General features: G+C 37.2%; 5 protein-coding genes and 1 long non-coding RNA gene across 36 annotated transcripts in view; 4 read left to right on the top strand and 2 right to left on the bottom strand.

Annotated features, from left to right (window-relative positions):
• Positions 1-23,330, top strand: part of Dlg2 (discs large MAGUK scaffold protein 2) — a 1,969,681-nt gene extending 1,946,351 nt beyond the window's left edge. For all 28 annotated transcript variants that reach the window (XM_021725176.3, XM_078046781.1, XM_040285028.2 and 25 more), the window contains 6 exons: positions 507-557; positions 1,676-1,777; positions 4,099-4,271; positions 11,851-11,960; positions 16,768-16,859; positions 18,630-23,330. In XM_021725176.3, the coding sequence (XP_021580851.2) occupies positions 507-557; positions 1,676-1,777; positions 4,099-4,271; positions 11,851-11,960; positions 16,768-16,859; positions 18,630-18,736 (635 nt within the window). In that variant the 3' untranslated portion in view covers positions 18,737-23,330. The remainder of the gene's footprint in view (positions 1-506; positions 558-1,675; positions 1,778-4,098; positions 4,272-11,850; positions 11,961-16,767; positions 16,860-18,629) is intronic.
• Positions 23,331-138,751: 115,421 nt separating this feature from the next.
• Positions 138,752-233,095, bottom strand: Ankrd42 (ankyrin repeat domain 42). Its single transcript, XM_078044942.1, has 14 exons — positions 233,050-233,095; positions 231,583-232,572; positions 220,018-220,181; positions 218,351-218,458; positions 212,486-212,605; positions 211,028-211,163; positions 200,020-200,220; positions 195,943-196,068; positions 193,129-193,234; positions 188,585-188,760; positions 179,524-179,650; positions 177,102-177,246; positions 171,471-171,550; positions 138,752-144,091 (listed from the first exon to the last, which is right to left on the bottom strand). The coding sequence occupies exons 1-14, from the start codon at positions 233,093-233,095 to the stop codon at positions 144,070-144,072; spliced, it is 2,547 nt and encodes an 848-aa protein (XP_077901068.1). The 3' UTR covers positions 138,752-144,069.
• Positions 143,076-144,033, top strand: LOC101972290 (zinc finger Ran-binding domain-containing protein 2-like). The gene is given in 3 exon segments (XM_078046779.1): positions 143,076-143,544; positions 143,547-143,984; positions 143,987-144,033. Coding segments are annotated over 3 exon segments (939 nt in total). The 3' UTR covers positions 144,019-144,033.
• Ccdc90b (coiled-coil domain containing 90B) lies at positions 148,414-165,883 on the top strand. Of its 3 annotated transcripts, XM_005323259.5 has the most exons (9): positions 148,420-148,932; positions 153,045-153,164; positions 154,265-154,368; positions 157,850-157,951; positions 158,488-158,529; positions 158,613-158,684; positions 158,775-158,828; positions 160,264-160,378; positions 165,316-165,883. In XM_005323259.5, exons 1-9 carry the CDS (start codon positions 148,833-148,835, stop codon positions 165,375-165,377), a joined length of 771 nt encoding a protein of 256 aa, XP_005323316.1. In that variant the 5' UTR covers positions 148,420-148,832; the 3' UTR covers positions 165,378-165,883. The 3 variants fall into 3 exon arrangements, with proteins under 3 accessions (XP_040140961.1, XP_040140960.1, XP_005323316.1); XM_040285027.2 differs by lacking the exon at positions 154,265-154,368 and having other exon boundaries at positions 148,414-148,942; XM_040285026.2 differs by lacking the exon at positions 154,265-154,368 and having other exon boundaries at positions 148,416-148,932.
• On the top strand, positions 223,745-226,710 carry LOC120889666 (uncharacterized). Its single transcript, XR_005733691.2, has 3 exons — positions 223,745-224,258; positions 224,811-224,864; positions 225,164-226,710. It is a non-coding gene; the product is annotated as an uncharacterized LOC120889666 (long non-coding RNA).
• Positions 233,096-239,284: 6,189 nt separating the features above from the next.
• On the bottom strand, positions 239,285-265,461 carry Pcf11 (PCF11 cleavage and polyadenylation factor subunit). Of its 2 annotated transcripts, none has more exons than XM_013357679.4 (16): positions 264,789-265,461; positions 260,973-261,098; positions 258,969-259,157; positions 258,462-258,656; positions 256,287-257,404; positions 255,519-255,699; positions 254,932-255,415; positions 252,822-254,380; positions 251,059-251,158; positions 247,753-247,872; positions 246,726-246,831; positions 243,382-243,565; positions 242,653-242,808; positions 242,134-242,226; positions 241,556-241,591; positions 239,285-240,400 (listed from the first exon to the last, which is right to left on the bottom strand). In XM_013357679.4, exons 1-16 carry the CDS (start codon positions 264,978-264,980, stop codon positions 240,185-240,187), a joined length of 5,055 nt encoding a protein of 1,684 aa, XP_013213133.1. In that variant the 5' UTR covers positions 264,981-265,461; the 3' UTR covers positions 239,285-240,184. The 2 variants fall into 2 exon arrangements, with proteins under 2 accessions (XP_013213133.1, XP_005323314.1); XM_005323257.5 differs by having other exon boundaries at positions 255,325-255,415; positions 264,789-265,456.
• Between the last annotated feature and the right edge of the window lie 22,897 nt (positions 265,462-288,358).

Raw genomic sequence — 288,358 nt, 5'->3', positions numbered from 1 at the left:
TGATGACTTAATATTAAGGAAAAAAAATCTTTAGTATCCTGTAATTTTCTAATGAAATTTTACATCATAACTGAAATAAACAGACATTTGCTTTTAAACAATGTTCAAAAATATAAGATGTAATAAAAGAAAAATTTAGAAGAGGTAGCAATGAACTGATGGATAGACCCTTTCCTTGAACTAAATGGATTTAATTTAGGTGCTCACACTTGGTGTAGTGGCATGGCACTCCATTAGAAACATAAGACAGAGAGCAGTCTCACAGATCCTTACCCTGTTGCTGAGAACCACAGCCAGTTTTTACGTAGAGTTATGACTGTGAGATAACCTAACACTAAGACAGTGCTAAAGAATTCTATGAGGATGAAGGAAATTTTTGAATGGTTCAGGGAGAGAGAGCAAGGAAAATTAACCCTGAACTGTGTCTGCTTCCTATGTTTGGGATTTTAGCTCTGGTGAATTACTGGTTGTTAGTCGACTGTAATTTTCCTCTCTTTTCTTCTCAGGAGGGCAAGAAGACCTCATTCTTTCCTATGAGCCTGTCACAAGGCAGGAAAGTAAGTTTCCCAGCATTCTCGGGTTCCTGATTTCCAGGCCACAACAGGTGACACAACTGAAGGAGGGAAACAGTGACGGCTAAGGAAAATACACTCGGCTTAAAACTCAGTTGCCCCTCAACTACACCCTACTGTCTTTCTTTGGCCCTGTCACCATACAACAACTTCCCTGTGAAACATGACCAATACCAGCTCTCACGAGGATGGAGCAGCCCTTCAAATCAGTGGCCCTTAGTGGGAAGGAGCACATCCAAGTGTCTGGCTAGAGAGCTCTAGCCAGAGACCTGAAGGCTAAATCCTCCCAGGAAGCTTGTGTGAGCCCAGTACTAAGAACATTCTAGCAGACCTAAGATAGAGCTATCTGAAGGCTGCCCAGGGAAACTGACTTAATTTTTCTGGAGGCCATTTATACAGAGGCTGATGGCTATTGACAAGGATGTTGCAGAGAAAATTCAAGCATCAGATGGGCAGAGTTGCCAGATGAACTTTAGAGATCCTTTGAATCCCAGATACAAAGGAATTAGGAAAACCCCAGCAGAGCACAGAGTATTTTGAGCTGAGAGAAAGAAATTATAAAAACATAAAGTGTCATTACTACTAACAATTGCTTTTAAACAATGGCCAAACAGCTGGTTTGAATTCTTTCTTTCTCCCACTCAACTGACTAAACCCGAGTGTTTTGACATTGTGTAGGCATAAATGAAGAATAAGCAAAACTCTTCCAAATGCTTTTCTTTTTTTTTTTTTTTACATTTTTCTAGTTGAAGATGGTCACAATACGTTTATTTTATTTATTTTTATGTGGTGCTGAGGATTGAACCCAGCGACTCACACCTGCGAGGCAAGTGCTCCAACACTGAGCCACAACCCCAGCCCCCATTGACAGTCCCTTCAGTTGCTTTTTGGGGGGGTGGGGGGTAAGTCCCAGACAGTAGGCACAGTCAACATCCTGAGGAGTAAACATTCATTTCCCTATGTTGGGTGATTGATCCAACGTTATTCCTTTGGCAGTTCTTACTGTTTGGCAGTTTCACTTTAAGAATCACCCTTGCAGGACAATTTTTCAAATGATCTCCAAGTCAGTCTGCATATCTGCATCTTCTTTTTCCTATCTGCAGTAAACTATACCCGGCCAGTGATTATCCTGGGCCCCATGAAGGATCGAATCAATGACGACTTGATATCTGAATTTCCTGATAAATTTGGCTCCTGTGTGCCTCGTAAGTATCATTTCTCTTTTTTACAGGAAAAAGCTTGGATTCTTTATGATAAAATAATATTATTCTTCCGGTAGTTTCTGGTTTTCCAAATACCACCAGTTACCCATTATCTGAGCACTGTCTTTCAATTCTCTGCCTAACACTTTGCATCTATGCTGCTATGTGCTGTTCTCTATTTGGTAAGTATGATAATGTTCTCTCCAAACTGACTGTAGTCCCATAGAAGGTAGGCAGGAACTCTGTAAACCCCTAGCACTTAAAACAGCATAGAATTTATGATAGGCCACAGTATGTTCTTACAGACTGATTAAAGTGCCACTATAACATCTTATTCCATAGAATGAGGGAGGTCAGAATCAGTCATATATTAAAATCTTCTCAGGATGACTTAGGACAATTTGTTAATCCCGAAATCAAATAGCCTTTCCATGAGTTTTGACAGTACAGGTCTTAGGAGAATGAAAATAAGATGTCTGAGACTTTATTCTACCCTAAAAACCTCTGAAGACTTTAATCTGCTGTATTATAATTGATAAACATTGGGTCTCCTAGCCTCTCTGTAGCTCTGTAAGCTTCTGTCTGCTTATAACTTTTCCCCCTACCATCACACTTCGCCACCCACCCCCGTGCACAGAGACCTTCTGTGCAGACAAGTTCACTAGCAAAATTGAGCTTACTCCATAAGGAAACTCATAAATCTGATCCCAACAAATACTTCTCCCTCATTCTTCAAGTGTCTCTAACATTTCAATAGTGCAAATTTCCCTTACAGTACTAAAGAATAGCAGGACTCAGGTGTATTACGTGGGCAAAAGAGAGCTAGGATGATTGCTGCATCTCCTGTGCCAGTTCCCAGAGAAGTTCCCAGCCTTGGGAAGAGTTCGTGCCACAGAACATATCCCAATAAAGTCTTCAGATGGAAAAGATGAAATAAAACCCTCCGTTAATTACAGCAGCTTCCAGTTGGATCTTCCACTTTTTATTTATTTATTTACTCTAATTAGGTATATGTGACAGAATGCATTTTGATTCATTGATCTTCCACTTTTTGAGAGAAATAAAACAAAGTTCTTAAGCATTACATCCACTTCCCCTTCATCTCACACATGCTACTTTTTTCATTAATAGCACTATTTCATGATGAGCGGTGCATGTTCATTGTACAAAACTTGAAAAATGAAAAAAAGAAACTTAAACAAGAAAGTAAAAAGTACACAGAATGCCCCATAACATCCAGAAATAACATCACGTATATATTATTTCTTCCATTATATTCGTTTTTTCATATGATAGATAGGTTTTTGACATTATTTAAAATTTTATGCAACTATTTTAATGATTAGTATGTCATAATTAATCATTCTTCATTTATGGATACTTTGGGTTTTCTCTATTTTTCATCACTGAATTTATAATTGAACTATAAAACCATTATTTACAAATTAATAAAATTAATATCTTTAGGGTTAAAACTGTATCTGAAGTTTCAATCACTTTTAACATAGATTCTTAGAAAATAACTGAGTAAAACTTTAGATATTTTTAGATATATTTTAACTTTTTTAAGTCATATTGCTAGATATTTTTCCCCTCTTTCTAAAACATGTAAGTGCAATGGTTAGACTTGCTGACTTTTCGTCCCACCTGTACTGTGATTCTCTTATTACACATATTTTTTAAATCCCTGAAGACATTATAACTGTATGACAATGTTTTTCTCCTAGTTACATGACTTTATTTCTTTGCTTATCTCATAATTTTTATTTTGTGTCAGGCACTACAGTGGTGTATTGCTGGAAATCACATTTTGTTATCTTCCTTCATGTAATATATTTGTTCTGGAAAGCAACTGCCAAAACAGTTTGTTCCAGCTGCAACTTGGCTTTAGACTTTGTAAAGATGGGTCTAGAGTAAGTCTAGAGTAGCATTCCAGAATGTGGCCTTTCTGGGGTTTCAATCAAATGCCCAATTCTGGCTGAACTCCAGTGTTTCCTAACATTGTGTGACCTCTATACTTTCCAAGTGGAAAGGACTCCTAGGTAGAGAGGTGTAGTGAATGTACAGTTTCCCTCATATATTGTTATTCTCTCACAATTACAGTTCTTCACTGTTAATTGGTGCCTGAAAACAGTTGTTCCATGTTAAGTTTTATAATTTTTTGTGGTAGGAGATTAAGACTGGTACCTGTTACCATGTCATGGTTCATCATATTACATATGTTTATGTATCTATTTGAGGGCATGGTAGAGAAAAATAGGTGGTGAAAAGGAAGCTTATAAAAATAAATGTGTCTTAATTTTTTTATTTCTTATTTTGTAAAGATACTACAAGGCCGAAGCGTGACTATGAAGTGGATGGGAGAGACTATCACTTTGTCATTTCCAGAGAACAAATGGAGAAAGATATTCAAGAGCACAAATTTATAGAAGCTGGCCAGTACAATGACAATTTATATGGAACCAGTGTGCAGTCTGTGAGATTTGTAGCAGAAAGGGTATGTTTGCCAATCTCCTTATAACTCTCCACAGGAGTATATCTAGGTGGCAAACTGTGTCTTTTTTTTTTTAATCATTACTCTTTCCTGATTGCAGTTGAAAAACTTTGATTAAATATTCCTTTTAAGGTTTCCAAGGAGAGAATCACCTTAGAGCAATGTCATTAATCTATATTCTAATCTCAATAAAGTATTCTAACTACACGGAAAGGGGAGAGAACAGAGGATCTATAAAGCTAGTTAACAGCCATAAGTTTATGGGGCCTCAGTCTATTCTTGACTCTCTGAGACCCTAATAAATAAAACCTTTAAGGATAATAAATAAAACCTTTGTTACTTTTGGTTACTTAGTTGTGTTCAAAGGATTTACTTCTCTATTTCTCCTTTTCTCCCTCTCCCCCCCTCCTGCCAATCTCAAAACTTGCTATCTTCATGTTGGAGGGGAGATATATCAGAAAAGTTTCAATTTAGAGAAAGTATCAATGCTGTCATTCCCTTCTTCCTGACCATTTCAGAGCAGGGAAAATAGGAGAATGTTTAAGAGAGAAGAGGATAGGAAGATACTTGAATGGGGCTTTAGAATGGGCCCATACAGAGATGCCATCTCCTATAAACACAAAGAAGCAAAGTCAGAAAATATTTGTCAGGTTGGTTGGAAATTTGATGTGATGCTTTCCGCCCTTTTGATGTACTCATAAAAAGTCAAACAAATTTCTCTAAGATGAAAAGAAGGCTAAATAGAGGTGGCCAGCTTTGTCTTCTTTCTCCACAAAGAACAATTAAAGTAACAGATATACGCTGCATTTCAAGGTGAGCAAAGGGAGGAGAATACTGGAAATCAGCAAGAGAGAGATTGGAACCTTATAAGATTCAGAGACCTGGGACAACAGCATAAAAAGAAAATTACAACACTCTGGCAACTGCAACCCCCAGTTCCATAGCCAGGGTACACACAGTCCCTGGCTCCAACTTGGTCCAGCAGCTCTGACGCAAGCTCACTGGGTCCTGCACTGTAGGATATATAGGTGTTGTAACATGGAGGGGAATGGAGGGTGCCACCCTCAACAGTCAGGAGATCAGGAGGCCTGTTCTCTGAGACCATGTGCACATCCATCTTTGTGTGGTTTTGTGCCAGTTCCAGGACTGAAAGCCGATTCCCAAATGGTTTCTTCCATCCCTGCCCTCTGTGCAGCATTTAGGCAATTGTTTCTGACAGTGAGAAGGGAACACCATGATTCCCACTGCTACCTTGCCCACAGGGACATGTTGAAGGGTCCTTGAGTGACTCTACTACATCAGCTATCTCCTTACCCTTGAACATGCAAGGTGGGGAGGGTCAAGAGCAACTTCACCTAGCTACATTCATGTCCCACTCCCACTTGTTCCTGGGCAGGCACTACAGCTGAAGGAGTTCAGGATGTAGAAAAGACCCAGCTACTGTCCCACCCATAGGCATGCATGGCCAAGTTCCCAGAGGAACTTCGTCCAGCTCTGGTTGAGTTCCCACTCCCCAGGCAGCACAGTCACTGAAGCACAAGAACACCAGGGTTCCTGCTGCCATAACACATACACCATTTCCAGTGCTGCCTGCTACTGCATCTGGTTTGACCACACAGTGCTGTCCAGACTGGCTGAGTGCCACAGAGCAGGTGCTGCAGTTCTCACCAATGCCTCTCCCCAGTTCTCACACCACTGAGTAATTGTAAGAAAAACGTACTGAGCCTTTTACCATGCTGGGGCCACCAGTGCCAAGGGCTCTTGCTAGTAACAGAGTTAACATTAAAAATACTTGAGGAAACTCTTGTGGCATGATGGGAGCCACCTCTGCCGTCACAGGAGCAGGCACACAGTGAACACCCCACACCCACTGCTGTCTGCACTACAATTGCCTGAACCACTAGAGTATCTTCATTCTTATGTGGCCTGCAGAAATAAGGAGTCTCTCTGACTCCTCCAAGGTACACATTGTGACGAAGTCATTATTTACAGCCAAAGAAGCTATAGGGGGAGTCACTATGCTACCCAGCTAGAATTAAAGACAACATTGCCTAACAAACCAACACCCCATGATCCAGCTTCAGGAAAAAGCTGCTAAGTAGGTCACCCCATAAAATTAGTAGAGAAATTTGATACAATAGATGCACAAATCTCACCATAAAAAAAAACAAATATAAAAGCACAAGGTAATATGACACCTCCAAAAGAACATAATAATTTTCTAGCACCAGATAGCAAAGAAATCAAAATGAGTGGAATGCCTCATAAAGAATTTTAAAGAGTGTCTACAAAATGTTCAATGAGATCAAAGAGAATAGAGACAAACCATTAAATGAAATTAGGAAGACAACGCAGGATATAAATGAGATATGCAGTAAAGAGACATTCTGAAAAATAACTAAATAGAAATCTGGGAAATTAAGAGCTCAACAAATCAAATAAAAAATACAATTGAAAGCCTCAAAACCAGACTAGATCAAGCAGAAGAAAGAATATCTAAATTTGAAGACAGGTTCCAGTCAGAAAAAAAAAATTAAAAAGAAGAAGAGTATTACAGACCTGCAAGCCTCATTAAATGTACAAATATCTAATTTGGGGGGTTACTCAAAAGTGAAGGTCATTTTTTGGATTACTCAAAGGTGAAGGTCATAGGGAAAAAAAGCTAAGATAATAGAAAACCTATTCAATAAAATAATAACAGAAAACTTCCCTAATTTGGGGAAAGATATGAACACTCATATATAGGAGACTTATGGGACCCCCAAACAGACATGACCAGAAAGTATATTTACCACAGCATATTATGATTATATTATCAAGGGTACAAGACAAAGAAAAATTCTAAAATCTGCAAGACAAAGCATAAAGTTATATTTAAGTTGTATTATACTAACTGTAGATTCCTCTTAGAAACTCTGTAGTCCAAGAAGGAATGGAATGACATATTCTAAGTCCTTAAAGAAAATAACTGCCAACCCACTATATCTACTAAGGCTATCCTTCAGAAATGAAGAAGAAATAGATACCTACTAAGACAAGCAAAAACTGAGGAAATTCATGATGATCAAATTAACTTTACAAAAGATAAGAGAGTCCTACATCCACAAGTGAAAGAAAGATAACTACCACCATGAAAGCATCTAAAAGTATAAATCCCACTAGAAGAGTTGAAACACAAAAGAGAAGTGAAAAAGAACCCAACACTATCAATAGAATAAACCATCAGACCACAAAGATGAACAAGAGAGGAAGAAAGAATAGAGACTATTCAAAACAACTAGAAGAAATTTTTTAAAAAATGATAGGAATAAGTCCTTACCTACCAATGATAACCTTAAATGCAACAAACTAAACTCTCCAATTAAAAGTACAGATTGGTTGAATGAATGTAAAAAAAAGAAAAAAAAATGTTGGCTATAAGAAACTGACTTCACAAGTAATGACACACACAAACTGAAAATGGAAGGATAGAAAATAGTACTCCAAGCAATGAAAATCTAAAATGAGCAGGAATAGTTACGCATATTTCCAGCAAAATAGACTTAAAGAAAAAACTGAGATAAAGAAGGCCACTTCATAATGATCAAGAGATAAATTTATGAAGAAATTATGATTATAAATCTATATGCATCTAATTTCGGAGAACCCAACATTATAAGACAAACACTATTAAACCTAAATGAAGAGATAGGATTAAAACAATAATATTGAGGGATTCCAACACCCTTCTATTTCCAATGTACATCCAGACAAAACATCAAAGAAACAGACTTAAATTACACCATAAATCAAAAAGACAAAACATAATTTAAAGAAAATTTCTATTCAACAATGTGGAATAGACATTCTTTTTATCAGCCCATTGAAACTTCTCTAGAATCCACCATATATGACACAAAACAAGTCTTAACAGATTCAAGAAAATTTAAATCATACCCTGTATCTTTTCTGATTATAATGGAATAAGACTGGAAATCATCAACAAAAGAAATTTTAGAAATTACATAAATATATAGAAACTGAACAACACAGATTTGAACAGTGAGTCATTGAGAAAGGAAGAAAGGAATTTTTTTTAATTACTCAAAACAAGTGAAAATGGAAATACAGCATTCCAAAAACTTGTGGGATGCAACAAAAGTAGTACTAAGTAGGAAGTTCCTAGCAATGAATATTTACATTTTAAAAATATAAACTAAAATTTCAAGTAAGCAACCTAATGCTATATCTCTTAGATATAGGACTTAGAAGAGCAAGAATAAACAAAATCCAAAATTAATAGAAAGAAATAAAAAAGATGAGCGGGGAAATAAATGACACAGAGACTATAAAAAATACAAAAGTTCAATAAAATAGAATTGGTTTTTTGAAAATATAAATAACATTTACAAAATGTTAGCTGAATTAACCTAGGAAAAAAAGAGAGAAGGGCCAAATAAATAAAAGCAGAAATGGAAAAAAAAACATTACAACCAATACCAGAGAAATACAGAAGATCATTAAGGATTATTATGAAAAACCATATGCTAACAAATTAAAAACCCCAGAAGATATGGATAAATTTCTGGACATACATGGTATATCAAAATTGAACCATGAGCATATAAAATCCTGAATAAATCCAGTAATTATATAGAATTGGTTTAAAGGAAAGCCTTCTCTTATACAAAGGAAAGCCAGGACTTCAGGGGCTTCACTGTTGAATTTTACCAAAATTTAAATAACAAATGCCAATTCTTCTTAATCTATTCCACAGTCTTGAGAGTGAAACTTTCCACACTCAGATGAGGTCAGAATTACCCTGTTGCAAAAAAAAAAAAAAATAGACAAGAATACAAAAGAAAAAGAAAATTACAATATCCCTGATGAATCATAGTTGCAAAAATTCTCAACAACAACCAAAAAAAAACTAGCAAATCAAGTTGAATATGTGGGTGTATGCCGATATTCTCAGTAACTTGGAAGGCTGAGGCAGGAACAGCCTCTTCAATAAATGGTGCTTGGAAAACTGGATATCCATGTGCAGAATACTGAAACTGTCACCATATACAAAAACAAACTCAAGATAGATAAAGGCTTAAATCTAAGATCTGAAACTTAAACCACTAAAAGTAAGCACTTCAAGACACTGGTACAGGCAATGATTTTCGGGATAGGCCCTCAAAAGCACAGGAAACCAAAACAAAAATTGACAAATAGAATTAAATCAAACTAAAGCCTACTGCACAGCAAAGGAAACAATTAAGAGTGAACAGATGGAGCTGGGGATGTAGCTCAGTTGGTAGAGTGCTTGCCTCACATGAACAAGGTCCTAGGTTCAATCCCCAACATCACAAAAAAAAAAAAGTGAAGGGATAACCCCCAGAATGGGAGAAAATATCTACCAACTATTCAATGTGACCAGGGTTAATATTCGAAATATGTAAAAAAAACTAAAACAAAATGCTCTGATTTGTTTTAAAAAATGGGTTTTATGCGTTGGATCTACAAAGTCCCACAAAGGCCCATGTGTTATGGGGTTTGCAGTAATGTTAAATAGAAGTAGGGCTTTGGGGAAGTAATTAGATCATACAGGCTCTCATAGGCTCTCTTCAGTATTTTAATCCACTGACAGTCTCATAATTTGATGGCATTATTGAGAGGTGGTACAAACTGTAGGAGGTGGGACCTAGTTGGTAGACATAGGTCACTGGGTATATGCCCTGGAAAGGTATATTTGGTCCTGACCCCTTCCCTTGCTTACTTTCTGCTTCGCAGGCACCAAGATATAAGCAGGTTTGGCTATCATCAAAGAATAAAATGTAACAAATACTGCTAAGAACATGGAGAAAAAGGAACACTAATACATTAAGTTTTTTGAGGAACCTCCATACTGTTGAGGCAGTAGCCCACTTCTGGTATATATCCAAAGAAAATGAAATCTGCATGGCCATGTTTATAGGGGAACCTATTCACAATAACTAAAATTCAGAATGAACATAGGTGCCCATCAACAGTTGAACAACAATATGAAGTATTATTAAGCCATAAGGAAGAATGATCTCCTGTCATTTGCAGCAAAATAGATAGATCAAGAGGAAAGAGGACAGATACCAAAAGACAAGTACTTCATGTTCTCTCTCTCTCATGTGGAAGCTAAAAATAAGTTAACCTGAAAGTAAGATACTGATTACTAGGTACAAAGAAGGACATGGGGTCGGTGGAGGGTGGGTAATGGTAGTTTGATTTATTTGATCAGTGCACTATGTAGGCATGTATGGAAATATCACACTGAATTTCTTTAATATGTTTAATTAATTTATGTTAATAAAAGGGAAGTATATGAAAAAGATGAGTCTATTTTCCTCTCTCTGAAAAGGCTAGGTTCTCTCAGCATTATATGGATACTGGTTCTCATCAGTGTCTAGAAAATTACAACTGTTTTCCTCTTTGAACATGTAGATACCACCTTTAACTTAAAATGTGCTGTTCAGTGAGTAATCAAACAGCATTTACACCTTTTATATTACTGTTGCACTTCACAAATAGCAAAATTGGAATTTATTGCTTACGTAATAAAGTCCAGTGAATACCTGAACTCTGTTTATTTTCACACGGATATTGTAAATTGTTTTTATATCCTATTATTGATCTAGGACTGTCCCAATTTTTATAACATGATTTTTTTTCTCTGCTTGTATAAAGTTCTTCTAGCCTTGGGGTAACAAGGCCATTTCTTCCTAGGAGGTAGAATATTAAATGGCAAATTTACATCTACTTTTCCAGAAATACTTTATAAAGCAGTTCCCTGCTCAGCATACTCATTACAGTGAAATCCATGTTAAATGAGGTGTGCTATAATGTCATCAGGTCTTTGTTAACAAACTAGAAATTTTTATACCCTCTGAAAGATTCTCTTTTATCATTTAACCATATAACATTTAAGGTAACTTTTTTGTCGGTTCTCTCTAAACTGAACATATTAAGGACTGGATACATGTAAGCATTCAGCAAATGTTTAGGGAATTGTTCTAAATTCAAGTGATTACCATTCCTCCAAATTTAACATTGGTCAGGGTAGGACAATGAAGTGTCTATTCCAATCAATGATTCTATCAGTACTTAAGGCTTGAGTTTGAGTCCTCCTAAAACTGAACTTTTTGGCAAGTTGAAAGTTCTGTCTTCATCTTCTCTTCCATAAAATACAGTTGCTATCTCATAGATGAGGATTTCTTGATAATTTTTTTCAGGGATGTTTATAAGCTTCATGGGAATGGACTTAATTACCTAACATATGACTTCAAATCTTCTTTGTGCAGTGCATTCTGTATTTGTGGAAGAAAATAAAGTTCACTGAGAATACATGTAAAATTCTAGTTCAGTGGTGGACACTTAGTAAAGGGGCTAATGAATATTAATTATTACAAGCATTCAGTGGTTACCCTATATATCAACTTTCATTTACTCTTTCTAGCAATCTTTTTTCTTTTTTGTACCTATTGCATCCCATACCCTCTTCTAAAACACACATGCACTATTTTCATTTTGTTGGATTATGACCACTTTTTCGGAATTCACTCCTTATTTTTCTTCTTTCTACCAGGGAAAACACTGTATCCTTGACGTATCAGGAAATGCTATCAAGCGATTACAAGTTGCTCAGCTCTATCCTATTGCCATCTTCATAAAGCCCAAGTCTCTGGAACCTCTAATGTAAGTAGAGGGCTCTGGAATACCTCATGCAACTAACTCCCTGTTCTGTTTTGCACAACAAACTGTTAATACCTCTTTTTCACAAATAATTACAAATGGGAAATGCCATTTTGCTATTTTTAAGGATTTTGTTCTGTTAGTTTTCAAAATGATAGGAGAGGATCATCTTTGAGCTGCCTCTTACTTCTGAGTGCAGATTCATAGGTAAATCTTTTTAAATGTCTGCATTTTTTGTAGAGGGAGCAGGCAACATTTAGACTTTTTCCATTGATATTTTACATTGTCTTATAAAAGAATTCTGATGTTAGAAACTTCATATGCATAGACAAGTTTCCTTAGTGACATGACAGTAAAAGGTCTATAACTTAACCAGTAGCTCTATAGCACATTTATGAGCCAGGGGATAATGTATGACTCAAATTTTTTCCAAAATGCTTATAAAATTCTTTCCTTCAAAAACCATTAATCAGATTGGGCAATATTTATGCTGTAACTCTAAAATCACCATAAGCAACTCCCATACAGAAGTGAAGCTTTTTGGAGGTAATGATATCAGAGCAAAGAGAACACAGCAGAGCCTTGAACGCTGGTCAGGCTGAACTTGGTTCTTTGCTTTGTCAGTGGTCAGTTATATAACCTTGAGCAAATTACTGTATCTCCCTAAGATTTAATCTTCATCTTTAAACTAGACTTTAATAAATACCTGATAGGACTAGTGTAAAGGTTAAGCCACAAGGTCATGAATTTAAAACTCTGTGTACAGTCTTTGGTACATACTAAGTGTGCAATAAATTTACTAGTTATTATTATCAAAGATAGAAAGTTGCTGTATTATGAAAGATTAATGTAATTATATCATAAAGTGTATAAAGTACTTTTGAAAGAATGCAAGAGATAATTCCGGTTTGTCTGTTATAAGATCCTTTGCTCAAATACTGCTTCTATTTGGGCCTCCCGAGGGTGTTGAACCACAGGGTATATACTTGAAAACAATGTTCATGGAAAAATTGAAGGCACGGAAATTCTTTAATCCCAAAGGTGAAAGCAGTTATTTGCCAATGATATCAGCTAACGGTTCTGGTCTTCTCTGAGGATGAAGAGGCAAAGCACATTGCAGTAGCTAAAATGGCAGCCTGAGAAAATTAAGTTAAATATATACTTGGCCTCTGGAGAAATTGCCAGGAATGCATCTGAAAAGCAGAATATAGACACATGAATAAAAGATAGACAAAGGGTTTTTACCAGGATTCGGAAATGAAATTGTGAGGTCATTGTCAGCCCCTTGAATTTAGGTATTAAATTATGCTGAAGAACTTTAACTATTGTTGGTACTTGGAAAGGTATGTATTAAAGATTGAATAGTGGTTCTTAATATTATTTCCCTAATAACATGTGTCAAATTTCCCCTTTAGCAGGATACTGTGTTGGGCATTGCAGAGTTAAGCAACCACAGATTTCATAATCTGTAAAGAGCATCACAAATATTTTAAATAACACTAAAGTTAATAAGAAGAGTAGAAAAATGGCCCTCATCTCTTGAGAAAAACAACTTAAAGTTCTATTTCAGAAAAGAAAAATAAGTCTTCTCATAAACACACAATGAGATAAATGGCTTCCTAGGGAAGGAGGCCTGAGGGAGCAACAGCAGTGGCTGGCACATTGGGTTCAGCACGATGCTGGGAGTGAGTCCCATCTGGTGCTTGGTAGAAGGTCCACTTCCTTCCACAACTATCAGATGACTTATTTAGTTTTGCCTTAGGGCACTGTCACAGCCACTTATCACCAGGGAAAATTAAACATACTGAGGGCTAGATTCCACAATGAAGACAGTGAATCTGACATAATGTGCTGCAGCCATATTCATAGGAATGAGTGCAGTGGTGACGCTGGTCAGACCAATGTGATCTCATTACTCAATGCTGAATGTTTACGGTTCACTCTTTTCTGAGGCTTTTACTTCAGGAGCAAAGCTAGCATGAATTGCCCATTGCCCAGAAAGGAGTGAGTGCCAGGTCAGCCAGAACAAAAACATGGCAGCTGTCACATTTAGGCATTGATACATCATCACACACATTATTTCTCAAGTGCATCATCCGCATCAAACCACAGAACTTATTAGCACATACATAGCTGACTTCAGCAGAGATAAAATCAAGGGCATGTATGAAAGAGATGTTCTTTTTATATCATGCTGCCATAACTTGTGCCCCTACCACAAAGCAATGAGATGCTTTTCCAGGTCTTATCACCCTGCCACTTCCAATCTCCTATTCCTGTCTTGCCCCCATGATGTATTATGTTTATTTCTGCCTGTATCTATGTCAAAATTATGTTTATCTGTCTAGGTCTCCATTTATTCATTCATTCACTTATCCATTCAACAAATAAGTATTGAATCAGGGCTGATTCCACATGCTAACAAACAAAGAACTTGCAGCTTAGACAAAGAGACAAAATTAATTCATATATTAGAGGATAGCAATCTAAATTAAGTTAAGTTCAAATCAGATTCAGAAAGAGAAAAAAAAAAAAAAAAACAGACTACCACAGACCAAGCAAGTTAAAGAAGACCCAGAGCTACATGACTTGTTTACTTCTGGAAAAATCACCTTCTTTCTCTTAAAGAATATCCCTTGGTTTAGCCCAACATCTTCTGCACTTAAGAGTGATATCCAGCTTCTGGAGCTCAGACATTTTGGAACAAAATAAGTTTACTTTAGCAACAAGAATTCAGGAAATTTCTGCTTTACATTTCAGCCTTCAGATATGTCTAAAACCATATTAATATCTAACTTCAGGTTTTTTTAAATTTTACACATCTGCCTCTTTTGAAAGCATCAAGTCTGTTTGAGATGTAAAGTCTGTTTGACTATAGTTTAAAAAAAATAAAGCTTGAGTTCTTACTGCAAATTATTCTTTAATAAATGTACAATCTTGGGGGAGTGCCAGGACTGCTTCAAGTCTTCTTAGCTTGTACTACAGAAAGGATTCACTAAGACCAGGAGTTCTAGACCTGGCTCTCTGTCTTCTTAAGTTGCGTGCAAGGCAGTGATGCTTTCAAAAATTCTACATGCATCTGGGGTGCATTCTGATAAACCAACCGAAAAAGGCTTTGCATTTGACTAGACTTTTTTAATGCCTAGAGGACATTCTAAGAAAAGCTACCACTGATTAGGAATCAGCGAATTGATTTTAGAGAAAAGTAGAGAATCTCCCACTTCTAACCTTGACTTGTCCTTGAGACTATATTACGTTTAATAGTCTTACAATTATTAAGCAACATTTGCGTACAGTTAATGATAAGTCAGTTGTTGGCAAACAGAAAGAAAAAGATAGGTAATCCTAGGCATAATTCCTTTGTAGCCCATTCTGCCAGAACGAAAATAAAGTAGGCCTCAAAGTTTCTTCTCATTATTTTGTTTGTAAAATATTTTAACTGGCACATAGTAATTGTACATATTTATGGTGCAATATTTCAACACATGAAGACGATGTGCAATGATCAGATTAGGGTAATAGGCATATCTATCACCACACATATCATTTCTTTGTGTTAATGTGAAACATTTAAAATCCTCTCTGCTATTTTGAAATAGTCAATTAATTGTTGTCAACCATATTTATCCTACTGTGCTACAGAACACTAGAAGTTATTCCTTATATCCAACTGTACCTTGTACCCATTAATCATACTACAGATTCTATTATACCAAGTTCCTCTATCCTATCCTCTACTTGACTAAATTACTTGATTATAATCTATTTGAAAATATTTTGGTCCCAGGACTTTTGACTTGTTCCCTTCTGTGTCCATTTCAATTCATAAAAACAGGACATTCAGGGCTCTTATTGCTATAGACATAACTTGACATTTTCAGAAATTGAGTAGTGAGAGCTGCAGACACCCTTTTGCCCTTCGAGATACAGATACCTATGGGGTCTTCCCTATTTTCTAGAATTCTTTGGAAGTACCATGTTTCTCACTCCTCATTTTTGAATGAACAGCAGCCCTTAAGGGGGATGCACAGGCAAGAAATCAAAGCCTTTTGGACGGTCAGGACCCAAGAACAATCAAATTGATTTCTCTCAGAGGTGAGGAGGGCCAGAGGCAAAAACACATTTTTCTGCCCTCCACCTCTCCCAACTCTGACCACCCCTGAAAAAGTTCCTTTCATTCTATGTCCCACATTTTAGAAAGACTGAGGTATACTGGAGCGAAGGCCAACAAAGTGTGACCAGGGAAGTTTGGATTTAGAAATCATATCCAATGAGGGTTTAGATGAAGTAGGACAGTATACCCTGAAGATGAGGAAGCCTCAAGAGTCCAATGAGCACTTTATTTAAATCCTCTAAAACCTGACAAGGAGAAAATTTAACCCCACCCTAGAGGACTTCAGGATACAGAAGAGCAACCAATGACCGCAAAGCCCCAAGACTCAGATTCCACTTCAGTCTTTTTTTTTTTAATTGGTTGTTCAAAACATTACAAAGCTCTTGACATATCATATTTCATACATTTGATTCAAGTGGGTTATGAACTCCCATTTTTACCCCATATACAGATTGCAGAATCACATACTTCAGTCTTTTTCGGGGCCAAAAGACTTCCCTCCAGAGAGTGGGCTCCTTGGCCCAGAGCCCTTGTGGCTGAAATGAGTCCAGCAAAGAGGAGTCCCAGAGGAAGTGTAGGAAGCTACTGCTAAGGTTGAACTATGCTTTCTGTAGGCTTCTTTCTTGCCATACATTTTGATTTTTGGAAACTTGGTTTATTCTCTTTGTGTCCTAATTTCAAACCCTCATTTACCAGGGAGATGAATAAACGTCTGACAGAGGAGCAAGCCAAGAAAACCTATGATCGAGCAATTAAGCTAGAACAAGAATTTGGAGAATATTTTACAGGTAAGTTCCCCTCATCCTGGTACTATGAGGAAGGAGATAAATTGTCTGACATTTTTCATAGAGAGTGTCCCAGGTCTGGTGAACCTGGGCCCTAAAACCATCCTGTTGAGCATCTCTAATAACTAATTTATACATAGAAAGGCACTCTCTGCTTCACCCATTTGATTCAGGATTCTGGGTTCTCCCTCCTCTGAGATCACCAGCAGCCAGCTCCCAGCTTCCCCCTGACCCTAACCAAAACCTTGAGTGGCAGATGTCCCTGAACTATCTCCTCCTATTAAGGAGACTTGAGGCATTGATACCTCATTAAACTATCTTCCTAATGGCATCTGAAATTTGGGGGGAAAACTCTTGGGACAAAACTGGGCAGGGGCCAAACTGGGCAGTGTCCAAAGCAGCCACTCTTGAGAAACAGTCTCAGAGTCCTTCATTCTCTGCCCTCATGACCTGTGGCTCTGTCTCCCCATCTGCAGCACTTGAACAACACGCTCAAAAACCCTTCCCTGTGTTTTAGCTAATTCTGTGTCAAGTCTCAGTGCAAAACTTTTTTTCTTCTTCTTAATTATTTCTTTGGAAACATGAAGTTTGGGAATAGAGGAAGAATTTCTTCTGGATATCCTTAGTTCTCTATTCTTATGTACTTTCATGAAACACTGATTAAACCCAGACAGTAATCAAACTGCAATTGGCCTAACAAGTAATTCTCAGCGGTTTAAAAACAAGAATTTTCCTCCTCAATTACATGGTATGGGATTAGATGTTTTATTTATTTTTTTTGTCTTATTCAGAATGTGGAAAGTGCCAGTGGCATAGCAGTTTGCAAATATTTTTTATTGCATTATATTAAGTAAGGTTTCTGTCAGTAACTAAACTGTAAGTCATGTTTCTTCCTGAAAGAACATCCAAATCGGGAAATCAAGTCAAGCAATGTACATTTTGATCATTGGTTTATATTCAGGAATAAAATATTATAATTACTAAGTTCTGAGAGTTGTTTTTGAAGACTGAAGTCATATTTCAGTACCAATATATGTTTAAGCCCCAGTGTCATATGGATAGTACGGATGTTTTGGAGATCTAAATAGAAAATAGTTTTTGTTCAAAGAACATAATAAAATGTGCTTAAAACTGCCCTGAGTGACTTAATGTTTTAGGTAATTCATAGTTTTAGCAGTATATGTTTCTTCTTATGTGTTTCTTGTAAATAGTGGCCTTAACTGGTAAACATCTCATTTTATCAGATTAATCAGAGAATAAATGGGGTTTCCTGTTAAGTATTTTGAAGGCCAGAGAAGTTAACTACAGTTCCTCCCAAACCCTTATTATTTCCTCTCTGTCTAAAATGCCTGGATTTCTGTCTCTGCCAAAGTAAATAAAATAGAGAGACTCTAAGGCGAGCAGCTCTCCTTGCTAAACAGGGAGCTCTCAATCTGAAAATTGATCAATGTCTCAATTCAGTGGCTAGCTCAGAGTAGGCATCCATAAAATATCTGTTAAATAAATGAGTGATTCACTGTCCAGAACTACAAACAGAGATGCTGCCGGTGCAAAAACTCTGATGCATTGAATACTTGCATTGAAAGCATTTTATAAATCATTAATGGACCCTGCTTATGTTAATCTTCTGCTTTGTCTTACTTGTGAAAAGTGACCCTTAAGCTTCCTGGTGACTTGTCTGTCACTGATGAGAGTTTCTGTTGTTTAAGTAATGAATGGTCTTCACCACTAGGGGATGATTTCTAACTTTGGGCATGTTTACTTTTGTTACAGCTATTGTCCAAGGAGACACCTTAGAAGATATATATAACCAATGCAAGCTTGTAATTGAAGAGCAATCTGGGCCTTTCATCTGGATTCCCTCAAAGGAAAAGTTATAAATTAGCTACTGCGCCTCTGATGACAGAAGAGCATTTAGAAGAACAAAATATATATAATATACTACTTGGAGGCTTTTATGTTTTTGTTGCATTTATGTTTTTGCAGTCAATGTGAATTCTTATGAATGTACAACACAAACTGTGTGAAGCCATGAAGGAAACGGAGGGGCCAAAGGGTGGGACAGAAAGGACACTGCAGAATGCAGGAAGGCTTTGGTTTGCTCAAAGTACCAGGTGTAGGGATGAACCTCTGACAGGCTTTCTGCCCAAGAGATGGGCAGCCTCCTCACCCCAGCAGATGTCCAGAGCTGATTTAGCTGCTGAGCTCTCTGTGTTTTTTTGCTTTAAAGAAAAGTTGCCAGCACTTGAACCTCACCAATCTTCCCATTTCCCACATCTGTAATTGGTATTCTTCGAGTTTTATAACTATGCACATCCTTTGATTTCTTAACAAGCAAAGGAAATAAAGAAGGAAAAAAAAGAAAGGAGTCCCTCTGGAGACGACATACTATCAGGGAAGGATAATTGTATAGTTTTCTTGACTGGCATCTGCAAAGACAAGCATTTCATAAAATTCACAAGTGTATGGAGGACTAACCTTATAAGAGGAGGGGATTCCACCTGGGATTAGCTTTATGATTGTTGATTGTCTATTTTGCCATTTATAAACTGAAAGAAGGCACTACAGATGAGAATAATTTATACAATAAAATATATTAAATGTATAGAAACGAATTTCTATAGGTTAAAAAAGTTTTGTGAAATATTTTGTAAAGACTAATTAATTGAAAGACTAAATGTATGCATTATCAGCAGATGATCAAATTCAAGAACTGGAAGTTGCACTCTCCCTTTTGTTGCCAATGATCCATTAAGAGCATCTGAGTTCCTTCCAAGTCTGACTTCTCCCTCACTTACCTCCCATGATCTCCCTTGCACACTAGTGATACACTCTTATGGAGCACATCCCTTAATGAGTTGCCCTTATGGATATTTTTTAGAAGATATTTGGTTAATATACTTTTTAACTGATGGCTTTTCAGAGAAAAACTCAAGCAAATGATCTAAAGGGAATTCTTGCTTTTCTCTAGTTAAATAACCTGGGCCCACCATGCAAATAGTTGAATAACTTTGTTCCTAGTTACTTGCTTACTTGGTTACTTAAAGGACCATTTAGTATTCTGGCCAGCCATGAGTAATTAGAATTATTCTTTTTTTGTTGCACAGAGTAATTTAGAGTTTTGTAACAGCCAGAGTTGGTGTTAGAACCATGGGGAGATCTGTCCCAATATGCACTATTTCTTTGAGGAAGAGAGAAGTAAGTGTCTGGTTGGAGGGGTGAGGGGTTCAGGCTTTTTTGTTTCAGTATATAGGACAAAGAGAACCACAAGGAAAGACAATTATGACTTTGAGCTCAACCAATTGAACTGCCTTCCTTGGGGATGCACCTGGACCAAGTTTATTTTTTAATAATTATAATGATGATTTTAAAAAAAAGAAACCTCCCAAAGCCTATAAACTGAAACAGAAGAGTTTGTTTCCCACTTTAGAGCTGATGGTGACATCAGCGTTGGTTTTGCCTAAGGTGTTTAGAGAGAGACTTTTCAGTGATATTAATAACCACTTAACTCTGGGTTCTGTGCATGCCCAGATTAAGCCCCATCGCCTTATTTCTGGGGTACATCAAGACCTGGCAGGGATTCTGCCACACTGTGCAGCAAACCAGCATGTAGGCTGGGGTGGGAGAGCAAAAGATAGAGTCATCAGAGTGATGGGGCTTCTTCACAGTAAGAACACTGGAGCTCAAAAATGAGAGTCTCTTTCCAAAAACAAGGGTTGTTCATCTTACACTAAATGCCATTGTCTGCCTGGCTGCAGTCATCAAAACAAACACAAAAATGCAAAATTATGCATCTACCTAAAGAGGCTGCCTTTGCCAATGGAAGGGCTAGCAATGCATTTTCCCTCTGTTGAAAGTTAAATTTCCAGAGACATCCTTAGAGTGCTCAAAATGTTAAAGATGTGTTCATATCTGCAACTCGCCAGTTTCAGGTCAAGGCCAACTTTCATCATTATTGCTCCCAAAAGTTTTCTGCCACCAGAATGCCATTCCTGATCCCAGCTCTATTTTTAGGCCACCATGATAACTTCTTTGGTTTCTCAACTGAGCATGCAACCATTTATTTAGAGGACTGTCATTAATGAGTAGATGTTTTCTTGGGTCGTGTGATGTGCTTTCCATTTAATAGTATTGCTGTGGCTGAGTACAATCAAATTGAACCACCAACCCTTGGTTTTGTAGTAATATATTTATTTTCCTAGTGTAGATGCTTCCAGATTAGAATTGGCATTTGCACTGATTTTTTATGTAGATTTATATAAATATAGATATACATATATATTTGCTTGAAAAATCACCAAGCGAATTGGTGAGAGGGTCTTTTCCTATAGAATTTACACCTCCATTTGTTGTGTTGTCTTGCGCTTCCCAATGTTGAGGTCTCTATGGCTCCAATGAACTGGTGTATTTTGCAGCAAATCTAATGACTTGAATGGAAATGAAATGAAAGGTACCCAGATTACATCTGGTGCAAATGCACTTGGAGCCTGGGGCCAGACTGGTGCTAACATTGCAAACTTTGTCCGGAGCTCTCTCCAATCTGAAGGCTTGCTGGGGGCGCAATGTCACCTTCATATGCTGGGCCCTTTCCGAAAAGTGCCAGATCGTGTCACTGGTGCTATTTTTCATGCTCTGGTACAATGTGTAGCACCACGGGGGTCTCAGCTCTACCAAAATCAAAATCCCACTTGTCAGCCAATTGCTGGGGCATTTGGTTTTTTTGCTTTCCTCCTGCAGGATTTCTTGGCCATTTATTTTCAGGCCTTTCTCCCAGCCCCAAATTCTTAGGTTGGCTCTATCTGCTTAGCAAGCCCATCTTTACAAAGCTGCACTCGGGTGCCTCTGTGAGCTGTCTTAGATCCTACTGCCAGCCCTTCTGGACGCTGAGCCAAGGGAAAGCTTTCTGCATCTCTGGTTCTTCTGCTTTTTTGTTTTTCCTTTCCTCATTCTTTCCCAGTGCTCACCTCTTCCTATCTCATCCTATCCCTCTTTGTGTTTTTCCTGGCTTCTTGAAGCCACTGATCTTGTCCTATAACCCTCCTTCACTCCCTCCCTGTTCTTTGTCCACCTCCCCTTTAGTCTCTCTCAATGCCCTTTTTATACCTTTCCTGTCCTCTCCTCTCATCCCATCTCTGGTCAACTCTTCTCCTACACCCCCTTCCTTAATTTTTCTGTCCTATAAAGGGCTTATGGCTGCTTCAGACAGCAAGTCCATACACTGGACTAATGACATATATACTTGGGGTCACCATTTTTCCTACTCAGCCCAGAAAGCAAAGCTGAGTGTGAGGCCCTGACCTGGAGCCAACTCCAGCGTGCCTCCCGGAGCCAGCCTGCACCGCTGCCCTGGTAGCGATGATGCATGTGCTGTGGGCCCTGCCAGCACCTGGGTACCTCTGCCTGAACCCTAGTCCTACACGAGCTCACTCCCAAGACCACCCCGAGTCTCTGAGGACACTTCCTTTCAGTAAAGGCAGACTCTGGCCCCAACAATTATTCTGACAGCAAACCTCTTCCTTCTCATTGAAGCCATGTCATCGCCTTGGTTTGGAGAGAGATGATTTTTTCCTCCTACTTTCTTTTTCCCATTTTCATGTGAAGCCCCCCTCTGCTTTTCAGCTGGTGATTGCTCCGGTGAGATTAAATGGACTTGCTGGTAAAATGACAACTTTTTCTTTCCTGTCTTGGTCCTGCCTAAAATTCCTACAAAAAAAAAAAAATTAAGCCAAGGACTCAGGCTAGTTCTTAAATTTATCATACGAATTTGTCACTTCTAGGGGAAAAAAAAAAAAAAGGATCAACTCCCTTAAAGCATGTGGAGTAGCTCCTGTGACAACCAATTATCCAGGAGACTCCCTACAGAACTCTGTGGATATACCTTTTACTTATGTGTATGTATGGTCTATGTGATATGCATATCATGTATACACATATTACATTAGGTATGAATGAATGTGGTTGGAAACTCACACACACACTCCAGTCTGTAAATATCCTTCCTCACTGAAACCTGTGCTTTGGAAATCATTTCTTGTACAGCTGTGCAGTTTCTTGTAGCAGCTGAGGACAAGCTAAGACAGGAGGACAATTTAGACAAAATGAGCTAAAAGAGTAGAGTACAGTATCTCCCTAGCAATTCCTGAGAACAGACAAACCAAGTGGGAAGGTTGACTCCCAATGGATGGCAAACTTTTCTTCTCTCCCTTTTGAATTTGTGTTTTCTAAGTGTGTCTTAACTTTTGAGTGCACCAGGTTGTACCTGTTAGATCCTTTGAATATGACAATTTTGTGCTTCTCTCTGACAGGATGTTTCTCCACTGAGCTGTAGTACAGGAGGGAGGGAGGGGGGATTACTCCTTGCCTGGGCTGGAGTTTACAGAGACACTGCACAGCTTACACTCCTGTTAAGTGTAAATATTCAACACTTCCATTCCATTTGTGTAAAAAATAAAGCACACACGATTATAAAATCAAGATGTATATTTCATACTCAGTGTGTCCGTGGATATTTATTGCGTTTCCCGTGTCAGCAGTGGCCCCGTTGTAAAAATGCTTGATAGTGTTTATAAACATGTCATGGTTTTATTATAAGATATAAATATTAAAACATTTTATACTTTATAGCAAATTATATTCTCCCAAAGCATAATTTGTCTTATTTCATAAAGAATAGAATCATCTTTATTTTTATCAAATTTGTCTAATTTCAGAGCTAAAGTGCACTTAGGGTAGGTTTGCTCTGAGAAATATGGGCAGTGCAAATAGGAATTGACATAGTGATTTTGTATATTTTTAAATATTTGCCTGCTTTTAGTCAGAATTTTTTGCCAAAAGTGAATGATATTTTAAAAGACAGGCTTTTAAAGACAAATCTTTTGGGGGGAAAGAATTTCCCAATGACAGAATCCCAGAAAATATTAAGAATAAAGAAAAATATATATATTTTTACCTGATACTTATGATACAAAGAGTGGCACAATTTGGGGATGCGGTGTCATTATCTATACACATTGAGGCCACAAAACATACTAGCTCCAAAGATCTGAACATATTAAAAAAAATGTCAAGTTTGGGAATTTGGATCTTCCAGATTCCTAAATTTTTCTCAGGTTAAACATGCTATCTTGTACTGACATTTAGCCAGCACAGGTCTGATAGCTGGAGAACCAAAGCGAATTCCTTCCATGCAATGGGTGAAATGTCATCAAAAATCAAACCTGCCACTCAGGAAGCCATCCCAGCCATCACTGTGAGCTAGTGGGCATGATGACTGATGCCGTCCTGATGCTTGGTGGTAAAGACCCTCAGTTTAAGATACTGACTGAAGCTGCAAGACCAATGCAGACCTCAGGTTTCAACGATTATAAAATTTTTAGCACTCGCAGTCTCACCTTGTTGAATATTAATGGTGACACTACAAAAAAAGCCATATTCACTTGAATAGCATGTGTTTATTCAGAAGGAAAGAAAACTTTAGAAGAGCATTTGACTTTTCCTTGTGTCCTATTTCATTTCTATGTAACTATTTTTAAACCTGATGATTCTGGAAGTCTCAGAAGCTAGAAGTGACCTCTACATCTCCAACCTAAAAGGGCCCAGCTATGAAGCTTTCTCTGTGGAGACACTGTGAGACCAAATATTTAGCAACAGAACTTAAAAGCCCCACCATGGCACAAAGCTAAGGGACATTTGTAGAGGGAGCCAACACGAGCTTTCTTTACACAACCACACCTGGCGTCTTGCAGGTTGTCAAGGGAGAATGTTTTCTATGGACCAGGACTGCTGGGCCTCATAGCCCCAATTTTTGTTTTCTGTGACTCAACTTTCTCATGGGGACACCTCAAAAGGCAACACCACTGTCAACAAATTGGTTCCTTTCCCTTCTAATATTATGGCCAAAGTGTCAAGTCCAGATCTTGTTCCTTATTTCCCTTAGCACAGATGGGACAAAGCTGAAACAGTTGTCAAACTTTGCTAAAGGGAATTAAAAGATAATCTCATTTACGATATGAGCTTAGAGCCCAGTTCCTGGGTGGCTGCCACGAGACAAAGGCCATCTTTCTCCCACCACCAGGGGTCCCTCCAACGCGGCTAGAGCAGATGTTAAACCTTCAGTTTCCACAACTGACTCAGCAGCTGTGTATCAGCTGTGGGTTGAGGGACCCTGCTGACTCCATCCTCTTTGTTCCCATGTAGTAAAATACCCATTGAGGTGATTCGTGACGATTGATCTGATGGCTCTTTCACTGTAGACTTCCAAGGACAAATGATTTTTCAGCATGCTTCACAACTGAAAACTGACACATCAGTAAGACACCACTGGTCAGGTTTTCAAAGCCAAAAACTTAGGCACTAAAGGGACTGAACCATATGAAATGTTCAACATCCTTAGCCATCATGGAAATGCAAACCAAAACTACACTGAGATTCTGTCTCACTCCAGTTAGAATGGCAATTATCAGGAATACAAATAACCATAAGTGCTAATGAGGATATAGGACAAGGTAGGGGAAAATAACTCTTATACACTATTGGAGGCAGTGTAAATTAGTACAGCCACTTTGGAAATCAGTGTGGAGGTTCAAAAAACTAAAAATTAACATACGATCCAATTATACACCTCCTTGATCTACCAAAAGAATTAAAATCAGCATACTTTAGAGATATGTGCTGTTAGTGAGCTTTTTCACTGCTGTGACTAAAAGACCTGACCAGGACAAATGCAGAGGAGGAAAAGTTGTTTGGGGGCTCAGTTTTAGAGGTCTCAGTCCACAGACAGCCGGCTCCATTCCTCTGGGCTCAGGGTGAGGCTAAAGATCATGGTGGAAGAGTGTGGTAGAGGAAGTGGCTCAGGGTATTACAATCAGGAAGCAGAGAGAGATTCCACTGGCCAGATACAAAATATATATTCTAAAGGCACACCCCCCCGAAATTCCCACCTCCTCTAGCCACACCCTACCAGCCTACAGTGCCACTCAATTAATCCCATCAGGAAGTAATTCACTGATTGGGTTAAGGCTCTTCTAACCCCATCATTTCATCTCTGAATGTTCTTGCATTGTCTCACACATAAGCTTTTGGGGGACACATCACTTCCAAGCCATCACACCCACCATTCTGTAAAATAGTGATGTATGGCAAAGAGGGACACAGTTCTCTCCCACTTCCTTTCAAGTCCTTGTCTTCCTGGTTCTGGTTCTGGTTCTATCTTGTTTGGATGATTGGTCAGGTAACCACCTGCTCTTTAAGCCTTTGGAAGGATGACCTATATGAACATTGCAGTGGAGAAGCTAAACTTACCATGAGATAAAAACACATAAAACAGGCATCATTCTGGCAAAAGAAAATGGCCTCTACTTACTTCCCTTTGAAGGAAAAGGGAGAAAAGCATTTTCAGGTGGACATTCCAATTTTTAAATTCCTTATGACTTGAAAAAGCAAATTACAATCCACAGATCCTTAGTAATGGAGTTAGTCCCTCAGAAAGGACAGATGATTTCTATTCAACAAAATGTGAAACAAACAAGTTGAAAGGTTGGCTCCTAATTGGATTGTTTGGTTTTCATGAGCCACACCTGTCTTTGATGCCCTTTGAAATCTTCACACAGAAATATTGCATTCCACCAGGCTCCTTCATCTGGCAGTTCTGGAATGAATAACTCCTGCATGGAAGAACTCTCTCCCCCCTGGGCTTTCCAAACCAGGTTCTTATAATATTATTTACACTAATTTACTTTCAACCACCACATCTGGCTTTAGTCCTTTTCCCTAACAATCTGTGTTTTGATTACCTGAAATTCTTCCGAGTTTAAAGGAAAGTGTCACGTATTAAACTGGAGTCAAATAACCGGCTAAAATTTAGGTTTTTAAGCCAACATTCACACAAAGAAAGGCTAGGCGTTGCTTAATGAAAACTGCTACACAGGAAAATGTTTCCAAAGAAGCTAGAATTTTCTCTTATTTGGTAATCATTCCTTACACTTTTGGTCAGCCAACAATAAACACTTGCCCGCAGCCTGGCTCTATTTAGATGCCAGAGTAAAAATAAATAAATGCACAAAGCACAGTCTGTTTTCTCAAGGAATTCGAGCTTCCTGGCAAAGAATTAAAAGGGGGAAAAGGGCAATTAAAATGCAGGAGCTCTAAAACAAACCAGTTAGTGCATAAGATTCTGGAAGAGCGACCTTGACATCTGAGTCAGACAAGAACCTCTCCTCTGATTGCCTTCATTACTCAGACCTTAGGAAGAAATTTTATGGCAAAACTGAATCTCTTCCCTGGTGTTCCTGTCAATCCCATGATATCACATCCACAACAAATCTCATTGGCCACCTGACTGGCCTATTATATAGACAGTTTTCATTTGGCTTGGTTTGGTTTTTCTTTATTGTCAGGTTTTTTTCGGGTTTTGTTTTTATTTTGGTTGTCTTGCCTGGGTGGCATGAAGATGACAAACTGGCTTTCCAGATAAACAAAAAGGGCAGAACATGAGGTATGGGTTGGACATGAAATATGGGGAGATCAGTGGTTCATCATTGTCTCTAACAGGCAGCAAGAATTATCAGGAAGCAAGAAGCAACTTGAACAGTTGGCCAAGATGTAGGATAATCCATGCACTTATAAGGAAGTCTGGAGAGATGAGAGTCTGTTTCCTTTGCAATACATTGACTTGTTTGATTCATAAAAAATATTTGGCTGAAAGAAAAATGTTGTGGAAGAATTCAAGCCTCTTCCTGGTAGGCCCTCTGTCCACATTTAACCAGTCTGTGGTCAAGCACTATGGGATTCTGCCTGACTCTGAGCAGAGACACCTTGGATGAACCAACTCCAGGCTCCTATGTCACATGTGTGGCCACCAGTGCCACCAAGCTGTTTCACCTCTGTGCCCACAGCCCATCAAGACCAGCACAACACTGAGGTAGGACCAAGGCCCCCATGCTATGGGATGCTTGTTGCTTAGGTGAACTCACAGCCCAAGACCAGCCACAGGTGATGCTAGCTCAAAGTCCAACAGACTCTCCCTGGTCCTGGAGCTGTTTCAGAAGCTCCATCTGTTAGCAGATCTGGGGATGGGACCATTAGGAGCTGCATTTCACCAGCTGCCTTCTTCAATACATCTTTTCATATTTTTATGCTAATAGTAGCACTATCCTTAGCTCTTGTGATGGTCATTTGGTTCAGCTTGGTGTTCCCATGGGAAGACCATCACCAGAGGATCTTAGCTGCCATCTTGCTCTGCTCTCCCACTTAACAAGCATATATCGAGTTGAGTCAATCGTGGCCCCTGGACCCTGAAGGGAAGAGCAGCATGAAGGGAAAATGAGAGGTGAGGTTGTAAGAATTGAAGAACAACTATTGGAGCCATCAAGAAAGCCTGGCATTTGAGCTATACCTTGAAAGTATAATAATGAGAGAGAAGGAAGATGGACATCAGGAAGACAGAAACATAAAGAAAAGCTAGAGGTGGGAAAGGTAAAGGTACCTATAAGGACAGGCTGATGGCCAAGCAGGGCAGATGCAGGTGCACAGAATGCTTGGTGATACAGGCACTGTGAAGAACGTGCCCACAGCCAGACACCACAGGTGTGCAGAATGCTCAGTGAAAGGCTAAAAATAGGAACCTGGAAAAGATCAGAAGAGAAGTCCTTACATGCAAGGCAAGTGATGTAGCTTAAATGATGAGGAGCTAATCAGAGCTTTAAAAATCAAATTTGCATTTCAGAATGCTCACTCTGGCAGCCGCATGGAGAATGCACTGGGGAGGAAGGAGCAGGAGACTCAGCCATGAGGAAGAGGATAAAGGATATGAGCATTGCTGCAGGAATTTTCTTCAGAAAGGGAGATTGGCAGGTGTGTTACACCAACCTAGGCCCAGGATCTCTCTCAGCTTTTCAAGGGCTGCACAGCCCTGCCATAGCCCCCGACTCAAACCAAAATGTAATCATGCTCTAAGAATATTCTTGATGACATAGTCTCCTGCCCACTTTTTCTTATTCCTCTTCACTAATGGGGGTGTCTATCTGCAGAGTCCTCTCAGGATGCAGTTTCTACTTATCTACTATCTAGGCAAGACAAAAAGAAAAAAAAAGACAGCTGAGTCAGTCCATTTGAAAGAGTTTTACAGAAACTCTGCCTAATGACTTCTATTGCCATCCCATGGGCTTCCCAAATGGCAAGAGAAGCTGGTAAATAGTTTTTAGCTAAACATTTGGATGCCTCTAGAAAAAGCTAATAAGAAAGAAGGGAAGAATGGGAACCTCCGCTGTGCTTCCTTTGATCTCATGTCCCCTTCTAACACATCTCTATTTCTCTGCTCTTCACATAATTTCTCAAAAGACATATGAATATATCCCACCTGTATTTCCTCACTTCCCATTCTTTCTTCCACAAATCCAGGTTCCATCTACATCATATCAAGTTGCTAAATCCAGGGAACAGACCAATTTTCTCCTTGTTCAACTAACCTAGCATGCAGGTATTTTTCTATGGAATATCATCCTTCCTCTCAGCTTCCTCAATAGCATATTTCCCTGTTTTTCCTCCCACCCCACTAGCCATTCCTCATTCTCTGGCTTGCCCTCCTTCTTTATTCAGTTTCATTCAATTCAAGGCTTCTTCCTACTCTTCTGTTTTCTCTCTGATCTCACCCAGTGCCCTGGCTTTAAATGCTTTCTTCTTATGCTACTGACTTCCAAATTCATGTCTCCAGCGGGGACCTCACATCTGATCTCATCTCATCTATTTAGTCGCTCACTTGGCATGTCAAACTGACTTAGCATGATGAAACTGAGAGTTCTACCATATCCCCTCGACCCCAACCCCCAAACCTGTTCTTCCTCTGATTTCCCCCTACTCAGAACATGGAATCTCTGCCCACATGATTTCCAGACCCAAACCCAGAAAAATTCATTTTAAGCCTTTTGTCTTCCTCACTTCCCATATCCAATCCATCTGCAAGTCCTGCACGTTCAAGTGCAGATATTTTGACAATTTGTTCTTACTGTCACTACCACCACCCCCAGTGGTCCCATCAACACTCTCCTCAATTACTACAATGTCTTCCTCATATTTTCCCTTTTCTCCAATCTTGCTCAACTTCTGTTGATCTACAGAGGCCAGAAGTGATCTTGTGATATTGTACATTGGGTCATGTTGATCTCTACTCAGAATTCCACAATGACCATGCCTGCCCATTGCTCTCGGAATAAAGCTGAAATTCCCTTGGCAGGTCTTACTTGATTCTTCCTACCTCTCCAGTTTTCCCCTCACTTCAAGCCAATGGGTCTTCCATCAGATACTCTGATGGACCAGATTCTTTGCCATGTTAGAAACTTGCAATTTGCAGTTCCCTGTGTCTGGAATGCCCTGTTCTTTGCTCCTCATATGACTGGCTCCTTCTCATCCTCCATGTTTCAACCTAGAGAGACATTCCTTCATAAACATACTGAAGATACCGACTGTTTCCCACTGCTGTCTGCCACAGCATTCTGCTCATTTTCTATTAGGCTATTGACCTGAGTTTGCAATTCTTTCCAAATACTTTTAGATGAAAATGTATCATTTGTTAAATTTCTTGTGAGTGGTTGATTTCTTTTCCAGACTATCCCCTGTTCATAATACACTGCCTGCTACTCACCAGGTACTTAGTTAACTAAATATTTATGGAACAAAAAGTGAAGAATATAATGTTACATTTAATCTCTCCCAAAATCCTATCAGTTGGGTATTTTTATAGATGAATAAACTGAGGATCAAAGAAGTTATATAACTTCCCCCCAGGACTTGCAAAGAGTAAAAAGAGAAACAAGAATTCAAAACCAGATTAGGCAGGTTCCAGAGCCTGTTCTCTTCTTCCACAGGAAGCTGCCCTCACCCCCAATACACACACGCACCATATCTTCAGGGTATCAGTCACTCTAGTGGGTCATTTTGTGCTTTTCACGTGGCCAGAGAGTCAAGAAAACAGTGCCTGTTGCTTAACATGAGACAAATAATTGAAAAATCAGCCTAGATTTCATTATCTTCCCACAACTAATTGCACCTCATTAAAAACCTGATTCTGAAGGCAGGAAGAAATCATTTTAATTAGCAATGGGTAGCCTTTTTTCCTAAACAAGTCTAAAATCTCCATTTACATTGAAGAAGGTTTTAATTAACAAGAAAAATGACTGTTTCCATGACATATGAAGAAAAGAGTGAAATTGGTCCAGATCCTTGACAACTCCCGGGAGACATTCTACATCTCTCCAACCCTACAAGCGTCTGTGGCAGCCAGTTTAATCATAAATGTTTCTTGGTAAGCTGGTTAGTTACCTTTTCCTCTTTTTCTCTCATATTGATTATGAAGTTAGACTAGAAAGCAATAGTTATGCCCCTCCCTTATACTTCCTACCTACTTTACATCATTCTTGGCACTTCAGTTATCATTTTAACAACTTGCTGTTCAGCTTTGTTGTTAAGAAACCTTTTTCATTGTGTTTAATCCAGATTTTTCAAATTTATATGACCACGGAACTCTTTGCCCATAGTATTGTATTGGGAGCTGCTCTGGATAGGAGCTGTGTGAACACTTTTAAATCCTGAGTAAAGGGGTACTAAACAGTTTTTGCACTCATAATACATTGGACTTTACCTCCACTCAGATAATGAGGTGTGGCTCCAGGAGTGGGCTTTACTTGGTGGGGATGAGTTACACTCACCTGTTCCTTTGTAATCCTACCCTTTGCCCTTTTTCGGATAGAATGTTCTGTGGAATAGCGCCCCCAATAAAAGGCAAGCCTCAGAACATGCCCCCCATCTCTCTCTCGTCAGCCTCTCATGCCCCCCACCCCCACCACCCCCGCGCTTTGTGGGAGCCTGAGGCCAGGAGCCCAGGAGGCTGTCCTGAAACTCAGAAAAAGGTATTCCATGTCTGCATGGTCTTTCATATCACTCCAAATTCACTTGAGTGACTTTGGTTCAGTAGCCCACGCTGGATGAGGGCTACAAGATTATCTGCAGGGTTAACCACCACCAATTCCTCCCATCCCTATGTGCACTTGATCTAAGCTGGCCTGGAGATTTACCTTGTCCAATATGATGTGACAATGACGTTGCTCCTGTTCTGTACTGAATCCTTAGGAGGCCTGCCAGATTGTTTTGCTGTCTTACAAACCAGCTACCACGTAAGAAATCAAACCATCCTACTGGAGGGAGGTGCGTGTCTCCAACTATTCCAATCACCCTAGTTGAGGCCAAGCATGTAAATGGAGACTTCTTGTATGTTCTAACTCCAATCAATTTCTTAACTCAGTGCAGCCTCATGAGCAAACCCAGTCAGCACCACATGGAGCACAAAATGGCATAGTTGAGGCCAAGCAGCCCCAGAAACTTCAGAAATAATAAATAGTTGGTTTTTTAAGCCACCAGATTTTAGGGTGATATTATGATTTAGATATTAGTTATCTCCCCAAAAGCTCGTATGTGAAACAGTACAAAAACATTCAGAGGTGAAATGATTGGGTTATAAGAGCCCTAACCCAATCAGCAAATTAATCTCCTGATGGAGATTTACTGAGTGGTACCTGAAGGCAGGTAGGGTGTAGCTGGAAGAGGTGGTCATTGGGGACATGCCTTTGGGGTATATATTTTGCATCTGGAGAGTGGAGTCTCACTCTCTTTGCTTCCTGATCATCATGTGAGCCTCTTCCCTCCACCATATCTTCTGCCACATTGTTCTGCCTCACCTTGAGCCCCGAGGAATGGAGCTGGCCATCTATGAACTGAGTCCTTTGAAATCATGAGCTCCCACATAAACTTTTCCTCCTCCAAAATTTTTCTTGTTGTTTGGTCACAGTAGCAAAAAAAGCTATCTAAAACAGGTAGTTTGTTACATAAATATAGGTAAACAGTACAATATATTATAGATCTCATGTTCTATCACAGTCAATTTGAAAAATCCCTATACTTTACAGATAGGAATAATGAAATCCAAGGAACCCCAACTTTGAATTGACTTCCCCCGAGATCATCTAGTTTTCTGGGACATAACTTAGCTCTTCTGATTATCCAGGGCTCTAACCACAACACATGCTACTTCTTGTCTTACTATCAGCCAACAGAATTTTTCCAGTGTGACTTTTTCCTGGTCTGATGGTTGATTTAATTTGACACATTGGGATCTTAAGTCATTAGAGATCTCTAGAATATTTAAATCATCCAGGTTCAATCAAGGCTCATAATTATAGTTTTATTTATTTTCTAATTCTTCCCATTGAGGTTTTCCCCTTATTTCTGTGGTTTATTGTCCCCTCTCCTTTATTGTCATGGTTAAATAACAGTAAAGAGCCTGTGCTCTGACATCAACCACTCAGAATTCAAGTACCAGCTTCACTGAAGACTTTAGTCAAGTTCATTCACCTAAGTCTCAATTTCCTTGTCAATAAAGTGAGAATATAAAAATGCCTGCCTATTACTTAATTTTTAGTATTTTTATCTTATTTTTATTATTTTATCACAAATTTTTTCCATGTTTTCGTTAACAAAAAGCATACAGCCAATCAAACTGTCTGATCATCACGAGATAACCAGTGCTGCCATTATGAGCTGAAACAATTCTTTCTAAAAGGCAAGAAGATTCATGTTTCATCTGAGTTCATCGGAGTGGTCTTTGGTAGCTAAATGGCTAATAGTTTCTGGGTTTTGGAAGGTTATAGTATAGGGGAATTTTTTTTTTTTCAAACCACCTACCTGAGTGGCTGAGGCTCCAAAATTGAGCTGACAAAAGACAGATTAACAAGAGAACATACACAATATTTTTAATATGAATTTTACATGACACAGGAGTCTTTGTAAGGAAATGAAGACCCAAAGAGCTGGTTTAAGTCTGAGCACTTTTAGAGTAGGTCTGGGGAAGAGTAGAAAACCAAAGGAAAGTGTGATAAGACAAATCGATACCAGTTAAGGATAGTAAAATGGGGAAATTTAGAAAAAGCATGTCCATCTGTATTTCTCTCAGTGTCTCCCATGCCCAGAGATAAGGATGCGCCTTTCCTCTAGTTAGAGGAGTTTATAAGGGGACCATGCTCCCATCAGGACCTTAGGAACGTCTTCAGGGGAGAAGGTGAGGCCAGAGTCCCTCCAGCTTAAACTGTTCAATAGGCTAAAGTGCCATGTTTGGGGGTAACATGACCTAAACTCCATCACTAGAAAGGACTTATGGTGCTTTATTTTTATTTACAGTGACCCCTAAAGGAAGTATTGGTCCGGAGAATATCCCTTCCGGCTTTGAAGTCTTGAAATTCTATTGACAAGTCTTTTTTTACCCCAGAAATCACCTAGCAAAGGGGTCACAGCTTCCAAGGGACTGGCATGGGCCCCCACTCTCTCTGGGGGCTCTAGAGGATATTCTAAAATGGCATGACCCCAGTGTGAATGGACGGTAGAAGAACCATCTACAGGTCTGTGAGTTCGTTTCCAGGCATGAAGGCATGTGATCAGTCAGCCACTGGGATACATCCAGTGCTCTCTCCATCAGTTAACCTTTGAAGGACAGGTAAGTATCACCAAGTAAAAGGGATTTTTGAAGGTAATATCTCAAGGGTATTGGATGAGTAAAGTTGCTGGTTCCTAAGTGTTCAATCAGAGGGTGGATTTAAAAATCTCATTAAGAACCATAGATTTTAAAATAATCTTTTAAAATGAAAGTCCACCCTTCAACATCTCAATGCCTATATTTCTCCTGGAAGTAATAAGATTTTTTTTCCAATTGGGATTCAAATGCTAGAGAGAAATACTTTCTGATATTTGTGGTTTGGTGTTTGCACAGGGTCTTTACATTTCCTGTTTAAGAAAAGCTTTTCTGACCGAGCCTGACAAACCATTTTTTGTTTTCCCTGAACTTTCAAATTAAATAAAACAACCTGGTAACCTCACTGCCTGGTTTTATTTGCTTTATTTGTTTGTTTGCTTGTTTGCTGCTGAGGATTGAACCCAAGGCCTGGACCATTGCTTAGGACTACATCCTCCAGCCCCTGGGTTCTTAACTTTCCAACTTTTCACCCTAAACTTCACAGTAACTTCAACCCACGTGCCTAAACTTCCATGAAAACTCCCACTTCCTGCCTTTACCTATAAATCAGTTGTTTTCTTCCCTATCCTCTCTTCCATCTCCATTTTTACAAATTCTGTGTACCCTTTCTCTTCCCAGTTGACTGTGAACACTTCTAAGCCATTTTTAAACCAGGAGTTAATCTGGGTTTATATTTCAACTTATTACATGTGTGACCTACAGTTAGTTACTTAATCTCTCTAAACTTCAGGGACTTCATTTATAAGAAATAGGTAATAACAGCACCTGAGTCATAAAGGTTATTGTGTAGATGAAATAGGAAGATAATAATAAGCATCCCAACAAGAACCAGACCACATATTCATATTGTAATAATTCTGGAAAGATTGCAAAGAAGAAGGCAGGAGGAATATGAGTAATATTGCAGGCAGGCAGCTCACAAGAACTGATAAACTTTTCAGACATTTTTGTAAGCCAGTTATTAAATATAGACATCTCTAAAAGAAATTTTACAGGCTTAAAATTAGCTGTTATATTAAAAGCAAAGGTAATTGTGTCAGTCAGCTCTTGCTGTGACAAAATACCTGAGAAAATCAACTTGAAGGAAGAAAGATTTGGGGGGCTTGTGATTTCAGAGGTTTCAGCCTATGTTTGCTTGGCCCCATCACTTTGGGCCAGAGATGAGGCTGAACATCATGCTGGAGAGCACATGATTGAACTAAGATGCTCACTACATGGTAGAAGAAGCAAAGAAACAGAGAAAGGACTAGGGTCCCAGTATACCCTAAAAGGGCACAATTAGGCCCCACCTCCTGAAATTTCCACCTCCTCCCAATAATGCCACCAGCTGGGGATCGAGCCTTTAACACATGAGCCTCTGGAGGGCACTTCAGATCCAAACAGTAATAATACTCAAAACTCATCTTTTTCTCATTATTTTATTTCCTTTTACCATTATTTATGTTTTCGAGACACTCAACATTTATTATAGATCTGTAGCAGGAATACACTATAATGGAATGCTACTGTGCATCTTTTCCCAACTTCATACTGAGGGACATACTACTGATACCATGAAATCAGCCATGGTAGAGCATTTATACCACAGAAACTCCAATGTTACAAATCAGGACTGTCCTCGCTTCCACCCCTAAACCAGTTATTAAAACATTTACCCACAGCCAGGCTGCAGTTGTGGCTCAGCGGTAGAATACTGGCCTAGCATGTGTGAGACACTGGGTTGGATCCTCAGCACCACATAAACATAAAAATAAAGATATTGTGTCCACCTTAAAAAAAATAAATATTTCTTTTTAAAAAATTGCCCACAGCAGCATATACACAAAAACCACAAGTACCCCAAACTGTTATCAGGCCCAAAAAGACAATGAGAGGGAAAAATTACCAGAATCTGGAAAGAGAAATTTGTGTGAGAACATCACTTTGACAGTCACAATGACCTTTTGAATCAAGGAACACCACCAACCGAAAGTGACCCTACAAGAAGAAAGCCCAGGGGATAAATCCCTGCCCTCACTTCCATCTCCTCTTCCAGAGCTTCACTTCTCCACTTCCTTCCAATGTCAAACCAAATAGATGTCTGAAGGCAGAGGGTCCCACACAGCTCTGTTCCTGGAGCAGACAGCAGGATAGAGGAGGGTAGAGAATAAGTCAGGCAGGACAGACGGAAGGGATCCACCCTGGTAAACAGTGCTATATCCAGCACACAATAGAAACTCAATGTTTTCATTATTATTTTAATTAGTTAAACTCAACAAAAACTTATTAAATGTTTTACGAAATAGTCTTCTCTCAGGAATCTGCCATCCAATATAGAGACATGTAAATAGATAAATTGCACATCAGTGCACAGAGTGCTATTACTAATGGAGAAAAATAATCCTGTCTTTTATTTGAGAAACCTCTAGGGTGCAGAAACTCTCACAAAAAGCAATCAATAAATATCTGTCAAATGGATATATTTTTATTTCCCCTCAATCCCTGATACTGTTTATTATAGAATCTTTAAAAGGGAGGAGATAGAAGGGGAACTAGTAATTTCCAAGTTCCTCTGTGGGCCAGGTGCTTTATATTTATTATCTCATTTCAGTACCAAAATAAAAGAATGTAAAAGAGTATATTAAAATCTAAGTTGCAGATGAAGAACCCAGATGATGGATATCAGATACAAAATAGTGTTAGACACACATGAGGAGGAAATTTCAAACTTGGTATCCAAGAACTTGCACAATCAAGAGCCAGATGGTGGATGTTAGACAAGATTTTGAAGCAATTTTGTGAAGACTTTAGGAACTATTGGAGTGCCAAGAGTTTCCCCCCTTGGTGGCAAAGAGGGAGTATTCTTGCCCTCTTGACTCAAGCCTACTAAAGAGTGCTTATGTTCCCAGGTCCTAAGGCACATCCTCTGGAGGTTAGGGGTTCAGGGATCTGGTGTTTGGGGCCCAGCCAGGAAATCGAGCTGCCGAGATAAACAGCCTGGTAAACTCCTTTGGTAGGAAAGCTGGCAAAGCTGCAGTTTTAAGATAAGATTGAATTCCCTGAGATTTTTGATGAGCAAGGATTTCCTGTGCATCAGGTGTTAATCATACAGGAGCAGCAGACATTTTGGAGTTATTTTATCTTTGGTAAATAGCACATCCTAGTGGGTATGAAGGGACCCATGGGTGAGTCTATGTGGAACACAGCACTGGAGAACCAAGGACCAGGGATGAGCACCTGACAAAGGTGGTGGAGAGTGAAAGAGTTCGGCAGCTCGTACAAATAAAGGCTTCTTTGGTTCCTGGTGAGGGCCTGCGTCCTGGTTTGTAGATGGCTGCCCTCTCACTGTATGTTCCCAAGAAGCAGAGGCTGAGCATCCAACACCAAATGGACTGCAATATTAAATTACAAGTGTACTAGCCACATAAAAATGCTTTATACCTTCCCCGTGCACTAGCCCTCGCCTGCTACAGCTATGAGAGAAAGGAAAGACAGAAAGGAGAAGCAGCTCCTGTTCGTCCTTTCTCAGCTGGGCTTCTGATCTTCTAATATAAAAATATTTTAATTGATAAAAATAGTACAGATTTTAAGTACACTGGGCTGGACTTTTTAAAACCTGAGTGCAACCAGGAGAGTTTTAGAATATACTTAGTTATTAGTTGTTGAGAAAAATAAGCTATTTTATTCTTTTACCCTTATGGAGTCCAGCTTATTTAATAAACTACTTTTACATGTGCCCCTTCTTATACAAGGGGAATTCTGGTATCTATGATAAAATAATGTGCATGCAATCTTTGGAGTTAGACCAAACCACGTAGTCTCTCCAACCCAGCACCTGCTAGCCATGTGGCCTTGAAAGTACTGCCTCTGTTTGCACCTGTTTCCTTCCCTGCATAATAAAAATAACAATCACCCCTACTTAATGAGGTTATTGTAAAAGTAAAATTTGGCAAGATATGAGAACCAGTCTTTAAACTGTAGTCTCTAAAGCTCATGCTAAGATTTATATATGTTATGCTCCAAATTGGAAACAACCAGAATCCTTTGAAAACAGGAACACAATTACACAAACAATACCACATCTGTATAAACTGAGTGGCCAGTTCTCTTCATGCACACATGCCCACATCAGTCTTTTCCCTTCTGAATTCCCACCATAGTATGTATCATTTGTCCCTTGACACAATCAATGATTAGAGCCACTGGCACTAGAGAGCTATTTGGTTCCCAGCACCAGAGAGAAAGACATGCTGAATAAAATTAAATTATAGTTACATTAGGGGACTTTATGACAGTTGAATTTACTTCTGGTATCTAGAAATCAAATAGATCAAGAGACAGAGACTTGTAACTGCCACAAATTCTGATTTTACATCAACTGTCTTTCTTCTTGAGTTCATCAAACCACCGGCTGTGCTGACGTTGGAAACGCCCACCTTTGATGTTTCCCTGGGCCTGTCCTCAAGTGTTTCCAATATGTCAGGTTACTTCAGAGGGGCATACATTCATTTTCTGGAGACACATCAGAAGTGTTTTTCACCTCTGAAGTCATCACATCCCACTTCCATCACCATTTCCTGTATTGCCTGGTCCAGATTGCTTCAATATCACATCCCCGACAGTATTGCCATATTCACTGAGTTGTCAATACCGATTCTGATTATTATTGTGCCAGGAAAAAGGCTCACTTAGATAATGAAGTCATGACAGGGAGGCCATGGGTCGAGCCACAATGATGCTGATGGTCATATCACTTAGCCCTTCACTAACCAGCAAATACAGCCATACCTGTAATCCAACCAATGGGGGACTGTAAGTGTTGGGTACCCTGGCCCTGACAATGTTCTTATCTTTCTCCCAGACCCCGGAACAGTATTGAAGAAACCAATCCCAAATCTCGCCTGCCTTTAGACTCTACACCTTGTCTGGTAATGGACTTCCTGCTCTCCTCTTTGTCAGTATGGCATTTATTACATCTCACTGGTCTATTCCTAGCAATAAGTTGTGAAGAAACACAGTCCATGCTACTAAGAGTTATTTCAAAATAACTCATGTCTCTTACTTGTATACCTCAGACACCACAAGGGGAACACAAACCTAGAGCCCCATAATTCTTTTTTAAAATCTCCTTCCATTCTTTTCTTCACTATCTACTACCCTTCTGGTTGGGAGCTGGGCCTTTTAATTTTCTTTAGCCCTTCCTCCAATTTCTCAGGACCTCCTCACCACGCATCTGTTGGAATCTTCCACTTTTCTTCAGATTCTCCATGAGAAAGCCCCAGAATTGGTATGGCAGGTAGACTCCTGCTCAAAGGCAGAGAGGATAAGTTGGGAGCTTTCCCACTTTAACAGCTCTGACCCAACACACTGGCACTGCAGAGCGCCTGGAGCTCTGCCCCAGGTTAGCCAGTGGGTGAGGGCAGGGGCCACTTTGAAGAGCGGTTCCTAGTTCAGCAAGAACTGTTCAATAAGAATACTAATGTTTTCCTTGCAGTTACCTAGTTAAGGGAGTAGAGTTTTCTAGAAGAGATTCAAGTTCCCTTCCTTCTCTGGCTTCCAGAAGGGCAGAAAAAAAGGACTGTGGGAGGGATGGCAGGCAACAGAGGCTGAAGTCAGTCCAGGACTGTCCAGCAAAGCCACCCGAGGTGGTTCCTGCAGGGGTAACATACCTCCAGCATATTGTGTCCATTGCATGGAACCTAATGAGTTTCCTGTGTTTATTTTCCCTCTAAGGACAAAGAGATTGAAATTTTATTTCTGAAACCTATAATGGAGGAGGATTAACAGGCCCTGTCAGGGATGAGAGAGTTAAGTCTTTAGTGACTCTCTACATGGCCAACACAAAATTGCATATGCAGCTACATGCCATTAAATGGTGGTTTTGAATGGTATTAAATGGCATAGGGGATTTCTAAGAACAAAAAAAGCAGAATACAAATTTCATAGAGCATTACAGAATAATCCTGTTTTCTTAGAGCAAAAGAACATGCACCTGGAAAAAAAATGTAGCCACATTTATCTCTCAAGTTGCATAACTTTTTATTTTTATTTGTTTCTTTCTGTATTTTCTTAAGTATTATATTAAAAACTTAGAAAAAAACACTCATGAGAGTGAGCAGCTCTCTAGTAGCCCATAAGTGTGCAAGGACAGCACCATTCAAGCTCACTTGCACCCTGAGCTGCTCTCAGGCTTCCCAAGCTTCACCCTAAGGTCTCCATCTAGTTCACTCCATTGCGCCCACCATCCTCTATGATCAGCACCTGTTCCCCCCACCCCCTTAACTGTACCTGCACCCTGGGCGTCTAGAGAAGAGACAATGGGGGAGATTGAATAATCAGCAGCTATGCAGCCAGTAAAAGAGGGAAAAAGGGAAAAGCAGGTGACCATGCTCTTTTTATGTAGAAACTGATAGCAAGATAGTCTAGATCCATCTGCTTCTCTGAGGAGGTAGAACAAAACATCTGGAGAAGCCTCCTCAGACACATTCAAGGGCATCTCTGTGCAAAGCTAAATTTAGCTGCTGTATTTCCATGGGAACAAACACAGTCCTTATTTTCAAGCCTTTTTATTTTTTATGAGGGGCAATTTATGGGCAATGTGATCATCTGCAATATACTTATGAAAGCTTTCAGAAAACAAGGCTGGTTCCCAAGAGGACTTGCTGAACAAAACCCAATGTGGGGCCTGAGGCTAGTCTTGGTGGTTTCAGACCCAATTTTATCACCATCTTCATGCTATGAACTTACACAAATAAGTGCATAAGGAAGAAATAGAAAATGAGAATGAGGATTCACTGAAAATTTAAATGATATTATATCACAGTTATGATTCCATAGCAATTCCACTCTTAGGCATATACCTAAGAGGATTGAAAATATATGTCTACCTAAGAACTTCTATAAGGATGTTCATTGCATCATAATTCATAATAGTCAAAGAGTGGGAACAACTCAAGTCCATCAACTGATGAATACAAAAATAAAATGCGGTAGATTCTTATAGTGGAACACCACTAAGCAAATAAAAGGAGGAAGTCCTGACATCTGCAACAATATAGATGAAACTTGGAAACTTCAGGCAAAGTGAATTCAGCCAGACAAAAAAAAAAGGCAACATATGGATTCTACTGTGTGAAATGTCCAGAATAGGCAAATTCATAGGGACAGAAAAGGTTCACAGGATCAGAGATGGAGGAAAGAGAAAGTTAGGAGAAATTTCTAATTCAGAATTCCTTCTGAGGATGATGGAAATGTTCTGGGATTAGTGGTAGTAGTTGTGCCCACCACCTTGTCAATATTAACTAACAGGGGCTGGGGATGTGGCTCAAGCGGTATCGCGCTCGCCTGGCATGTGTGCGGCCCGGGTTCGATCCTCAGCACCACATACAAACAAAGATGTTGTGTCCACCGAAAACTTTAAAAAAAATAAATATTAAAATTCTCTCTCTCTCTCTTTAAAAAAAAATATTAACTAACAAATTATATACCTTAAAAAGGTGAATACTATGTTATGTAAAATTTTGATCTACATAGATCTTAATCTCAATTTTTTAAAAATTAAAAGAATGGAGGCTTAGTGCTGGGGAAGTAGCTTGGTGGTAGATAAGCATGAGACCTGGGCTTCAATCCCAGTACTAGAGTAGAAGGTAAAGGAGAAGGAGAAGGGAGGAGAGAGAGGAGGAGAAGGAGGGGGAGGAGGAGGAAGAGGAAGAGGGCTGCTTAGAGGATGAGGTCATCTGATTAGCTCTCACTTCAGAGCCCCAGATGAAATCCACATCAGCCATAACATTTGACCAGTATGGGTTCTGAGCAATGGGGTATTTGTATAGTTTCGGTGCTTTGTAGTAACTGATCTGACCCTATAGTGTTGCCCTGCCCACCACACAAATAGAACTACATAGGTGCCCGTGGCTCACTCCATGCTACTGGATAGGTACTGGTCTGGGCAAAAGGACCAGTTCCAGCGGTCCCCTGCTTTTTTATTTTTTCTAATTGAAGATTTTTATTAATGCAGACTGGACTGATATAGCTTCAGGTCTTAAACATGACAGAACCTGCAGATACTACCATTCTTTGTTTTGGATAAGGATGGGGAAAGCAGGATCAACAGAGATGGTAATATAAGGAAATTCTTAAGAGTGCCCTGTGGTAAACCTGAAGGTCAGCCTGGGATGTGATGTCCCCATTCATTCTAGTTAGTCTTCTGCGAATACCCATGACCCCAGAGCATCTGACTGAGCAAGGGGGTCTCTGAGCGGGCAGTGAGGATGGGACAGGGAATCCCACCAACATGTTGCCTCTTGCACTTATTGCACAATTAGCCTCAGTGAACTATTCATTTGTTGACCTTGAGCTAGTTGTTAAAGAATAATGGATAGGGAGGGATCCGCCAGGGTTGCTACAAGGACAGTTTCCTTTCCTAAGTAATGAAGCTGTCTTTTCAACACAGCTGTGCCTTCAAATGCAGGTTTCCGACCCAGGTAGAGACACAGCAGCAGCACAAACATTAAGAGGCTAAGCCAGCACCACTGACATCCCCCACGAGATGCTCTTTCTCACTTTGTGAAACTCATCTTTCCGTTTTTATTTCCTTCTTTTCAAAATTTTGATAGTTATGGAAATGGCATTTGTCGATTTAGTGCTTCTCTTCAAAGGGTTTCCTTAATAATTTGGCTTGTATTCTGCCTATTTAATTCACGAACCTCATGCTCTATCTGTGCTACTGAATTGCTAAGTCTTTTCATCTTCTCAACAACGTCTGTGTCTATTTGAGCAAAAGATGTTTACAGAATTAGCTGAATCTATACGGCCTTTCAGGGCTTTTAAGACTTCTCCTTTTTCTCTTCTCAATTAAGGAAATGGATTTCTTAAACTATAAGAAAAAAGTTGATTTTTAAAAAATCCCTCACTTAAAAATTTCTTAACTTTGCCACTAGAGCTAATTCCAAGCAGAACTGGAAAATGAAATGGAGTCATTGTTTTCCCTCATCCACTTCCATGCTTCTGTTTTGTTAGCTGGTGATAAGTTAAAATTTTTTTATTTTGCTCTAAAAGGGTGAATGGCCACCTTGGAATAGTCAGGTCATGTTAAGCCAGTTGCTGAGAATTTAAAAAATCAACAAGGAAAAAACATCAAATATGTTTTAAACTCCTAAAGTATTTTCTACATTCTCTTCTCAACTCAGATCTATCTTATATCACCACAACAATTTGTATCCTGTAACAAATCATTAAATAAATGACAAAGGAAGAGTCTTAGTTTGCTGTTAGTTTTTGTTGTTTTTGAAGGGCTGTCAGTCAGATGCATAGTTCCTCATTTCATAACCTATGTCCCACTAATTTAGGCTCAGAAATTTCAGAACCATCTCCCCACTTTCAATTTTTGGTTATTACCATGACACATGAAGGTCAAGTGTCCTTTTTCCAGTCACCCCACATCTCTTTGGCAAAGATCACAGGAAGGGAAAAGGGTTCTTGCTTTAATTGACATAGTCTTCCCAACGCTTCCCGTGTGCTCCAACAACAGCTTGAACCTTCTCTATGTGTCACTTCGCTGTACTTCCAATGATCACTTCCAATGATCCATTTACTTCATGAACTCTCCTAGACTCAGGAGCGCAGGAATCACAACTTATTTGTTGTTTGAGTCCTTATTCCTAGAACAAAGAGATAAATGTTACATGAAGCAGGACACTTACTGGATTGAGAGGCTGGGCATTCTGAGATTGTTGGAGGGAACTCAGGTAAACTGGCCATATCCTTTGTAGAAAGTAGGCACAGAGTCCCTGTGCATTGACTGTCCAAACTGCCCAAGAAATTCAAGGCCAGAATGCAGCAACTCCAATCATTTTTATCTGAAAATGTTTATCTAAAAAGAACTCCTACCTAAAGGAAAGTTACCCCACACAGTACCATTATGAACATCTGCTTGCCTACCAAATATGTAAAAAAAAAAATATTGACAATTGTTAAAATTTGGCCATATTTGCTTTATCTATAGCTATTAAACATATAGATATTTTAAAATAGCTTCAGGTTTAAGAAAAAAAGATGGTCTTTATGGAGAAAATATCTAAAGCAAAGACATTAAAGCATCATTCCATTGCCCAAACAATGAAGAGGTGATCCCTTTTCCAGGCTTTTAAGGCCTCTGTAATCTGAGTCTTGCTGACTTCATTTCTAAATATATCTGTGGCTGCTCCTCCACCTCATGTCCTTCTCCAGCCAGGCAGAACTATTCTAAATTCTAGGATCAGCATCCAGCTTTCTCTCTTCTCCCTCTGGGTCTTGGTGCATGCTATTCCATTTGTGTGGTGTGTCCTACTGCCATCCCTCTTTTATCTGGTAATTTCTACTTTAGCTCTTCAGGCTCTTCAGGCTGTTTAGAAGCTTTTGCCATCTGCTTCCATTGTGCCCCTATCAGAGCTCCTAAAACATGGCCTAGGTCTCTCTCCACTGTTAGATCTGACCCTGATAGTAAGAACCTTATTTCTTTTTTTAATTTTTTTATTCTAATTTGTTATATGTGACAGCAGAATGCATTATAATTCATATTACAGATATAGAGCATAATTTTTCATATCTCTGGTTGAATACAAAGTAAACTCACACCAATCGTGTCTTCATACATGTATTTAGGGTAATGATGTCCATCTCATCACACCATCTTTTTTACCCCTACGCCCCTTCTCTTTCCCTCCCTCCCTTTTGCCCTATCTAGAGTTCCTCTAATCTTCCCATGCCCCCCTCCCTATCCCACTATGAATCAGCCACCTTATATCAGAGAAAATATTCAGCATTTGGTTTTTTGGGGATTGGCTAACTTCACTTAGCATTATATTCTCCAGTTCCATCCATTTACCTGAAAATGCCATGATTTTATTCTCTTTTAATGCTGAGTAATATTCCATTGTGTATATACATCACATGTTCTTTATCCATTCATCTACTGAAGGACATCTACGTTGGTTCCACAGTTTAACTATTATGAATTGTGCTGCTATAAACATTGATGTGGGTGTGTCCCTGTAGTATGCTGTTTTTAAGTCCTTTGGGTATAGACCCAGAAGTGGGATAGCTGGGTCAAAAGGTGGTTCCATTCTCAGTTTTCCAAGGAATCTCCATGCTGCTTTCCATATTGGTTTCACCATATTTCAGTCCCACCAGCAATGTATGAGTGTGCCTTTTTCCCCACATCCTTGCCAACACTTATTTTGTTTGTATTCTTAATAGCTGCCATTCTGACTGGAGTGAGATGAAATCTTAGAGTAGTTTTGATATGCATTTCTCTAATTGCTAGAGATGTTGAACATTTCTTCATAAACTTATTGATTGACTGTATATAACCTTCTGAGAAGTGTCTGTTCAGTTCCTTGGCCTGTTTACTGATTGGGTTCTTTCTTTTTCTTTTTTCTTTTTTTTTTTTATTGGTGTTTAGCTTTTTGAGTTTAGTGCTCTATCTGATGTGCATGTGGTAAAAATTTGCTCCCATTCTGTAGGCTTTCTATTCATCTCACTGATTATTTCTTTTACTGAGAAGAAGCTATTTAGTTTGAATCCATCCCATTTATTAATTCTTGATTTTAATTTTTGCACTATAGGAGTCTTATTAAGGAAATAGGAGCATAATCTTATATGATGGAGAGTTGGGCCTACTTTTACTTCTATTAGACACAGGGTCTCTGGTTTAATACCTAGGTCCTTGATCCACTTTGAGTTGAGTTTTGTGCATGGTGAGAGATAGGGGTTTAATTTCATTGTGTTGCATATAGATTTTCAGTTTTCCCAGTGCCATTTGTTGAAGAGGCTATTTTTTCTCTAATGTATGGTTTGGGTGTCTTTGTCTAATATAAGATAACTGTAATTATATGGGTTAGTCCTTGTGTCCTCTATTCTGTATCATTGGTCTCTATTTTGTACTATTGCTCTGTAGTATAGTTTAAAGTCTGGTATAGTGATGCCAGCTGCTTCACTCTTCTTGCTAAGGATTGCTTTAACTATTCTGGATCTCTTATTTTTTCCAAATGAACTTCATGATTGCTTTTTCTATTTCTATTTGGCATCCTGTAGTCTTCTTGGATTTGATTTTCCAATTCATTCTTCATGTTTGGAAAATTTTCTGATATTATTTCATTGAATAGATTGTTGATTCCTTTAGTTTGGAACTCTATTTCTTCCTCTATCCCAATAACTCTTAAATTTGGAATTTTTAGGCTATCCCATATTTCTTGAAAGTTCTGTTCATGGTTTCTTACCATTTTCACTGTGTGGTCTACATTATTTTCAAGATTATATATGTCTGAGGTCCTGTCTTCCAAGTGGTCTAATCTGTTGTTGATACTTTCAGTTGAATTTTTTTTATTTTTTTAATTTGTTTTAATTAGTTACTCATGACAGTACAATGATCTTGACATCATACATTTGAATCAGATGGGGTATAATTTCTTATTTTTCTGAGAACTTTTTAATCTGGTTTATTGTTTCTTTCATTTCAAGGATTTCTGTTAGGTTTTTTTTTTTAAGAATCTTTATCTCCCTATTAAAGTAATGTTTTGCTTCCTGTATTTGTTTATGTAGCTCTTTGTCAAAATGATCTTTTGCTGCCTATATTTGCTCTCTTATATCATCCTTTAATTCATAGAACATTCTAATTATGTACATCCTGAATTCCTTCTCTGTAATTTCTTCTGCTGTGCTGGCCATAAATTCTAATAATATGGTATCTTGATTTCCACACTTTCCTCCCTTATCTTTTTATGTTGCTTGTGTGTCTTCCCTTCTAGCACTGTGAATCCAAGGCATTACCATTTTTACCCGATAAGCTTATAGTGTCCCTGTAGGGTTCCAATACCTCTCCATTGAGGTGAAGGACAATGTTAACAGATCCCAATATAAACAATAGCCTTAAAACAATTAATTCATATTAAGACATTTACAGTTTGGTCACAATGTCAGAATGGTGAATTCAATTATTATGTACAATATAATCAATAGGTTTGTAAAAAGGTTTACAGTTTCTGATGGTGGACAAAGAACTGGGGGTGAGGTGTAGGATGATATGCTGAGGAGGTAGAAAGTGAGGAAGTAGAGTTGTATCTTAGGAAGTGTGAAAGAGAACTCTAAAGAAGAAGATAGTAACTGGAGAGGAGAGAGGAAGTAACTTTGGGTAGACAAGTAAGTGAGAAGACAGTTGAGTTCATAAAACAAACACACATATATATTAAGAAAAATTAAAAATGTTAAAGTAGTAGAAATTGGTATAATATAAGAAGGGGAAAAAAAGAATATATACAACACAGCTGTAATATACTATTCAGATGTCCCTATCCTCAAAATTCTAACTCATGCAAAGTACTTTGTTTCACATGTTAGGGATATGAGGGAAGGAGAATAGAGAGGGAGAGGGGGAAAAAAATCTTGAAGGAAGAAACAGGATTGTTTTAGTTGGAAATTTCTTTCCTGCTTCCCTTCTCATCCAATAGATGGGGTCGTTTGTTATTTGCTGGTATCTCCACCCTCAGAATAGTGAAAGTAATTAGGATGTCACTGTGCCGCGGTAGTGGCTGCTGGGGAGAGGGGGGAATTAGAAGCTAGGTACCTGGCCAGCCAAAGTTCCAAACTGGGAGTTGCCCCCCACTGAAGATGGTGATGAATGTGACCCAAGATGGAGGCGCCTGCTTTCAGCAGTGGGCTATGGGGTCCAAGCAATGGTGTAGGACAATGAGTTCATAGACAGCTCTGTGGCATGCAGTGTGTGGCTGTCTTCAAAGCCTGTGTGAAGTTCTTGGGTGCAGGCAGGCCACTGTGCATAGGGGATTATCTGAGCTGCTGCAGGGTCCCAAGATGGCGGCCACCAGGGAAGCCCTACATTGGTAGATGGGAGTTCACACAGGAATGGCGGCCAGAGTTATTGTGTGTGGGAAGCTGCCGGTGTCCTGCGTGGTCACCTATTTGCTCCGGTGGGTGGCAGAAAGTTCTGCGCAGGTGTTGATGGTCTGGCTTGGGTACCCTGTGTGGGCCAGCATTTGGGAGACCTACTCTGATGCTGAGGCCTGGAGCCCTAGATGGGCATGGTGGCCATGATTCCTGTGAGGAAGCAGGAATATAGCTCGCAGAGAAGTAGTATTCTCACTACTTGAGTCCCAGGTCATGGAGCAACACAGAATGCTGCCTCCCTCTAGCCCGCCACCTTGGATCCGGACCTTATGTCTTTTATCTCAGCATCCTTCATACCTGGAGAGGGCTTCCCACAGGAGTTCTCAACAAATGTCTGTCAAAATAACAAGCTTATAATAAGTCACCAGACTAGCTTGGCATTTATAGAACCTAAAGAACTGAATTTCTTTGGCAAACCCTCTCCCTCTTTTGACATGAATTCTCCCATTCTTACTCCATGAACTTTAAGGTTTCTTCTAGCCCCTCCCATATTACATAGATAGAGGGGTAGCTTCTAGAGCTAGCAAATGCCAAGCAGTTTCTATGACAACCACAGGTTCTGTGGCCCAGACATGTAAAATTTCATCCTGAATGCACAATGCACCAAACTCTCCCTGCTCCCAATGGCCACCAAGAGATGAATTATTTGATTTTTTAATCCCCCCTCCCTTAGATGATTCCTCCATTCCAGACCTATTTCTGAGAGACCCAAAAATGGTTGCTATAGAAACAGCATTCCTCCTGGAAACCTTTTTCTCTATGTGCCAATTACTACTGAATGTGCAGGTTAACTCTTGGTAAACATGAGACCGGGTCCCAATAAAAGCTGACTCAAGGGAGGAAACCAGGAAATAACATATGACATTTGTAGGGTTCTCATGTCAAAAGAGGAAAGTGACTGTTATGATCCCGTATGCATAGATGAGGAAACTGGAGCTCTGGACAGAGAATTTAAGAGGCTTTCCTTAGGTCACAGATTTCTAACAGAATTTTTAGAGTGGTAGTGCATTCAAATTCAAAGTTGTTTTCAAAACCTGTGTTCTTAACCACAGAGAGTTCTTGCCTCATAACTCAATCCTACACAAGTAGGCCTTAGAAACTATATGCTTGGATTGGGGATTCCTCCTACTGAGCAGGCATCAGGACTCTACCAGCTGTCCAACATTTTGACCTGAAAGATAATTGAAGACTAAAGCTGGTGGCAGTATCCAATTGAACATAGGAGACAGAATATACCAGGAACTGGCAGAAATCAAGGACACAGAACTATTGTAGAGATGAACATACCCTCCCAAAGCTTTACCTTCTCCCCTTTAGTTCTTTTAAGTCTCACCAAAGATCCACGGGAAGCAGGGTATAGGTTATCATGCCCGTTTAACCAAGGAGGTCACGAAGACTCAAGAAAGGTGACTTACCTGAAGCTAAGTAGCAAGTAAATAATTAAAGAAGAACTAATTCTAGATCTTCCCATTATAATTCCAATTTTTAAATACTAAAATTTTAACCATCTCTAGTCACAGAAGGCATGGCCGGTGGATATATTATAATGCTAACAGCTACCATTTATTGAGACAAATTGTCCAAGAGGCTGCAAAGTTAAGGGTCTCTCCTTAGTTTAAATATTGTCTTCCTCCTCGTAACAACACCATGGAGTACATAGTGCTGTCCCTACTTTTCACTTGAACTCAGCAAGTGGAGGGACTTACCTAAGATAACATAGTCATGAGCTGGTAGCAGCTGAATTTCAACTCAGATATGCCTGATTCCAAAGCCCAACTACCATTTTAGTTAAGGCTTAAAATCTCTTCCACAAGAAAAATAGACCTGTAAATAACAGCAAAACCTCAGTTTCTCTTTACCCTGCTCACAATCACTTATCAAATCCAAACATTCCCATTTACATGGGTTTTTGGTGGTATCTGACCTAAAGTAACAACAACTTAAAGATTGGACCTTATTTTACTTTCACATAACAAAGTTCCAGGGGCAGGTAGCCCATGGCTAGCGTGGCAATTTCAGAATGATCAGGACTCAGCCCCAACCAGCTCTCTCCTCTGTCATCCTTATGATGTGGTCCTCATCTTCAGGCCTAGGACATTGCTTGAATTCCTGTCATGGCCTAAGTTCCTAGCAGCAAATCAGAAAGAAGAAGGAATCAAGAAGAGTGTATGCTTGATCTGTCAACAAATATATGAAAAAAAATGTTCACCATCACTAGAAATTAGAGAAATGCAAAGTAAAACGATACAGAGATTTCATCTCACTCCTGTCAGAATGGCAATTATTAAGAATACATGTAACAATAAATGTTGGCCAGGATGTGGAGGAAAATGTACTTTTATATCTTGCTGGTAGGACTACAAATTGGTGCAACCACTCTGGAAAGCAGTATGGAGATTCCTTAGAAAACCTGGAATGGAATCACCATTTGACCCAGTTATCCTATTCCGTGGCATATACCCCAAAGACAGTATACCATAGTGACACAGCCACATCAGTGTTTATAGCAGTTCAGTTCACAATAGCTAAGCTATGGAACCAACCTAGGTGCCCTTCAATAGATGAATGGTATATACACAATGGAATATTACTTAGCCATAAAGAAGAACAAAATTATGGCATTTGCAGAGAAATGAATGAACTGGAGGCTGTCATGCTAGGTGAAATAATCCATTCGCCAAAAAAACAATGTTCCTCTGATATGTGGATGCTGACTCGCAATAGGCCAGGGGGAAGGAGGAGTAGGGGTTCACCAGATTCACAGGAGGGATTGGGGGGAAGGGAAGGGGAAAGGGAATGGGAAAGACAGTAGCATGAATCAGGCATAACTTTCCTATGTTCATAGATGAATACATAATCAGTGTAACTCCACAACATGTACAACCACAAAAATGGGAAGTTATACTCCATGTATGTATAATAAATATGTCAGAATACATTTTTATTGTCACGTATTACTAAAAGAAAAATTAAAAAGAGTAGCATATTCTTTCCATTAACAACTTCCTGAAATTACTATATAATATATTCCTGCCAAACTTAGTCACATTGAGCTATCTCTCTTAGCTGCAAAGGAGGCTAATAAACCTCATTGAGGACATCCTGTTACAAAGGAAGTAGAGAGAAGAATGCATGATAGAGCAGCAGCAGTGCCAGTCACACCATTCTTCAATGCTCAGCATGAGGTCTTTCTCTTCCTTGAAGCCCACCAAAGTCCAACGTGGTCTCACTCTCCTCTGACCTCTTACAACACTTACCAATGTGGCTGTTAATATAGACATCATATTGACTTCTGAACTCCTTACATAGCAGATACTATGGCAGACACACCCTGTAGATAACAGTGAGTCAGACAGATGTTGATATGGACATACATTTAGATAGAAAAGGATGCAGAAACAAATAAAAGTATAAATATAAACTTTCTGCACGGTGGTTCAAAAAAAGCACAGGCTCTGGAGTCAAGCAGATTAAAGTGTAAGTCCCATCTTCACTGGTAAATTTGTAGGCTAATTAACCTAAGCTTTAATTTCCCAATGCGCAAAATGAAGTTCACAATTATACTTTCCTAATGAGGTTGTTGTGATGGCTAAATAAGATAATGCATGCAAAGGACTTAACAGTATGCCAGGCACACAGTTACTTTAAATATTAGTCACTTTCACTTCTTCTTCTCACCATGATCCTCTGAGATTGATACTATCTTCACAATTTAAAAGAATAAACTGCAGTTCAGGGCAGCGAAAGAACTTGGCTAGTGGTATGATTACTGAGACATGACCCTTATCCTAACCTCAAATCCTGAGTTCTTAGTCAGAGGCTCCTGTCTCTCTGTCCCCTTTCACCTTTTGCATACTCAGTACACAATAGTAGGATTTCTACAGTTGTCTGCCATAACAAATTCAAATGAATCAACTGTCATTCTTTCTTTTGCTTTAAGGCTTTCTAGGCTGTTATCTCTGCTACACATTAAAATGCAGGGGAAATAGTTTTAATTTTCAGGATAAGGATCAGTATCATATGAGATCCATATAGGGTAGAAAATCTGATTAGAAAGACTTTATTTAGAAGGAAATTAGCTCAGGCAGTCTTTCTGAGTAGGAGAAGAATAATGAGGAAACCAGAAACATCTAAATCAAACACTGAGCTCCTCTCCCTTGGAGATGAAATGTACCATTCCAACCTGTCTACTTCGTTTGCTGCAGTACAAAACAATTCAAGTCTCTTTCTTACTAAGAATCAAGATATTTTCATAAGCAATAACTCAATTTCGAGAGATAATTGCCCTTGGTCAGGAAGGATTAAGAACACCCACGTACATTTCTAAAAATTAGGAGATCTTCTCAATCCTCTGTAAGTAAAATGCACAGCAAAGGGCACTCCACAGTACAAGCTGAGCCATGACAGGGCACATCTCATTTCCTTTCTGGTCTTCTACATTGGGTCCTTTAAGATGGTGCCATGTGAAGGGCTGAGATTCAGAGTCAAAACCCCCGGGTTCCAGTTCTGGAATTTGCTATATGATCTGTCACATTTGCATTTTAGTTTTAGATTCAATAAAATGAAAATATTATAGTATCTGTCCATTTAGGTCTCTTCTCGTTGCAACAATATTTTATGAATATGGGATTAATTCTGAGCATTTGCAAAGGATTAAGTAAAAGATATTAAATGCTATAGGTCACATTCTGATTTGTCTTGTCTGCTGAGTTTGTTGTTGTTATTGCTGTTTTAAAATAAGGCATTTTCCCCTATCTCTTAGCTCTGCTTTGAGAATAATATTGAATGTTGTGATAAAATGATGGATTTTTTTTAAAAAAACTTTAATATCTGTATAGTGTTTTACACACTCCAAAACACTCTCATAATTATCTCACTACAACCCAAGACTACAACAATATTATTGATGCAGTGGGGAAAACATTGATTTGAAAAGTCAAAAAGCCTGAGGCCCAACTTCAGCTAAGCCCTTTATAAATTAAGAGAACTTGGGAAAATTATTTAACCTTGCTGAACCTTTCAGTTTCCTTATCTTCTAAAAAACGGGAAAGAAGATAACAATAAAATGAGGTTTTAATGCAAAGCACCTAGCAGCCTAATAGCAGGTCTTTCCCTTTAGCTTGGGAGGAACCTAGAAGATTAAAAATTTAAGGGACTCTCCTACAGTTAAGAACTTCCCCAGGGCATCATCCTACTATGAGAAGGCAAAGGATGGAGCAATCTAAGATACCTGCAGAAACTGTATTTTCGTTTTCTCATGTTTTTGTTTGAAAGATAAGGAATGGACACATTTAGCAACTGGTCTGCATAGGAGCTCAGAAGCTCTGAATCATTTGGGCAATCCAAACATTCATTCTTGCATCCAGGAATGCTGTTGGAGCATGTGCTGTTCAAAAAAAGATAAGGAAGAGAAGGAGGAGGAAGAGGAATTTGAGGGTAACAGCAAGGCCCTGAAGGCTCAGGATTTTATATATATAATAAATATTTAATGCTATATATTTATATATAATTATATATAATATGTATACCTAACATATCTACAATTATATTATATTTATATATATTACATATATATATATAATTGAGGTGGTGGTTGCAGTGGACTCTGGACAGGTTCTTAAGTTACTGATTTATTCAAACCTCATGTTGGGTTCTAGAGACACAAGTACTTGTCCTCCTCATGTTGCTTATGGTCTGGAAGGGACACAGCAATGACCCAGGAATGATAGGAGTGCTCAAAGAGGGATTGGAGGGGGAAACACTTCTGTCTGGGAAAATGACATGGGCATCACAGAGAAGGTAGGAGGCTGAGCTGGGAACACATAATCGTTCAAGGGTCTGAAGTTTAATTGGTTTGTCTTAGGTGACAAAAATAAAAGAAGAAAAATCACAGGAAAACTGAAAAGGGTTAAGTGTCATAGTATGATTCAAACTATCTACCTGATCTTTAAGACAAGGCTTAGGAGGAGTTTACCAAACCCACAAGAGGAGAAATCATTTCAGGTAGAGGTGAGACAAAGCTTAGAGCAAATAGGGAATTACAAATAAGAATTTAGAAGGGAGCAGAAGAAGCAAGAATAGAGGGGTAGATGGTCAAGGTGTACCCAAGGACTTTGAGGAAATATTTTAAATGATACTAACCTAAAGAAAGTGAGAAGCATTAAGATTAAATGAGGAAGTAACACATCCAATTGTTCTCTTTGAGAGATCCCACTTGCCACCACCCATAAATGACTCAGGCACATGGGAGAGGGAGTAAGTTTTGGACCAACTGGAAGACCAATCAAATGCATACTCATTGAAAATCCTAGTTACCTGGATGATACAAAAATTCTAATTATTTTTCACTAAAATTTAGAGGGAAAATTACCATTTTTCAGAAGTCATTCTTTCTTATTTCGATGCAGCTGTAGTTTTGTAGGTTGACTTGCAACCAATTTAAACTCTAGATTTACTACTCATTATCTGAGTGACAATGGACAAATCTGTTAAACTCATGGGCTGGACTCCATTATCTGTAAAACGGGAATAATATATCTTATCTTTAGGGGTTTGTGAAATTAGCACAATGTACACAACGGTGTCTCATATTCATCGGTTGACCGATAAATTATACCATTATGCAAATGATTGTATTCTAATTTGCCAAGAGTCAGCTCTCTGCATGTATTTAAATATTATGTAGCTGGGCACAGTGGCACATGCCTGTAATCCCAGCACTTGGGGAGACTGAGGCAAGAGGATGGCAAAAAGTCAGCCTCAGCAAAAGCAAGGCACTAATCAACTAATGAGACCCCGTCTCTAAATAAAATACAAAATAGGGCTGGAAATGTGGCTCAGTGGTCGAATGCCTCTGAGTTCAATCCCCTGTACCCAAATAAATAAATACATAAATATGACTCAGGGTGTCCAACCTATAAAAGTTTCATTTACACATGATATTCTAAGAATACATTTACTCCTTAAAAGGGCACTTTCTTGTAGTTTTCTATCTGTCCTTAAAGAACATATTCTTAAAATGTTGGCGGGAGAATGGAAAAGAAAGAAAATAGTTAGAAAACTGTTAAATCATTAAATTAAATGTTTTATCTAAATCATTTGTATCATACTGCGACACTTAACCTTTCTTGGTTTTTCTTTGATTTTTCTCCTTTTAGTTCTAGTCACCTAAGACAAACCAATTAAACTTCATACCCTTGAAGGATTATGTGTTCCCAGCTCAGCCTCACTTAGAATTTCAAATGAGATGCCATCTTCTCAGAGAATACTCAATTGTTCTTTTATCAACTCCTGTGATTTCCTAATGTCAGTCATTCAGCCAGCCTTTATTAGGTGATTTCTATTCTTGGTGGGTAGTACAAAGAAGAGAAAAAGACAAATCATTCAAGATATGGATTTAACAGCCTGGGTTCTTGGCAAAGCCTCCTGCAAAAACTGCTTTGTGCTCCTTACAATCGAATGCCACCTGATGGTCTAGAAATCACTTTTCAGTCTAAAGGTGCTTTCGCGGACATTGGAGTTTTTAATCCTGGTGAGAACTCTCAATGCATGATAATCAGCATTCTGCAAATGAGAAACTATTGCTCAGAAAGGAATTGTGACCTTACCCAGGGATTCAGAGTTAGGTAGGAGGCAAAATTAGTGTTTCAACCAAGGTCTCTCTGACTTCAGGTCCTGGTCTCCTAAAGCAGAGTGGCCTGAGAAACTTTAATGAAAAGACAAATTATCCTAAATTTATTTAAAGACCTTTTGCAACTGATGCAGATATATGAGCTATGTATGTCTACTCTAGAAGAACCATAAAATAAGAGGCACAATTTGGAAGTGTTGTCAGCGTCTACTTAACAACTCCAAAATGTTTTAAAGGTTTAAAAAGTGTTTTCATTTAATGCATTTATTGAGTGCCCACAAGCATTCTGCACTTCTGTATGCATTCACAGTGAACAAAAAGGGCAAGATCCTCACTCTCTGAAAGCTTGTATTCTAGAGAAAGGGAGGCACAGCTCCCTGTTTCCTGGCTGACATGTCCTGATGAAGCCAGATTTAAAGTTAGGTAGTCAGTGTAGTTAGGTAAATCGGGTCTAACATCGAGTGAAATCTAAGATGGAGGCCATGCTGGGAATGACTCAGGGAAAACAGGACAACTCATGGAATGTTAATGAAGTTCCTAAAAGGCCCTAGGCCAAAGTCCACCTGGAAGAAGTGTTAATGAACAGCCCCCAACAGATTTGGAGACAGCCCATTCCAGAGAAGTGATAAGCCCATCCCAAAAGTCCTTCCTGCCCTTTCAGCCCACCGGTGTCCCACCCCTCGGGCCCTCCTACCTACATTCCATCACCAAACCTATAAAAAGGGGAACACATTTGCCCGCTATCTAGATTCCACCTTTTGGGTCCCCTTCTTCCTCCGGGAGAAGTCTTTTCTTCTGTCCTTTAATAAATCTCTAATCTCTACTCTGACCTTGCCTCGGCGTGCTTCTTTGGTGTTATTCTTCAACATCAGGGAAGCAAGAACTTGTCACCGGTCAACAGCGGTAACATTGACCTGCTTTTCTCTGCCATATTCTTCCACCATGATTACTTCATCTCTGACCCAGAATGATGGAGTCAGCCTACCATGGACTGAACCTCTTGATATCAGTGCTGGAAATCAGGATCAGGTCCTCATTCAATGGTGTTGAAAATTAAACTCCCAAGAAATGCTGAGGCAAGCATAGAAAGCAAGTTTTATTTAAGAAAGAGACCGAACAGAGATAACAGACTTTTCCAGAAAGAAGTCAGGGCCCAGAGCTGGGTGCCCACGGAAGTGGGTGTGTTAAAGAGCAGCCCAAGGGGCAATCGCTTGTGTTGGAAAATGTGGATTACATGTTGGAAACTGAGGTATTAGCCACACATTTCCTTTCCTTGGATAATCAGTCCTCATCTTTACGACTCATTTACTATCTTTTCTGACTACCTGTCCTTGTCCCTGTCTCACTCTGAAACCACAACTGTACTCTCAGTAGACTTAAGAGCTCACCAGAGCAACATGTACTGATTCAGAGCACAGCCCCAGCCTGGATCAAGAGGACAATTGGAGGGATACTGCCTCCCTAGATGCAGGGGAAGGCCTGGGTCTCAGTCCAGAGTCTTTCCACAAGACTGTCAGAGAGGCACAGGGGGCCAAGACAGAGAAAAAAGGTGGACCAGGTCTGCGACAGGTTCTCTGGAGTCCTGTCCACATTTATGCAAACTTCACCAAGAAATGGAGGTACCAACATTGACTACCTCTTTGGAAAAGAATATGAGACAAAACTGCTATTCCAAGTTTGATCTCAGGAGACTTGGGGGGGCTTACCTGAACAGGAACTCTGAAGAAGGTGGTATGTGCTATCTACCTGAAACTTTCCCTACTATGGAGGATGAAGAGTGCCTGACCATCAAATCTATCTGAAGACCAGCTATCCTGTGGAGAATGTCTGGAGGCAGATTCAAGGACCATCCCCTTCTACAGTTCTGTTCTTGGGTTTCTTTCCCAGGGTCTCTGCCTCTGGAAGGGTCCCATGAGGGTAAGAGTGAATGGAAGAATGTGGAGGAACCCATGCATTAGACAATGGCACCTTCAGGTGAACACAGAGAATGGAGCAGTCTCTTGTGGCAGAACCTGGGGATCTGCAAGGTCGTCCTTTTGACAGAAGAGCCCTCAGGTGGCCTTGGTCCAGAGAACGTACCGCTGGTTCTGCTACCAGGGAGAAGCCCACTGTCCCTAAGAGGATGAGCCGGGGTGGAGCACCTGGCCCAGCTGTTAAGAGCTTGCTTCTAAAAGACTATGCCTGTCATTTCTGAGGCTCATTTGAAACAAAGCCATGACTCCACCTCAGTTCTGGGACTTACATCAAGCAAAGCTTTGTGTGTATGGAGGTGGGAGTGACTTTCCCTCACAAAAGCAGTTGGGAACCAACTCTTGCATTAAGATTACAGTAGGCATGCCTATAACCTGTTACTGAGGAGGCTGAGACAGGAAGATCACAAGTTCAAGGCCAATCTGGGCAATTTAGCAAGACCCTGTCTCAAAATAAAAATAAGGCCTAGGACATAGCTCTGTGGTAAAGTGCTTGCCTAGCATGGGAAATACTCTGGGTTCAAACCCAGTAATGCAATAAGAAAAAAGAAAAAAACCAGGTCAGGGTGAAATCTCTGTGGTGCAGGCTTTGGGGGACAGATACAATGCTCCATTTTGCCCTTTTTGAGTTCCCCATTGTTTATCAAATTGCATGCAGTATGCTGGAAGGAATCTGCTAAGGACCTTGGTTCAAAGGCCACGGGAGAAGTATGTTTTGATATCTTTCTGTATTCTTCCTATACTACTTCAAATAGTTATACATCTTTTTAAGGAATTTTTTTTCTTCTTGGACTTAAACATAATTCCAATAATTATATGAAGGAAAAATAAAATGGAAATATGTAATAAAAAAGAAGAGTAAAGTATAATTATTTGATAGTAATATTAGATACTACAACATATAGCCACCGCCATAACAAAAAAATTAAATAATGTAGAATTAGCAAATGCACAAAATAAATAGATGTAGCAGTCTAAAGTACAAACTGCAGAACATACTTGGGGACGTATACAGAACACATAATAGGGAAATACATGATCTAGTCAAGGTCTCATGTGGGGGAGAGAGGACTACCTTGTGTGTGCAAGTGGGAGGGGTGGGGAGAGAGACATACAAAGCAACAACAACAAAACAATAGCAAAAAAAAATACAAAGGTTTTCAAAAGTGCCTCTGCTCTAAAATCTAATTTATGCACTCTTCTTTATGTGCTTTTGTTTCTAATTTTTCTTTTCTCTTCACAATAGAAATGGCTTACAGGTCATGGCTCATTCTGCTGTTAATGAAAATGAAATTTTCCAGATCTGAACAGTCTTGTTTTAGATTTTCTCATAGCTTGGTGCACAGATACACAGTATTGTAGGCTTCAAGGTTAGAGAATTAATCAAATATGCAATGAAGTGAATAAATAACAGTATTTCTCATTTTGGCAAAAAAAAAGAGAGAGAGAGAGATGCACAGAAAACAAACAATCAGTTGGTGATAAATGCTGTTGAGAGAAGTAAAAATCAGGATTATAGATTACAAGGTGTTAAAATGCTGTGGTGGTTAATTTTATGGGCAACCGTTAATTTTACCATGCCACAGAGTGCCAGATTAAAAAGTATTTTATTTTGGAGTGTTTCCAGATGAAATTCGCATTTGAACCCAACATACTCAAAAAATAAGTGGCCTTTGTCTTGTGAATGAGGTCATCCAATCCAAAAAGGGAAAAAAAGCAGAGGACTGACTGGTGGAGGAATGTATCCCTCTTGTTTGAGGCCTGCCTGTTGGTCTTTTCCTGCTCTCACACTAGGATTCACCTGGTTCTTAGCTCCTTACACCTGGACCCAATGACACTGAAGGAAGACCCAGTCACTGACCTGACCAGCTCTCTTTTATCCCTCTCTGAATGTTTGCCTCCTTCAACTTCTGTTTCCCTGAGCCACATCCTTCCACAGTCACCTTGGATTCCTGGAACAACAGGCCCAACTGGTAAGCATTGGCAATTGATAAGTATGGACAAAGGACTGAAACTCCCTCCAAGCAACAGGGATCCTCACATAATGGGTCACCCCATAAGGAGACGGACCCCTAAGAGGGAGTAACTACCCCAAAATGAAACCTAGGCTCTGTCCCCTAAGCAGGAGATCATTTTACCACCGGAACTGAATTGACCCCTCAAGTGATGATGACCTTCCCAGAGCTTCACAGAACCAATCCTGAGATAGTAATCAACCAGACCAGGGCCGAGCTGATGCCGAAAGCTTAATCCTTTGTCCCCATTGTTGATCCAGTAACAAGGACAAGGTTTTGAGAAAAGGAAAAAAGACGTTTTATTGATTTGCTAGCAGATGAAAAAACACAGGGACTCCTGTCCCAGAAACTGTGATTCTTATTGTCAGGAAGAACAGTGGCTAAACTCCAGATGTGCCCTATCAATCAGGAGTCACAATTCCTGTCCAAGCAGTAGCCTTGAGTGAGAGCTCTTTGTTAGGTCTGCTGGTGCCATCTTCCAAGTCTGTGTTACTTCATTCCTGTGGTCAGTGGGCCAAAGGACAGATAATTCGACCTAGGATGGGAAGAAGGTTAATCTTTCTTCCCTCGTGGCGAGGGATGGGGAGAGGGACAAAAGAAGGGGGGAAAAGTCAGTTTTAAAATAAGACACCATTTTTCAGAAAGCAAGATTTATAGTCAAAGTAATAAGGGGACCCCTGTCCCATGACCAGCATCACTCATTCTACCAGCTATGCAAGACCACAGCTCATGCAAGCCTCCAGTCCTGGCCTCTGTTCCCTTTTTCTGTAATACCTTAAATTTTTTGCCAAACCTTTTAAGAGAGATCTCTGTTCACTATACCCCTTATCTGTCCTTCTTGTGTGGTCACTCAAATTGAAGCTTCTTTCCTTTCCTTCACCACCACTCGTCTCTTTGACTAAAATATTAGACAGGTAGCTGATTCTGGTCAATTGGGACCACCAGACCTGGGGACTCACTCTAAAATTCTGGCAACAACGACACTTGTTTCCCAAGTCACCTGCTTACAGCCAGAAAATCCTGGGACTTTTTTAGATTCCATAATCTTTTGAATCAATTCCTCATGACAAATCTCTTATTATATTTATCCTTTTGTTCTGTTTCTTTGGAGAAGCTTAATACAGATGATAATGGGAAGTCAAGAAAGATCTCTAATGGAAAGGGCTTTGGAGTTGATGTGGGTTCAAATCCAGGCTCCACCATATAGTACTTTTGAATTTGAGGAAGTTATTTTATTAATTTCTGTAAACCTTTATATTTTCGTTTATAAGACCTCCCAGGGTCTTATAAACACTAAGTAATCAATGCAATGTCTCTTGCACAAAATAACTCTCAGTAAATACCACTGTTCTCTCCTTTTCCTAAAGCGCTAACCATTCTACTGCCCTGCTGCCCACAGACACTAGCCTTATTCCAAATGCCCTGAAAACTACCTTTCCCTATTACCTAGAAGTAGAATGTGCCAAAATGAACATACCTTCCCATTCATTTTGTTACTGTAAACATATAAAAAGGAAAATTCAAGTAGTATTAAAACAAATACCCATGTATTTGTCAGAATTAACTAATGTCCTTATTTTTAATTTAAAAAGTACTACAGATAAATGAAATCCTATTTGTTACTTTCTGTACACATTTACTCAAAGAAAATCATGAATTAATTTGTTGTTAATCCACCCAGTTCATTATTAATACTTTTCACTAATAGGTATAATATTACAAAGTTGTCCATATTCAACAATTTCTGACATATAATAACTGAAACTTAATATAGCTCAACCTACTACCTATATCTGAATCCACAAACATATCATGAGCTATTACATTTTTATGTGTTTAAATGTCATACTGTATTTATCACTGTAACTATCATTCTACAACTTACTGTTCCATTTTCTGCATTTTTTTGCTATCCACCCATGTTGTTACATATAGATCTAATTCTTTAAAAGTTGATCAGTATTTAGACATTTTCTTTTTAGGTTGTTAGCATTTTTCGCTATAATTATTACCTCTACATGTACATAGATACAAAACTTTCTGTAGTGAGCTAGACATATTAGAATAGCTGAGTAGTAAATTATTATATTTGTATTAAGTTGTAAATTATTTCTATGAGGTTTAAGTCTATGCCTTTCACATTGTCACTGTGATTTAGTATTTTCTCTCTTCCTGATGCATTGTACTTTTCCATTCTAAAGTTTAGGTATGATTTTTTTATCTTTAATTTCTTTAGTGAGAACCCCTATCAATTCACTTAATAAGATTATATTTTTCTGTTGGACATGGTTGTGCCTGTATTCCCATCAGCTCTGGAGGCTGAGGCAGAAGGATCACAAGTTCAAAGCCAGCCTCAGTAATTTAGGGAGGCCCTAAGCAATTTAGTAAGACTCTATTTCAAAATAAAAAATAAATAGGGCTGGGGATGTGGTTCACTGGTAAAGTGCCCCGCGTTCAATCCCTGATACCAAAAAAAATTTTTTTTTCTTTAACTATTTGAACACATTTATAATAGCTGCTTTTAAAGTCTGGGTGCTAAATCTAACATCAGGGTCATCCACTTCTGTTGACTATTTAATTTTTCTTGACTATACATCACATTTTTCTGGGCTTTCTTCATACTTAATTTCTATGTTAAAAACTGTGGATTATTCATTGTAATGATTCTTAATTCTATATCTTCCTTTGAATAGTGTAGATTTTTCTTTTAGAAGGTAATTGATTATTGTTAATCACCTTGAACTTGTGTTGGCCAAGTTTTATGCTTTATTAGGGAAGATCTGAGGAAGTTTGGGGTTTGTTCTAAGCTCCTCTAACCTTGCAGGTCTCAATCTCCAAATTGTGTTGTACTAGCCAGCTTTTCATCACTGTGACCAAATACCTGACATAAAAACTTGAAAGGAGTAAAGATTTATTTTGGCTTATAATTGCAGAAGTTCCAGTCTATGATCATCTGACCCCATTGCTTTGGGCCTGAGGGAAGGCAGAATATATGGTAGAAGGATGTGGTAGAGCAAAGCTGCTCACATTATGGTAGCTAGGAAGCAGAGATAGAGAAGGGACTGGGGACAAGATAAAATCCTTAAGGGCATGCTCCCAAGGATTCATTCCCTTCAGCTAGGCCCCACGTCCTACAGTTTCCACCACTTTCCAGTTCTCTCTTCAAATTATTAATCCATTGAATGGATTAATCTATGAATAAATTAAAGTCTCTGTGATCTAATCATTCCCCCAAAACCCTACTTCTGAATGCTGCTCCACTGGGGATCAGGACTTCAATAAATGAATCTCTGGGAGACACTTCATATTCAAACCATAACATCTGTCCTCCCTATAGATCTTTGCATGACTCTATTTTGGGCTTTACTAAAACAAATCTAGAGTGGGCCTTGCTCTAGATATGGTCCTTCTCCTCAGGCATTGTCTTTCTTGTGTCTCATATCCTCAGAGTGGTAATGAGCTTTCTCTGCTCTGGCAGCAATAGACTGCCAAAGTCTCCCAACTACGCTTGACCTCTAATATCTTTATTCCACCTTCAACGCTGTAGCAGCCATTCTTCCTTAAATTTTTATATTCTTATTCTGCACAGGCTTCAGTTCAGGTCTAGGAGAACAACTCAAATGCCCAGATTTCTGGAGTGTCCTCTCTGCACTCAGGAGTTCCTTCCTGTCTACTGCCCAGCCCCAGGGATTTCAGCTGCTTCAGCTGCCTCAAACTCTACTCTCTGACAACTCAATAAAACTACCATACTCTGCTTTGATTCCAGCACATGGACCTACAGTCAGAAGATTCTTAGGAAATAATCCAGGAAGTCAGAAGCCACACTTTGTTAATAGTTAATTTGAATTGCCTTGATTGGATTAAGAGATGCCCAAGACTAAGAGGTTTCTGGGTGTGTCATTGAGGATGCATCTAGGAAAGACTGGCATGTGGGACAGCAAACTAAAGTGGGGACCCTCCTTGACTAGGGGCAGCACCATGCAATAGGATGGTGGCTTGGATGGAATAAAAGTTGGAAGAACATGGAAGCAGCAGCAGATGTAAGTTCTATTCTTCTTCAATGGGTTATTGATTGCACTGCGATTTCCTGAGGATATCAGACTCTCACTCCTTCACTCTTCCAAAGTGGACTCTGCCAGTGACTCTCCAGGGAGTTTCCAGAAACCTTTGGTCTCAGACTGGGGTAATATCATTGATCCCTTTTGTTCTGAGGCTTTAGCCTATTGAACTGGGCAACTACTGGTTCCTCCAGCTCTTTCAGCCTGCAGACAGCCATTGTGGACCATCCAGCTTCTGGTCTTGTAAGCCAATCTAATAAATCCCCTTTTTTTATAATACTTCCTGTTGATTCTGTTCCTGTAGAGAACCATGACTAATACACACCTTGTGATATTTCCTTCATTCCAACTGACTAGCATGGACAATTATCCAGCATTTAAAACAGATGCCTCATATGTTTTTCCAGTCTACGGTTGTTCATGATTGAGGGCTAGCCAGTACCAGGTATTATGTAATACATAAAACCAGAACTCAACTAATAATTGCTACCCTTCATTATGTTATGAGTCAGGCTATATGAGCAATGACCAACAGACTCCATTTTACCCTGACTCTCCAAGTCATATAAGAAATGCTTCTCCCCATGGGAAAGCCCCCACTCTGTACCCATCAATAGTTGCTTAGCATTGCATGTTTGGCAAAACAAAATGGAAATTTTTATACAATATAAAATTGTTCTCTTTTTGGTTCCCATCTCTCTTGGACAATGTACCTTGTCAGAGAATGATTGTCTAGACGTTAGTAACCATTCTTTAACTTATACTTAACTAGGGTCATTTTGACTCACTTCCCCTTCTGCTTATGATTTCAGATCTCATGACATTTGTTTATGGTTTTGAGTCATAGTGACAGCCCCTTATGATTAATGTGGTTTTGGACTATAAATGTGTACTCTAACCCTTGGAGGGGGTCAAAGAGTGTACACTTGTACCCTGCCCTTTGACCCTCCAGCTGGCAGATCTGGACCACTGGCTAGTGAATAAATGTTCCATCTCCTGCTTTAAGATCATTCGGTGATTAACCTCACTATAACAATTATGAGATAATTTTAGACTTAAAAGTTTTGCAAAAATAGTAGTAAGAGTTCCCTAACTTCTCCTAACATTGACATCTTTTTGTTTTGATTTTTGTGGTTCTGGGGCTCCAACCCAGGGCCTTACACAAACTAGGCAAATACTCTGCTATTGAGCTACATCTCCAGATCCTAATGTTAATATCTTATGTAACCAAAGCACAGATATTAAAATTAAGAAATCAGCATTGTTATATTCTATTATTAAACTTCAGTCTCTGTTCAGATTGCATCAGAATTCCCATTTAGGTCCTTTTTCTGCCCAAATTCTCATCCAAAAATCTCCTTGCATTGAGTCACTATGTCTCCTTAATGTCCAGTTTATTATAGTTTCTCCAACTTCCTTATTGTTTCATAACATTGAAACTTCAGAGAACCTAAGGTATTTTGTAGAATGTCCCCCAATTTGAAATTTTCTTGTTTCCTTATGATTATATTGTGGTTGTCTATCCATGAAAAGAACACCACAGAGTTGACATGCTCTTCTCAATGGGTCATGTCGATGGGTGCATCATCTCAAAACATCAGTACTGGTGATATTAATATTAACAAGTAGTTGAAGTGGTATATGAAAGGTTTCTATCCTGTAAAATTACAATTTTCTCTTTATACTTAACAAATATGTGGGCAAGGTACTTTAAGACTATGCAAATATCCTGTTCTTAAACTTTCATCCATTAATTTAATGACTACTTGTGGATCTTGCCTGCAGCAATTACTATGGTGTCCTAATAGTAATCTTTCATTTCCTTCATTATTTCTACATTTATTAGTTGGAATTCTCTAAGGAAAAGTTGTCCCTCCCCTACTGATCTATATATATATATATATATATATATATATATATATATATATATATATATATATATATTTAATTTTTAAAACTGACATAAAAATTATATATTTTTGATATACAAAATAATGTATTGATAAATATATAAAATGTATACATTTAACAAATCAAGCTCAGTACCTATATTTTCATATTATTATCATATTAGATCTTTAATCTACCTAATATGTTGATATAGTTATGAAGGTCATATTTTTTACACAAGAAAAAGGCACTAAAAAATACTTCTAAGAAAAAATAAAATAAAGAATTTTTTTCCTTTTCTGAAGAGTTCCTGCATTCACTGCTGATTTGTAATGTCTTGTTAGTATATGCCACCCTTCTATACATATTTGGAGTTGCTATTGCTCTCATTCTGTCTCATTGCTTGTAAGAAATCTGCTCAGGACCTCTCACAGGAACCCCCTTGCCTCTCATCTTTGCTTCTTCCTGTGAGCTGATTTGTCTCTCATCTCCTCTCTCCTTTGGCTTTTTCTGCTTTCTCATCTTGCGTATGATTCAATTTGGCTGTGAATCCCAACTCTATTTCAACTTCTAGCTGCAGTGCTCATCACCAAGTGATAAGTATTCCATGCCTTTCAGTTTCAATGCTCAAAAGAGGTAGAGATCTTGATTGACCCAATCCATCATGAATTCCTTGAATTTATTAGTTAGGAGATTATTGCCATGCTGTTTGGAAAATGATTAGTATTTATTTATGTCCAGATTATGATTTTTTATAAAGCATGTTTCTCAAAATCATTTTATATGTTCTCAAATGTAATCTTGAAAGGTAGCAGAATATGAAGAACGAAAGTATAGACTCTGAAGTCAGAACAGAGAGGGTTGGAACTATGTACTCATTATATGATGTGCCCGTAATACCTTAACCTTACTTAATGTCTCTCAGTTTCCTTATCTGAAAGCTGAAGATTCTAACACTTAGTTGTCAGATTTAAATATAATAAGATATATTTACTCTGACAATAAATATTAATATAATGCACAATATATTATATAATTATAATATTGCTATTACATAGTAGAATTTTGATGATAAGATTCAAGTTACTATATACCACATTTTTTAAATCTATTCACCTGTTGTAGGGCACTTAGGTTGGTTCCATAGTTTAGTATTGTGAGTTGAGCTACTATAGATATTGATGTGGCTGTGTCACTATAGTATGCTGATTTTAAGTTCTTTGCCTTAAAGAAGAATGAAATTATGGCATTTGCTGGTAAATTGATGGAGCTGGAGAATATCATGCTAAGCAAAGTAAGTCAATCCCCAAAATCCAAAGATGGAAGGTTTTATGCAGATGCTAACTTACAATAAGGTGGGTGGCTAGGGAACAACAAAGGTACTTTGTATTAGGCATAGGGGAAGGGGTGTGGGGGGAAGAAGGACAGTAGAATGTGCATATGACTAACATAAACAGTGTGAATCTACATCATGTACAACCAGAAAAAGGAGAAGGTGTACTCTGTTTATGTATGATGTGTCAAGATGCATTCTACTGTCATGTATAACTAATAAGAACAAATAAAAAAAATTCAAGTTACTGGCCAGATGATTTTCACTTAACAAAAATACTCTAAGTGTATCCAAAACATGTGATATCCGTGTCTTGGTGCTTCAAGCTTTGATTTTGCAAATGAAATTGGCATTTCATTTGAGACAGAAATATTCATCGTAAGTCTCTTGTGGCTGTCAGCTTTGATGATGGGGTCCAGTAACCCTACCACCTAGAATTCCTGACCTCGGTAACTCCTCTTCTAGAGTGTGGGTGGAACCTGTGGCTTGCACCTAACCATAGACCATGGTGAGAGTGAAGGAATTGCATCAGAGTTTAGGTTGTGTTTTAGAGCTTAGCTCCTTTTTGCTTGCATTGTTGGCACTCGCTCTCCCCAGTCCCCCACCCCCACCCTTGCTCTCTCTGATGAAGCTAGAAGTCATCTTGTGACTCTTCTATGGAAAGGCCCCTTGATAAGGAATTAAAGAGGCTGCAGCCACAAGCCAGCTCCTGCCCACAAATAACTGGATGCTATCAACACTGTGAGTTTCCAGAGAATCCCCCCGTGGTCCAACTTTGAGATGATTGCGGCCCCTGCAAAAATCTTCACTGCAAACTTGTAAAGACACTGAGCCAGCAGAATTGCAGTAATTGTGAGGAAATAGATGTGCGTTGTTTTAAGTGCTAAGTTTTATGGTAATATTGCTAGGCAGCCATAGATAACAAACCATTCTTCTTTGATCACATTTTGCTCACATTTTAAATATAAAATGACAACCACCAAGTACGTCAACTTAATTTTGAATATGGAAGTGTTAATTTGGGGGGAAGCAGTACTGGAAATTGAACCCAGGGACAATCTACTTTGAACAACATTCTCAGACTTTTTTTTTTTTTTTTTTTTTTGAGACAGGGTCTGGCTAAGTTGAGGAGACTGTTCCTCAAGCTTTCAATCCTCCTGCCTCAGCCTCCCTGAGTAGCTGGGATTCCAGGTGTGTGCTTAAAGTGGTGGTTTCAACATCTTTGTTTTAGTCTTCTGCCAAGTGTTCTGTGTGACTCAAAGTGGTGTTGAGGAATTCTCACATGAGTGTGAGAAACTTGAATTTTGAATAGGGTAGACATTTAAAATATAAATAATTCAGCTATGTGTATGTATGTGTAATACAGAAAGAATTAAAAACTAAAGATGTTTTTCCTGCTGGACTCAGCATTACTCTCAGAAATAATGACTATTAACATTTTTTTAAACCTTCTCAGAAAATAAATTTCTCACACATAAACCACATATGTACCTTTTCCATGCACACAAAAGGGAACGTACTCTTTATACGGTCATGTTGGGTCTTTTTTCACATAATTCACCCTGCCAGCCCGTAAAGACCTACCTTAACAGTAATTTTGCAATTATTGTGTGGTTGGACCATAATTTAGCTAGAAAATTACTTTAGGGCCTTTGCATTTCCTCTCATCTCTATTTTAAACTATCAAAAGCAGTACTACAATAAAAGAAAAAAAGAGACATAAATAAAGTAGTTCTGCAGTAATTTGCATGTATTAATGAACATATAGAAAGATTTCTAGCCATGAAACTGAGAATTAAAGTACACTTAAGTTTTTATGCATATTAATAATTTCCTCTTTAAACTATCACAATAATTTATATTCCATTGTCAAATTTTTACCCACTTTCACCAACAGCAGGTATTATTCCAGTTTAAAATTTTTACCCATCTCATAAGGGAAAATCACAAATAATTTTTCTAAAAATAACTCAAACATTCACGCTTGGTTTCTGACCAAATGTCTTCATTTTCAGTATTTTTTTGAAGACATTTTACTTTCAGGTTTTTCTAGTGACCCTAATACTGTGAATTTTCATCTCTGAGTTCATGATACAGACACACTTTTTTTAAAAAAAAAATAACTTTAGGTCAGAATTTTGACCTGTTTTATCATAGGGAAACTTCCTCTCATCAGCAGGTTAAGATCTCAAGCATTCGTGTCACTGGGTGATGCTGACTGCATTGAGACTCAATGTCAAAAAAATATATTCTGCATCAAGAAACAGGCAGGAAAAATGGGGAGGGTATCAGTTGGACATAAAATGATAAAGTCAAGGCTCAGGGTGCTAGTGATGTTTCTTTCAGGTTTTATAATTTAAGTGTTTCAAAATAGATCATATTTTTGTTATATTCCTTCCCAGAAAAGATCTGGATCTCTAAAATCAAAACTATTTTTCATATTCCCTTAACTTAAAATATCCCTGATTTTTTAAATCATAGTAAAATTGAAAGAAGTAGAAGGGAATAATAAAGGGAAATACATGGAAAATTACAGAGGAAAAAAAAAGAAAAAGAGTGAACATTCTTTGGAACACCTATGCTTTACATACATTATATCTTGAGATCTTTACAACATCCCCGTGAGATAAATCTTACTGTCCCCATATTAGTTTGCCAAGGCTGCCATAACCACAGGCTGGGTAGCTTCATCAGCAGAAACTTGTTTTCTCACTCTCCTAGAGACTAGAAGCCCAAGATCAAGGTGTGAGCAGGGTTGTTTTCTTTCTTCTCACCTCACAGAAGGCAGCCTTCTCCCTGTTTCTTCACACAGACTTCCCTCCCACCTATTTGTGCTCCAATTTCCTCTTCTTTTAAGGACACCATTGTACTAGATTAGTAGTACAATGACCTTGCCAATGACCTTGAGTGTTTTTAATTATTTCTTTAAAGACCTTATCTCTGAGTACAGTAACATCTGATGTATTGGATGTTAGGAATTCAACAAATAAATTTAGCAAAGACACAAAACAGGCCCATAATAGTTCCTCTTCTATAGATGAGAAAATAGGGGCTCCAGGAAGTAAAATCATGCCTCGAAAGTTTCAGCTGGTAACTGTCAGGGCTAAGATTGGAATCCAGGACACCTTAATCATTTTTCCACAAAATTAAACTTACTCTACTAAAAGCAGTCACAAAATATAAAAGGAATAAAGAGTCTGAAGTCCAAAATCAGCTACTAAAATCCAAACATGGATATTATTATTTCATGACTATATTGGTCAAAATTCTTAGTTCAACAGAAAACAACCTGGGTTTACTTTAAGCAGAAAAGAAATTTAGTAGAAGGATACTGGCTAACTCACAGACCTCATGGGGAAGTTAAACAACAAAAGGCAGAAAACAAGGCAGGGGTTAGGGATATAGCTTAGTTGGTAGAGTGCTTGCCTTGCATGCCCAAGACCCTGGGTGCAATCCCTAGCAAGACCAAAAAAAAAAAAAAAAGTAAAGTAAAGAAAAGTAAACAAGGCAGAACCCAAGAAAAAAAGCTAAGCAGCCAAAGTAATGATCCAATTATGTCCAGTCAAGTTGGTACCACAACACAGCTAATACCACAGCCAATACCACTGGCACTAGGCCCCTGTGGCTAATGTTGGCATTTGACCTCAGAGCACTACCTCCCTCTAATGCCTCTGTCTCTACCACACTGAATTCAGAACTCTCTGCTTCTATCACTTGCTTCAGATTCACCAGGCTGAGGCAGCTGGGGGTTTGCCTAGGCCATAACCATGCTCTGGCTAAAAGAGAGCTGTGAGTAAGAGAATCTGCAATTTCAGCTTCCAGTCTAGGGATAAGACAGAAGGAATGTTTGGACATCAGACAGCATAAATGAACACTGCAGGGACTTGCCCTAAGCAATTTTAGCAATGGTCAAAATACCATAAATCAATATTTCTCCTATAGGCCTTCTACAAAGAAGAATACCAGACGCAGAAAAAGCATTCGACAAAGTACAGCATCCCTTTATGTTCAAAACATTAGAAAAACTAGGGATAACAAGAACTTACCTTGATATTGTAAAAGCTATTTACGCTAAGCCCCAGGCTAGCATCATTCTGAATGGAGAAAAATTGAAGGCATTCCCCTTAAAATCAGGAACAAGACAGGGATGCCCTCTCTCACCACTTCTATTCAATATAGTTCTTGAAACACTGGCCAGAGCAATTAGACAAACGAAAGAAATTAAAGGCATAAAAATTGGAAAGGAAGAACTTAAATTATCACTATTTGCAGATGACATGATTCTATACCTAGAAGACCCAAAATGGTCTACAAAAAAACTACTAGAACTAATAAATGAATTCAGCAAAGTGGCAGGATATAAAATCAACATGCACAAATCAAAGGCATTTCTGTATATCAGCAACAAAACCTCTGAAATGGAAATAAGGAAAACCACTCCATTCACAATATCCTCAAAAAAAATAAAATACTTGGGAATCAACCTAACAAAAGAGGTGAAAGATTTATACAATGAAAACTACAGATCCCTAAAAAGAGAAGTAGAAGAAGATCTTAGAAGATGGAAAGATATACCCTGTTCATGGATAGGCAGAACTAACATCATCAAAATGGCGATATTACCAAAAGTCCTCTATAGGTTTAATGCAATGCCAATCAAAATTCCAATGGCATTGCTTGTAGAAATAGATAAAGCAATCATGAAATTCATATGGAAAAATAAAAGACCCAGAATAGCAAAAGCAATTCTAAGCAGGAAGTGTGAATCAGGTGGTATAGCAATACCAGATTTCAAACTATACTACAGAGCAATAGTAACAAAAACAGCATGGTACTGGTACCAAAACAGGCGGGTAGACCAATGGTACAGAATAGAGGATACAGAGACTAATCCACAAAGTTACAACTATCTTATATTCGATAAAGGGGCTAAAAGCATGCAATGGAGGAAGGATAGCATTTTCAACAAATGGTGTTGGGAAAACTGGAAATCCATATGCAACAAAATGAAACTGAATCCCCTCCTCTCACCATGCACAAAAATTAGCTCAAAATGGATCAAGGACCTTGATATCAAATCAGAGACTCTGCGTATGATAGAAGAAAAAGTTGGCTACGATCTACATATTGTGGGATCAGGCTCCAAATTCCTTAACAGGACACCCATAGCACAAGAGTTAACAGCAAGAATCAACAAATGGGACTTACTTAAACTAAAAAGTTTTTTCACAGCAAGAGAAACAATAAGAGAAGTAAATTGGGAGCCTACATCAGGGAACAAATTTATATCAGCATTTTAATCTTAGGTTTCAAAGCCTCCGGAACTGTGAGAAATAAATTTCATTGTTTTGAGGCCACCCAGTCTATGGCATTTTTGATATGTCAGCCCAAACAAAACAATCTCTCTCATCTCATGAAAATGTTCAGAATATTTCACCATATGCTTTTATGATGTCTTAAGCAGTAAGTCATGGACCATCAAATCTACAAAAGCTGGAAACAGATTTAACTCAAACAACTCACAAGAATCTAGCAAATAATTGATGTTCAGTAAGTATTTTTTTGACCCAAATAGGATTACATTTATAAGTTAGTTCCCTTTCCAACTTTGTAGCTCAGTTTTCTTCATTATAAAATAAAAAGGTATAGACTAGATCAGTCGATTTCTGAGGTCCCTACTGGTGCTGAAATTCCATGACTCCACCTGGCATATCTTTTGAAAATATTCAATTTCTCAATTCAAGTTCATTCAAATGTTTACATATTAATTTATTATAAGCCTGTGGATCCCAGCTGTTGAAATTTTGGTAGCTGGCTGACTTCCTTCTGTCTGGAGTGGCTGAGGCTGTGTCTATAACATGTCAAAACAATCATTGAGCTTTGTCAAACAGCTCATCAGAGCTGATGGAAGGGAGGGCAGCCAGCTCCCCAGTCTGCAGGGAGTAGTCAGCTCAGTTAAAATGTTTATTCTGTGACCTCAGGCAGATATGAGTCTCGTTGTCTAGATCATTAGGGTCTCAAAGGCACAGGCTCAACATCCCCTCTAACCACAGGAAAAACAAATTATGGAAAACATGTGAGCCTTGAGATCCTTTCTGTAAAAATGTTTGGCGACCCATTCTGTGCTATGAGAATGTGACCTTCCATATTATTACTAACAATGATGATGCCATGGAATACATAACAAACTCTTGCCAATATTTATATTTTCAAGTAAGATTAAAAGACTTTCTTAGATTTGTGTTTCTATGGTGTTTGAATTTAAAATATGAACTTATATTAATTGTATGCCAGAAAACTAATTAAGAGGAAAACCCCTCTCTGCATGTAATATTGTTTTGTGATAATTTTAACAACCCCTTGTCCCTAGACAGAGAGTTACTTGAAATCCTGATGCTGCCATGTACCCATACCTAACATCTTGAAGATTACTCATTTACATGTAATGTGGGATCAAGCGGTCCACCTCCCAGAGGCAGTGAGAGGACTTACAAGGTGATTCTGAAAACACAACAGCCTAAATATCAAGGAAATAATGTTTTCTTATTAGATCTTCCCAGCAACCACGGTTCTGTGGCTCATTTTCTTACTTCCCGATTTATGCATGATACAAGAAGTAAATCGTTTTAGGCAACAAGGCTGGTTAGCTCACAGGTTTCTTTTCCACTTGCATATTTTATGCTTATCTTTTATGCTTATCTTTTTAAGATGAGAATATCACTTGCATATTATTTTCTTATACAAAGACAAAAAATATAAGTATCTAAGTAGAAAATCAGCTAACAAACCTACTATTAACAAAAGAGTTTTCACCGTCTTGGGCAGCAGTGAAGAAAGAACCACGAATCTAAGCCCTGTTGAAATCTGACAAATGCAATTTCCCCAGCTTTATTTATCTCTATAAACAATTAAACAGGAGGCAGAAAAGATGAAAGAAAAAAATAGTTCATTTCAATCCAACACAAGCTATATCCTTTGTGCTTTCTTCCCTTCCCCCACTTTAACTGCAGCTTCTACAAATGCCTGTGAATTTTTAACATATGGAGGCTCTATCTCATATTTCACAGTTCTTGAAATGACAGATAGTGCATAGGTTGTCACTGTGAATGGCAGATGCAAAGACCGGGAGGCTCAGCTGCCTCCACAATTCAGAGGGGAACTGTTGAGTGGTATTTCTTTACCATTCCAGGCAGGTCTTCCAGCTGTTTGACTTTGTATTTAACTTTTTTGAGCCCCAATTTTCTCATCTGTAGAAAAGGAATTTTGATATCTACTTCATAGAGTTTTTAAGAATTAAATGAGATAACATACAACCGAATAGATGAAATTAAGAGTAAAGTACCTGGGCTGGGGATATGGCTCAAGCGGTAGCGCGCTCGCCTGGCATGCGTGCGGCCCGGGTTCGATCCTCAGCACCACATACCAACAAAGATGTTGTGTCCGCCGAGAACTAAGAAATAAATATTAAAAAGTTCTCTCTCTCTCTCTCTCTCTTTCTCTCTCTCTCTCTCTCTCTCTCTCCCTCCTCTCTCACTCTCTCTTTTAAAAAAAAAAAAAGAGTAAAGTACCTAGCACAGGGTTTGGTAGATGCGAGGAGCTCAAACATTACTTGCTACTTATGAAAAGCATTGTGGTGTAAGGGCTAAGTGCCTGGACTCAATCAGCAGCCTGGGTTTGAATCCTGGCCCTGCCATTTACTAGGTGTTCACTCGGCCAAGTTCTTTATCCTCTCTGCTGTGCCTCTACAGAGCATAAATCATGGTAATGTATATCTGATAAGGATTACAAAGTGCTTAAAACAGTATCTGGCCCTATTTAAGTGTGAAATGAAATACAAAGAGCTTATACATCAACTAAACTGTGTGAGAAAGAAGGAAGCACTGGGCATCACCTCAGCCAGCTACTCATGGCACTGCCCCTGGTCCCAGGATCCAACAGTACTTACTCCTTGCTCCCTCACTTTCCCCTGACTCTGTTTCTATTTTTCCTGGAAACTCCTCACCCACTCACTTCTGTGTCAGCCTGTGGCTCTGTCTCTGGCTTTTCCATGACTGTCTCTGAGCTTCTTCACCTTCTGTGCTTCACCATGTGTCTTCACTCCTTGGCAGAAAGGGTTTGGTTGGTGTAGCTACTCACCCTTGGCTCCATTCCTCTAAGACATAGCTCTCAGGCCAGGCAACTGCAGAAGCCAACAGGTCTCCCTCGAGTCCAGTCTCCAGGCTCTAGTTGTGACCATGGCTGCAAATTCATGTGATTCAAAATGCAGCAACTTCTGTCCTAGGGTGGTGGTGGTGGGGTGAGCATTTCAAATTATGGTTTAGTAGTAACCATTAAATTATTAAATCCAATTCTCTCATTTTATAGATGGCATCTTAGTCTGTTTGTGGTACTACAGCAAAATATCTGCAACTTGGTGATTTATAAAGAACATAAATGTATTGCTCACAGTTCTGGAAGCCAGAAGTCCAAAGTCAGGGTACCAACAGGGTTGCTGTCTGGCAAGGGCCTTGTGTCTGCTTCCAAGATGATGCCTGCCTCTGCATCCCCCAGAAGAAACAAATGCTATGTCCTCCAAGGCAGCAGCATAGAAGGGCAAAAGGGCCTAGCTTGGTCCCTCCAACTATTTATAAGGCCAATGATCCTGTTTATGAAGGGGAAACTCTCATGATCTAATCACTCCAAAAGGTCTCACCTCTTAGTACTGTTGCATTTGGGATTGTTTCAACACAAATCTTAGAAAAATGCAAACATTCAAACAATAACAGATAGGGAACTAGCAGCCTGGGGAAGTGACCTGCTCAGTATCACACCACTCTACAAGGTAGAGCTCATACCAGTGCTTGTTTCACTCCTCCAAACTGCATCTTCTTCAAACCTCATAAAGTGCTCCGTAAAGACTAAGCACTAGAGAGCTTCAGGGCCCATCCCCTTCTATGGCTCCCAAGGGATGTGGTATATGTCCCTGTCATGGCACTCAGGGTCCCTAAGTCATCAACCTGACTAGGCTGTGAACCACAGAAGGCAGGGGCCTTATCTTTCTGTCTCGTCATTGTCTTGTCACTTCCTGTCTTGTCAGTGCCCAGTGCCAGGCACTAAAGTAAACACCCATGGAATAAATAAGTGAATGATTAAAAGTCTGTTGAATAAGCAAAAGCTGAATAAGACTTAGGTGGGACAAGGATATGATGAAAAGTCCTGGAAAGATAGCTATACAGTAAGAATCTTCTTATCTGAGGATATAAGGCTAATCATTCATCAGTTAACTTTTTAAAGTTAGGGAATCATTTGGGCTGGGAATCATTTGGGCTGGGGATGTGGCTCAAGCAGAGGTACGCAGGGTGCTGGGTTTGATCCTCAGCACTATATAAAAATAAAATAAAGATGTTGTGTCCACCGAAAACTAAAACAATAAATATTCTCCCTCTCTCTCTCTCTCTCTCTCTCTCTCTCTCTCTCTCTCTCTCTCTCTCTCTCTCTCTCAAAATAAATAAATAAATAAATAAATAAAGTTAGGAAATCAAATCAGAAAACCATAGAAAAAAGTGCCTAAATGTGAAAAAAGTGCCTTAATATGAATTGCCACTTATTCCTAATATTCCTTCTCCAAGTCTCTCTTGAAGTCATGGAAACTCAAATTTGAGCTTGCTATGAGGTCAGTCTTCTAGATAGACTGAATATTTCCAGTCTTCATGGAGCCACAAAACAAAGTTCCAACCAACAGGGTGTGTCAGAGTGACGTGGGCAACCTCCATTATATCATGTCCTGTTGCTTCACTGGACATGACACAACTGCTGCCTTTGATAGCAATTTCTATAAGTTACTCATTATAATTAAGTTTTCAAAGGGAAAGCAACTCAGTTTTGTGGAAATAAGCTCTATTTCATATTTTATCAATTTATATAATATATTGACTTATAGATTAACAATTTCAACTACAATTGGAATAAACAGCTTGGAATCAAATAAGCCTAACTCCTGGTAAGTGAAAACTAAGAAGTAGTAACACTCAGTTAGTGGAGTGAAAGTCTACATGCAAACCAGAGTGTGGCCTCTTAGCTGCAAGAACTCCACCTCCCAAAGGTACCAGTCAAAGTATTCAGAGGAGATATGGCCCCAGTTTACCTGGTAAGCCAGTAACATGAAGTTAAGAGAGGTTCTACCAAAAAAAATGAAGGAAAATGCATTTGGAATCTTGGAGGGGAAAACTGGGCTGGAGGGAAGAGAGGCTCCTCTCTTCTGCACAGATATCCCTCTTTGGAATAGTCATCAGCAGGCAGTCTCACTGCTTATCACCACCTATCTGGCCTTTCCCACAGCTCAAGCATTCTTAAAGAAGCAGCTTCTCGGATCTGCAGCCTTGCTTCAAGGTAGGAGGTGATGGCCATGGCACTGCGTCAGTACACAGCTCCTTATAAAATGGTAGAAATAAGGAGGTTTTGCATTTCATGTGGGGAGAGGGAAAGTGGGGATCTTTGGACTCTTTCCAGGTCATGCCAGGACTTCAGGAAACAATTATCTGCAAAGAAGCATGATGGGCTTGGCAGATCCCTTCCCTGGGGCTATTTGCTCACAAGAACAGCCCCCTGGAAAGCAGGGCCCACTCCCACCATGGGACATTTGCCCAAGAAAGGACATCAGACCAGTTCAGTCCTAGAAGCCAAAGAAAGGAGAAGCTTGCCAAAAGCAAACGTGTCCAACAACAGGGAATAGAAGGAAGTTAAAAAAAAAAAAAAAGCTGTAGCATAAAGAGCAGGAATTCTGTGAATGCTTCTCAAGTGGATAAATTAATCCCTCCCATTAGGTGTGTGTGCCGGCTTGCCCTAGAGGGTTACCAAGGCTTCCATACTCCCATGCTATTTTAGGATGAGTCACAGTCATTTAATTATGTATTTACTTGAATATATCCACCAAAAATTGAAAGCCTTTCAAGGGCAGCTTTATAGTTCAGGAACCAACACACACACATAGATGCTCATTAATCTTATGACTGAATGAAAGAAATGCTATGCAATAACTAGAGGATTTTTTCAAAGATCTCACTTGACCTTCCTCCAAAACACTGTGAATTAAGAAAAGCAGGCTTTACTATCCCAATCTTATAGATGAGAAAGCCAGAATAACTGCTAGAGTAAGTGGCAAAGTCTTCACAATAGAACTTCAGACTCTGAGAAGTCCCCGGGGGTTGGGGGTGGGGGGTTGGAATGAGAAACCATCACCTCCTGGTGGAGAACATGAGTCAGATCCTGTCCCTGGCTCAGGGACACCAAGGCCTAAGGAGCCAGTGAATGCCAGAACCCAGGCTTGAGCCCACGGATCCTCCCAGCCCAGCCCACTGTCCTTTTACCCCACACATTTCTGTCTGGATGTCATCTGGTTGTTTAAAAACTGATACTGACAGAGTGAGAGAGAGAAGAAAATGATGAGAAAAGACCAGGGGAGCTCACAGCATGGCACCTGGGTCTTTGTCAACCCTGCCAAGAGAAAGGAGGTCAAGCATTCACTAGTCCAGCTGTGCCAGCCACCGTTTGGGCCCTGGCTGCTGGCAGATACGCCAAACCCAAAAAATTTAATTCTTCTGACCAGCTGTCTTCTCTGGGCCCTTATCAGAATTTCATTGACTTAAAAAAAAAAAAAAAGCAAGTCTATCCTCCCACCATCCCACCTAAACTACATTAGCGAATATTTGTCCCAATACTGAAGAAAACATGCCCATAATGCTTGCCACTTTTGTCAGGGGCAGCTCTCTCACTGCCTCCTTTCTATTGGGCTTCCCCATAAATATTCGTCCGTATGAGACACAAGCACTTGACATGAAGTTGTCAACCGTGAAGGACTCTTCTCAACTGCAAAGTGCATTCAAGTGCCCAGCTGACACCTGGAAATGGTAAGTGAGGGAGTTCATACCTGGAAATGCTCACAGACCACAAAGAGCAGGTGGCTTCTGGGCAGAGGGATGGGGGACAAGCTGCTGCCAGTCCTGGCCCAAGAGAAACCATTAGGAGCCCCTCGTCTAGTAGGAGAAATGGGGGATTCCCATTTCACCCATTCCCATGTATCCCACACATTCAAATACCTGGAATAGCCACAGAAGGGAGATGGATGTCCCTGGACGCCTCTTTGAGATCTACTCCCCCACCTCGGGGAAATTCACAGTGCTCTGTCCAGGGTTGGGCCAATTTCTGAGCCTTATGCTCTGGTGATTCAGGTCCTAGGTCTGTGCAACTGCCTTTGTTTGTCCCATTGCCTTTTGTCCCAAGAAAATCCACATGTGCCAAGCATTTGGTGCATTTAAGAGAGGCAAGAAGGAGGCATCCCATCAAAGAGTACAGGTTTCTACCATCTAGATCCTACCCTATAACACACTCAGTAGAGACACAGAGCTCACATGCCTGTGGTGCACTGAGTCCCCTAGCAGCTGCAACCGCCTCCAGAACAGTGCAGCTTCTTACCTGTGCTTCCCTACTTCTCCACCTGAGCACTTTCTGCACCCCCACACGGGAAAGCAGTATGGAGATTCCTCAGACAACTTGGAATGAAACCACTGTTTGATCCAGTTATCCCACTCCTTGGCATATACCCAAAGGACTTAAAATCATCATACTACAATGATGCAGCCACATTAATGTTTATAGCAGCTCAATTTACAATATATAAGCTATGGAACCAGCCTAGGTGCCTTTCCACAGATGAAAGGATGAAGAAAATGTGGCATCTATACACAATGGAATATTATTCAGCCATAAATAAGAATGAAATTATGGCATTTACCAGTGAACAGATGGAGCTGGAGACTATCATGCTAAGTGAAATAAGCCAATCCCCCAAAACACCAAAGGCTGAATGTTCTGGTATATGGATGCTAAAACACAAGAAGGAGGTGGGAGGGAAGAATAGAAGTTCATTGCATTAGATAAAGGGGAATACATGGAAGGGAGGAGGGATGGACTAGGAAACACAGTGAAATGAAGTGGACATAACTTTCCTGTGTTCATATATGAATACACCACCAGTGAAACTCCACATCACATACAACCACAAGAATGGGATCTTAATTAGAATAAGTTGTACTCCATGTATGTATAATATGTCAAAGTGAACTCTACTGTTATGTGCGTCTAAAAGGAACAAATTTTAAAAAGGAAAAAAAAAAAACTTGTCCCAACCCAATGGGATAGCCCAGAATTGCCAGCCAGGGACAACTCTCAACCAATAAGGACCAAAAGTATAAAAAAATACTTTCCCCACTCCAGATGGTACTATTTTGAGGTATATTCATTGCAGTGTCAGTTGGTCCTGGTTGGGACTGTTGCCCACAGTGAAGCCTCACTGAAGCACCATTGATGACTTCTCTCTTTCCTGTCTCACATTGAACTTCCTGGGATCACCTCCAGATAAACTACCTGCACTCAACCTTTTATCTCCAGGGACCTCTTCAGACTCTGAGGCTTCTCTTCTGTTATTCAGATATTCATTTCCCTTGTCCAGTACTGCAGACTCAGCTGTCCTAGAGGGCTCAGTGTTGTATTTTCCCATCACAAGTGACTCTCTCTGAAATGAATTCTGAGCCAAGATTTAGATAAACAGACCCATTCCCTGTCATGTATGCATGATTTCTTCATGTGTGTTTCATACAGTTCTGCGAGGAGCATGTGCCCAAGATGAACAGGGAACAACAGCACAATAATAAGCAGAGCTTGTCCTCACTCCATTAATAACACAGCTGCTGAGACTGGGAGCTAGAAGGCCTGACTCCTAGTCCATTTATTGGGTTTAGCCAAGTCGCATACATTTCTGATGTCTGTTCATTATCCGTGTGTATGTGCACACAGGCACTGGGGAGTGAACCCAGAGCCTAGTGTGCTAAGCATGCACTGTACCACAGACCTATATCCCTAGCCCTTAACATGTCTTAAAAAGTGTTGGACTTAGAAAGTTAAGAGGTGTGTAGGTAGCAGAATGAGCTAAGAGGGGACACTACTCACTAGAGGAATGAGTCATTGCCTCTCAAATTCCTTAGTTACTTCAGTTTTTATCCATAATGGGGATGGGGGTGAGCCTGGAAGGAATGGGCAAAGGGGAGGGAGGGTAAGGGACGGGTCAAGGAAGTAAGGAAGACAGTGAAATGAGATGGACATCATTACCCTAAGTACATATATGAAGACACGAATGGTGTGACTCTACTTTGTGTACAATCAGAGACATGAAAAATTGTACTCTATATATGTACTATGAATTGAAATGCATTCTTCTATCATATATAACAAGTTAGCCTGTTTTTCAATTTATTTATTTATTCTAAGAATCTAGATCTGCTTCCCAAATACTTGGGGATAATTACCAACACGTGAAAAGAGGAATAAAAAAAACAAGTGATCCGTCTAGTTGATTTTGTTTTCAAGGTGGGGTGACCTGTCCCAAGATAAGTGGATAATTAAGAAGAAACCTCATGTGGTCTCTGAGATTCACACAGCCCACTGGGCCCATGGAAGGAAAGGCAGCGGTAAGTACCTCCTGCCAAGAAATGCTGGATGGTCCTTGATGCTTTAGAAGCTTGACTGCTGAGCTCCCCACAGTGCATGAACCACAAGGATGAAATTGTAAGTGAAGAAAGTGAAAGAACATCCAGGTCTCCAGAGTCTACAAGGACAGAGTATCCTAAATGCTGCCCCCAAATACAGTCTACCCTCACTGCCGAGGGGTCACTACAGGAAATGTAGGGGAGAAGAGCAGTTTTCTCTGCTTTGATATTGTTTTTATGGCAACTCAAGTGATCTGTGTTCCCTACAGGGAACTTTGAAACTACAGCACATTGGAGATCCTACAACCTGGGCCAGGCTGGGGGACACAAACCTGCTAAGAAGATCGCTTGGTCTCTCCAAGCCACAAGTTCCACACTTGGAACAGTGGCAGTAACAGCTTGCAGAGCGGTAGTGAGGATTAAAGAGATGGTGTGCTTGCAGATACTTTACGCATCGCAGCTTCTTCCTTTAAATAGAAAGGCATCCTTCTTAATGGGTAAGCCCACAGGTGCTATAGCTTAAAAGCACAGGGTCAGCCTCTAGCTGCTGATTACAAGAACTTGAGCAAGCTCCTTCCCTCTTGTGCCTCAGTTTTCTTTTCTCCAAAATAAGGATGAAAGTAATAGCTGCCCCACAGAGGGTTGGGGGCCTGTGATGGGATCCACTTGATTGGATTAAGGGATGCCTGGAAACCTGGAAGGGCATTCTGTCAGGGCGTTTCCAGGGGAGTTTAGCATGTGAGGTCCTAATGAATATGGAGAGGAAGCTCTGCCGTCCATGTGGACAGACAGAACAAATATGTCCCCCACCACTATGTCCCCTCCAGAGCTGGGACACACCCTTCTCTGGCCTTGGCCATCACAAGTCCAGGCTCTCTGAGTTTAGACTCCAGGGTTTACACTGGCAGTGCTCTCCCCTGGTTAGAGGTTTAGGCCTCTAAGTGAGAGTTAAAACATTATCCTCCCTAATTCTGAGGCCCTTGAACTTGGCATGAGTGGTCATCCCAGGGTCACCAGGCTGCAGACAACCTTTTGTGGGACTTCGTAGCTGCCATAATCCTGGGAGTCAATTTCCTCATAAACTCCCTCTCACATCTATATGCATATCCTATTGATTCTGTTAGGAGAACTCTGACAAGGGAATCAAATATACTCACTGACATGAGGTTCTCAGATTAACATCTGGCCAAGATAAGCCCTTGAAAAGCTGTGTCATTATTATTATTTAGTATGTGCTCCATGAGACCCTCATATAGTGCCTGGCATGATACAGCATTAAATCAACATTTGTTATCCCTGCCTCCTCCCTTGTCCACCTCTTCTCCAAGTAAAACCTCCCTGGTCCCCTCGGTTGTGTCTCAGACAACATGGACTCTACGATGTGTTTCCCCTCCACATTCTTTTCCATTCAGTGGTGCCTCTTTTCAAACAGTTTCCAGCACTGGAAAAGGTTGAATGAGGAGCCCATAAATTATGGCTTATTCTGGACACTGTGCATGTTGATGCAGGTTGAACTGGGCTAGCAGTATGACCTATCTAAAACTGTGTGCCCTTGCTGAGAATGAGACAGCTAAGCCCATTACCTGTGGGTTATCAGGTACCAGACCAGAGGCTTCATCCATAATCAGAAACAGCCAGAGTGGCCTCAGCAGTGGGGACATTTCAGGCAGATCTGCCTGGCCCTGAAAAGGTTGCAGGAAAATGAAAACTGCCATTAAAGCTACTTGTGATTACACAGAAAAACAACTAAATAGGATCATTGGCTGAACTCAACAGTAGTTACTCTTTCCTACTGCATGCAAAAGATCACCTTGTGTAATAAAAGAACACTGGATATGGCCCAGTAAGACTCAAATTCAGCTACATGCTTTCCTCAGTTTCCTTATGTGGAAAATGGGATGATACTGCCTGCATTATTTCTTTTCTCACCATGAAGATCACAATACTATAATGAGCCTGAAGAGCCTGGGAACTGTAGAAGGCTGCATAACTTTAAGATCAAAATGCACTATTGTATTTATTTTTTTAGCCACAGGGAGAACTTAATAGCTTTAAACTGAAGGCATATGGGGGCAGGAAAGATGGTGGAATGTGATGGACATTATTACCCTAGGTACATGCATGACTGCAACTAAGATGCAGCGTTACATTGTGTACAATCAGAGAAATAAAAAGTTGTGCTGCAATTGTGTACATGAATCAAAATGCATTCTGCTGTCATGTATACCTAATTAAAATAAATAAATTAAAATTAAAAAAAAAAAACTGCTCAGGATTACAAGCTACATGAGGGCTCCCGCTGTGTGGCCACCTCCTAGCACAGGACCTGGCAACTGTAGGTGCATCATAAATACCTAAGTCAGAAAGACTTAAGAGCTACCACCAGCATTTCCATTTTCTAATCTTTAGGACCCAAGGAAATGTCATTTCCTAAAGTGAAGGAAAAAAAGGCATGAGTCAGTGACTCAGGCACTCGTGGGTTCAAATCCACACTGAACAACTTAATAGCTGTCTAAGACTGATCAGTTAATTACTGGGAACCTTCCTGTCTTCATTAGGAAACTGTGGATGACAGGTCTGTATTATACCAGGTTGCTATGAGGAAAAATAATGAGAAAACATATGTAAAACTCTTAGAATTAAGGTTATGACTCCACAGTTCTCAATTCAGGCAAAGTCAGAACTATAAAGATTATTAAAAATTATTTATTCTAATTTTGCAAGTGGAACCTTAAGGTCAAGGAGTTAAGGTAACTTGCCAAGGTCACAGAACTCTCAGATATGTGCCTTCCATTTGGGGCAGCTGGCAGCTGAGAAATGTCACAGCCCATAGAGGAGCCTGGCAGGAGCCTGCGTCCTCTCTCTCTCCCCAGTAGGACACACAATGTGTATTGCTGCTGCCTTCCTCCCTGAGGGCTGTCTTAAGGATTAGAATTGTGAGGGTCTTGTGTGGTTTTCCTTACTTGGGCTCCTCTGATCTGCAAATTTCTTTATGGATATTTAAACCTGGGGAAAGGAGTTTCAATTATCTGGGACTGATCAGAAAACCAGGAGGTGTGACCATATTCTTAAAAAAAACAACTACATTTTAATTGCTATAATCCCCATCTGCTTTGTATGTATGTATGTATTTTTCTCTAAGGGAGAAGACTGGAGCACATATCCTAGTTTCTCTAAAGAAGCAAAATATGTGGATATTGCAGAGCTCATTGTGCTTTCTTAGAAATGCACTAATTAAATTTACCCAAGCCGTGCGTGAGGAACATCTATGTTGAACAGTTTCTGCTGCAGGGAACAGCAGATGAGAAATGGTTGCCAAAAGAGGAATGCCTTTGGGGAAAAGAGCCTGAGTGCCAACCACAGCAGTTCCTTCTGTCCCTGCCCAGAGGGATGGTGATGCCAAAACCCGGACCAAGTCATGTAGAAAGTCATCTAAATAACAGCATGGGATCTCTCAGCAGGGCATACACAACTTTGAGATGCTGGGAGCCGGGCTTACTATGCTGTGCCAGTTGTTCTACATTCCTTATTTCTAAGTCTCCCAAGAGCCCTGTAATAGAGGTATTATTATTCCCCCATGCTATAGATATAAATCCAAGGTGTGGAGGGATAAAATTATTTTAAAACTAAATTGCCCAAGGCCCTATAGCTGCTAAGTGGTAGCACCAGAATACAAACCCAGGTCTGCCTGGGGTTTTGAAGTCTGTGGGTTCCACCTTTCTTTGCATCCGAAAAACATCTTTAGCCTTTTTATCAGAACCTTCTTTTTGCCGGTCCAGATAGTCAGGGATGCATATTTTATAACTCAATGCATAGTTTCTGGATACATATTCAGCCCCTTGGAGCATAAAACACAATTAGACTATTCTGAAGAATATTCACAAGAATAAAACCAATTACTTAAGACAGAGAATTCAATTATTTTCTGTATTTATAACCCATGTATTTTGAAATATTTTTGTCTTTACCTCTAATAAACCTTGCTTATCATTCTTCCAATGTGCTTGCTTTACTCCACGTGGCGAGAACACATTGCTGAAACTTCTTGGTGTTAGGCTTCACACCACAATCATGCTTTCACCTTGCACCACTGGACAATTTTTTTAGAGGAGGGAAAAGAGAATTGTGTTTGGGGCCACAGACAGGCTGGGCTTATAGAGTGAAATGGGAAGTTTGTCATCAAAAGAAAGTTGTCTTTCATTGATTGCTGTTATGTACTGAATACCTTTCTCAAGCAGAGTGAAAGTCTTATAAAGCCTGACTTCTGCCTCTTAGAGATTGGAGTCATAGGGAATGATACCTGACTCATGTCTAAATAACTACAAATGCAGGTGGCTGGCTGGAAGGCAACAGGGTGCTAAAATAAGAAGACAAAAATAAGAAGCAAAATTGGTCAGAGTTATGAGATTAAGTGGGCACATTTGCGATTATAGCAGAAGATTTTTTTAACACCACTCTCAGGAGCATAGATAGACAGCTGGGCGTGATGGGGCATAACTGGGATCCCAGCTATTTGGGAAGCTGAGGCAGGAAGATCACAAGTACCCTGTATCAAAATAAAAATTTAAAAAGGGGCTGTGGATGTAGTCCAGTGGCAGAATGTCTGCCCAGCATGTATGAGGCCCTTAGTTCAGTCCCCTGTACTGAAGAAAAAAAGATTAAACAGATATAGAAAGAGATTGAAAAAAAAATGAATCACACAGTTAAGGGATGGGAATTTATTTATTTATTTAGGTAAAAAACCAGATAAATGAATGAGCATGGCTGTGTTTAAATAAAATTTTACAAAGTCAGGCAAAAACAGGCAACAGGCCAGATTTGGACCCAAGATTACAATTTTTTGACCCTCTGACTTCATGGATTGAGAGAAAGTTTTGCATCCAACAAATATAAAATATGCATATAAATAAAATTCCTGTGGTTTATTTTAAAAAACTGGGGAGCAAAGAAGGCTTCATTAAGTTTCAGAGAGTAAGGTCAATAGCCCAGAATCATTTCTCAAATCTTGGTATAGTTAAATTAGAAATAAGCAATAAAAGAGTATAAAATATATTTTGGAACACACTTCCAAACAGAATTGTTATATTATTCTGTTTTTAATAGCATGATTTTCAGTAGAAAAAAAGAATAAAGAAAATAACGGCCTATCAACCAAAAAATGATAAAAAAGGAAAACTGTGATATAGTTATATGATGGAATACTATACTGCAGATAAAATAACTGATAGAAACTCAGAAAATGAAAGAGAAAGGCAAGTTGCAGAATGATAAACATAATTATTGTTGATGTATTTATATAAATTTGAAAGCATGCAGATATTTTTATGGATATTATTGCTTATGGGTATGACAGAAGAAGATATTAAAGAAACTTCTTCTATTGACACAGTTGTGTGCTTGTCCAAGTTGAAAACACCCATCTATTGTAAAAAGATGTGGTAATCATCTTCTCTGACTTTGTATTTTGTCTAAATGATTTTTTAAATACTAACTTTCAGAAAAGTAGTTTAATATTTTATATTATTGGATTTATTGGTCCTTCTTTTTGTATGTGAGGCTCTTAAGAAATTTTTCCATTTACTGAGATTATGAGGAGATTCTATATAAAATATTTCATATGGGAGAAACATATGAGAGAATATTTATATATAAGAAATGCAGGGCTGGGGATGTGGCTCAAGCGGTAGCACACTCGCCTGGCACGCGTGCGGCCCGGGTTTGATCCTCAGCACCACATACAAACAAAGATGTTGTGTCCGCCGAAAACTAAAAAATAAATATTAAAAAAAATTCTCTCTCTCTCTTAAAAAAATGCATAAATTCATATGATATATACAAATACATATAAACATGTAAACATATATATATTACATTTGGGTCTTTAATCAAAATGGAATTTTTATTTTGATGTATTTATGATGCTTTAATTTAATTAAATATAAATGTTTATTCTTCAAGATTTCTAATTCTTTTTGATAGACATCTTCAATCTATTCTAATGTCATCTCCTTTTGGTTTTTTAAACGAAAGTCACTTTATTAATCTCTTTGAAAATTCTAAACATATTTAAGTTTCTGTAAAATTTTATTTTAAAAAATTTTCATCTGATATTAGTTTCCATTATTGGTTTTTGTGGACTGTCTTAGGAGTAGGTTTAGCATTTTGATTTACAGGCTAATTTTCAGTGAGTATTTTGCTTTGAATTTTGTCATTTGTCTCTTTCTGCCCTTCTATGATAATCTTACTTCCTTGAAGTAATTTTTAATTTTATTCCGGTTGGCACCCAGAGACCTCCCTTAGAGTGGCATCTTGGTGCTCTTATTCCATGGTGATATTTGGAATATCATACATCTAGTCATTGGTGGTTCCATTCTTGGGTTAGCACTGGTCTATGTTCTCCCTCCTCCTAAATTTACTGTTTCCTACAGAGCCTGAGACTCAAAAAACTGGCATCAGTTTTGTTCATGTCTTTCACAAACACAGGGATGTCCCTGGCTCTAGGCAGTGGGCCTGGCTCTGTTCTTGTCTTGTTGGAACAATTTTAGTCCTACTTTCCTGCAAAAGTCCAACTCCTGATCATTGCTGCCTACTTCATAGGTTGGGCTCCAGTGGTCCTGTGGCATTGGTCCTTCTTATATGCTCTTTGTATATTTACTCTATCTTCGGGCTATTGAGATATATGTATAGTTTTGAGGTGAGACATGTTTTTCTTTTACCTGTCACTGCTATGTGTTTGGAAGGGAGGGGTGCCTCAAAGAATATATTTCATGAATGTATGGAGACAATCTTCTTTGCTCTCTTAACTGCTTTCCTAAACCCCACAAACATCTCCCTTGCCTCTTTCTGAGGCTCTTGATAGTGGATATGAGAAATTCTTATTTTATTCCTCAAGAATCCGTTCTCCTATCCCTTTCATTGGTTTAATCTCACTGTCTCTTGTACCGTTTCATCTTTTTTCACCGTTGTGCAATGCTTAGTACATAGGAGGACCCTCAACTATGTCTTTAGTGAGGTCACACATTTGGTGAATTAATGAACAAACTTTTAAACTGAGTTTTAATAAACCAGGTGCTGGGCTAGACTTTGGGAGTCATAGAAGAGTCAGCTACTCTCTTTATCCTTAAAAATTTGGCAGTTCAGTGGAGGGGTGTCATGTACACATGTGTCTTCACAAGCAGCAGAAGCTGGGACTAGATAAAGGAGAGGTGTAAAGGGGATGGGGAGAATGCTCTCATCCACTCAAAAGAAGCAGAGGCTATCAGGAAATGGTTCCTATAGGAGATGGTGCTCGAGCTGAGTCTTGATAGGTAAGCAGTTATTTATCAGGTAGACAAAGTAAGAAGGGAGAGGCTTTCCTGAGTCTCCAACTAGGTTAAAGTTCTTTATTTTATATATATTTTCTATATATAGAGAAAATATATATATATATTATTAAGGTAATTTAATATTCACATTGGTGATTATTTAAAGTCTATCTCTCCTATTTAGTAGCCAAACATTGGAGATGTGGTAATGAAACAAGATGATGCTCCCAACCTAAGTAATAAGTATCTTTCAATGAATTAATGAGGACTTCCTAGGCAGAACAAGTATCTGGCAGAGGTACAAGGGTTAAAAAAGCCTGGAAATTTTGAGGAAGACAAGCTGATTACCACGTCTGTGGGGATCTACAAGGAACTATGAAGACTGTTAGAAACTACCTCTGCAGAGGGTCTCCATCCTCTGGGAGCTAACCCTTTTCATTGGGGTTTGAGATATACCCAGCTTATACATGCATTGGCTTTAGAGCAAGTTATGTGGACTCAGAATTTTGAAAGTAAGTTTTTCAGTTTCTGAGGAGATTTGTTACCAGATATTATATTTAAAATCTGTTATGTTGGTTATAAATATTCATTTGTTAATTCTCCAAGTATGGACTAAGCATCTGCTAAATAACACTCAGGCACTGTGGGTAACACTAGGAATTTGGGATGGGAAGTGATCCTGCCATAAAAGGGCCTACTCTAGTAGAGGGGGATATAAGTAAGAAAGCAACTGCTTGCCAAAAACAGTTGCTCCTCAATATGTCCAAACTTCTAGATCCAAATACTGATTCTGGGGAAATACAGAGGATAGAAGAATGTAACATTTTACAGCACAGAAATTCTATCAGCAAAACATTGTCTGCGGGGAGCATGTGGAATGAACAGTCCACTTTCTCTAATAAATAAATCGAAAGAAAAAAGTTGATGGAGATACCATGAAAATAGATTGAGAGACTTGGAGACACATGAACCAACTGCAATATATGGAAGTTATTTGGCTTTCTGATTCAAATAAACATAGAGTCAAAATAAAATATTAAAAAGACATTAAACATTTAAACATTGACATGATATTTGATGAATCAAGAATTATTTCTATTTTTTAGTTGTTCTAATGATTGTATTAGAGTTCTCTAAGATATAAAACATAATATATGCATGAAAAAATGTGATGAAATTGCTAGATATAGGGATTTACTTAAAGATAATATGATGGGGAGGGAAGTGGAAAGGATTCAAAATGAAACAAGATTGGCCACAAATTCATAATTATTGAATCTGGTTGATGAGCACATGGAAATTCATTATAGTATTGTGTTAATATTTTTAGATATTTGAACTTTTCCATGATTAAAAATTATAGGAAGATAACTCAAATATACTCTGTGATGGAAGTGGAGTATTATGGAGATGCATAAAACAGCATGTGACCCAGACCAGAGGGTCTGAAAGATTTCCTGGAAGAGAGGTGTCTGCAGTTCACTGTGGTCTGTTTTCATGGACACTAGATTTCTTCCTCCAGGATTGGTAGAGGATCATTCTCAATCGTGGAGAGCTGCAACTTCCTTCGTAGCTCAGGTGGCCACATGTGGTCCAAGCATTCTTGGTTCTCTGACTTAGGCTCACTCTTTTCTTAAGGTTTCCCATTAACTCAAGATTATGGGATCAGACCAAGGTATGTTTGCTTCCTTGACTTCGAGGTAGAGCAGGGGGAGTTGCTCCTTTGTTGGAAAGAGCCAGACCAGATTTTTTTAAAATATGGAAGTCCATGAGCCACCACTCTTCGCTATATTAAACCTACAGAAACCCAAGTCTACTCTAAATTGTAAGGGAGGGAAAATTGAGACCTGGAAACCAAGTGCCCTCACTTTCCTGGCAGTGGGACTTCATAGAATGCAGGATTTTATTTGTTTTTCTCTCTTTTGCATCTCTATGTCTCCCCCTAACAAAAAAAGGGCTCCCTGAATTAATAAAATGCATACTTTCATATTAAAGTTTCTGCCAAGAAAGAAATGTCTTAAATTTCTACTAGTTCCCCTCCCCATACATTCTACTGTTTGTTTACCACTGATCTCTTGTGCTGGAGCGTGAGCTCTATCTTTTCTCTTTGCAGCCCAATTTATATAATACATATCTGATTACGTCCTTTGCTATCTATCTATCTATCTATCTATCTATCTATCTATCTATCTGATTATTTTTACAGTGTTGGGTATCAAACCCAGGGCTTGTACATGTTAGGCAAGTGCTCTATCACTGACCTATATTTCATCCCTTTAGGTCCTTGGGCATATCTGTGCTAGGGAATGAAAGTTGCATTAGCAGGCAAGCATTTTCAGAAGTGGTATATGGCAGTGGTTAAGGTCTCACTGAACCCCAGGTTCAGGCAGAAATCATCTGTTGCTCCATTTCTCCAGATTAGGAAGGTTCATGTCACCTACACTCTAACAAAAGAGAGAATACCCACTTCTCTCTTCCAGAAAGCTTGTTTATAATGAATGCATGTTTTGATTCCTCTTTTTATTAGGGATGAGGTATGGAGGTGTGAAGGGGACAAAGAACAGGAGCATGTGATCAGAGGCCACTATGAGCTAGGAATTAGAGTTTTCAAGTTTGGGTTTTTTTTGAGGACTTCTATAAGTACATGCGTGGAAATATCTTGCTGCCTTTAACCCTGGAACAGGAAGGATCTTTGAATGTTGTTAATCAGATTCTTCACTCGAAGCTGGCCATCCTGTTCCTATTAGAAGCTGCATTCTCTGGAATGCAGTGTGAGAAAGAATGCGATTTGTCCCTAAGAGAAAACTCAGATCTGGAAGGAGGATCACACCCTATGAAGGAAAGCAGGTAGGGCAATCAAGAAGATGCAGGCTGTCGTGGTGGTATGAAGACAAGGTACAAGAGAGCCTTCACTTACTGCACTCATGAGTAGTATGTGCCAGGTGCTTTGACTGTATTATATAATTAGTCCTTGAAAAAAAGAAAAAAAAAACAGCTGGAGGAATCAGAGTTTGATTCTACAGATAAGAAAACTGAACCCTGTAACATAGCTAGGTTACAAAGGTATTAAATGCTAGAAGAATAATTTGAATTCAGTTCTTTCTAATTCTGTTCCCTTCCATTACGCCATTATGGGTTCTGAGTGGTCACATCATGTGCAAGAAGGACATGTGCAAGAAGGGACTTGAGTAATCATTTAGAGAAAATATATTATTTAAGAAGATCCCTGAAAAAAAATGGTGGGTTTCAACTGGTGTGGATGGGATGGAGGGTCATTCTAGGCAGGGAGACTATATGGGGAAAGAAAGCAAAAGTTCAGAAAGCGTTTCTATACAATGAGCCATATGGCTGGCATGAGCTTGAGGTGCAGGTGGGGATTTTCCCACTGAGAAAAGCAGACATTGGATTGTGGTAAGAGCTCCAGATGCAACAAAACTGCAAGTAAATTGGCAGATTTGGGCTTTACTATCTGTATTCAGGGGAAAAGAGAAGAAGTGATTCAGAGCCATGATGTGGAGACTTAGATAAGAAGAAACAAAACTGATAGCATCCATAGATGAGGTATGTGTCTACACAAAAATCCCAAGGAAATCTAAAGTCCAATTATTAGAATTAATCGTAAAAATGCTGGTAGATAATACTGGTAGTATATTATTATTGCAAAAAAAAAAGGAAAATTGCTGGTTGTGATGGCACATACTTATAATCCCCGTGTCTCAGGAGGCTGAAGCAGGCAGATTGCAAGTTCAAGGCCAGACTCAGTAAATTATCGAGATCCTTATGGATTTAGCAAGACCTTTTCTCAAAATAGAAATTATAAATGGGTGAAGATGTGTCTCAGTAGTAGAAGACTCCTGGATTCAATCTCCAATGCCACATACACATAAAAAATTAATTAATTAATTAATTAATTAAATCCCAAATCTAGGTGCAGTGGCACATGCTAATAATCGCATCTACTCAGGAGGCTGAAGCAGGAGAATTATGAGTTCAAGACCAGCCAGGGAAAACAAGACCCCTGAATAAAAAAGAGAAAGAAAGAAAGAAAGTTAAACATGAAGTTAATCATATGATGCAGTTAGATATATACCCAGGAGAAATAAAAACATGTCCACACAAAATCTTGTACATAAATGTTTATAACTGCAAGAGTGGAAACAGCTCACATGTCAATCGATGAATGTCTAAACAAAATGAGGTATATCCATCCAAATGAATATTATTCAGCCCAAAGGAATGATATTTGTGGGAACACTTAGTACTCTCCAATTTTATTATAAACCTAAAACTGCTATTTTTTAAAAAAATCTGTTAATTGGGGGGGTGGGGACAAAAATAGGAATAATCCACTAATACCTCATTAATCACTGTCTTAGTCAGCCCTGACTACTATACCAAAATATGATGGCCTGGATGCCTTAAACAACACACATTTCTTTCTCTTGATGTTGGGGCTGAGAAGCCCAAGATCAAGGCACCAGCTGATTTATTTCCTGGTGAGAGCCTTTTTCCTGGCTTGCAGAGAGCTTCCTTCTCATTGTATCCTCACCTGGCCTGGTAGAAAGAGAAAGCTCTAGAACCTCTGCCTCTTCCAATGAGGTTCCTAAATTCCATCATGGAGTCTCTGCCACCATGACCTCATCTATTCTTAATTATGTCCCAAAGGCCCTACTTCCTAATGCCCTCATCTTGGCACTTAGGGGTTAACAGCTGGGTTTGCCCAGGGAGAGGTCAAGGGACATTCAGTCCATAACAGTTACTAATACAGCTTTAGAAGTACCATGCTACAACAACATGGATGAAGCTTGAAAATGTGCTAAATGAAAGAAGCCAAAAATAAAACGAGACACAATGTATGATTCTATTTCTATGAAACGTCTACACAGGCAAACCCATAGAGGCAGAAAGCAGATTAGTGACTGTCAGGACTGGAGGGAGGACAAGAAAGGGAGTGATTGCTTAATAGGTTCTGGGTTTCCTTTGGAGGTCATGAAAGAGTTCTTGGACTAGATAGAGGTGATAGTTTTATAACCTTGCAAATACATTAACTGTCACTGGATTGTGTACTTTAAAGTGGCTAAAAGGGTAAATTTTATTTTATGTGTATTTTACCACAATAAAAATGCTATTATTCATATTTTTAAAAAGTTAATGACTCTAGAGAAACTTGTGGCAAATGTGTACAAAGAAGACATATGTATAATCGTTAACTTGAGTTAATAGGTGAAAGGAAGAACTTAGTTTCCTCAATGAAGAAACAGATAAATAAACTGTGATTTATTCATACCCTAGAATACTAAGCAACTATATGTGACTGTTCATAACAGCAATATTCACAACAGCCAAAAGTAGAAATAGTCCTAATATCCATCAACTGAGAAATGGATAAACAGAATGTAGTGTATTCACACATCCCTTCTCCTCACTTTCCCTCCTTGCCATTCCCACCCTTGGCTTCATTCAGCACTTTAAGGAGCTTCTTACAATGAGTATGAACATCCCACTGCATGTTCAAGCTCTATCTGTCCTCTCCTCCATTGAAACAGCACTGCCTTAGCCTCAGGCCTGGGAGCACATTGCACTGATTATGCCATTCTCCAGAGAATGGGCCTGGGCACAGGCCTGTGCAGGAGTGAAACCATTGGAACAGGGAATTCTGGAGCTCTGGGTTTCCTGGGGTCTAGAGGACTATTTTCACTCTGTTGGGGAGGGACTTGGACAAAGAAGAACTAGAGTAGGGTCTCTAAATCTTGGAACCCAAGACAAACCACCGAGTGCTCAGATTGACAGGTGGTACTGGATTTAATTAGCCAAGGTCCTTGCTCCCAATCTAAAAAATATTATAAGACTTAGTTCTCAGCATTTCAAACCATGAACATCAATGAACTTAATGAGTTCCCTCTGAAGGGCAGATTATTGTAGGCTGATTTGGGAGCCAGAAAAGAAAAAGATCGGCTTTAACAGCTGCTAGCTCTTGCTACCAGATGTGCTCCAGCAATGAGTCTTGAGCAGAATTCTGAAAGCTGGACTCCCATGTGACACTTGTGGTTACAGTGGTTTTATTTCTAAAAGAAATTCATGTCATTTCTGCCAGCACCCAAGCCACCTGCTTGTCACACTTTCTCATATTCACTTGGTAAAGGTAGCTGAAGCTGACTGTACAGGGACCACTGTCACTCTCTGTTCCTTAGCTTTCTGAGAATCCTCTTCCTAATAACAGAATGACTATAGATGCACAGTTTCCCTTCAACAAGGACCAAATATGACTCTGTACATCAAAAGTAGTTACAGCTGGTCATTTTCTCTATCAATGCTCTGCTTACTCCAAGTTCTGCCAAGTTTAGAGAAAGCTTGATTTGCCCCATTCCCTCTCTCAGACATATATATATATATATATATATATATATATTTGCAAATGCCACAAGAAAGAAAACAAACAGCCCCTCTCTGTTATTGCAGGGACCTTTTTAATTTTTTATTGGTACATTATTAGTAGTAGTATAACATAATAGTAAAATTCATTGTGACATATTAGTACATGTACATAATTTGGTCAATTTCATTCTCCAGTACCTTCTCTATTACTCCCCTTTACTCCCCACCCCTTCTCCTTCCTATACTCTACTAGTCTTCTTATTTTCATGAGATTCACACACACACACTTTAAATCATTTATTCACTCTAGTTTCCACATATGAGAGAAAACATAACAACTCCTGCTTATCTGAGTTTGTCTTATTTTGCTTAACATAATGCTCTTAAGTTCCATACAGTTTCCTGCAAGTGTCATAATTTCATGCTCCTCTATGGGTATATAAAGCTCCATTATATATACATATCACATTTTCTTTAGATCTATTTATCTGGTGACAGACACTTAAGTTAGTTCCATAACTTGGCCATTGTGAACTATGCTGTTATAAACATGGTTATGCTCGTATCACTATAATACACTGACTTTAACTCTTTTGGATAAATACTGAGTAGTGATATAGCTAGGTTATATGGTGGTTTGATTCCCAGTCTTTTGAGGAACCTCCATACTGATTTCCATAGTGGTGTACTAATTTACAATCTCATCAACAGTATATGAGTATTTTCCCCCATGTCCTCACCAGCATTTATTACTGTTTATATTCTTAATTGCTGCCATTCTGACTGGAATGAGATGAAATCTCAGTGTAGTTTGAATTTTCATTTCCCTGATTGCTACGGATTTTGAACATTTTTTCATATATTTGTTGGCCATTTCTAATTCTTCTTTTGAGAAATGTCTGTATAGTTCTTTAGCCCATTTATTGATTGAGTTATTTGATTTTCTGTTAAGCTTCTGGAGTTCTTTGCATATTCTGGGTATTAATCCTCTATTAGAGGAGAAGCTGGCAAAGATTTTCCTCCCATTTTGGTTATGTCTTCATATTCTTGTTTCCTTTGCTGTGCAGGAGACTTGATGTCATCCTATTTATTAATTTTTGGTATTATATCCTGATCATTAGAAGTCCCACTGATGAGGTCGTTGCCTGTACCAATATGTTGGAGTGTTGATCCTGTGTTTCCTTCTAGGAGTTGCAAAATTTCTGGCCTAATTTCTATGTCTTTGATCTCTTTTAAGTTTATTTTCATACAGGATGAGATCTAGTTTCATTCTTCTACATATAGATATCTAGTTTTCCTAGCACCATTTGTTTAAAAGGATTGTAGAGATCTTGAAATATTATTTATTACATCTCCCTGAGTTTCCATTTCCCCAAATTTACAGAGACAAAATGCCACTTCCTTGAAATTCTGTATTTTTGCTTCTGCCACTTATAATAATAACCCTCATGCATTCAACTGTTTTACAATGTTCTTTCACCTGAATTATTTCTTCTCTGTTATACCTTTTCTATCTAGAATCAGATATTTGATTCAACTGCTTCCTTTGTTTTAAAACTAATGCCATAAATTTATAATTACTAATTTATCTGAACATCAAAATATATTTTCATGGTCATTCTATTTTAAATTTTCATCATGTTTTCTTATTTAATTCCTAAATTATTTAATGTTTTTAAATTTTCTCTGATAATATATTTTTATTATCACTTCTTGAATCCCTTTCCTTTTTTCTGAGTTCAATTTAAGTTTTGCTCTTAAAGAACCTGTTTTGTCCACCTACTGGGTTTTTAATTTTATTTTAATTAATATCTTTCCTTGTTAAAGGTGTAAATATTGGTTTGCTTTTGTTTGGTTTGGTTTTCTGGGTTTTTTTTTTTTTGTTAACTTGTTCAAATCTGTTCTTTTTTTGCACAATCTTTTTCTTAAGAGTTTCAGTTTTTTTATATTTGTTTAACTATTTTTTAAAATGGCTATGGCTCTCATATTGTTCTGTTATGAAGTTCTTGGAGCTTGATTTTTCTGTTTTCATGTCTTTTGATTCTTATTCATGTGCTTCCTTATGGGTTTTTAAATTTGTAATATTAAGCTCTTCCCCCACTGGTCTTTGCTTGACTGGATTTACATAGCTTGGATGAGAGAATGTTCTTCTGTGATGGGGTTGCAGCAAAAGGATTCAGGAGCCAACTTAAAGAGGCTCCCACTGAACAAAGGTAGGATGATTTGCACTTCAATAAGAATAACATCTGTAATTGATTAGAATGCATTATATATGTTTAATACCATGATGTGATACTTTTTAAAAAAATTATTAGTCACTTTTGGAGAATGTTCTTTCCTCTCTACACTGTACCTAAAGATAACTGAAGAGTTTATGTGGAATTTCTCTTTATAAAAGTGTCTTCCATCTGCTGGTTGAAGAAATGTTAGAAATACTATTTATTTGCAACTTTGAATAATATAACAGATCTAGTTGATGATTATCAATTACTGCCAAAGTCACAAAGACAGAGACAAGAAATATATTCTTTCAAATGGAAATATGTGTCCCACTGTAACCAATGTAACCCTTCAAAACATACTTACATCCCACAAAGCTTCAGGTCTTAAATGGAAAAAAATGTAATTTTAAGCATTTAAACACATGGATAGACCACTAAGCTTATTTTGTATTAAAGGAGGCCAGAGACCCCCCCACCCAGAAGACCCTTGCCATAATTAAGCTTCACCAGAGACCCTGACCATAATTGTCCTTAGATTACCTGCAAGAATTTCTACAACAGTGTTTTCAGGTGGAGAGTGTGATTACAGAGAAGGGACTCAAGGCCTCCAGGTTGAGTCTGGATCATTCACAGAGGTGTTTACATCTCAAAGGTCTACAGGCAGGTCTGTGAGCCAGCTAGTGAGAAGAAAGGGAGGGGGGACTCTCTCTTTCCCAGACACTGATTTTCACAGAGAGTGTCCTTGGCCTGAAGTGAGTGCCCAGAACAGTGAAAGCTGCTTTTGTGTGAATGTCCACAGATTGTAAGCAGCTGAGCCTTTCCCCTTACACACTGAGTATAAACTGGGGATTTGATGGAGGAGAAAACCCCCTTTTGAATCTTCCTGCAGCCAATAAGGCTGCTTCCTGCTATTCCTGAGTGTCTAGCCTCATTTTTCCTACTTACTTAGTTGTCAATAACAAAAAAAAAAAAAACCTTAAAATTGAATCATTTTCCTATAATACATGGCTACACAATTTAAAGTAGAAATCTCATATTCTGAAGGCCCAACCATTTGGGTGCATAGAAATCTTAATGTACTTGCTTTATGTGCTTCACGGGTAACAATACATGTCTATCCTATGGGTAACCACATGGTATCCAGAGCCATTTGGATGACAACTTTCTATTATCACTGACTCTGCACCTAATTATATTAGTAAGTTCAGACTTAAATGACCTCAAATAGATAAACAGGTTGAAAAAGAAACTTAAAAATACCCACAAACATCATTTACTCTTCCCTTAAGACTTGATTTGCAGCAGTAGAATTATAGCATCCCAGACTTTCACAAATTCAAAAGAATGAATGTAACAATAGCAGTAACCATTTCTCATTATTCATGAGGGATAGGCAGAGCCACAGATGGGATGCAGTCGGCCTTTGTTGAGAAATAAAATGAGACTTTTCAAGGGAGAAGCCCCTAAAAAAGCACACTACAATTATTCTCTCTTTATTGATATTATAAACTTTATTAGCTCCTTCCTATTAGTAATGTGGGGATCTAAGCATTTTAATTAAAAGTCATTTTGGATCCTTAGTGCCATTTGTTTCAAGTACATTTAGTTTCTAGGTCTGTCTGTGGAAACATTGGGGATGAAAAGTAAAATGTTACCATCTGAATGGAAATCAAGCATGAGAAGTGATTACAGACCCAGGTGAACTGGAAATGGAATAAACAATGACTACTCCCTAAACAGGAAACCACTAATTAGATTTTTTAATTCAGCATAAATGCCTCCTAAATTACATGCTAATACAGGACCTCACTGTATATTGATTCAATTTTCCTAATTCAAAGGATGTGCTAGTTGAATGTGTCTAGAGGCCTGGTGGTGCTGAGTACCCCACAGTATTGTAATATAAATAACAATGCTGTGAGCCATCGTTTGTTCCTGCAGTGATTGGAAGCTGAACCTTCAAAATTATTATTTTTTATTTTCTCCTCTTGGCTTTGTGAATGTGTCAAAAATGGCCAGAACTCATTTCCAGGTCAGACAAATAAATAAATCAGTATTAGTTAAACACAAAGAAGATCCATAAGTTTAAGTCCTTGTATCAGGAAGATAACGCATTAATTAAGATGCCCCAGCCATCAAACAGTCCTCAGAGAGGATATGGTTCCAAAGAGCCTCAGGGTGGACATCAGGTCACTGAAAACACTTTTGACAACTGCATTTTTCGGGAGAGCATGGCCTGCTTTTGGCAGTTGCATTATTTCAGTAGATAATTCAGCAAAGATCCATAGAGAATCCAAAAAGAATACACATAAAGAAAAATTAAAAAGTAAATGCAAAGTGAGGGAACTATTTTCTTGGCAGATATGCAAGACAGGAAATTTGTTGCACTTGAAGATATAAGCCTAACATTTCATCCTGATCCAGCACAACTCAGTCCAACACAACAATGAATAAGACATACAATCAGAGCTCACATAAGGGCTTGAATGAGCTTTCAGTCAGAACAGTCTTCCTCCTAGAATCTTCCAGATTTGGAGAACAATGGTAGTTGCCCGATTTGAATCTCCCCAATATTTTCCTTCACCCTAAGCCCACTCATCAAAAAGTAAAATCAATAATGAGAACAAATAAACCATATCTGGCTTGTGTCTTCAGCATTATTAGAAGACATAACATGATGATTTTCTAGCTATCTGTAAGGGGGAGGGGGTACCAATAGATCTATCACTACTTGCCTCATTGCAAACCTATGAGGAAAGAGGTTGTTAAGAGATTTCATGATAACAGATTTCATGATGAGAAACAAAGGACTCAGACAACATGTAGACAGAGGCACCTCCAGAAAATGTAGGTCCAACATCGAATGCCGAATACCAAGCCTAGGCCTGCCTGGCTTGATAGTTCACATCACTAGCTACAGGGAAGGGGCTTCACAGTGTGAAACCAGAGGACCAAGCCTAACAACTGCTTTGGGGAGACATATCAGGTACAAAGAAAAAGGGTAGCAGAAGTAGGAGACAAGGCAGTGAGGAGTAGGAAGGATCCTGCAGGAACAAAAGAGGAGCAGGAAATGAGGAACCTTCTCCCACAAGGTCATCACCAATAACACCGTTTTCCACAAAAGAAAATTGCATAGAAGAGGGAAGAGCTGACAGGAGGAGATGCTCTCAAACTCGGAACCCTGTCCATGAAATAAATTGTAATAGAAAGCAAACCACAGCCATGCAAAACTACTGTTATTATTTTTTAATCAGAAAATATAAATGAGTTTCTGCTAATGAAACTTCTCTCTAAAAACCAACCACAAAAATGGGGAAACTTATAGCACAAAAATGTAAGCTGAATTAACTATTCTCACATAAGTATTTGGGAATATGAAAAATACCTTTATTCAGAAATACAAGCATTAATAACAGACATGAACCCCAAAATGAGGGGTAGAGAGGAAATGAAATGAGTTAATTCAACTGAGGATGGAAATAGAAGATAAAGATCAAATCATATCAGAAAAATAATATTGAAATCTACCTCCCCTAAGTGTCATGAAAATCCCCTCTATGGCCCTCCATTTCTTCTTCCTTTTTATCGCTCTTCATCCAAGTTTACAGCTCCATTCTACTCTGCCTCCTGTGTTTCTGGGGTAAATCCCATGTCATATTACTACTACTACAGTCACCTTATACAACCACTATGTGGCCTTGACTCTGAGGCTTCCTTATCTTCAGGGTAGAACACATACAAAACACCCAGAGCATAACTTAATAGCTTTATTATGCTAAAAGATATCATCCAAAGAATCTTTTTTCCATGTTCTCATCCCACCAGCAACAACCACCAGGATTTTCAAGAATTAATATTGTAAGGAGAAAAAAAGTAATCTCTTTTCCTCGGCCATCACAAGGTTCACATCTGATACCTCTATAGCAAAGAATTATTAGCAATAATAAAAAAATAACAAATTTATTTAATGAAAGTTTTATATGACATGGGGGTCAAAGATCCAGGGGAAACTGTGTGTGCTAATGGAAAGTTGTATAGAAGTGTGATTGGAGGAGGAAAACATGATTTAATGGTAATGAAATGAGTGGATCTTATCAAGACCATTTTGTTCAGATTTTTCAGGAATCTCTGTGTGACTGACACTTCTTCCCTCTGGGTAGAAGACAAAACACCTATCCTGTGAGGGTCTTCATGGGAGAAAGAAAGAGAAATGTCAGAGATTGACCTTTATACCTCTGGGATTTTTTTTTTCAGTTTCTTTTAGCTTTAAACATTAAGTATGCCAAGTGCCATACTTTGAGGTTTCATATTCTGAATCATAGTATCCTTTATCATTCCTTCAACTTCAACTCTGAAGTAAAACGTATTTATGAAGGCTGACAAGATAAAGCCTCCTGGATGAGTGTGCAGAAATATTCAGTAGCTTAACATAGACTTCCATGTTCCTACTGTATGGCATAATACTTGACATTCAAGTGAGCCTTCAGAGAAATAGCTTAAAGGGCACAATTAGAGCCACGCAAATCCAAAGCTTAATGTTAGTGACAGTTTAAATTCAACCATTGGAGATTATTTGGTGTTACTCTTTTATAATTTCACCTGAAGTTTTGGGAAAGCTTCTATTGGAGAACTTCTCTAGCAAATCTTGACCCTAAGATATCCAACCCCTTTCTCAGTGTATTTGTGACCCTATTTTTCCTCAATCTGAGTCTTTCTCGCATTGTAGTTTAAGATCAATGACTTGCTCACTTGGCCCCACCATGGCTGTCGTTGGAACTACTGGTCCTCTGCAGCTGCCTTAAGATCACCAGTGTGGGTGGGCTGCCCTACCCTCTGCTGCAGCATTTCTTCACCTACTGTAGACAACAATACTCTTTGGCCCTCTCAGCCAGCATCTTTAAGGACCTCAATGCCCAAAGGCCACCGTAATTTCTGGATCCCCCTGAAGCCCAGACAGTAGGGAACTAAGGCCCACCATTTAGTTATCTCCCTCAGTAATTCTTACTCTAATGCATGCACCTGGTAGGTTGGGGTGCCATACCAAATTATGGGCTTCTCTGTGGGTTAACAATGTCTTTAAGCCAAGTGTAAAGGAAGTGGACTACTAGGTCATATGTCTTACTTCTTTAAGCCTCTATCATCCTGTTCACTAGTCCACCATCATCTTCAGAGAGAGAAGGGAAGATGACTTGCATCTGAACTTTGCCTCTCTTCCTCTCGATCACCTCTTCTACCTAGTACTATGAGGAATTCCAATTTCCTCTTCCTTCCAGGAAGCAATGTTCCTCTCCAGGAAGGAAATGTTCCTCATGTCATAGCATCCACCTTTCCTTTCAGACTCTTGGTTCAGTCTTATTAGGGGAGAAGAAAAAGAATTAATAGGAAGGGAAAATGCAACAGGAGTTATTTTAAAAATATTATCTCTCATACATAAAAGGTTAAGCAGTCTAAAGTTCTTATGTTAAATCCTTAATAAGATGCTATAGGAGTTCAAGGGAAAAGCAATTGTGGGGTTTTTTTGAGGTTTTTAAATAATTTAATGTTTTATACTACCAGTAGCATTTTAAAAAGGCATGTAAATGGAGGAAAAACAATTGTTGAAGCTTAGATTGTTCAGGAAGGTGACATAAAATCTATGGTTTTCAAGCTGGGTTTTGAAAATTTCATATTCCTCAGATAAGGAGGAAAACTAGAGCAAGCTTTCCAGGAGGGAAATTGAGCTGAGCAACAGCTGGCCTGTGTGAGGAGCCACAAGTCACCATGTGTATGGAGCAGGTAGTCTGTTTAGGAGAAGAGCATTAGACAAGGCAAGAGAAGGCATCAATACCCAGATTACAAATGACTCGGAATGCCAGATGACAAATGTTACCTCTATATCTTCATTAAACCCAGTTAGGTCATATCTACCTCCCCATTTTACATATGAGAACCAAGCTCAAGAGATTGACTTATTTAAAAATGTTTAAACAGCCAGTTTGCTGCAACACCTTCCATTATCAAGTCTGAATCCTCACAAAGACAAAAATAAATTTAGAGTTGATGGCCATTACTTTTATCTTCCCCCATGATGCCTTGGCAAGAAGAGGTTGGTATCTATATGCCAGACGTTTTCATACACACACACACACACACACACACACAGAGTTCCTCTAAGGTAGGTATCAATTATTTGTGCAGTTTGAACTTTCATATGTGTGTTGTAGGCAAGATAGATACCATCATTATCAACAGCTGAAGGCAAATTAAATTTTCTCCTCCATGTCTCCACAGGACATAGTTTACCAAGCAAAGTCCATTCCCATATGCCATGGGCTGCGAAAACATAATCATGTCAGGGAAAATCATGTAATGTGGTTAAATAAGGTCCATTCAATGTCATTAAAAATTGCTTCCATCAGAGAGCAGGTCTTGTAAATGAGACAGGTTTATAGGGGCATTGTTGGAGTTGATGGGCAACCAGCGCTGTAGGCCACAGATGAAAGTCAAACAAGATAGAGAGCTCAGCACAGGGAAAGCCTCTGGACAGAAGGTAAATGTAAGGATGAGAGTTAACAGGCAATTGAGTGATGGGTAAGATGCTCAGAGGCACCCAGCTAACACAAACACTCTTGCCAACCTCCACACTACACTATCAACTGTCTTCATTTTGGAGAAGACTTGCAATGTGACGCTCACTCCTACTCCACATCTCCACTTTGAAAACTGGTACAGGTTCTAAGTGTCCTCAAAATGATAACACTCCAAATTTCCCTAAACCTAATTACATAACCTGCATCGCAATTAGATTAAGTGTAATTTCTTTTGCTTCTAATCAATCTCTAGTCTAGAGGTGTGCGGGTTTTATTAACATTTCTATCATTTCCTTCTTAGTAGTTATTTTTAGTCTCTTCTCTGAAACTTCTCTCAGAAAATGGGGCAGAATTCTCCACTGATTCTGTTATCTAATGGTCTACTAATTCTCTCTTCTTTCTCTGAAAGCCCATTTATTTATGTTATGTATTCATAACTATAAGAACAAACCCTCACTTCCACTTCCAAGCATGAGTGGATTTGAGAGAATAAGCACAGTGTACTGGATGTCAGTGATTTCCAACAAACATCCACAATGACCTTCTGCCAGGGAGAGTCACACAGAGAAGCCACCTCATCACAGGTGTTCATGTGAAGGCTCTGCAGGACCCAGAGTGCCCTCCAGCCCTCACACTCGCAAGCAGGGTAGTTTCACCTGGGTGAGACACAGGTTTTTTGCCTCAGCATTTATTTGCCTTGTTTTCAGGACCAGACTCAAGTGCAAAATGAGCCCCTTTCCAGTTCATGTCCCCAAGAAGATTCTGTCAATTCACATGTGTATTCAGGCACATATTTGGTTTTGGGTTTTTTTTTAAACTTTTGAGCATTTCGCTCAATTGCTACACATTGATTTTCAGTTGTATACCACTTCCTCCTGTACAGATGGTACACATTCTGTTTTCCATACTTTTGTATCTTTGCACACTTTTTATCTCAATGCCTAAGACAATACCCTCCTATAAAATATAGCCTGGAAATTCTTTTGTAAGTATCCCAAGAGGAATACTGATACTCTTCTATATTCTAATCACACTTTATATATATAAAAGTCCCTCCTTATCCACAGGTCTGCAGGTTCAGTTAGCCATTGCCAACCCTACTCTGAAAATACTAAATGAAAAATTCTGGAAAAAAATCAATATTTAATTGTGTACTATCCTGAGTGATGGAGTCTCACACTGGACTGTGTTGTTCTACCCAGGACCTGAATCATCCCTTTTTCCAACATATCCATATTGTACATAACCACCATTTAGGTGCACAGTAGCCATCTCCTTATCAGATGGACTGCTATAGTATCACACTGCTTGTGTTCAAGTAACTCTTATTTTACTTAAACATGGACCCAAAGTACAAGTGTAGTAGAAATTCAGCCAAGGGGAGAAGCTAAAAGTGCTTCCATTTAGTCAAAAGATGAAAGTACAATAAGATATTTTGAAAAAAAAAAAAAGAGACCACATTTACCTAACTTTTATTGTAGTGTATTGTTATAATTGTTCTATTTTATTATTGCTGCTGTTAATTTCTTAGTATGCCTAATTGATAAATTAAACTTTATCATAGATATGTATGTATAGGAAAAACAGTATATTACTGTTGTATTATTTTATAGAGTTTGGTACAATCTGCAGTTTCAGGTATCCACCGGGGTCTTGGAACATGTCCCTCCAAGATAAAGGGGTCTGATGTATAATCCACCTTTAGAGTCTTTATACTGGATTGGAACTGTTTGCATGTCTGTTTTGAAAGGTATTGAGGTATGTGAGAACAAGGGTTGTATTAGAATCTCCAGAGAAATGGAACCAATTGGATATGTATAAACACATGGTCCTTGACATATGAAGGGATTATATCCCAATAAACCCATTTTAAAGTTGAAAACACTGTAAGTAAAAATGAATTTATTACATTTAACCTGCCAAACACAGCAGTACACAGTCCACTATCCACTATAAACACTTGTGTTAGTCAGCTTTTCATTGCTGTAACCAAAATACTTCAATAACTTAGAGAAGAAAAATTTTATTTGGGGCTCAGTTCCAGAAGTTCAGTTCATGATCAGATGACTCCATTGCTCTAGGCTTGAGGTGAGGCAGAACATCATGGTGGAAGGGTATGGTGGAGGAAAACTGCTCAATACATGGTAGCCAGGAAGCAGAGTTTACAAAGAGCCAGGAACAAGATACAATCCTCAAGGACATGCCCCAAAGGACCTACTCCCTCAAGCACACCTTACATGGCTATAGTTACCACCCAGTAGTCCATTCAAATTATTAATCCATCAAATGTATTAATCCATTTGGGCACGGTGGCACATGCCTATAATCCCAATGATGCAGAAGTCTGAGGCAGGAGAATCTCAGATTCAAGACCAGCCTGGGCAACTTAGTAAGACCTGTCTCAAAATAAAAATTAAAAGGTCTAGAGATGTAGGGTTGGGGATGTACTCAGTGTTAGAGTACTCCCGGTTAGAATCCCCAGTAATGAGGGAAAGGGGTATTAACCTGCTGATGAGATTACAACTCTCATAATCTAATAGTTTTACCTCTGATGACTTTTCCAGGGAACAATTAAGATCCAACCCACAATAACAGTACACTATATCAGTTATTTATCCTTGTGATTGTGTGTCTGATTGAGAGCTGCAGCTGGCTACTGCTGCCCAGCACTACATGTGAGTATTATCCCACATGTCACTAGCCTTGAAAAGATCAAAAATCAAAATTCAAAGTACAGTTTACTGATTGTGTATCATTTTCTCACCACTGTAAAATTAAAAAATTATAAGTCAAATTATCATAAGTCAGAGACTGTACATATACACAGATTTGTGTATTTTAATTTATTTTAAAGAACTGGCACACATAATTATGGAGGCTTGGTGAATTCAAAATACGATGGAGGCCAAAGGCTGGAGACTCAGGAAAGAATTGCAGTTCACATGCAAAGACTGACAGAAAAGTACCTTCTTGCTCAGGAGAGGTCAGGCTTTCATTCTATTTAGGCCATGAACTATTGGATGAGATTCACTCACATTATGGACAACAATCTGCTCAAAGTCCATTGATTTAAATGTAAGTCTCATTAAAAAATATTCTCACAGAAACATCCAGAATCATGCTTGACCAAATATCTGAGCACTGTGGCCCAGACAAGTTGACATATAAAATTTACCAGGATCAGTATTTTGTTTCATTTCCCTTTAACATCTGCAGCATCCAGCAAAAACTTAACATGCAGGTGTTTGTGGAATGAATGATAGCCAATGAATAGAGAAGCAATCTTGGAGACTTGAAACATCCAGTTCAGTATGACCCAGACATTTTCTCTTTCTTGATTTATCAATGTAACAAAAAAAAAAAACTTAAAGCAGTAGAAATGTTCTGTTTAGAGGCTGATGAAAAATATAGACATGTCATCAAAAATGTTAAGAAAAATTCCTACAAAAAGAAAAATAAGCCTCTGTTCAGGGGTTATAAAGGATATGTGTGTCTATCTCTAAAGCTGAGATCATGTGACATTTTCTGTCATGGCCCTTCTACTTCACCCCAGGTGGAAATGGAAACTGAATCTGGCAAGGGCTCCTAAGCCACGTGAGCCAGAGGTAGAGATTATGACTACTGAAATGTAATATTTTGTCCAATAAATTCAGAAATTCCACTTCCCCACTTCATCATCCCTTGATATGTAGGACTCTTCAAACCTGAAATATGGCCCCTAATCCAGGAGGGAGAAAGTAGGGGATGCTGCATGAATTAGCCTTCTATTATATTTAAAAGTAACAAATTTCTTAAAATACCTAATGGTATCATGACAAACAGACACATGTGGGCATTCTAACAAGCATGCTCCTGGAGATACTTGGGGATTTTATTAATTTCATTTATTGCAGCTCTATTCAACAAATACTATTGGTGAATTTAACTCCTACCTTAGGACTCATTTTGTGATTTTGATAGCACTCCATAACTTTCAAAGACAAAGTGTCTGAGCACTTATTCATTCACTCAAAATACATTTATTGAGGCCCTATGCTAAGAAGACACAGAGATGAATAAGATCCAGCTACTTACCTTCAAAGAACTCAGTAGGGAGGAAGCTATATAAGGATAGCTTTAGTAGCATTATCAGTGATAACAGAAAATTGGAGACTAACCAAATGTCTTCATTAAAGAGAGAATAGAAAAATAATTATCAAGTAGGCCCACAGTCCCAAGTCAAAAACTGAAAGTGACTTCATAATTTATAGATGATAGATACATAGATACATACATATATACAAACAAACAAACAGGGGTGAATCTCAAACGAATGAATGAAAGTTAAGTATCACAAAAGAAGACACTGAGCAAAATGCATGTTGTGTAAGGTTCAAATTCCCCCATACTGAGTACTGTATTGCTTACAAGGCACACATTTTGCCCTACAAGCAAAAGAGTCATAAACACAGATTCAAAATGGTGGCTCCTCTCTGGGAGGCAAGGATTATCCTTTGAAAGTGGAAGGGCAGGTGGTGCCTCTGCAGAACACTGGCACAAGGTTTCTGCAAGGTAGGCTTCCCACTGGGGGTCAGGAAGTATCCATCATGGGGCAAGATGGGGTTATAGGAGGCCAGGAGGCTGCTATAGTCCCCCTTTAATGACTTCTTTCCCAAGTTGCAGTGTTGAAACTCTTCAGCAGGACTGTTGACTCAATTTTCTAGGTTTTCCTTTCCTCTACCCTAAACTTAACTTCACATCCCCTGATTTGAGTGGAGTTGATTCAAATAGGAGTTGGCAAAAAATATGCAGTTATAAGAAGAGCTCCAATGAGAAAAGATGCAATTAATAATCTCCACTCAACAGGATGTCAAGGAATAAGTGATTCATCTCTGTTTGCAATACTGACTTCATGAGCATATCAAACAACTCGTGAAACTTGCTAATGAGAAGGCAAAGCAACTTGATATTCAGAACGTCTGCCTCATTAAAAACTAACCACAATTTCTACTCATTCCCCCCTACTTTATCCTACTTTCACACACAGAAGCTAACTTGTTGAATATGACTATACTGGGCAGAGCCTGAGGATAGAATTACAGAATTTTGAAATGTCCTAAGTATTGTGTTTAGAAGGCAGTGCCAACTTAGAAGAGATGCAGACATGATAGAAAATGGGGAGCTGGTGGGGAGGGAGGTGGTGATAGTGAAACACAGTATCCTTCACATAGTCCCAATTGTAACTCCCTGCCAATTTTCATCCATCCATCCATTCATCCATCCACTCACTCTTCCCTCAGACAAAGCTCTACACACTGTGCAAGGCACTGGAAGTTAAAAAGTTGAATATGGTTCTTACCCTTGAAAGAGCTCTGTGTTAGAAAAAGACACAGAAACATGATTGTGCACAATATAATAAGTGCTAGGATAAACAAAAAGGGCCACTTACTGGACAACTCTAAGACTACTGGACATACAAAATTAAATATGACTGCTGCCCTCTGCAGATGTCCCTTAGGAGTACTGAGGATGCTCCTAAAGTCCAAGGAAGAACTAGGCAAGAGCAGCAAAGATTCCTTTAGAAGATGTTATGGACCTGGGTTTGGGAGAATGAGTAGAGCTGGCTGAGTGAAGGAACCAAAGAGGAAGACATGCTTGATGCGATCGATAGTTTTGCTCCTCGTGAAATAAGGCTTATTCTCCAGCTGGAATCATTTAACCATGAAGATGTCATGTCTACTTCTTGTCGGTTCCCTTCATTTTTGAGAAAATTTCAGGTATTGAACAAACTCCATTGTAAGAGAAAATTCCACATAGTCTAACAGATGAAGCATATGCAACATATGAAGCATATCCTGGGGAATCCAGAATTTGAAAGCCTAAGGGAACAAATACATTCCCAGAATATCAAAAATAGCTTTTGTTACCTAAGTGTCAACTCTGTACTGTGCCCTGGATGTCTAGCTTGCTGGCCTGACCTGCAGATTTCCTTTAACTAACATCTTAAGGAATCCTTGAAAAATGCTAAGTGATGTGTTTATAGACATTGCAACTGAGATTCAAGCAGTAACTTTATCTGCCAAAAGTCACAAAATGGTCTGTGGAAGGCCTAGATTTATTTGATTCAAAGATCTGTTCTCTTGAGGAAATGACATGAATTAAAATATATATGAAAGGCTTAAGAAATTATACCAGTTCTCCCTGTTCCAGCTCTTTCCAGTATAGTTTTATAGGAAAATCACAGCCATTCTCTTACCCCCAATGAGCTACTGAAGGACCTACTCCTCCACCCAGAGATGAAATGCGAGTAAAGTAGTAGCCCGGAACTCATGTGTGCTTTTAGACCCTTATCTTAAGTGAGGCAATTTCTGGAAAACAATCCCAATACTTCCTTTCCAAGTACAATCATCTGTATAATTTCCAAAAGAGAAGCAGACAATAATCCTAGCTTCAATAAAATAATTAGAAGTTATATTGTGTGGTAAATTTCATTACTGTTGAGAATTACAAGTATATCCCACTTGCCCTAAAATACAACACAAGACTAAAAGGGACATCATCCAGCAATTCAAAGACATAAATAAACAACACTAATACTGAAGCATAATATCCTCTTGCACAAACAGTAAAAATAAGCTCCCAATTTCTCTTAAAAATCCAAAACCATTGCTTCAGCAAAGCATTTCTGCACTAGAAACCTAAACACAAAGAAATCATCCTATACTAGGGTATTCAACCAATAAGATGTGTACATAAAGAAAGAGAGATTTATTTTAAGGAATTGACCCATGCACTTGCAAAGGCTGGCAAGTCCAAAATCTGCAGGTCAGGCCAGCAGGCTAGACACCCAGGCCGGAGTTGATACAACATTTTTGAGTCCCAAGGTACACAGAGGCAGAATCCCTCCTTCTTTGCGGAACCTCTATCTTTTCTCTTAGGGCCTTCAACTAATAAATGAAGCCCCCTCACATTATGGAGAGTGATCTTCTGTAGTCAGAGCCTACTGACTGAATGTAAACTACATCTTTAAACATACAGAAACATGCAGATCAGCATTTAACCAAACAACTAGATATACCAGCCCAACTAAGTTGACACATAAAATTTACCTTAATACCTTCTTATTCCAAATCTCAGTAACTGGCAGTACCATGTGCCTAACTACCTAAGTAAGAAATATAGACTCTTTTAGTCACCTCCCATACCAAGTCCTGAAAATACTAACTGCAAAATATTTCTAGGCTTAGTTCCCTCCCCATCATCCCCATGTTACTGCCAAATTTTGTCTCTTACCAGAATTGTTAAAATTGCCCCTAACAGTCCTTGTCTTGAATCTCATCCTCCCTTCTTTTCAAAACCATGAAACTTATTTCCCACCTGAAAGTATTTGAGTAATTCTTCATTGTTTATTAGGTCAAATCCAAGCTCCCTAAAGCATAGTCTACATAGGCTCTTCTTGATTTAATCCCTCTTTACTTATGCAACTCCATCTCAGCTCACTTAATTTTTTGAAAAATATTAATTGACAAATACTTTAATATTTATGTATATCTATCTGGAACAATGTCATGTTTTGATCTATGTACACATTTTACTAGGATTCAATCAAACTAATTCACATACCTATCACCTAACCAATTTATCATTGTGTATGTGTGAATGTTAAAAATATATTTCAGCACTTTTGAAATATGTAATATGTTATTATTAATTTTGGTCACTATGCAGTTCAATAAATCATTAAAACTTCCTCCCCAGTCTAACTGAAACTTACTTATCCCCAATCTGAACAACTACTTGCAGGTGCCAAGCACCCCATGACAATCACATGCTACTCTCTCTGCTAGAAATACCTTGTCCATCTCAAAAATGCCCACTCTGCCATCATTACATCCCAAATTTCCCTTCTTCCCTGACCATGCCCACCATTGCCACCCACACCTCCTACAATACAGAATTACACTCTCCTTTATCTGTGTTCCCATGGTGCTTGGTTCATACTTCTATCACATTTCTTATACACATTAAAATGTATTTATTTACATGGATGTCATATATGTGGTCTTGTATTTATTCTTCTTTTTACTTTCAACCCAAAAGACAAAGCCCAGTATAGTGTCCACGCTTAGCAAACACCAAGTGAAGATTTGCAAAGGACTTTTCTACTTATTTGTGAACACTTTCCTTTAGACATAGTCTCAAGGAGAATAATTATGTCTGTTTGGTTTACCCAATGTCTAGCATAGTACCTGGCATATAGAGATATCTAATTATAAAGATCTGTCACATGAATAAGCACCTTAGTCATTAAATTTGATCCTTTCAACCACAAACATCCTTTCCATTTTTTTCCTACTGAAATTTTCAGCTGGGTAGGAAGGTTCTCTTTGGCATGGACTAATCTAGATTTTTGTGTTCTTTTTCCTCCCTGTCTCCCTGTCCTAGGCCTAGCACAGTCCTCGGTAATGCTAAAGATGCAATTGTACTTGTGGAATAAATGGTGAATGGGTTTTATACTTGTGTATTTTTTTCTCTGAATCAGAGTTTTCACATGTCCAAACTTATCCTTGACCCTGATGCAGTGAACTATGGGAAATCTGGCTGAGTGAATCTATCCAACTAGGTCAACTCTGCCCGGGAGAGATGGAGTGCATGTCTCTTGCAATTAACCTGTGCTCATCTCAGGGAGACAGGCACCCACACTCTCCAAGGGTCCTATATTTCACCCTGATGATCAGATGAAGGAAAAGACATGAAAAGTTAGGAGGAAAGCCACTATAAAAATGGAGCTCTGAGGGCTGGCATTGTGGCTCAGTGGTAGAGTGCTTGCCTAGCCCATGTGAGGCCCTGGGTTCAATCCTCAGCACCACATAAAAATAAATAGATAAATGTATCATGTCCAACTATAACTAAAAAATAAATAAGTAAATATTTAAAAAAGAAAAGAAGCTCCAAGGATGTAACATGGGGCTAAAATGAAGCCAGAGATTCATTCTTATGGGGTAAATTAAATCAAGGAAAGTTTTCATTTTTATCTAGAACCAAAAAACAAGAGATCACACTAAGCCAAGAAATTCCCTGCTACCTCCTGGGCAAGCAGCACCTGGAATGTGATAAGCCCTTTCCATTGAAAGCGTTTGGTCAGAGTTCTGGGTATCCTGTACCCATTCACAGATAAAGCTCTGGATTCCCACATCTAATTTTCACCTTTACTCCTTCTCTATTCCTGTGACTGTATCTTGTTTCCAAGGTCATCTTGGGTCCAAGGTCATCTCTCTAGGACATAAAAACAAATATGACTTCTTCAATGTGGCCCTCAGTTCCTTTCTTGGAAATGTTTTATAGGATAATTCTGCAGTGTGGCAGAATGGAAGGAGTAGGGGCTTTGAAGTCATCAGACCAGGACTTAAATCCTACTCAACAAAGCTAAGTCGAGTCACCTTGGAAAAGCACACTAAACCCCTGAGCCTCTGTTTCTTAATGAGTTTGATAATATCTACCTGCATAGGGTATCTCTATGTATTGTCTGAAATAAAAAAAAAAAAAGAGCAGTGGTTCTTATCAGTATCATTTACTCTTTTTCACTATTAGCATCTTTTCCGAGATAAAAGCCTTTCCTCCTCTGGCTTCTGTCCCAGAGAGTCAAGCCTACCTGCCCAGGTATCACTAGTAAAAAATAAATTAGACTGAAAATTTCTCTTTTTGGGTCACAATTGATTCCTTTAAAATCACAACCTCTTGCCCATTTATTGATTGGGTTATTGGCAGGGGGGGCGGGTTTAGTATCAAGTTTTTAAAGTTCTTTTTATATTCAGGATATTAATCACCTGTTGGATAAGGGAAATATGCCAGACTCAGAAAATCAATGGTAGAATGTTTTCTCTCATATGCAGAAGTTAGAACAAAATAAAGGGGAACAAGTAGGGTTGGGGTTTCCATGAAAATAGAAGGAACATTGGTGGAGTAGAGGAAGGGGATAGAGGGAAAGGTAGGAGGAAGGGAAAAAGGAGGAACTATAAAATGAAATTAACCAAATTACGCTATGTACATATGTGAATATACCAGTGAATTTCATATATATCTCACCAATTTTAAAAACTATAAATAAGTAGAAGGAAAATAAATACAGCAAGGAAGAGGACAGGGGGAGACAGGAAGGGAATGAAATGAAGCAAACTATAATCAATGTACATATGATTTGTCAAAATGAACCCCAATATTATGTATAACTGTAATGCACTAATAAAAACATTTTTTAAAAAACAAAGCACCATCTTGCTCTTTACAAGAGACTTTGGAAAACTTGAGCACTACTATATTTCACAGTGAATCCACCTTAGGGCTCTTAGATGGAAGATGAGCAGGTGCCCTGCCCTAGGGTGATAAGTAAGAAGGAAAGATCTAACTCCTCAGCCAGGGCTGAAAGCCTAGGATTGACAGAGAGCCAGCAGCCACTCCCTCCCTCGTGTATAAATGAGAATCTGGAGCATCTGTCCTGGCAGGTCCCCAGGTTTCTGGTGCTAATTCACAATCCTTTAGAAAATCAATACACTGGAGAGAGGATTAATCATTTTCTTTCACAGAGGTAAAATGTTTTTTTACTGATCCTAGAAAGGAAACTCTCCTAGAAATGATCTAAGATGACTCATTTAAATTTTCCTCTCACAGAATATTTGTCCATCCAGGAGTTCAACCTGTATCCTGACATTTCTCCTTGTAATTTACCATGGTATTAAAAAATCTTAAAAGTCATGTAATTGAATTCCAAGATAAACTGAGGCTCAGAGATTGAAAAGTGTCTGTCTCCCAGAGATTGAAAAGGTCTCCCAGCAACAGCGAGCATTCAAAAGGCAGAGCTGTCTGAACCAGTCTCAAGTCCAGTTGCCTGTCCCACCAGACAAAGGGAAAACCTGGTTTGGTTTGGTTTGGTTTGGTTTGGTTTGATGGTTTGTTTGTTTGTTTGTTTGCAGTGCTGGGGACTGAATTCAGAGCCTTGTGTATACTAGACATGTGCTCTACCTCAGAACTACAGCCTCAACCATAAATTTTCAATACTGCAATACAAAACCTTAGAGGCCACCAGATAATGCCAAAAGACTAGGCTTTAAGGATCTACTTATTAAGCGCTTTGGCATCCTGAGCAGTTTACTTTGCTTCCTTCTCAAAAGTATGGTCTCCAGACCAACACCCTCAACAGCAAACTAGAACTTGTTGGAACCAAAGAATCTTACCCCACTCCAGACCTACTGAATCAGAGAGTCTTGATAACATAGCAAATGATAATTGAGTGACCTCGTAACCTACCTGACCTCACACAGTGCGTTGGAAAGGGCAACACTTAAGTCTATAAAGTGCCAAATTTAGTGTCCAGGGTCTCCCGACCCCTTTAATCCAGGTTTAATCTTCCCTGTATTTAACCTTGTCTCTCCTAATGTAGTTAATGCCTTGTGACTCAGATCCTGCCACATACATAGAAATCTTCAGTAATTCCTCCTTAGATCTCACTCACCTTTCCCTTCACACAAAATATCTTCTCAAAGAAAATCAGTTCTATCCAACTGACCCCAAGTCTTCCACCTTTGAATGGTAGATGATGAACCAGGGTATGGGATGTTCACTCTCATGAGACGGGGCAAAAAAGAGACAGCCTACAAATTGTGAGCACCCTACAATAATAATCATCTAGGTCTCTGTCTCCCAGCAACAGAGAGCACAGGGAGTAATTATAAACTCTTGCTCTCACATTGCGCTCAACAATTTTCCAAGCACATCTACATCCTACTGAGCCTTCCAACCATCTCATAAGGAGGGCAGAACAAAAATTATAATTAATGAGGCTCAGAAGGGCTAAATGATTTTTCCAAAGTCACACAACTAGTGAACAGGGGGCTTGGACCAGAACTTCAACCAGCCTTTTCGCAGGCTTTCTCCACTCTCCACACACATTGGAAATGAAAGCTCAGGATGGATCATGCCTTAAGCTATTATTAGAAATGCTCTGATCATCAGTTGTTGCTTTAATGGGGATGAGCTGGCAGCCAGCTGAGAACAAAAATGGTACACAAACTTGCTATCACAGGGAAGTATGAGGCAGGGGAGGATGAAGAAAAGGGTATAACAGGAGAGTTCCAAGGACAAACATCTCCAGCTCACCCTTCTATTGTAGACTAAATTTGAGGAACCAACATATTTGCAAGCTCTTTTTGCCTCTGGTCCTAAATCAGATGCTTCTGGGAAATGGGTACTTTATATTTCCTATAGTCAGCACTCTGCTAGGCACAGGGTAAATTCTCATACAGGTTTGATGAATGAATTAATCACTATGTGTTCATATTAATTTTTGGTTTTGTCTTTCAAAAGGCCCACTGCCTACATCTTTAGTTTTATCTCCTGCATCTTCTCCAATGTCCCTGTAGTCTGGGTCTAATTAAGAATGGAATTATAGCCCAATAAAGGTCTCATCCTGGCCCAGTAAGAGCACAAGCCACTCTGGTTCTGAGATAGCAATTTTCAATTGAGCCAACACAAGCAGTTCTATTGCTCAGTCCTCTAAGACATGTTAGATTGGGCATTTCTCCCAGAAGAAGGATTTCTTGTTGCAAAACAAAACCATTCAGCCTCTAGTCCTAATTCTGACCAATCTAGGATGTTTCTTAGATACCAAAGGATATCAAATAGGGTCTGAACCCCTACTCTCCCCTGTCCGTAGCACCATGATCCTGATCCCATTCTTTATCACCTCTTCCTGAACTTCTACAATCTCTTAAGCACTTTCCCAGACACAAGGCTCTCTGCCTCCTAACATTTCCTACATCTGATATGAATATTTTCCTCTCCCTATGGCATCCAAGATGCCTGCCCACATCTCCCAATTGATTTCTTACCTCTCCTCCCAATCTTCTTATAGATCAGTGGGAGCATTCCCAAAGAGCACATGAATTCCCCACCACTGGGCCTTTGGTCATACTAGCCCCCCAGCCTAAAGTGCCCTTCCCTATTTCTTCACCAAGAGAACTACCTATGTTTTAAGGCTTACTTTCTCTGAGAATCTTCTTCAAAGACTCCAAAGTAAGGAAGTTATTCCCTCAACCATGATCTCTCAACATTTTATTTATATCCAGATAACTTATAACTTTTGTTTACTTGTCTCTTGTCTCTTCCCCTCCTTCTCTAAGATGGGTATGGAATGTTAGTCAACTCTTAGACATTCTTGAATAACCCATGCCCACCATAGTATCTGCTCTAGGCACACGAAAGTGTGTTGACTTTCATCTCAAGGAGCAGTTGAGGGTTGTCCAAATCTCTGGACAGTTCAGGAGCCATGGACCCAGGCAATTCACATGTTCCCAATCATGCTCCCAACATCATAAGAATATTCAGTACAATTTTGTTTATAATAACAAAAAAAATCAGATAAAACTTAAGTTCCATTAATAGAAGCACAAGTTAAATGAATAACATTATGCCTATACAATAGAATAGTATTTAGTTACTACAATAGTTTAGATCTGGAATGCCCCCCAAAGGCTCATGTATTAAAGGCTTGGTCCTCAGCTTGGTGCTACTGGGCGATGGTAGAACTTTCAGAGGTGGGGCTAGGTAATTGGGGCTTAGGTAATTGGGGGGGTGCCCTTGAAGAGGATATTAGTCCCTGACCCCTACCTGTCTCTCTTTTTGCTTCCTGGCTGCCAAGAAGTGAGTAGCTTTCTCCACCATGAGCTCCTGTCACGATGTACTGCCTCATTGCGAGTCCAAAAGCAATAGGACCAACTGTTATGGACTAAAACCTCCTAAACTTAAGCCTAAATAAACTTTTCCTCTATAAATTGTTTATGTCAGGTATTTTCTTACAGTTACTCAAAATTGACTAGGTACCAAGAAGCAGGAAATACACCTATATGCGTTAGTTCATTCTCCATTCTCACAGTTTGGGAGGCTGAAAGTCCAACAGCAATGCTGACTTTGCCTAGATCCCCATGACAGAAGGAATAATGACAAAAGTGAGCTCAAAAAGGAGGGATCACATAGGGAAACAGGAAGACAGAGAGACCAGGGTGGGACCAGTTTTGTTCTTTTATAACAACTCTCTCTTGGGAACTAACCAGGGCCCCTGCGAACTATATCAATTCCTTCAGAGGACTGTGTCTTCAGTGATCTAATTACTTCCCATGAGGCCCCACCTCTTAAAGGTCCCACCACTTCTCAACACTGCCACATTGGGACCAAGCTTCCAAAACATGAAGCCTTGGGGACATACTCAAGTCATATCCAAACCATAGTTTGTACTAATTTGGAAAGATGTCAAGAAATAAAAACAAGTGAAGAAAGCAAGGTGCAGTACAATGGAAAAGAAATACATCAAACCATTATCAGAGGTTTTCTTTAGGGCATAGAATTATAGAATAATTTCATTTAGAACTCTATACATTTCCAAACTTTTTATTTTAAAGAAAGCAGTACATGTTTTTAGGGATTGGCTAGCTTCACTAAGCATAATCTGCTCTAGTGCCATCCATTTCCCTGCAAATTCCATGATTTTGTCATTTTTTAGTGCTGCATAATACTCCATGGTGTATAAATGCCACATTTTTTTATCCATTCATCTATTGAAGGGCATCTGGGTTGGTTCCACAGTCTAGCAATTGTGAATTGTGCTGCTATGAACATTGATGTGGCAGTATCCCTGTAGTACGCTCTTTTAAGGTCTTCAGGGAATAGTCTGAGAAGGGCAATAGCTGGGTCAAATGGTGGTTCCATTCCCAGCTTTCCCAGGAATCTCCATACTGCTTTCCAAACTGGCTGCACCAGTTTGCAGTCCCACCAACAATCTTTGATATAATAAGAGCAACTAAGAACAGAGCAGGGAGGAAGACCAGGAAGAAAAGATTAACATTAAACAGAGACATGAGGTGGGAGGGAAAGGGAGAGAAAAGGGAAATTGCATGGAAATGGAGGGAGACCCTCATTGTTATACAAAATTACATATAAGAGGTTGTGAGGGGAATGGGAAAATAAACAAGGAGGGAAATGAATTACAGTAGATGGGGTAGAGAGAGAAGATGGGAGGGGAGGGGAGGGGGGATAGTAGAGGATAGGAAAGGTAGCAGAATACAACAGTTACTAATATGGCATTATGTAAAAATGTGGATGTGTAACCGATGTGATTCTGCAATCTGCATTTGGGGTAAAAATGGGAATTCATAACCCACTTGGATCTAATGTATGAAATACGATATGCCAAGAGCTTTGTAATGTTTTGAACAACCAATAAAAAAATTTTTTTAAAAAAAGAAAGCAGTACATTTATAATAAAATACATGCACTTTTTAAAAAACAATAGTCCCCCCTCACCTATGCCCAACTGCCCTTCTAGATGCTGTGAAAGATAAGCTTAGGACAGTATACAGAATAGAAAAGCTAAAACTGCAGGTTTTTTTACTCTGTAAAGGAAGACAGCACTGACTTCTGCTCCTTCTTAGCTGCCAATTACACACACCTCGCCCTCAGTACAGCAGAACATGTAGGGAGGGGCAGGGAGGTGGGAGAACTCTGATATCAAAAGCTTTCCCTGCCTCTCTCTTTCCCCACAAGGCTGCCTTGTTGAGCACAAAATTAGAAGGGAAATGAACTATAGGTACATTAGCTAGCTACAGAAATAGCCCCCCACCTTCACTTTTGGTGGCATCCTAGGTCATGGGCAGGGGGTCTGCGAGCACAGAATTCTGAAGACACAGGCTTGCCTGTCCAGGCATTGCCTATAGAAGGCAGATAGGGACACAGCTCCTTAGAAAAGGAACAGAAACAGCTGAATTAATTCTGTGAATTGGTGTGTTGCCTAATCTAATATTTCTCTTTGGATAAGTGTCATTTGTCTCTGTTTTAAATGTTGGAAAAGGAAATCAGAGTGAGATTGCTGCCAGTTTTCTTTTTAAATGACAGGACCCAGGCCTGGCACCACTAATACTCCAGAAGCTAATAAAAGGGGATGGAGTCAAACAAGTCTCTCCCTCCCTCCTACTGTTTTAGCTCTGGCGTGTGAACTGGACTGGGAGGGCCTGAAACATACACTTGTAGTAAATAAAAATAATTCTAATAATGTTATATTATTAGCACTAATAATGCCATTATTATTAGCCATATTCGCTCAATAATTACCTTCTTTACTCTGTATCAAGCACTATGCCAAAAGCTTTGTATGCCTTAAAATAATCCAATAGCAGAGCTGGGGTTGTAGCTCAGTGGTAGAGCGCTTGCCTAGCACATGTGAGGCACTGGGTTTGATTCTTAGCACCGCATATGAATAAATAAGCAAAATAAAGGTTCATCAACAACTGAAAAATAATTTTTTTAAAAAATCCAATAGTAGAGGATTCCAATATGGTGGGCCAGAGGCAGGCAGCATCCTGTGTCGCTCTGTGACCGAGGTCTCACCTAGTCAGAATACTGCATCTCAGAGAGTGTAAGAGGACCCCTATACATCTGATTTCTTCTGTGACCCCTGCACAGGGCCCACAGCCTCAGCATTGGAGCAGGACTCCACTCCGGCACCCAGCACCCAAGACCCAAAGCCCGTAGTTCTAGCTCACACATGGCTCTCAAGCGGCTTAGCAGAATCACCTATCAGCATCTCTGCAAAACTCCAGACTGCTCCACTCTCACACAAGCCACTTGGCGACTTCCTATCCACAGCACAACGCCATCACCTGGTTCCCCCCTCCTCATCAGACACCCTGGCACTATAAGCAGAACGATTCCATCTAGGATAACATTTTCACCATATTTGGTGGGGGCAGCTCTCAGCTCTCAGATATGATCTCCATCTGGCCAAGCACCAGGTATCCAACTCCCCCCAACCCCCAGTGGTGACCTTGGCACAGTGACCACTCAACACAAAAATAGCTCCCAGTTAGGCAGATGTACAGTGCAACCAGGGCACCACTCACTTGGTGTAAGCCTGGCTGTGAGAGGTCCCTCAGGTGGGAACTTCTAAGGAGAGAGGGAATGGAACTAAAGTTTGGAGCCTAACAGAGAGACCAGGAGCTGGGAAATCTCCAGGCAAGAGAGGAAGACAATACCAGATGCTCAAGTCAGATGAGCCGACCCAAAAAGAGACCCGTGAGGTGCAGTCTCCCTGCAGAGACTGGTGAGTGGTACTCCCTGCTTCCAGATGCCCTACACTGGGATCAGTCCTCCCACCCTGGTTACCTACAGCATCCTGAGGGCAGAGACACCAGCTTAAAACAGCCCCATCTATTGAATGAGAAGAGAAACAGAAAAGAAATGGCTCTCTAAAACTAGCAACAACTCTGGATTCTTCTTTTGAGTATTTTTTTCTCTCTCTCTTCTACCCTTCTATCCTCCAGCCCTCACACACCCAACATATGTGAAATCAAGAACTTTGAATGAAATAAGATTTTGAGGACTGAGTCATCTGAATAATATAATATAGATTATATTATATAATCTTTTTTCCTTTTTTTTCTTCTTTCATTTTTCCCCCTCCAAATTATACTATTTTAACATCCTGTGTTTCTCTAAATACATATGTGTGTTGGTTTTATGTACTCTACTGTCTTCCCACATACTTGTCTACCCTAAATTACTTCCTTCTATTCTCTTGCTACTAACCCTCTTCATTAGATTTCTCTTTCACATTTCCTAAGATATACTAACTCTATATCCTCACATCTTTCCCCCTCAGCATATTGTCCTACTCCCCACCCCCAGTTCATTGTCCACCGTCAGAATCTGTAAATCTTTTTATGAAACTACTGATTATATTTTAGATAATAATTGAATCCAACATTTCTGTACATTGAGACTAAATTGTAATTGTCTTAATAACAATATATTGTGCATAGGTGATATATTGTGGATACTGGGATCAGTTAATATTGTCCTTCCCCACAAAGGAGGGATCTTGGAACCCTACAAGAGCACTACAGACCTATAGAGTAATAACACCCCAGACCCACAGAGCTGGAAAGGAAGATACATGAGCAACATGAAAAGACAAGGGAAGAAAGTACCACAAACAAATAAAGACACCACTTCATTAGAATCATTGGAAGCCACAAAAGAAGAAATGACAGAGAAGAAGTTTAGGATGTACATGATTAAAATGTTCTGTGAACTCAAGGAAGATATAAGAGAGCAAATACACCACAAAAAAAGAGAGAGAGAGAGCAAATACAAGCAGTGAAAGATCACTTCAACATGGAGCTACATAAACAAATCTAAGAAGCAAAAGATCACCTCAACAGGGACAAAAAAGAAAGAAAAACACAAATCCTTGAAATGAAAGAAACAATAAACCAAATTAAAAGCTCAAATGAAAGCATCACCAACAGAGTAGACCACTTAGAAGATAGGACATCAGACAATGAAGATAAAATATATAATCTTGAAAAGGACATAGACCACACAGTGATAATGGTAAGAAACCATGATCAGAACATTCAAGAAATATGGGATAGCATAAAGAGACCAAATTTAAGAGATATTGGGATAGAGGAAGGCACAGAGGTCCAAACCAAAGGCATGAATAATCTATTCAATGAAATATATCAGAAAACTTTCCAAACATGAAGAATGAACTGGAAATCCAAATTCAAGAAGCCTACAGGATGCCAAATGTACAAAATCACAACAGATCCACATCATGACAAATTATAATAAAAATGTCCATCTTACAGAATAAATAGAGAATTTTAAAAGCCACAAGAGAAAGGAATCAGATTACATATAGGGGAAAACCAATTAGGATAACAGCAGGTTTTTCAACACAGACCCTGAAAGTTAGAAATTCTTGGAGCAACATATATCAAGCAGTAAAAAAAAATTTAAAAAAAAATGGATGCCAACCAAGAATCTTGCATCCAGCAAAATTAATCTTTAGATTTGAAGATGAAATAAAAATCTTCCATGATAAACAAAAGTTAAAAGAATTTATAGCTAGAAAACTGGCTCTACAAAACATCCTTGGCAAAATATTCCATGAAGAAGAAACGAAAAACAACAATGAAAATTATCAGAGGGAGATACTACCCTAAAGGAAAAACTAATGAAAGAAGAAAATCAAGTCAAGTTAAATGACAAAAATAAACAAATAAGGCTGGAAATACAAACCATGTCTCAATAATAACCCTGAATATTAATGTCTTAAACTCACCAATCAAAAGACATAGGCTAACAGACTGAATTTTTTTTAAAAAAAGACCCAACAATATGCTGCCAACAGGAGACTCATCTGATAGGAAAAGACATACACAGACTGAAGGTGAAAGGTTGGGAAAAATCATACCACTCACATGGACTGTGGAAGCAAGCAGAGGTTTCCATCTTCATATCAAATAAAGTAGACTTTAAGCCAAAGTTAATCAGAAGAGATAAATATGGACATTACATACTGCTCAAGGAAACCATACACCACCAAGACATAACAATCATAAATATATATGCCCCAATAGCTATGTTCACTAAACAAATTCTTCTCAAGTTCAAGAGTCAAATTGACCACAACACAATAATCTTGGGTGACTTTAACATACCTTTCTCACCACTGGATAGCTCTTCCAAACAAAAGTTGAATAAATAAACTATAGAACTCAATAACACAATCAATTACGTAGACTTAACTGACATATATAGAATATTTCAACCTGCATCAAGCGGATACACTTTCTTCTCAGCAGCACATGGATCCTTCTCTAAAATAGACCATATAATATACAACAAAGCAACTTTTAGCAAATATAAAAAAGTAGAGATACTACCTATTAGAGTCTGTAAACAAGTCAGGATAGCGCCTGGCAGATGGTGGCCCATTACGGGGAGCCTCAGGACACTCGGGGGTAAGTGACGAAAAAAAGCTGCCCGTCCATAGGTAGGACGGGAGCAAATCTGCTCGTCCCTAGATAGGGCGAGAGGAAAAATGGCCATTTCGAGAAAGTGGGAAAGATTGATACAGTATGTTTGTGTCTTGTTTTGTCTCAGTGTATTGTATTGTCTTTGTGATGAAAATATGGAAGGGGTGTTAAGTAAATTGATAAGGAAAAGAGGCACCCCAGTGGAACCAAGAGCAGTTAGGGCATGTGTTGATCGAAGCCCAGGAACTCTATTCAGAAAGAAGAAAGTTCAGAGGAGGAAGGATTATCAGGAAAAGAGTTGCAGCAAAAGGCTATTACTAAATACTTTTCTTACCAGAGGTAACGTGCGCAAGCCGCTCATGGCGCAGCAAGGACTTTCCAAGCAACAGCAGCGGGCTCTTCCCCGCCCCCCACCCAGGGATGGCAGTTTGAGTCCGGGACGCTCCCCGGCTGGGGCTGCCCCAGGACGCTGCAGCTGGGCTGAGGATGCACATGGCATCCCTGAAGTTTGATCATTTCCAAGGCCAATAACTACAATGGTTCTCCCACACCTGGAAGCTAATGAGTAATGAGCACTATTAAGGCTTATTTCAAATGTAAACCTTGAGATAATGTACTAAATTGTTCAGAAGGTTTTTTTCTTAGGGCCTGCTGGAATACTACAGGATTTTAGCCATCCGGAGTTCCTGCCTTCGTCCCAGTGCCGGTGAAAACGAAGGTGGAAGAATTTCCAATGTTGCTGAGAACCGGATGAGACTTTGAGACTTCAGATCAAGCTAGCTGCCTGCAGAACTTACCTGGACTGTGATTTAAGCTAGCTGCCTGCAGAACTTACCTAGACTGTGATTTACCTGGACTGTGAGTTAATCTATTGAGACACTGCTTTACCTGGACTGAGACAACAAACTGTAATCTACAACAAATTGTAACTTGATATGTTTGCTAACGGTGTCATTGCTGGTATAAATTTTCCAAGGGCTTCTTGCATGGAGCCATCAATTGGCTTGGTATTGTGGCATTTTTTGTATTCTCCCCTTCTGCTTGTAGCAGATTGTTTGTGGTGTTTGTGTAAAAACCACTATGGTCGTTATTTAAATTAAACAAAAGGGGGAATTGTTAGAGTCTATAAACAAGTCAGGATGGCGCCTGGCATATTGCCAGAGGGAGTGGTTTGTGAAATAACTCCAGCGAGCCATTAAGTGTAGAGATTCCTTATTGGTTGACTGCTTTATCTAGTTTATGTTAATTAGATAAGCTATGTGGAATGTATAAATACCTCTGTTGTCCTACAATAAACGGCTCCCACTCCTGCTGTATCAATGTATACAAGTTGTTCGTCACCCCCCGGTTATTTTTCCCAGCCAGCCGTACTGCGGCAACTACCATGCATTTTATCAGATCATAATGGAATGAAATTGGAAATCAACGACAAAATAAAAAATAAAAACTTCTCCATCAACTGGAGACTAAACAATATGCTACTGAATGATCAATTGGTTACAGAAGAAATCAAGGAGGAGATTTAAAAATTATTATAGGTAAATGAGAACATAGACACAACATATCAAAATCTCTGGGACACTGTGAAAGCAGTATTAAGAGGAAAATTCATTTCATAGAGTTCATTCCTTAAAAAAAGAAAAAGTCAACAAATAAATGACCTCACACTACATCTCAAAGCCCTAGAAAAAGAAGAACAAATCAACAACAAAAGCAGTAGAAGGCAAGAAATAATAAAAATTAGAGCTGAAATTAATGAAATTGAAACAAAGCAAACAATTTAAAAAATTGACAAAACAAAAAGTTGGTTCTTTGAAAAAATAAATAAAATTGACAGACCCTTAGCTACACTAATGAAGAGAAGGAGAGAGAAAACTCAAATTACCAGCATACGTGATGAAAAAGGTAATATCACAACAGACACTAAAGAAATACAGAGGATAATTAGAAATTATTTTGAAAAGTTATACCCCAATAAAATAGAAGACATTGATGGCATCAACAAATTTCTTAAGTCATATGACTTGCCCAGATTGAATCAGGAAGATACAGACAATTTAAACAGACCAATATCAAGTGATGAAATAGAAGACGCCATCAGGAGCTCACCAACCAAGAAAAGCTCAGGACTGGATGGATACACAGCCAAGTTCTACAAGACCTTTAAAGAAGAACTAATACCAATACTCTACAATTTATTTCAGGAATAGAGAAAGAGGAAGCAGTTCCAAACTCATTCTATGAGGCCAATATCACCCTGATCCCAAAACCAGACAAAGACATCAAAGAAAGAAAACTTCAGATCAATATCTCTAATGAACCTAGATGCAAAACTTCTCAATAAAATTCTGGCAAATCTGGGCAGGAGATGTGGCTCAAGCGGTAACATACTCGCCTGGCATGCGCGGGGCGCTGGGTTCAATCCTCAGCACCACATAAAAATAAAGATTTGTGTCCACCAAAAACTAAAAATAAATAAAATATTTTTTAAAAAATTCTGGCAAATTGAATACAAACGCATATCAAAACGATTGTGCACCATGATCAAGTGGGATTCATCCCAGGGATGCAAAGTTGGTTCAACATATAGAAATCAATAAATTTTATTCATCACATCAATAGACTCAAAGATAAGAATCATATGATCATCTCAAAAGATGCCGAAAAAAACACTTGACAAAATACAGCACCCTTTCATGTTCAAAACGCTAGAAAAACTAGGGATAACAGGAACATATCTGAACATCATAAAGGCTATCTACGCTAAGCCTCAGGCCAACATCATTCTAAATAGAGAAAAATTAAAGGCATTTGCTCTAAACTGTAACAAGACAGGGATGCCCTCTGTCACCACTTCTATTCAACATAGTTCTTGAAACACTGGCCAGAACAATTAGACAGATGAAAGAAATTAAAGGGATATGTATAGGAAAAGAAGAACTTAAATTAGCACTATTTGCTGACAATATAATTCTATACCTAGAAGATGTAAAAAGCTCCACCAGAAAACTTCTAGAACTAGTAAATGAATTGAGCAAAGTAGCAGGATATAAAATCAACACCCATAAATCAAAGGCATTTCTGTATATCAGTGACAAAGCCTCTGAGAAGGAAATGAGGAAAACTAACCCATTCACAATAACCTAAAAAAAAAATAAGTTACTTGGGAATCAACTTAACAAAAGAGGTAAAGATGTATACAATGAAAACTACAGAACCCTAAAGGAAGAAATCAAAGAAGACCTTAGAAGATGAAAAGATCTACCTTGCTCTTGGATAGGCAGAATTAATATTATCAAAATGACCATACTACCAAAAGCACTATACAGATTTAATGTAATTTTGATCAAAATCCCAATGGCATTCCTCATAGAAATAGAAAAACATTCACGAAATTCATCAGGAAAATAAGAGACCCAGAATAGCTAAAGCAATCCGTATCAGGAAGAGTGAAGCAGATGGCATCACTATACCAAACCTTAAACTATATAATAGAGTAAGAGTAACAAAAACAGCATGGTATCGACACCAAAACAGACTGGTAGACCAATGGTACAGAATAAAGGACACAGAGACTAACTCATAAAATTACAATTATCTTATTTTAGACAAAGGTGTCAAAAACATGCATTGGAGAAAAGATAGCATTTTCAACAAATGGTGCTGGGAAAACTGGAAATCCATATGCAACAAAATAAAATTAAACCCCTATCTCTCACCATGTACAAAAGTTAACTCAAAGTGGATCAAGGACTTAGGAATTAAACCAGAGACTGCATCTAATAGAAGAAAAAGTAGGCCCTAATCTTCATCATGTGGGATTAGGCCCCAACTTCCTTAATAAGAGTCTTTTAGTGCAAGAATTAAAACCAAGAATTAATAAATGGGATGGAATCAAACTAAAAAGTTTCTTCTCAGCAAAAGAAACAATCTGTGAGGTGATCAGAGAGTCTACATCCTGGGAGCAAATTTTTACCCCTCACACATCAGATAGAGCACTAATCTCTAGGGTATATAAAGAATTCAAAAAGCTAAGCACCAAAAAACAAATAACCCAATCAACAAATGGGCCAAGGACATGAACACACACTTCTCAGAAGAGGACATACAATCAATCAACAAATATATGAAAAAATATTCATCATCTCTAGCAATTAGAGAAATGCAAATCAAAACTTCTCTAAGATATCATCTCACTCCAGTCAGAATGGCAGCTATTATGAAGACAAGCAACAATAAGTGTTGGTGAGGATGGGGGGAAAAAGATACACTCATATATTGCTGGTGGGACTGCAAATTGGTGCAGCCAATATAAAAAGCACATTAATTTCTTCGTGCTGCTTTAACAAAGTACCACAAATTTAGTGGCTTAAAACAGTACAAATGAGATAACCGTATTTAGGTGGGTTTGTCTCTGTGCCCTCTGTTCTGTACATTGCAAAATAATAAACAAAATGGGCTAGGGATGTGGCTTAGTGGTTAAGTACCCCTGGGTTCAATCTCTAGCACCCACTCCCCAAAAAGTGTTTATATGCCTTGATCCAGTAAAATCAGCTCTGGGAGTTTACTTTTTGAAAAATGTGAACATTTTATATTTCTTATAAAACCAAAATGGACGACAATAAGAGAGAGGTTTTAACAATTCAAGGTATGTTGTTCAATATAATGGTTCAAAAGTCTGTGGTCACATGACAAAATGACAATAACATATAATTTATATTAAATAATTAATATTTTCTCTAAAATGGTTATAAAAATCCATATACAATTATTTATTGCAACTATGTTTTAGGACTCAGAAAAGGCACAAAAATGTGCCTTTTTGTTCATTATTTTGAGATAGGATGTCACCAAATTGCTTATAGCATTGATAAATTGCTGAGGTTTGCTTTGAACTTGTGGTCCTCTTGCTTCAGCCTCCCAAATTGCTGGAATTACAGGCATGTGCCACCATGCCTGGCAATATACACTTATAGTTGCTCTTTGAAAATTTTGTCAACTTGTTTTTCAAATAAACTGAATAAATTTTATTGTTTTACTAATATAGTGAAGTCAATTTTATTTTCCTTTCCCTTAGTGTAAATATATGTGTTGATTTTTCTGGGGTGTTGTCCATATTAGTGTTCTCTGGGAGAATGCAGGTGCAGAAATATCTAACACCTCTGCAGGTAAATTTAATTCAGTGAATCTTTGCTTTGACTAAGGAATTTTTTGAAAAGGATTTTTTATATTAAGAATAATGCATTTATTTCAAAAGCAAGTTATTGTCAAAATCATTTTTTATTTTTTTTTTACTTTTTTTTTTGTGTGTGTGTGTGTGGAAAATCAAACCCAAAGTTTTGGTATTCTAGACAAATATTTTACCATAGAGCTATAGTCCCAGCCCCTCAGAAACAATTCTCTCAAAAAAAAAACAACTCTACTCCAGTATACCTGAAACCTTATAAAACATACCAGTTTGTGAAGAATGCATAGATATTTGTATAAAAAATGTCATGACTACTTTCATTTGTACTGCTCTTACCAGAAAGAAATAAAAAATATTAAAAGTACAACCATGGTAATATCTTGTTAAGAATCACCTCCCACACAGCTCTGGAAGAACATTTTGCTTTACTTTAATCCATTTTCTGGGTATGGTGTCTGAGAGACCTGAACCCTGATTCCAACTGACAGTAAATAACTCTAAGACCTTGACCAATTCTTCTTCTCTATGCTTCAGATCTCTCGCCTGTACAGTGGTAATAACAATACTATGTTACAGAGGTGCTGTAAGGAATAAATGAGAAAACATAGGTATTTTCAAGGACTATCAAAGTGTTGGAAATAGAAGGGATTGCAAAGCAGGCAGTTGGGTACATCATCCTATGCCCCTTCCAATCCACATGATTCCTGAGGGAAACATAAGTTCTGTGCAAGGTCTGGCAAAAGAGCACATTTTACTATCAGGCCACAGAGGCCAATGCAACCTTGACCACATGGAGCACTCCTCTGTAAACAGCTTGGATGGTGGGTTCAAAGCTGACCAATCCCATCCTCCCTTTCTTGCCAGCCCACAGTAGAATGCCCATAGACTATTCCATTTGATCCATTCTGGACCAACAAAATGGATTTAGACATGAGCAATCAGTAGTAGCATTCTTCCTACACAAGATAGGGAGAAGGGGGTGACAGTGAGGGTCACTGGTCACAAGACCAGTGCACAGTAAATTGCACAAATACTTCCTCCCTTCCCCATTCTGGTTCCTGGCATTATTCATATGGAAAGAACTGTAGAATTTATCTATTCCAGAAAAAAAGGATGGGTCTCAATTAATGAGAAGCAGAGAGAGGAACAGCCGTGAGCCCTCACCACCTCTCAGCTGGAACCAGCTCTACGATCAGTTTAGTTGGTCAGCTTTGAACCCACCATCCAGGCTGATCTCTCCCTCCGTCTTGCTCCCTTCGTGTCCACTGACTACACTGAAACCAAGTTGCTCATCTGATCATGCTACTTCCCTGCAGAAAGTACTTCAGGGTTCTCAACTGCATACAGATTAATGTTCAAGTTCTTTACAATGGCACTCAAGGCCCTTGCCTTCCTTGTCACCCTCATTTCCCACTTTACCTGCTGTCAGCTGGGCTGTTTCACGCTCTTCCATTCACTAGTTCTGTGACCTTCAGTGAGTTCATTAACTATTCTATGGTTTTGTTCCCTTATTTTAATATCAACCATATTAATGCAACATGCAAGCATAGTGCTTATAGAACATGGGATGCACTCAAGACATTTCAGTTATCATCATCATCACTATCTTTATTTTTCCATAACCCCATTCATGTTTTTCCCTTTACCTGAAATAGCCTGACTGCCCTTTACATAAACCAGCTCTTACTCATCCCTTAAGATTCAATTCAATTGTCTTCTCCCACAAGGCTTCCCGGTATCTCCTAAAGCTAGGTTGAGTGAACCTTTTGCAGGATGCAGAATGCCCATTGCTTACCCCATCAGAGCACTTAGCAAACTCTAATGTACCTGTCTACAATCTAATAATTATAACTTCACCAATTTGGGGAGCTCCTCAAGGGCAGATACCAATTGTTATTTACCTTTGAACTGCCAGGCCCAACAATATAAACAATATAAAGTAAGTAGTCAGTAAATTTTTGTTGTATTAAAATTATGCTGAAAGTATCATATACCTAGTATCTTGCACTATACTATGAAGAAAAAAAATCAGCATACTACTGTGATGCAGCCACATAAGTTTTTACAGCAGCACAGTAAACAATAGCCAAGCTATGGAACCAGCTTAAGTACCCTTCAATAGATAAATGGATAAAGAAAATGTGGTATATATACACAATGGTATATTACTCAGCAATAAAAAAGAATGAAATTATGCATTTGCCAATAAATGAATGGAACTGGAGACTATCATGTTAGGTGAAATAAGCCAGTCCCCAAAAAAACAAAGTTTGAATGTTTTCTCTGATATGTGGAAGTTAATCCAAAATAAGGGGTAGGGGATAAAAATAAAAGAGAGAAAGAAAAAATAGAGAAGGAATTTTATCAAAATAAAGGAAAGATCAGTATAGTGGATTAAGAGGATTGAGGAGGATGGAGAAGGGTGGGAAAAGGGAATAAGAGTGGAATGAATCTGACCAAACTTTCATATGTGCTAGCATAGATGTGGCATGATGAGTCCTGGCATCAGGTATATCCACAGGACACTAATTTAAAAAAAAAAAAAAAAGATAAACTGTAAATGGATTGAAAAGGGATTAGTGGAGTGGAGGGAGGGAAGGGGGGTGCTGCTGGGGATTGAATTAAAGTGGGTTGAGTTACACACCTTTGTGACAATGTGAGGGTGTATCCTGGTGTTGTATATCAATAAAAAATTAGTAAAAAAAAAAAAAAAGAATGCAAAAAGAAATAAAAAAGAACGAATCCTTGAAGTAGAAGGGTATCTATGCTTGCTGATCATGGCAGTGCATACCTGTAATTCCAGCTACAGAAGACTGAAGCAAGAAGATAAAAAATTTGAGGCAGTCTGGGCAACTTAGCAAGATCCTGTCTCAAAATAATATTTTTTTAAAAGGGTTGGGGATGTACTCAGTGACCCTGGGTTTGAGCCCCAATACTGGGAAGGTGAGGCAGAAAAAGAGGGAGAGAGAGGAGAGAGAAGGAAAAGGAGAAAAGGAAAATATATGCTCACTGACTAATCCCAAACCTGTGTGGTACACAGAACTCCAGGGTACTTCTGAGATAAGGTAAGTGAGGTGCTCAGAACATGTGCACTGCCCACCCTTGGTCAGATGCTGTTATGGTTTGAATATTTAAGGTTCTTCCAAAAGTTTGTCAGAGTTAGACTTTTAGGCATGAGGCCATAACCTCAACAGTGGATTGATCCATTTAATATATTAATAATTTGAACAGACTACTGTATGGTAACTGTAGGCAGGTGGGATGTGACTGGAGGAAATCGGTCCCTGGGGCTGTGCCCTTTGGGGATTTTTATCTTTCCCAAACGTCTAGCTCCATCTCTGCTTCTTGGCTGCCATGAGCTTAGCAGCTTTCCTCCATCAAGCCTGTGTGCTATGGTGTTCTGCCTTATGTCAGGTGCCGAGCAATAGAGTCAGCTGATATTGGATTGAGATCTCTGAAACCGGGAACTCAAAATAAACTCTTCCTCCTCAAAGTTGTTCTTGTCAAATATTTTAATTACAGGGATGAAAATATGACTAACAAAGATGCCAAGTCAGCCCATGTAGCCCAATCTCTGTTTGCAGCCAAAAATGTTGCCAAGGGCTGGGGTTGAGGCTCAGTGGTGAAGCGCTGGCCTAGCACATGTCAGGCCTTTGGTTTGATCCTCAGCACCACATAAAAATAAGTAAAATAAAGACATTGTGTCCATCTACAAGTAAAAAAAAATTAAAAATTATTAAAAAAAATGTTGCCAAGAGCACCCATTGTTCTCATAGTCAACAAGATATCAATGAGTCTGTAACCATACCACCTTGGAACCATCAGGGTGGTTGGTGCTTAGGGGCCATAAGTTAGGCCCTCACACACTGCTGGAATCTCTGCAAAGTTGGCCCTGCATTGGACAAGCTCAGTTTATTGCAACCAGTTCTGAGGGCAATTGCCCTGCCCACATTCCCTACTGAGGGAAGAGGTCAGCCTCTGAGCCCCGGACCTGCTTTGCTTCTCTGGCCAGAACTGTTTGAAAATAAGAGAACAATTACTCCATGGCAGCCAATCCAGAGGATGGCCAGCCACCCTCAGAAAAAAAGCTCTACCCAAACAAGGTCAACAGCAATTAAGTGAGCTGATCTGATTTTTCTCAGAAACGTAGTTGGAGAGTAAGGAGAGAATCAAATGTTCGGTAGAGAAGAATCAAGAATGGTATGCCATTCATTCTCTGCCCTCATCTCCACTTCCTCTGTGCCCTGGCCTTTCGTGGCTTTGACATCACCAGGAACTGTTACCCACTGGATTCAGAATCCATCAATCATAACTAGCAGGAGGCTGAAAATTGGAGGGCAGAAAGGTCACAATATTCATTTCTCCCACATCTCTTTCTCCTACACTCCTGTTTTGGCACTGCTTGCCTTCCTTTATGGCCATGTTTCTAGTTGGTAGCACTTAAAGAATTCTAACTTTTAACCAGACTCCAAGCCCTAGCAGTGATAATGGCTCTGTGGTATTGCTAGTGCCTCTGCCCACGCTTAGGCAAATAGTCCCTTCATTAAAGAGCTGCCTCAGAATCTCAGCTGAGGAAAGTCATCCATGTCCTGCCAGTATCTGGACTAATCCAAAGATTTACAAAGAGTAACAGAGAAAGGTCGACTTAATGGTAATAACAACAGAGTAAGGATTCAAATGTCCTCCTCCTGAGACCTTAGGTTCTGAATGTACTACCTGCTCCAGGTCTCATTATGCCTACCTCCACTGATAATCCCTCTCTTCCCTGGACTCTAGAGCTGAGCTCACATGTCTTTCCCTCATGATCATGTTTCTTCCATAAGTATCCTATTCTTACAGCCTGGATGTGGACTCAGGTTTGGACCCAGAGATTCTGAAGTTATGAATAAGCCACAGTAAATGAAGTAAGAGAATTTTGCAACTTGTTATTATAAAGGAAGCTCATTTATACACATTCCCTGTCAGTTAGGCAATATCCTCTCTGGCTTTTCTTCCTGTGATGATTACTTTCCCATCTTATATCCTTGGGAGAGGACTCACAGCTCGGCCCGCTTCACGTATTTGTTCACAGCCTTAAATACCTGATACACTAAGCTACTGGGAGAACCAAATTTTCATGATTCCTTTGTGTCCTGATTTCATTAACATTTTTAAACTCGCTGTTACTAAATTTTCTGTTCATACACCTGTTCACATATTTTATCTGGGAGGCAACCTGCCACGGAGTATTGACCCGGAAAATAAGAAACTGAAAGCAAAAAAAAACAAACTAAGAATCTGGATAAAGCTAAAAATAATTTTAACCACTCTTCACGGATGTTTGGGAGGAGGAAGTTTGTGAAGCCATCACAGTTGGACAAGATAACTTCTAAGTCCTTTCCAGCTGTAAGAGACTTTAAGAGAATGAGTTTTGCTTAAAAAGTCGAGTCTGATGATCGTAGGCGCAGCCTCCCTCATGGCCAGATTCTGTGCCCCCTGTCCTCCAGTAGCGGATTACTTAACTCTTATTTGAAGCATCATCCTCATCAGCCTCTAGTGCTAGTTCTGTTCTGAGGCAGTTGTTAAAAGTTTCCTTCTAACTACCTCTGTGTTGCTCCTTTAGACTGTCAGTGCACAAGTCCAGGGCTGTGAATTTGCACCTTTCCTGGCTCAAGGCTTAAACAAGGCTCTGAGAGAACAACTGCTATACTAATGAAGTGTGGCTCCCCATACCTAATCTACATCCTCCTAGGTTTCTAGCAGCCCTGCTGTGGCAGAGACGCAGGAAATTGGCTTCTCCAGCATACTCTTTGGTGTTCTGTACAAAGGCTGCAAAACTAAAACACAATTTCCTAAACTTCTTGACAACTAGATTGTGTGATTTAGTTTCTTTAATCAGATGTTCTGGTATGAGACTAAAATTCAGAAGTGGCTAGCATGGAGAAAGAGACACAGCATGAGCCATTGATTATTTCACATAGATCAGCACTGAATTGACTTGGTTCCAGAGCTGAGAGCTCTGGCAACAGCTTCCTAATAGTGCAGCTTCCTGATTTTGGCAAATACAGAAACCCCATGGTGTGATCTGGGGAAGCCATTCCTGAAGCTCAATTTAGATTCTGTTTCTTCAGTCCTCTCAGCAATTCTGTGAGCCATAAATGCTTTTTCATAAGCCGCTTTCTGCTTAGCCAGCTAGTACAGATTCTGGTATTTCTATTACAAGCCCTCACTGACCTCTCACAACCTCTTTGACAACTCTTGGCCTTGCACCTTTCAAAGTTATTCTCCAAACTAAAACCCATACTCTTGTTGCAGCTCAGTTTAAGCTATATTAAGGACTCATTCTGCTTCAAGACCTGAGCTAGATGATAGAATTAATGACATAAATGAGTCTCTACCCTTATGGAATGTACAATACAATGAGGCAACTAATTGTATAATCAACATATCAATCAAAGGCAAGAAATTTGAGACCTGGGATTCTGCTACCTAACTAAAATGACATTGGAAAAAAATGCCCTGTACTATGCCCAAAAAAGAGTTGTAGCTCAATATGTGGTATTTCCCTTCTTTCCTCCCTCCCTCTACTGGTAACCCTATTAATGAAGGTTTGTTTTTCTCGCCTTGCCCTCATGAAAGAATCTCAGGTCAGACTCTCCACTTTATCTGCCCTGTGGCATATCTAAGAAATATCAAGCTTCTTCTTCTCCAAGTACCAGGATATGACAAGAATAGTTTCAAGTCCTGATGCCTTGGGTCAAGATGAGGGGTACTTTGGGTTTGGGGTTATGGCTGCAGGTGGGTACTAAGGAGCCCAGACATGAAGAGAATAGCTGAAGAGGTTGACAAGCCAGCAGGCTCTTTGGGACTTGCCCACACACAGCACCTTTCTCTGACCCTAAATTCACTATAAAAAGAACTAGTTCAAAGCAAACTGTTCTGGAAGCACTGTTACATCTTTATAGTGATTCTATTTGTGTCAGCAAAGAGGGCTGAAGTATCCCATTCTGCTACAATTGGAACAATTACCCCTTAAATGTGATAATTACAGTTTGATCATTTTGTAGGCAAAGGGAAGATTAGTTCCAAGATTTGCTTCTGCTGGTTGGCATTTTCTGTGAAGAAACTGCTTATAATCCAAGGCCATAGGCTTCACATTTCAGAGCAAAGTATGATGTCTTCTAGTGCCTACATTTCAGACAAAAATTCTGAAACTTCTGTTTTATAAAGTGTTGCTAAATTTAAGGGCAAGCCAAGGCAACTGTCTGGATAATTTCAACCAGGAGGAAGAGACCTTTGCATGTCCTCCATCAACTCAAGAGCTGGCTACCTTATCAGAAACAATACTGACATCTTGGCATCCATTCAACTAAAATGGCAACATAAATAGTCTATCAAGGCCTTGCAAAAGGGAAAAAAGAAAACCTCTATTCAGATTTTATTTTGTATGGTAAGCTGAATAATTGGTCCTCCCATTCTGGACACCAGAATCTTATCTGCAATATTTAATGTTTTCCACCTTATAATGGCTGAAAAAAATGAGACTAAACAAACACAAGCTATGAAATGAACTCAATATCAGATACTGTGAAAAATTATTTAAGCATATACTTATATAAAACCAAATGTAATTATCACAATGGTGGTGGAAGGTACCTTTAGGAATGATGAAACTCCCATTCTGCCCAGAAGGTCCTCATTTGTCATCCTGATTCTGCATTAAAATCCTCTCTAGGTCCCCATAGGACCCCATTCTTACATCTACCTTTAATGGCACTTAGTTTTGAGGTTTTGAGAATCCTTAGTCTTTCTACCTGCTAACTGCATCACTATATCAATATTCTATGGTTCTAATGACTGACATTCCTTATATATCAACCCAAAGATGCACAGAATGCTCAACGCGGTTCACAGTCCTGCTGAAATCTCTGAAGCTGCTGTGGAGCTGAGCAATGTTACATGTGCTCCTTGAGCTTCTAGAGGGAAGAGTACCACTTCCAGGAGAGGTGCAATCTTCATGAGTCTCCCACACCATCCAGAGGTCCTCTAGCTCAGACTACTTTTTGTCTCAAAAACACCCTTTTTTCTCCCACATCCCTATAGCAACTTAGACTATTACAGTATCACCATTTCTAATTTTGTCATGCATGATTTGTTCATGTTCTTATGAAAACTAGAGAAAACACCTCTTTGTTACCTCTGGGTCTTCCATGAGGAAACATTTACCCCATTCCCAAGAAATTCTCAATCAACTTCCTTCCAGAGAGTCTCAGGCTGTATAGTGTGACTATGCCATGAAATCACAGTTATCAGTCAATGTTAGGTAACTAATCCAAGGAGAGCCAATCAGACTGCCTTCCCTGGAAATTGAAAATTGGCTCAGCTGACTGCTCTCTTGCACAGGAGAAATATAAATGCAGATGCTGTGGCATAGACCTTTTCTATCCCATACACTAAGCATCAGAGAAAATCAATATGGAGAAATAAGGCAACAGACAGAGAAAGTAGGGATAAGTCATGAGGAAAGTTCTGGTTCCCAGAAACTTTTCAAAGCATAGTTCCAGTCGTCCTGAGACTGATACTGTGCTGCCTTTGGACTTTCTGAGCCACCCTCTTATCCTTATTATTTTATATTCCCCTTCCATGATTCCTGCACTTGCCAATCAAAATTATCTTAATAAATGCTATGCTGCTTGTTGTTAAAAAAAAAAAAAACCTCTAGAACAAAAGCATGTTTCTCATTTCAACAACATAGCTAAAGACATCAGCGTATAAAGTTTTTGAGGAAGGCTGCATATTGTAGAGAGAGAATTCCTCTGGGGTCAGACATTCAAAGCTTCAAATACCACCACTAGAAGTGGTATATGGCTGGCCCTGAAAGTTCTTTAACCTTTTAGGATTCAGCTTCTGGTTCTGTAAAATGGAGATAATAATTGCTACCAGGCAATGTTGTCCCAGAGGTTAGAGCTCATGTCCCAAGAGTATCTAGCACTCTCATTGGCACATAGAATGCATGTGATAAAAGAGAGCTTCTATTATTTTAAATTCCTGTTTCAGTAGTTGCCCCAGGGAGGTAGCTGGAATTGGTGAACATAGCTTAAAATTTTCTAAAATAAAACTAAAAACAGAAATTATGTAGCTAAGAAAGGCTGGTTTTCTTCACTATCAAAGTGTAAATCTACCTCCAATAGGATCAAACAAGAAGTGAGCCTTTCCTCAAAAAGTTAAATACAGAATTACTGTATGACCCTACAATTTTGTGCCAATGTATATGTCTGAAGAATTGAAATCAGGTCTTCAAACAAATATATGTACACACATGTTCATAGCAATCCTTTTCTTAATAGTCACAAGGTAGAAATAGTCCAAATGCCTATCAAGAAATGAAAGGATAAACAAATTATGGCATATACATACAGTGGAATATTAAACAAAGGAATGAAATACTGACACATGCAGATAAACACCTCAAACATTATGCTAAATGAAAAAAGCTACACACAAAATGTCACATACTTTAAGGTTTGGTTTATATGAAATATACAGATTAGATGAATCCATAGAGACAAAAAGTGCATTGGTGTTAGCCAGGATCTGAGAGAAGCAGGGAAGGGGAAGAACCTCCTTAATAGGTACAGGAGTTTACTCTGGAGCTATGGAAATACTTTGGAACCAGAAAAAAAGTGGTAGTTGCACAACATTGCAATTGTACCAAATATGACACTTAATTGTTGATTTTAAAATTGTTAATTTTATGTGATATTATCTCCAATAAATTTTAATAAAGATATGGTTTAAATTATAAAAAGAAGGAACTAACAATTTTTTAAAACCTCTTCTTAATGGTAAGAGTTGAAAACAGGTTAAGGATGGCAAGAGTAAAGTTAATCAAGAGTCCCCCAGTTCTGCCCAGACTGGTATAGATCAGCTATTTAAGCTGGCTTTATGGAGTCAGGGCTTCTTCCTAGAGCCAGAAGGATAGCAGGAAAAGACCCAGAGTAGGTGTTAAGAGCCATGGCTCTATCACTAAATAGTCAGCTCCCTAGCTGAGCCTCAAGTTGCAAACCTGGAGAGCTTCCTGGTGGGGCTCTCAGTAAATAGTAAATATGAAGGAACTCATTACCCATCATAAAAATACAAAGTTTCCTACATGGGTTAGGATTCAAATTTCAGTTTATTTGTTGGGTGTCCCTCAACAAGATATTTACACCCTCTAATTTTTTATCCTACCTACCTTGCAGAATTATTTTGAGGACCGAAAATAATATATGTAAAGTACCTACTTTAATTTAAGTAAATGTTCAGTAAATTGAAGCTTCTAGCAGGAAAGGGAAAAAATAAAAGACAATGAGCAAAGTGGGTATTGAGGATGAAGCAGAAATGTCATGACCAGTACAGGAATTATGATAGCTGTACATGTGCTGCTCTTTCCCTCTAGCACATTCATAGCATACATTACTAATCTATCATGGTATTCTTGTCTGTGACACCAAGATGTGACCTCACAATCTTCATTGCTTTTTCCCAAGCAGTCACTGTCAGTTGAAAGGAAACCTAGCCAGGCATGGCAACACACACCCATAACTACAATGATTCAGGAGGCTGAGACAGGAAAATCACAAGTTGGAAGCCAGCCTCAGCAACTTTTACCCTGTCTCAAAATTTAAAAATGGTTTGGTGATGTATCTCATGATAGAGCACCCCTGGATTCAATCCCCAGTACCCCACAACATAGACACACACAAGAGATGAAAATTATTTGTCATTCCTTGTACATATTTCCTAGAACAAGTGAAAAAGCTTCTTGGGGGCTGAAAAATAATGTATCTCTAAGAGTATACATAATTTCACAATTCATGCCCATTGCCCAATAAAAATAAGTGGTGGAAGAACAAAGGAAACATTTCTGCAGAATGTACAACTTGTTCAATTCTGAATTCCAACATTTACTTGCACTATGACCTGGGATGGTCATTTCAGCTTTCTGAACCTGTTTTGTTGTCTATAAAGGCTGTTATAACCAGTTCATATACTAAGGAGGTCAAATGAACTGTTCTACATAAACAAGCACCCAAAAAGATAAAATGGCATCTATCAAGGGTTTGGGGAGGAAGGCTAGCCTGTTGCATTTTTGGGAAATGGGGAAGGATGAGACTTTGGTGAGAATTTTCCAGCTCCCCCATGCCCCAGTGTAAGAACTGGACTCCAAAGATGAGGCCCTGCAGTCATTCTGGTCACTGGTGTGGTCAATTAGTCACTCAGCTACCTCAGTCACAGAGGGCAGAGATGCAGAGTCAACACACAGACAATGGGAGCTGGTGAGAACTGGCTGTTGACAATCTCAGTGGATGTCCAGAGCTCATTTATTTTTGGAATGCATACAACTGTTATAGGATTCAGGTGGTGTGTGCCCATCAATCATAAATAATCAAGATAATATCCATAAGCCAATCATCTTATGCCTAATGTAACAGCACTATGAGGAAGCTCTAAATATTGCTGTCATGGTGGAAAGCAGTCTGAAAGGGTCTTTGTCCCTTGGGGAAGGGGCCTTCAGAGTCAGGGGTTTCCTGACTCTTGGTTTCCTGGCCTGGTAGTTTGGCAATGCTAACCACAAATGCTGAGGATGAGGTTTCATTTACGACTCGCTAGAGCAGAGTACCCCATCCTGCAGGTGTTCCTGTCAGGCCTGAATGAGCATAGATTTTTCAAGCACTCCGAGTTGCTCATAGTTGCTAGCTGCTAGCAGTAAACCAAAAGTTATTCCAACAAGGCCCCAGGATTCTATTAACCATTTATGTCCCTTTGAGGTTCAAGGCAGCCAAGAAGTTAAATGAAGAGGGCTCCTCTGATCAGGTATCTTGAGCAGGAGCTATAGGCTCTGCTAGGCAAGAGGTTACCCCTGGACAGGAAAGAAGGGAATCTCTGAGATCTCCCAGGGTCATTACCTAGGCCAGGGGACCTACATGAAATGCCTGGCCTTGACTGCTAAGAGAAAAGCCCAGATGAGAGGACTAAGCAGGCAAATATTCTTTCTTTTCAATGCTGCTCCCCAGCCTAGTGGCCTTCAGTGATTCTTCTTACTCACTGATGAAGCAAAAGAAATCTTGAGAGCCAGACACACATCTTCCAACCTCATCTTCCAAATCTACCCCAAACCCATTTCTTCATTCTCTCCTTTCCCAAGTGAACCAGATTTCCTCATACATACTTGCCCAGATTTGCAATTGCCTTTCACACACAACATAGACCACACCACCATCCATCAAATCCATTTAAATGAACAACTGTGTACGTATCTTTCCAAAGTGAAGCCTTGCCCAGGCTCCCCATTCTCTTGGCAACCTGTACTTCCTTTCATTCTAGTATTATTACAACTAAACCAACAGCAACCTGAAGACAGGATTGTATTTTATGTCTATATTTTCCTGGCCTACCATAGTGTCTACCACCATAAATTATGTTCAATAAGGATTATTTGAAAAATAAATGAATAATCAAATGAGACACCCCAAGATATAATGTAATATTGCAACTATATAATGTTTTGACAGGTCTTTTTTCCTCTTTTCTTTTAATCATTCTTTCCTTTGCTTCATTCTAATTGACAAACTTGTATTTGAGTGTCACTGTCAGCCTCCTAGTATAATTAGGACAAAAGTTTCCTCCAGATTTTCAGGAGACAGGGAATGGTGGTCATCTTGAAGCCATTTTTTTAAAAATGTGATTTAACATAAGGCCAACCAAAGCATTTGTGAAAATGGTTTTCTCTGACTCAGGGATTAAAAAAAAAAAAACTATTAAGCCAGCTTCAGAAATAAGAACAAAGAACTATCCTCTTTTCCTTTCCACATACTCCCCCTAGTGTCAAGAACTCCAAGCTAAGGAAGAAAATTAAACCCATAAGGTCCAGAGCAGTCTGTTACTATGCTTCACTCACGTGCTTTTAAAAAATGCACTGGCATTCCTTCATATCATCTCTTCTGAGAGAAAAGGATGGACAAATGTCAGTGGTTCAAGCTGCATACTTTCTCCTTGAAGTTACACCAAAGCTACAGTTACAGTGCTAGGTGGCCTCTGGCAATTGTGCTCAACAAGTTCAGGCAAATCAATCATTTCTTCTCCCAATGTCATGCGGTGATCTGGCTATGAGAAATGCAACTCAGAAAGCAGCCTAGTTTAGCCATACCTCAGAGACCAACAGGGTAGCAGGGATAGTGGGTCATGCAATTTTGCCCAACCTGGGTTCCTAGGCCCCTGAGCATCAGAGAAGAGTATTTTTTTTTTGAGAGTTTTGATATTTTAAATGCCTAAAGAAATTGTATTGTCATTAAAATGAAACTGGCAACTCACCAAAGAAATTGGTAATTATCTTTGCCTTCAGCTAGAAATTTATCAGCTTAGTGATGGATTAACACTGCTTTCCTCCCACTAGTTTCACTTAAATTAATTGAAAATACAAAAATAATGGCTTAATGTGTATAGTTAGTAAAAAGTAAGACATTTTAAAATTTGGAGCTGATAAGAATAGAAAAATAATTCAAGTACTCCTTCACAATAAAAAAAACTGGGACCCACTACCCTCTCCTATCCTACTAGCCTCTGAGATAGGGATAAAGTTTATCCTATAAACTATGCCAGGTCATCTCAAGACATTGGAAGAAGAAATCATTCATTTGCCCATACTAGTGAATGGCAAATAGTTATTTTCTGGAAAGGAAGCCAAAATGACTTATCCATCTGGGCTCATACATTTTCAAAATTCCCTATGAATCTATCGTAAAGCCCAAGTTCCTGGAAGACTTAGCTGTGGGTGGCTGTGGTGGTGGCGTCCAAGATGTCGACCAAGAATTTCCAAGTCAATGATGGGGACTGGATTTGCCCCGACAAAAAATGTGGAAATGTAAACTTTGCTAGAAGAACCAGCTATAATCGATGTGGTCGGGAGAAAACAACTGAAGCAAAAATGATGAAAGCTAGGGGTACTGAAATAGAAAAGACACTTGCAGAAAAGAGCCGAGGCCTATTTAGTGCTAATGAGTGGCAGTGTAAAACTTGCAGTAATGTAAATTGGGCCAGAAGATCAGATTGTAACATGTGCAATATTCCAAAGTATGCTATATTAGAAGAAAGAACGGAATATGGTGATGGTTTTAATGAAAGAGAAAATGTTGAATATATAGAAAGAGAAGAATCTGGTGGAGAATATGATGAGTTTGGATTTAAAAAGAAAAAATACAGAGGAAAGGCAGTTGGTCCTGCCTCTATATTAAAGGAAGTTGAAGATAAACAATCAGAGGGAGAAGAGGTGAGGATGAAGATCTTTCTAAATATAAATTAGATGAGGTTGAGGATGAAGATGATGCTGATCTCTCAAAATATAATCTTGATGCCAGTGAAGAAGAAGATAGTAATAAAAAGAAATCTAATAGACGAAGTCGCTCAAAGTCTCGATCCTCACATTCACAATCTTCATCACTCTCATTATCCCCCTCAAGTTCAAGGTCTAGATCCAGGTCCCATTCAAGAAGTTCTTCCAGTTTGCAGTCAAGATCTCATTCAAGTTCCAGAGAACGTTCAAGACCTGGAGGGTCGAAATCAAGATCCAGCTCTAGGTCCCACAGGTCCCCACGAAAAAGACCTTATTCAAGTTCATCATCTTCTGAGAGGAACAGAAAGAGAAGTCGTTCTAGATCTTCTTCACCTGGTGATCGTAAAAAAAGATGGACAAGATCACGGCCACCTGAAAGGTGATTGGTGAAAACACTAAACAACCCTAAGCCCACAGCCAACTCCTACGGAACACCACTACTTTACCCAGGCTCCACAGGTCATCTTCTGGATCGTCCCATTCTGGTTCAAGTTAAAAAAAGAAATAATGTATTAAAAATTACATCTTAAAAAAAAAAGCCCAAGTTCCTTAGCCTTCCTAATTCACCTTTTATCTCCACTAATTCCACCCAAACTCCATAAAATTCCTTTGCCCCAGTCTTCCAGGTTTCCTCACCAACCTCTGACCATGTTCTGAACATTTGCTCATTCATTCAACATGTATACATCAAAGACTTGTTACCGGCCAAGCATTATGGTCAGTGCTGCAGACACAGTAACAGATGTGGTCTCTATCACCATGAAGAATACAAAGAGTAAGTTCAGGAACATGGGGAGACTGGGTTGCTCTAGGAGTCCATTTAAAAAAAGCACCACATCTGCATGTTGTATGTGTGTGCAGTGAAGAAATGGGTGCTTCTAAAGAAGTGGCATTTAAACTGGGATATGAAGAATATGAAGGAATTGGCCAATTAATGAGAAAAATGTGCTCCAAGTTGAGAAAGCACTATATGCAAAGACAGTGAGTAGGAAGCAGCAAGATTAGTAAAGTGTGTTTGCTCACTCATAGACTTCTTGCCCCACAATCTTTTTTTTTTTTTTTTTCCAGTACTAGGAACTGAACCTGGGGGCATTCTACCACTAAGCTACACTCCAGCCTTTTTTATTTTTAATTTTGAGACAAGGTCTCACTAAGTTGACTACAGCCTCACTAAGCTGCTGAGCCTGGCATCAAACTTGCAATCCTGTGCCTGAGCATCCAGAATCGCTGGGATTATAGGCATGCACCACCATGCCCATTCGCAATCTCTTAACAGAAACCCTTTTAAAAGTTCAAATCCTCTCTCTTGATAATTATGGCCAAAGAGTATCTCATTCTTAACTGAACTAAAGACTTTTTTAACATTTACATGACACTAATCTATTACTTCTTTATGCAGAAGTCTATTCATATACATGTTCTATTCTCCAGGTTATACTCTAAATTCTTGGAGGGCAGAAATCCTTGCAGTCATTACATATCTCACAGAATTTCTTGCATAAAAAAAAGGAATTCAAATAATTATTGAACTGGATTACTTTTCTTTAGATTCTTCACATATCTAGTCTTAAAGGTAGCTGGTATTCAGATATTTCTGTGAGTGAAACTGAAAAAAAAAATTTTCAAGCCCAGAAAAAGGTAATGATTGTGAAGAATCATACTGTAAAGTGTATGAGATCTTACCCCCTTTGCTACCTATCAAGTTAGCCTGCACAGTTGTATGGATTCTACTAGAAGATATGAAGATTCCTTGGCTAGAAACAAAAGATGCAACTACCAATAGCACAGCAAGAGCGCCAGTATATCTGTGCCAGATCCCCTGGGCCCAGAGTCCCACAGTATGATGCAGACGGGCCCAGGTGGATTCCTGAGCATGCAATGGGTTGCATTACGGAGTAGAACCTTGAGTTAGGGCAGCCTAAATATTTTCTAGTAGTTAGCATGAAGCCTTTTGCTCCAGAAGGAGACACAGTATTTTCCAATTTTGTTTATTACATAAACTACCTTTAAAAGAGTCAGTAACAAAGGACGGAGAAGGCCTCTGTTTACAGAAACACAAGAGATTCATGGGGAATTATCTCCCAACAGTAAAGTCATCAGACATTATTACTATTGGTACTTATATGTGCCAGGCCCTATGCAAGCATTTTATATGCACTATCTCCTTTATTTTTTTCAACAAACAGTAGAAAATATCACCTAATATTAAAGAAAATATTTTTATAAATTAAGACCTTCAGCATACAAGTATTGGTAACAATGGAGATTTTCAAACACATAGAAGCATTATGAAGATCTCAGGGAGGAGTTACATCTATTAGCAGAATACCATCTGGACTCTCCCTCCATCTGCTATCCCTGCTTCTCCCTCACTGTTTTTCTCTGGCCCACTTAGTAAAATATGGTTACATTCAGCTCCTGAGTTTGCTTGTTATCGATTCAGCCAGCTTCAGAAGATAATTGAGAACCCCTGAATCTAATTGCCAAATGCACAAACAGGAACATGATTGGCCCAACTTTGGTCAGGTAAATAACCAATATTGTGTGTTAGATGAGATAAAATTTTATAACAGTATAAATAAGAACCAATATATATTAATATTTAAAGAGACCACTTTTATAACCATTATTTAATTTAAGAGAAATAAAAATATTGTGGTTCCACAAGCCTGTATCATCCAAACCAGGAGATCATTTCACTTAACAAAGTTATTCTCAAAGGTATAGTCCCCATTTACAATGATTAAACTTACATGATTTTTCAACTTTAAAACAGTGAAAAAGCACAGGTCGTGGTGGCAATACCTGTAATCCCAGAAGCTCCAGAGGCTGAGGCAGGAGCATGGTCAGTTCATAGCCAGCCTCAGCAAAAGGAAGGTGCTAAGCAACTCAGTGAGACCCCATCTCTAAATAAAATACAAAATAGGGCTGGGGATGTGGCTCAGTGGTCCAGTGCCCCTGAGTTCAATTCCCAGTACCAAAAGAAAAAAAAAAATGGTGCAAAAGCATACCCATATAACCACTGTTTTCATTTTCGACAGTACAGCAGTCAATAATTACATGAGATAATCAACACCTTATAAAATAGACTTTGTATCAGATGATTTTGCCCAATATAGGTTAATGAAAATGTTCTGAGCACGTTAAGGTAGGCAAGGCTTAGCTATGATGCTCAGTAGGTTATGTGTAGAGATACTTCGGGAGGTTCCATGATGTCATATCTTGACAAATATATTATAATTGAAAATATCATAAGTCAAAAATGCATTTAATACACCTAACCTACTGAATATTACTTTAGTCTCCCCTACCTTAAACATGCTTAGAACACTTAACTTTAAGTTGGGCAAAATTATTTAACACAAAGCCTATTTAATAATAAAATGTTGAATATCTCATGTAATTTATTGAACACTATATTGAAAGTAAAATAACAAAAACGGTAGTTATAAGTACCCTCCATTAACTATGCAGGTGAAAGCACACTGGACCTGAACAATGTTTGAAGCACTGTTAAAATTAACTGTTGAATGAGGGGAATGCTATTGTCACAGGCTCATCACTTTCCCACTGACAGCTGAGGCTGGCCTGCATTACAAGGGTATTCTACAGAATGTTTTAAGACTGAGGAAAAGATCAAAATTTGAAATGTGAAGCATATTTCTATTGAATACATATCCCTTTACACCACCAAATCACAAAATTATATATCAAACTATCCTAAGTCCGAAGCTGTATTAAATGCATTTTAAGATATGTTATTTTCAGTTTGCAATGGGTACAGGGCTGTAACACCATGGAAAGTAAAACAATGTGTCAATTTTTCCGTCTCTAAGACAATAAATCCATGTAGTCATTAAGTTTAAAATACTTGATGACTGCATAAATATCAACTTGAGACATTTCTGTGAATTATTGAATCATTTTTAATAGATTATTTCCAATTTTTATGACTAAATAACATCACAATACTCATGATTTTATAATACCTTACATACGTGATTATTTTCTTAAGATAGCTTCTTAGACATAAAACTCTGGTATTACTTTAGAGTTTCATATAATAATATACATTATGTTAATTTCATAATAATTTTCTCGCATTAAGGATTATCATTTTTAAAAATGATAGGTAAAATAGCATATCTTGATTTGGGCACACCTCAATTTTATATATATATTAGTTGTAGTTGGAGACAATATTTTATTTATTTGTTTTTATGTGGTGCTGAGGATCGAACCCAGCGCCTTATAAGTGCTAGGCTAGCGCTCTACCCGCTGAGCCACAACCGCAGCCCCCACACCGCAATTTTTAAAAGAGCTATTTATATCTCTCCCCATGAATTGTCTGTTAAAATACGTACTGGCGGAATTAAAGTTTTGTTCTTTAATTATGCTACAGGGCTTAGAATGGTACTTGTTAAGTAGTCCTCGCGAAGTTTTGAACATAGGTAACCTAATTAATCGCTAAAATCCTAAAGATTGTGAGCCATTTTAGGATCTTTATTAAAGCCTCCGAACACAGTTACTGTACATTATTTTCAGCATTTTATCATATGAAGCAAGGCCGGAGTAACTGAGGTCTGGGAGGGATAAAGAATGGAAACCATGCCCACCCAAGAAAAGCAGAGGAAATCCGTTTTCCTGAGGAGAGGAACCACACGGTCTACAACAGTTGGTCCTCCAGTGCTACAGAGGGCGAAGCAGCGGGACGTGGAGCAGCAAGAACGCGCCGCGAGCGGGACAACCAAGCTTCCCAGACAGTGGCGTGGGCTACGTGCTACGCATTCCCCAGAACGCATCGCGGCCGCGGACTGCAGGTCCCCAGCTGCTGTGCATTTAGATAGTTGGGTCAGCCACCATTCCGCAGGGCGTAATGGCCGCCGCCCATATGTGGGGAGACTGCATGTTGGATTATATTTGATGTCAAAAAACATGTGCCAGAATGTTCTCCGAGATCCCGTTTTCTTAGGGCGGTGAAGGCATACATAGGTTGGGACGAAGTGATGGGAAAAGTAGGGCCTCTGAACTATGCTAGTGGATTGTAGGTGCGACTGGGGAAAAAAACACCCTTCGCGGGATCCAGGTTCGAATACCCGAAGAACGTGACAGACCGGAAACTACATTTCCCAGCATTCTTGCGGTACCAGAACTATTCCCGAAAGCCTAAGCGAGCTCCATCCGGTTTTCCGCTTCTTCTGGCCTACCGGACGTCTCTGGAACATGAGGAGTCGCTGCATTTGGTGGCTCCTGCGGTCTGGAGGCAGCGGGGGCCACTGGGTTTCAACTCCCCGCGGGCGTTTCTCGCCGGCCCTGCGGAGAGGTGAGCTGAGGTATCGTGCCACGATGCCTGGAGTACTGTCTAGAGAGATGATTCCGGTGGGTCGCGCCTGCTGGGGTTAGCCGGAGGCGAGGGTGCCACGCCTTCCTCCTGCCACGTCTGGCGCTGGCAACCCCGCTGCCCTGGCTCACCGCTGGGGACTGGAACGCGGAAGACAGTACTGGGAAGTGGCCGCCTTCCTCTTCTGAGCTCTTTTTTTCTGTCACATGAGGCCAGTAATTTCGTTGGTCTGTCTGGAGCAAACGTGATCTGTGTGTGGGGAAACCCTTATTTCATTTAGGACCCGTTCAGAAATAAGTCTCTTCAGTTGTTGGTCTGTAACCTAAGTTTTTGGTAGACCGCGCACACGTATCGGGCACACGTACATGTTCAGTCCTTTGCAATCACATAGTAGCCATTAAAATAAATAAAAGCTGGCACCAACAAGTTTAGAACTATTTGGTACTTCTGTTCGCAGTGTGTCCTGAAGAACATCTGACTTTGATAAATATTTACAGGGTTGTGTGTTGTGGTTTTTTCCCCCAACTTTTTCAATTTTTTGACTCTTTAAAAAGGTTATCCACAAAGTAGACACTTCATACCAATATTAGCATTCTCTGTGCACCTCCTGAATCTTTTGTACTAGGTGAACTGAGACAGTACACAAACACATCTCTCCCACCTCCACGCTGTGTTTTTTTTTTTTTTCCTTTGAGACCAATGACACCAGTTGCAGTCAAATGTACTTGTTGATCCTCCATCTGTAAGCTTGCTGTTTAGCTGCCAGGATCATTCAGGAAGTTTTCCATTACATAGTTTGGGTGTTGAACATATATACACATTGTGATGGTAACAGTTTTCAAACCCTGATAAATCTCATCTTTGTAAACTTTGAGAGATAACCTTAATATTTAAATGAAATTTAAAAATTAAACATTTTTAGAGAGTAAACTTTGAAGTATATATCATACTGGAAAATACATCAGCACAGTAATTTTTAATGTTTCAACATATCCTCCCACTTGAATCTTAATATTCTTGGAGAAATTTAAAGTTTCCCCTTACAACAATATATTTTTATAGCCCTCTTCACTGTTCAAATATTTATTGAATGCTGTGTACAAGTAGTTTAACTTTCCCTAATAATATCAAGGAATTTGAAAACTTTGACTTAAGACCCTAGGGAGAACCTTAGTTATATTAAGTCCAATTTCCTTTTTAAAGATGAATGAGTGAAGGCATAGGAAAGTGATGCAATTTGTCTTAAGTTTTATGCCCAGTAGTGTTATATTCCTTGTTAATAACTACTTCCCAAACTTAGCGCAGCATAAAAACACTGGAGATTTTTTTTTTTAAATATAGATTTTTATCCTGGAATTACTGAGTTAGTGACTAGGGGTGGAGCCCAGAACTTTGTTTATTTAATTTACTAACCCTTGTAATTTTGATGCAACCATTATAACATAGATCAGCAGATCAGCATATAAGAATATTAGCTGTAATGCCTGTCTTTGAGTACTTTACAAAAAAAAAAAAATCAGTCATGTCAAGGAAGTGTTTTAGCTCTAAGGTGATTAAGCACATTAATGTAAAACTTGAGACTTAGATATAATGAGACACCATTTTACATGTTTTTTCAAAGTAAAGTCTGGCCTTTTCCAGCAAAACAGGAGCTTGGTGCAAGATAGGCCAGAGACCAATCCATGATGTACAATTTAGTAGCTCTGAAAGCTGGGTAAGTCTTTAAACTTTGTTTCTTACTGTAAAACACATGCACATACAAGATAAGTGTGAAAGAATCAAATAATGAAAGGTTTAGGGTTTGGTGAGATAAGGAAGAGACTTCCTGCAGAGCTCTGAAGTACAAAGATGAGCAGGCAAAGGAAAGCTTTCTGAATGGACTGAGCAAAGTCTTGGAGAAGGAATAGCACAAGGCATGTTTGTAAAATTAAGAGCCCTTGAAAAAAGAGATGAAGGAAGCATAGCGGGACAAGAGATGAGCTGTGCTCTGCAAGATTTGCTGGCAGTGTTAAAGTCTTCTTTTTATCTCAAATTTGAGAAGCTGATGTTTGAGTGAGGTAGTCAATGTTTGTTTATTGAAGCGAGGAACTGCATTAATCTGCCTATCAATAAAACTAAGACGTGAAACAAATCACTTAGCTCTGAGCCTCAATTTTCCACGTCCAGAAAATGAGGATTTTAAAGACTGAATAATAGATATAAAAACAGTAAAATATCATATATTATTACTTTTTTCTCTAAATGCCAAATAAAAGAATGACCTTTTAATCAGGAATAGAAAATTAAAGATACCAAATCATTACTCCCAATGCAATTGTTATTGGAACTACTAATTTTTCTTTCTCCTGCTTTTATGTCTGACACACAAAGGCACATATCATTTTACCATTTCCATGTGGCACTCTTCCAAAAAGAATGCTGATGTGGTGATAGTAATATGTGTGGTTTTTAAAAATTGCTCCACCTTTACAACTGCTTCCGCTTATCCCTTCAGTTAAATAGAATTCTGAGTAGTTACTGAATTTCTTTTTATCATTTGAATTTAGAATTGATGTTCAGTTTTAATAACATCTGTTTTCTGCCTGCTAGTCTATAAAATCTAGGACATAAGGTATGCCTGGTTTTGTTCATTGTTTTATCCCCTGTTCCTAATACATGGTCTGTAATTCAATAAATATTTGTTGGCTAGGAAGATATCTAGAAAGGAATCACATTTGCTGTACAATAGCAGAAAAGTAGTGCCTGAAGTTGCAGCTGTGCTTTTTAAGTACCTATTAAGTGGCTTAGGATAAATAAGAGACACAACATAGGGTGATGGAGAGTACATGAACTTTGAAGTCAAAAGAACCTAAATCTGGAGGCTGGAGGTGTGGCTCAGTGGTTGAGCACTTGCCTAGCACATATGAGGCACTGGGTCCATCCTCAGCACTACATTAAAAAAAAAGGTATTATGGCCATCTACAACTAAAAATAATCTTTAAAAAAAACAAGTCTGAATCTTAAATCTGTCATTGGCTCTCTGACCATAGACAAACCCCTCTCCTTTCCTAGGTGTGGTTTTTTAATCTAAAAATGTAATTAACTCTGCCTTAATTTGGTAGTAATATAAACAGTCTAGGATAGTATCTTGTGTTATACTAACAGGCAGTTATTTTCTTAATACATAATAATATTAAATAAGTTGTATATGGGCAAATTTCTCCCCAAAAGCAAAGACCTTATTTAAAAAATTCATAATCAGTATATTAAAAAGGACAATACTTTGTCTAGGCTAAAAATGGAAATTTGTTGAAACAGGAAACCAAGTTATTTCAAAAATGATACATATTTCCTAGGGCTTGTGTTGCTACCAGTAAATACTCAGGATTTTAATTCAAATTCATTGATTTGATGCCAAAGCACTAGGTGCTGAAGATACAGTAATGAAAAACACAGTTAAGACTTAAATTCTGGTTCAGAGACAAACAGCAAACAATAATTAGATTAGAGCTAAAAACTATGTAGGAAATAAACCATGGATATATAGGAGAGTGGGAATATGGAAAGCTACTTTAAATAGGAATGTCGGTATAAAAATTTTCCATAGCTCTGAGAAATTTCTGAAGACTACAGAGAGTTGGGCAGTTTCTGGTCTCTGGTAATTAAGAGTTGAGGCAATGATCTCAAAAGCATTTGATACGTATCATTACAATTTTAGACGAGCTCTTAACAAAACATTTTTAATTGTAACCGATGTGATTCTGCAATCTGTATTTGGGGTAAAAATGGGAGTTCATAACCCACTTGAATCTAATGTATCAAATATGATATGTCAAGAGCTTTGTAATGTTTTGAACAACCAATAAAAAAAGAAAAAAAACATTTTTAATTACTAAAAGAAAAACATCGAATGTTTGCTATGTTCAGAATAATAACATAGACTTAGATAAAAGAAAGGCATGGAGGAGTCCAATTAACTTGTGTGAGGTTACAAAACTCCTAAATAGAAGAGTTAGAACTGTATTTAAATATGTGGGGAAAATGGTTTAGAAGCCAAAGTATGATACCTCTATCTGCCATTAAAAGGAGGAAAAAAATTATCTTCTCTTTTTCAGATTTCTTGACCACCACAACCAAGGAAGGATATGACAGAAGGCCAGTGGACATAACTCCTTTAGAACAAAGGAAATTAACTTTTGATACCCATGCATTGGTTCAGGACTTGGAAACTCACGGTAAGATACAGGAATACCTCTTGAAGGAAGAAACTTAATAGCATTTATGAATCATTTCTAGGTAAGACTATTGCTATTATGAGGAATTAAGAGTAACTATTTAAGAAGTTACAACATTTCACACAATAGAATATTTTACAGTCATTAAAAATGGTATTGCTTGAAGAATATTTACTGATATGGTAAATACTAAAGATATATTAATAAAAAAGGACTGTGTAAAAATTTGGTGCAAAATTATTCCAATTAAGTGAAAAAGAAAAAAACTAGAGGCTGATAATACAATCTAAATGGAAATACAAATATGCAAGGATCACAAAAAGTCAAACAAGCACAAATATTACCAAATATAAAAGTGGCAAGTTAACATGTGATATCACAAGAATAGAGAAATTGATTAATAGAACAAAATAGTATTCAAAGTAACATGGATATGAATGTAGCACATGATAAGGCATTTCACATGAGGGAAAGGAAGTGCCTCAGATATACTAGGCAAGTGCTCCGCCACTGAGCTGCAGCCCCAGCCCTGGTTATATCTTTTTGTGTGCTGCTTATATATTTATATTTTGCCCATTTTCCTCTAATTGCTTTTACTTGTTCTTATTGATTCCTAGGAATTCTTATGTTCAGCTTTTAATCTATATGGAATTTCACTAAGGAAATCTAATATATTTCATCCAATGGCTAGTCATTTATTATATCTTACTTATTAAATAGAATAGTTGTGTCCATATACAACTACAAAAAAACAATTTTTTAAAAAATAACCAAAAATATATTAAAGGTGCTTAACCTCATTACTAACCAAGGACATACAGAATTAAGTACAAACTAAAATAATGCAATACCATTTTTATGCCAATTATATGCTCAAAAACAAAAACCAATAATATTCTAAAGTTGCTAAAGGATGTGGGAGGCATTTAGAATAGTAAAATTATAAAGTACTTTTAGAGAGTAATTTAGCATTATCAAGTTTTTAATTATAACCATTTTTTTAAATAAAACAATCTTAAATATTGAGGAAAGTTATTCTAGTGGTCTGTTCTGATAAAGATGTGTACATTTAAAAAGACATACTTATTTGCTGCCTACAGGTTTTGACAAAGCACAAGCAGAAACAATTGTATCAGTATTAACCACTTTATCAAATGTCAGCCTGGATACTATCTATAAAGAGATGGTCACTCAAGCTCAACAGGTACTATATTCATTTTTATCACCGACCGTTTCATAGATGATTTTTTTCAAGGAACGAAGGAAGAAAGAAAAGGAAGAGAGGGAAGAGAAAGAATTGAAGGGAAGGGAAGAAAGATCTTTAGTAAAGTCAGTATATAGGACAGACTGAAAAGTTAGAATAGTCCTAACAAGATTATGGCATAATACAAAGAAGGAATTTTGTCATATCTTCCCCTGTGTGAGGTAATTATTTGAATCATGAGATGGTAGCAGATTGTTATTGAAAGTTTTTCCCCTGGAAAGCCTATCACAGAAGAGCTAACCTTTCTTTACTATATGATACATTTTACCCCTGTCTTATATATATTGTAGTTCAGAGACGAAAGCTAGAAAGGATTAAACTAACATGGCTGGGAAAGACTTCATAAATTGCTTGGCTAAGAAGTCTGGATATACAAATTCTTAAAGTCAATTATTTACGAAAAACTTAAGATGTAAGGAGCACAGTAAAACTGTTTAAGAATCTGTTTTCTGCTAGGTATGATGACACATGCCTGTAACCCTAGCAGTTTAGGAGGTTTAGGCAGGAGGATCACAAGTTCAGGGCCAGCCTCAGCAATTAAGTGAAGCAACTTAGTGAGACCCTGTCTCAAAGTGAAAAAAAAAAATTTTTTTTTAAAGGGCTGAGGATGTGGCTCAGTGGCCAAATACCCCAGTGTTTAATCTCTACTACCCAAAAAAAAAAAAAAAAAAAAAGTCCATTTTCTTCTGATACTTTTATTTTTTAATTTTAGTTTTTCAAATTTAGACTTCTTCCCTCAGATAAATATTTCAAAACATACACACACAAATATAGGATTTTTTTACATAATATTAGAATCTATTAAAGATTTTTACTATGGGCTGGGATTGTAGCTTAGTGATAAGAGTGCTTACCTCACATGCATGAGGCACTGGGTTCTATCCTCAGCACCACATAAAAATAAATAAATAAAAATAAAGACATTGTGTCCATCTACAGCTGAAAAAATATTTTAAAACAAAGATTTTTACTATAATCTCCAATTAATTAGACATTGAAACTAAAACATTCATATCCTTTAAATTTGTATTTGCATCATTTTAGCTTAATTTTTCATGTTCATAGCAGACTAGTAAATCCACTAAAGAAAAAGCCAACAATTATTGCATCCATAACAGAGTCAGAAGGAGCTACTGACATTTTAAATAAAAAGTAATTTACTCTTAAGTTCTTAAACTTGCCTATAATATAAGCAGGGAATTAAAACTAATTTGAAGAATCATCATGCTTCCAAGACCATTTAATATTACATATAAAATATAGGATTATGTATAGGAATATTACTATTAAACTTTGGCTTTTTTCAAATTTCTAGTGTGTTAAGTTAAAATCCCATTCCATTCTTGAACTTAACATCATTGTTGACCTTTAGCATATAATAAGGCACAAATCTGATGTCATGAAGCATAGAGCTAAGTTCAAGCAAACAAGCTAACTACTTGATTACTTCAGATCACTAACTCTGTTCAACCTCTGATGACTTCACAAAAGTTATAAAGATCATACTTCTAATAAGTTTGACCACTTAATAATGAATAATATCTTTCCATTTAAATGGCAGGGGTTCTTTTTTTGTTGTTTTTTTTGATACTGGGGATGGGACTCAGGGGTGCTTAACCACTGAGCGACATCCCCAGCCCTTTATATTTTTTGAGACAGGATGTCATTAAGTTGCTTAGGGTCTAACTAGGTTACTGAGGCTAGCTTTGAACTCGCAATCCTCCTGCCTCAGCCTCCTGAGCCACTGGGATTACACATGTGCACCACCATACCTGGTCTATTTAAAGTTCTGGAAGATAGACACTGTGCTGTATGAGTCACAGCTGTATGTAAAGAAAGAATGAAGTAAAAAGCAGCTACTGTACAATCCCTTATTCTCAGGCTCAAACTCTATAAGAAATCTGTAATTAGATTTCTTCCATATGTATTTGCAATAATAAAAATGCATTATATTTAATGTCATAGAACTCTTTTATAATGATATTGGGTTAACAGGTGTGAAAGCCCCTAGAGGACACATCTGTAATGACCTCTCAGGTAATTTTCATAAATACTTCAAGCAGAAATGAGTAAAAGAAAATAAACCCCATTCCCAATAATATATGAGGGTTAGGGAAGGCATAGGAATCAGATATTTGTTGAACACAGTTGAAACATTTATATTGTGTAGGATTCAAATTTAAGTCAAGACATCCTCAACATAAAAATATTGGAGTCAGAGTATTCTACTTCAGCCATTAGATCACTATGCCATTAATAATATATAGCTAACAATTACTGGATACTAACCGTAGGCCAAGAACTATTTAAAGTATTTTATATACAGTATTTACTTAATCTTAAAAATAAAAAACTCTGTAAGGTGTGAGTATTGTTATTTCCATTTACCAATGAGGAGATGAAAGAAGTTCAATAAGTTGCCCAGAATCTCAAAGAAAATGACAGAATTTGAGTTCAAACTCAGAGAGCCCAACTCCACAATTCACACTTTTAAACTCTGCTTTATGAGAGTGTCTCATCTGAAAGTTGTTTTTGGAGATATGTGCATTCCAGACCCTTTGAACACTGAGCTATATCTGAAAATGTTACAGCCTCTGCTATCTAAAAGTCGTCAGCTTTCAAATGGTCTTTCTATCTCATGCCAATCAAAAAATGACTGCAACCCCAACAAAGTACCCCAATCACAAATTGTAACTTTAAAAATGGGATTAATGATCCTGTTCTTGTTTGGGCTTTTTTGTTTTATTGATAAACCCATTACACAGGGTTCTTCAAAAGGTTATATACAATTATCTGATTTAACTTTATTTAATAAAGAGCATAAATTATGTCAGTAAGCTACCTCTTTTTAAGATTAGTGGTAACCATTATGGTTTTTTGTAAAGCTGCCTTAAATCATTACTACAAAAATTTCCCTCCTTAACAAAGCAAAAGCTTATAAGTATATTGGATAGGAGCCACCTTTTCTTTTGTATATTCTTGGAAGTGCCGAACAAAATTAAAGTTGTGCCAATAAAGAATAATTATTTTAAACAAATATCTATGTATTTTGTTATAGTCCCTGACATTGAATTTTATTCAATACCTTTTACCATTTTCCAATGGTAAAAAAAATCCCACAAATAAAAAGTAACAAAAGGTAATAAAACCCTTTCTATGTGTTCAAAAAACAAAATAAATCATTTGGTGAGGAACTTCTAGAGGCTAAGTAAGCAATTTATTGGAATTCTTTTTAGAATGTTTAGACCTAAACATTAATTTTATACACTGGGAAATGCATTTTTCTTCTTGAATCTCTGTAGGTTTATATGTTGTTGTTTTTTTAACATTTGGTTAACTTATTCTAAATTTCATGAAAACAATTCATGAATAAAACAATGTCATTCCTAGATCATTAGCTTATTTTTATTTTATTTTCTAGGAAATAACAGTACAACAGCTAATGGCTCATTTGGATTCCATCAGGAAAGATATGGTCATCCTAGAGAAAAGTGAATTTGCAAATCTGAGAGCTGAGAATGAGGTGATATAAGTTTTAATTTATTATTGATACAAATAACTGATCTCTTCAGTATGTTACTTGGTGAATAAGACCAAATAACTTTATGTGGTTACTAAACAAGTTTTTAGATTAAAAATACACTGTTTTATCATGCTTAATCTTTATGTGTAAATCAATGTCTTACATACTAAAGAACAAGAATTGCATTTTATGTACATAAAATTCACATAAAAGAAAGTCTTTGAGCTTACATACTATATAAAATTTCTTGTATAGCTCATAATATAATGTACTCAAAGCTGAAAATAATATGGTGTTTTCCATTTTATTTGATCCTCTATTGTCTTTTCACTTAAAAGTATGTTCCTAATCAGAAATTTGTTGTTATTCACTAGTGTATATATTTTTATATTTTATATAAATATATATGTATGTATGTATGAGTGTATATAGAAAGATATTCAAATTTTGCTAATCTAGAGTCTCAGATGGTTTTTTTTTTGAATCAATATGGGTTTTTGGTTTCATGCTAATTGTTTATGATCTTTCTTACCTAGAAAATGAAAATTGAATTAGACCAAGTTAAACAACAACTAATGGTAAGTGAAATTTTTCCCATTTTAGTATCAGACCAATAAATTTGATTACAATATAATTTTTAAAATATTTTCTTTCTTTAAAGAATGAAACCAGTAGAATCAGAGCAGATAATAAATTGGACATCAACCTGGAAAGGAGCAGGGTAACAGATATGGTAATGAGCTTGTAAATGTAGCTTCTTGGTTACTTATTCCTTTTTAATTCTTTTTAGTCTTTTAATCTCCTGCTGCTTCATATCCTTTAGTTTACAGATCAAGAAAAGCAACTTATGGAAACAACCACAGAATTTACCAGAAAGGTAAGGGAGTAGTATGTAGAACTTTCTCTTTCATACATTTCTTTATATGTATCAGTTTATAAGTTTAGACTTTATAAAGCTAGCCCTGTAAAATCCATGATTTCCTCATAGCTACTATAGTTAGCCAGCACTTTGTGGGACGCTGCCCCCAAATAAGTGGTTATACATGAGCTCTGACATTACACTAAGAATCAAGATTTTTGCATAGCACACTTTTTTTTACCTAAACTATTTTTGCAGAGACAGTAACTGTGTCTTAAAAGACAAAGATTCACTGTTCACTATTGGTATTTAAGTGCCTAGGTTTAAATAAATACTTACCTTAAAAATTTGTTAAAAAAATATTTATTGCAAATATTTCTTACCAGATACTATTTTGCATGCTTTACTTCTATTAATTTACTTAATTTTTGTATCAGCCTGTGGAAAGTGGGTATTATTATTCCCATTTTACCAGTTTGGAAAATGAGACAAGTTAAGATCACAGAGTTAATGACTGGTGGAGCTGGGATAAGAACCTGGATTCTAAACCCTATATTTAAAACTACTGCTTACCTTACCTTCTCAATAATCCTTAAATTTAATCATCATTTAAATTCTGTGACTTGAGTAAACCCCAGCTTTCTGACCCAGCCTAGTCTTTTTCTTAAAAGTCATGTGACATTATTGCCCTATGTACATACATGACTACATGACCAGTGTGATTCTATATCATGTACAACCAGAAGAATGATAAATTATACTCCATATATGTATGATGTGTCAAAGTGTGTTCTACTGTCATGTATAACTAATTAGAACAAAATTTTTTAAAAAACTTATAAGTCATTTGGCTTTCTAATATAGAAAAGACATTACTATGCTCAAATTTTAATAGACGGGAAGGCCACATATGTCTTCAAGAATCCTATTCTCTTACTTCTTGGCCAGAGAAAGTAGATAAGGAATTAAGCAAATTGTTTCACAACTGATTTCTGAGTTCTGGCTCCTATATATTATATATTCACCATTAGATATTTCTGCTAGTTCCTTTTATATTGGTGTCAATTCATATTACATATTGGGATTTTTTTCCTTTTGCAGATAATATCTAAAATTTTAACCATACCATCCTAAGCACTTTACACAATAAAGTGATAGTTCTAGTATTAAAATTTTCGCTTTTCCATTTATCATCTTATATATTTATGTCTCAAGTGTCTTATGTGAGGTTTTTAGTAGAATATGCCCAGCATGTGATAATTCTAAGAAATTATTTCCAGTGTGAAAATTGGGGTAATGTGGTTTGTTCCTTTGTGTCTGTTGAATTTTTTTTAATACCACTATGCTTTTACTGTATTTCCCCAGTGAAAATATTTATAATGCAAAATTAGCACATAAATATTTCTACAGAGGAACAAAATTTAGTTGTCTTTCTTATTCTTGCTTACTACAGGATACTCAAACCAAAAGTGTTATTTCAGAAACCAGTAATAAAATTGACACTGAAATTGCTTCCTTAAAAACACTGATGGAGTCTAATAAACTGGAGACAATTCGTTATCTTGCAGGTAAGACTGTCAATGAAAGGAATACTGTCATTCAATTTTTGGTCCTGTTAGTTCCTACCTCTCAAGGTAACCATATAGGTAACAGAAGAAAAGGAGAAGCTATAATGATGCTTTTAGTGCTTAGTCCCCTGTAATGCTTGAAGAAGGCTTCAGTCCCAAGATACAACTCACCAGGCAACTCTGTGCAACTTACTGAGAGGAAAAAGCACATGGGTAGCAAAGAAATATATAAACCCAAGGACAAAATGATACAAGGATACAATGAAAATTTTCTTTTATTGTTTATAGTCTTCCTTAAGGATTTGAGTGGGGTTAGATAAAAAGAACACTAAAGTAGATACAGGCCATTAAAAACCATACCAAGCAAAGGGTAATGGAGGGTTGAAACTAACTTCTTCATTCAATTGCCTGAGCACAGATACTACCCCCAAATTAGATTATTTGTCATGTACTAAGTTCCTTAATTACTATCTGACATAACAATTATATAGCCCTAATGAATTATGAAGAATACACTAGTCAAGTGATATTTGTCCTTTTTCTTTTTATAAAAAGTAATATTTTTTAAATTATACATCGTTTATAGAATTCAAAAGCAGCGAAAGCCTTTCAAATCTACTATTAGTAGCATGTATCTGTTCTTCTGTATATAAATATAACATATACCTTTAAAAAAAACTACATTATATATGACAGTCAACTCTACAACTTTTTAAAAGGTAATCAAATGTCTTAATTATTTTTGAACTTCAGTACATACTTAGATGTCTTTTTATTAGAAAGCATAATATAAAAATGCTATAATTTACCCAATACTTTATTAACAGGCATTTTCCTCCCATTATTAGGAATAGTATTCCACTGAATAACCATATATATGTATGTTTGAATAAATACACATACATATACCCATCTTTGTATACTTATGTTAGTGTTCCTATGTAATAAGTTGTCATGCCCATTTAAAATTTGGGGTCAAAAAGATAATATTTTAAAACTTTGTATTAGTGAATTTCTATACAGAATAAAATCCTGATTTATACTATCAGCAGTTTCCTCAGTGGCCACCACTGGTGTTGGGATGTTAGGAGAAGTGAAGAATGAGCCTGAGCTCTAGCTGATGCATGGATATGCAATTAAAATTATTCAACTTTTATCTCTTTAAAACATTGGGTTTCTGCTTAAGATTCATTTGAAGAAAGAATTCTAAGGCTGAAACATAACAACTAAAACAAACTCTACTAAAACATCTCTGGACCTAAAGACATTCAGTTGTAATACCCAGGAAAATTCTAAAACAGCCCAGTTTGGACTGTTCATTCCCTCTTTCAAAATTGATCACAAAGTAACAAAGTTTAGGAATGTGTTGAGGTGGACTCAGCTTCCTACAGAGTGTTTACCTATAATCTTAGTTTAAAATAACATAAGATGGTAATGAGCTCCAAAAAGCTTTCATTCAGAAGTGAAGATATACAAAGCAGAATTGAATAGACTTAGTTGGCAATAACAAAAAAAAAAATTAACAAGTTAGTCATCCTCCCTTCTGTTTTTTACTTAGGGTTTAAAGCCAACAATACTAAGGCATTTTTCTCCGTCCTTATCCATCTATAAATATGTACTACTTACTAGTATTGTTAATGGTAAGCCTTTTAAGAAGCTAAAATCCCGTACTTTGAACAAGTGGGATAATAATGTCATGAGTGGATCTGTTGGTTCTAGAATACCTGAGATAATTGCCAGTTTATCTGAGATTCACATATTAAATTCAGTCATAAAGGGGGAATAAAAACTCCTAGTTCAGTTGTCAGAGTCCCAGCATTAAAGATCTTGCATTTCCCTTGAAGAAGATATCAATGTGTCTTAATCACTTTGGTTAATCGGTATCCCAGCTTACATCAGTCAGTAATCTTTTAATTTTAAATATTATATATCCAACTTTAACTTGTTTTGGCTTATTATTAAATTTTGAAAAGTCAAGCATATCCTAACAAGGACAACTAGAAACAGAATTTACTCTGTATTCTGTCTCTGAATGTCCTCATTTTCTCCACACTAACTTTATGAGTTGGAAACATTACCACCAGTAGCTCCTACATTGATGTCATTCTACTCTCACCAACCAATACAAAAAAATCCCAGGAAATAGTCTGAAGAGCCCCCTCTTGGAGTTGCAGTTCCTTTTGGCCCAGATCACTGTTGCCGAGGAAGCAACAGCTGTAAAGTAATGGTAGTTCTGTTTAATCTGTGTTACTGTAGAATATTCTGTTCTGAGCAGATAAATAGTAATAAAAAGCTAACATTTGTGGGAAATTTACCAGGCACATGGCTTATTTAAGCATTTTACATATATGTAAGTTCACTGCTAGACAGTCCATAGAAGATAAACAGCAAACTTAAAAATAATTTGGGATGTCTTCATGATTATTAGTAGTGACAACAAGAAGAAATAAAAGCCAAAATAATAGGAACAAGAAAAAAAGAGACACTAAATTTGGAAACACTTCTGTATTCTAACAAAGAAATGAAATACTTTCCTCCTCACAATAAATTCATCAGCTCTTAAATTAGCAAAAAATAAAAATCACCTAAATAGCCACATGTGGCTCAAAAAAAAAAAAATATTTCAGGGTTGGGGCTGTAGCTCAGTAGCAGAGCCCTTGCCTATCACATGTGAAGCACTGGATTTGATCCTTAGCCCCACATAAAAATAAAGAAAGGCATTCTGTCCATATACAACTACAAAACAGCTTTTTAAAAAAAAAAAATTACAAATGTCACAGTACAAATAAGGCTAACAGAATGGTTTTCAAAAAACAAAGTTCTGGAGTCAGGTATACCTATTCTTGAATCCTGGCTTCACCATTTTCTGGTCATATAGCTTCGGGCTTGTTGCCCCCTCTAAACAACAGGGATAATACCACTAATCTCATAGGATTTTAATTATATCTAAATAAGGTAATGGAATCACTTAGCACACTACCTGACACATGGTAAATAGTAGCAGGATCACATTGGAATTATAATTAATTGCAGAAGACAAGATATTCTTTTTTTTACCACAATACCTTTATCCTATTTATTTATTTATGTGGTGCTGAGGATTGAACCCAGGGCCTCACATGTGCTAGGCAAGTGCTCTACCATTGAACTACAGCCCCAGCCTAATATATTCTTAATGTTATTCTTTCTTCTCAAATGTCCAGATTCCCTACGTATCTTAGGCCTAATTTCATTTCTTAAAAATAAGGAACTGACCTTATCATTAACTAAGTTACATTAAATAGCACAATTAAGTGGGATAGTGTAAATTAGATTTATACATTATAATTAAAATAGCTTTATTATATATAGCTAATTTCTTGTGTCTTTAGTCATAAAAGTTTGTCCTTTATCTCAGATTCTCCATTTAAAGATGCTTTCATGGCCTTTTAAACAAACTGGAGATTAGAGAATCCTTAAAAGCCTCACTCAAATTTGACCACTTTTTTTTTTTTTTTTTTAAGGTGCTAGGTTCAAACCCAGGTCCTTGTGCAGGCTAGGCAAGAGCCCTACCCCTGACCCACATACCTAGCCCCCTTAACTTCTTTTTTTTTTTTTTTTTTTAAAGATAGAGTGAGAGAGAGAGAGAAAGAGAATTTTAATATTTATTTTTTAGTTTTTGGCGGACACAATATCTTTGTTTGTATGTGGTGCTGAGGATCGAACCCGGGCCGCACGCATGCCAGGCAAGTGCGCTATCGCTTGAGCCACATCCCCAGCCCCCCCCCTTAACTTCTTAAAGGGGGCTGAAACATTTTCTCTTAGAATGATGTAATATGGAGCTGGGGTTGTGACTCAGTGGTATAGCACTTGCCTAGCATGTGTGAGGCAGTGGGTTCGATTTTGCACTACCTAAATAAATGAATAAAATAAAGGTCCATCAACATCTAAAACTTTTTTTTTAAATGATGTAACATAAAGAGCAGGTGGTGTGTGGGCTGAGGATGTAATTCAGTGTTAGAGCATTTGCCTAGCATGCACAAGCACCACAAATAAAGGGGGAAAAGCAGGTGGTATATTAACCAAAAAGCTTTATGCTTTTTCTGCCCTCTATGAAGTTTTTTTTTTAAAGATTTTCATTAAAATTTAAGTTTTTAGTAATTATGAGAGAATTATTTCTTTTAAAAGAGATGGGTTCTTTATTACCTAGGATTCTCCAAACTCTTGGGCTCAGCCTAAGTAGTTGGGACTACAGGCCACTGTGCCCAGCTGAGAAATTATTTTAAAATGTACTGAAAAGACAATATAAATTTTCTTCTCCAACTGGCAGTGTAGCTCAGTGGTAGAACACTTGCCTAGGAAGTACAAGACCCTGGGTTCTCCCCAGAACCACACACAATTTTTTTTTCCCATAGATATATTAATGCCTTTTCTATTAACCTAAAACACATAATTTTTAACATAAGAAAGATGATTTTATTGTAAAATGAAATAGTTTATAATTTTTTAGTCATTTGTAACACTATTGTCAATGACTTTAAATACTGTTTATAGATTCTGACTTATCATCTACATTTCTAAATTATTTTTATCCTTATTCTGTCTTAAAATTTAGGAAGCTTCTAAAAATAATGTATTGCCAGACACAGTGGCACATGCCTGTAATCCTGGTTTCTAAATAAAATGTGAAAAGGGGCTGGGGATGTAACTCAGGTTAAATTCCACTGGGTTCAATCCCTGTTACCAAAAATAAAAATAACTGGCTTTAATACTGTGTTATTAATTATTATCTTTATCTTAGTTTTCTAAGGAAAGAAAAACATAAGGTACAAAATTGATTTCCTTTATTTTTCTCTTCATCTAAATTGAAAATAACATTATTCTGTTAATCACTGCAAAATAATAATGAATACTTGACTTGTAATATAGTTTCTTTTTTCTTTCTTTTTTTTTTACAGCCTCAGTGTTCACTTGTCTTGCAATAGCATTGGGATTTTATAGATTCTGGAAGTATTACTAACTATCCTACTGTTGGCTGCTATTGACTTCGTAGAATACTACACCGGGAGTTTCTTTGAACATTTTCAGTTGCTACAGAAAATTTACAACAACATTATTCAAAGTATGCATGGACTAAAGAGAAGTATTTTAAGTATTTTATCTTTATTTTATGTGTCTGTATTTTATTTGTTTGAAAAGCTATCATCCAAACCCTGATTTATTTGCAATCGAAGGGCATTTTGTCCTCATCCTTTTGATAGTTCATAGAAACTGAACTAAAATTTTCTTGTATTTGCTTCAAGAATTTTGTAAATCAAATAGAATTTTGTTGGTATGTGCTGCAAATTTGAAAACTATGCCTTAGCCTACATGCTTACTGGACCTAACTCTCCTGATAAGTACTGTAGTTAAATTTTTATATAAAATAAAAGTTTATTATAAGAAAATATGATTCAAATGTATGATATGTCAAGATCATTGTACTGTCATGTGTAACTAATTAAAACAAATAAAAAAAAGAAAGTAGCTTGGTTTTGAAAGTGTCTCACTATATAACAGGAGATTATTTTCTTTTTATAATAAAAGTAAACAATAATTTTTAAAATCCGTGCTCCAGTATCTAACCACTAGTATAAAAATCTATGAAGTTATTCTGATCATTACACTTACTTTTTTACATTTTTCATATAAAAACCAGGGTTTATCCTTGATTTTCAATTTAAAACAATTCAAATCAACCCATCTTAAACTTATAAGACAAAACTTTTCCTAATGATTCATTTAAATTCAGCAAACATCTGTTGATATATAGAAAGCCTACTCCCAGGAAACTTATATGGAAATCCAGGTTTCAGGTTTTTATTTTGTTGCTTTTGGGGACGCTATATTTTTTCTCATTTAGTGTCTCATGACAATATATATGTTATTTTTTTTAAATTACAAACTGTCATTTTTATCTTAGTTCTTTAGTTCTATCCACATTAAGAAGCCACAGTCAGAAAATGTTAAACACTTCAGAATATTTCATAATTCCTTGGCAACAGCTTTAAAAATTTCATAATCATTCAACCAGTTATTCAAAATAACCCTACCTTTTTAAAAAACTTTTTTATTTCTAAGCAGTTATACATGACAGCAGAATGCTATTTGATTCATTGTAGAACACAATTAGAACACAATTTTTCACTTCTCTGTACACGAAGTAGGGTCATGCCATTCCCATTCATGCAATCATGTATGTACCTAGGGTAAGGATGTCCATCTCATTCCACCATCTTTCCTATGCCTATACCCCCTCCCCTCCCCTCCCCTTTGTCCAGCCCAAAGTTCCTCCACTCATCCTGTGTCCCCCCAACCATTACAGATTAGCATCCACTTATCAGAGAAAACATTCAGCCTTTAGTTTGGGGAATTGGCTTACTTTGCTTAGCATGGTATTCTCTAACTCCACCCATTTACCTGCAAGTACCATAATTTTATTCTCTTTTAATGCTGAGTAATATTCCACTGTGAATATATATCACAGTTTCTTTATCCATTCATCTATGGCCATTCATCTATGGCCATCCAGGTTGGGTTCACTATTTGGCTATGAACATTGATGTCGCTGCGTCACTATAGGATGCTGATTTTAAGTCCTTTGGGCGTAAACTGAGGAGTGGGATAGCTGGATGGCGATTCCATTCCAATTTTTTTAAGGAATCTCCATACTACTTTCCAGATTAGTTGCACCAATTTGCATTCCCACCAGCAATGTATTAATGTGACTTTTCCCTCACATCCTCACCAGCACTTATTGTTTCTTGTATTCTTGATAACTACCACTCAGACTGGGGTGAGATGAAATCTTAGAGTAGTTTTGATTTGCATTTCTCTAATTGCTAGAGATTTGAACATTTTTTCATATATTTGTTGATTGATTATATATCTTCTTCTGATAAGTATCCATTACTTAGCCTATTTATTGATCGGGTAGTTTGGGTTTTTGGTGCTAAGTTTTTTGAGTTCTTTATATATCCTAGATATTAATGCTCTAATGTGTGTGGTAAAAATTTGCTCCCATACTATAGTCTCTCTTTTTACCTCACTGATTGTTTCTTTTGTTGAGAAGAAGCTTTTTAGTTTGAATCCATCCCATTTATTGATTCTTAATTTTATTTCTTACGCTTTAGGAGTCTTGTTTAGGAAGTTAGGGCCTAATCAAACATGATGAAGATCTGGACCTACTTTTTCTTCTATTAGGTTTAGGGTGTCTGGTCTAATTCCTAGGTCCTTGATTCACTTTGAGTTGAGTTTTGTGCGTGGTGAGAGATAGATAGGGGTTTAATTTCATTTTGCTACATATGGATTTCCAGTTTTCCCAGCACCATTTGTTGAAGAGGCTATCTTTTCTCCAATGTGTGTTTGGGCACCTCTGTCTAGTATAAGATAACTGTATTTATGTGGGTTTGTCTCTGTGTCTTCTAGTCTATACCACTGGTCTACCTGTCTGATTTGGTGCCAATACCATGCCATTTTTGTTCCTGTGGCTCTGTAGTTTAGTTTAAGGTCTGGTATTGTGATGCCTCCTGCTTCACTCTTTTTCATAAGGATTGCTTTGGCTATTCTGGGTCTCTAATTTTTCCAAGTGAATTTCATGATTGCTTTTTCTATTTCTGTGAGGTATGACATTGGGATTTTAATTGGTATCACATTGAATCTATGTAGCTCTTTGGGTAGTAAGGCCATTTTGACAACATTAATTCTGCCTATACAGAGCATAGGAGATCTTTCCATCTTCTAAGATCTTCTTCAATTTCTTTTCTTCGTTGTTCTGTAGTTTTCTTTGTAGAGGTCTTTCACCTCTTTTGTTAAATTGATTCCCAGGTTTTGTTTTTTGTTTGTTTGTTTGTTTGCTTATTTTTTTTTTGTTTTTTGAGGCTATTGTGAATGGGGTGGTTTTCCTAATTTCTCTTTCAGAGGATTCATCAGTGATGTGTTGAAATGCATTTGATTTATGGGTATTGATTTTATATCCTGCTGCTTTGCTGAATTCATTTATTAAATCTCGAAGTTTTTGGTGGAATTTTTTGGATCCTCGAAGTATAGAATCATGTCATCAGCAAATAGTGATAGTTTGAAACCTGCCTTTTTTTTTTTTTTTAGATAGGAAAAATAAAGAGACACATGCACATGGTCCAGTGAGTGAGAATCAAAGGATTTTCTTCAAAGATCTAACTGCTGAGTTGTTTTCAAAACAAAACTCTGTATCTTAACATTATCCTATTACATTCTGATTCATTATCTCCAAAATCTCTTATCTACAAGTTCTTAACATATTTCTATTACATTAATAAAGACCATCTAGGCTAAAGTACACTGTAATAAACTACAGTACATTTCATTCACTTAATCCTTATGACAACCTGTGATGTGCCAAAGAGCCTGAGCTCCCTGTGTACATAGCGGTAAACATGTTTAATTCTCATAGAACTTAATAATCTTAATGGAGATTAAACAATAAGTTATATTAAACAATAATATATTTTAAATTGTAACCAGATGGAAGACTTCCTTCCTCCATGAGAAGGAATAGCACATAAAGAACATCATAACATTGTCATCACTCTAACCCCTCCTCCACTCTGCTCTAAGGAATTAAAGTAACTTATCCAGTTGTAAATTTGGTAGGAGAAACAGGCTGTAGAAGCTCAGTTCATCCCTATTCTTATTTGGAAACACCCTATAGAGAATATACATTCTGTTCTGCTTCTACAGGAAACAGGCATACTTCTCTCTCACAGTCCAGTGTAAGAATCCTAAGGGCTAATGTGTCAGCTCCATGGTGTCAGGGTCCTGACTCCTCCTCATCTTACTCATTTTTATAATGTCCAGTGACTCACCACCACATCTACATTTTAGAAGAAATGGGCAGGAGGTGGAAAATCCTTTCCCTTTTAGGGGCATGACCCTAAGGTATAACATACTATGTTTGTTCACATCCTATTGGTAACAACTTCCATCTGATTCGATGCTAGGGAACCTAAGAAGTTAGTTCTTATCCTGAGCAGCAAGAAACCCCAGGAGATACTATAACTATAGAAGAGAGAAGAATAGATGTTGGGGACAACCAGGAAACCTCTACCACAGGTACATGCTTCTATTACAATGTTCTTCTGGTATTTCCTACCTCACTGATAAGAAAGACATAGACTTGAAAAAAACAGAAGCAAATAAAACAATTTCCATGGTTGGGATTAACTCAAGAGTCAATAATTAGAGGGGGAAAATAAATCTGTATAATCCCAGAAGATGAGAGGAATGTTGCATTTGGAATTCCAGAAGTAGTAAATGAGAATGAGGACTGAACTTTCGCTGTTAAGGTTAGAACCACAGCTCTGCAATATGTGATCCTAGGTACAACCACTTAATCTGTCTATAAAATATATATACTTCATATTATTGTAGTTTCAAAGTCCATTGGAAACCACAGAGAAACTTAACAATAGTGAATATAAGGAGTATCAAGAAAAGAGCTCAGTCTTTTTTCCTTCTTTTTTGTGGTGCTAGGGACCAAACCCAAGGCCTCACACATGTTAAGCATGCCCCTTACCACTATGCTACATTCCCAGCTCAAGCTGATCTATTTTAACACCATTAACCAGCCTGAACTGGTCTTAGCAATCCAGTGTACTCTTATGAAGGCAAACTAGTCCTCATGAAACTAGATTAAATTGTCCTTTAGCATCCATGAAAAGTATACGTAAGGATTCCAAGAATGGACAAGCTGGTATATTGTGGTTGAGAATGCTACTGCCAATGAAGCCTAAAGCTAGTGATCAGATATTCAGAAAAAGATAAGATCTAGACAGAGCCCCCAAGATAGTTCATGGGGGAACTATTCTTTGCTAGTTCATGAAAGGAAAAAAGGGAAAGAAAGGGCAGGTAAAATATGGAAACTAAATCAGAACCTAACTATATATCATACATTTTTTTAAGTCAGCAAGGAACAACTAATCTTAATTTGAAGTGGGGCGTAAAGGGAAGAAAAATAATAAAACCATGTATTTCTTATCCTGTCCAGGCTGCTTGTTAACTATACTCCTTCTAAAGCTTGCAAGACATACAAAGGTTGAATTCTGAAGCAGGTTATTTAAATGGGTATTCTTAGCAACACATACTATGCTTTTTTAATAATAGCAAACTTTCAGTTTGCATAAAACTTTGCCAAGTGAAATATTTGGTTGCTATTGTAAAATTAGTTGTATCATTTGAAAAACAGAAAAATGTTAAAACCATATGCGCACCAGGCATGGTGCATGTACCTGTAATCCCAGCAAAATTTGGGGGCCTGAGGCAGAAGGATTACAAATTCAAAGCAGCCTCAGCAATTTAGTGAGACCTTATCTCAAAATAAAAAACAAAAGAGGCTGGGGATGTGGCTCAGTGGTTAAGCACCCCTGGGTTCAGTTCCCATACCAAATAAATAAACACAACAGCAGCTGTAAATGGTACTTTAGAAAGTGAAAGAAATACAATCCTATTATGGAGTCATAACAAAATTTTTAATAAATTTAATATCTAGAACTAGATTTCCTTTAATTATTAGACTGGACAATTTATATTTTACAAATTTAATTGCTCATAACTTTTGACTTCCTTAAGTAGGTATATAAAAATTAATTTTGGGAGGGAGTGTACAAGTAAATCAATATAATTTTAAAAATCCCTATGATAGGGCTGGGGCTATAGCTTAGTGGCAGAGCGCTTGCTTAGCATGCATGAGGCACTAGGTTTGATCCTTAGCACCACATAAAAATAAACAAAATACTTTGTGTACAACCAGAGATATGAAAAATTGAGCTCTATATGTTTAATATGAATTATAATGCATTCTGCTGTCATATGTAGCAAATTAGAATAAATTTTTAAAAATAAAGGCATTCTGTCTATGTACCACTACAAAAAAAATTTTTTTAAATCACTATGATAAAATATTTCCACCTTCAGAAATGGGATAGTAGCATATCAGAACAATTCTGAGAAGAGTTGCTATAGATTTATATTTATACTGATTTCTTAAAGAGAAAATCCAGCAAGTTTATTTAAAGTTTTTTCACAGACTAGTTAGTACCTTCTTACAAACACTCCCGCAGAAGGCACCTTTTTTTTCACTCGCCTCTTCTCTTTGCTGGACTCACATGAGTCATCTTCCTATCAACAAAAGAAAAAAGAAATGAGACTTTTCATTCTAGCACATATTTTCATCTTTCTACATTGTCTGTTCAAAAGAAAAAAAATTAATCATGCTAAGTATTTTCAACTCTGATTAAATTTCTTTTAAGATTTTTGTAAATAAGATCCCAAATCTGAAGTACCAGTGCTTCATATTATGCTAAATCTTAAGGCTGGAAGGCACCTTGAAAAATCATTCAGTCCTATCTCTACCTAAAATATCCCTCAAAGAGAATGCCTTGTTTTTCATTCTTGTATCTTAGACTAACATGTCATAATACACTGCTAACTGAAATGCAGAAAGGGTCACTATGTCATCCTCTGGATTTTTTTGCAAGGCCCACAGGGCTAGGATTTATATTTGCTGACTCCTTTCTTCCCTTTTATGTTTGTACAGCACCTCTTTACTGCCCTTGACTCATTTTCCACTTTGCCCCACTCCCACTGTTCTGGAAAATTTCTTATCATCTTGGTAATTCTCATGACCTATCAGAAAAATCAACAAAATGTTATGGAAAGGAACAAGGGATAAGGCTGGAAACACTGCAGATGTTCACTAGCTCTTAGTCATTTTTGAGTAATTCTCCAAGTAAAAAAAAATGCTGTGGGGGCTGAGGTTGTGGCTCAGCGGTAGAGCGCTCGCCTAGCTCATTCGAGGCCCTGGGTTCGATCCTCAGCACCACATAAAAATATTGTGACCAACTAAAAAATAAATTAAAAAAATACTGTGTACCTAGTTAGGACAGAATCTGAATAAAGAAGCTCCAGGAACAGGACAAGGCACATGTCCATGGGGAAAGCCCATGGCTAGAATTAATTCCTGAAGGTGTTCCTTCTGATACTTTTGCTAATGAGCTCAGTTAGCTTTATTCATATATAGTAGTGTATGAACCTGGAAGCTATCTTCCAACACCACCTGGAAAAACAGTCATTTCTCTGTGTTCCCTCCTCATCTCTCAGTTGCAAACTTGCTATCATCCAAGTTTCTAAAGATGAAATTGTCAAAATACATGTTCTTAACAAGCACCATAAGAAAGTGAGGGTGTGGAGTTTATAATGGCAGCAGCAAGTAATGTGGACAGGATGAACTTGAGGCTGGGCTGTTAGGTTGAAATTAGAATGTCTTGACACAAAGCCCAGCATACAAGTACTCAATACCTAAGTTGATGATGACTGAAATATTATAGAGATGAATCAGATAACCTTATGAAACTTAAATTTTTAGTACTGTGGATAAACTAAGTACCCAATCAAACTGTAATATAAATGAGATGCCCTCAGAGCAATACAAAGTGCTTGGTGAAAGGAGAGATCATATGTGGTCATGGGCATTAGGAAAAAGGTAACAAAAGCAATGATTCCTGGGGATATTTAAGAGGCAGAGTTGATAGGGAGCCTTCAGGCCTAAGAACAAAATGAACAAAGGCTTGGTGTTGGGAAAGAGTAGGGTAAGGTCAGAAAAGACAGGATACATGTAGGAAAACAGACAGAAATAAGGCTGTTAAGATAGTTTAAGAATAAATGACAAACTGAAGATTCATTCATTCATTCATTCAGGGTAGGAGAGTGACAAGAAAATCAAGCTGATAATTTCTGTGTCTACACAGAATAATAGTTCAGACAGACACAGACACCTTCACAGACACCTACAAGATCAGCAAGAAAAATAGAGCATATGTTCCTATCTGTGGGATGGCCCACTTTCTATGGGCTGGAGAAAACAAAGTTAGTCATGACTAAGAATCTAAGACTGAGCAGGGCACTGTGATGCACAACTGCATTCCCAATTTCTTAGGAAGTTGGAAAAAAATATTTTTTTTTCATACACGTATACATATATACACACACATATATAAAGGGTTGGGGATATAGTCCATTAGTAGAGTGCTCCAGGTTCAATTCCCAGTACCACCAAAAAAGAAAAAAAAAATTCCAAGACTCAAAGACAGTAATTGAGAAAATGGTGATGCCATGAATTTGAACATAGAGGGGAATCTGGTCTTTATGTTGAGTTTGGTTCTAGACATTTTTTTTAAATTAGGTGCCATCAAAAATTTCAAGTGGAAATGTGCTACTGGCAATGAGAAATAGTTGAAGAGTCCTGATGGGGACATAGTACTAAAATATGAGTTTGATAATCACTTACACAGAAAGATTAGAGAAGTATAATCTGAAGGCAGAGATTCTGAGTTTGTTCCTGCTTCACACTAGCTATACGCTCTAACAAGATACTTAGCTTCCTCATACATAACATAAAATGGAATCTACCTCCTCAGTGTTGATACAGAGAAGCTGAGATAATATCTAAGAAAGCACTATAAAAACAGTTAATTTAAAAAACTAGTTTTTAGGGCTGGGGTTATGGCTTAGCGGTAGAGAACTCATCTAGCACATCCGAGGCCCTGGGATCAATCCTCAGCACCACATAAAAATAAATAAATAAAATAAAGGTATAAAAAAATTTTTTAAAAATTTTTAAAAATATGTCAAACTATCCTAAGTAACTCCTAAGAACTTCTCTGAGTAAAAATTATACTACTACATATTCTTGGGAGAGATTTAAAGATACAACTTTATGCAATCATAAGAAAGTAGTGGGAGAAAGATTTAGTCAGACTCCAAAATAAACTCTTCCAATTCTTAGCTGCATAGGAAGGAAAAAAGAGAAAAAGACACAAGAAAGGGAGAAAATAATACAAACAATACTGCTAGTAATAGCTTGTGTGTGCCACAAACTGCTCAGGGTTTCTACATAATATTTCATTTAATATCACTACAATCCCATGAGGTATTATTATCCCCCATCTTATAGATGAGGAGATTGAGAATTAGAAGCTTTTCAGAAGAGAAAATAAGAAGTGCCCGAGTTACAGCTGTTAATGACATTAATTTGGGATTAACTTGGGCTGGGGTTGTAGCTCAGTGGTAGAGTGTTTGCCTCGCATGTGTGAGGTACTGAGTTCAATTCTCAGCACCACATAAAAATAAAAAAATAAATACAATAAAGGTCCATCAACAACTGAAAAATATATTTAATTTTTTTTTAATTTGGAATAATCTAAAGCAAGATTGCACAACAAACGGCCCTCAGTCCAGGGCCTGAGTCAGCTCTCCTGAAAGTCTACACATTGTTAGAGGAGAGTGGCATTTTAGAGAACTTGAATTGTGCAGAAGGAAACTTGAAAACAGAATGCTTCTGAACATGAAAAGAGAATTTATAAATAGCTAAAAAATGGAAAATTTTATGCAGAGACTGTCAGTTTGGAATGACTCAAATGAAAGTGTACATTTTGAGTGATCCCCAAAATAAAGACTGTCCCACCTAAGCAGCTGGAGAAAAACAATTACCTTTGAGGAGGAATTGCAGTCCCGGATACAAGGTGACAAGATGACAAGGACATATATTATTTTAGTATTTCTAAATTGGCTTTATGGTTTAGATGTGATGTCCCTCAAAAGTTCACATTTGAGACAATGCAAGAAGGTTTGAAGGAGAAATGATTGGGTAATAGCCTTAACCTAATCAGTGACTTGATCCCTGATGGGATTAATTGAGCGGTAACTGGAGGCAGGTGGGGTGTGGCTAGGAGAAGTGGTTAATTGAGGGCATGGCTTTGGGATATATATTTGTACCTGAAGAGTGAGTGGAGTCTCTCTCTCTCTGCTTTCTGATCATGATATGAGCTGCTTCCCTCTGCCACACTCTCCAGCTATGATGTTCAACTCATCTGGAGCCCCAAGGAATGGAACCGGCTTTCTATGGACTAAGACCTCTGAAACCATGAGCCCTCAAACTTTTCCTCCTCTATAACGGTGCTGGTCAGATCCTTCTAGTTATAGCAGCGAAAAAGCTGACTAAAATGGTGGCCATTAAAGAGATTAATAATTAGTTTGTACAAAAATAAAAAGAAGCCAGGAAGTTTTTGTTATGAATCATGAAGCAATTCAGGCCTGGAACAGAACTAATTCATCCAATAATGAAGAAAAAACATCTTTACAGAAAGAAAATAGTAACCATGTCTGAATCCCCACCTTGTATCATAATGAGCCAATCACAAGGACCACATCATGACAGTCTTCACTTGAAGAACACATAAGGGTCAAAGTTTCCCCAGTGCACTTCTACCTTATCTACTCGTGAGATCTAGAAGGCCTCAAACCCAAGAAGCACTTGGGGTTTCCTGTTGTCATGTTTCTGTCTTCTATACTCCACCTATTTTTCTGGACTTGGCTCTATTTCTTACATGAGTTTCTTTTTAATTTCCTTCTATATATTTGCTCTTTTTGTCACTCTTAAGATAAATTTTTCTATTTTTTACAGCTATATTCTGAATTCCAAATTCATAATTTCAATTGTGAAAGAACTAAGAGTATGGAGTCAAAGTTACAAATTTTGACTGATATTTCCACCATTACCAGCTGTGTGATTTAAATAAGTTACTTAACCCTTCTGAGCCTCCATTACTTCCTATACTAAATGAGGACTAGACAAATAACATAATAAGAAACTTGTGAAAGAACTCTGTAAACACAAAGTGTTACACAAATGTTAGTTTGTATAATTCCATAACCTGAGCAAAAGGATGCTATGAAAATTTCTGTGCTGGATCTTTTTTATTGTTTTTTGTTTTTCCTTTCAGTACTAGGTATCAAAATCAAGGCTTCACATGCTAGGCAAGTGCCATACCCATTGAGCTACACCTCTAGCTGTTTTTTTGGACGGGAAGGGTGTTGCAGGAACTGAACTCAGAGGCACTGGACCACTGAGCCAAATCCGCAGTGCTCTATTTTGTATTTTATTTAGAGACATGGCCTCACTGAGTTGCTTAGGGCCTCACTGTTGCTGAGGCTGGCTTTGAACTTTCAATCCTCCTGCCTCAGCCTCCTAAGCCACTGGATTACAGGCCCGTACCACTGCACCCAGCAACCACCCTTTTATTTTTAGTCAGAGTCTCACCAAGTTGCCAAGACTGTCCTCAAATTTGCAATCCTCCTGCCTCAGTCTCTCAAGTAGCTGGGATTACAAGCCTGTGCCATCAGGCCTGCCTCTTTTCTACTCTTAAACTGATGAAGGTTTCTAAAATGGATTCCATTCCAAGAACTTTACTTAGGTTATTTATAATATTAAAATGTACATACTTTCTAACTGCCTCTGAATTCTTACTGCTTATTCTGCCTATAAAAAAAATAGCTTTTCCTTATATGGTACAAGATTAACAATAGCACTTACTACACACTCAGTGAACCATGCTGAGGTCCTAATTAAATGAGACACACACACACATTGAAGAGGAAGAAACTATTAGAGATAAATAGAGCTTACATATAGATGTAGATTCCTTTTATCTTGACATCAGCTCTAAAAAGTCTAAATTATTCTCTTCAACTTACAACTGAATCACAAAGCAGTTAAAAGATTTTCCCAAATCAAAAATTATTGTAACCAGGAATCAAACTCAACTAGTCCCAGCCCAAAGCTTACACTCTGATTTATTCCCTCAATAAAAATAAACATGTTAAGGATACCAACCATATCCATAAAATTGGGGGTCTGAATTTTCTCCATTGTTTCCCTAAGTTGATCCACCTCTGCTCGATATTCATCCAGTTGGCATTCTAATTTCTCTCTACGGAGTCGTTCATACTCCAGCTGGTCCTGCAGTTCTTTGATGGTCCTGTCAAAACAATTTTATTCAATTATCCTCCAATATCATTATATACTCCAATACCATTACTAACATTTTTGGTAAAGTGGAAAGTGCCCATTTAAGACAAGTAAATTAAATCAAAGGCATAGTTACTGCATTTCAGGTCTACTTGAACCAGCAGTGATCTGTGTACTAGAGATGATAAGTAGTGAAAAAAAAGCCAAGACCTGCCCTCTTTAATTTAGTAGTGGAGGAAAACAGATAGTAGAAGGGGGGAAAAAAGTAAAACACATTGGTATCTCCGAGATGATAAGTCCTAAGGGGAGCGGGCGGGGCGGGGGGGGGGAGCAGGAAACAGTGATATAAAATATCATGGAAGAGGTGATTAGCACTTCATGTTCAGTGGCTAGGAAAGGCTTTACTAAAAAGGGTGCTTTAAGCAAAATTCTGCAGAAAATAGACAGTTAGACATCAGGGGAAGAACATTCCAGAGAGGGAAAGACCTAAGACCCTAAGGCAGAAATATGCCTGGGAAGGAAAAAAGAAAAAGGAAAAGAAGAAAATCAGAGGCCAATCTGGCTGGAGTAGTTTTAAAAATAAATAAATAAAATGGAAAGTAGTATAGGTTAGAGGTCAAAAAAAGCCAGAACAGGCAGGTAGGGCCTTATAAGTCATAGTAAGGACTTCAGTTTTTACTGAGTGAAATAGGAATCCATTGGAGGATTTGAAGAGAGAAGCAGCATGCTCTTGCTGAAATTTTAATGTGATTTCTCTTGGGAACAGACAATAAGGTAGAAGGTGGGGTGAGGGCACAAGGACAGGAGACTGGGAAACCTGTCAGGAGGAGGTCATAATAATCCAGACAAGAGATACTGTGACATAAACCAGGGTTTTTGTCTAGAATTCCCAAAGCATGCTGGCTTGGATTCCAGGTCCCCAAGGAGGGCAGTCTGAGAATACACCGAAGTAGTTCTTTCTGGTAGAAAAATGAGTGGGGTTAAGATGGAGGAGGTGGAAGCCCAACAAATAAGTTCAACAAATAAGAAGGGAAGATGATCCTTGGGACAGAGTGATACAACTATGTTTTGTTGTATTGTGAATTTGATGTAAATAATAAGTATCAAACCAAAAGTGTATTATTCAAATCAATATTTATCTTTTTTTTATAGATATACCTCAGGAGTTTGTACCCAAAATATAAATGAAAGGATCTAAGAACTTCCAGCTAGGATCTTAGGCTAAAGCCAGTACTAAAAATATTCTACATCTCAAACGCTTCAAGAGTATAGAGGCAGTGGTTAGCTACCTATATGATGTGATTTGTGAGAAAACAAGGAAGCCCTGACTCAAAAAGAAAAAGTTCTACCACAGCTTCCTAACAACTAAAATCCCATTACAAGTATTCTGGCAACATATTTTGTCTTCTATTTAAACCCCAAGTATTATCCATAGAAGGAAATCATGTTAAATTTTTATCAAATATTTAAATGTTACTCTAAATACCTTTACCAGCTTTCTTAGTGAGGCTAGATCCAGAAGGGGATGGAAGGAAAACAGGCAGTTCTAAGAGTGTAAAGGAAAGAGATAAAACCAATAGGAAGGGCAGGGAAAGTAGAGGAAGAGGAAAGAAATCCATGTGCAATTCGAGTTTCTCTTTTACAGAGCCATGTCTCCTGTCCCCCTTTGTTCTCTGTGCATTCTAGAAAGCAAACAGACAGGCATACAGGCAGTGGGAGGAAAGAAGCATGCGGCATCTTTTATTCTTGCAGCCACTGATTCCTAGAGAGGTAGATACCCAATGTCCAGAGAGTCAATTTAGGATGCAGGGGGTAAAAGGTAAGTATAGCTGTACAACTGCTCACTGCCTCTAGATTTAAGCACATTCTCTGATGGGTACTCTTGTTGGCCAACCCAGGAATGGGTCTCATATTTGTGAGTAGGCAGTCCTGTCTGATGGGGATGTTCAAAGACCTATGCTGGTTGAAAAGATTAAAATAGCTGTAGTCTCCAAAAAGAGTGCCAGTTTTGCAAGATGAAAAAAGAGTTCTAGATTCAAGTTGCACAATAATGTGAATATACTTAATGCTACTGAACTGTACATTTAAAAACAGTTGAGATGATAAATTTTATGTTGTGTATACATTATCACATTTTCTTTAAAAGAAAACTTTAACTCCTTCTCCATCAGAGATCTAGTAGGAGGTTTTAGAACCCAACACCCTTTGACAGGATGAAACAACAAACCCTCACGTGGCATCTAGAGAGGTAACTAAATACAAATAATTAAAGTTTTAAAGACAATACTTTTCAGATTCAAGCTGTTCTTTCTTCTGCTTTAGATCCTCTTCTGTTATCCCACCCAAATGTTTATAGTTGCTCTCAGCAATTTCCAGAAGGTGTCTCAATTCTGTAATTTTGTTATAAGCTCTCACTGCAAGAAACAATTTAATAAGAACCTAATTTAGACGTGTAACAGCACATATGCTCAGAGTCATGGTCCTCTCAAGCATTTTCTTTTGAGCCACCTACCTGTGTGGTTTGAGAAGGCAGTTGAAGAAAGGATAGTGTATATACAGAGGATAAAACATAAGTGACAGAATAGTTAGATGAGCAAGCAATAAAACACCTAAACATTGGGCTCTTACTCTGCTATTGGAGCACATATCAGACTATTATAACTATTAATGCTATGAACAAGAAGGTTTAAAGAAAACTAACAGTAGTATATTACATGACTATGTATAATCCACTATACATTAGAAAATCAGAAGAAATTAAATACGTTTTATTAATTTAAAATAACCTAGAATTAATCCATTCCAAATTGGGGTTAGTCACTTGTAATATCTATGAAAGAGAATACTGAGAGGAAGAAGTATTAGTTTCAATCATCCTCCAACTACCAAAACTATGATTTTTCTTTTCATCCTTAAAGATAGTGGGTCTCAACCTTGAGTGATTTTTCCCCCCTCAAGGGACATCTGGCAGTGTCTGGAGACATTTCTGCTTATCCTAACTTGGGATTCAGCTACTGGCACCTAATGAGTTCAGGATGCTATTAAATACCTTATAATGTACAGTAGATCCCCCTTCAACAAAAGTAATTCTCTGGACCTAAATATCAAGAGTATAAAAGATGGAAATTCTTTTGTTTACAGGACAAGGTTAGCAAATTACAGCCTCTTCTTCCTAACACCACTCTGATTTATCTATCAACCGATTGGAGCTGCAGGTTCTAAAATACAACCACCAGAATCAACTGGAGTATTTTTTTAAAAGGTAAATACTTGAAGCCCATCCCAGACCCACAAATTCAGGTATCTGTACTTAATAAACATTCCCCAGATAATTCTGAGGGGCAGATAGGTTTGGGAATCATCAACAAACAAAGTGGTAGAGGAGATTAAGGGGTAAAAAATGCCACATAAGAAAACACTGAAATATGGCTGGGGATGTAGTTTAGTAGTACAGCACTTGCTTAGCAGGCATGAAGCCCTCAGTTCAATCCCCAGCACAATTAAAAAGAAAAGAAAAAAATTGAGAGAGTTAAATAATTTCTTTAACATTTGAAAGGCTGTTTTGAAAGACATGTTCTGTGGAGGTAAAAGGTAGGATTAATTGGGATTAATTCCAGGAAAAGATTTCAACTTAATAAAAGAGAAATTTTCCAACAAAAACAATTAAAATTATCATGTATTTAAGGAGTGTCTATGACATACAAGATACTAAGAACTTTACCCATTTTAATCTTCAGAGAAATTCTAAAAAGAAATTTTCTTTCTAAATAATAGTGAGTGGCTTGTCACTGAAAGTGACATGTGATGACATGTGATGGAAATCTTGAACCAATTATCAAACCTCAAATGGTTATAGGGCTCAATGATGCCATAGACCTAAACATAATTCACTAAAATGTGCTCTGAACTGAGACTTGTTTCCAGTGAAGTCTAGGATCACAATAAATTCAACCAGTCCCTAATTGGTACTCTGGCAAAGAAAGGACCGTCTAGTTCTTTGTAGGTTTCCTTGAAATAAAATTAAATAGGGATAGTACAATGGCATATGATTTCATATATAGTATCCCTTCACTAGCTGCAAACACTCCAACTGAGTACCAGGGAGTGTCACAGTATAGCAAGAATGCTACAATCTCATTTGTATCAAACATACCACAAGGAACTATTCTAGTCACGTTCTCAGTCTTTCCCAAAACATCTTTTTGAAATTTCTTGACAGTGATTTCTTCATAAGTGTCTTCTACTCAAAAAATTTCATAAGAAACTGAAATCCTACAAGATCAATTGCTCATTTCCTGCAGTCCTTTACATTCTCAAAATATCAAACAAAAAGAAACCAAAGCACAAGCAACAACTTATAAAACAGATCAAGTGGCCTTCATCAATATCAAAAACTTTTGCACTGTCAAGGATACCATCAAGAAAGTTAAAAGACAACCAACAGAATGAGAGAATACCTTCAAATCATAGGTCAAAAGGGATTTGCATCCAGAAATGCTTTACAAGAATAAAAAGATAAACCAAGCAGTTGAAAATCAGACCAAGGATTTGAAGAGACTTTTCTCCAAATAAAATATACAAGTGGTTAGTAAGCACATGAAAAAGACAGTCAATATCATTAGTCATTAGAGAAACACCAATTAAAACTACAATGAGATACCACTTCACACCCACTAAAACAGATATAACCATAGACAAATAACAACAAATATTGGTAAGGGTGTGGAGAAATTCAAGCACTCAAAGATTGCTGGTAAGAATGTAAAATGAGCTTTACTAGTAGCATGAAAAACATGTTGCATCTTCTTATCTGACATTATCACTTTAAACATGGAAAAGTGGTTTTTATTTATTTTTTTAAATACTATTCCTTGAAGACCAGCAGACTGACATTTTTTTAAAATAACTTTATTTATTTATTTTTATGTGGTGCTGAGGATTGAACCCACATGTGAGGCAAGCGCTCTACTACTGAGCCATAACCCCAGTCCCTGAAAATATGGTTTAAAAAAAAATGTAAAATGGTACAGCTGACTTACAAAACATTTTGGCAGTTTCTCAGAATGTTAAACATAGAGTTGCTAGATGACATAGAAATTCCACTGCTGGGTATATACCCAGTAGAAATGAAAATATATTTCCACCCAAAAAAGTGTACATGAATGTTCATAGCAGTATTATTCATAATGGCCAAAATGTGGAAACAACTCATGTCCATCAACTGATGTGTGTGTGTGTGTGTGTGTGTGTGTGTGTGTGTGTGTGTGTGTATGATATCCATCTGAAAATGGATAATTTCATTTGGAAGAAATGAAAATATCAATTTTCATTTGGCAATAAAAAGGAATGAAGTACTAACCCATGTTACAATGTGTACACATGTTGAAACACTATTAAGTGAAATAAGAAGCCACCTATGGTGCAGTTCTATTTATGTAAAATGTCTAAAATGGGCAAATCTATTGATTCAGAAAGTAGATCAGCAGTTGAGTGTTAAAAAAGTGTGACTACTGGTAGGGAGGGATGACAGTTCTTTCTTTTTTTTTAACATTTTTTAGTTGTAGTTGGACACCATACCTTTATTTTATTTATTTTTATGTGGTGCTGAAGATTGAACCCAGTGTCCTGCATGTGCTAGGCAAGCGCTCTACCACTAAGCCACAACCCCAGCCCCGAGAGTTCTTTCAGAGGTGATAGAAATAACATAAAATTGTGGTGATTGTTTGTAAACAAATATGTGAATACACTAAAACCATTTTATGGTATACTCTAAATGGGCAAATGAAATGGTATATGAATTATATTTCAATAAGCTATTTAAAATAAAGACGTTAGGAAACTCTAAAGAGATTGTTAACTCTCAGCACCACCGATGGGGGATCTCAGCATCTTCAAGTTCTCCATTGATTAGATTCACCAGGAAAGAGTCTTCCACTCTCCCTGGAGAGTAAGATTCTTTCCCATAGTGTTCTGGGAGTTCTTAAAAATTTTTTCAAAGAAAGAAGAAATCCATGAATTAGAAATAAAAAAAAAATACAGTGTGGATAAACTAGGTCTTTCTGGCAGAATAATTGAAAACACCCTACAGAGATCAAAAGAAACTGACATTTTTGAGCCTCTAACATGGGTTAGGCACTTTCCATCCTCTAGTGTGTTAACAATTCCATCAGGTAATACAATATTAACATTCTAATTTTCATAGATGAGAAAAGTGAGGATCAAAGAGTAACACAGCTAAGAAGTGATCAAGCTCTAGTATCTGAATTCACTGCCGAACTCTATTCACCCACTATACATGCCTTTGTTTTGGTCAGCCTCAGTTCAGATTCTTTTCACCCTTCTTCTAGGAAAGAGCTCCACAGAAACAGTTCTTATTCATTAGTACAAGCCATGGCTCTCTGACTAAATATCACGAGAAGTAAAATTACAGTTATATGGCATGAAATTATTCCTTTCAGGAGGCAATGTATGTGGTGACCAGAAAGAACACTGGAAAAGGAAGTCTGAAAGACTTGCTTCCAGCTGCTGTGTGATTTTGAGTAACTAACTTAGTTTCTCTGAACCTCAGGCTCTTTATTTATCAAATTATATTATACTAAATGAGTGCTTCTTAAAATATAAAACAGAGATATTAAAGAATTGTAAAAATTGTAAAATATTATAGAAATGTAAACCATTATTATTAGAATTTTATAGAATAAAAATTTTGACAGGACAGTTATATACTAGTAGCTGAACCATCAGCAGAAATGATACCAAAATTAAAGGTTTCTCCCAATACTAGAATTTAATTTAATTCCATAAAAAACAAAAACACTAAGAAAAGCTATTATCCTTCTGGCTTCAGGGTATACATTTGCATCAACCTAATAACACATCCCTTAGAGAGAAAAAAGCATTCCCACTTTCACTTGCTAATTTAGAATACTTATGTTTATCCATTTGTTATGGACTCAATGCATCTCACTAAAATTCTTATTTGAAGCCTTAGCCTCCAAATGTAACCTTATTTGGAGATATAGGTCTTTAGAAAATAATCATTAAGGTTAGGTGACAGGAGAGTAGAGTAGGGTTCTGGTTCTGTAGATTAGTATACTTCCCTCTCTCTCTCTCCCCACCTCTCCCCTCCCTCTATGTCTCTTTCTCTTTGCCATTTGAGGATGTGGTCATCTCAGAGTAATAAAGAAAGCCCTCACAAAAAGTAATACTGCTGGACTTTGATCTAGGACTTCTAGCCTCCAGAATTATGAGAAAATAAATTTGTTATTTAACTCACCCCATCTACCGATATTTTGTTATGGTGGGGTGAGCACAGTAAGATATCATGTAATGGAATAAGACTGTCCTTTAAGTGGTAATCATAAAAATTAAATTTTGGCATATCTCCTTAATGCAATCAGTATAAAATTAAAAGCTAAGGGCCCTGGGACCCCAGGCGCTTCGCTCCCACAGCCTCTGCTCCCTTCCCGCTCAGCACCTGTCGCTCCCTCTGCACCTGTGGCGGTGGTCCCTTTGTGTCCCCACCCTCACCCTTGCCCGCCTGCCACGCTGGGCCTGTCGTGGTGTGTGTTGGGAATGCCGTGAAATAAACCCTTGCTTTTCACCAAAAAAAAAAAAAAAAAATTAAAAGCCAAAACTCTTTCATGAAATAATAAGGGAGGTTATTAACCTTGTTGTGAGAATCAAAGAGTAGATGATCAACAGTTCCATTCTTTTAAAAATAAAAAATTAACAAAAATGGCATAGTATTGGCATCAAAAGAGACATGATGATGAGTGGTACAGAAGATGCAGAGACAAACCCACATAAGTACAGTTATCTCATACTAGACAAAGGTGCTATAAACCTACATTGGAGAAAAGATAGCCTCTTCAACAAATGGTGCTGGGTAAACTAGAAATCCATATGTTGCAAAATGAAATTAAACAACAATCTCTCACCCTGCACAAAATTCAGCTCAAACTGGATCAAGGACCTAGGCATTAGACCCTAGAAGGAAAAGTAGGCCTGTATCTCTACTGTTGGCTTAGGAACCAAATTTCTGAATAAGACTTCTAAAGCACAAGAAGTAAAATCAAGAATCAATAAATGGAATGGTATCAAACTAAAAAGCTTCTTCACAGCAAAGGAAACAATTAAGAACATGAAGAGAGAGCCTAGAGAATAGGAGAAATTTTTGCCACCTGCACCTGAGACAGAGCATTAATCTCTAGGAAATATAAAGAACTCAAAAAACTTGAACACCAAAAAAACAAGTAACCTTATCAATAAATGGGAAAAGGAACTGAATAGACACTTCACAGAAGAAGAAATATGATCAGTCAACAAATATATGAAAAATGTTCATCATCTATAGCAATTGGAGAAATGCAAATTAAAACTACACTGAGAATGGCAATTATCAAGAATAAAAGAAACAATAAATGTTGGCAAGGATGTGAAGGGAAAAAGTACACTCATACATTGCTGATGGGACTGCAAATTGGTGCAAGCATTCTAGAAAGCAGTAATGGAGACTCCTCAGAAAACTTAGAATGGACCTACCATTTGACCCAGTTATCCGACTCCTCAGAATATACCCAAAAAACTTAAAATCAGCATATTTTAGTGTGCAGCCACATCAACAGCTAATTCACAATAGCTAAGCTATGGAACCAACCTAGGTGTCCTTCAACAGATGAATGGAATAAAGAAAATGTGATACACACACACACACAATGTAATATTACTCAGCCATAAAGAAGAATGACTTTTGCCAGTAAATGAATGAAAGAAACTGGAGACTATCATGCTATAAAATAAGCCAAACCCAAAAAACCAAAGGCTAAATGTTCTCTGATATCTGGATGCTAACAATAAGAGGGGATGGAAGAGTGAGAATAGAAGTTCACTGGATTAGATAAATGGGAATGAAAAAAGTAGGGGGATGAGAATAGGAAAGTAGTAGAATGAATCCAACGTAACTTTTCTATGTTCATATATGAATACACGACCAGTGTAATTGTACATCATGTACAACCTCAAGAATGGGAAGTTATACTCCATGTATATATAATATGTCTAAATAAAGTCTACTGTCATATGTAACCAAAAACAACAAATAAAAAATCTTAAAAAACAAAAACAATAAAATATTTAAATATACTAAAATATCTTTTTGCTGTTAGAAGATGATAATTAAATTCTTATATATTTGTGTTTACCAATGTAATCCTAGCACCTAGAACCTGCCTGATACATAACCAGTAATCTATAAACATGTTCAATGATGAGAAAAATGCACTGATAAAGCACAATTTTGTGACTCTTTTTAGTAATACACTGAGTCAATTCAGAATATTTTCTGAATTTCAGAAAACAGAACTATTTCTGACACACTGCCATAGCCCTTAGCCTAGGGCTGTGAACACAGCAGATATATTTTATTGGGTGAACAGAATCCCTTCCTTATCCATTTGCCTATTTAAATCCTGGCCTTCAAAGTGAAGCCCAAATTCTGCTTCTGAAAAGTCTTCACTGTTACTCTACCCTGAGTTCTAAGAAACTCATTACTATTCACCTTGTTTTCTAGGTCTAAAATCTAACAGACACACTTGGTTACCTTCATTCTCAAACAACTTGAATCCAAATCTGTCAATGAATCCTAGCATCTCTCACAAAAATATATTCAAATCTCACCATCTCCATCATCTAAACTCTACTCTAAGCCATCATCAACTCTCTCCTGAACTAAGGCAGTATCCTCCTACCTAATCTCCCTGCTTCCATTCTGGTTCTGTGAAGGGAAGGGGATTTCCCGCACCACTGCAAATTTGGATGTAAAAACAATCAAGGCTGCCTGGATGCTGACTTTTGCTTTCTCCCCCACCATCCTCCAAATAAAGTATAGTTTTACTGATGCCATTTGGTTAAAGAAGCAGGAAATAAATATTATATATAACCTTAAAGGGAAACACATAATTGTAAAGTAAGCTCCTATGAAATGGTGATAAAGGCCTCTACTATAAAAACACTGAAGTAAAACAAGAATGGAGAATCCCAGTGTCAGTGGTAGTTACAGGTCTACATCAGGAAATCTGTGCAGATATGCTGCATCTACTCTTATATAATTCTAATTTAGTATCTGGAAAATTTAAATTATATTGTAGGGCTGGGGCATGGATCAGTGAAAAAAAAAAAAAAATGCTTGCCTAGCATGTGCCAGGCCATGGATTCAGTTCCCAGCACCACAAAAAAAACAAACAAAAATAAATAAATGAATATCAGAAGATTCATCCATTTGATGAATATACTCTCTTCCCACCTAATTGATACCCAAACTGAAATGTTATGCTCTTCCTCAGTCTTTTATCTATGAAGCAGCTACAGTGATATTGTTTTTAAACATGAATTAGGTCACATTATTCATAACCCCAAATCCCACCAATGGCTTTCTATCTAAAATAAAATCCAAATCTACCCACCAGCACAGAAGACTGAGGAAGGAAGATTGAGAATTCAAAGCCAGTCTCAGCAAAAGTGAGGCTCTAAACAACTCAGTGAGACCCTGTCTCTAAATAAAATTTTTAAAAGGGCTGGGAATGTGGCTCAGTGGTCGAGTGCTCCTGAGTTCAATCCCTAGTACCAAAAACAAATTTAAATCTAAAGTCCTTATTAGATCCTTAATCATTTTGTTGGGCCCATGGTTACCTCTCCAACTTTATCTGCCACCAGTTCCTTAATGATTTTTCTCCAGCACCCACTGATCACACTCAATACACTTAAGATCTTACATATACTGCTCCCTCTGCTTGGAATGTTCTTCTGAGACCTTCATGTGGTTCACTCTGTGGTTCATTCAGGTCTCTTCTCAAATTTTACCTCAAAGAGCTATCTACAGGACCACCCTACCACACTAGTTTATTTTATTTATGCATATATTTTCTTATCAATTATTTGTTACCCTTCCCTCTGAGAACCCCACCAGAATGTAAATTCCTCTGCATTCTTTATTATTTCTCCAATAACTAGTCCATATTAGATAATCAATAAATGTTTTATATTATCATTTGTAAAAATTATCAGCCAATGAACCATGGAAATCCTTGCATTATCTTTTCCCCTATTTCTTATGATACACTCAAAGATTTTTTTCTTTTATGTAACTTTCCCCACTTGAGGGACAACAACCAGGTCTTAGACTTCTTTATATATTCAACAACCCAAGAATAAAAACTTATATTAGTTCTGGCTCCCCAAGAACATTAAAGTTCTTTATATATAGTAATTGTTTTTAGAATAACTCTCATGGTAAAAAGTGACTATGGTATTTCTGAAAAGATAACACACAACAGAGGTGGCATACTTACTTCTAGCATCTGTTTTATCTGATTCACTCAGACTTAAATCATCCTTGGCATCAGTGCTTCCCTCAACACCATGCCTTACAAAAAACTTTAGGTCATTTTCATCAATATCATACTCATCATCTATATCATATTTCTGCAGCCCCTCTAGTAGCTTCACTGCTGCCAAGTGGGCAAATCTGTAGAAAAGAATTAATAATTAACCAGTTGCACAATCTTCAAATTTAAATTACAGTTTGCTCTTAACTTAGGCAATTCTACTCTGAATGTTCTTCCATCAACCCACCCCCACTAGTCAAGAAGAATGTTTGTATTTGAAGGTCAGATTTAATATACATTCAATTATGTAGGAAACTAAAAACAGTTACTGGACACAAAAGACAAGTACTCATATTTAAAACAGATTCCATAAGTTTTCCTGGCAAAATCTCACTGGGAAAGGAGATTCACTATCAAAAGAATAATTTGGTAGGCCCCCAAATAGAACTACTTAACTCAGAGAGCACAAAACTATCCTAACTTCACTCCCTGTCTTTGCTGCCTTTTATTGGCCCAATTTAGATTGTAAAATTAGTTCTGGTTCCAGATTTAGTTCTACCCTCATTAATCTATCCTTCCTCGACCCAAAGCATTTGCATGGCTTAAATTTAATAGAAAAGTAATGAAAAAAAAAAAAGAAAAATAATGACCTTCCCATTGACATTTTCTGTTCTCTTCACTCTTTCTCATGTCTCTACAAAGCTTTCTGCAATATACTCTTGGTTTGGGAGCTTCTGTTGTTGTGATTAGATGTAATCTGCATATTTTTTTCCACAATTTTGCTAATTGGAATATTTAGTACTTTATCTTAAGACATGAAGAATTACTAAACACAAAATCTTTCCCCATATTTACATAACCATACACACGTACAAACATACATACATCATTATCTTTTATCAGATATTACAAACCATTTAAACACATAATAATATGGGTTAGGGGTGTAGCTCAGTGGTAGAACACTTGCCAAAGACACATGCATGAATCCATGAGTACTTGAGTACAATCCCTAGCACCACCAAAAAAAAAAAAAAAAAAAAAAAAAAAATTCTTAAATAACAGTAATAAAACTCACATAGAAAATTGTAAGGTTATCAGAATTCACTATATCTACTACTAGACCACTAATTTAACAACTATCATTTACTGAATGTTTATGTTAAATTCAAATTTATCTTTGTAATAACACTATTTTTCACACCTAGAATTTTAGTGTATAAATGAAAAATGTGAACCCAAAATTACAGATAACTCCAGATACAGCCATAGTACTCAATCACCTATGTGATATTCATATAAAAACTGATATATAGACCTAGATAAAATAGACAAAACAGAGTTCAGAAATAAGCCCACACATACATGAACAACTGATTGTGACTAAGGCAAAAGGCAGTGGAAAAAGGACACTGCACTTTTCAACAAACAGTGTCAAAACAAATGAATATGAGTATACGAAAAATAACTTAGGATATACTCATATCTTTTTTTTAAAAACCAACTTAAAATGAATCATAGACCTCAAAGTCCAAAATTATACAACTTCTAGAAGAAAATCTTTGACTTTGTACTAATCAAAGATTTCTTTAACACCAAAAACATAATCCACTAAAGGACAAATAAGTTAAAAAAAAAAAAAAAAACCTGCTCTTCAAAGATATTGCTGAGGTAATGAAAACACAAGTTACAAGTAGGGAAAAAATTCTGCAAAGCATATTATCTGAGAAAGAACTAACATCTAGATACATATGGAACCCTTAAAACTCAACAATAAGAAAATAATGCAATTTTTAAAAGTAGACAAGACCATCATTTTATACAACTAATACCAATAAAAAAAAAATGTGGGAGAAAAAAGTGGACAAAAGATCTGAAGAATCACTTTACCAAAATAAACAGATGGCAAATACATAATAAAAGGATTCTCAAAACCATTTTTCTTCAGAAAAATCAAATTTAAATGATAATGAGATACCACTATCATACCTATTTGAATTATGAAAATCAAAAATCTGACAATATCAAATGTTGGTGAGAATGTGAAATAACAGAAACTCTCATTCATTGCTGGTGGCAATGTAAATAGGTACTGTCATTTTAAAGCCATGTAGGCAATTTTTTAAATAAAGTTAAACACACATTTAGCATGTCACCCAGCAAGCCTACTGCTAGGTGTTTACCTAAGGGATTAAAAAGTTATACGGACACAAAAAAACAAGTATATTAATATTCATAGCAACTTTCTTCATAATCATCAACAAATGGATTACAGTTAAGATGTCCTTCAATGGGTGAAAAAACAATTGAACTACAGAATACTATGGAATTCTACATACAAGGAACACTCAACAGTAAGAAGAAAACAAACTATGAATCTACATAGCTGGGTTTCAAAATACTTATGCTGAGTGAAAGAAAACAGATATGAGTACAAGTTCAGTACCACATAACAACACTGATCATCAACAGACTGCCTATACTTTGGTGGTCTCATAGTATTAAACAGAGCAGAAACTTTTCTACCATCTAGTATTTTTCTGGGTACTCTTTTTCTAGGACCTTTTCTATGTTTATGTTGTGTTACAATTGCCTATGCTGTTCAATATAGTAACATGCTGCACAGGTTTTGTAGCCTTAATGTATAGTATAGTAAGCTATACCATCTTGGTTTATGTGATTTATCTCAGATTGTCTCCCCACCATTAAGCAACACTTGACTGTATACATATGATTCCATTTATATAAAATTTTATAAATGCAATTTTATCTATGGCGAAAGAAAGCAGATCAGTGTTTGCTTTAGGAAAGATACTTTGGCATTGGGAAAGAGATTATGAAGAGGCAAAAGAAGACTTTCAGAGGTGATGAGTATGTTTACTATCTCAATTATAGTGATGGTTTCATGGTGTCTACATATATAAAAATTCATTTTATACTCTACAATTATGTACATTTTATTATATGTCAGTTATGTCTTGATAAGCCTATTTTAAAAAAATAAAAATACACCTGGCACTGGGGTTGTGGCTCAGTGGTAGAGTGGTTGCCTTGCAAGTGTGAGGCACTGGGTTCTATCCTTAGCACCACATAAAAATAAATAAATAAAATAAAGGTACTAAAACTATTTTTAAAAATAAAAATAAAAAAATACACCTGAGTTGGCAATGATCCCAGGTACATGATACAATAAAACCATATTCCAAGGCATCAAAGAAACACCACAGATAAAATTTTTTTAAATGAGCACACACAAAAAAATCTGCAATTATTTGAGAATGACTGCACCCAAGCATCAGGTCAAGCATCACCTTCCACTGTTAGCCCATATTCACACTTTACATTCATGGAGTTCTGAACCACAAACATACATGATATTATCTTATAACTCCTCCTCCCTTGACCTCTATTTAAATTCTGTCCCCCTATAGTTTCCTTCATAACTCTTACCATCATATGTAATGATGTAAATGTCTCTCACATACATACATACATACACACACACACACATACACACACACACACACAAACACACACACACACACACACACAAAACTGACAAACAGGAAGGCTTGGGCCTTCCTTGGTTTTTCTCACAATATTAGGGATTGAACCTAAGTTATATCCCAGTCCTTTTTATTTATTTATTTTTTATTTTTGAGACAGGGTCTTGCTAAGTTTCCTAGGTTGCCTCAAACTTGCAATCCTCCTGCTTCATCCTTTTGGAGGATTTCATATGTTCTTACAGCACCTTTACACAGTATATAATATGGTACAATGATGATAATTAATAAGAACTTTTGTTTGAATATTTTCTCCCCACATTACTAATAGCTCCATGATGTCAGGGGTTGTTTTCTCATCTTTATAATCTGACTAACCATCTGGGTCATGGTAATAGACTAGTAGTAGAATGAAAGAATAATCAAATGAACAAATGAATGTGTCTAAATATTCCTTGAAGATCTTACCTGAATGAGCTGGTAGTGTTTAATAATAGGTGTTATATTTAATTCAATTATAAATCCTAAAATACATTTAAAACCCCTTGAATTTCCTTTTGTATTATTAATGTTAATTATTTCTTTTTATCACACTAGTACCACAATATATCTTAAAAGGTTACTACAGACACTTGGGCAGGACAATTCATTGTACACTACTATTCTGAACACTGCAGAATATTTAGCATTCCTAGATCTGAACCCATTAAAGATTAGTGAAGGTCATTCTAACAGTCACTGTGACAATCCTCCCCTTGATTTCTAAATACCCTCCTCCCAGGAAAGGAGACAAATGTTACTTTCCAGGTGAGAATCACAGTCTTAAAGAAAGGAACTAATACAAAGCAAATGTCAATTCAGCTTGAAAATTGTGATTTCATCTGCATTTGAATGAATCTTTGAATTTGATTTAATTCCATTAAATCCTCAGATGTTTCTAAATAAGAAGGTATAATTAAAACTTTAAAAACAAAAGAAAGGAACAAAGGAGATAGGGATCTATACCTCTTAGCCACATCACTGGGTGTCTCCCCTGCTTTGTTAGTAATATTACTGTCTGCTCCCACTTTAATTAACCACTGCAAACATTCTATGTGGCCTTGTCCAGCAGCTGTTTTAAAAATAAAATAAAATAAAAGGAAACAAACAAGAAATACAGAAAAAAGAGTTGTTATTAATAACAATTTCAAAAATTAGGGACAATCCTATTATATTTTTTGTTGTTGTTGTTTCATTGGTACTAGGAATTGGACCCAGGGGTGCTTAACCACTGAGCCATATCCCTGGCCTTTTTTAAAAATATTTTAATAGCGATAGGATCTCACTAAATTGTTTAGGGCCTTACTAAGTTGCTGTGGCTGACTTTGAATTTGTGATCCTCCTGTCTCAGCCTCCCAACACTCTGGGATTACAGGCGTGTGCCACAGCACCCAGCTAGAGTACTTTCTTAAGTACTGATCCTTGTAGTAACTAAGAAAAGAAGATTAAGCAAATGTTATTTGCTATGTTTCCTTTATTTATTTTTTATACACACATGTAATCAAATATATACTGTACTTAGTCTCCATACAGAGAATTTTACTTACAGACATAAAACATGAAGCTCAAAGATAGTTCTGTTGTTGTTGTTGTTTTGTGTGTGTGTGTAGGGGAGGTACAGGGATTGGATTTATGGGGCACTCCACAACTGAGCCACATCCCCATCCCTATTTTGTATTTTATTTAGAGACAGGGTCTCACTGAGTTGCTTAGCACTTTGCTTTTGCTGAGGCTGGCTCTGAACTTGAGATCCTCCTGCCTCAACCTTCTGAGACTGGGATTACAGGCTTGCACCATCACGCCTGGCTCAAAAATGTTATTTATTTAACATCACACAGCAAAGAATTAATGAATTTGAAGCCAGAATCCAGTTTTTTATAATCCTTACCCAAGTGCTTGTCACCTACGATAGAACTCCTACCCAATCTTGTATCACACCAGAATATGAGTACATGCCAACCACTGAGACCTATATAGATTTTTTAGAAATCTTACTCCATTATTTATATGTTATTCCTCCAACTCTCACAACTCACAATTAGTAACCTCTTAAACTATACTTAATATATGAACTGTTATCACCTTTGTCTAAATCTTGTCTTCAAAATATGTACTGTCTATATTAATTTTCATCTCCACAACTCTGCTCTTCCCACTCCAAAGCCCATCACCAAACTGTGTGTTCATTTAATTTCTACCCATTATTCTTGGTCCATTTAAAGGCTCAGGAAAGCTTTGGAAAATAAGCTTGATAAACCTGAATTTAAGTCTACTAAACAATGAGACTTGAGAATAGGACTGTAGTCTTCATCCCTAGAACACACCAAGTAGCTAGCACATATGCTCAATAAATGTCTATGGAGTTCATGAGTGAATTAATGCATGAAAAAAATGAATGCGATTCTCAGCTTTGCTCTTACTAACTACATAACCTGAGTCAAGGTAACTGACCTTTCTTAACCTCAGTTTCCTCATCCTTTACAGAGACGATGTTTTATTTATAAAGAAAGCATACTGCTATTTCATAAAATTACAATAAAGATTAAATATAATAAGAGCTTTGCATTCTATTAGGTGTCATATAAGCATCAGGTATCATTACCTGATATTATGGATACTTCTTCAATAATTTGATCCTTACCAAATTTTTCTGTCCCTCAACTCCTATTCCCAAATTCCTATCATGTGTATTTTAACAGCCAATTTTTTGCCACTAATTACACCCCGCCTTATTTAAAAATCTCAATTTTTTTTATGGGATAAGTCTGTAGCTCCTTAACAGAAAGGCCTGGCATTCTGTCTTCAGAAAGCAGACACATAGTTGGTGCTGAATATATAACTATTACCTTATAAAATTATTGGTACACATGGTACTTAGATTCTATACTTGGGGTGCATTATAGATCAAATAAAGTTTAACAAGCTAAAAACCTACCAATGGGAACATAATATATGATTTGGGGATATCCAAAAGTTATTTATGAAATAAAGTTCAATTTAAACACATGATTATATTAGCAAGTCTACTATCTTTTTTTCCTAAGAGCTTCACAAACATCACCTTCCATCACATCATGAAGAAACTTTTAACACAATACCAGAAACAAAACAGAATGGAAGTTTCAAGCATAATGGGTTCCAAGATTTGATTTTTGGCTAAAACCAAAAGGGGAGATGAACATAATTTCTAGAATCTCAACACCAAGTTGACAATTTGACAAAGTCTGATTAAAAAACAAAAGAACTCTAATCAACATTATAGAATTTCACATGGAAGGAAGGACAATAAAGTGGCAGAGTACCTTTGAAATATGTTCAAATCTAACTGTGTCCATTGATATTTCTATGGAAGTAAAAAAATTTTTACAGGTCTAAAGAACAAAATGCTGCTATAAAATTTTTCAAGAAATATATTTCCATTTTAGCACCACTTGACAGGCTCATTTTAAATACGTTAAGAAATTTGTCTAGCCATGCATTTCACATCTTCATTAACATTATAATGTCACAATAGAAATTTCATTGGAATGAACCTTACATGTGACAATGTGTAGGTTGTGTGGCATCATAAAAGGTTCAAAACACTTGAATTGAAAATCAGTCATTCTGATTTTCATAGCTTTTTTATATGAAAGCCATATATCGTAGACTTATACTGCTAAGACATAAAGAAGAATTTTCATATTTTTCATATGTTTCTGATGGATAATTACTTCAAATAGCATAACTCAGCTGCAATTGTTATCAGAACTAAAAATGAGGGGGAATATAATAGTTCACCTTTATGCATAGGAGTTGATCCAGTATCATCACGTTCATTAAAATTGATTGCTCCTTCTTCTACTAATTTCTTAAGCATTTCCAAATCACCCTTAAAGGCAGCCACATGACCTGGAAATGCTAATGCTGTCGAGAAAAAAATTCAACATTTAAGTAAACACATGAATTATTCTTTTCCCTTCCTTAAGCTGTCATATATTTCAGGTTCCAATATTATCTCAAATGTGAGGTTTTTATATTAGAATGAGTTCAGTTGATGTGTGGCGAGTAATAAAAAGAAAATTATAAAATAAGATTATTACCAGTTGTGCTACTCTTCCTCTCCTCCAGACTTCAAACTTGCCAAAAGTATTGAATCAGATATATTACTAGTCATATTCCCTTTCTCCCTCATCCCACCACAAAACACAAAAGGATGGTCATTTCAACTCTTTGCATGAAGACACAGGTCTCAAGGCCTACATGTGCATAGACCATTCCCTCTTCTGCTTGCATTAAAGTGAAGAATCCGAAATATCCTGAAAATGGATAAGAAGTATGTGTGGTCCTATGAATATATGTATATATACTCATACATATAAACACATGTATGTAAAAGTACCTAACCTGGTGCCTTGAACATAGATGCTTGATAAAATGTCTTGAATTATAAAACTATATATAGTGAACCCTTGCTAAATGCCAGACACAGTAGTAAGCACTTACAAGAATTAATAATAGACAAACACACATTTATGGCAACTGGGTTTTTTTTGTTTTGTTTTGTTTTGTTTTGGCAACTGGTTTTTGATAAAGGGGCTAAGACATTTCAATAAGTAAAAGGGAGTAAAGGAAAAGTAAATAGGTAAAGTCTTTCCAAAAAATAATGCTGGAACAACTGATTATGCATAGTTTAAAAAAACAAAGTGACACATTTCATTCTATATACAAAATTAAATTGAGGTCTAAATGAAAAAGTTAAAACAATAAAGATTTCAGAAAAAAATTAGGAAAATAGCAAATTGATCTTGGGACAGGCAAACATATCAAAATAGGACCACAAAACACTATCCCAAAAAATCAATAAATTGTACTTAGTCAAAACTTAATACATTTTCTCTTTGAAAAACACCATTTAGAAAACAAAAAGGCAAGATTTGAATGGGAAAATATTTGTAATTCATATACCTGACAAAGAAATTGCATCTAGAATATGCAAAGAACCCTGAACACTCAATAGTAAGCAAAAAAACAACTCAATTTGTGGTGGGGGTGGGAGGGTTAACCAGGCATTGAACTCTGGGGTACTCAACCACTAGGCCACATCCCCAGCCCTATTTTGTATTTTATTTAGAGATAGGGTCTGAGTTGCTTAGTGTCTCGCTTTTGCAGAGGCTGGCTTTGAACTTGAGATCCTCCTGCCTCAGCCTCCCAAGCTGCTGGGATTACAGCCATATGCCACCATACCCAGCCCAATTTTTTAAAATGGGCAAAAAAACTAAACAGATACTTCATAAAAGAAGATATACGATTAATCAACAAGCATAGGAAATATGTTCGTCCTTAGCTAAAAAAGAAATGTACTTTAAAACGATAATGCTACATATCCATTAGAATGACTAAAGCAGAACAGACTGCCCAAGTGCTGACAGAATGTGAAGAACATGAAATTTTCATATATTTTTGCTCAGAGATAAAAAATAGATATGACTACTTGGAAAATATTTTATGGCTTCTTAAACAATAAACATACACCTACCGTACATTCTACTCCTGGGTATTTACCAAAAGGAATGCAAATATGTGTCTACAATTCATGGCAATTATTAATTATACACCAAAACTGGAAACCATACAAAAGCTCATCAACAGGTAAATGGATAAACACAATGCAATACAATGGTAACCAAAAGGAATGACTTATTGGGTACAACAAGGATGAATCTCAAAATGACTTCACTGATACATAATAAAACTCTAGAAAATGTAACGTAATCCATAATGATAAAAAAGTAGACTAATGGTTCTATGGGGTCAGGATACAAAGAGGGATGAACTTGAAGAGGATATGTAAAAAAACCTTTGGGGTGATGGAAATGTTTGTACCTTTATGGTTGTGGTGAATTCATGAGTATATATTTATGTCAAAATTCATCAAAATGCATGCTTTAATGCAATTTAAGTAAATTATTCTCTAATAGGATTGATTTTTTTTAAAGGACACCATAATCAAAGTGAAAAAAATAAGCCACATGAGAGAAAATATCTGTAGCAGATAAAAATTAATACATGATTGGTTTCAAGACTATATAGAACTCAAAATTATTTAGAAAATAAAAAAGAATGAAATTTTTAAGAAAGGAGAAAAATATAGGTAGGCAATTAAGAAATTTTAATATATATTTTAATATGCATTATATAACTAAAATATAGTATCATAGAATGAAGTGATAAACCCAAAATAATAGTTCACTCTTGAGGAGGAAAAAAAAGGTAATGGTATTATGGAGAGAGAGCCAAGTAACTTCAACTTCCTAATATTTTCTTTTTAAATTTACTGATACAAATAGCACTCTTTATATTAATCTCTATACACTTTGTCAATAACTTTATGAAAAGATATTCAGCCTCATTAGTAATCAAGAAAATGCAAATCAAAACACAAATTAAACCTTTTCATACCCAATTGCTTGGTAAAAGTTGAAAGTCTAATAATAGATATATTGTGTTTCTCTACATCCTCGTCCCAAACTGCTGGTAATAGGGTAGATTTTAACCATTTTCATGAAGAAAGTAGTAATACTTTTTATATTGAAAATGGGCATATCCCACCAAGCAACTATTTACTAAGACTCTTCATAAAGGTAACAATTTACAAGGTACTTGGCTTTCCAACTTTTACCATGGCACCCTAGATCCATAAAAGCAGAACTCTAACTCTGAGTTTTCTGAAAAGATAAGAAAGACCTTAAGAAGATTCATCCAATGATCCCAGCATGCCATGCAAAGATTATCATTTCCTATGTAGGCTGTGTGTGAAAAATGTAGGGAAACACATCTCTAAGGAAACTTATAAACAAAACTAAGGAGACATATACAAAAATATAATAGTAAAAACTTTGTAAGCAACCTACATGGCAAATGGAGACTGAACATATCCATTAATATAATAATTTCAAAAACACAAGATTTTATGAAAAAATAGCATGGAAGGCTATGTACTTTTTATGCCATTTTTTAAAGGTTTTAAAAGAAATTTCAAAGACTGCTTGTTGTCCACCAAAATACTCTTCCTTCAGTAGCATTAGAGTTGCTGCTGAGATGAGACTTCCCAGCTAGGTAATGAAATATCCAGGCTTCCTTAAAAGCTATTTATGTAAATACAGACCACATGCTGTCTATAAAAGAAAAAAAAGCTATTTATGGCCATGTGACTAATTTTCCAACTTAGTGTTAGCAATCTCCAACTTGGAAATCAGTGTCATAGGCTTATATCATGTTCTCTTCCCCTCCCCTAACATCTCACCCCTGCTTGATTAGCAAAAACTAGAGGGAGTTTATAGCATAGTAGGCTCTGAATAACAGATATAACAGATTCACTCTTTAACGCAGGCTGTCAAATACAAGAAATAAACATATATCATTTAAGTAACTGTATTTTAGGATTTCTTTACTACAATAGTTTAGCCTCTTATTATAACAAATATACAAAATAATACTATATATTTTAATGATATAGTACACACACATAGATACATTCATAATTAAAATATAAAATCAGAGAATGGAATAATTAATCAACATAATACTTTACCCTGGAGGAAGAAGAAAAAATAATAGTATTACAGAGACAAGTTCAAGAGATTTCAAACTCTGTAATATTTTATTCTTAAATTCAGTAATAACAGTGTTCCTTATGTTATCTCAACATACTTTTGTCTAAACTATTTCATAATAAATATTCTGGATTAATGTTTGAAAAATGATATATCACAAATTTTAATGAAACATGTGCCTTGTAACTTCTTTTCTTTTCCCATTTGATTCTATTTATTATTACCATTATATTATAATAACATTTTCAGGTTAATTACTTACCTTCTTGATCTCCTAAATCATTTCCTTCATATTTAGCCCCCTGGATAAACTGTAAAATATTGTGTTTAAAAAACCTCTGGGCCAGGTCCACTACATTTTCTCCATTATCATTGAAGGCTTTTAAAGCTTGTGTTCCACTATTCATTCTGCTGAGTAGGAATTTAAAACAATGAAGGTGGCCTTCCATGGCTGCTAAGTGAACTATAAGTAAGAGGAAAAAGAACAATATAATTGTAAAATTGAAATTGAAGTAATTTGAAAAAAAGAAAGAAATAATATACAAGCTCTAATCCTCATAGGGAAATGACCATCTCTGCCTCATATGTCAGGGACTTTCCCAGAGAAAGGAGAACAGACCTTCTTTCCAGTCTTTATCTCTTTATGCAATAATCAGCCTTCTCTTCATGAAAAAGCAGTAGACCACCTGGTTGAACAGTTACACATATAGACAAGACTTTGTATTACATGCTGTGATGTACCCAGAATTTAGAAGAGGGATTTGCATGGAGTAGGTGCTCAATAAATATGTCAAATGAATTTTTTTTAGACATGATTTCACTTTGTTACCCAGGCTGGTCTTAATCTCCTGGGCTTAACTGATTCTCCTGCCTTGGCCTCATGAATAGCCGGGACTACAGGTGTGTACAATCATCCCAGCTCCAAGTTAATAATTTTTTTGAGAGGGTGGAACACAAGCAGTCTAGTCCCAAGGATGCAGTCTTAATCTCTACATTATACAATTAAAAATATATACTACTGGTTATAAAATAATTACAGATATTTAAAGAAACAAAAGTTAGGTTTTTAAAACTGAGACAGCAAAAGACTAATCAAAATAATCAGGCATATTTTGAATAAAACTAATCCCTACCTGCATTACACACAGAAAAGTCAGTTCTAGGTGAACTAGGGATCTAAATATGAAAAGTAAAATAATAAAATTTCTAGAAGATAATATAAACAAATATTTTCATGACCACAGAAGATTTTTTAACAGGATACAGAAAGCCCTGGCCATAAAGGAAGAGATTACTAACCTAGTTAACATTAAAATTTGGTTTGTGTTCTTCCCTCCTCCCACCCCAGTACTAGGGATTGACCCCAGAGACTGCACTCTACCACTGAGCTATATCCCCAGCCCTTTTTATTTTTTATTTTGAGACAGCGTCTCACTAAGTTGCCCAGGCTGGCCTCAAATTTATGATCCTCCTGCCTCAGCCTCCTGACTCACGGGGATTACAGGCACTTACCACCACACTTGGCCTAAAATTTTAAACTTCTACTCATCAAAAGATACCTTAAAAGGGCTGGGGATATAGTTCAGTTTGTAGAGTGCTTGCCTTACATGTACAAGGCCCTGGGTTCAATCCCCAGCACCACAAAAAAAGAAAAAAGAAAAAAAAAAAAGATACCTTAAAGAATAAAAAAGTGATTCAGTCCTTCAATCCACAATAATACAAAAAGAAAAAATGAAAAGGCAAGCCATACAGCAGAAAAGAGTTACATGAAAAGATACTTGCAATGTATGTAGCTGACAAATGGTTTATATCTGTATGGTATAAAGCACTTCTACATTTCAATAAGAAAAAGAAGATGCAACAAAAAATAAGCAAAAGAGTTGAACTAGTATTTCACAAAATAACAAAATAGCCGTCAAAAAATGATGTTGCATATTTTTTAAAATTTTTTTTGTTGTAGATGGACACCATATCTTTATTTTATTTGTTTTTCTGTTTGTTTGTTTGTTTGGGGTTGTTTTGTTTTTGTTTTTGTTTTTAATGTGGTGCCAGGGATCGAACCCAGCAAGCGCTCTACCATTGAGCCACAATCCCAGCCCATATTGAATATTTTTAGTCATCAGGAAAATATAAACTAAAGCCACACTGAAAGATTACTATACACCCATCAGAATGACTAAAACTAGGAAAACTAATAATATTAAGTATTAATGAGAGAATGGAACAACTGAAACTCTTAAACACGTCTAGTGTGGTATGTAAATTGGCACAATTAGTTTGGGAAAGCTAAAGAAGCCAGATATAAAAGAATACCTGTATACTGTTTGATAATATAGAGTTCAAAAAGTAAAAAGTAAAGAAAAAAGGGGGAGGAAGAAGGGAAATATTACTGGATGGTGGTAATATTCTGTTCTTGACCTGAATGACAGTTACAGAGAAGTGTTCATTTTGGAAAATACAATGAGTTGTGCATTTGAATTGGAAACTTTTATAGATGAGTGTTAGTTTAAATTTTTGTTTTTTAAAAAAGTGAGTGAAATAAAAAGTGAGTTTTTAAAATAATTTTTTAATTTGTTTTAATTATTTATACATGACAGGAGATCACATTTATGCACTTTGATATATCATACATAGGTGGGATATAATTTCTCATTTTTCTGTGTACATGTTGCAGAATCATATTGGTCATGTAGTCACATATATACATACAGTAATAATGTCTGTTTCATTCTACCATCTTTCCTATCCCCACATCCCCTCCCCCCCACTCCCTTCCCATCACTTCCCTCTACCTAATCTAAGGTAATGCTATTCTTCCCTAGTGTGCCCTACTCCTCCCTCACACTCTACCCCCATCCAACCTTATAGTGAATTAGCATCCACATATTAGAGAAAACATTTGGCCTTTGGTTTTGTAAGAGAGCAAATAGGAGATTCAAGATGGCAGGCTAGAAGAAGGCTGGCATTCCTAGACATTGCTTGACTCGAGATTCAAGCAGCAGGAGTACTGCTTTCTCTGTGAGTTGAGTGAAAGAGAGATTTCAATAAATCTCAAAATTGGATGGTCAGAGTGTCTTAGAGATTCAGAAATTTGGGTATATTAAACAAAGAAGAAAGATTATATTGGAAGGGCTGGAGCTGTAGAAGAACAGGAGCACAACAGGCCAAGAATATTTCACCCAGGGGAATTCAAGTCAGTTTTCTTTGCTTTAGCAAAGGGGATCACTTCCCCTTTTGAGTCTGGTGGCTCATGTGACCAGCTAAAGCAGGCTGGAAAACTGAACAGGTGGGGGTTGCATACACTCAGGGACTAAGCCTGGGAAGCCTGGAAAGGCTGTGTTCAAGGGCAGCAGAAGAGGTGAATGATTGGCTCCCTCACCTCATAAGTAGAATCCTAATGAGGCTCTGGAGAGCCATATTCCCAGCAGAGATCAGCAACTTCCAGGGCCTAGGGGTATGTTGATCTAATCTCTCCAAAGCAGACACAAGCCAACAAAGCCCCTGAGGTCTTATTAGACCTAAGCCCCACCTGCTGGAACACCACATACAGAATTCTGCAGCAGCCCCACCCCAGAAGAACATCAATTTGGTCTGTGCAGACAAAATTCCAGCTGAGAGTACTTCCCATTCCATCCTACTGGGGAGAAGAGAAGCTGAGAATTATATGAACCAGCTTCAACCATAGGCCACTCCAACTGGCAGCTTAGTGAGTACTGGGGAAAAGAGAAGCTGAGAATTATTTGAACCAGCTTCAACCATAGGCCACTTCAACTGGCAGCTTAGTGAGTAACACAAAAAGAAGAAGAGTTTAATAACTCTCAGCCCTTGTTCTTGCACTCAGTACATAATTCAAGAAGAAATGAAAAGACAGTCAGGCATAGATAGTAACCATCTGTTCTTATTGACTATTTTGACCACCTCAGTGGAAACAATTCCTTTTTATTAAGATTTTTTTTTTCTTTTTGTTTTTGTGCATGCTTTTGCTGTGCTGATTAGTTCATGACATACATACATATTTATATCTTTTTTCAGATTTTTAGCATCTTTTAAATGTTTTTTTTTCTTTGCCTTGTTATTTTTGTTTTGTTTTGTTTTGGTACTGGAAATTGATCTTAGGATCACTTAACCACCGAGCCACATATTTTAAATTTTTTAAAATTTGTTATTTTGAGACAGGATCTCACCAAGTCCTTAGGGCTTTGCTAAGTTGCTGAAGCTGGCCTTGAATTTGCAATCCTCCTGCCTCAGTTTTCCAAGCCACTAGATTACAAATATGCACCACTACACCTGGCCTTGCCTTGTTTTTTAAGGGTTAAGGGTTTCTCTTGTTTCTCTTTCTCTTTTTTTTTATTAACAGCCAAGCCTCTTGTTCTTTCACTCTCCCTTTCCTATGTTACTTCTAGTTTTTTTCTCCTCCTTCCTTATAACCATCACAAGCTACATCTTTTCTGCATCTCACTTTTTGAAATTGTAAACTCTTTTCTACCTTCCTATCACATTTTCTTTTCTCTTAACTGTATTCTTACCATCTTTTAGCACTAATTGGCTTATATAACTCCTGTCCCCACCATTAATGCTGTTGCAATGATTACTGCTGTGGATGCCATAGTTGACACTTAACACCAAATATAATATATGGTTACTTATTGTTTTTGCTGATGGCAATTACTGACCCTACCATTTCTGGTTTTTGTGGCAATTAACATTGTAGATGCCATAATAGGAAATGAAGTATTAGTTTAATGCTGCATATTGTTTGCATAGGTTGTTGCAATTCTTTGTTCCTCTTATGAGATGCTGGGAACCTACAGGGACACTACAATTCACAGGGTAAAACTCTGCTGCTGAACTAAACTCAACCAAAAGACAGATGCACCTCGCTCCATATACAAATTAGTGACAATCTTTAGCTACACTTCAATACAAAGAATGGAAGAGATAAAAACCCAAACCAATGATCAGGCCTGAAGTAAAAATGACTAGAGGTAGACACCAACATCTCAACTATGGACATCTATTACTGTAGCCAAAACAGAGAGAAATAACATGAAGGCTGTGGATACCTACAAGGGAGACTCAATCCAGATCACTCTAGGACACTTTAGCAAGTGAAGATTGTGCTCTATCAAGGCCCACACAGAAGAGTGGAAGAGAAACACATTCCAACAGGTACATAAAATATGAAAAAGCAAGCTAACACAATACTTCCTAATAGTCATAGTTCACCAGCAAATGACCCCCAAAATACTGAAGTGAATGAAATATCAGCTAAGTAATTCAAAGGAATTATTATAAAAATGATCAATGAATTATAAAGGAATACATAAAAACAACTGAATGAATTATAGAAGTTTACAGATTATGAATGATAAATTCAATAAGGAGATAGAAATATTTTTTAAAAAGAACCAAACACAAATTTTGGAAATGAAAGACACAATAAATCAAATAAAATTTTTACTTGAAAGCTTCTCTAATAGAGTAGACTATACTGAAGATAAAATCTCAGAGCTAGAAGATAAATTGGCCAGCCTTGAACATTCAGACAGTATTAAAGGGAAAAAAAAAGTAACAATGAACAGAATATACAAGAACTCTGGGATATGAGGAGACTAAGTTTAACAACCACTGGAATTGAAGACGGCTGTGAGATGTAGGTTAATGGAATGGATAAACTCTTCAGAGAAATAATAACAAAATTTTCCAAACCTTAAGAATAAGATGGATATGATATCAAGATACCAGAGGCATTCAGGACCCCAAATAGACAAGATCAAAAAAAGAACCTCTCTATGACACATTATAATTAAAATGTCTAACATTCAGAACAAGGATAGGATTTTAAAAGCCTCAAGAGGAAAACATCAGGCCACATTTAGAGGTAAGTGATTCAGAATCACTTCTGATTTCTCATAACAAACTCTGCAAGTCAGGATGTGTTCCAAGGCCTGAAAGAAAATAACTGTCAACCAAGACTACAAGATCCAGCAAGGCTATCATTCAAAAGCAAAGATGAAATAAAAATCTTGCAAAATATGCAGAAAATACAAGAATTCATGACTGCTGAACCACCATTACAGAACTTATTTAAAGAAATGATGAACATAGAAGAAATAGCACCAAAAAAATCTCATTTTAAAAGCAGATAACCAAATGAGAAAAAGGACCAAATTAAACATGATAAACAAACCAAAATATTAGTAATTAATAAACATCTCTCTATAATAACATTGAATGTAAATGGTCTCTATTCTCTGATTAAAAGACATAGGCGGGCAGAATGGATTAAAGAATAAGACCCAACTGTATCTAACATGCAAAAACAGCCACAGGCTGAAAGTGAAAGGATAAAAATTGACATATCATGTGAATGGAGTCCAAAAAAGAAGCAGATTTTCTCATATCTGATAAAACAGATTTCAAATTAAAGTGAATCACAAAAAACAAGAAGGTTCATATTGGTAAAGATAACAATCCAACAAAAAAATATAACAGTAATAAATATTTATGCCCCAAGCATGGGTTCGATTACATAAAAGAGACACTATTCAAACTGAAGGCCCAGATAGACACAGTACAATAATACTGGGCAATTTCAACACACCTATCTCACCATTAGATAGGTCATCCAGACAGGAACTTAGTAAAGACTCTTCAGACCTGAAAAATATTATAAATCAAATTGATCTACCAGACATCTATAGAATATTTCATCCACCATCAGTTGAATACACATTCTTCTCGGTAGCTTATGAATTCTTCTTCAAAAAGATCATAATGTAGGCCACAAAACAACTCTTAGCAAATACAAAAAAATACCTCATATAATTCCTTGCATCTTATTATATCATAATGAAATAAAATTAGAAATTAATATGTCAAAACTCTACAGAAACTATATAAACACATAGAGATTGAACAATACTTTTTTGAACATGAATGGGTGATAAAAGAAATCAAGTGAGAAATTTAAAAATTATTATGAGAATAGTGATACAACATATCAGAACTTCTGGGACACTATGAAGGCAGGTCTAAGGAGAAATTTTATAGCTATGAGTGCCTACATAAGAAAAATCCCAAATAAACAAATTAATAATGCATCTCAAGGCCCTTGAAAAAAAATAACAAACCAATTCCAAAACCAGTAGAAGGAAGGAAATCATTACTATCAGAGTCAAAAATCAATGAACTTGAGAAAAAAAAAATACAAAGGATTAATGACACAAAGAGTGGGTTGTCTGAAAAGACAAACAAGATTGATAAGCCCTTAGCCAAACTAACCAAAATAAAAAGGGAGAAAACTCAAATTAATAAAATTAGAACTAAAAAAGGAAAAATCATCACAGACATCTCAAATCCAGTGGATCATTAGGGACTATTCTGAAAACTTATATTTTAATAAATTGGAAAACCTAGAAGAAATGGGTATATTTCTAAACAAATATGATCTGCCAAAACTGAATCCACAGGACATAGAAAACTTAAACAGACCAATAGCTTGTAATGAGATACAAGCAGTAATAAAAATCCTTCCAACAAAGAAAATCCCAGGACTAGATAAATTCTCAGATGAATTCTATCAAACCTTTAAAAAAGAACTAAACCAATACTTCTCAAATTATTCCATGAAATAGAAAGGTATGGAACAAATCCAGTTCTATTCCATGAAGCCAGTATTACACTCATACCAAAACCATAAAAGGACACATCAAAGAAAGAAAACTACAAATCAATATCCCTGATGAACTTAGATGCAAAAATATTCAATAAAATATTAGCAAATCGTGTTCAATAATATATTAAAAAGATTGCATACCATAACCAAGTTGGATTTATTCCAGAGATGCAAGAATGGTTTAATATATGCAAATTAACAAATGTAATTCATTACATTAACAGAATTAAGGATCAAAATCACTTAATAATCTCAAAAGATGAAGAAAAGGCCTTTAACAAAATTTAGCACCCATGCATAATAAAATCACTGAAGAAACTAGGGAGAAAAAGAACCTACCACAATATCATAAAGGCTATGTGTGAAAAACCCAAAGCCAAACTCATGGTAAGCAGGGAAAAACTGAAAGATTCTTAAAAATCTGGGATAGGGCAAGGCTATACACTCTCACCACTTCTATCTAATGTGATTCTAGAAATTCTAGCCAGAGCAATTAGAAAAGAGAAGGAAATAAAAGGGATAAAAATAGGAAAGGCAGAAATCAAATTATCACTGTTTGTAGATGATATGATCCTATACCTAGAAGATCCAAAAAATTTTACTAAAAGACTATTAGAGCTAATAAACAAATTTGGCAAAGTAGCAGGTTGCAAAATCAATATACAAAAATAAATAGCTTTCCTATATACCAACAACAAATCTGCTGAGAAGGAAACCAGGAAAACAAATTCATTCATAATAGCCTCAAAAAAATACCATAAAATACCTAGGAATAAATCTAATCAAGGAGGTAAAAGACCTCTACAATGAAAACTATAGAACATTTAAGAAAGAAATTGAAGAAAACCTCTGAAGATGGAAAGATCTCCCACATTCATAGATAGACACAGTGTAGTTCAAATGGCCATACTAACAAAAGCAATATACAGATTCAATGTAATCCTCATCAAAATACCAATGACATTCTTCACAGAACTAGAAAAAGCAGTTCTATAATGCATTTGGAAGAATAAAAACTCAGAATAGCCAAAGCAATTTTAAGCTAAAAAAGTAATGCTGGAAGCATCACAATTCCTGACTTCATATTATATTGTAGGGCTATCGTACAAAAACTGTGTGGTAGCAACATAAAAATAGATACGTAGAGCACAGTACAAAATAGAAGAGACAAAGATAAATCCACACATCTGCAGTCATCTGATCCTTGACAAAGATGCCAAAGACACACATTGAAAAAAAAGAGGGCCTTTTAACAAATGATGCTGAAACAACTGGTTAATCATATGAAGAAGTATGAAACTAGACCTGTATCTTTCACCCTGCACAAAAATCAACTCAAAATGTTTCAAGGACCTTTGAATTAGACCAGAAACTATGCAACTCCTAGAAGAAAATATAGGGTCCAACACTCCAGCTTTTAAGCACAGGCAGTGACTTTCTCAACAGGACCCCTAAAGCTGAAGAAACAATGCCAAAAGTTAATATAAGGAACAGCATAAAACTAAAAGGCTTCTGTACAGCAAAGAAAACAATTAGGAATGTGAAAAGAGAGCCCACAGAATGGGACAAAATCTTTGCTAGCTACTCTTCTGACAGAGGATTAATATCTAAAATATACAAAGAGCTCATAAAACTTTATGCCAAAAAAATCAAATAACTCCATTAATAAATAGGTAAATAAACTAAACAGAAATGGCCAACAAATACATGAAAATGTTCAATATCATTAGCAATTAGGGAAAGCAAATCAAAACTACACTGAGATTACATCTCACACCAGTCAGAATAATAGTCATCAAGAATACAAATAAGAAGAAATGCTGGAGAGGATATGAAGAAAAAGGAACATCTTTACACGTTTGGTGGGACATAAATTAGTACAGCATATAAATTAGTACAACAGCTATGAAAATCAGTATGGAGGCTCCTTAAAAGAGTAGGAATGAAACCACCATATGACCCAGCTATACCACTTCTCGGTATTTATCCTGAAGAATTAAAGTGATCTTACTACAATGATACATGCATAGCCATGCATGTAGCAGAACAATTCACAATTGCCAAACTATAGAACCAATCTAGGTGTCCATCAATGGGTGAATAGATAAAGTAAATGTGTTATATATACAAAATGGAGTTTTACTCAGCCATGGAAAAAAATGGCATTTGCAGGAAAATGGTTGGAACTAGAGACCATCATGTTAATCAAAATAAGTCAGACTCAGAAGGTTAAGGGTTGTAATGTTTTCTCTCATATGCGGAAGCTAGAGAGAAAAGGGCAAACAAAGGTGGGGTAGTTCTAAAAATCAAAGAGACATCAGTAGAAGAAAGGCATCAAGGGGTCAGAGGTGGGAAAGAAGAGGGGAAGTGCTCAAGAGTGACACTGGCCAAATTATATTGTTATATTGGGTGCATATTCGAATATGTAACAACAAATTCCATCAATATGTACAACTATAATGCACCAATAAAAATGTGGAAACAAAGAGCAAATGAATACATGAAATTCTTTATTAATAAAAAGTGTTTTTCTCTTAAGAAACATAAATAAAAAGAAAGAACAAAATAAAATCACTTTCAGATATGCACAAAAAGAGTGCATTCATACTAAATGAATACTAAAGGATGTTCTTTCGGTGGCCATGGGTGTAGCTCAGTGATAGAGCACATGCTTACCATGCACAAACTTAATCACCAGCAACTTACCCTCAGCCAAAAAAAAAAAAACAAAAACAGATGTTCTTTAGAAAAAAGCAAAAGGATTTCAGATAGTAACATAAAGGCATAGTTGAGGCCAGGAGATATATAGGAGCCAATTTATAAAGGTCTAATATGACAAAGTAATCAAGGCTCTACATGGATACCAAGAGGTTCTAAACAGCAAAGTAATTTGACCAGACGTATTTATATTATTCTGCCTAGCCTTCCCCTTCATGTGTTTGCTTCTTAAGATTTCTTTAGGATGTAATTCATGTATCGTTTTCATTGCAAAATCAGTGTGATCTATCCCTTTTCTGAATTGCTACAGTACTCCTTAAAGAAAATAGTGTGCTTAGAACATAGATCTAAACTGGCCAGTATATTGCAGTTGTATATCATTAGCAAGTTAATTTAAGTACTCTTGTGTCCTCTATATCATTTAAAATGTCAAAGGGTTGCCTATAGAGGCTAGGGTTATAGCTCAATGATAGAGCGCTTGCCAAGCCATGTTTGAAGCACCGGGTTCGATTCTCAGCACCACATATAGTAAATAAAATAAAAGATCATCAACAACTAAAAATATTTTTTAAAAAAGATTGTCTATGGGGCAGAGAGGTATGAAATTAAAAGATAAGAACACTAGACAGTAGATGAAAGAAAAAGTTGCTGGGAAGAATGAATCCATGCTTAATTTTGCCAATTTCTCTTTTGCTAATTTGGTTCAAAAAAATCAGTAACATGAGGGGTACATAACATAGGTGAGACATCAAATTAAAAAATGTTCACATTAACATATTTACTATTTTAAATTATTACAGTTTAAATTTCTTAAACATGCTCAAACATTAAAGAGTATATTAACAAAAATAAAATATTTGCTTTTGTTGAATACCTGGAAGGTTTCCATTGTGGTCCACAGTTTCTATGCCACATCCCCATTTGACAAGAAGTTGCAAACAGCCAAGCCGCCCATGGAAAGCTGCATAATGTACAGGTCTCCATTCTCTCTTATCAGTCACACTAGGATCCTACAGGAAACATTCACAAGGACTCAAGTTTCTTTCCATTTTGTAGGAAAAACACTAAGCCTAGCAGCTTAATTCTGCAAATGACAACTGGAGGCTGTTCATAAAACTATCAGGTCAGCACTGAATATAATAGAAAAATTTACTGCAATTATTGTTTTGAACACATGAGTTCATAAGATATTAATGAAGTTTTTATAAAATAGCCTTTTTAAAAGAATATAACAAGTAAATAATAGTTTATTATAAAGGAACTTAACTACAAATTCCTGACCAATAAAATGAAAAGAATGAAATAATAATGTCTTAGAAAGAATAATAAATAAATACAAAATTTTAAAACTTCTTAATCATTGTTATTCTGTGATATAGGTAACCTCACACAATATTCTGATAGAGTTGTAGGGCAGCTGGACCCACTCATTTCATTTATACTCCTGACATTTCCACTTAGAAAGCTTCCTTCTGACAGAGACTCCACATGTCATCCTGAAACTGTTATCACTGAACATATTTATACTTTGATTTCAGAACTAAATTTGGAGTTGGTCAACCTATATTTGAGTCCTGAATCTGGCTCTACTTATTTATACTTTGCTATTTTGAATAAAACTTAATCCTTTGAGTTTCAGATATCTTTTCCACAACCTATAGATTATCAAGTTTATTCAATAGGACTTTAAAGGAATTAAACAAAAATAAATAAAATATTTTCACAAAATAAAAAATAAAAAGATGGGTTTAAATGATCAAATCATATCAAAACACTTTTTCTTTAACTACAGAAACACCAACTCTTACCATAATGTCTTTGATACAGGTAATCCTTTTCTTATAGCTATTTTTATGACCAATGGGTAATATTAAAAATAAATATTTCAATAAATAAAATTTCTGGAGAAATAAATCACTTTCTAAATCTATGTATGAAAGAGTTTCAAAAGAAGGACAGAGAGAGGGAAAGAGGGAGGAAAGGAAAGAAATAAACACATAGAAACATTCAGAAATTATAAAGACTTAAAATTCCCTGGTTAACTTTCATTTAAAAGCTTTAGAACCTTCCTAATGAAACTCCAATGTGGCATGAAAAACTGCTGAAATACTCTGTACTACACTTAACTGTTATTTGGGAAGTGGGGGGAGGGGTACTGTGAGATTAGTCTGAATTATTGCTCCCATGTTTACAGATGAAAAAGCTAAAAAAAATAGTTAAATTACCTCCACAAAGTAAAGAAAGGGATTTTAAAAGTTAGGAAGAGATAAATGGACTAGTAAATGTTATTCCACCTATGATTATACACTATCATATTAACAGAGTCCCTTACCACTCCACTTCGGAGCATGATTTGTAAAGTGAAAGAATGTCCATGAGTTGCAGCAAGATGTAAAGGAGTGCATCCATAATCATCTTGAGCTGTCAGATTTGCTCCATTTATTATAAGAGCCTAAAAATAGAGAAATGGAAATGAGTTTACAAGTGTACAAAAGTCAAATCATGCATTTAGATACAGATTAAAAATAAGCAATTTATTAACCTATAGCTAAATTATTATACATGTCTTTGTATGTATGCAACAGGCAAACTGTGAGATACTCTTAGCTAATACTAAGAAAATGCTTGAGATTTTTTAACATTGCCGAGTAGACATCTATAATACTGGAATTTATATTCTGATTTGAGCATGCACAAATTTCATGAACAGATTAATTACCACTAAGTTAAATATTTTAATGATAAGCTAATAAAACTTAACACTTGTATAATTTCAAAAGTAGACTCATTCATTACTTGCCTTTAAACTCAATGAAAGGATTTAATTATTAAAGTAACTACTTCTGTACTCCAGAACAAGCTTCTGAGGAAATTTCATCTGAATTTGCAACTGGCCCAGTTTTCTGTATACGGGTTGCATCATATACATAGCACACCCCTCTATATAATATATAGAGTAATTGTTTTAAAATAATTATTAGTCCCAATTAAAATCCCAGAAATTTATTTTATGTATGTCAACAGATTTTAAAGTTTTTATAAAGAGACAAAATACCCAGAACAGTCAACATAATATTGAAGGAGAAAAACAGACAACACAGAAGTAGACCAGTATGAACATACTCAACTCACCTTTAACAAAGGAGTAAAAGTAATACAATGGAGAAAAGATTGCCTTTTTAACAAATGTTATTGGAACATTAGACATTATTTTAGTCAGCTTTTGGATAGCTATAACCAAAAGATCTGACAAGAATAACTTAAAGGAGAAAAAAATTATTTTAGTTCATGGTTTTAGTTCATGGTTTCAGTTCATGGTTGACCTACTCCACATCTCTGGGCCTAAGATAAAGCAGAACATCATGGCAGAAGTATGTAGCAGAGGAAAACAGCTCAGGACATGGCAACCAGGAAACAGAGAGAACTCTGTGCAGTAGGGACAAAACATAAATCCCAAAGTCAGCCCCCAATGACCTACTTCCTATAGTCTACCTGCCTACAGTTACCACCTGGTTAATCCATTAGTGGATTAATCCACTGATTAGATTTTTAAAAAAAAAACTCTCATAATCACTCACACCTGAACATTGTTGCATTGTCTCACATACGAGCTTTTAGTGGACACCTCATATCTTAACAATAACAGACATCCACACACAAAATCAATGAATATAGACACAAGACAATATGCCCCACAAAAAGATTAACGCAAAGCCAGGCACAGTGACACATGCCTGTATTCCCTAAGACTGGGGAGGCTGAGACAGAGAACTGAAAGTTCCAGCCAGCCTCAGCAATATAGTAAGACCCTCAACAACTTAGTGAGAACCTGTCTCAAGATAAAAAATAAAAAAGACAGGGATGTACCTCAGTGGTAAAGTTACTTAAACTTCAACAATAAGAAAATAATCCAATTTAAAAATGGATCAGGGCTGGGGATGTAGTTCAATGGTGAAGCTTGTGCTAAACACGTAGATGGCCCTGGGTTTAATCCCTAGAACTAAAAAAAAAAAAAAAAAAAGCACAGAAAACCTGAACATCCTGAAGAAGATATACAGGTGGCTAATAAGCATATGTAAAAATACTCCACATCAAATGTACAGAAATGCAAATTAAAACAAGATACTACTACCTACCTATGAGAATGACCAAAATTCAGAACATTGAAAACACCAAATGTTAACATTTACCGCAGATAGCAAATGCAAAATGGTACAGCCACTGTGCAAATAGCAGTTTCTTACAAAACTAAACAGTCTTATCATAGTCCAGCAATCACACTAGTTGGTATTTACCCAAAAGAACTAAAAACTTTCATCTACACAAAAACCTGAACATGGATCTTTATAGCAGTTTTAATCATAATTGCCAAAACTTTGAAAAAACCAACATGCCCTTCAGTAAATAGATAGATGGTGGTATATCCAAACAATCGGAATGTTACTCAGTGCTAAAATGAAAGGAACTATCAAACGATGAAAAGACATGGAAGAAACCTAAAATGCATATTATCAAGTTAATGAAGGCAGTCTGGAAAGGTTACATACCATTGATTCTAACTATATGCTATTTTGAAAAAAGCAAAACCATGTAGGTCATAAAAAGACTCATGGTTGCTAGGGGTTAGGGGGAAGGGAAGGACAAATAGGTGCAGCATAGAGGATTTTTAGGGTAGTGAAACTATTCTGAATGATACCATAATAGTGGATATATGTCATTATATATTTATCCAAACACAAAATGTAAAATACAAAGAATGAACCCCTGAACTTTGGGTGGTTATGAAATATCACTATTTTCATCAACAGTGAAATCAATTAATCAATAAGAAATTTTGTATCTTCTGCTCAATTTTGATGAACGTAATACTGCTTTAAAAATTGTTCTTTTGTTAAACAACTATTAGTTAATTTCTTTTTCCTTGGAGGTTAAAAATTGAATCCTGGTGTATGTTAATCCTTGGGTATGCTAAGCATGCACTTCACCACCGAGTTATACCCCCAGTCACCAGTTAATATGTTTTTAGTTCTTTTCTTCTTCAGCCTTTTTATTTTTTTAAACCAGTCCACATCTACTAGTATCTGAGCAAAGGATTACTCAATCATAATTCCTATCAAGGGTTTTAGAAAAAAATAATTTCATTGATTTTGTCTGTTTCCCATTAATAGTCAATAATAATAAATGATATAGTGAATGCTTACTGTATTTTAGTATTCATGAAGAATATGAAGACTTATCAACTTAAGGAGTTAGGACATATGTAGAAACAAAGATAATCAACTATACAAAAAAACACTCCTTGATAAGAACAACTACATGATGTAGTATTACAAAGCACCACAAAGGCTCTGAAAAGGAATTGATCATTTTGAGGAAGAGAAGGATAATCAAGGCATAGGAGTGACTTGATCTAATGCTTGGAGAAAGGAAAACATCCTTTGATCCTAATGTCTCAGAAGTTATTTTGAGTTTTTTCTTTCACTGCCCATTTATCAAATTAATACCTCAATGTCTCAACTTCAAATCCCTCTCCAAACAGGGTGCCATTCCTACTCTTGCATAGAAATATAACCAACTTCCCCCCTATAATGAGTTCAATGGCATTTCTTTAACTTTACACCCTAGCTTTCTCCTGTAACTGATATTCTGCTTAATTTCTTTTTTAAAAAGAAATATTTTTCAGTTGTTGATGGACTTTTATTTTATTCATTTATTTATATGTGCTGAGAATCAAACCCAGTGCCTCACATATGTGAGGCAAGTGGTCTACCACTGAGCCATAACCCCAGCCTGACATTCTGCCTAACTTTAAAATAAACTTCTTCCTTCACTTCCACAGCCCTAATTCATCCTGGCTTTCCTATCTTTATGATCTTTAATCTCTGAGGTCTTTATTCATGTCTCTTTTCTCCCATGCCTACACAGTAACATTTGTCAACACTCAACATTCCTTAACACTCTAAACTCTTCTCTATTATTCCTGAAGTCTTCTCTTCAGCACCCTAACTGCCTAGACATTCTCTACCTATGTAAACAATCTATAGACACCTTAAAATCAACATGTGATCAAATTGAACTCAACATTTATCTGCCTTTCAGATTTCCCTAATCACTGTGTCACAATTACCTGTCATTTGGACTTAAAACTTAAATCCTCACTATACTCTGTTGATGCCTGCTTTGCAAGATGTCTGACTTATTTTCTTTTTTTTTTTTTTCCCTCCACCACCACCTAATTTCATTCTCTTTAGTTGGTAACTAGAGCAAAAATACTTAAGCCAGGTGCAGTGGTGCACACCTGTAATCCCAGAAGCTCGGAAGGCTGAGACAAGAGGATCACGAGCTCAAAGCCAGTCTCAGCAGAAGCAAGGCACTAAGCAACTCAGTAAAACCCTGTCTGTAAATAAAATACAAAATAGGGCTGGGGATGTGGCTCAGTGGTCGAGTGCCTCTGAGTTCAATCCCCAGAACCACAAACAAATAAATGTTTAAAGCTGGGCATGGTGGCATACACCTATAAGCCCAGGGGTTTAGGAGGCTAAGAGTGTGTGTGTGTGTGTGTGTGTGTGTGTGTGTGTGTGTGTGTATAGTTTCTTGCCTTTGAATTCTTCATCCCTGGTAAAACCAGACATATTTTGCTAATTTTCTAAATGCTGATTTATTACCTTATTCTCCTATTAATGCCCAAATACTAAATATATTTGTGTGTATGTATAAATATATATATATATATACACACACACACATATATATGTGTGTGTGTATGCATATGCAGATATACATATATACATCAATGTGTATAGATAATAGTGTGTGTTCATAACAGTTCACCTCACAAACCACCCATACTCAGTTAACTCACAGAATACATATCAATTGTCCAATTCAGACCCTCACACTAGAGATACAATATTGGGGTTAACAGGACAAATCTAAGTTCAAATCACAGCTCTGCCTCTTGCTTAGGTAACATACTTAACACTGAATCTGTTAATTATAGACTATTAATCATAGTCTATAAAAAAGGAAACTCATAGAATAGTTTTGTTAAATGGAATGATGCATTCGGAGTTAACATTACTCTTCAATAAATAATCATTTTTCACTTGTTTCTAATAGAGTCCCTGCCTACAATGCTTTGTTACTATTCACCTCTTTAAAATCAACCTTTTTTTTTTTTTTATTGAATCAAGGGGCTTGCACTTGCTTGGCAATCACACTGCCACTAAGCTACATGCCCCATCCTAAGATCAACCTATTCTTTTTGGCTTAGCTGACATTTTATTTCTTCAGTTTATAATTCCTCTACCTTCTCCTAAATCATACAATTCTTCCCATCTATACTTTTCATCAGAACTTCAATCACAGTCTTTGTTTTGTAATTTAATGAGTAGAACTCTTGTCACTTCAAAGATAATCTCAGTAGTCTTACAGGAAGGAAATATTTTTATATGACTCTATAAAATACCAGTCTATTTTAGTACATTAATCAAATCTAGTTTCTCTAATATACTAGATTCTACCACATATTAAGGAGTTACCCTAGCCATGAAATACATTAGTAAAGATTCAAGCATGGCAAGTATTTCAGTCTGTTCAGGCTACTATAAGAAAATACTTTAAACTGGGTAATTTATAAACAACAGAATTTACTGTACACAGTTCTGAGTGCTAGGAAGACCCAGATTAAGATGTTAGCAGACTGTGTGTCTGGTTAGGGATTTTTCCACATAAACAGCAACTTTTATTTTTACCTAGCTCTTTGGGGTATCTTCTATAAGGGTACTAACCCCATTTATGAGGCCAGATCCTTCATAATCTAATAACCTCCCAAAGGTTCCACTTCCTAATACCATGACCTTGAGGGTTAAGATTTCAACATATTTATTTGGGGAGAGGGCACATTCATACTATAGCAGCAAACTTAAGGAGATAATCTTGGCACAACTATAACATCACTTGAAACAACTCAAGCAGCCAAATATTTTAGAGAAAAAAAGGATCTATAGTCACATATCATTTGTTTAAGTGAATACTGGTATCAAAATATCTGAGTTGTGGAATCCACTGTTTTTGTTTAGAATATATAACTATGTTTATTAGATAAAATATTTAGAATAATAGCAATAGCCCAACAGAACTATGCTAAAGTAATTAAACTCACTGAATTTTTAAAAAGTAACCAAAATATTAATACCTGCATACAAGCATCTTGACCTCTAATTGCAGCTATGTGAGCTGCTGTCCAGCCTCTTGTGGTTACTTGTGTGATATCAGCTCCATGCCACAGCAGCCAATGAAGACACTAATTAGAAAAACAATTATGTTTACAAGTGATAAGGAAGATGTTTTTAGCATTTTGATAACTCCAGTTTTGATGAAATTAGGAGAAATCTATAACCCAAACCACAAATGATGAAAATGGTGCCAACAGTACAGATCAAACAGGGATATGGGAGGATACAACGAGAAGAACACCCACCCAGGGTCACACGTCACATGAGAGACATACTTCTCGAAAGTGAGAGGAATCCACCAACAGGCCAAAGTGTTTACTTCAACTGAGACATACAAACTGATACAGAGTCTCTGAACCCGATTTGATTACATGAAGTAGATAAGTCCAAACAAAGAAGAAACTACAAATAATAGCGATAGTTATGAAAGCAGTCTATGTGTGTATGTCAGGGATAAAAAAGAAAAACAGCAATGTGGAATAGACCTATTGTGGCCTACAGGCTGAGAAAATGTAGTAGCTTAAATACCGCCCACCCACCCACCCCCCGCCACACACATACAACATTGAATCATAAGAAAAATTCTAGTTGGCCTTGTACACAGTTTAATAAAAAGAGGGCTGGGGATGTGGCTCAAGCAGTAGCGCACGTGCCTGGCATGCGCGGGGTGCTGGGTTCGATCCTCAGCACCACATAAAAAAAAAATTTTTTAAAAATAAAGATGTTGTGTCCACCAAAAACTAAAAATAAATATTAAAAAAAAATCTCTCTCTCTCTCTCTCTCTCTCTCTAAAAAAAAAAGAATAAAAAGATTTACATAAAAATGTTCACTAAGCATTGTTTGTACAAGCTAGAAATTGAAACCAACTAAATATCTATCAATAGAAGTATGAATAAATTCTGATGAAATGAAGGAGAATACATGTATATAACTATATGGTTAAAACTCAAAAACATTGTTGAACAAACAAAATAAACTAAATAATTATACACATAACATGATGTCATTTATATAAAGAACTAATAAACACCAAAATCTGTATATAACATTTATCTCTGGAATTGGAAGGGATGACAACTGAGAAGAGTGCTCAGGGACTTTAAATATATCCACAATATTCTACCTCTTTTCTAAAAATCTGAATTAACTACATGAAAAAATGTTATGATGGGTATTCATGATGTTATCTTCTATAAGTTATGCTCTATGCTTACCTTTGGAATCCAAAGCCCAAACTAGCCCAAGTGGCAAGATCTCACAGGAAGGCTCACATTAAAGTGCCCCATTTAAGCCAGAATAACCACCATCATCTGAGTGAAAAAGCCTTCAAAAAAGTCTAGCCCCAGACATAAATCTTTCAGCTAAAGCCACAGATGTAATACAAAAGAGAGAAACTGCCCCTGGAATCCATATTCTTGGTTCACTGATGAGTATGAACAGTTATTTTATGACCCTAAGTTTTGGGATAATTTGTTATAAAGTCCTAGTATAGTAGAATATCCAAATGTTAGACTGAATTGAAAGGAAAACTATTTGCAGTGCCTAGCATAAGATTTCATCCTGGTCTGTAAATTTACAAAACTGCTATAGGTGTAAACTTACCTTTTAATATGCATAGCTTCTTACCTCCAAGCTTCCAGAATGTGCTGCCCAATGCAAAGGGGTAAATTTATGGAGAACATCAACTTCATTAATGTTGGCTCCACGTTCCACTATTTCTGAAAGCTGCTTTACGTCTCCAGCTCGTACTGCATCATGAATGCTACCAAAATGTACCTTCTTCCTGGCACCTATTAAAAAATCAAATTGGTTGAGACTTATTTTTTTTAATATTTTTATTAGTTGTTGATGGACCTTTATTTTTTTCATTTATTTATATGTGGTGCTGAGAATCGAACACGGTGCCTCAGACATGCTAGGCAAGCACTCTACCACTGAGCCACAACCCCAGCCCCTGGTTGAGACTTATTACAGAACTATGAATCATTTCAGTTTTGTAAAAATTTACTGCAAAGATGTTTATTATTAACATTTTCATTAGACTTCTGGCTTTAGCTCTGACACGAAAAGAGCATGAAGGTTGACACTCATATTCTTATAGGAAAAAAACTGAATACACTGAAAATAAACAACTTTCCTTGTGTCCATAAGACAGCTGAGGCCTCAGGGAAAACTGCTATTATAAATCTGGGGAGAAAGTTAAATACAGAGAAATATAGTCGAGTTCAACTTATTTGGAACATAAGGTGCTGGAGACATAAACTGGCAGAAGACTTGAACAGTAATTCTGATGACTTGCCCAGGCTGAATATGACTATCCTAAAAGTGGGAAACTTGCAGGGACTTAGGAAGACTTAGGAAACCCCTACACTTTCATATATTTTACCTTCAGAAGCAACATGAGGATACTACTACGAGAAGTGAAGAACAGTCTCCTCACATCTTTGATATGGGGGAAGGGAACATGACCATTTTGAAATATGCTCAGTGTTTTCTTTAAAACAAAAAATAGACTACCTGGGCTTGGAATGTAGCTCAGAAGTAGAGCACTTACTTGCCTAATATAGGTAAGGTCCTGGTCCAATCCCCGATACTGTAAGGGGGGGGGGGAGAGACCTACTTTCCAGTTAAGAAAAGTTTACCAGAGCCTATCTCACATATGGATATATTTTATCAATATGTTTTTCTTTCTAATTTATTTGTCTTATAGTAAGAAAGAAATGGCTGGTCACAATTTTTAGTGCATACACTCTAGTGGTTTATATTCTATAATTCAACCTATTAAACATCAAGAGTGCATTGTCAGGCTTACTGTTCTGCGAAATATTTAATGTGCATTGTGAACCAGAGGCAATAAAAATTATCTAAGTATGAAGAGACAGTTACTAAAGAAGCAAGAAGGAGTACATAGTTCAATGCAATCATTCCCCCTAAGCAAAACTAACCCAAAAAAAATATTGAAAAGTTACTCTGAAAACAACTAAACTAACTTGTATTGACATATTTATAATCAGAATATTAATTTCTTCTAATTACTTTTGATAGGGTCTCATTATGTTGTACAAACTGATTCATCAATCCTTCTATCTCAGTCTCTCAAGTGGCTGGTACTACAGACACATGCCACCATATCCAGTAGAATGTTAATTTGTTAAGGCTAGATAATCTTATCTTGTACTAGAATCACATCTTCTACTAACTCTTGGCAAAACAGTATAAATGTACTCAAAATCCTTCTGAATATCTATCTTGTACCAAGCATTACAAAACATGATGGAAAATAGACATGGATTAAATACGTTTTCTTTAAACCAGTACAACAAGTAGAATTCTACCCACTCTACTCCCATTTTGTACAAGGATACTATCCTGATCACCAAGCCCCGATTCCAAACTGCTACTCATTGGCTACTGCTAGTCTATAGAACAAAGTCCAAAATCTCTGAATGATGATCTGTGCTCTTCCATAATTTGGACCCATATGATTTTATGGAATTTTTATCACCACATCCCTTTCCAAATTAACTCATTAATTCATACACCATTCACTTAGAATTAGTGTAACCATAAAATAAAAGATGAAGTATTCTCAGATTAGTAGAGAAGAAATAAACACAATTTAGGAAATAACATGATAGGGCCGGGCATGATAGTACACACTTGTAAGTAATCCCAGCAGTTTGGGAGGCTGAGACAAGAGAATCGAGGGTTCAAAGCCAGCCTCAGCAATGGCAAAGTGCTAAGCAATTCAGTGAGACCCTGTCTCTAGATAAATATAAAATAGGGCTGGAGTATGGCTCAGTGGTCAAGTACCTCTGAGTTCAATCCCCGGTGCCAAAAAAAAAACATAACATGGTAAGAGCAATGACCAAAATATTTACAGGAATGTATGTAACCACAGATAACTTCCAACTCAGCTAGAACAGGAGGGCAAGGGAATAGAAAAAGATTCCCAGAGAAGGTAAAATCTTAGACGAAACTTCAAGAATTATCAGGAGTTTACCAAGTAAAGTGGGAGCAGTGGAGTTTATCAAGTAAGGTTGGGAGCTGTGAAAGGCATCCTAGACAAAAATGAACATTAGGATATGGTTTAAATTTTAAAAATAAGAAAATAAAAGTCCTATTGCTGAAGCATAAAGTAGAAGAGGCTTGAACAAGACAAGGGATAGACTATGGTAGAAGTTGTGAAAATACAAATAACAAAAAAAAAAACACAACCTTCCCCTTGAGCATACAGTGGAGAATCATTGAGGATTAACTGATTGATTGATTGATTGATTGATTGATTGATACATGAGATTGAACCCAGAGGAGCTTCACCACATCCCCAGATCTTTTTTTATTTTTTATTTTGAGACAGGGTCTCGCTAAGTTTCTTAGGGCCTCACTAAGTTGCTGGAACTGGCTTTGAACTTGCAATGCTCTTGCCTTAGCCTCCCAAGATGCTGGGATTACAGGCATGTGCCACCATGCCTGACTCACTGGGGAATTTTAAACAGAAGAATTATAATGATCATATATTAGGCCATGAAACAAGTTTTTAAAATTGAAAAAAAATTGAAATCATGTCCTATACCTGATCACAATGAAATGAAACTAAAACTCAATAGCAAGAGAAACTTTACAAATTCTATAAATACATAAAGACTGAATAACATGCTCTTGACTTTCATTGAGAAAGTCAGAAGGAAATTTTTAAAATTCCTTGAAACAAATGAAATAAAACACACCCAAATCTGTGGAATACAGAAAAATACTGAAAGTTTATGGCATCAAGTGCCTACATCAAAAAAATAGTAACATTTCAAATAAACAACCTAATGGTACATCTCATTGTCTTAGAAAAACAAGAACAAACCAAACCCCAAATTAGTAGAAGGGAACAAATAATAAATAAATAAAGGAAAAGGAGTCTAAAAGAACAATACAAAGGATCAAGGAAACAAGGAGTTGTTTCTTGAAAAGATAAAATCCACAAACCTTTTAGCTAGATTACACAAAAGAGAGAGAAAAAAAAGAGCTAAATAAATAAAATTAGATCTGAAAAAGGAGACGTTACAATTGCTACCATAGAAATGCAAAGGATCACTAGGGATAATTTTTTTAAAACTCTATGCTGACAAATTGGTAAATCTAAAAGAAATGGACAAATCACTGGACACACATGAACTAGTAAACTGAACCAAGAAAATATAAAAATCATGACTAGACCAATTAACAAAGAATAAGACTGAATTACTGAAAAAAAGTCTCCCAACAAAGGAAAGCACAGGACCAGATGGCTTCACTGCTAAATTTTACCAAACTTTTAAAGAACTAACACCAATCCTTCTCAAATCATTCCATATATTTGAAAGGGAAGGAATCCTAATGAGAGACCCCACCACGGGAACATGGAAATTCAAGTCTTGCACAACGATAAAACCACAAGATGTTGTTCTATTTAGATAACCCAGAGACCAGGGCAGGCTTAAGCAAATAGGGTAAAAACAGGAACAGAAAGGACAGGATGCAATTTTATGGTTTCTCCGAGAACATAAAGTGGAAAAACAAGTTTACCCCCTAGGTGACCTAAATGCTGGATTCAGAGGAACCAATAAAATGACTGTTGCTGTGCTAAGCTGAAAACTAACCCCCTGCTCCCTATAAAAGATCTGTACCCTAAAGCCCGGTGTGCCAGTTCACCGAAGCTTCGGCTGAGGCATTGCTGAGCACCCGCAGGCGCCTGTGTAGTAATAAACTGCCTCTTTCGTGTGTTTCATTCCGGGCTGGACATCTGAGGGTCTTTCATTTTGGAGGTCCCACCAAGATCACTTCTACCCAGATCCCTATCTGGAAAACACTCGACATCACTGGGAGGTAAGGAGGTAAGCTGGCCAGCTCGAGCTCATTGGTTTTGTTGGTCTTGTGTTCAATGTCTTGCGCAGCGTTTGTAAGACTACGCGTAGTCATCAGGTATTCAGAGGCAGCTTGAGAAGGAGTTGACGAACTCGGACTTCTCCCCTGCCACCCTGGGAGACGTCCCAGGGATTAGACGGGTCCATTTCGTAGGGACCCCCAGTGTTTCCGAAGGATACACTGTCTTAGTAGGCAACAGAGAAGTACGAACTTCTCTCAGGCCATCTGATAGTTTCGGTTTCTGCCGAAGCTGCACAGCGCTCTTCCTGTTTGGTCTCGTTTTCGTGTCTTTGTGTTTGCTCCTTTACCTTTTCTTTCTATCTGGAACCAGCATGGGACAATCAATAACAACTCCTTTGAGCCTCACTTTAGATCATTGGCAGGACATTCAAAATCGGGCAAACAATCTGTCCGTAGAAGTCAAGAAAAAGAAATGGAAAACACTTTGTACCTCAGAATGGCCAGCATTCAACATCGGCTGGCCTGCAGAAGGGACTTTTAACCTTGACCTTATCTTGCAGGTGAAATCCTGAGTCTTCGTCCACGGTCCTCACGAGCCTGCCTTCACCTCTCAGGTAAGTCAGATGGTGGCCAATACATTGGGGATTAATTGGAAATTACATTGTGCTTATAGACCCCAAAGCTCAGGACAGGTAGAAAGAATGAATAGGACCATCAAGGAGACTTTAACCAAATTAACGCTTGAAACTGGCACTAGAGACTGGGTACAACTCCTACCTTTAGTTTTATATCGGCCGGGAATACCCCAGGCCCTCAGGGATTAACCCCATTTGAAATTATGTACGGTGCCCCACCACCCACTGTTAACTTTTATGAACCTGAAATCTATGCCTCCCCTACCCCATCTATGCAGACTCATTTGCGCGCACTGCAACTAGTCCAGAACCAGGTTTGGAAACCATTGGCAGCGGCATATAAGGAAGAGCTCAAAACCCCCTCAGTGCCACATTCCTTCGAAATTGGAGACACCGTCTGGGTGCGCAGACACCAGAATAAGAACCTCGAACCACGGTGGAAGGGACCCTACACCGTTCTGTTGACCACTCCTACTGCAGTCAAAGTGGACGGCATCACCGCCTGGATCCATGCTTCCCACGTAAAGGCTGCACATCCACAAGATTCCACAGACACCTCTCCAAATCCAGGATGGAAGCTGCAACGCACCCAGAACCCGCTAAAGATAAGACTTACCCGCTGTTGATTCTCCTTGCCTTGTATTTCGCTCTCCCTGCATCAAATGCTAGTCCCCATGTCCCTATGAGTCAAACTTGGCAAGTACTCACTCCAAATGGGATAATAGCTTGGTCCATCACAGCTACCCATTACCCTGGAACCTGGTGGCCCCCTCTTTTCCTTGATCCTTGCAAGCCAATGTGGGGACAAGCCCTAGATATTAAAGGGAATCAACGCCTCCATCATAAGATCCAAGAAGCCTGTCCCTGTCCCTTGGATAGCTTCTATGTCTGCCCGAGAGACGGTAGAAATCCAGCCCAAATACGTACTTGTGGGGGAGATGACACATTTTTCTGCTCCTCCTGGGGTTGCGAGACCACAGGGGATACCTACTGGAACCCCACCTCAAGCTGGGATCTAATACAGGTAGCCAAGAACTACACGGGCAAAACAGGATCAGGCTGCCACTTAAAAATAAACTTTACTCCGAAAGGTAAAAGAACAATAAATCCCTGGCTTGCCGGTAGAGCGTGGGGTCTCCGATGGTACATGGCTGGATATGACCCAGGCTTCATATTTATAATTAAGTTAACCCAAACCCCAGTTGCGACTAATTTAATAGGGCCTAACCCCGTACTTGGAGACCAAAAGGTTCCCTCACCACCCAGACAGTGATGCAGTTCATGAAAGAGAGACTTTCTATAATCCAAACCATGGTCCTTACTCAACAATACCAGTTGCTCCAGCAACAAGCAGGATCACAGACTGATCTGGTCCAAGAACTCGAACAGACAGAACAATGGATATAAGATTCTATCCATGATATAGAAAAGGGGGGAGTGAGAGACCCCACCACGGGAACATGGAAATTCAAGTCTTGCACAACGATAAAACCACAAGATGTTGTTCTATTTAGATAACCCAGAGACCAGGGCAGGCTTAAGCAAACAGGGTAAAAACAGGAACAGAAAGGACAGGATGCAATTTTATGGTTTTTCAGAGAACATAAAGTGGAAAAACAAGTTTACCCCCTAGGTGACCTAAATGCTGGATTCAGAGGAACCAATAAAATGACTGTTGCTGTGCTAAGCTGAAAACTAACCCCCTGCTCCCTATAAAAGATCTGTACCCTAAAGCCCGGTGTGCCAGTTCACCGAAGCTTCGGCTGAGGCATTGCTGAGCACCCGCAGGCGCCTGTGTAGTAATAAACTGCCTCTTGCTTTTGCAGCCAGCGTTTCACGTGTTTCATTCCGGGCTGGGGATCTGAGGGTCTTTCACTTCCACACTCATTCTATAAGGCTAGCTTAACCCTGTTTCCAAAACCTGACAAAAACACAACAAAAAAAGAGACCAATATCTCTGATAAACATAAATGCATAAGTCCTCAACAAAATACTAGCAAATCAAATTTAATAGCACATTAAAAAGATCATATATCATATCACATCAGTTTCATTTCAGGGATGCAAGTATGATTCAACATAAACAAATCAAGGTCTGGGGATATAGCATAGCAGTATAGCAAAAATAAATAAATAAATAAACTCAACATATGCAGATCAACAAATGTAATACAAATAAGATGAAGGATAAAAGTAATAAAAATCAGCTGGGTATATATACCTTTACTCCCAGCTATCTGGGAAGCTGACAGAAGGATCACTTGAGCCCAGGAGTTCAAGATTAGCTAAGGTGACATAGTAATAATACCCTACGAAAGAAAAATTTTTTTCTAATTAAAAAAAATAATTCATATTATCATCTCAAGAGTCAGAAAAAAGTATTTGATAAAATTCAACATTCCTTTATGATAAAATTCCTGAAAAAATTAGGTATAGAAGGATCATACCTCAACATAATAAAGGCTATATATGACAAACTCATAGCCAACATCATACTGAATAGGGAAAAATGAAAATCATTTCCTCTGAGATTATGAACTTCAGTGGACACATTGGTGCACACCTATAAAAACAATTACTCAGGAGGCTCAAGCAGGAGAAGTACAAGTTCAAAGCCAACCTCAGCAACTTTTAAAGACACTATCCCAAAATAAAAATAAAAGGGCTGGGAATGTGGCTTCAGTGGTAGAGTGGCCCCTGGATTCAATAACAAGCACCATGAAAAAAAACAATCAAGAACAAGACAAGGGTGTCCATTCTCACTGCTCTAAAGTATCAGAAGTTTTAGTTGTAGCAACTGGGCAAGAAAAATAAAAGGTGTACAACTAGGAAAGGAGGAAGTCAAATTTGCAGATGATATGATTCTAAACAGAAAAACCTAAAGACTGCACCAAAAGACTCTTAGAAACTGACAAATGAATTCAGTAAAATAGCAGAATACAAAATCAAAAATCAGAAATGGGTAGTTTTTCTCTATCAGTTATGAATTTGCTGACAAACCATAAAAGTAACCCCATTTGCAATAGCCACAAAAACAATTTTAAAAAACCTAGGGATAAACTTAACTAAGAAGTTTCAATGAAATTCAATGAAAATTCCAAGCACTAATAAAAGAAATTAAAGAAGACATTAAAAGATGGAAAGACCTCCATATTCATTGATTTAAAGAATTAATAACATTAATTAATTATACTGTCGGCTGGGGTTGTGGCTCAGTGGTAGAGCACTTCCCTCGAACATGTGGGGCACTGGGTTCCTTCCTCAGCACCACATAGAAATAAATAAACAAAATAAAGGTGTTGTGGCCATCTACAACTCAAAAAAATATTTTAAAAAAATGTTCATACTCTCCAAAGAGATTTAAAGATTCAATGCAATCCCTTTCAAAATACTAATGGCATTCTTTACAGAACTAGGAAATACAATCCTAAAATTCATATAGAAGTACAAAAGATCCCAAGTGGCCAAAACAACCTGATTTCAAGATACACTACAGAGCCACAGTAATCAAATCAGCAGTATAACAGCATAAAAATAGACATATAAACCAATGGAACAGAACAGAGAGCCCAATGTTTTAACAAAAAGTGTTGGGAAAACTCGATATCTGCATGCAAAAGATTGAAACTTAACTCCTCTTACCCTGTACAAAAATCAACTCAAAAATAAATCAAAAACCTTAAGGAAAGCCCTGAAATTCTAAAACTACCAGAGGAAAACATAGGAGAAATACTTCAAGATACTGGTACTTAACAATGGTACAGGAAATGAGTTTCTGGACAGGACTCCAAAAGCACAGGCAACAAAAGCAAAATATGACAAATGGGATAACATCAATCTAAAAAGTATCGACACAGCAAAGGAAACAATCGACATAGTAAAGAAAAAAAATATTTGCCAGCTATTCATCTGACCTAAGATGAATAATTCTAGAATATATAAGAACTCAAAAAAACTTAACAAGTAAAAAACAAGTAATATAATTTTTAAATGAGCAAATGAGCTGAATACATATTTCTCAAAAAAGAAGTACAAATGGCCAATAAACATGAAAAAAATCTCAATATCATTAGCCATTAAGGAAATGCAAATCCAGATTATAATAGGGTCCATCTTACCCCAGTTAGAATGAATATTACCAAAACAAATAAGCAAAAAACAAAACAAACAAAAAACACTGGCAAGAATGTAGAAAAAAAGGAATGCTTATAAACTATTGGTAGGAAAATTAATTAGTACAGTCACTATACAAAACAATATGGAGATTCCTCAAAAAACTAAAAATGAAACTATCATATAATCCAGCTTTACCTTTCCTGGGTATATACCTGAAGTCATCATAACAAAAAGAGATACCTACACAGGACTAGGGTTGTGGATCAGTGGTAGAGCAGTCACCTAGCATTTATAAGGACTGGGTTCAATTCTTAGTACCACATAAAAATAAAATAAAGGTATAAAAAAGAAGATAGATATTTAAAAAGAGAGAGATACCAACATACCCATGTTTACTGATGCACATTCACAATAACCAAGCTATGGAATCAGCCTAGGTACCAATACATAGATGAATGGATAAAGGAAATACAGTATTCATACACAATGGAGTATTGTTCGGTAATGAAGAATAATGAGCTGGGCACTCAGAAGTCTGAGGCAGGGGTGAAGAAAAAAAAAGTACTAAAAAAAAAAAGAATAAAATCCTATCTTTGCAGCAAAATGGGTGGAACTGAAGGATATCATGTTAGGTGAAATAAGCCAGACACAGAAAGTATTTCATACGAGGAACTTAAGGGAAAAAAAAGTTATTTGAAAGTAGAAAAATATAATGAGAAAGGTGCCACAGTCAGGGAGTGGAGGGATTGAAAGGAGAGTGGATGGGCACTATGAACATGTGATATGTGCATGTATGGAAATATCACCATGAATCCCATTAATTTGTATAATTAGTGTATGTTATTAACAAAATCCAAAGTACCTCAGGCACAATTCAGTTACATTTCTATTAAATTGCACTCATTTCATCCACTATGGGTCAGCATGTTGGCAAATTATACAAAAATCCAGCATAATGATGTAATGAGATATCATTTTCTGCTAACTTTTTTCAACAAATACCCATTAATCACCCACACTGTACCAGACATTTTATGCCTGTTATCTGAGCCCTGCAAGCTAAGTCTGATACTATTTTATACCTAAGGAAATTGAAGGCAGAGATTTCAAGTAGGATTCCTAACTGTCAAAGAGAAGATAAATTGAAACTAGGATGATCTATTTCCAGATTCAAGCTATAGCAAAGTTGAACTAAAACATACACACTAAACAAACAGAAACTGTTCCAATTTCCCTAACTACCAGAAAAAAAAAAACCTACATTGAAGAATAAGTGGGAGAATGAGATAGAAGTATGATGGTAATGAAATAGAAAGTTAAAATATAAAGACAGAGTGTACTATCTTTTTTAAAAAAGGAATTAAATGATCAGATTTTTAACAATGAGTTTATATGGCTGGTAGTGAGAAAATTATTGACTAGGGGGCAAAACGGCAAGATTAGCGAGTCAGGGAGACTATGTAAGAACATAAATACCACTTTAGACCAGAATAATTGAGACCCTCAACTAAGACAGTAGCAGTGAAACAAATGAAAACAAATTCAACAGATAGTAATGGAAAAAGGATGACCTGAACTTGGATGAGTATAGTGGGTGAAATAAGGAAAGAGTAGTGGAATAAATCCAAAGTATTTTAGTCACTTAAATGCAATCTTGCCATTGCGATAGAAAACATTAAGGGATATAAGAGTTTATGGATACAAAATTGCATTTTGGGCTGGAAATATAGCTCAGTTGGTAGAGTGCTTGCCTTGCTGCACAAGGTCCAGGGTTCAATCCCCAGCACCCTCCCCCAAAAAAAATTACATTTTGGGTATCATAATCTTGAGGTGCCCAAGGAAGTTTTCCAAAAAAGAGATGCATACTTAAGTTTGCAGTTTAGAGGAGAGATGTGGAATTCAGGCCTCAGTGTTAGGCCTGTAGAAAGCTTTTTCTGACCCTCTTCTCACCCCATAATAAAACCAATGGAACTTTATTTTTATGTTCCTTTCCAATACTTAATCACATTAGTCAGTATAAGACAGATTATGCGCCTGCCTTCTTTAATGTTATTTCCTTGCAACACTGCCCACGGTAGACACTAAATATTTATGAAGATTTGAATGAATAACACAGAACAGAAGCCACAGTACATGACAGGAAAAAAAAAAGGGACCACTTTTAGATGGCACCATCAAGGGAAGAAAACAACACTTAAGAATAGAGTAAAGTAAGTCAGCAAAGGAGAAGACCCAATAGAGTGAAAAGAAAAAAAAAAAACTAGGTGAGCCTAAATTATTATCTCCACAGGATCAAATACTGCAGAGAAGTCAGGTAATAACTTAAAAGGATCCAAAAGATTAAACCAGAGTTGATGTCAATTTGAGCAAGAAGTTTCAAAGGATGCGGATCAAAATAAAGGGGGAAATGAGAGATGATGACGGATGGGTGAATAGTCTGGGGAATCAGTGAAAATAAAGAAGGGGAAAGAAGGCGTGACTATTCTAAACGGAAAATGCCAGCAGAGACTAGGGCTGCTGTGGGCTGATGTGTGAAAAGAAGTGTGGCAAAGTCAAGAGCCAACAAAATAGTCTGACTCACACGTGTTTGCAGTCTCCTTAAAGGAAGAGGAAGGGCCCGAATTGGCCACCCCAGGCATGGTGCAATCCCTCAGACTCCCGGGAGGAGTGGAATCCAGGCCCCTGCTGCTGCGGCGGTCTTCACTTGCTCTCACCCAGGAGCCACTGTAGCGGCTGCAGCCGTCTTCGTCGTCGTCGCTGGGACGGTAGCCAGAGTCCTCCCTGCTTGCTCTCTCCCAAGAAACCCTACCTCGGGAACCTTCGTCTTCACTTTCTCTCTCCCGGAAGCCACGGAGACGGCGACCGGCGTTTTCGCTAACGCTCACCCCCGAGGAGTCGCTGGCCACATAGCCGCGGTCCTCACTTACTCCGTCCCAAGAACTACTGGGGTAGTGGCTACCATCCACACTCCCTCTCTCCCAAGAGCCACTGAGTCGGCGGTTGTGGTCTCTGACTGTAGCACCAGAGTCGCTCGAGTGCGGGTCGCCGACGTCACTTGAACTCAAGTCGCTGCTGGGGAAGCCGCGGTCTCCCCTCACTTTCACCCAAGAGCTGCTGTGACGGTGACCACCATCTCCCTTGACTCTCTCCCGAAAGGCACAGCGGTGGTGGCCTATGTCTCCAACGACTCTCCGCGAGTCCCTGCGGGAGAAGCCGACGTCTTCACCCACTCTTCCCAAGGAGACCTTGAGGCGATTGTCGCCTTCTTCACGTTTTCTCTCCCTGTTGTCGGCGAGACAAAGTCCCTGGGCTTCGGCAACTCTTCCCCTGGAATGGGCGCCGTGAGAACCGTGTCGGCCGTTTACCTTCCACGCATGATGGCTGGTACGGCGGCCGCCGTCTTCATTTACTACTCCCCGCGAGTCGCTGTGGCGGCGGCCGCCGTCGGCGGAAGCCCTTTCCTCTGAGTCGCTTTCCAGCGTCCCGACTCCGGCCACCTGGAGGGAGTGGTGGCGGAGCCGTTGCCTTGGAAACGAGTAAACTTCCGGCGTAGTGCGGTAATTTCCGTTTGCTTATTGATACGTCACTTCCTACTTCCTTCCTTTCACCTTTTTCAAGGCTTTGCTTCTAGAGCGGAGGGAAGGAGGTGTGGATCAGTATTCGGTGAGATTTTTTGATCCGTCTTGAAGAACCTATCGAAGCCTGAGGTTCGTCTTGAGAACAGCTTGTCATCCATCTCGCCCTCTATCGCTCAGCGACCCAAATGGAGGCCCCAGGACTGCAGTCTGCATAGGTGACCTGTGTAGCGCGGGCCGGGTGGGGCCTTTTCGTCCTTGGCAAACCTAATATACTTTTTCAGTGCTGATTGGAAGAAAATCTGTTCTTATCCTGTCATTTCACAAATATTGAGAAAGACCTAAGAGAGAATTTAGCAGCTACAGCCGCTGGCGTTATTGAGTGCCTACTAATGCCGGGTTCTGTGATTATCTCGATAGGTGTTAATCCCCGTTTTACAGGTCAAGACTCAATATATCAGTAATTTTCTAACGTCGGACAGCAGGTAAGTTGTAAAGCCGGTGTAAAACACAGGTCATTCATTCGTCAAAAGACTGCTCCAGGTCTTCTAACCTCAAATCCAGATTTCTTCCACTGTAACATGTTCCTATTCAACAATCTGACTAAATCTTTCTCTCCAACTCCATTGATTAACACAATCGCTTCCATTCACTATTTGTTGTAAATTTATGGGTCAGGTTTTGTGCCAGCAACCGAAAATACTAAGAGTTTTCTGCCCTTCAGGGATATGGCCCATCTTGCTTCCCCTCTCAGCTGTTTTTTCCACTATTAATGCCTTGGCACACGTATCTTCTCCCTTCAGGAATAATGAACTGGGGTCCTGGAAACACTTTTTAATATATGTGCTGTGCTGTTCCTCCTACCCAAAACTACCCTGCCTCCCCCATCCCCAAACCATCATCCCACCCTCCAGCTTTGTCCAGAGGACACATTTGGGGAATTCTGCAGACACTACCTCTTCTCTTTTGAGGTACAATTGCCTTTCTTGAACATAGCATCTTGTAATTAATAATAACTGCCATTTACTGAATTCATAAATCACTCCACCCCCACTATATGGAGTGCTTTATTTTAGTTTTCTTCTATAATTTATACTGCAGCCTTCCAAAATAGATATTCCTTTTTACAGATTAAAAAAAAAAGGCACAAAAGTTTATTGCTTAAGAATACACAGTAAAAATATCTGAATGAAGAGTCCAATTTAGGTCCTTCAATCTTGCTACACATATTCTCAGAGTCTTAATTTCCACAATCTATATCAATTAGGTCACTTATCACCTTTGTATTGTAATTGCCTATTTAACAGTTCTCACTTCCACCCCAACCTCCAGGGGTTCTGAGCTTCTGGAAGGTAGAGACTATATCTTATCCATCTTGGCATTCTTAACATCTGGAATATTTACTTCAAGGAAAGGGCTTAGTTGGAAGCTGTTGTGTGGATGAGTGTGGTGGCTTGAAAGATTGTCAGGTGGATGAACAGATAAAGTTTGAAAATAAGGTTTTTTATTATTAAAAAAGAAGCTTGGGATTAGTCTTCATTCCAATCTGATTTTAGAAATGGGTAACTGTGGCCATTAGTCTTTCATATTTATTGAGTTATAAATATGAGCAATTTTATGCTAAATGGTTCGCAGATAACTTTGAACCTAATCTTTACTGTTATTTTTATTTTTACAGATGAAGAAACAATTCATATTGGCCAAGATCGCATAACTAAAAGTTGAGGAGTTGGAACCTACTAAAACTGACTCCAAATTAATACAGTGCTTGTAGCCACTTCTGTAATAATGGTAAAGGCTTTACTTTTTGCTATGTTATATAGAGTGAAAGAACTCATGGAGGGAATGAGGCAGCACATGACAAACCTTTAAAGGGTACACACATACGAAGAAGAGTCAGTACAGGAAGCAGAAACAAGTAGCAGAGAAACAGATAAGGTTAAATCCCCAAAAATAAACTTAAGAGGAATTAAAAATAAAAGCAAGAATGAGCCAGACGTGGTGGCATACATCTGTAATCCCAGCATCTCAGGAGTCTAAAGCAGAAAGATTGCAAGTTCAAAGCCAGCCTCAACAACTTAGTGAGACCCTAAGCAGCTTGGCAAGACCCTATCTCAAAAAAAAAAATTTTTTTTTTAAATGAATATCCTAAAGTGTTCTATCTTTGACAAAAGTCACTAGAAACAAAACATTAAGAAAGGAGGAGTGTTCCCAATTATGAAGCTAACATAACCCTAACCAGCTCTCTCAAAATTTTATTTTTTAAGTCTTTATTTTGTTTATTTTTTTTGTGGTGTAGAAGATTGAACCCAGTGCCTCACACGTGCGAGGCAAGTGCTCTGCCACTAAGCCATAACCCCAGCCCTCTCTCAAAATTTAAATATACATTAGCTATGAATCAGCAACTGTCTGGTTGAAAAGTCTTCAAAATAACTTGCTGATGTACATATCTTATGATAGTCATTACAACACTTTGTATTTATAATTAATTAGGAAAAAACTTGAATATCCATTGGTAAAAAAAATGGCTGAATAAATTTTACTACATTTATAATACAGAATATTTCAGAGTGGTAGAAATGCAAATCTAAAGAAATTAATCAGCATGGAAAGAATTGTAAGATAACAGTGAAAAAAGATGTAAAATAATATATGTATGTGAGGGCTCGCTGGGGTTGTAACTTAGTGGTAGAGTACTTGCCTAGCATGTATGAGGCACTGGTTTCGACTCTCAACACCACAAATAAAGTCAAAGGTCCATTGACAACTAAAAAATATTTTAAAAATTGAAAAAAATTATATATATATGAAATCCCATTTAATTTTTTAAAAGAATCATAAGCTTAGAAAGGATCTATGCCATATTGTTAATTCAGTGATTATGCATAAGTGAAGAGAAGGTATGAAAGTATTCTTCAATTTTTTATGATTGTTCTTTTGATTTAGGAAAAAACTTTAAATCCTTACCAAATTAAAGATAGAAGCAAAGGAAAACATGTACTGTCACATAAAGCAAAGAAGGTAGTTTAAGAAATAATGAGCCAAGAGAGATTAAGTAGCTAAGAAAAGGACACTAGTTTTAGCAAAAAAAATCATTGATATACTGAGGAGAGCAATTTTAGTAAAACAGTGTATTAAAGATATAAAAACCAGATTTGCACAAGATTTCAAGGTAAGTGGCGAATTTTAAAGGAAGTTTCTTGTTGAGCGTGGTAGCACATGCCTATAATCCCAGTGGCTTGGGAGGCTTAGGCAGGAGGAATGCAAATTCAAAGCCAGAACTCGCAACTTAGGGAGGCCCTGTCTTTAAATAAAATATAAAAAGGACTGGGGATATCTGGCTCAATTGTTAAGCACCCTGGGTTCCATCTCTGGTATCAGAAAATAAAGGAAGTTTCTCAGTTGAAACAAGGTTCAGAATCCACGCTGGAGGAGACATCTAGCATTTCAGAGAATAGAAATTTGTTTTTTGAGTTGGAGATTGTGGGTCCGGTTTGTAAAAATTGCTTTCACCAACTTTTCCAGAGTAAAGTGATAAAGTATGGTCTCTCTCTCTCATCTCCCACAAATCACCTTTTGATATCTAGTTCCACAGAAGGGAGCAGGGCCAGCTATAGTCATATAAGTTACTTGGGTTTTAATTACCATCTCTTTCTGCTCATGTGCTCTAAACCCCCATGGGATAGTCTCACTGTTTTCCAGGCTGTCCTGGAACTCCTGGGCTCAAGTGATCCTCCTGCCTCAGCCTTTCCTGGATACCTGGAACTACAGATGTACATCACCCTGACTGCCCATGTACTCTTCTCTTTTACTCCCAGGCATTCTTATTCTCTCTTTGGTGCTTACCTCCAAATCCTCTCTGAGGTACCCTGTGAATACATTTTGGTCCTTATTTAACTTAACTTGTCCTCCTCTGCCCAACAAAGTACCCATTATCTCAGGGAGCTGACCCCATTTAGGATTAGGAGAGAACTTCCAGCTTCACAGAAGTTCAGGCATTTGACAAAAGCTCTTGACTTTTCATTTCTGCCTCCAATTTACCTATTTAGTCAACTACATCTTTCTATTTGCAGGTGTGGTTAGATACCTCTTTAGGTTTTCCTGAATATTTTTCATAAACCTCTTTCAGGGTGCTAACTAGTCTGCAAGACCAGCCGGCCAGCCAAAAAAACATAACTAGAATATAGACACCTTCATTTTGAGTTAAACTGTTACAATGGGAATTACTAAATTTGTAAATTATAAGTCCTTATTTTTTTCTTCCCAATGGTTATTTTTAACTTGTTTTTTAACTAACTTACTTTGAGATTGCTTTGTATTTTCCAGACCATCAAAATTGGAAAAGTTACACTAAGACCAGATATTATAAAGTAGGTATAAACTTAATGAAATGTCTACATTTTGGAGCATACACAACAATCTTCCTTTTATTCTTTTGCAAACTTGAACTTTCAAATTTCAAATATAATGTTCCACCTTTTCTGGGGCTTCCTTTAGCTTTCCTTGGTGCACTTTTCAGTGTTGATTACTAATTCTAGCTCCCAGGGCTGTGTTGAATATTAGTTTTCTATCTGATTTTGGTACCAAAATCTAAGGTGGCTGATTTCTAAATTGATTACTCTATCTGGCTGTTCATTAGAATTGACTGCAGAGCTTTCTAAATATTTGAGGTGCCCTTGAATGAGAATCAACTAAATGAGACTTGATAGATGAGGAATCTCTTAACTTTCACTGTGATTCTAATAGGCAGCTAGATTTAGGGCGGCGCTAGATCATTACCCCACATCTGGCTTCCCACCTCAGGAAAAATAGGAATTGAATTCCAACAGTAATTACCAATGACCATCTCACAAAAAGCATTGTCCTTCCTCCATTCCAAAGTTAGACCCTTACATTTCATTAACTCCCATCCACGCTACCCTTTGTACCTAGACTTGGCACCCATACTCAGCAGTTAAAGTATTTCTCAGTCTTACCATATATTTGTGACTTAATTTGTTGGCTAGCCCATCCCTTAAAGGTGTTGATTTTTTTTGTTTGGTTTTCCCTGTTGCCAAGTTTTTCCTACTCTACTTTTCTTGCCTTTTTTTTTTTTTTTTAATTGGGATGTTTCTTTTTGTTTTGCTTCCCTTCCCCCTTTGAATTTGTGGTTTATAATATTTACATTCTTCAGGACAGTGTCCATGTTAAATCTCTTATTTTTAACCAAAAATTTAATTATACATGAAAGTAAGAGTGTATTTAGACAGAATATACATACATAGAGTATAATTTAATTCTATTTAGGTGTGGTCATACATGATGTAGAATTACCCTGGTCATGTATACAAGGCTCTGAGTGTTATGACCAACTAATTTTATTCTCTCCTGTTCCCCTTCCCAGTCCCTTTTCCTTGTTTCCCTTTGTCTAATCCATGGGCTTCTATATTCTTCCCCTCCCCATCCTCCCTTGTTGTGGTTTAGCATCCATAAATCAGAACAATTGGCCCTTGGTTTTGGGGGGGATTGTCTTATTTCACTTAGCATGAAATAAGATCTACCCATTTACCAGCAAATGCCTTAATTTCATTCTTTATGGCTGAATAATATTCCATTGTGTGTATATACCACATTTTCTTTACCCATTCATCTGTTGAGGGACACCTACATTGTTCCATAGCTTGGCTATTGTGAGTTGAGCTGCTGACAAGAATATTTGCCTTCTTTCTTTAACACTTTTTTTCCCTTATCTTCCCAGCTGCCAGCTTTTTATTTCCCAAGGAATTGTCCTTGGCCCTCTTCTCTCTTATGGATACACTTGGTATGCTGATAGGTTTGAATATCATCTTCCTTTTGAACACTCCATACCTGTGTTTGATTAAACTTATGCAGTGTCTCCAGAAAAATGTATAACAGAAAATTCAGCCTACATTTTTTAATTCACAGACCCCCCAAACTTCTTCCATTGCAGCGTTCATGTATACTGAAATTCATTTAATTCATAACTCCAATGAATACTTGGTTTTCTTACTGGATTTCTCTGCAGCATAAGATTCTTGGAGAAAAACATAGGATATCACTTTAACATGTATAATGGCTGCATGTCCAAGAAAGTTCATCATCTATTTGAAAATTACCAGGTTTTAGTTATGAAAATCAATTTTTTTGAACACATGACCCATTTGAATCCTTTACATCTGCTATTAATTTTCCAAAAGACAGCCTTCCTATCAATGTGGCTTTCACTTGCAGTTATCCTTGAAGCTCACATATTACCATCTTTGTAGAGTATTCCTTAACCCACCTCCAGGTGATTTGGTATGCCTACTTCTATCTTAGCATTTATCTTGTGTTTTTTATTTTTATTGCATTAGTACTGGAATAAGACAAAGGCAGGTTCAAATTTTGTATAACATCTGGAGTAGCTGAATTTTATCTATAAAATGGAAATATCATGTATCCTCTGGCATAGTATCAAAGAAAATACTTGTAGAAAGTCTGCCAGTGCCTACCACATAGTAAGACCTCAATAAACAAATAACTTTCAGTGTTTTATACCTATCTCCTACGAATAAATGGCAGAAGGTATTCATCTCATGTCTCAGAGTACCTGGCTCATAGCAGGTCCCACTCATATGTTTTTAAAAAACAAGTAATGAAAAAGGCATAAGAAAAAAGCAAGCACATTCCAAAAACTCACTCAAGAAATAAAGAAATACAAACCAGAAATTTCTTCATCATTCTATTTATTACATGTATGAATATTAACATCTCATGGTATCCATCTAATTCAATCAAAACCAACAAAGGAAAAAGGTTAACCATATTGCAAATGAGTATTCTTACAGATTCCCCTGTAACTTAAAATAGAAATATGTTCATCTGCATTAAATCATTTGACAATTTGAAAAATATCTTTAAAAAAAATCATATGTTTAGTACTTAAATATATTTGTTAATTTCTTGATGGCATCAATGTCCAAGAATAAAGGTTGTGTCATTGGATACTTTCCAAAAATGGACATCTGGGTGGTTTTCTATAGTTGGGAGATACATACCTATATATATGTAGGCAAATATGTCCTATTGTTTTTAAAATTTTTTCAAATCTGGCTTTTCTATTTGAAAAAGTCCTATGGTGCTCTCAATCCCCTTTTGAAAGATAATTTAACTTCAGACTTTGCTGCTATAATCATGGGAAGCTATTAGGAAAAAAAATCTTTATGCTGAGGTTGCTGTTCATTTCCATTTTAACCCAATAAAAAGTACAGAAACACTGTCTTTATTTGATGGTGTGCATAAATATTACACTCCATGGATAGCAAAAATATTTTTATTTATAATTTACAGTTTCACAAGTGAAAATCGTACATTTTTACACATACAATTTCATTTTGTTAAATTTGCACACATCTACAGAACTTTCACACAACAAGCACCTGAAACTGTGCAGGCAGTAGGAAATGCAAATACTAAAATGTATTTATTAACCAAATTATAGCTGAAGGCCCTGCCTCAGCTAGACAATTTATATAGATATATGTCTATATATACATAAAAAATTCTTCACCTTCTAGATCCAACAGCAGCTTTTTTTTAAAAAAGAAAACCATACCTTTCTCATTTTATTTAAACTGACTCAACTGTATCATTTTCTGTTTTAATTTCAGTAGGTGTTGCTATGCTCTCCTCTGTACAAGCTGGTGGAGTATCAATTCGCTCTTCCTTAACTTTGGGACTTTCACAAGGTTCTTGCAATTCATTTTTTACAATGTTCAACATAATGTTCAAAGGGTTTTCAACTGGTGTCTTACTGGGAGACGGTGTACAATCAAATGAAGATGTCTACAAAATGAAAAAGCCCTATAAGTACTGATGAAAGTTCAAAATTATCACATTAAATAAAAACTGTTAAGACCTTTGTATGGACAAAGGAACACACATAACAAAAAGCAACTAAAATACTTCCCCCCTTTCCCACAAGACATGCAAAGGCAGCCAAATACTAAAAACACTGAATATTCATACGTATTTAGCAATGAGCTATCCAGTAACAGCTGATTTGTTATCAAATATACAGCCAAGAGAAGTTGATTAGACATGCTTTTGTCGGTAGTCCCTCATAAAAATACTCTGGGATTTTTGTGATCTTTGTTGTTGTTGAGACAGGGGGTCTTGCTAGATTGACCAGGCTGGCCTTGAAATCTCAACCCTCCTACTTCAGCCTTCAAAGGAGCTGGGAATATAGGCATATACTATGACACTTGGCAATTGAGGATCTCTCACACACCTTCAAAAATCCTAGGAAACTAATATTATGGTGATTTAAACAAATTTGACAATGTATACAATCATTTGGTTACAAAAATGATCAAGCCACAAATATAACAATTTAAACTTAAGACTACCAGACTGGTGTCAATTTTTTAAGATTTGATCATTTAATATCAGATGGCTAAATAGAGTATATAAAAAAAAGTAAATGCTTCCCATAGTCATGAATGCTATTTGCATCATGATCCTTCTCTTTAGATTTCCACATTTCCTTGGGGCTAGTAAAAGACATCAAGATTCAAGTAAATTACAAGGATTAATAAAAATATTTCATAATTTCAAATTATATTTAACAGATGATATACTAATGTTAGATCCTATAAAACACCAATATTTGGTGACCAGCCTAACTGCTAAATCAAAATTAAACAGCACCAGGCGTAGCTGTAATACCACCAGCAGCTCAGCAGGCTAATGCAAGAAGATCACAGGTTCAAAGCCAGTTTCGGCAACTTACTGAAAACTATTCTCAAAAAATAAAAAGGGCTGGGGATGTGTCTCAGGGTTAAGTGATCCTGAGTTCAATCCCTGGTACCAAAAAATAATAAAAATTTTAAAAATAAATAGCTCAGTAAGATTAACTACTTTTTATGATGCAAAAAATAACTGAAAATTAAAATTTATTGATGTAAATAAGAACAAATACAGAATCCAGAAAAAACTTACATTTTGATAATCTTCATAACATGATGGATGATATATCTGAAACAAAAAGAAAATGGTAAATAAATATTTCATGCATATTCATTTCTAATGGACTACTCTAAAATGATTTCTCTCTTAAAATTTAAACCAGAAGGTGATGTTCTTTCAAAGGAACATTGTTTAATGAACCAAATTATCCTTACCCTTACGGAATTTTAAAGGAATATGAAAAACTTGATTTCTCTTTAAACTTGCCTTCTACTTTTAAGTACCTACTATAATATGGGTTGGTTTCATGGCAATAACAATTTGATAGTGAAATATAAATTCAGAATCATAACAGCATGATTAGGCAGAAAGATAACTAAGTAGGTTTAGAAGACCTAGTATTGAGTCTTGCACTAATTATGACATTTGCTATATAAGCATCCAGATGATTACTAAGATCCTTCCAAACTCATTCTATGACTCTAAAGGTCAGTGCCTTTTTTATTGACCAAAATCCAAAAAGAATCGGTTAAGAATCTTCTTTCAGAGTGTTGAGCTACTCCAACAAAAAATATAACTTTAACATTCCTTATAAAGTACTGAAATTTTACCTTTCCATCTACTCTGATAGCATTTTTTAAGTGCCATTCCTCCTCTTCTTCATCCCAGTATTGTTCAAACTGTTCTTGACAGATTTCACAACTCTAAAATAGAATCAAATAAAATAAAATTTAGGGGCTGGGGTTATGGCTTAGCAGTAGAGCTGGCGCCTAGCAAGAAATTGCAAACTGGGTTCGATCCTCAGCACCACATAAAAATAAATGAAATAAAGGTATTGTGTCCAACTACAAATTTTAAAGTATATATTTAAAAAAATAAATAAAATTTACATAATAGAACATTTAATCCCATTAAAGAAATATATATTTTTTAAGAAACTTAGAATGTTGTTAAAAGTTTAACAATGTCCAACATATAAAAAAGTTTTAAATATTCTGAAAAACAGTTAACATTTCACAATAGAATGATAGAGCTTATAAGAAATATTAAAATCATTAGAAAGATATAAATTGATATGTTTATGATTATTAAAGGAAGTGAAGGATAAAATTTAAACATTGTTCTCTGACCTCAACTGCTCCAGCTGGTCCAGCAGGTACACTTTGAAATTCCTTTTCTTTAGCAGCCTCCTGAGTTTTGAGCACAACTTCTTCATGCACCTTTTCAAAAAACTGGCTCTTTGCACGTTCTTCCAGATCAGCTATTTCCTCAAATTCTATCCAGTCCTTAAAATGAGTTGATTTAAAAAGAATATTTCATTTGTTCCTAAACTTTTACTGCTTATCTTCAATATAATGCCCACTTTAAGGTAAAGGTGTATTTTTCTACAATATTGTTTAAATATTATATCTTCTCACTGAGCCCCATAACTAATGGACAACATGTAACAACAACTGATGAACAACCAAGATTTTAATATTAGGACTAGCGGTATACCTCAATAATGAAGCACAAAACCTAGCATGCATGACTGCCCTGTGTTTATAATCCCTAACACCACAAACAAAATTATATACATATGTATGTATCTTAATGTTATTTTCCATGAGCCCTAAAGTTACAACTAATTTAAACAAGAAAAAGTTCATATACAATTTTCACAAAAATAATTCATTCACTATACCTTGGAATTTTAAACCTGGAACAGGTTTGTATACTATTCAAAACTCAACAAAAAGCAAATACTCTCCAAAATACCTTTATGTAAACAATTGCTTATATTCTAGGTGTCGAAGTTTATTCAGAATATCCAAAAACTGAAGCCTAAAAGAAAGTTCGGAGGCATATGAATTACTTACCGTTAAACTGTAGTACCAACGTCTATGAGTGACTTTTCTACTAACATCCTTCTCAGTTCTATTTTGCCGATAGTGCCAGTCCAAGTGATCTGCATATACATCTGTCTGTGATGTTGTAAACCTCATTCCACAAGAGTAACACTGAATACCAGTGTACAGTCGGTTTATAACACTGTCATAACGTCTGTTTTGAAAAAGAAAAAATCTTTACGATAACATATCTCAATGGCTAAAAGAACAAAATCAATTACAAATAACTTCAGTTTGCCATATTTTAACAAGGGTGAAACCAAGAAGGCTGGCTGAAACAGTTAATATCCAGACATCAATACTCTTACCTACTAGTATCACTGGCTCACTTTACCTAAACTTTAATGAATAATGGAACATGGAGCCTAGGTAAGCTTATTGATGGCCTTGTCCCAGTTACTTACCTCCTTTTAGCTAAAAATAGAATGATCTTATGCTAGCTAATGAGACCATAGTGGTTGGCTGATTCTCAGTTTGGAGTTAATATCAAAGTAGATACGGCAGAATAGTTAGATTTCACCCCAATAGGTATTTAGAGTTCTGAATAATTCAACTGCTCCACTGATTTAAAGAACAGTGAAATAGCCATCTATATAACAATAGATAACTAAAAATTATAAGAGCTGTAGAAAACTTATTATAATCCATTTTTTAAATTCTAGACTACCTATTTGAGAAGTAATAAATACACAGAACAAGTAAGAGAAAATACAAAACAGAGCAGTTATTAACTCCAAATGAAAAAGAAAGCAAAATATAGAATATGGATACTTTGCATTCAGGAAACTAGAATGCATTCTAGAAAAATTAAGTCATACTATTAACACTGAATGACAATTTAATGAAAAACAGTTTCATAACTACATGGAGGGAATTAGTAGGACAATAAAAGAGCTAACCAAGTACACTAACATGCTTGTTTTCCTAGTTACTCAAGAAACTATTGCAAGATGATGGTTTGAGCCCAAGTGTTTGGGGCAATCTTGGGCAACATAACAAGACCTTATACTTCAAAAAAAAAAAAAAAAAAAAATAAGAGCTAGCCAAATCTTTACTTTTTAGAATTTCACAGTTCATCTAAACATAATAAATCAAAAAGCAACCAAGTGTGGTGGTGCACACCTATAATCCCAGCAACTTGGGAGAATTACAAATTAAAGTCAGCCTCAGCAACTTTGCAAAACCTGTATCAAAATAATAAAAAGGGCAAAGGATGTGGCTCAGTGATTAAGCACCCCTGGATTGTCTCTTGCACCAAGGAAGGAAGGAAGGAGGAAAAAAAGCATATTTTATGAAATCAAGATACAAATGATAAAAAAATATGTTAAAAGTTTGAGTGAAGGGGCTGGGATTGTGGCTCAGTGGTAGAGCACAGGAGGGACCTGGGTTTGATCCTCAGCACCACATAAAAATGAAGGCATTGTGTTGTGTCCATCTACACCTAAAAAAAAAATAATAATTTATATATGTGTGTATATATATATATATATATATATATATAAAAGAATTTTGATGCATTTGTTTAAAAAAAAAGTTTGAGTGAAAAAAGTTGCCTTTAAAGGACAGAGCTAGATGAAGAATAGTAGCAGGAAAAGGGATGCCATCTTTTAAGCCTTTAACTACAAAATATTGATTTTTAAAATGGTAAACCTGTTAGCTATTTTTCTGATAAAAGAATATAATGAATTCATTTACTAGAAAATAGCTTTAATTTTTTATATATCATATCACCAGGCACACTGGTGCACACTTGTAATCCCAGTGGCTCAGGAGGCTTCAGGCAGGAGGAATACAAGTTCAAAGCCAGCCTCAGCAAAAGCAAGGCATTAAGCAACTCAGTGAGACCCTGTCTCTAAATAAAATACAAAATAGGGCTGGGGATATGGCTCAGTGGTTGAGTGCCCTTGAGTTCAATCCCAGGTACCAAAAAAAAAATTAAAAATAAAGATAACAAATTTATTTAAAGATAGCAAATGTTAATAGTGGTTATCCATAAAGAGAAAACTGTAGTTAGTTTTATTTTCCTGATTTTATTTACAGTTCTCCTTTGTTATCCTCAAGGACTTGATTCCATGATGCCCCATGAATACCCAAATCTACTGAGGCTCAAGTCCCTTACATAAATGGCATAGTATTAATAACCTACACATCCTCCTGTATATTTTAAATCATGTCTAGATTACTTATGATACCTAACACAATGCTATGTTTAAGTAGTTCTTATACAAACTAATTAGTAAATAATGACAAGAGAAACATTTGTACATATTCAGAACCAACCAATCTTCTTAAAGTGGTTGAATCCACAGTTGTGGAACCTGCAGATACTTAGGGCTACCTGTATTTCCTACATTTTCACAATGACCATAACATTTCTTATAAGAATGAGCTATAAAGACCTAACTTTCTGAAATTCCATAGTGTAAGAATACAGAAAAAATTATTAAGACAAAAAGGAAAACATGAGCCAAGCATTGTGGTGCAAATCTGTAATCCCAACAGCTTGGAAGGCTGAGGAAGGAGGACTACAAGTTCAAAGCCAGCCTCTGCAACTAAACAAGGTCCTCAACAACTTAGCAAGACCCTGTCTTAAAAGAAAAAAGGCAGGGCTGGGGATGTGGCTCAAGCAGTAGCGCACTCGCCTGGCATGCGTGCGAACCGGATTGGATCCTCAGCACCACATACAAACAAAGATGTTGTGTCTGCCGAAAACTAAAAAATATTAAAAAATATTAAAAAATTCTCTCTCTCTCTCTCTCTCTCTCTCTTTTTTCTTAAAAGAAAAAAGGCAGGCTGGGATTGTGGCTCAGCGGTAGAGCACTCACCTAGCACATGTGAGGCCCTGGGTTCGATCCTCAGCACCACATAAAAATAAATAAAATAAAGGTATAGTGTCTAAGTACAAATAAAAAATACTTAAAGAAAAAAAGGCAGGGGTAGGGATATGACTCAGTGGTTTAAGCACCTCTAAGTTCAATCCCTAGTACCAATAAAAAAAAGGAAAACATGAATTATTAATACCTTTTATTTATATTTTCTACACCAAACATTTAAAAAATGGAAATGTTGTGGTGGCCTTTTGACCTAAATACCTGCACAGACAGACTTTTTTAAAGGGGATTTAAAAACAGGCTTCCTAAAGATAAGATTACATTATATAGTTCACCATATTCCAAAAAACAGGTGGATGTGACGGAGCTTTCTAAAATTTAGAACAGTAAAATGGAATAAAATGAAAATAATATAGTAATAATGAAATAACATATACTGTAATTAAAGTCATCGTCTCTTTTAAGGAAAATTAGATTACATACTGTTTCAATTCTTCAATTGTAAAATTAGTGAGATCTGGAACATCTTGATCTTCATTTTGATCTTCTTCTTCTTCAGGGGGAGGCTGAGCAGCAACTTCGTTTACTTCTTCAATTGAGAAAAAATACAAATTTCTGAATATCATTTACTCATATACTTTCTTCACAGAGGAACATTATAATGTCATAAGCATACAGTGAAACCCAACTATTCAGTGCTTTGATCTGGCCAAGGAACTTAGTACACCTTCTTGAAATTCTATTTCATCAATATTCAATTTATATTCAAAAATTTGGCCAAGAACTTAGTATACTTTCAATTCTTAAAATTCTATTTCATAAATATTCAATTTATATTCAAATTCTAAATCAATTTACTTTCAACACTGTTGGAGAATAACTAATTTAAAACTATATATGACATCTGCAGGAATGTTAACTAAAATAATTGTCTACCATATAATAACCTTTCAATCTTAGACAATTTTTTAAAATGTCATAATAAACCAATTGTATCTGATTTAAAAAAAAAAAGTACTGATGAGTACAGTGGCACACTGTAATCCCAGCTATAATCCCAGCTACTTGGGAAGCTGGGCAAAAGGATTGCAAATTTGAGGCCAGTCTGGGAAATAGTGTGATGCTATGTCAAACTAATTTTTAAAAATATCACTCAGTGGGGCTGGGATTGTGGCTCAGCGATAGAGTGCTTGCCTAGCATGTGCAAGGTCTTGGGTTTAATCCTCAGCACCACATAACAATAAATAAGTAAAATAAAGATATTAAAAAAAAAAAAAACACTCAGTGGTAGAGCAACCCTGGGTTCAAACCCCAATATAATGAAAAATAAAATGAGATTTGTAAAGTCAATGGAATGAAAAGAAATTCTGAAATAAAATTGCTAATTTAAAATAAATACAAGGTATGCTTGAGAATTCAACTATAAGGACATTTATAATATTATTATATCAAATAACACATCTCTGTAACTAAATGAAGCTTAGTACATAAAGAATAAAATCACACTTACGTGTTGTAGCTGAATCAGGCTGGGACAATTTGAGAATTCCTGTTTTTAGCAGTTTTGAAAATAATTCATTAACATCCACCTGACTGAGATGATTATCAGGATATGCCTTAGGAAGAGCACCTTTGAAAAAATAACATTCTTAAAGTAAAAGAACTTAAAGATGCATTACATTACTAAGCATTTTTCTAAGTTTTCTTCAAAATGTTCTACCAACAAAAAAATCTTATTATACTTGGATCTATTACTTCAAAAGCTCAAGTTAATTTTTCATTTAAGTTGACAAATCATCACCAACAAAAAATATTCTAGAATACTATTAAACATGTTATCTTTAAAAAACCAGTACTACCCACTTTTATCTAATTGATACCAAGAAAAAGTGTGTAGAGAGAACCGAAAGCCTCAATCTCCTATGCAAAACAGTGCCATAGGTAGGTCCCATTTTTAACCTTTCTAATGTTCTAATCTAATTATAACCACGTTGAGAAAAGTTGTTTTGTATAGATGAAGTAGTATAACATCTCATGCAGAGATTTCTGGGAGGGAAAAATAATCCAAGGCCAAAGTGGAAGTACTCCTGACCCCACTGCTCCCCAGAGGAACTGATGCAAGAAGATGACCATCTAGCTCAGAATACAACTGCCCCTATAGCCTGTGCTTAATTTTGCAAAGCGGTTCAGGCTTTTGCTAAACTGTGTCAGGCTTATTACAGCTTTGATAATTTGAATCAATGAGACAAGCATAACAAAATTCTCCTCAAACTCAATCTGATCCCTTATTTTGCTAAGCACTATTCTGATAAAAATTGTGATTCTTTCACTATAAAAATAAGCTATGGTTGTAGCTCAGTGGTAGAGTGCTTAGCATGCTCAAGGCACTGAGTTTCAGCACTGCAAAAATGTAAAAATAAAATGTGTTTGTCACTATTATACATCTGCCTACACCTCCAAAAAACTGTTCTGAACCACTAAATGTTCCTCTTAAAGGCAGCAGAAATTCTATTTGTGTCCACAATACACACAATCCCTACCCTTAACCTTTATAATGCGGTACATTTATCACAGTAGGCTAATGTCTTCAAATTAAATATCTGAATGCATGAATGAATAAATCAATCCCAGTAGTTAATCAATTACAATAACATTTCGCAACTAGTTTAACATTTACATTCCATTTAGTGATCAAGAGCATGAACAAATTATGTTGTCAGATCCCCTTGCCAGAAAGTTAGAAATACCACTTTCAGTTGGGGACATGATCAAGTTTCTTATCTTTGCATCAATTTCCCCTGACTGTTAATAATAGTTCCTACCTACAGCTGTTATAAGGATCCAATGAATTAAATATTTCTAAGTCCCTGGAATATTTGGCACCATACACATTATTTAAGAAAAAAATCAATAAATCTACTACACTAAAAAGCTTTTTGAAGGATGAAACCTTATTAAATTCCTCCTAGCACAATACCCAGCATCAGCAAATGATCAATTTATGTTTCAATGAATAAATGAACAAGGAGTAACCATTAGGAAAGTGTTGTTTTCACTTTCAAATCAGAGAAGGAACCTTGAGAGAAGCTGAAGATAGCTCACTGAATACTATTCACATCTCTTATAAGAATAAGCACACTTGTGGGGCTAAGGCTGGAGGTCAGTGATAGAGTCCTTGCCTAGCACATGTGAGGTCCTGTGTTGGATCCTCAGCACCACATACAAATGAATAAGTAGAATAAACATAAAATATATATTTTAAAAAAAAAGAATAAGCACACTTGAAAGACATTCCTAACATCTCATCCAATACTCTCACAACCCAGGGGAATGAAATCTGATTTCCTCTGTGATACTGCTATACTTTGTGCACACACACATACAAAAACACACATATAGCCCAACCTTGTAAAAGAAGAAAATTCTGTCTTTGTATACTATCTCATGCCACTAACCCAATATAAGATATCCCTACTGGTTTATGGAGGAAAACACATTAACAGAGCACTTAAAAAGTTACAAAGTACTTTTACATATGCTACCTCACTTGATTCTCTTAAAAAAAATATCCCAGGCAAATAACACTACCATCTCCTGTTCAGAGATGAAAAAAAAAATGAAAAACAGGATATTTGCTTATACCCTGTTCACTTATAAAAAGTGTCAGGGTAGAGATTCTAACCCTGATCTTCTAAATTTAATCCCAATCCTTTCCTTCCCTTTTCACTAAAGTGATGACAAAAATATATATATAAATTAATCCTAATTGTTCACCTAGAAATTAAAATCAAAAAACTTTCATATCAATAAAATGAATTTAAGTGGCACAATTTAAGAACTAATGCATAAAAGAGAGCTTGACTACAACTTCCCCAGTTTTCTTCTTAAGTTTTGGAAAACACCTTAAATTTGTAAACTGAATAATTGAATACTATGATAAAGTATGTTTCTGAAAATAGCTTTTTTAAATTATTTAGAAATTAAAACAAATGTCACTACTATTTGGTTGGGTTAGATCTCAACACATTAACTTTGCAGTTATGTTACAAGTCACCATAATTTATATATTTACCACATATTAAAACTAAAATTCAAAAAAATTTAAAAACTCTTTTTATCCATTGTTAGTTGTGACTCACCAACAACAAAAATGTGTAACAACAGACCTGGCTAGGAAATCAGTTTTTCTAGTTTAGTGCCCACAAAAATATGAATGAATCAATTTTATAAAAGATCCCCAGTATTCACTTAATAAATGTTCACCTGAATCATAATCCATGTATACACACAAAACAACTCAAAATATCAAATTCCAACAGATCAAGAAGATGAGGTAGGAGGAATGCAAGTTCAAAGCCAGCCTCAGCAACTTAGCAAGACCCTAAGTAACTCAGGGAATCTGTCTCTAAATAAAATATAAAAAAGGGCTAGGGATGTGGCTTAATGGTTTAAACACATTCCCAGTACCAAAAATAATAATAAAAATAAATATATATATAATATCTCAAATAATTGAGACTTCTGAGGTTTGTCATTTATTTTACTCTATGTTAACACAAACATCCCACATTTCTACCCTCTTTTTTCTGTTCTACAAGTCCAGGCTAACCATCTCTAGCTGTAAATAAGGTCAACATGGATACACATCAACAATGTTAATAAACTCAGAAAGGGAACAAAAACATTTCAGCCAGATTTAAATCTCTCTAAATTTAATATGCCCTCTCAACAATGCCATTTTCTGAAACTGACAAAATTAGCCATTTAACAAAACAACGATTGTCTTTTAAAAAAACAGAGTTCAGAAAGTACTTACCTGAAGGATTCTGAACAAATGCTCCAGGATTTTGTGGATGAACTGGTAAAAATTGTTGTCCTTGGCCAAATGCTACTGGCTGAGCAACACCAGTCATAACCTTTAAGATAAAAGAAACAGTATCTTCCCTTACATCTCTCACAGTTATAAGGAACTGAGAATAAGTTGAAACTTCCTTGAAAAGTTTAAGATACCATACAAATATTAGATATCAACTAGCCCTGTGCCCTTACACAAGTCACTCTACCTTGGGGAAGGTTTCCCTTATTTACAAATAGAAGAACTGGCATACAACAATAAAACTTATAAACAATCATGGGGCTACTTAGCAAAGCTGAGGCCAAAACTCCAAACCCTTGACTTCTTTCCACAGTCCAAAGCCTGCCTTTAATTACCAATCTGAACTCCAGGTTATTATCCTTCATGGTCAACATTTTGGAATAAGGTTTATAACTGGAGTAGAAAGCAGATCATAAAAGATGTCAAAGGGAATGTTAGTCAGGGATGGGATTATGGCTCAGAGGTTGACTGCTTGCCTACCACATGCAAGGCACTGGGTTTAATCCCCAGCATCACAAAAAATTAAAAATGAGACCTGTTTTGAAACAGGCATTGTACTTGCATACTAGTTCGTAGATCATAGGGAGGCAGGACTTCAACTTCTTGCTACTACATAAAATAAATACCCATTTATAAGCCTTGTCAGTATCCACGTGAATTTTCAGTGTTGTAGAGATAATAAAAAACCACCAATTCTATATAACATAGAAACAAAACTAAATTAAGTCCCATTTTAGAGTATCTGTCAATAACACTACCATTTCTTTAAGAACATATAAGAATAGATTCCAAATAACTGGATTTATAAACAGGAGACTACTTTCTATCAATAAGTTCATAATGTGCTTTTAAGATTTTTCTTATTTTTCATTTTCTTCTAAATAGTCTTACTACTATGAAATGAATTTGTCCTAGTAAAGTGTCAGCACCCAGTATAAAGTAAATTTAGTCCAGGAGAACTTCAGCAAGCAAGGAACAGTCATTAAATTTTCAATTGAATTCATCACAAATTATAAACATATTGCTTTAAAATTATTTCAGTATGCATTTTTAAATGTATGCAGAATAAATATGAATGAGCATTAATGAATGACTATATGTTTAGGTAACTAGAGTATATCTGAAAAACAGATAGCAAGTTTGCTGTGTTATTATTTAATATCAAGCAATTGTTATCTGACTAGAGTGAATGGAAAGACGGTGAACACAGGAAGAGAAAATGAAGAAGAGATTGTATACACTGTAAAAATGCGGACAATTTCATTTTCTTATTTAAGGAAGTTCTTGGCCAAAAAAGTCTTAAGAAATCAGCTCTATAGTTACTTTATAGCATAATACGGTTCAACAGTTGTTCAATGTAACAGAGGTCTATAAAACATAATACTGCAAAGCTTTGAAGCAAAAAACAAAACAGAAATCAACAAAAAACAGCATGTGTGTATGAAAGCAGAGAGAAAAGGATGAAAATGGAAAAGGAGAAAGACATTTCCCTGGAGCAGGAAGAAAGAGCTAAAATCAGTTTTGGATATAAGTTGCAAATATCCCTGGAAGACACTCACCCTAGTGTAAATGAAGTAAATTAAGAACTTCATTTCACTCTACACAATAAACTATGTCCTGAAGGACTTCCACAAACCCTAGAAATATTAAAAATAGTTGACTTATCTACACACCACATAATTTTAGAGTAACAATAGACTCACCTGTTGAGATGCCTGAATATTTCCTACTGATAATGGTGCAGGTAAATTGCCAAAGTTTCCAAATTGAGAACTCTGAAGATTCTTTTCATCAAAATAGTGTCCAGAAGCTCTGTTAAGGGGAGTTGAGAAACTCTGGTTTCCAGGGCCATGTGGTCCATTAAAATTTGGTCCTTGAGGTGAATCAAACATTTGTTCATGTCTTTGGAATTGTAGTCCTTGGGATGGGGCATTAAAAGCACTACCAGGTGGATCATTATATGGACCAGTCTGATTGAAAGATTCAAGCCTTTGTGAAGGATGATTGTCAAATCGTGTGCCTTGTAGACCAAGAGGAATATCAAACCTTGATGCTTGCTGGTGTTGTGGACCATCAAATCTTTGAGGTATACCATCAAATCTTGGTTGAACCTGCTGTCCAGGTGGTCCATCAAACCTCTGTGGGCCTGGCTGACCAGGAGTTCTTTCAAATCTAGGACCTGGCTGACCATGCAATCCATCAAATCTTGGCAAGAGTGATGGCTGACCTGGCTGACCATCAAACCTTAAAGCATGACCTTCAAATCTTGGACCACCTTGACCCAGAGGCCCTTCAATTCTCAAGCCACCTCCTGGTACCGAAGGACCCTCAAACCTCATTCCACCACCTTGCTGGACTAAAGGTCCTTCAAACCTGATTCCAACCCCTGGTTGACCATGTGGACCCTCAAATCTGAGGTTTCCACCAAGCTGATTATGTTGTCCTTCAAATCTCAGACCAGCTACTGACTGACCATGGGGGCCCTCAAACCTCATTCCAACTCCTTGCTGTAGCAAAGGCCCCTCAAATCTGATCCCACCTCCTGGCTGACCATGAGGTCCATCAAATCTAATGGCAGCTCCTGATGGACCATGACCCCCCTCAAATCTAAGTCCACCTACAGGTTGACCACGGGGATTATCAAATCTAAGACCACCCACAGGCTGACCATGAGGTCCCTCAAACCTCAGACCACCCATAGGTTGACCACGATGTCCTTCAAATCTGAGACCACCCACAGGCTGACCCCCTGGTCCTTCAAATCGCAAACCACCTGCAGATCCCTCAAACCTTAGACCGGGGGAACCCTCAAATCGAAAACCACCTCCTCCTGCTTGACCAATTGGCCCCTCAAACCTCAGAGGTGTCCCTACTGGTCCTGGAGGACCTTCAAATCTCAAAGGACACCCACCTCCTAACTGACCTTGTGGTCCTTCAAATCTCAAAGGGCCTCCTCCCCCCATTTGTCCTGGTGACCCATCAAACCGAAGAGAACCTGGTGTAGGAGGTCCATCAATTCTAGGGCTTAATTTATTAGGTCCTTCAAAAATCATCTTGGTTGGGCCATCTCTTGTTACTGACGGCCTACTAGGTCCATCAAATAATGGTCTGTCTTCAGCTAAAGCAGTAAGCCGCTGATTTGTATCAAGGCCAGCAAATCTTGATGCTGGGCTATCTACAAATGGTTTATCTGAATCTTCATATCTAGGTCGCTTAAGTGGAAAACGATCATTGAATGGAGATCTCTGCTCTTCTCGAACACCTTTTAAAAAAAAAAAAAAGAATTTTCACTAAATTTGAGTTTATATTAAATTACCTTAAAAGTCTTCTTTTTATATTCATGTAAATGTTTATCCAAAGACATAAGATCTATCTCACTATATTAGAGGGGCAGGAAGAGACAAGATAGCATCAAGCAATACAGGTAAGAAGATGCCCTCTATATTCAAACACACATGGATTAAAAAAAAAATCCCCACCCTATCAACTTATTATTTGACTTTGAGTGCAAGTTATTTAACCTCTCCATTGTTTCTTATCTGAAATGGGGATAATATATATTTCATCAGGTTGTTGTATTAAATCAAATTACATATATAAAGAACCTAATGAAATCCCTAATACACAACTGGCCTTATAAATACTAACTCCCTTCCCCTTTTCATATGGGAGTTGGAGGGAAGGGAACAAAACACATAGACAAACAAAAAAAGGTAGTCTGAACAGTAATAAAATCCATCCCCACTTAGCTTGTTCATTTTCCCTTCACTGCTGTGTGATTCAATAGGCATAATCTGATTTAACTTTTTCTACCTTTAGCAGAGACTTGCTCGTCATGTCTTCTCCGGCCCTCATGGGGTGAAAGATTCTCAGCATAAGTACGACTCCCAGATATAGGAGAAAGACGTCTTGCTCTTTCACTAAATTGTTCTTTTCTGTCAAACTGTGCTCCACTATTCCTACTTGCATGTTTACTTTTGGATGGCTCACATTCTATTCCAGACAACAAGGCATCAGTCAAAGGGTAGTCAAAAATATCAGGATCTAAGAGATCAAGTCTTGGAAATGAATGCTGAACCTGTGTCCTTTTCAGTTTTGCTTTATGTTCATAGTAGGTTAATTCAGCATCAGATAAGAGAGGTTTCTTTTTTAATCCACCTTTATTTTCTTCTGTAGGACTATCCCGTACACTGCATCTATGTTTACCTTCTTGATACTGAAAAAGCTGTCGAATTTGATGCACAACAACAAGGAACTCATCCTGTGTAATTTCACCAGATGCTAAACGTTCACTCGTCTGCATAGGGATGATAAGAGCAAATTAAATAATTTAAATATAAAAAGTACTTATTAAGTACAAAACAGAATAATGACTACATGGGATTAACCATAGTAACTACCTTTTGAAGCAATTCTCTTTTGCTTGCAACAGTTAACTCTTTAGGAATCTGAAGATTGGCATCTACACTTAATCGATGCTGCTGCTTTGGGGCTCGAGGTGACAAGATTCCTTTAGTGCTTGACCAGCTCTCCCTATGCCTTAGATGAGGAGATTTACTATGTTCATCACCCTGTTGTAAACTGAAACCATAAAAGCAGTGTGTTACTTCCAAGTTAGTTTGTTTTTTAACACTCAAGACTATATTTAACAATCCTTTCCAAATGACTCAGTTAAACAGATACATAAGTAACCATGAAAAGTAAAAAACAAGTCAAGAAAACTCAGGTATGAATTCTGATTTTTGCATGCCCTGGACTGTAGCCTTAGGTGAATTTATAAACCTTTCTGAACTTCAGTTTCCTTATCTGTAAAATAGGAATAATTGATGGTATTTAAACTGTAGCACTGTTAACAATTAAATGAAAAAAATAAAAGCACTAATCTTAACATTTAATAATCATTTCCTAATTTTTCATTAATACTATCTTTAAAATACATATATTAGGGCTGGGGATGTGGCTCAAGCGGTAGCGCGCTCGCCTGGCATGCATGCGGCCCAGGTTCGAACCTCAGCACCACATACAAACAAAGATGTTGTGTCCGCCAAAAACTAAAAAATAAATATTAAAAAATTCTCTCTCTCTCTCTCTCTCTCTCCTCTCACTCTCTCTTTAAAAAAAAAAAATACATATATTATTGTACTTGATCAAAAATGTTAACATCATACCTTTTATTTTCTTCCCAACCAGATTTCCATCTTTTGGCAGACTTAGAACTTTGCCAATTTTCTATATTCTCCTTTGGCTCAGAGCCTGACTTTGTAGAATGTTGATTTGCAGTTTCTTGTGGTCGTTCCTCTTCAGTCTTTTTCATTCGCCTTGGATCTCGAACATCCTGTTTAGTACTTCTCTTAGCATTTCTTTCTTCCCTGGAAGGTGGTGTAAATTCTTCCATATGTGACTGCTTAATTCCAGATTGACGAATCTTACCAGCTTTAGGTGTTGAAGTTGGAGACATACTTCTCTGCCTTCGTTTGGGTGACCGCCTATCTCTTCTCTTTGGGGAATGTATAATTGGTGACCGGGACTTGGGTGATCTTGATCGTGAACGCTTTCTATTACTCGATCTCCCTGGTTTTATCCCCTGTTTTTCCAATTCTTCTGTTATTGTATCCTGTTTCTGTACAATGCCATTTATGATTTTATTTCTACTTCCAATCAGTCTGTGTTCAGATGATTTCATGTGCTCATCTTTATCCTTTTTTTCTACTGTTTTTCTCTTCTCTTTCACATCATCATCTTTGCCATCAGTCTTATCTTGAAGATGTTTTTTTAATCTTGGATCTCTCTTGTTCATATCTGATAATCTCACACTTTCAGATTCTTGATTTTTCAAGTCTTTCGTGTGAGATACTTTGTTTTTCAGAGGTGATGGTGATTTAGATTTAGATTTAGATTTAGAATCTAATTGGTCAAGTTCTTTCTTGGTTATTTTTTCACCTGATTTACTTTTTTCTTGTTTGGATGAATTTAGTTTTTCAGAGGGTACAGTTTTACTTGTCTTAATATCAGACTGGTTCAATGTGTTCATTAGGAATTCCTTCCTGTGACTCTGATCTTTTCCATGAGAAGAATGTTGGCTCATCCTGTTAAGACGAGGATCCCGGTTTGTTCCTTTCAAATCCTGAATTTGTAAGGATGGACATGGACGGTTTTTCTCAGGTTGCACAGGAACCTGATGGGGGGCTTTAACTGCCATAGGGGGAATCTGTGAAACATGTAACTTGGATGGTGCTGATCCAGGACCCAAGTTGGATGTCTCCTGCTGAACACTAAGAGAAACTGCCTGAAATACAAAATAAATGTTCATGTTTATACTATAAACACACACATTATTTCAATTTCCTGACATTATGAAGAATTCTTACATTCCATAAACTTATTTACTTGATGCCATATTTTTATTAGGCATTTCTAGTGTATATATAATGAAAAGAAAGCCCATATATATAGGTGATTCACTACCTCTCATGAGTCCTTTCTTTTATGGCTTTATAATACCTAGATAGGGAGACATCATCATCTTTGCCAAAAAAATTTAAAAATGTTTTAAAAAAATCTCCCTTTCGGGGCTGGGGATGTGGCTCAAGCAGTAGCACACTCGCCTGGCATGCATGCTGCCCAGGTTGGATCCTCAGCACCACATACAAACAAAGATGTTGTGTCTGCCGAAAACTAAAAAATAAATATTAAAAAAAAATTCTCTCTTAAAAAAAAAAAAAAAACAAAAAAAAAACTCCCTCTTCCTAACTACTCAGGATTCTAAAATAAATTATGCCTAAGAAGAAACTACTAAATTAAATTCTATGTCAGTCATTATATTCTGCATTATATTCTGTCATGAAATTTAGTTTCTCCCAGAACAGCACTATTAATGATCTTGCAAAATTCTGTCTTCCTATACCTCTTGATTCTCAAATAAGTAAAATAGCTTAGTATAAGGTCATTCATGCATGAAAATACATTCTTCTCTTTAAATTTTGATAGCCTTTCTTTTGTAGGCTTTTTGAAGCCTAATTATTTCAATGAAACTATGCAAAACTATGCAAAAACATTCACCGAAGTACACCTACAATCTTATACCCATATTTATTTAATAGTTAAAAAAACTAAAGTGCTACCTTATAAAACAGCAATCTAAGATAACAATTTGGAGAATAAAGTACAGCTTATAAACGTGTTTTCCAATAAAAATTTGGTCTAGTAAATACACCATAATTTGCAAACTAAGTGGGAAAATACAATATCAATAAAATAACATGCTGATACAATTCAAATAAAAATTATTTCCCTTTTGGATGACAGGTTTAAATTACTTAAAATGCCAAATCTTCTGTACTTACCAGTTGTGCCTTAGCTTGCTCTAACTCAAGCTCCAGCTTTTTCTGTTGAAGTTCTAACAACTGTTTTTGCTTTGCCAGTAACTGCTGCCTTATTAGTTGTTCTTGAGTAAGATTCTTTTGTATATCAGGAACAATTGGAGGAGTAGAGATGCTGGGGGAACTGACCACTGTGCCAGGTGTTGAAGGCTCCTCAGGCTAAAAGAAAAAATACTTTGTTAAGAAAACATATCATATCTAAAAAGCTAAGGATTGACTAAAAACTACCAGTTGAATTCTTAATACTACCATAATCATGAAGTCAATCATGTTTAAAAGCACACAGAAAGCTTTTTAGTTACATAGTAACTAAATAGGTGAATGCATTTTTTTAAATAAAATTTTAATTATATACTATTACGTTTCAAACTGATTTAGCACAAAATATTATATTTTTGCTTTCTGGCAAGTTTTAAAGTTAATATTTGGTAGTTAAAAGTATTAGTATATACCATTCACACTAAAACTTACCGATTTATTTAAAAATTTGGGATTCACATGGATGCTAGATGTATTCACATTAGGGGGTAGAGGTTTAATAGGCCAAGCAGGATCTAATGAATTGACTCTGACATCCAGGGCATAAAGTTTCTTCAAAGGGAATATTTCATCCCATGTGGAACGTAACTTAAATAAACTTTTTCTAGTATTTTCATCCACCTAGAACAACAGAACAATTCTATGGCTTGTTAAGTTACTATAGAATATTTCATATATTAAGTAGAAAGCTTAATAAGTCTGTTTTGCTTCACATAAAGAACTATACTGTCCATTTGTAAATATATAGAACAGTAATTTATTAAAGGTACATTTGATTTGCAAATGTAGTTAATAAATTTATCCTTTAAAAATAATTAGAAAAATCAAGTCATCATTACCTAGCCTTCATGCAAGCAAATTAGATACATTTTTATATTTCTGGAAGTACAAAAGTCTTCACATTTTAGGGTTAGGAATAATATTCCTATTAACTCTGGAGAAATATATAAAACAACTAGAAAATGGTTTACCTGATGGCTTAAATTTTTCACATAGCAGTACAAAGTTAAAAATTAAGACAAAACTCTCACTAACCAATCTAATGCAATACATGTTTGGTAGCTATGAAAAACTATTCATAGTATAAAATGCACCCTAATTTAATTTAAATTCACAAATCTTAAACACTGATAAGCTTTATTCTATTCACATTTATGATGGGCATTAACAATTTTTTAAAAACTAGTCATGAAAGAAACGTAGTACTTGGGGAAACAATTTTTAACTTTAGGAAATAAAGCCTTAACTGCATTCATGTCTTCAGTTAACGCCATTTACTATAAGGTCATTTTCATCAACTGTAGTTGATCCTCACTTAAATTCAGTAAAGATATGCTACAAAATACACAAATAATTTGAATATACTGAAACTGAAACCAGAATGTGGCCGCTTCTTAGGACTAAAGCCTCAGTTAAGAAGTATCTAGCCAGGTTCTACAAATAGACTATTAACACACTTTTTAATGCTATCTGAAAATATAGCATTAAATTACTTTCCAAATTACTTCTCTATATACCATTTCTTCTCTAACAACTTAAAAAATTTATTCAAGTAGGAGCTACACATTTCCTAATAAATAATATCTAATAGTTTTCAAAAAAAAAAAAACCTAATTCTACAAATCTGACAACCGTGTCCAGATACAACAGGTGCATCTACTAAAATAGAACTACCACCAATTATTTGTTAGGAAACAATCTTTAAGCCAAAATATCTTATAAGTGCCCTTTTGCTCAGTGTGAAAGATAAAGTCTAGCAGCCAGAGAATTAGCTGGGCAACCTCCTCATCTTCCTTAAGGTAATACTATTTTACCCAAACAACCAGATACAATGTTATGTAAGAAATTTACAATCTTTAGCTATAGAAACTAGCAAGCCTTTCTTCTAATTCTACACACTAAGGAGGTGGATATTTCCAAAATAACCTAGAGTAATTAACTTGTCCACCATTCACACATACCTACAACATTCACAAAATACTTGAACAAAGTAACAAAAGAAGAAACATTCCTAGGAAAAACAAATATATCAGAGGTTTCACCAATCAATCACAGATTGAGACAATAGAAGATTGTGCTTTTCCTCCTCTAACACTAGAAATTTAAACAATGAAATTCGAATTCACAGTTTTAATCTTTTTTCCTGTAATGATGAAACAGATCTTCAAATGGAACAATGCTCAATTTCTCTAAAAAGTCTATTTCTAAAGGTGAATAAAAACACTATTCTTGGATAATATAAAACTGTAAGATCTTTTTTAAAGATCTAACATAAAACATCAGTTTTAGCCACTTTCTTTAAAACAGTACTTGAAAATCAATGTCCAATAAAAACATTTTACCACCCAAGAAAACCCAACACAAGCCAGGTATTTATTTAATCAGGAACACATTTTTTTTTTCAAAAAAAGCAAATGTTTCTAAATGCATATATACCTTTTCAAACACACAAATAAATGTTGCAACTAGATTTTTAGTAAAGGCAGTGAGATACTCTCTTCCAACGTTTTTCACGATAGAATCCATAAGGTACATAACAGGAAGCTTCTCTGAGGAAGGAGCCTGAGGTAATAAAAAGAAACTGAGAAGTTTAGTATAATGAATTGTCACCAAATAATACTTTTAAAAGTGAGTTTTTAAACCTAAAATACAGACCTCTATTTTTGTTGGCACTAAACACTTTTGAATCGATATATTAACCTTTTTGAAATTAAGGTGTTCAATCAAGTCTCATCTCTTACAATGGTCTTTAATTGGGCACACAAAAGCTCAGAATTATCAGGAAGGAAAAAAAACATCTCTAGTACTCATTTCACTCAATGGAATTTCAGGTACATGTGGCAAAAAAAGACTGTTTTAAGTGACAATTAAAGGGGGAGAAGTAAAAAGGGGGGAAATTATTTTCTGTAATTTAAGTGTCAGCTTTGGGACCCGTATAACTTATAATGGTGTGCCTAGAATTAACAAAGTCCTCTGGTAGAAACTCTAATTTCATAGGCATATTTTATATGTTAAAGTCTATGCAGTTTGTTACCTGTAAAATCATTAGGATTACTTATCTATAATCCAAATGAACAAAGAAACTAAATACACTTCACACATGAAGTTAATGGCAAGTCACTTAAACTTGCACATGAACATGCAGGAAGTTGCAATTTTGTTACTGATACAAGAAAAACTGGATGGAGCAGCCGTTGAGTCATGTAAATCAGGTTGAACTTGACTCTGGAAACCTGGATTTGTCCTGAAGATTTTCTTCACAGCATGAACTCGACGTCGAAATATTTTTTTCCTCTGACATGCACAAACCAGGGGCTCTAAATTTGTGCAGAGCCAGTGTGGTGATGCTGATAAAGGTAGCCCTTTCCAATGTAATGTTGCCCAAGAGTTCAACTGCAACGCCTACCCACCACTGGCTTTTAGAAGGCACAGCAAGCTTCCAGAAAGCATCAGCAGGTTCACAGACTTGTTGAGGAGCATTAAGACATACCATAAAAACTAAGTGTTAAACTCTGACTCCACAGGAGCATCCATGATTTTAAAATCCAAAGACAAAACTTAGGTTATCCCCATTTACCCACCCCCTGTGTATAGGAATCTTAACACTCAACACCACTTACCCATAGCTACCTGTAGCTAGGGCAGTTCTGTAGTACACAATGCTATCATACTTTTCACAAAACCAATTGCCCATACAAGTGTGTGGAAATGCTCTTGCTTCTGATAACACCTTTACAACCCAAAGTTGGCTAAAGAAACCTTTGAGTAACTTGTATGACAAATTTCTTTTAAGGTGCTATCTAATAAAAGGGTTCACAAGGCCACTGCATGTGGGCAAACAAGTACTGACACGTCAAATGCTTTATTGCTGTGTCTTTACCTTATCATGTCTTGTTTTACACCATTTAAGTCATTATTGTACTTATGAAGATAAATAGGTTCTCTTCACACCAAAATCTGTTCAGTAAGCCAATTTTTTATTGTACAAGTGAAGTCCTTATATGTAATATTCTTTTTCACTACTGCTACCTTTGGGGGAGTCAAATTAGGTGTGAATCCTTAAGTTCAGTAATGCTGATACTAAAGAATAAGGACACAAACATTCACCTCCAGAAACAAAAAACCAAGCCAGTTTGCTACCAAATGACAAAACCCTCCCACCACCCTCAACCCCAACCCATATTAAGATAGTTTCCCCAAAGTGACCTTGGCGTCTTTTCCTTGGTCTGGCTTTACAAAAATAACCAGGAAATGTGTGCCCAAAAAAATTCAGCTTTTTACCAGCAAACAGTCCTCTAATTTCACCTCTCTGTGTAGCGAGTACACTAATACAAGTTTTATGTGGTCACTACATTCAGCATTTAGTTTTCAGCTCTCGAAGTTCTTCTGAATCCATTAAAAACAGCAAGGAAACTGTTCTTTTGAGTGACAGCCTAAGCTGCTAAATATTAGGTGCTGTGAAATATTAATGCCCCAAATACGAGGTAATTAGCTTTAAAAAATTGTATTTTCTGAAAAATGAGTAGTGCTTTTTTTAAAGTCATAAGTTTAAGCCTTCAAAAGGGCAAAAACTAACTTTTTATGTCCAAAATGTTCGTGGTATCAATAAAAAGGATGTTGAATATAGGAACGAAGTTTTCCCTCTAAATCTCACATTTAAAAAAAATAGAACAATAGCTGTCTCAGACATTCACAGAAAAGGTGAATGAAAACTTGTATTTTCACTGTCAAAGTGAACAGAATAAACTTGTTGAGTCCTTAAAAAGTAAAAAAAAAAAAAAAAACCAAAAAAAAAACTTGCTTTTTTCCCACTTCAAATTAAGATTATGAAAGGACCGCCTGAAACCGTGTATCTTGTGAACAGATTTACCCAAAAGAGTGGATGGAACCTAAAGAAGAATGAACCCAAGTCACTTAAAGACTTTTGTTTAAAACACACAACCACATAGATAAAAATAAGTCTTGGAAACAAATTCTACACCTTACAAAGGTAAATAAAAAAGACAAATACATATTTTATATGTTTTATTCACAAATTTTATAATACCAGTCACACATTTCAAAACCATTTATTAGTCAGACCACTCAGTTTTACACTAGACAGAAACCGTCTCTAAACAATATATTGGTGGTTGTTGTTAAAGTGGCCTTTTAAAAGGGGTTCACTCTGCTAAAAGGAGGCTCATCCTGGATCATTGCAAACACAACTAGAAAAAACTAAACCGTAGATACAAGCTTGAAAAATAACTTAAAAAGTAGTACTGGGAAGCTATTAAAACTCATAATTAACTAAGTTTAACAGTAACTTAAATGACATATCGCTCCCACATGAATCCACAGAAGAGGAAGACTACAGGGAAATATAAGGTGGCAGAGGACCACTTCTGTCAAGGGGTAAAGAAAAGCACGCCTTCATTATCAGTGAAGGGAGAAAAAAAGAGAAAAGGAAGAGGAGGAGGGACTGAACTTTTCAGAAAAACTACAAGTGCCTGTACCCACTGGGCTAGTTCTCCACCTACAGGTTGGATAAGATCTCTCCCCCCCTCCACCCAAACCCCACCCTCAGCCCAATTTCCCATATTTGGGGGTAAATTAGACCCTCCGATAAGAGAATAAAAGTTTGATCTAGCCGCCCCCACCCCAAAATGGGGCTGACGGGTGTGAGCAGCTGCCTGGCTGGCAGGGAATGGATTCTCCTCTCTTCCCTTTCGCATCATGTGCTTTTCAGGCGCCATGTTGGGCTCCTAACAGGCCGCTGCTCCACTCAGGGCCAATGCCCTATACCCACCCACCAACAGCTCGCTCCCAGGTCCCCCTTCACCTCCTTCCAACCCACAGAGCACAATTACCCAAAAGGGTACTGGGGGAAAAAGGGAGAGCCACTCCCCACCTTCCCAGGGGCTTAGAATCATTTGCTTTAACTCTTAGTTCCCCAAACCACAAACTGCCTTTAAAGTCTCCCCCACCCGAAAGGGCTCTATTCACAGCGTGTGCGTGTCGGGGTATACAATGCGGTGGCCTAAACGGGAGCTGGTAAGCGGAAACGGGACTCCACCCTTACCCTCCCCACTCCCTCCCCTCCAGAGGCCCACGCTCGAAGCCTGGGCCAAGGACCGAGCCTGAGTTGGGAGTGGGGGGGGGTTGGAGAGGAGGAACACCGTCCCCCTTTGGATGGAAGCGAGACCTGGGATGAGGCTGACACTAAAATCAGGGAGTATTAGAAGAATAGGAGGCTGCGGGGTGTATAAAAACCTTGGCGGTTTGGGCCTCGATGAGAGAGACGATCTCCTTGGCGAAGGGCAGGTTCTCCTCGGCTAGAATGGTCAGCATATTGATGTGCGGTTTGCTATTGAAGGTCAGGTCTTCGAGCGATGACTGATAATCCCGACAGGCGTCCTCCCGGGCCCCCGCAGCACCGGCCTCGGCCGGCGTCTGCTCTGACATTGCGCCGCGGCCCCCCTCCGAGGTCCGCCGCAGCTGAAGCTGAAGCCGCTCTCGATACCCCGCCTCCCTTCCGACTCCTCTTCCTCTCCCCGGGTCTCTCGCGGCTCCGGCTTCAACACATGCTGACCGCGGAGGGGGGTTGGGGGACGACACAGGGGAAACCTCGGGTATGAAACGCCGCCGTCTCACGGGTGATCTCCGTCCACTTCCAGCCGCCACAGAAGCTTCTTTCTCCACAGACACAAAATGGCGGCGGCAGTGGCGGCTCCAGCTCCGAAAATGTCTCTGTTCCCAACCGCTGCGTCGTGCGAAATGAACTAGGGGAGGGGAAATGTGCGGTAAAAGGGCGGGGCCGTTGATAAAACCAAAAGTGATTGGCTCGCCCGGAAACGTCACAAGCCCCGCCCCCGTCCCTTCCGCAGGACGTTCTGGCACCGCCTTCTTCTCCGGCTCCGGTCGGGGCTTTCGCAACACCTACTGCTCAGAGGTGCGGTGGAAAAGACCGCGCTTCTCATTGGCTGATTCATAAGTGACTGTTCGGTCATTTGTAACCATAACAACCCATTCCGAGAAGCCAATAGGGCTGGGGAAGGCAGTTCCGGAGGACCAACCCAACCAGTTTAAGATGAAAGCTCAGCCGTCGCTTTTCCGTCCCTCCCTGCGATCTCGCAGCCACTGAGAGGCTCAGTCAATCATCCTCCCTCCCGCCTGTCCAGACAGCCCCGGCCCGGGGAGACGCTGGGGGAGCTAAGCCCTTGGGCCTTCACACCCGCTCGTCTCCTTCGTCTCAGGTGCTCCGAGTGCCTGGGCTGGTTCTGCCGGGCCTTCTGTCCCAGCGCGAACTAAGAAGGGGGAGGGCCAGTTTACCCCGGAACCAAGGGAAGACTCGCTAGAGAGCCCACAGCTTCCCACACTCACAAAAACACCTACGTCTGCATGCTGGAGATAAATCCCCAGGAAAAAAAAAAATGCCTTAATTTAGAGGTTGCGTGTGAAAGCATTTTCCCTAGAGGTTTGGAGATTGTTGGAGAGCCCACTCAGATCTCTAGGAACCGTATCACAACAGCCACACCCAACCCGGAGCCTAATAACTGTACTGCTGAATTTTCTACACTGAAAAATAGCCTTATTTGGTGCACATAGAAAAATGTGTATACATTGCGCCAGTACATATTCAACTTCCGAGAATCTTTTCTCTGTTTTCTAAAATCTATTTGAAGACTAGGGATTCAATCGTGTTTTCAAAACACACAAAGCATTCAAATGGTTCTACGGTGGAGCTGCGTAGAACAATAAACTAAATGTAGTTTTTTTCAATAAACATATTAGCCTAAATATAGGCTAAAAAGATTATTAATTACATAAATTGATAATAACCATTGCCCTTGTAGTACTACGCACTGTGGAGATACTTTGTTGTGACCCAGAAGAAACTTGATCTTTATTTGTCCCTAAAAAGTAGCATTTTTCATTTCTTTCCCTTTTTTGGCAGCATTATTGAGATATGACTGATATATACAAAACAGCACATAATTAAAGTATACAACCAGGTTAAGTTTTAACTTTTGTTTTCCATTTTGTTGTTTTGTTTTGTTGGTACTGGGGATTAAGCCCAGGGGAGCTTTACCGCTGAACTAAATCCCCAGTCAGTCCTTTTTGCCTTTTATTTTGAGATAGGGTCTCACTAACTTGCTGAGACTGGCCTGGAACTTCACAATCCTCCTGCCTCAGTGGTTGGAATTACGTGCACCAACCTGCAGCCTTTCATTTGTTTCTAGTATGATATTATATGAGTGAGAAGTAAAACCTGGGGAGGAGAGCTTGTCTTCCATTAGAAGCTAAGAAATATTGCTGAATGTTTATTTATTTATTTTTTTTAAAGAAAGAGTGAGAGAGAGGGAGAGAGAGAGAGAGAATTTAATATTTATTTTTTAGTATTTGGCGGACACAACATCTTTGTTTGTATGTGGTGCTGAGGATCGAACCCAGGCCAGCACGCTACAGCTTGAGCCACATCCCCAGCCCCCTGAATGTTTATTTATTATCTCAATAATTGCATCCTGTATTAGTATTGTTATGTAGTTATAATGAACATTGTTAAAATTAAATAAATTTTGAAGTTTCTATATTTCAGGAGGAAAACAGCCTGAGTAAAATAGTTTGATAGCTTTCCTTGCAATGTCAAATGCAAATTAGTCACTAAACTTTTAAAATCTTCCTTTCATTTTTTATACCCTTTTAACATCAAATGAACTTCTAAAAAATTAAACATTTTTGAAGCTCCGATTTGGTTTCTGTTGTATCCCTTTCATGTTATACACAGAGTAAGCAATTAATATATCTTCATATATAAATTGTCAAACCTATATACCCACAAAGCATATGGAAAACTTCAAGTGACTAGCAATCATATTGTTTGTTATACTGCAACAGCAATGTTTTTTCTTTAATTTTGAAGAACAACACAAATTTACAAATGAATGCATAAAACCTCTCCTATGGGTTTTCAGTGCCAATTCTTTAATCAGGATATACAATTGATTGACTTGCCATCAACATTAAGCCCCAGTTATCTTCCTATCTCTATAGGAAGAAGTTAATTCTCCAAGAGAAGTTAATTCCTCACAAAACCTCTGTTCTGGGCAATCATGCACTCTTCTGATGTAAATTTGTGATGTCATCAGAAAGACTGAAATGTGTATATTAAACATAGAAAGTAGAAAGTAAATAAAGGAATAAGAATTAAAAAAGCAATCCGTTTAAAAAACAAATAGTTATCTAGCACTACCTGCAAGTAGAATTTCTCCTTTAACATGTGAATCCTGACTATGAGAATAATATGTAGGAATAACATTTATATATTACATAAATATGTATATATACTTGCTGAAAACATGTACAAGTCCTTTATCTATTTAAACATTATTCATTGTTTATGTTTTATAACCACAAAAATAATTCATGCTTATTCTAAAGAATTCAAACTACGGGGGCTGGGATTGTGGCTCAGCGGTAGAGTGCTTGCCTAGCACTGGCGAGGCCCTGGTTTCGATCCTCAGCACCACATAAAAATAATCGAATAAAGGCATTGTAGCCAACTACACATAAAAACTTTAAAAAGAAGAGGAATTCAAACTACGAGTATATAAATTAAAAACTGAAAAAACCTCTCTACACCTAGCAGACAAGGTAACCACAGTTCACAATTTAATTATGCATTCTTCAATGCCTTTTTTTTTTTGTACTACAGATCAAACCCAGGGGTGCTTACCCACTGAAATACATCCATTTTATATTTTATTTTGAGACAGGGTCTTGCTAAGTTACTTAGGGCCTTACTAAATTGCTGAAGTTGACTTTGAATTCACAATCCTCCTGACTCAGCCTCCTCAGTGGCTGGGATGATGGGATGATAGGTGTGTACCACCACACCCAGCTCTTCCATGCCTTTTTAATGAACATACACACAAATGCAATTTGCACATCTTATTTTTTTTTTAATGGGGATATACAACTTAGCGAGGCACTTACCAACTCAGTGAGACCCTGTCTCCAAACAAAATATTAAAAAGGGCTGAGGATGTGGCTCAGTGGTTGAGCACCCCTCATGCTCAATCCTCAGTACCAAAAAAATGGGAGTATGTCAGGTGTGATGGTGCACACCTGTAATCCCAACAACTCTGGATGCTAAGGCAGGAAGATCACAAGTTTGAGGCCAGCTTGGATAACTTAGCAAGACCTTGTCTCAAAATAAAAAAGGGCTGGGGATATGGCTCAGTGGTGAATGCCCTGGATTCCATCCCTAATACCACACAAAAAAAAAAAAGGAATATATATGGAGAGATTATAAATTATATGATTTTATAGACATATATACATATATTTATATATATATATACATATGTGTGTGTATAGATAGATAGGGGGAGGGAGAGAGAGAGAGAGAGAGAGAGAGAAAATAACCTGCTCTTTAAACTCAAGCTATCATGGATATCCTTTCATGCTCATGAACATCCTTTCATGAATAGTCCTAATGCTATATAATTAAAGCATTTGTTTTTAAAGTTCATGGCTTAAAAGGATAACTAAGAAAGAAGCTATTCTAGTATTGGCCATAAACAAAGCTCTAAAACTGGCATGTAGTAGATATGTAGTATTTATATTTGCTGACCTTTTGATTTTGATCTCATCTTGCTTGTCCACTGTTATATCCCACCAACTCAAATAGGTCAATACAGCATTAGTTGAGAAGCTAGGGCAAAAGCTGAACTTATTGTTATGAAATTTAAGGAGAGATTATCAGGAAGGGAGTCTGGCTCACAGTTCAAATACTGTGAAACCAGTTCAAAGTTGTAAAGCTTAAAAATGGCATTTTGCCAACAATCTTTTCACTTGTTTACAGGAAAATATAACTTAACTCAAAACATTTCTATATATTAAGTTTTGCTCCCATTTGTTTAGCTGAGCCATTGTCTTCCTTCTAAATATAACGGCAAATGAATACTAACAGAAAGCCTCTATTATTATATTTATATAACATATTATATAGATATAATAAACAATTATATTACAAAATATAATTTTATAACAGACATTTTATATTGTATAATAATATATATTATCTGCTCAGTTTCTCTCTCCCTCATAGAAATAGGGAATAGAAAAACCAAACTAATAGAACTAGCTTCCAGAATATTTCATAACAAATTATATAAAATGCATGTTATTTTATATTGTTTTCTGGAAAAAAATATGTATTTGGAGAGAAAGAGAATCTAAAAAAAGTGCTTGGGGTAAAAAGCTGTTGCTGTTTATCATTCATTCAGCTGGACTATGCTCTGAGGAGCTCATGGGTTAGCTAAGCAATTAAACCAATAATTGCTGCAGTGTCACAAGAGTCAAGATAACAGTGTATAGACTGGGAGCATGAAATAGGCATCTAAATCAGACTGGGTATGGTTCAGGACACCTTTCTTGAAGAACTGACAGTTCACAAGTTTCAAAGTAGTGAATAGGAATAACTAGATAAAAGAAGAAAAGGGAATTCCGGGTACAAAGATAAAGGAGGATCTGAGTTTTGGGGGCCCACAGTACATACAATTTAGAAGATCTTTAAGATAAAGATAACAAAGTTACAAATACAAAACATGTGACCCATATAAATGAGGTTTCATTCATTGGTTTCACTGTGTTTCTGCCTATTCAAAAAACCAATTTAAAGAAGGTATTAGAGATCTACAAGTATTTCAAAGCAGATCAAAAGATGTGTAGGAGAAAGGATGAGATTAGCCTATCACAAGTGACCTCTTTTAAAGCTTTATGGTGTAGTAGATTGGTGTCTTTGGAAAGATTTTTAAGGAGTAGTGGCCACATTTTTGTATCAAAAAAAAATTCTTACTATATCAGGTTTAGTAAAAATTATATTAGATTTCTTGAAAAATACTTAGGTTTGTCTGTTTTGTGTGCCTAAATGAAAACTAACCTTGCTTGGCTAAGAGAAGCCATGCAGTATAAGTTTCATGGGTTAAAAAAAAAGTATATATACAGGGCTAGAGTTGAAGCTCAATGGTACAGCACTTGCCTAGCATGTGTGAGGCACTGGGTTCAATCCCCAGCACCACATATAAGTAAAATAAAGGCCCATTGATAACTAAAAAGTATTTTTTAAGTGCATATACATCATAACATGTTACTTTATTGTTTTCTAGTTATTTTTTCAAGGTTATTGAGTTCATTTTACATGACTGACATGGTTTGAATGTTATTTTTTTTATTATTATTTTTGTTTGTCAAATGTGGTATTTTGACACACAATTTGGTTAGAAAGTTTATTCTGAAAAATGAAAATTGTTTAACTGCATTATATTCTAGAATTCATTTCTCAAATTGTTTGGTGGCTGAAATTCTTGTGAGCCAAAATAAGAACTTAAGAATTTCCTAAGTGGGCTGGGGGTGTGGCTCAAGCGGTAGCGCGCTTGCCTGGCATGCCTGCGGCCCGCGTTCAATCCTCAGCACCACATACAAACAAAGATGTTGTGTCCGCGGAAAACTAAAAAATAAATAAATAAACAACAACAACAAAAAAAGAATTTCCTAAGTTTACATGTTTTTATATTGTTAAAAAAGCTTTTAAAATAATGAGTTCATCTTAGAATAGAAACGCCCTATGTATAACTTACTGAACATCTTTCAGGCATGTGGAAAGCATAAATGTTTTATATATATATAATCAAGCAAGCATATACATACACACACATATGTATACAATACATATATAATCTCCTTAAAAACAAATTTAATTTTTAATTACTTAAGTAATTAAAAATTAGTTAATTGTTGGGTGTGGTGGTGCATGCCTATAATCCCAGCAGCTTGAAAGACTGAGGCGGGAAGATTGTGAATTCAAAGCCAGTCTCCGCAATTAGTGAGACCCTAAGTAACTTAGTGAAACCCAATCTCTAAATAAAGCATAAAAAAGGGCTGGGAATGTGGCTCAGTGGTGAAGTGCCCCTGTGTTCACTCCCCAATACCAAATAATAATAATAATAATAATAATTATTATTATTATTATTATTACTTTATTACTTAAGAATAAAAATAGAGTCTTATTTTCTGGTACTGACTTTTGTTCAGGAGGACCAATTCATCTACCTTATTCCAGGACTATTTTATGCCAGAAAACAAGCTAGGCCAAGGCAAGAATAGAGCCTGTTATCAGATAAATGAATTAAACTGAAGAGAATATACTCGCAGGCAGAAACCATAACTCAGAATAGTGGTTCAAAGCATGGAGTTTGATAAACCATCTCACTCTGTCACTGTAGCAACTGCTTAACCTCATGACTCTTAGGAATTTTAACTTCTGTAAGCTTCTGTTTTCTCATGTAAGAAGGAAATAATGAGGGGCTGGGATTGTGGCTCAGCAGTAGAGCACTCACCTAGCACGTGTGAGGCCCTGGGTTCGATCCTCAGCACCACATAAAAATTAATAAAATAAAGATATTGTGTCCAACTACAACTAAAAAGTAAATATTTTTTTAAAAAAGGAAATAATGACAACTCTCACCCCATAAGGTTTTTTCAAGGATAGAACACGATGCTATATGCTTTTGAGAGATCTTACCAAGCAACTCCATTTCTAACACCAAACACGTTTACTCAAATGTGGGAAATAAAGTGCATAGAAGGTTCTTGATTTCAGTATGGTTTCAAGTTACAACAAATTGAAAACAATGTAAATGTCAATTTGTAGATGACAAATTAAGTCATGACGAATCTATATAATTGAACAGCAGTTCTCAAGACTAATTTCAAGACCAGTTTACACTAAAAAAAAATTGAGAATCCCAATAGGCTTAGTTTATGTGAACTACATTTGTCAATATTGATTATTTTGGAAATTAGAAAAATATTTATCCATTTAAAAAAACAAATCTTTCAGATGTTAATATAAATAACACTTTTTTGAAATAATAATTATATTTTCCAAAACACAAGAAAATAAGTGAAAAAGTAACATTATTCATATTTTTGCAAACCACTTTACTGTCTGGCCTCAGAGATGGCTGGATTCTCAGGTCTGCTTCTGTGTTTACTCTGCTACAACAACACAGGTCACATAGCCTCTGGGAAATTCCACTCCAGTGAGAGAAGTGAAAAGGAAAAAAATAAAATCTTAACATTATTACAAAAATAATTGTGACATCAAGACCCCTGTCACTTTGAGAACTGTATTGCAAGCGGAGTATTATGGGTCTTTTTTGAAAGAATGAGGTAGATCTTTATGTGCTGCTCTTTAATAATCTTCAAGATTTATTAAGTGAAAAAAATAAAATTAAATTAAGGTACAGACCCTGCACATAGTATTAGCACTACGTTAGTTTCTTAAAAATCAGGATAAAGGTTACATACATGTATAAATATGTATATTTATATAAATATAATATCATTGGAAGAATATATAAAACAAAAAATCAAAAAAAAATTGGTAACAATGACCTCTGGACCAGGCAACCTGTAAATAAGGTAAGAAGAAATCTTTTCATTCTCTTTCTTGCCTTTCAAACTGTCTACCTTTTGAAGTCAGATGCAGTAGCACAGATCTGTAATACAAGTGATTTGGGAGGCTGAGGCAGGAGAATTGCAAGTTCAAAGCCAGCCCCAGCAAGTTTGCAAGGCCTTAAGCAGCTTAGACAGAGCCTCTCTCAAAATAAAAATAAAAAGGGCTGGGGATATAGCTCAGTGGTAAAGTGCTCCTGGGATAAATCCCTACTACCAAAACAAAAAACAAAAACAAAAGAATCTTTCTACCTTATGAAAATATTAATTAATCAAATTAAATTTGTTTTTTAAAAAAGTATATATTTTATATGTGTATCACACACACTTACAACACACACATATGCATGCTTTCCACATATGCATGCCTGGAAGATGTTCAATAAATTATACATGGGGTCTTTCTATCTGAGATAAAAATCTTTATTTTAAAAATGCTTTTTAACTATACAAAAATGTCAAAAAGCTGAAAAATCTTTATTCTGAACGCACACACTGTTATTAAACTGCCTTAAGATGAAATACACAAAATCCAAACATCCGATTATTGCAGTTACTTCAAATATTTTTATTAAAATGACCATAACAATTGTGAAGATAGGCAAACATGAATCTAAAAATAATGTTTAATTCAATCAGGCTGTAGTAGATTAGCTACTTAAACAGTCAACTGAAGAAATCTGAAGTGAATTACAAGATTTTATAAAGCTACATCAGCATAAACCTTTAAAAAAGGTTAAATGCTAACTATTGGTTTGAAAAGTTTTTGCTCTTTATCAACTTTAAACTTCCGGGAACTTACAGCGACAAGTTTTATTTCATCTCTTCTGGCTCTGTGGTTGGCTGTGGCTCTGCTGGGCTTGGCTGGAATCTGTTGGGCTTGAGTCCAGCTGCTGATTAGGGTCAAGGTGCTCCACATATTTCCTCATTCTCCTTGGACCAGTGGCTACCTGGGACAAGTTATTCTCATGAAGGGTCACCAGAGTCCAAGGGAGTAAGCAGAAAATTAAGATGCCCCTTGAGGACTTGTCCTGGAACTGGCACCTTTGCCAGTTTGGCCCATATCTCATTGGTCAAAACAAGTTACAAGGCCAAACACATCATTAATTGGGAGGAGGGGAGATGTCTTCTGCCTCCTCTGGGGAGTTATATGAAAAGGACGAAGATATAGAATTCTAGGACAGGAAGGTCATGAAGCATTGGTAACAATGATTCAATCTTTCACAGCATTTAAAGAGAGCTAAACGTGTTCTTTAACAGAATAATGACTATGTGTATATGCAGCCAAAGATAAAAACGTTCTGCTCCATAAAGAACCTTATTTGATAAGCTGGTAACTATGGATTCCTTACATTAGTTAATGGAGAAAATGTGTAAATCTATATGAGTATAGGAAGAAAATGTGCATATTTGATGTTTTAAGAATCTTATTTGGAGGAGAAAGGAACAAGATATTGGTGCCAGTCAGGATTCTTGGCCAGAGTAGGCAACACATACATTCTAGTTCTTAAGTAAATCTTTTCTTCAGAGGAACTATTGTTTCCTTTTCTTTCAGTTAGTGCATATTTTATTTTTTTTGCCAACAGTTTATGAATGAACCCTCTTTTAGAACTATGACGTGTTATTCACCTTCATCAGCTAGAACAGTTTAGAGGGGTTTCTGTTATGCTCGAATTCGGGACCCCCAAAGACCACCAGAGACCCAAGATCGATGTAAGCAGCAAAGAGGTGTTTATTGTGAGCTAGCTTGGTCCTCCGCGCACACACAGCAACTGGTGATGCTGAGAGGCCCTGAGCCCAGGGTTTGCAGCAGTTTTATACTTTCTTTGGAGAGGGCAGGGACTTCACATACATCATAGCCTCTTTTAGCAAATCATCACACACCGTGGGAAAATCAAATAACAAGTCTAAAACATGATTAGCACATTCACTGGCGGGAACAAGTTGGGGAGGGGTGATTGGTCAGTACAAAAGGGGTATTCGTTTGAACTGATTGGTTTAAGCCAAAAGGGGTGTACATGCTGAACTACATGGTTTCCCAACTTGTTATCAACCACCATAAACTACTGGGAGGGTCATCTGGCATCCCAGGTATTTCCCTATCTCATGCTGATTGGTGGCTGCTAGGGGGTTGCTAAGGGGTCCTCACTAGCCTGACTGAGTCAGGGACACCTGGTGCAGCAGATCTCTCCTGTTATTTGTAGATAAACAACTTAGCAGGGTGGGAATGTGCTTAGGAGTGCTCTGTGGGTTTTTCCAAGGACAAAGGCCATGTCCCTTCCTTGGACAGGCTTTGCTCTGAGATAGAGGCTGGTTTTTCATTTCTATAAACAAATACATACACTTATTTTAAAAATAGTCTTGTAATCCAGAAAAAAAAACAGCGGTTCTATGATCTCAAAAGAGCCTGGATTTCTTATCTTCCATTTATTCACTTCATTTTAAAAAGAAGTTGTTTTGATTATAAGTTTCTATGGTCTTATCTGTACTATTCTTGAAATGTTTTTTACTCTTCCTGTTACAAATCAAGGCCTCAACAACCAAAGTCTCTAAGAATTTGCTACTTATGAACCATAATTATTAACACCATGCCTTAGATAATCTGTTATACCTTTTATAATATGCTCAAAAAACACTAGTTTGTATTTGAGATGAGTGTTGTTATTTAAATAAATTGAATATTAATCAGTGTTAAAAAGCACCACTTATAATTTTAATAATGTAAAAGAATCTAGCAGTTAACCTTAAAATTCCCAGTTAATAGTGCGTGTTCATCAGGAGGCTGAGATAGGAGGATCGTGAGTTCAAAGCCATCCTCAGCGAAAATGAATTGCTAAGCAATTCAGTGAGACCTTGTCTCTAAATAAAATACAAAATAAGGATAGGGATGTGGCTCAGTGGTTGAGTGCCCCTAAATTCAATCCTTGGTACAAAAAAAAAAAAGCTTATCTGCAGCCAAAGATAAAAACCCTCTGGTCCATAAACTATCTCATTCAGTGAGCTGGTAACTGTGATTTCCTTGAATAAATCTATATGTCATAGGAAGAACACTATAACCCCAGATCCCAAGTACTTGGGAAACTGAAACAGGAGCATTGTTTGAGCCCAGGATTTCAGGACCACCCTGGGCAACATAGAAAAACACTCTCTTGAAAAAAATAAAATTAGAAACTGTAATGTAGTAATTGATTTTAGACTTAAAAAATAATTTTACTCTTTATAAATATTATTGCCATATTTAAAATAAGAACTTGAAAACATTTTTCTTATGAGATCAAGCATTTAAAGTGCCTCAAAGTTAGCTGGGTGTGGTGGCACACACCTGTAATCCTAGTTTGGGACAGGAGGATCACAAGTTCAAAACCGGCATCAGCAATTTAGTCAGGCCCTAAGCAATTCAGTGAGACTCTGTCTCTAAATTAAATACAAAAAAGGTCTGGGGGTATGGCTTAGTGATTAAGTGCTCCTGAATTCAATTGTACCAATAAATAAGTAAATAAAGTGCCTCAAAGGAAACAGAATGCATTGGATTTGTGAGTTTAAAGTTTAGAGAAATTCAATGAACTAAGTTAGAAATAAGTTTAATTGTTTGAAGAAAACTTGCTTAAGTAAAGTTGATTGAACATTAATCAGATAACTTTGAATATTTTCTAGGTATGTAAATAAAAGCCGGACTCAGGAGGCTGAGGCAGGAGGATGGCAAGTTCCAGGCCAGCCTCAGCAACTTAGTGAGACCTTGACTCTAAATAAAAAATAAAAAGGGTTAGGAATATTACTTAGTGGTAAAGCATATCTGGCCTCACTTCCCAGCAAATAAATGAACAAATAAAGTAAATAGAGTAACTTATTATTTTAACTCAAAGTCACAATGAAAACTAAATTTCTCCAATTGTCATTTTATTTATAGAATATTAACTTATAAAAACTCATGAAAAGTCTTTTCTATGTATAAAAGTCACTCTAGGACAGTTAAAAACTTCACATTAACCAAGTATGGTGGCACGTGCCTGTAAGCCCAGCTGCTCAGGAGGCAGGAGATCGAAAGTTCTAAGTTAGTCTCAGCAGTTTAGCAAGGCCCTAAGCAACTTAGTGAGATCCTGTCTCAAAATAAAAGGGTTTGGGATGTGGCTCAATGGTAAAGCCCCTCTGGGTTCAATCCTTGGAACCAAAAACAAAACAAAACAAAACAAAATTTACATCAACAAGTTCTTTTATATTAGGTTAGGTAACAAAAATTAAAGGTATCTCTGATTCTTTTTTTAATTTTTTATTTGTTTTAATTAGTTATACAAGACAGTAGAATACATTTATGCACTTTGATATATCATACATAGATGAGATATAATTTCTCATTTTTCTGAGTGTACATGTTGCAGAATCATATTGGTCATGTAGTCACACATATACATACAGTGATAATGTCTGTTTCATTCTACTATCTTTTCTCTCCTCACATCCCCTCTCCTCCCCTCCCATCACTTCCCTCTACCTAATATAAGGTAACGCTATTCTTCCCTAGTGCTCCCCTACCTTACTGTGAACTAGTAGCCTTTGGTTTTGTGGGATTGGCTTATTTCACTTAGCATGATATTCTCCAAATCCAACCATTTACTGGCAAATGCCATAATCTCATTCTTCTTTAAAGCTGAATAATATTCCATTGAGTATATATACCACATCTATGACTCTTTATAATAATAATATCAATATTTTGTTACAAAATACAACAATAACCAATCTGCTGGAAATCTGGGGTCGCATTCTTGACAGCTTGCTCTTCTCTCAAATTTATCACAGAACATGGGGGTCAAGCAGCGTAGTGTGGGCTCCTGCTTTCTTTACTTTGCAACCAGAGCTGTCATTCTAGTTGCTGCAAAAACTTAAGCCCTTCCATGGCTTTTTCTCACCCTCAGGGTCACAGAGTTAATTCCCAAATCTTACAAGGTACCACTTATGGTCTTTACCTCTTCTTGAAGCCTCAGGAAGCCTATTTCCCTTGGTACTCTGTAAGTTCCTGCCACATAAGCCTTCTAGTTCCATGCCTCTTCCTTTCTCAGGGTTTCAGCAATGCCATTCCTTCTGCTTGCACAGCACTCCCCAATACTGTATCACCTCAACACATATGGTTCTTTCCTCAAAATGCTTCCCTGACCTTCCAGATGAGGTCAGGCACCCCTGGTCTTAAGTAGTTGAAAAAGATTAGCAGTCATCATGTCTCTTGGTCATAAGTTGTTCAGGTAACCTTGAACCCTACCCTCTGAATTATATTTACATTGTCTATAGGTTTCACTATTGTAAATCATGACTCGTTTAACATCTTTTTACATTAATATGGGACAGCAGATGTTGCCTGTGCCCCACCAAAACTCCCTTGGCACTTCTGTTTCCTTAAACACATGAGTCTTTTCTTCAAGCACCTGTGGCTCCACTTAGGTTTTCTCAATGAGAGAAGACACTCAGACCACATGTGAACAGGGCATTAACACCCCCTCTTTCTATCAGCTCACTGTCTAATGATGGATAGGAATTTGAGGATGACTATTCCTGCTTCCTTGGGTATGACAGGTCTGAGACAAATTTTACAGAATTTCCCTGAGTATGGACAAACCCTCCACATTTCCACACACCATTGCCCACAACAGTGATGAATTGATTAATTTTCCACCCTGTATTTTCTTCCCCTCCCTCTCTGAATTCACTCCAGTGATTCTGGGGTCTCTGGCCAAATAAATCATTCAATGCTTCATCTCAAGGACCATTTGAGGAAGAACACGAAGTAAAGCACTATATTTGAGTACTTAGGGTTATTCAATAATTACTAAAACAGAATGCCAGTTCAAGGGGTAAGCAATTTATATTTTGACGTATAATGGCAAGTGGCTTGCCACAAAAAGTCTGTGTAAAGAATGCCTATTTATTTAGTAAAGACCTTTGAAATTCTAAACTTTTTAACATACCTCCTATTTTATTTCATGTAGAATTTGAAATGTTTCTAGCAGTAAGCAACTGCTAGCCAAAATATTTACTAACTTATTTTAGTAACTTGTTAAGAAAACAAGGGCTTTGGAATCAGGTAATTCAGATTAGAGTCTCACATTTTGCTTTTTAATTTATGTGCTATCTTACTTGTTAACTCTGTGACCTTGGCAAATAATTCACATCTCTAAGCATCATTTTTTAATGTCTAAAACAAGCAAATAGAACAAAAATTCATACATTTATTCTGAGGATTAAATGTGATAATGCAGTAAAAATGAAAGAAGAAAAGAAATTATAGTGCCTGAGTAGAAGAGCCCAATACATGGTAATTACTATTATTAAACACGGAAGGAACAATTGCATTCATATTCATGACCTATAGGGCTAATCACAGTGCTTGGAATGAACAAGATGCTCAAATGTTATTGAATTAACTAATTTACACATTTATTGTAGAGATCAAATAATGGGATGTGTATAAAGTTTTGAAAACTAGAAGATAGAAGCAGTGTGTTACTATCTGTCCCCTGCCAACTGGGTAAAACTTTACTCTTTTTCAGCTAAGATGTGTGTCATTCTTCCGGTTCTAAAATCAATATTTTAAGGTGTTTATAGATTTAGTATGAAACTGCCATTTCTTCCCCTATACTGCTTGCAGCTGCCCACTTTGCTGTCAGGGGGCTACTGCTTTCAGTATGGAATCCTGCTACCAATCAAGTTCCATTAAGCTCATGGTTTGTGCCACAGGCAGTCAAGATTGGAGCCAGAAGTATGAAATTTTGCTCTGAATATTTTAAGACAGTCCAAATTTCATATGTTAAGATACTTTGAAACTCTTTTTGTGAATTTTTATATTCTTTTTTGGGGGAGTAGGGGGTAACAGGATTAAACTCAGAGAAACTTTACCACTTAGCTGCATTCCCAGCCCTTTTTTGAATTTTTTTGTTTTAAGACAGGATCTCACTAAATTGCTGAGGCTGGCCTTGAACTTGTGATCCTCCTGCCTCAGTCTCCTGCGTCACTGGGATTCCAAGCATGCACCAATGAACTTGGATAGGTGTATTATTTTTATATAAATGTATTACTATGCATTTATCCATTCTTTCCTCAGATATTTATTGAGTTCCTATGTTAGCAACTGTTACAATGTTGAACAAGACAGAATCTTTGCCCTCCTGGAGCTTACAACCTTGAAATTATATAAAGTACTAATGTCATTTAATATTTATGCTTTTGCAAGGCTCTCTGTATGAAAGAATTCACAAATCAGAAAAAAAGTTTTTCAAAGGTTGGATCCATATTTTTCATTAAAAAATTTGGTCACTTTTGCTGTGGAGAGTTACAAAAGATCATAACTTTCCTAGTATTTCTCTCAGAAAGAGGAGGAGGAAGAAGACAAAAGAATTTTACTTTAAAACCAGACATTTCACTTAAATAATCTAATGAAATTATAAAACACATAAGGAAGATGTTCTTCATTTTAGAAAAAAGAACCGAGATTCAGAGAGGCTAATGGTAAGGCCAAAGTCGACCACTAACAAATGTCATTACTAAAATTAGAATCCCATATTTCCTGATTCCCTACCCAAGCTCTTGCTACAACCTCATTCTACTCCAGATCAAGCAATCAACTATTAAACCATTTAAGTATTATCAAATGTTATATGCCTCGGATGAGACACAAAAGAATATGGTTCTTAATCTCAAGGGGCTTAAATCTGGTTTTGACATAAAAATAACGTGAACTACAGTAAGTGACTCGAAGCATAATAAGTGTTCTCAGGAAATATACATAACAAGGGTGTAGGTGGTTCAAGATAGTTTCATAGAAAATAAGTAAATTTCCTTAAACCCTCCCAGACATCTATACTTTCATAATGTTTTGTGATAAGTCTGATTACTTTGTATTGGGTTAGTTTTCTTGCCTTCCAAGAACATAAGCTAAAAGAAATGAGGAACCATGTTTGCATATCATTAACCTCTATCCTCATAAGCTAACACAATGCCTACTATATATTAGGAGGAGAGAAGTTGCACTATATGAAGATGGCTCTTTAAAACTCATACAGAAGCATGATTTAAGATAAACAAGAGAAGAGTGTTCCAGGTGAAGGCAATGGTGGAGGCAAAGTCGAGGAAGCATGACTGAACGCGCAGTGTGTGGTTGAAGACGGGGATGGAGCAGAGGTAGAAGTCTGAAAATCTGACTTGCTGCAGTGTGGATAAAGCCACCTGTGAGCTGAAAATGAAGCCTTGCCAGTTTAAAAACCTGCCCTGAGATTTCAGGCTCCTTAAGGCAGCTGGAGAAAGGTGTCATAATTATCATGAGAACAGATGCAGTTGAGAGCACTGGAGAAACTTGCAAAATGTTCTTGGACCCTCTGTGTGTAGCTAGCCCAGAGGAATCAGACTTCAGCCATCATACCATCAGTGCTGCTAGACTGCATTCCAGGGCCGAGTTAATGATCCTATCGTTCCATTTGATCCTAAGTATAGCTCTAGATGAGGCCCAAGAAAACATCTGAGTGCTAAGGGTAGCCAATTAGAAGGCATTTCTTTAATGACCATCTTTTCCCCTGCCCCTTCTTCCACCTTTCCCACTAAACCGTGACTTCCCCCACTGGCTCGGGTGCTACATTCTCCTGCCTACTGGAGTAAATCAAGGTGAGACTCAAAGGACCAGAGAAGAACACAATGACTGTTTTTCTCACCATACTAAGAAAATGTTCAAGTCTGAGAGCTGAGGGGAGGAATTTTCCACATGCTGGAACCATTTGGCCCAAGTTTCAAGTATAAGGAGGCCTCAGATTTGGGCTGCAATTTGGTGTGGAATTTTCAAAGGGGCAAGGAAAGGTCCTCTTATAAATATCAACCCTAAATAAAACACATGGATCTCTATGGTGAACTATTTCATAGACTAGAAGACTGATTCCAGATGAGGAGCCTCAAATTTCGATTTGTGTTGCAACTCTTTCAAGACTCAGGAGGACAGATCTAAACCACAGCAGTTGTCTTTATGACGAGACAACTGGAAGGAGGATTTTCTGGGAATTCTTTTCTTAAAAACAAAAACAACAACAAAAAAAAAAACTGGGGCAGTTTTTAAATTTGTTCTTGTGTGAAACCTAACAGTTTTAGTTTACAAAAAGTTTTTGCCCACAACTGTTGACTTGATTCACACAACAGCCCTGTGTGGTCATTAAATCCCAGTTTATAGACAAAGGGTTAGATGTTCAAAGACACTTCAACACTGAGTAGGAAGTTTTAAGATTGGAAATGGATCCAGGTTGTCTTTTTTTTTTTTGGTGGGAGGGGGTATACTAGGTATTGAACCCAAGGGCACTCTACTACTGAGCTATATCCCAGCCTTTTTCATTTTTTATTGTAAGTCAGGGTCTTGCTAAATTGTCTTGGCTGGCCCTAAACTCTCAATCCTCCTGCCTCTATCTCCAAGTACCTAAGATTTCAGGTGTGCACCACAACACCAGCTTCCAGGTTGCAATAGCTTATAAAATATAGTACTTTCCTCCACTTAAACATGTAATCCAAAAGTTCTTCTTATGTTGTTTCCAACTGGCAGATTCAAATCATAGCCTTAGATCTGTCATCTTGCTAATAACTCAGGAGACATTTAGTGAGCCTGACCATGAGCCAGACATTAGGCTATGTCCTGAAAACACAAGAGATAAATAAATTATAGACTTTATCCTCAAGGTCTGAGAATATAGTCAAGGAGGAAAACATACAAAGAATTTATTGCAATTCAGTGCGGCAAGTGCTAAAATTCAACCAAGAATTGGATATAGAGTTGAATAAAGAAAGATCAACTTGAACTGGGTATGTCAGTGTGTTCCTGTAATCTCAGTACTCAGAAGGTTAAGGCAGAAGGACCACTGGGAGCCCAGGAGTTCCCCCACCAACCTGTGCAATATACTGAGACCCAGGCAAGGAAAAGAAAAAGAGACCCTGGGAGAGAGGATGGAGGATGGAGGGAGGAAGATCAACTCTGCCTCTGATTAAGTTGGAACCTTAGGGAGCTGAGCATGTAGCTCAGCATTAGGGCTCTTGCGTAGCATTTGTGAGGCCCTACATTCAATCCCCAGCACCCAAAAAATAAATAAATAAAGGCTTTCTGTTCCAATTCTTTCTATAAGGTATAAAGTAGGTTTATTAAAAACATAAAGTTAGAACCTTAGCTATAAGTAGGAATGTGATTTTTGGACAAGGGAAAACCATTCTTGACTGAATGGCCACTGGAGAGTGGGCATGAAGTATGAAGCAGCATGATTATGTCTGTGTTATCATTACGCACTAATGAGTAAAGGGTAACGCTCCCTGATGTGGCTCCTTCAACTAACAGTGCCCATCTCCGCAGTTCCCAGTTGAGGTATCAATCAGTCACTTTTTCATTCATTTGGCAAATATTTATTGAGCTTCTACTATCTGATGAACTCTGTTCTGGGGGCTGGGAATACAATAAAACAAGCAAAGTTCCTTCCCTTAAGGAGTCTAGTGGGAGGAAACAAGCAACAACAACAATAATAAAGCAAATGAAAATAATTCACAATAGGGGTGATAAGGGTTATGTAAACAGGTATATACCACGGCATAGAATATTTGTTCTGGAGATACATAATTTAGGATTAGTTTGGCTGTATGTAACAGAGAAACACAATATAATGGAAACTTACACAATATAGAGATTATTTCTCATGCATAAAAAGTCTTGAAATAGGCAGTCAACAAGTTGTCAGAGACCCGGTTCCCTTCCAGCTCTCTATTTCACCATCCTTAGGATGTGGCTTTAATCTTCTGGTTTCAATCTAGATGCTGGAGCTCCAAGAATCATATCATCATCCTCATGGTAGAATGCAAAAATAGAGAAGGGTAGACCCCTTTAAAAAAATAAATAAAAATATATGCATGTGTGTAAAACAATCACATATCATTTTTACTGACTTGTCGTCCTACCTGGTTAAGACGAAAACTTTAAAAATAAAGTTTCTTGTTTTTATTTTTTAAGCTGGTTAACATTGAGCCCGCTAAGATGAGCATTCTGTTTCTAAAGAAGGGGAAAAGGAATATTAGGAAGTGTAATAGTCAAGATCCCAATGGGAAACAGTTACTACACTAAAAATTAAGAAGGCTTACTGACAGAGGGACTATTAGAAAGGTGTGTTTCTGAGTCCACAGCCTTGTGATGAGAGAGATGCATAAATTTGGTTGTTTTGAGAGAGGCTGTGACTTTGGTTGAGGGACTGGGTCAGTTAGAAGTGGCCCTGCAGGGAGCAAGTCCAGGGAATATAAATATTTTGATCTTCCTTCCTGCCTCCCTCTGCTCTCCAGCCAGGACTTTCCTTCATCTTAACTTAACTAGAAGCAGAAAGTCACTGAAGCCCTTGACCTGGAATAGGGAAGAAGAGTGAGGAGAAGAAGGGATGTGGGGGCGGGGCAAACAGCAAGCACAGCAGGCAAGAGCCATCTCGCCCACGGGACAGTTCCTTTCTACCTGTTTTCATCTCGCTCTTTTCCTCTCATAGGTCATCTTCCTCTCTGCTTCTTCTTTCACGACTCTATGCCTTTTCCTTGCCCTCTCCTAATTGTGCTAGTCTGACCCTTCCTGGTTTGGGTTGTGCCTTTTCATTGATCACCCCCAACCTCTTGGTCTAGCAGTAAACACTCCCTTACTCAGGAACTGTCCTCAAGGAGTGTGCTTCCACTTCAGTCCTTCTATCTCAGGGACAGGATAGTCCAAACTTCAACAAATCTTAAAAATAGAGCGTTCATGAATAACAATAAAAATTTACCTTGAGAATCAGTACTCTTAAAACATGGATAATTTCAGAATTTCAGTCATCCATTTTTCACATACCATTATTTTGCTCTTCTATTTGCTATTAGTTAGTGCCCTGGTATTCTACTTCTGTGAGGCAGTTTAATTCTAGGTGTCAGCTAATCATAAGAAACCATAAATACTTCCTCAAGCTTAGCAATTGCTGGCTTGACATTCCCTGATGAAGACAGAGATGATGAATTTAATCAGTAAAGGAACAAGGCAGTCAACCTGGACCCATAGCTCATTATCAGGTAAGTATCAATGCATATGGAGTAACTACATCCTAGGAGAAAAATATTGGATTCCAAGCAAGGATGGAACATTAATGAGTTTCTTCTTTTGTGGTTTGTTTTGCCGGGCAGTCTGTACCATTAGTAAATACAGTTTTCACGATCAAATCTACCTAATTTTCCTAAATACAATAAAACAAATTTTTAAATTTTAACAAATCTCTGAGATCCTAGTAATTTGATTTCTGTGGAGAAAGTACCATTAAAACTAATTTTTTTTTCTTTGCAGTACTGGGAATTGAACCCAGGACCTTTCACATATTACGAAAGTACTCTACCACTGAGTTATATCCTCAGCCCAAAACATCAATATGTTTTTACTCACAGCAAAATTAGTAGAATTAATTTCAATACAATCCTGAACATTTTGTGTGTGACTTTAGACAAGTTATTTCAACTACTAAGCCTCGATTTTCTCATCTGAAAATTGGGGATAAAAGCACCTGCCACACTGCAGTTTGTAAGGATTGACTAAAATAAAGATTATAGATCCCTAATGGGGGTGGGGTGGAGCATGGGAGGAATGGAGGAACTCTACATAGGGCAAAGGGGAGGGAGGGGAAAGGAGGCATCATGGGGGTAGAAAAGATGGTGGAATAAGATGGACATCATTACCCTAAGTACATGTGTGAAGACACGAATGGTGTGACTCTACTGTGTGTACAACCAGAGACATGAAATATTGTGCTCTGTGTGTGTAATATGAATTGTAAATCATTCTGCTGTCATGTATAACAAATTATAATAAGTAAATTTAAAAAAATAAAAGATTGTTATTTTCCCCTTCTTTAGAAACAGAATGCTCATTTTAGCGGGCTCAATGTTACCCAGCTTAAAAAATAAAAATGAGAAACCTTATTTTTAAAGTTTCCCTCTTAACCAGGTATTGGTATCACAATGCTTCACATTTGGTAGGCACTCAAGAAATGTCTGTAGTTTTTTCTCCATTCATCTTTCATGAAAATTTATTTGATTTAATAATTTATCATTATAAAACATACACTAATATCAGATCTAGACAGATAGACTTTGAGATCCTTGAAAAATTATTAGCAAATAATAATTTTGAGTTAAAAATTGCCTTCAGCTTTTCCTTCTCTTTAATACCACAGTATCTGGAAAATAATAGGTACTCAAAAAGTTTTGTTAATTGACTGAATGGATAATTAACAGAATTTTCTCTTCTTTAAAGCCCTATATATTATTTGTGTTTCTCTTTATTTTTTATAGTTGATTTTTTAGAACATTTTTAGGTTAGCAGAAAATGGAGCAGAAGTGGCAGAGATTTCTCCTATTTTCCCTGCTTGGCCCTTGCATAGCCTGCCTTTCAATATCCCCCTACCAAAGGGGTACATTTGTTACAACTGATAAACTTCCATGGACCCACCACAATCATGCAAAGTCCACAGCTTACTCTGGGATTCACTCTTGTTACTGTATGTTCTGTGGTTGGAAAAAAAAAACGGAAATGACATGTACCTACAAAATAGTTTCACTTTCCTAAAAATCCCCTTTGGTTCACCTATTCATCCTCCCTGCCCATAATTCCTGGAAACCACTGATATTTTTGCTGTTTACATGGTTTTCCCTTTTCCAGAATGTCATAAAATTGGAATTGTAAAACATGTATCCTTTCCAGACTGGCTTCTTTCACTTACCAATATGCATTTAAACTTCCTCCATGTCTTTTCATGGCTTAATAACAACACTTCTTTTTGGTGCTGAATATTAGTGCATGGTCCAAATGTACCACTGGTTATTTATCATTCACCTACTGAAGGATGTCTTTGTTGCTTCCAAGTCTGGCAAATATGAATAGAGCTGCTATAAACATCCATGTTGAAGTTTTAGTGTGGACATCAGTGTTTTTTCCCAAGAAACTGACATTTACTTTCCCATTAACAAAGAATGCATTCCTCATCTTTGCCAGTATTGGGGGTTGTTGGTGTTCTGGATTTTAACCATTCTGTTGGACAGGTAGTGGTATCTCTTTTTTTCTAAATTGCATTTCACTCATGATGTGGAACATCTTCTCATTACTTTGTTTTTCTTTTGACGTGTGTATATTGTTTTATCTCTGATTCTTGGTGTTTATGTACTTGTCTTTTCCTTACTAGGAAGTTCACTGTATGACTCCATTCTATGTAAGGATACTTCAACCTACTGCACAATGTTAGAAACTGTTTGTTCAAAATTCTCTAGAAGAGTTTCAATGTCATTCTTTTCCATGAAGGTAATAAAACTTTTCTTTAGTACTATAAAACTTTTCACTTGCATTCTCAGATAAAATAATAGTAATAATAATAATAACAACAATAGAATCCTGGGCTAGGGTTGTGGCTCAGTGGGAGAGCACTTGCCAAGCACGCATGAAGCGCTGGGTTCTATCCGTGGCACACAGAAAAATAAATAAATAAAACAAAGGTATTGTGTCCATCTACAACTAAAAAAAAAAATAGATTAAAAATAAATAGAATCCTTTATCATATGTGTCTCAATTTTTTACTCAGATGGCTTCCTTCTGTTTATTAAGCTAAAACATTTAAAAAGTAGCATAAAAATCCACATAACAAAAATGAAGAAAGAGATGTCAACTTAAATTAACTTATACAGCAAGATAACTCATCAGGAACTTGGGTATATTTTTTTTGAAATCAATTTATCTTCAGTGATACACTCCATAGGTGTTTTGCACAGTATAGACTACAATGTAGTCTTTTCTAGAACACTAGGTTGCCTGCATTCTGGTTAAAAATGCAGGTTTCTAGGTTCCATCCAGATATTTTTATATAGTTGGTTTAGGATAAAACCTTGGAATCTATATTTTTAGAGTATCCCAACATAAAGAAAAACTTCCCTGGGATAGCCTATAATTTATTTTTACTTATGGCTTTGTTTTTTTTAGTTTTTCTACATTGATCATATATGACTTTTTTAAAAATGTGCGTTTCTTTTTTCTCTCTATTTAAATCACATATTACTTTTGAAATGGAAAAGGAGAATTGGAGTTGTGGTTCAGTGGTAGAACGCTTACCTAGCACGCACGAGGCACTGGGTTTGATTCCTGACACCACATAAAAATAAAAGTAACGTGCCTATCTACACTAAATATATATACATATATATGTATGTATATACACACACACATATATATAGCTATATTATATATTATAGTTATGTATAATATTATTTTTATATACATATATATAAAGGAA

Source organism: Ictidomys tridecemlineatus, chromosome 4 (genome assembly GCF_052094955.1).
Source record: "Ictidomys tridecemlineatus isolate mIctTri1 chromosome 4, mIctTri1.hap1, whole genome shotgun sequence".
In the NCBI taxonomy this organism is placed as follows: domain Eukaryota; kingdom Metazoa; phylum Chordata; class Mammalia; order Rodentia; family Sciuridae; genus Ictidomys; species Ictidomys tridecemlineatus.
Note: the sequence above shows the minus strand (reverse complement) of the source record. Positions and strands in the feature narration are given on the sequence as shown.

Excerpts from the sequence above, each read along its gene's own strand:
- Ccdc90b (XM_005323259.5), top strand. The coding sequence starts at position 148,833 with ATGAGGAGTCGCTGCATTTGGTGGCTCCTGCGGTCTGGAGGCAGCGGG. Across the intron at positions 158,685-158,774 it reads GGAGCAGGGTAACAGATATG|TTTACAGATCAAGAAAAGCA; the intron begins GTAATGAGCTTG and ends CATATCCTTTAG. Across the intron at positions 158,829-160,263 it reads CCACAGAATTTACCAGAAAG|GATACTCAAACCAAAAGTGT; the intron begins GTAAGGGAGTAG and ends TGCTTACTACAG.
- Ankrd42 (XM_078044942.1), bottom strand. The coding sequence starts at position 233,095 with ATGACCTGTGTTTTACACCGGCTTTACAACTTACCTGCTGTCCGAC. Across the intron at positions 220,182-231,582 it reads TAAGGAGACTGCAAACACGT|GTGCCAGGAAGAAGGTACAT; the intron begins GTGAGTCAGACT and ends ATTTTTTAATAG. Across the intron at positions 212,606-218,350 it reads GTCAAGATGCTTGTATGCAG|GCTCTTATAATAAATGGAGC; the intron begins GTATTAATATTT and ends CTCTATTTTTAG.
- Pcf11 (XM_013357679.4), bottom strand. The coding sequence starts at position 264,980 with ATGTCAGAGCAGACGCCGGCCGAGGCCGGTGCTGCGGGGGCCCGGGAG. Across the intron at positions 241,592-242,133 it reads CTATCAGAGTAGATGGAAAG|ATATATCATCCATCATGTTA; the intron begins GTAAAATTTCAG and ends TTTTTGTTTCAG. Across the intron at positions 240,401-241,555 it reads GTTATGAAGATTATCAAAAT|ACATCTTCATTTGATTGTAC; the intron begins GTAAGTTTTTTC and ends TTCATTTTGTAG.